Raw genomic sequence first — 233,094 nt, 5'->3', positions numbered from 1 at the left:
CGGCCGGCAAGTCACTCTTCCCATACTTGTTTTTTGAGTGAAGGAGAACGTTAAAGTGGCGTTGAGAACGTTCCATCATGTTCCTAAGAACAATTTTTGGCAAAGTGATTTGACATTAATTATTTTTAGCTGACTATATTCAAAAATTTTAAAAAAAACAAGGACAAATTTTTCAACTTCATTCAACATAGATTTATTATAAAATTTAGGTTGATTAATTTTATTAAAAATTAAAATAAAAATCATTCAAATTGATAAATCAAAAGTCAAAAATGATAGTTCGTCTCCTCATGTAAAATACCAATATATTTTCGAGTGAAAATAAGCTACCGTATATGAGGACTTAAATGAATGTACCGCTTAAAAACATGTTGAGATTCACAAATACAAAGTAAAAGTTGATCGACAAATATATGTAAGGCTAAGGATGAAAAAGGAAACGCAGTTCAAAGTTCAGTGTAAAAGGAAGCTAATGAAATTTGCTTTCACGGAGGGCTGGTTTTAGATTATTTTGAAGTATTTGGCAATCGTGTAATCTTTCATCATCCCCAAAATATGTAAAATATTACAAATGAAACAGCATTAACTTCAATAACATTAATAAAATCTGTTGTGCCGTGAAAAATGTAGTCCCTACTGGCTCTATTTTACATCTGAGCACATAAAAATTCACGGTGAAGGAATAACGAGGGAGAAGATAATCACCCAGATGAACTACTTTTGACGTAATTAAATGCTGAGTTTATTGCAATTTAGGTGACAGTAAGTTCAAAAAATGTGAATCAGCTCGGGCACATAATTTAGCTCTTGAAAAGTAGGCGAAGATAAAAACAACGAGTATGCTCTTAGGACAAAGGATAAATCCAAGCATTGTTGTGATAAAAATTTAAACACTTTAGTTTATAAAAAAATTATAAAATATCTTACTACATAAGAAATGCGTTTCAAATAATGCGATTACTCTATATTCTTATTGTCTTCTTTGTCTATCGCTTTGCCCACCAATTTCAATGATCATCCCGCAGACTCGCATAAAACTCGTCTACCAGCAAAGAATGATACATCTTCTTCGTGACTTAAACCCTGTCGAGACCCGACCGCTCAAAGTCAAGCAGCAAATGAAGCCCTGCGAGGAGAAACAACTAACCTCCCATTCAAAGGAACGGTGCGTTACGTTCTTTTAACCCCAAGAGCTTAGAGTGCCGACGTAAAAAGTCACGTATGCTCCTCGCCCGTTACCCCACGCCGTCGTTTCATCTCGCGGATGCATCGTTGACAGATCGTGCTGAATTCCTCATTTAGCCCCACGTAAATATCAAAATCTTATCCCTCATCTGGCAAAGTCCTTCGGAGGAGACACGGCTTTCAACTCAGAAGACACTGGGACGTGGTCACGAACCGGAAATACCTTCCATCTTTCTGTCCGTTTCCGGCGTCATAACTCGGCGCTGGCCACCGGAAATGACGTCACGATCGCACGAGTGTCATGGTCACGGATGACCCTTCCTTCCCCCTTCCTCAACTGTGTACGACTCTCAAGGGCATGATGGAGGGGGGTCGCTGTGAAAGGTATTCGAGATTCAGCTTTATTACCTCCTCTACTGTCTGATGCAGGGCCGGATTAAGGGGGTGGCCACATGGGCCGCGGCCCATGGCGGCAAATCTATTGGGGGCGGCAAATTTTGAATTTTTTTTAAATGTAGGTATAGAAAATTCGAATTTAGAAAAAACAAAATTACAAACGAGAAAAGGCGACAAAATCTCTAATTTTCTGAGAGTATAGTAATTTCTACTTTTGTCGTCTTTCAGTGATACAAGAGACAGCGCCTTTAATTAGTCGAGTTAAGAGAGAAACCAAACACGCAATTTGGTCTGGAACGGCGCGACTTAGAGAGAAACGATGACGAGGACTTGAGATGAAAAGGAGAAGCCCTCGGCGCGGCGATCGGCATGTAACACATATTAGGCCCTACATGACTGCACAAATACTTCACGCATTGCGATCAGCGTGAAACGCATAGCGCCTACAAGACTTAGTGAATACTTCACGCATTGCGTCAAACACAGTACGTTCAGCAGCGGTCGGCGCGTGAAACTCATAGCGCCTACAAGACTGTCGGAATACTTCACGCATTGCGCCAAACATGGTGCGGTCTGCGCGGCGCGGCGGCGGAAGTTAAAATCATTAATCCACAATTATGTTTGTTATTTCATAATTTTTTCGTTCATTTCTTATGAATGGAAGGCCTTGTCCACACAGAGATAGGTTTGCAGAACCTAACTTTTGCGCAAAGTTTCTTGAACTTTTGCTAGAGGTGTTAACAGGGCTTTCGCAAAAAATGTGTTCAACACGAGTAAACGCGTCTTATGCACCCCTCCTCTTCCGGGACGTTCAATTGATGTTTCAAAACGAGTGAGAAAGGGCGGCAAAATACAGGCGGCCCACGCTCGGCAAGTAGGTAAATCCGGCCCTGGTCTGATGTAAAGTAAAGGTCTCATGTTTTACGCTTTATGGTAAAAATATGAGGAGGAGAGGTGTGTTTTTACGAGTTTTCCACTTAAATTGGATGCTATCATAGTTTATGATAAAAAATGTGAAAGTAGAGATGGACTGCATATTCTGCAATTAGAAACCACAATTGAATCGGTCAGTTACGAAAGGGCTTAATCGCCAAAAATGAGAATTCGAGAAAAATGGTAATAACCGTTTTAGGTTGGTTCATACAGTTTCTATTATTTTTTTTCGTATTTTTATATCTGGCACTTGAGCCCTTTTGTAACTGACCGATTCAATTTCTGGCTGATTCGTAAAAACACCCATGTGCAATGTGCATAGAGAAAAAGCTGTTTCTAAACTGAGCCGGGAATTGTAGTTCCTAAATGCAGAATGTAGTTCAAATGACCAGTGATCGTGATCGGTAAACGGACTACATATTGCAATTAGGAACTACAATTTTGGTTCAGTTTAGTGACAACTTATAACCGTTAGTTTCCTTATGCACATGAATTTCTCAACGGATGATCGGCCAGAAATTGTAGCTCGGTATTGCAAAATGTAGTTCATTTGAAAGAGGGTCGAAAATGAACAGGATCGGAGGAATTGGGCGAGAAATTAAGTTTTTTAAAATTGTAGTGGATACGCCCCTCTTCCCCAAAACCGCTCCTCACGGCCATTTTTGACAGTCTTATAGCATGCGTGTTTGATGAGAATATTAAAGCTCATAGTTTGCGTCCTTATTCAAGATTTTTACACTGGGAAAAAAAACACATTGGATCTAGAGTCCAGACTCTTGAAAACATTGACAAGAAAAAGGACTCTTGATTGAATCAGATTTAAGCTTAAATCGAAAGGAAATCCGCTCAAATTAAGAGGTCTAGTTCTTGATTTAAGCTTAAATCTGATTGAATCAAGAGTATTTTTTATTGCCGATGTTTTTGAGAGTCTGGAATCTAGATCCAATATGTTTTTTTTCAGTGTATCATTAAGAAGCATTATTTACTTAATATTGATAATCGATCGTTTACGCCACGCCACTGGAGAGAATCAACTCACATCAATCAAACCATCACCAAATTTTTGCGCATCAACAATGGTTTCCCTGCACGCGTCAGGACAAAATAAAGCTAATGCGATCAGAGCCATAACTAGACAGCGAGGTGAACGATCTCGGAATCATATTTTTAATCCATCATAGTCTCCAGTGGCGTGGCGTGCTTCGTGGTGTATCGATTCGTCTACCATTTAAACCTATGGAAAAGGATCGATAAACAGGGTGTTTGCTACGAACACCTTAATAATCGATTCTTTACCGTAGCTTCAAATGAGGAAGTATCGATAGTGGATCGTTCACGTTTCCCCTTTGATCGTATCACCCTCACCGAACCTCGCAAGTGACAACTAACGTGCCACTTTCATGGAACTCATTCGATTTTTTTCAATGGTTGCCTTACGGTATGAAAGGTGGCGAGTATCGAAATTCGATAGCATTGCACTCCTTCGTGATAATATCTCGAATCACCTTGAATCGAATCGAAAACAATGGGGGTTGGCATCGGTCAGAGTTTTGAACTCGGTCGACCAGGGGAAGCCGTTCAAAGGATTGCAGCTTCGCACATGTTGAGCCAGGTTGCCACAGCGTTAGAGCAATGTAATTAACTTTCGATTGAAGATCTTCCCCTTCTTTTCCAAGCACTTCTGTAAAATATTTTACCTGTCGGAATGTTAGTATTGTTTTCAGCTTATGAGCCAAAAGTCGTGTCACCACTTTTTATATTTTATCAATTGTATTTGTTTTTTTTCTTCTTCTTCTTCCGGGAGTCTACAAACAAATTTGACCCGAACAGCCCTATTAAGTTTGAATATAGAAAAAGAGTATTAAAATTGCATTCCCTTGTGAGCATCCTTCAAAATACTCTAAACGCCAAAGTTTATTGGCTATTTTCACGTTGAATATGAACATAATTTTCCTTGGCTCTCAAGCTTTGACACGCAAAATTGCACGACTAGTTGACAGTTCAAAACTACTCCTGATAACTCATTTTCCCCCCTAAGATGGGGATTGGTGCGTTCTGTTGAGCGGTTTATTTTTATCAGCGTATTAACATAAAATGGACTGCATTTTGCTATTAGGAAGTAAAATTTTTGGCTCATTTCAGGAACAATAGATGTGCCATTCCTTTCCTTATATAGACAGGTGCCTTTACGGATTAACTAAATTTTAGTTCCGTGTTTCTATATGCAGTCCAAATGAGTGTAAATGAGGGGCTTGGAAGGCACGGTGTATAATTGCAGTTTTTGCTATTTCGAAAAATGCGTGTTTGAAGTTTCGAAATTACATGGACACTTATGGCAGAGGATGTGTACTTATGGTTTAGTTCAAACTGACTTTTTGATGCTTGAGAATTGGAATTTGGAAGCGAATTTTTCACAGAATACGCATTAAGACTAGTTTCACTTGAAATTAATCACATCTCAATTTTTTCGACAACTACACTTATGCGACTTGTCCTCTGAGCCCCTCAAATAGAGCTCACGTTAAATTTGGCAACACGGTACGACTCGAGGGAGATCACGTGAAAGTGAAGTTATGCGCCTTCATTCCAGCGATAGGCAACCGTGTGACACTCGGGCGACCCACGACGGGCCATCAGTCGCGCTTCTAGGTTGCGGTCAGAACGCGCCGCGTCGCGTGGAACTAGAACTACGGCGAGGAATTGGAACTGCCGCGGGGTGCTGTGAGTGCATGTGGTTGTGGTCACGATTTTTTACGATCGCGCGAATTCGAGCGACCCGGTGCTCGACCGGGAATTAGCGATGCTGTGTCCAGCTGCTGGGGAAATCGTGAACGTTTGAGCTCTGTTTTGGTGTCGATTCCCTCCAGGATCATGTGTTTTTTCTGATGACGTCATTTCGATCGTGAAATTGTGGAGCTTCGTATCTCGGTCCGCGACGTTCCTGATTTTTTGTTCCGTTTGACGAAAAAGAACCAGAGGGGCTTATTTGGATTGCGGCGTTTCAAAGTTTCGTCAATGATGTATTTTTTCACCCAAGAATTTGGGAAAATTCACTTCTGAATTTTTTTTTGTGAATTTTCTTGAAGGTAGAAACCCATAAATCAACCAAGAAATAAATGATCAAGTGGAATTTTCCAAAATTGCTATTGAATCAAGCCCCTCAGGATCTTTCCTCGTGGTCTTCAATTTTCTTCACGGCTGAAAAATCATTCTCACGATCATTCACAATTCCTCTTGGCGGTTTTTCTTTATAAAAAAGGGCACACGCGTTGCTTCTGAAAGGAGCCAGAAATGGACTTTATTTCGCAATTAGGAACTACGATTTCTGGCTCATCCATAAAAACAGGTATGCGCATGGGGAAACAAATGGTCCATACGTTGTTTTTAAACTGAGCCGAGGTCGTAGTTCCTTATTGCAAAATGGAGTTCAATAAGAACTGCAACATTTGAAACTCACTTTGTGGTGTTTTAAGCTTTAAACTTCCTATATGTACAATACATATTCAGTAAAAACTGCTCGTTTTTCCTGAAGTATTTAAATTTTCAAAGGTCTCGTAAGAAAGTCTCGCGAGCCCCAAATCTCAGGACTAGGAAAGGTACCCTCAAAATATGAGTATGTCATCACCTTCCGGCCAAAGTATCACAAGCGTCATGCGACGGTTCAAAATTTCCGCCGCTATTTTATTTTTTTACTCAGGAATTGTTCAACGAAGCTGTCCGAGAATTTCACTGAATGTGCTTTGCGCTGTCGATAAAATTCAGTGAAATTTTCGAACATATTTCACCAACTATTGGACCGCGTTGAGCAGAAAGGAACCAAGCCACATTGGTTATTGCCAAATTTAATTGGGCACTTTAATTTTTTACATGCAAACGGATGTGCGAATTTTTGTGCCAATTTTAGTGAATTTTCTGCACAGAAAGATGCAAATTCTGTAAAATTTTTAAATGACTCCGCACTTACGTTCTCTTGTGAAAAATGAGATTACCCAGTTAGATTTGGCAATAGCTGATGTTGCTTGGTTCTTTTCTGCTAAACATGGTTCAATTTCTCCGCGAAAGAATAAAATGGCGGTTCTGTCCACGGATCTGTCGATCAATTCACGGTTGTCCATTTAATCGGTGTCGATCGATTCATGCACAATTAAATTTTTCAATCCATTCATGTCGATCAAATCCATATTTTTCTGCGGGCTGATTGTTGAAATTGATAGACAGAGCGTTGGACAAAGAAAATATATGGAGTATGGAGCGATCCTAATGGTTGAAATTTTCGGCTCCTTTAGACTAAGTGAGATAATGATAAAATGGCGGAGGAAATTTTGAAATATCACACGGCGGTTGCAATACTTGGGCTGGCAGGGGATGATCTGTCATTTTTGTCTTATTTGACGAAGTTTGTCTGTGAAGTCTTCGAAAGTGGGCGACCGAGGGGAATTAACGGGACAAACACCTCGATAAATGAACTTACATGCCCTCAGGAATCAATGCGCTACTTTCTTTCCATTCGCGAGAAAGCTCGGAAGAGGGGAGCTTGGAAGCACAGCCGGGGTGGTGTTCGGTGTGGTAAGAGAGCAATCCTAAGGTTTCCCGATCCCAAGAATCACGAACACGCGTTTTCTCGCTCTCTTCCGTCTTTGCTGCTCGTAATTAAAGAAAGAACTCAGGCTCGAATCCCTCGTTGACTCCCGTGTAACCTGTTTCTCTTCCTTGACGACTCATTATATTTTCCAATCGAGGCTGAATTAAAAATCTAAAGGAGAGGCTCCCCATTGCTGTCTAATTTCACGGAATAGTGTAGCGATTTCATAGGTCTGCCACGAAAAAATCGTTAAATGTTAAAATTTTATGACACTCTGAAAATCTTAAGATAAATTTTCATTGAGGAGCTAAAAATTGTTTAAAACACCAGTGTGTGTAGTAAATTTATACAGAGAATTCATTCGCACAGGAGCCATGAGTTGTTTTGGCTAAAGTTAGAAAAATAATCAGAATTTCAATCTAAGTAAGAATACTCGACAATTTGCCAAGGCATTGACAAAATGGCCAATTTTACCATTCCGGCCAAAGTATCACAAGCTCGATGCGACGTCTCAAAACTCCCGCCGCCATTTTATTTTTTTACACAGAAATTGTTGGTTGAACCTGCTTGAAAATTTCTCTAAATTTTATCGGCAGCACAAAGAAAATTCAGTGAAATTTTTGGACAGCTTTGTTGAGCAATTTCTCTGTAAATAAATAAAATGACGGCAGAAATTTTTCAACGTCGCATGACGCTTTGTGGTAGTTTGGCCGGAAGGTGACGGGATAGTAAAATTAGCCATTTTGTCAATGCCGTGGCAAATTGTCAAGTATTCTTACTTAAATTGAAATTCTGATTTTTTTTCTAACTTTAGACAAAAACCTTATTTGCACAAATTAGTGTTTGATCTTTAAAGCCTCTAAAATTAAAAAAAATATTGAAGAATAAATTTTCCTGATTTTTCTAAGCTCCGCTGGACTCAAATAACAAAAATTAACGATCTCGATCTTCAATTTCTCAAAATGTATGAAACTAGAGGGCAATTTCTATCGTTAGTCTAAGAATTGACCTTCAAGTTCTCCACTTTTAAATAGCTGTATGGTCTTCCAAATTTTTCATTTTTACGCCATTTAGAACCCGTGATTAATTATGATCTGTTTTAACCATCGCCTGACAAATCCCCCAACATTTTTTGAAAAAAAAAAAAAAAAAAAAAAAAAAAAAAATCCTTGCTACTTATCCAGGTTTTTGAAGCCCACAATACAATCAAAACCGTAACAAATTATAAATGAAGCCAAACAAAGATCTAGAAGTGTACATTTTGTAAATAATCTGAATAAAGCGTATTAGAAGTTTAAACAAGAAGAAACATCCAACATGAATATGTTGGAAAAGCGTGCCGAAGAACTGAAATCTAGTGTGTGCACTATTTCCATTTCAACGAGATGTGTATAAATTAGTACTCTCTGCAAATTGGGGAGGAATTATTGATTTGATACCGTTGAATGTAAATACATTTTATTGAAAATACATTTTATTGAATAAAGAAAGTAACATAATTATATTGGATGAACAAAGAAAATAACATCATAAATTATTTAACTGAATTGGTTCATTCAGAATTTCAAATTAAAGTTTGGAAATTGTTCAGTTTGTTGCGTCATGTTGGAGATTGCTCAGTTTGCAGCAGCAGAGTATGGAGTTTACTCTGTTTAATGAGTCAAACTTTGTCTTTTCTCTTTTCTTCGATTGATTTGTATTAAAACTAGCAGGAAACCCGTGCTACGCACAGGAAAACCCCACCATCAGCAATCACTGTGATTAGTGATCAGTTACTAATTGTGTTTCTGAATTATCATCTACTATTTCAAAATTGGCGAGACACACTGGTTTGATAAAAAAGTAGAAATTAGTAGTATGCTGCTATTTTGGTCTGTTCTTCAGTAAGCTCATATGATAATTGTAATAATCAAAAATACCCAATCAAAAGTTGGTTATTTTCATAAAGATTTGATACTTTTGTCAGTTCAATGTTTAATTGAAGTTAGCTGGTGAGTTTCAGCCGCGAAAATTACGGGATTTAACCAGCGGTTTCGTTTAATTCTCAGCAATGGCGGGTTTGTCATCTACATCGCGGAGAAAACTTGATTTTTCCAGGGATTTTGTAAAACAAATTAGAAATTACACGATATCACGGCAAATACGTCGTGTTCCTAGCGAATTTCTAAGATCATTATAATTAATTGCGAGTTATTCACATCAATATCGTGGCATACACGCGAATTTCTGACTCAATTAAGACTACGTAAATGTGCGCATAAAATTCATAAACATCTGTTGCTTGGGATGGGCGAAAACGTATGATTTTCCTTCAATTTTGTATGATACCACATACCCACTCCGGAGTTCAAATAGTTTCTCGCTTCATTTCAAGCAGGTGAAGAATGTCGGAGCGATGTTCTGTTTGCTCCGCTGTCGCTGTCAGCCAGGGGCGGACTGGCCCTAAATTAAGTATGGGGCGGGCCCCCCAGTAGAAGGGGGGTCCGGGGGCCCTCCCCCGGAAAATTTTGAAAATTAGGCCCTTTTAGAATGAATTTTACGCTATTTCAGACCCTATTCTTTAATATTATTTTTGAAACATTATCCAAAAAGAGACCAGAAATGCAAAACTTAGTATATTTTCTTAAACTGGATGAAAAAATGAGAATCCGTTGTATACTTGGAATTCAACTTTTATTTTCCTCTTCCAACGAAAAATTGTGCCAAAGCTAAATTAGTATACAGAAGATACATAGAATCAAGTAGAATAGTAATAGTGACAGTCTAAAAAGAACACATTCTGAAAAACACAGTTCGGATTTTTTTGTTCGTTTGTTTTTTTGGGGCTGCCCATACAATACGTAACGTATTAAGGGGGAAGGAGGGGGGGGGTCAAGCCCAACGTTACGTAACTCTTTTTTGCCGTAAGATCTTTTTTTCCTTGTTAATTTAAAAAACTGCCCAAAATAGGGGGAGGGGCGAGGCTTGTGTTACGTATTTATTTATTTTTTTTGAGGGGGGGGGATGGTTCGAGCTTGCGTTACGATGCGTTACGGAGGGGAGATGGGGGTAAAAAAATCGGAAAAACTGCGTTACGTATTATATGGACAGCCCCCATTATGGATTTCGCTAAAGGGAGGAAAAATCGCCGAAGGCCCCTACGAAATCCCTTGAGGAAGGTAGGAAAGGTTCCCTACTAGGGGCCTCCAAAGTTCAAAATTGCATAGAAATGCGCCCTCGAGGCCTCTCTGAATCAGTACCAAAGGGCCCCCGGCAAAAAGGACCCTTTTGTCGAATCGGCGATAAAGAGCCCGGTGCCTTGAAGGTCCTTAGAGGCGGTATAAAACCGCATCAAGGCCTCTTCAAATCGGCAATAAATGGTCCCTTGGAAACGGCAAAAAAGGACTCCTTCGAATCAGATAAAGGGGCTCTTTTAAGGTCCTTAGAAGCGGCAAAAAAAGGCTCCATCGAGTCTTCTTCGAATCGGCAATAAATGAGTCCTTCAGGGCTCTTCCGAAATGACAAAAAAGGACCCCTTTGGACTTATTCGAATCAGAAAAAAGGGCTCTCAAAATGCAACGCCCTCAGATACGGTATAAAAAAGCTCCTTCAGGGCGCTCTCCGAATCGGCAATAAAGTGTCCTGTCCTCTCAGGAGTCTCGGGGCCCTTTCTCGAGGACGAACCGAAAAAGCCCTCGGGCGCTTCTTCGAAACGGCAAAATACGGCCCTTCAAATCGGGGGCGATCCCCGATGAAAGTGGGGCGATCGCCCCATCGCCACCCCGGCCAGTCCGTCCCTGCTGTCAGCACCGCGACTACAGGCGCAGTGTGACCGAGCCGTCAGCACAGTATAGAACGCCTTCAATCTAGCAAGCGGCAATGTGCGCAGAGGAGACCAATGCCATAGAATAAAAAGACTACGTCAGTCTCTTTATTCTATGCCAATGAATAGACAGATTTTCCAGATTTTCACATCTCTGAGAGGGTAGCCCGGCAACGGAGGCACGAGTCGGAGCTCGCAAAAATCATGGCGCGGCGTTTCCAACAGCGCGACGCAGAACTCGTTCCATCTTCCTCGCACTCGTTGGACGCCGAACTCCTTCCATCTTCCTCGCACCCGTTGCGCGCACCAGAAGAAGACACGTAAAATTTATCAGCTGTCTTCCAGCGCGGGACGCGGAAATCGCTCCATCTCGCTCGCACTCTCTCTCGCACCCGTTGTCCTTACGGGAAAATCGACCCGCGCGGACCGCGATATCCCGCGAACCGGCGGGCGGATCGCGAAATCCTCCCTTATCCGGCGCCTCGGGGTAGAGAGGGATCCCAGTGCGGAATCTCAGGGTCACACGGCCTCCCGTTCACGAGATCCGCTGATACGTGAGTCAGTGAGTGAGTCAATCAACGTGAAGTCTGCTTTATTAGTATAGAAAATAAAAAAAAAAAAAAAAAAAAAAAAAAAAAAAAAAAAAAAAAATGCAACTTACACTCAGAGAATCAACAAGGGAACCTAACCTCCAAAACTCTGCCTTCCAATTGATCGAATTGGAGATTGCTCACTTCGCTGCAGTTGTAACTATGGAGATGCAGCCAACTTGGGTTTAACCGCTTTTGAAAAGACGCTGATTCGCTAAATAGTTATGGCGGCATTTAAACTTCTAATTTAAATCCTCCGAGCGTAGAAAAGCTTATTTGACGTACCTATGAAAGAAAATAATACGGTTTCCACGGGAAAATGTTCTCAAGGGTTTCCAGTAACAGGATAATTCGGTTTCTCGATGAATGACCTTCAGGGCTTGACACTATAACGGTTCAAAAACGGAAGAACGGATCCGACGGAAAAAAAATTCGGACCGCCCCTTGAAAAGCATTGGTCGATCGGTGTGCTGTACTACAGTACATCCGAGTGATTTCAAAAAGCGAGCCCTATAGGCACGCTTAAAATTATTTACAAAAGGTGAAGACCAACAAAATCTAAAAAGTCTGTAGATCTCTCAGCAAAACCCCAAAATTAAGCACAACAAATGTCAACATATAATTTGAGGAAATCTGAATGAAGCTGATAAAAGTCATACATACATGTATAAACTAAAGAGCCAATCAGGAAAGAATTCAAAGCATCTCAGCTCTCAGTAGCAAGAGCTACTCCTCTTAATTTCGGAACAATTTTTTGCCAAACTTGGCAACGCTCGTTAGAAAAAAACCAAGACCACAAGAGGAAGGAGTGGCAAGAGCAGTAAATCTGGCAATAAGGCAAAAGGCCGAGACAGAAATCTTGCGACAGGGTTGCAAGATTTACGGCTGAAAATCCGCCGTAGCACAAAAACTCCATACGAAAACCCCGCTTGCAATCATCAAAAGGCAACTGTATTTCGGGAGAGCTCGATCTTGAAGAGGACTTTATTTTCTTCCTGTGATCCGCGCTGACTGATTGTGCGAGTTCAGCGTCGAGAGGGCGAGTGGTGTCGAGGGGCGTCCCTGGGGTGGAGGCGCCCCCCCCCCCCTCGTGGGAAAGGGGCGAAAATACGGGGCTCATTAGCGGGAATATTGAGGGGCTCACGCTAGGCTGGCTCCTTAATAGCGACACGGATCCCAAGCGTTGATTGGAGCTTGTTGATTGTCTCCGTCGAGATATCGATGGAAAAAGCTCGGCAATTGCAGTAAAAATATCGAACGATGTATCGAAGGGTCGTCGGGTTTCAGGTGTAAGCACTGCCTGATTGTGCAATGGAGCTTGTTGATTCCGTCTGCTGAGATATCGATGTAAAAGGCTCGGGAAAGGTAGTGAAAGTATCGAACTATACATCGATGTATCAAAAGTCGTCTGAAACTTTAAAGCACTGCCGGATTGTGCAATGGGGCTTTTTGATTCTGATTGGCGAGTTATCGACTTCAACGATATTTTAAGCGTTGATTGGAGCTTGTTGATTGTCTCTGTCGAGATATTGATGGAAAAAGCTCGGCAATTGCGGTAAAAATATCGAACGATGTATCGAAGGGTCGTCGGGTTTCAGGTGTAAGCACTGCCTGATTGTGCAATGGAGCTTGTTGATTCCGTCTGCTGAGATATCGATGTAAAAGGCTCGGGAAAGGTAGTGAAAGTATCGAACTATACATCGATGTATCAAAAGTCGTCTGAAACTTTAAAGCACTGCCGGATTGTGCAATGGGGCTTTTTGATTCTGATTGGCGAGTTATCGACTTCAACGATATTTTAAGCGTTGATTGGAGCTTGTTGATTGTCTCTGTCGAGATATTGATGGAAAAAGCTCGGCAATTGCGGTAAAAAAAATCGAACGATATATCGAAGGGTCGTCGGGTTTCAGGTGTAAGCACTGCCTGATTGTGCAATGGAGCTTGTTGATTCCGTCTGCTGAGATATCGATGAAAAAGGCTCGGGGAAGGTAGTGAAAGTATCGAACTATACATCGATGTATCCAAAGTTCGTCTGAAACTTTAAAGCACTGCCGAATTGTGCAATGGGGCTTTTTGATCCTGATTGGCGAGTTATCGACTTCAACGATATTTTAACGTCGGATGCGGCCCTCAGCAATCGAGAAGTAGATATGGATGGGACAAAACTGTGAGATATCGATCATTTGAACGATACTGCAGCTAGTATTCCGCCGTCCCAAGGAAGAACGCCGTATGAACCTTCAGGAGTTGCCAGATTTCCTTTGACAAATCGTATATTTCTGGGTAAATCTGTGTAATCTGGTGTTTTCTGTGGTTTTTCTTCTAATTTTTTTAGGTGATATTATTCGCAATTTCACCTTGAGTTCTTGAAAATTTCAAGGGAAAATAATCATAACTTTCCTCAAAAATAAATATTTTATCGAAGGAAATTCGGAAACTCTCGAATGTTCATACGGCGTTCTTCCTTAGCACGGCAGTATTTTGAAGCGTTTTCAAATGTCACAGAGACAGTAGCGGGAAAAACAGGTGTATACATTTTTAGATCGATTCGACGCCTTTCATGAGTTTTTTAGCATATCTCACGGTATTTAAATTTTGTTGGTGTATTTCATAAAATTCATGAGTTTCTTGTATTTTAACAACGACTAACATATATTGTAATGACGATAATTTCCTCCATTACAAAAGAATTTTTCACTTTTAAATGAAGGCAGTAAAATGCATCGGCTCAGAAAGTATTAAATTATTTAATGTACATGTTTGGAGAAATATTTATTAAGTGATGGGAATAAACCCTTTTAGTTATATGAATCACATTTCATCAGAGCAGTTTTACAAAATTTGAAAACAGTCACATATGAAGTAACGTATTTGCCGTTACTTCATTTTTTTGCTACGATAGGGAACCTAGAATCAATTTTACCATCATTTGGAGAATAGTGATGGAAAGAACAGAAACATCTTGAAATCTGCGCTCGTATAAACTTGAATATCATTAATCAAAAGTCAAACCTTTTGTTCAAGAATACATACGTCCCAACTAATATCACTAAGAAACCGCAAAACTCCTTCATCTCATGCAAATATCGCTTAGTCGAGGGCGAATGGAAGATTTGTTTTCAAAAGGTTGTTAAATGTTGCGAAATCGGAAGGGTGCTTGCTGAATTGGAGCGGTTATCGTGAGAAGTAGAACGAGGAGATTAGGGTCAGTAGTGGAACTCAGTCAAATGCTCGCTGTTCGACAAATGGTGCGAATTCACTTTCCAATAAAGTGGCTTTCCTTATGGTCAATGATAATGCCCTCAGGTTTGCAAGTTCTAGTGCAAACTTTTCGAAGTCTGAATAGATTGCTTGCGTTAATCTTAGGTCCTTGTCATAGAGATTGAATACATAGACGGGACTGATGAGAACTGCCCCCCTTCCCCCATTAGATATTTACTCGGCACCCTCCATAAAATGAGCGAAATTTAAGCTGAATAAGCGCGTGATATATCTTTTATGTTGGAAAGTTAATTTCCATTTTTTTATTTTTCGATACATTTTTATATAGACAAAGATAACGAAAGAACTGTACAGGGATCTTATTGGTAGAAACGCGTGGTTGGAATGGACAAAGAGAGGGGATGGATTCGATCGAACAGTGAAAACGTGCATCGTTCGACGTGAATTGATCGACACAGATTCGATCGACGAATTATTAAAAAACTAGTGTCCATTCGACCGAAATGAATCGATCGAGAATGAAAATGTGAACCAATCGACGCGATTCCATCGATACCGATTCGATCGACTTACGGGTTGCCGATCGTTTCACAAGTTTGTCGATCGTTTCACGGGTTTCTCGATCGATTCATGGCTTTTGTCGATCGACTCAAGGCCTTTTTCGATCGATTCGTGGGTTTGTCGATCGACTCAAGGATCTGTCGATCGATTCACGGTTGTCGATTGAATTGGTGTCGAGCGAATCACGTCGATCAGTTTACGTTTTGGGTTTTCGATCGATTCATATTGATCAAATCGATGCCGGTTTCTTTATTTCTTTAAATTAACTGTCCATCGAATCGGTGTCGATTGATTCATGCACAATTACATTTTTCAATCCGTTCATGTCGATCGAATCCGTATTTTCCTGCGGGCTGATTGTTGAAATTGATAGACAGAGCGTTGGACAAGGAAAATATATGGAGTATGGAGCGATCCTATTGGTTGAAATATTCGGTTCCTTTAGACCAAGGGAGAAGATGATGGACTAATTATATGGTCTCTCGTGGGTTGCCGTTAGTTAGTCTATTATTTACCCTCTGTGTCCATTGCAACCAGCCACTTTCTCCAACAGGATCCCTCCACATCCTTTCTGCCTTCTTTGTCTATATAGCTTTGCCTATCAATTTCAACAATCAGTCCTCAGGACATAGAAGGTAGGTAATAGACTGACTAACGGCAACCCACCAGAGACCCTCCTTAGTAGCAGTGGCTGTTGAAAAAAGTTGTAAAAAACTCGTAAATTCTAAGAGATCTTTCAAAATTTACTGTAAAACCACTTGAAAATTACGGAAAAACTCTTGAAATATTCGTATAAGGAAACCCTTTTTGGGGGGTTTTTACATAAAGAAGAAAAATTGTAAGTAAAATTTACGTATTTTTTTTTAGCTTCTTGCGGGCAAAAACGAGGAAAAAAGTGGTGAACAGAAAAGTATAAAAGGAACAGTTGCAGCCCATAAAAATTGAGGATATAGTTTTTTTGATTTTTACGTACATTTTACGTTTTCTTTTGATTAAAATAACACTATTTTTTTACTTAAAAGAATTCCCCAAAAGGGTTTCCCAGAACGAATATTTTTAAAGTTTTTTTACTTAAAAATTTACGAACTCTTAAAATTTACAAGTTTTTTACTTTTTTTGCACAACTTTTTGTAGAACTTTTTTTAAGAGCCATTGCTACTAGGGCTATAGTTAGTCCATCATTTTCTCGCTTAGTCTATAGAAACCACACATTTCAACCGATAGAATCGCTCCATACCCCCATGTTTTTTTTGTCGATAGCTTTGTCTATGACTTTCAATAATCAGCCCTCAGGATATAGAAGGTATGTAATAGACTGACTAACGGCAACCCACCAGAGACCCTATAGTTAGTCCATCATTTTCTCGCTTAGTCTATAGAAACCACAGATTTCAACCGATAGAATCGCTCCATACCCCCATGTTTTTTTGTCGATAGCTTTGTCTACAAATTTCAAAAATCAGCCCGGAGCCTCTCATTATGCAAGGGACGATGGTGGAAACGGCGGTTAACAGGCACTTCCGGCGTGAAAACACGCGTTTCCGGTTCCGGCCGCGACGGCTTCATTAAAACGGGAGCGGGGTATTAAAGTGTCGCCTGCGATCTTTATTGCGTGATTTATGGCCGCTAAATAATTAGAGAGATTAGTTGTGCCCGGGAAGTTGCGTCGAGACTCAGGCCGCCGAGCGAAACTTCGAGTTGACTCCGATCAACATGTCTGGCACAGTTTTTAAATTGCGTCTCTTCGAGGCCCAGTTCCGTCCAACTTCTGAAAATCCCTCGGGAAAAGTGATAGGTCTACACTGCCTTGCAACGTAAAAACGCCGTAAACGCCATTTTATATTTGTTGGAAACAATGTATCATAGCAGAAAAACTTATCTACCTTGGGACAATGTTTTTTACGGAATTCTTTCAAAAATACTATCAAGAACTTATAACCTGAAAATTTGAGGTTCAAGGGCAAAACAGTTTTCATTTTATTCAGGGGTAAGTTACAAAAAACGCGGAAAAATCTTGATGGATTTACGGCGTTCTTGCTTAGTACGGCAGTACACCGAAAAGAATAACGGCGATATTCGATCGACGTTCACTGAGAAACAAAAGTTCGGTTGTACGAACAAAAGTTCGATGTTCTATATCATCCCGACAAATTCGGTTTGTCAAACCTAATTTTTAGTTCGTTAAACCAAAATTATGGTTCTTGTAACTGAGCTTCGTCGGTAAAGTGAACGGTTATAGGACATTTCGTCAACGATTTTTTGTCCAAGCACTTGTTTTTTCCAGTAGTTTAAGTCCGCTTGCCGCGGCGCTTCAAACTCCTAATTCGACATGAAGGTGTTGCACAGTATCATACGAGATTGAAAGCACCCCAACGTATCATGATTGATGGCATCTTTCAAAAGCACGAAGTTCCCTCGCAAATTAAATCGAGTGACGACGAAAAAAGAGAGCTGTAGTCGAAAAACTTGCCAAGTCCTAGAATCTGGACCCAGCAACGTTTAGCATGATTTTTTAACGTAATTAGAGGGAAAAGTGGCTTGATGCAAGCAGAAATATGCTCAAATTTACCGCCGAGAAGATTTCCTTATAAATCATTAAAGAAAATAGTGCCTGTTTAGAGAAAAAAGGATGCTTAAATAAGAAAAAAGTTACTTAGATCAAGCAGAAACCCGCTTTCATTCAGCTATTTTATTCTTGGTCCAAAATAAAATCTTCTTGACGGCATACTCAAGAATGCTTCTGCCTAAATTGAGTCAAATTTTTCTGTAATGAAATTCAAAAATTATGCTAGCTAAACGTTATTAAAAACGGATGCTAGGACTAAGTGAGTTTTTGAGATTACCGCTCTCTTTTTGAGCCGTAGTATCTTGATTAATTTTGCAAGGAAAGCTCTGTACCCTTAAAGAAAGCTTGTCATTCTTGATACATTGGAGCGCCTTCAATCTCGTATGACACTGTGCCACACCTATGTCGCGAAACAGTTGCTTGAAACGCCATAGAACTCTGCGGCGCGGCGGGGGACCAGCGTGACCCGCCGGCCGCCGCACGCGCATAGGCGCCTACAAACCTAACAGGGATACTTCACGCATTGCGCAACGCGTGAAGTATCCTGTTGGGTTTGCAGGCGCCAGTGCACATTTTGCTCTAAGTTAGGCTCTAATATTTAAACTCGCAGAATCAGCGTTTTTCAACTCATGATTTTGAAATGTTTGCATGTTGAAGTGCACGGATTATTCTCATTTAAATTGACGAAGAAAAAAAAATATTTATTAAAGGAAAATATAACGTGTGTTTTGAAAATATCAACGTGGTTCCGTGTCTAATTTAATGATTTCCAAAGCTTTTTAATATTTCTTTTATATTTTGTGCTTTTACTGTGCTGCAGCGTGGTGTATTCGCAATCAAACGCTCAAAATTGGACGTGTTTGACTGTGCAAGATCGATGTAAAAGTGGGTTAAAACCAAAGATTGCGTTCTCCTTGGTTTTTTCTCTCTTCTTCATTTTTGTATAAGTCCTTTCAACATAAGTACAACATGAGTAGTTTTCTATTTAGAACATAAAAGTATAACAAAAAATCTGGAACGTCGCTGACCGAGATAAGCGTTTCTTCGGTTCAAGCTCATTTTTCGGAAATAATCAGATCACATTTTCATGCTTTAAGAGATTATTTTCAGTGCGACGACGGAAATTTCTATACGGATCCCTCATGTAAATCATTCAAATTATTACTCCGTAGTGGACTTTTCATTCAAGGCATCTTACTTTGAAAGTTCAGTTGTTATCGATCCAAACATTTGTTTCTGAAGTAAAAACAGTATTCGCTCAATTTGGACTGCAGTGAAAAATGAGCAAAATGAAAACTTCAGATCTTCAGAATTTCATTTTTGTAGTAAAATTTGCCACTATTTAAGAAGGTAAGAAGCGAGAGGCACACCAAAGCAAACTAGACGAACAGCATCTATACGGTCAATTTGTCGCTTTTCATTTCGCTTTCGCTTTACACACCTAAAAAAATGGGATCAAAACGTTCATAAATTAAATTTTCAACCATCGGATCAAAATCAATGCTCAGTTTTTTTTACCGAAATACCCACCAAGTGGAACCAAATCGTTCTCTAATGTGCATCCAAATTTGACCATCGAGTTTTCCTCGTGACCGCGCAACGTTGATTCACAGGTAAAACTTTTACCTCCGGAAGATATCCAAAATATTACATTGAGTTTCCCACACTGAATTTGGCGATAAAAAGGGCAAATAAACCTCATCTAAACGTAAATAGAGTAGGTAACATTCTTTTTAATTTTCCTCCGTAAGCCTTTTTGAACCATGGCGTCGACGCAGAGGTCAATTTACGCTCTTGCTCTTCTGAGTTTCATCGTCACGTCGCAGTGTGATTTGAAGACCGACCACGAGAACATGGGAAACAACTCAGGGAATGCCGTGAAATATTCTCGTCGCGTCACTGTAGTACCGGATGTGACCTCAACCGGAAATCGAGATGTTTACAATGTTTCCGGTGAGCCGGCAGCATCCATTACGGGAGATTATTCTCTTCCATGGGATACAAAAGTTACCACAAGTCCAAATTCACAAAAAAGTGAGACTGGAATACCAGTGTCAACTCACCGCGGTGAGGATAATTACAGTCAAAGCGTAGCAACGACATCTAGCGAGCAATTTCCGAACGGAGAAAAATCTAATCTGGATGTTTCTGTGATTAAGAAAGCAAACCGTGAAGGAATAACCAGTGAGGAATACCAAGAAGCAAAAGTTACTTCGGGATATAGTTCACAAGACTCAGAGTTTGTGGCTCAGCTATTCACCACGGCAAAAAATAATTTTGAGGATCGGTCAAGCCAGATAGTGAAAAGCACTTCAAATATTACTCCAGAATCAAATACTTACTCAACGTCAAGCTCTGTGACTGAGAAACTGATAACAAACGACAATTTTATCGGCTCGAAAGACGGCACTGAAAATATTACAGACAATCGAGCTTCATTCAAGGCAGGATTGCAGAATAAATCGATGCACGGTGGCAAAAACCGTGGATTGGACCAAGTTGAGTTGAATAAAACACGCTCAACTGTCAAAATTTCAGTGACGGGTGAATCTATAACCCCGGATCGGCGAGAGTATTGTAAAGGGTCTCCGAATCCGGAACAAGATATCACGAAAAAATGCCCTCAACCGATACCCGAGGATATTCAGTCCACGAAAATCGTCGAGAAAAATGACGACAATCTAGAAGAGAAGAGACCTACGACCGATGTTAATTCGGTCCTAGTTTCCGGCCCGATGACAACTTCCGGCGGAAACGACCCTGAGACAATATCCGGTCGGACAGATGGTCCCTCGGGAGCGCAGAAAACGGGCTCCGGGAATGGAGTCCCGGCCGAAAACCCCACGACGGAAAATGATTTCGAGAGGAAATTCGAACCCGAGTACATAGATGACCAAATCCCGTCTGATGCGGCTCTGAATTACTCCCAGAGCGTGGAGCTGGATTTCTTCCTGCGGGACGAGGAGGTCCTGGCCGAGAATTATCAGAACGATGAGGTTCCCTCGCCAGCGCTGAGCGTGTTCCTGAAGCGGGAAAACGTCACCGGGATCGACCGGAAAACCGGAAGCGCGCTGGGCGCGGCCCTCTCGCAGAAAGACCGGTTGGTGAAAAAGTCGGCCAAAGCCCCCGAACCGGTTTCCATGAGACAACAAGCTAAGCTCGAGGGGCGGAGCTTTCTGGACTACCTGAAGAGCAAAGCCTTCCAGATTTACGACCACTTCGCGGAGGAAGAGAAGAACGAACCGGTTCCGGCGACGACACACCGACCGGAAATGACACGACCGGAAATGACGCGACCGGAAATGACGCGACCGGAAATGACGCGACCGGAAATTGAGACGACTTCCGGTGATGCTGTGTACCTGCTGAGCATCAGCAACGAGACGCACCACGATTCTATGTACATCGGTAACGAGTTTCTGCAGTCTTTGATCAGCCTGAAAAACGTCGATACAGAGGTGACTTCCGGTTTGGACCTGAAACCGGATGCGGAAAACTCCGTTTCCGGTTCGGAGGACGAGAAACTGTGGTTTAGATTTGACGATGTGTATCGGAGGCAGGATGGGGACCTTGACGAGACGGTGTCCGCTAAACAAGTGACGAGGCCACCTATGAGTTCGGAAAAGCTGCCGGAAATAGATGGAAAAGCTTCGGGAACAAGTTTGGGAACCCCCGTTTTTGAGGAGAGGGCTATTCAGATAAAAGCTGACGATAGGTTTAAAGTAAAATCAGGCCTAGATGCGAGCTTCATCAAATTGGATTTGACAAATGGGAGGGATTATCCAGGGTTGAGTAAAGCAAAATATGAGGATATCTACGATCTAGATTTGGACCTCGCGCCGAGTTTCGAAAAACAATCGGACTTCGAAAGTGCAAGAGGGAGTGGGTCAAACTTTGAGTCATTGAAACAATCCTTTGATACCTATTTTAATCGAAATGCCAACGATGATGATTTTGATAGCTCTGGCGATGGAGTACACAAATCTGAGTTTTCAAAGCACGGAATGGATGGCATTGATGAGCATGACAGATTTTTAAAATTTTCAGAGAAAGCCGGTGATTTTCTCCCTGATTTTGACGGTGCACCGAAATTCTCGAATTTTAAGGAACCGGTTTATCCGTTGGATTTGGAGGAGAGAGATAGCATTGCGTCGAAATCTGCTAAAATGAATTATTTTTCTGATTATCATAACAGACCTCTGCCTCCTAGCGCCGAGCCGGCAAAAATGCCTCTCCTCACTTTAAAAACAACGTCAGATATTGTTGAGCACCTAAAACACGATAGCGACCAAGATGGAAGGAACAACCGACATCGTAACGACTTTCGAGACGATCATGCCACTTTCGATTTTGAAAGAAAAATAAACAAAAATTCTGATTTAAAACCGTCACCATTCGAAGTATTGAACAGTTTAAAATTAGAAAAACCCGAGAGTCTGCCTGATGCTCATCAAGTGCCAGAGAATACACTGCATAGCTCATCACACCTATCCAATGACCGAGGTCAGTTAACTTCCGGTCTCTCTGAACCATCATCCATCCACCACAAGCTCAATACCGGCAACCGGAAACACCCATCACCACACAGCGATACGATTTCTGGTCTCCAAATCTCTACTTCCGGTCCTCCAGATTTCCCCTATCGTGAACATTCAAATTTTGACAGATCTACTCACCGGAAATACCTTTCACGGCACAGCGATACGATTTCCGGTCTCCAAATCTCAACCACCGGTTCACCTGTTTTCCTCTATCGGGAGGATTCAAACATCAACACCTCAGATCGCCGGAAACTCTTCTCCAGGCTCCGCGAGCCAACTTCCGGTGATAGAATGCCTACTTCCGGTCCGCCTCTCGACTTCCGGTTGGACCGGAAACCAAGTCTGATCGACCCGGATGTTTCACCTCTGCGTCTCCGCGACCCGGAGTCCTTCCTTGGGGAGGCCGCCAACTTCGCGGACCCGCGCAACGAGAGGGAAGTGGTCGGCGTGACGTCTTCCGGTCGCTTGATGACGTCATCCGGTCGTTCGATGACGTCGATCGGTCGTTCGACCGTCAAGTCGCGTTTCCACGACGAGCTTTTGGAGATCAAGCGTCGCGTCATCAAGTTCCCCGATGCACCGGAAATGGAGCCTGTTGAGAACAGCACCCGTGTCCCTGAGGACTTCCTGCCGTACGACTACTTTGGTTTCCTGTTCCGGGTCATTCAGCCAAACGACTTTCCTGTCGGTGAGTTAAAAATATTAAATTATCCTTAGTCGTAAATCGTGGAAACAGTAACAGTATCAATATCACGGGAAAAAATTGGAAATTTTTTTTTTGTCAATATCTCAAGTTCATACAGATGACATAGATCGGAAATGACGGCTCTTATGTCCATTTTCATCAATATTTAGCGGGCCGCTAAGAGACTTTCAATATATCATTTTTGGTTTACACTGAACACATGATCTCAGGATATCGACGAAAATCACCGAAAAAAAATGAAATCGCTGATTTAACAATTGAATTTTTAAAAAATATGTCCGACATGTTTCGAATGTACATTTTACAATAGTTGAAAACTAATTTAACCACGAGGGTGATTAAATTCGCATTTTGTATTATGAAATTGGCAGGGAAACATGTCGAACATATTTTTTAACAATTAAATTGTTAAATCAGCAATCCATTGTTTAAATATATATTGAAATACAAAAAACCGAAATATATGTTATTAATTTCAATAATCAGCCTGCTGAGGTAATAAGTTTCTCAAATTACAACTCTTTATAAGTCGATCATTAAACCAATCAAAAAGAAAGAAAAAAAATTGCAAATCCCGAGTGTATGGATCATATCCATTGTAGTTCCATTTTTTAGGTCCACCGAAAAATATTGAGGTCGATTTAACATTTTTGAAGTAAAAAAAGAGTTCGAGAACTTATAAAATGTGAATCACCCGCCACAGCAGTTAGTTTTATTTTTATGCTGTAGCAGGTAGTTCAGCATTTTATAAGTTCTCGCACACTTTTTTTACATCCAGAATGTTAAATTAACTTCACTTTTTCTTCAATGTCTCCTTAATATGTAAGAATTAAATAAATCGCAGTTAAAGAGGCCTCAACGTTCAAGAAATGACTTATGAATACGACCACCAGTTCCAGTTCCAGACAGCGCGAATCGAGGAGTCGCCTTCAGTTTACTGGCTATGCAAAATGACTGCTTTGACGCGCGAATAGTGGTATTCAAATTTCCAATTGATTTAGCCTTGCGCATTGAAGGCGCGGGTGATTATTCTGTTTTCAGCTTCAAATACAATGTTTGATTCATTACTTTTTGTTTTCTGAGTCTAAGAAAGATGAGCTTCTAACCAGTGCTTAGTTGGCGATGAATGAGGAGCATAAAAATAGTTCCGTAAGTTATAGATTCGTGTTACGGCGTCATTTGACGATAACAGGAGTATATTGCCCGTTTAGTTTTTCAAGTTTTCAAAGATCTAAACAAACATTTGGAAAATAATACAACTAGAATTCGGGAAATCTGTTAAATTTGTGATGTTGCATAGGAAACATGAGCAAAAAAAATTTCAGCTTTGTGGATGGAAACAATTTTTAGCGCATAAATTACGGAAACTGTTGATCACGTCACCGAACATTTTTTGCTATGTTGTTGCATATTGCACATTTTTTTAAAATTTTATCGGCACTACACAAATTATTTGATTAACTTAAAACTTTTTTGAAAACCGATTATATATACATTTGTCCTACATTTTTTGTCCTAAAAATGTCATTAATGAGTATTTCCCCTTTTTTGTGAGAATATATAGAGGGTCACAAATACGACAAATGTCCAATGATGATATTTCTCCTATCTTGAATTACTGTGTCCCTCAGTTTTAAAAATTCTAAAAATTATATTAGGAGCAGTGCCATTCCTTTTCTATAATATTCTGCATGAACCTTAGAGACAAAACATAAGACGTTCTGGCCTTCCTTTGATAAATTTCCTTCGATCCTTTGAAGAGGAATCTCTTTGATCTTAGTAAAACAACTTAACTGCAAGGTCAGAAAGGATGGAGGATTTACAATGCAAAATAAAACGTAAAACAGACCAATCGAGTTATGAAAAGACAAAACGTTGAAGTTATTCCAACTACCTACAACAAAGTAACGTTAGTGACTCAATTACATGCGGGGTAACTCGGAGATAATAGGAATTCACTTTGTCAACATATTGTTCGTTTGAGTTCTGAAGAGCTTACTGAGAGATCGCAAAGTCAATGGCATAAGGATAATACATTCCAGGCTACGTGAACTCACCTATGGTCAAACTGGTAATCCAATAACGAAGCAAATTTTCTATGAAAAAGAGGACTCTCTCGGAATTGAACGTATTTCTATCAAACGGAACTGTGCGCATTATGACATGAGCCCCGTTATGCGTGTATTCTTATGAGTTTCAGGGCTCACGACTTAATGCCTATGGTTCCGTTTTATAGGTTTACCTCCAATTGGACGTATTTCTGTGAAACGGAACTATGTGCACTAAGACATGAGCCCCGTTATGCGTGTATTCTTATGAGTCTCAGGGCTCACGACTTAATGCCTATGGTTCCGTTTTATAGGATTACCTCCAATTGGACGTATTTCTGTGAAACGGAACTATGCGCATTATGGCATGAGCCCCGTTATGCGTGTATTCTTATGAGTCTCAGGGCTCATGACTTAATGCGCCTACTTCCGTTTTATAGGATTACCTCCAATTGGACGTATTTCTGTGAAACGGAACTAAGCGCCATTGGAGGAGGAAGGTAGCGGGGGGGGGGGGGGGGGGGGGGGGGGGCTTGGATTGGCGGCGGAACCGGGCGTCGGGCTCATTCCGTCCTATACTCGCAATGCTTTTCCATGGCGCTTCGTTCCGTTTGACAGAACGCGCTATCCGGGATTCTAAATTCCTCAAAAGGAACTCAGATTGGCGCTCAGTTCCGTTTGACAGAATTACGTCCAATTGTCTCTTGTTGCACTACCATAGCCTCCACTTTCATAGCTCTTTGAGAACTTAATTTTTAATTTTAGAAGAAACAACGGCATTATCGTATTTCAAGCTCAGTTTCACAAAAATAATATTAAACAGACATTTTTTGCATTTTTGAGCATGGTTTTTATCTAGATTTATCCTTCCAAATCGCTAATTTTCAGGAAAATTTTCGAATGTTTGTCTACCATTTCCTCAGATAATTTTGTTTGTAATTTGATCTAAAACTTCTGAAAATTTCAAGAGAACATATTCACAATTTTCCTCAAAAATTAACATTTTATCGGAGAAAATTTGGCAACTTCGGAATGCTTATACAGCGTTTTTTCATAGCACAGCAGTATGGACCTGCGACTATGAAAACTGATTGTTTCACAGGGTCATAAGGTCGTGTCCTCACACGAAACCGAAGAGCCCATCGTCAGGGTGGCATCGAGGTGGTCAAGCAGAGGAGAGGGGTTAACGAGGGTTGCAGGGATGCAGGGCGAGGGACGGGGTGAAACGGCGCACAGTGATATCGGGTCAATTAGAGAGGTCAAACATGAACTTTTTTATAAGAACTTCAAATCTTGATGATTATTTCGTCATGTTTCAAGAGGATGTGTCCGTAAGGAAGGTATCTTGGCTCTAACTTTGGTCGAAAATTGAAACAGCTTAGAGTAATATCATGTATGGTCAAATCGACTCCTAATCATCTACCCTGAGAGAATTTGTCCTTATTTGAGGTGTTTTTGAAAGGTTTTTGCCTGATTTACCAGCGCAAAGTAGTGAAGTTTTGCAGTTTTCTCGAATAATTGCTCATTTTCGGTCCTAAATTGTATATGTATGAGCACAAGTGACTAACACTTTCTCCTTTACATATACTGTAATGGGTTGTACTAAAGATTAGCATATTCGAATATGAAACTGGTAGTCGCTTGTGCTCATACATATACAATTTAGGACCGAAAATGAGCAATTATTCGAGAAAACTGCAAAACTTCACTACTTTGCGCTGGTAAATCAGGCAAAAACCTTTCAAAAACACCTCAAATAAGGACAAATTCTCTCAGGGTAGATGATTAGGAGTCGATTTGACCATACATGATATTACTCTAAGCTGTTTCAATTTTCGACCAAAGTTAGGACCAAAATACCTCCTTAATGGAACACACTGAAAAAAAAACACATTGGATCCACGGTTCAGACTCTTGAAAACATTGACAAGAAAAAATACTCTTGATTCAATCGGATTTTTGCTTGAATCAAAACGAAGTCTGCATAAATTAAGAGGCTCGGTTCTTGATTTAAGCAAGATTCTGATTGACTCAAGAGTATTTTTTCTTGTCGATGTTTTTAAGAGTCTGGATTCTAGATCAAATGTGTTTTTTTCCAGTGCACATCCTTTCACGAGGAATCCAAAGGAACCACTTCTAGAACCTCGAAGTTGTGTATAAACGGAGTTATAAGCGTTTAAAGTTTCCAAATTTTGTCCGACCTCATCCGTTGACTCGATCCACTGTGCGGGGGTGGAAAGGATGTCAGGAACCGAGCAAATGAGATTAACACGATACATCATCCCCTCAACCGCGACCGGCACCACCCCCGAGCTCGCGGTTTCGCGGCCGGCTAGCGCTCACGTGTCGCACCTCGTCATTGCACCGATGAAACGACGTAAGTGCCTATTGAAATGAACTCTGTTGTGCGTGGAATGGAGTGCCCGGGAGGGCGGGGGTATGCGATTAACGAACTATTAGTGGCAGTTGTGCCTCGCGAGGAATAATTAGATAAGGAAAAAGATGTATCCAAAGGTGGGAAGAGGGAGAATTAGACTTGACAACATCGCCGCGTCTAGGAAGAAAGGCGTAAAAACACTCTAGAGATGCCAAATTGCCCCGCATAAAACATGTATTTTGCTAATAAATTATTCATTTATTTATCCTTAAAATTTTTAGATATTTTAGATTAAATTAGATGCTAAGAAGTACGCCGTATGAACATTCGGGAGTTGCCAAATTTCTTTTAGTAAATGGTTTATTTTTGAGGAAAATTATGAATATTTTGCCTTGAAATTTTCAGGAACTTTAGGCGAAATTGCGAACAATATTATCTGATAAATCGGGAGAAAGATATTCATTAGCTTACAAGAAAATTCGTGTTTTATCGAAGGAAATTTGGCAACGCCTGAAAGTTCATACGGCGTTTTTCCTTACACTAGAAAAAAAAACACATTGGATCTAGAGTCCAGACTCTTAAAAACATCGACAAGAAAAAATACTCTTGATTCAATCGTATTTTTGGTTAAATCAAGAACCAAAGCCTCTCAATTTGAGCGGATTTCCTTTTGATTAGGGCTTAAATCCGATTGAATCAAGATTATTTTTTTCTTGTCAATGTTTTCAAGAGTCTGGACTCCAGATCTAATGTGTTTCTTTTTTTCAGTGTAGCACGGCTGTTTAGGTGTTGGACTGCGAAGCGTCCAGGAGGCGGACCTCCAACGGGCAATAAAATAAGACGATCGTAAATAACCACTCCGGGAGAGTGATTTTGATTTCCAAGGAGAATAATTACAGCGGATGAATGATAGCGCCCTCTAGCTTAAATTATTGGCACCGCATCCGCACAGGAACGGGGAAGATCTCCGCCCAATTCCAACGGTTTTCTGAGATGACCCCTGCGGTCTGTATCACGTGATGATTCTCATGGCTCACGTGAAAGTGGATTTTTGTCCTTACGTCAGTGGAGCGATGGACGAAGGAGGCAGCGTTAATTTTGGAGGGGATCGAAACTGGCGAGAGCGCGGCCAAAAAATGAACAGTGCGCTTTGTTATTGAATTGAGGTGGGTTTTGTTCGGGATTTCTGGGGCCGCAAACACCTCAATAGATGCCAAGTAACGTCATACGACACTTGATGAGTCCATCTCGCCTCGATTAGGGGGGGTTATTCTATATTTTTGTGCCATTGGATTTTAGCGTATATGGTTTAGCATTAAATTTCATCTTTTATTTTGTTTTAAAAAATAACGTAAATTTTTTATATCCTCATTACACATAGCAACCCCTACACGGAGAAAAAAAACTTCGTGCGTGGGACCCGAAGTTTAGGTCATATGGATCCTGAAGTTTTCAGATTGAGCATCTGAACACTTACGGTCCAGCTGCTGAGGTTTGGATCACACATCTGAAATTTTCTAACCTGTTGATTGAGTTCATTTTATTTAGTTATATTTCTTCCTGCGCTTGTTTACTTCCAATTCCTCTAAAATGTTATCTTTTCACTAAAAACTAGCCTAACTTGATCACTTTTAAACTTTGCAGTCAAAACTACAACAGTGGTAAAGGGAAACTGACCAGGCCGCAGCGTGGAGGCTGATTTAATATCAATCTTCCTTCGCATTGCTAAGGCGCAATGATACAACTATTCGTACTCTCCGGAACGCGGGAGGTATCACGCCACACTTGAAGGCATTTTCGAAACTCCATAACCTAACCTGTTTTTTCCAGTAATTTACGTCCACGCGTTTTTTCGGCACGGGAGTTTTGGTCCACGTGCCAGTTGAGACCCAAAGTTAATTGGCCCACATGTAAATACCAACAACAATTGCTCGCGACGTTTTTAGATGAAAATGTATAATGTCTTGGAAGAATGAGGGTTTGCTTGTCTTTTTGTTTTGTCTGTTTGGTCCAACGGAGAATATTATACAATAGTTGAGAGTTTTGGTAAAAATGGGGGAGCGTCAATTCCATGAGACAAAATTCACTAAAACTCTCTACACCTCTTTAGTGTAACAGGACTTAATTATCTTTCAAGCAATGCCCACCTTGTTATACCTGAACCGGATAAACCTCTATATTTGCCTCAGCTAAAGGCTCTTGGATTTTTCCTGTGTACGATAAGTATCTTGATTTATTTTGCGAGGAAAGATCTGTACTTTTAAAGGATGCCTGTCATTCTTAATACGTTCAATTTCGTATAATTCTGTGCAACACCTCTGTTGTGAAATAGGTGCTTCAGGCGCCGTGGCACGTTGCGGTGCGGTGAGCAGCCGGCCAGCGCCTACAAACCTAAGGGGATACTTCAAACATTGCGCAATGCGTGGAGTATCCACTTAGGTTTGTAGGCGCCAGTGAGCCTCTCGCGCTGGCAGCACGCCGCTCCGCTCTGTTGGGTTTTAATATTTATACTCCCATAGTCAGCGTTTTTTAACTCATGATTTTGAAATGGTTGCACACGATGCATTGATTATTCTCATTTAAATTGATGGCAAAAAAATATGTATCAATTCATCAAAGGAGAATAATAATATAATGTGTGTTTTTTAAATATTGGTGGTCTCGTGTCAAATTTCATGATTTCCAAAGCTTTTTAATTTTTTCTTTTACTTTGTGTCCTTTTATTGTGCTGCAGCGAGGTGTACGCGCAACCAAAAGCTCAAAATTTGACGTATTTGACTCTAAAAGATCGATGTACAAATGGGTTAAAACTAAAGATTGCGTGCTTCTTGGTTTTTTTCCCCTATTTTATTTATTTTTGCAGTTTCTGTCGGCACAACTGCGGCTCATTGAGATTAATGCCGCTTGGAAAAGGTTTTAAAATATTTGCAACGTTTTAAAAATATAAATGTTTTCAAAATGAAGTAATAATTTCGTAAAGAAATAATCAAAAAAATAAAAGAAGAGTACCTATACATATATAAGGTATATTGTACATCGAATATTTTAAGGATAGAAATAAAACCAAATATTCACCAATGACATTCTAAAAGATGATTCAAAAGGAGAAAGTAATAATATTTCATTTAGAAAATGAGCAACCATGACAAGTCCTCTTTCTCTCTCAATTTCTCATTTCCATATTGTCAGTATAATTTTACAACCGACTAAAATATAACGCTTGGACTAAGTTACTGTTGCTTATTTTACGTGTGGGCGTAAACTACTGGGCAAAAAAGGTGCGCGGACAAAAAATCGTTGACAAAATGTCCTGAAACGGACTTACACCGTCGATATTCCTTACCCAGATTGTGAAGTTAAGAGTGTATTTCAGACTTTTCTCATGCGTTAATCGTCAATTTTGAACCAAATTCAATAAAAACGACTCTTTTTTTGCTTTAGCCGAAGTTTGCGACCGGCGCATTAAGGAACTTTGAAAAATCCGAATTTATCTTTGAAAATATTTATTGGGTTACATGCTCACAAAATATTTAGATTTTTTGAAGCGTCGCGTTGAGCGCCAAAGAATCGTGATTAATTCCAGCTCTGCAATTTTAAGCGGCGGCAGGCATAGAAGCCGAAGAGGGGGAAAGGGGTAAAATATGTATTTATTTCGCTTCAACATGACGCTTATCATCTGCTTTGAGGAAGACAAATGAGTGAAATTGAGTTAGCTTTGAGCGTCCCTCCGTCCGCATTGATCCCTATGTTGCTCCGGTCCCTAACCGAACAAAACGGCCCATCATTTATTGCGTAAATTAAAACCAACAATTTAAGAAAACCCTTAAAACCGCAACAGGGCCGAGTGTCATCGAGGCAATTTCTACGGTGTTGCCGCACTGATCGAGATTATATATTATTCCGAACGGAGCTCTCGGCAATTGTGAATGTTTCCTTTCAGTTCTGAGATCTAATCATCACGCTTTACTTTTACCAATAGGGAATTTGCAAGTGTCTTCAATTTTGTTAATTTCATCTTCAAAATGATAATACTAGAGGAACTGAGTACGAGGATATCCTTGGTTTCTAAATTGGACGATGGAGAATTTGTAAGGGTCTGAAATTTGATGAATTTCGTGTTTAAGTGGAATCTACTGAGTGAACTGAACAAAGATACCCTTGATTCATAACTGAGCAATTATTAGAGAAGAAACGAAAAAATAACCAATTCTGCTAAAATACATGTCTTTGAAATGCCGCCAGATGACGTCCTAAAGCGACACATTTCCTAATTTTAAATCAATTTTTCTCCAATTTCTCATGTCAGAGAAAAAATTATGAAAAATACTGCCCACTCAGCTCATTAGGCACTTCCAGATGAAGCAATAAAATTTGTATGTGAAAATTCTCCCCTATAGGAGAAAATATGACAAAATAACCTAATCTGCTAAAATATATGTCTTTAAATGGAAAATGCCGCCAGATGGCGTCACAAGGCTGCAAATTTTCTCACTTTTGAATCAAATTTTCTCACTTTGAATCAAATTTCTCCAATTTCTGATGTCAGAAAAAAATTATGAAAAATACTGCGAACTCAGCCCATTAGGCAGTCTAAAATGAGGCAATAAAATTTTTGTGTGCAAATCGTCCATTGGGAATGTTTCCTTTCAGTTCTAAGATCTAACCATCTCGTTTTTCTTTTACCAAGTACTCAAAGCTTTTATAATAGACACGCTCAGATGACTTCAAACATTGGCACTTATTTAGACCGACCGCCTTTACGAGAGTGAAGTGAGAGAGATATCATGTGCCACGTGAGGAACCATAAATGGATCGCATTGAGCAGAAAAGAAACAAGCCACATCATTTATCACCGAATGTAACTGGGTAATTTAATTTTTGTATGAAAACGATTGTGCGGATATTTGTGCGAATTTAAGTGAATTTTTTGCCTAAAAGGAAGCCATTTCCTAAAATTTTCAAAGAAATCCGCACAAAGTTCTTTTTTGAAAAATTTAATTGCCCTATTAAATCGGGCAATAGCTAATGTCGCTTGGTTCCTTTCTGTTGAACGCGGTTCAAATATTACCTCGGATATAGCTATAAATATATAGATAGTCAAAAAAGAGTCACGGATATACGTTTGTAGTCATTGCTTTTACCATGCTTATTTGAGAATTTTGTTAAAGTGATTCTTCAAACTCTAGTCACGTGGTCGAACTAGCATGCGATAAGTCGCATCGATTGGGTAAAAACTCTCGGAAGATTTTGAATTTTTAGCTAAAAAAAGGACAACCACTGCGCATGGGCCTAGAAAATCATTCTAAACCCAAAAATCGGCAAAATGCAGAGAAATGAAAGCAGAATAGGGTTTGGGAAAAAACCTCGCATTTACTACAGAAATCGATAGCTGAATCAAATGTGAGGTTTTTTTCCAAACCCTATTGTGCTTTCATTTCTCTGAATTTTGCCGATTTTTGGGTTTAGAATGATTAGGGTAATAGTAGGGGCTATCGTCCTTTTTTGCTGAAAATTAAAAATCTGCCAAGATTTTGTACCTAACCGATGCAATATATCGCATGCCAGTTCGACCACGTCACTTGAGCTTCAAGAATCACCTTAAAGTCATAATTATACTTATGTCCGTGATCAAAACATTAAACATATTTAGGACCGGAGAACTGGACAATTTCATAGGCGTGTCCTGGCCGAACTTTGTACAAAAGACAATCGGCATAAAAAACTGGCAACCATGCACGCTTGCTGAAATGCACGCTGTTCCCATTTCCCTTTCCTCCGATGATTAATCTGAAAAATAAACTGTTGACACCGCGTTGAGTCTGCGGTTAAAAAAAAAGAGTTCGGTCGCTGAGACTAATCGTCTCGTTACTCTACTCGGCGACAAAATTGAGTGAAATTAATGCTCCAAAACGAGCCGCAATTTACTGTCATCTCGTTTCCCGGTTTCAGCCAAGTTTTTCGAAGGATTGGGAATAATTGCTCATGGAACAACTTGTTTTGATTCCACACAAGGTTATCTAAAGAGTCACTGGTCGTATCAGTAGCTTTTCCCTTTGCGGACTGATTGTTGAAGTTGATAGACAAAGCTATAGACAACGAAGACGAGAAGGATATGGAGGGATCCTATTGGAGGGATCCCCTTGGAGGTAGTTAGAGTTTCTCCCAAAAATTAGTTTCATCGACCAAAGGACACATTCAAAGTTTCTATTTCCTATATTTCCTGCGGGTTGATTGTTGCAATTGATAGACAAAGCTATAGACAAAGAAGACAAAAATTATATGGAGGGATCCTATTGGTGGAAGCGGGTGGTCGCGATGGACAAAGGAGGTAGGTAATAGACTAACTAACCGCAACTCACGAGAGACCCGTTAGTTCCCTAGCCCGTCATTTACTCCCTTAGTCTATGAGAACCACCCAAATCAACCAATAGAATCGCCCCGCCCCATACTTATAATGTCCTCTTTGGACATTGAAAATTGATAGACAAATCTTCGAATCTGATTCCTTTTTGAAATTTATAGACAAAGCTATGTCCAAAGAGGACATTATGAGTATGGGGCGATTCTATTGGTTGATTTGGGTGGTTTTCATAGACTCAGGCCGGCAGAGTGACTGGCGATCTCGCGCTAAGAGCTGAGCAAAACTAAAAATCTTCTTTTAGGCGTAAGACCCATAACAAACACCCCCCCCCCCCCTTTGAACCCTGTAAGGGTTCGAAAGGGAACCTCGAGGGAGACGGTGTAGAAAGTTTGCCGAAATGAATTGTATTATTAATACTAGTCGATAGATACCTGTAGATTGTATAAGGTAGTGGCGACAATGTAATTTATCAATAAATTCTTCAAAAAAAAAAAAAAAAAAAAAAAAAAAAAAAAAAAAATGAATTGAACGGAAAAATGCAGTAAACCGGAAATAAAGGTTATCTGTGAATTTTATTTACACGTATACGAAATCATTGTCAGGCTAACAAAACAAAATCTATATGTTAGGACAATTTTACAATCATTAACATCATTATTTCAAAATTATCAGCTCATTATTAGCTCATGCTCCGATCGGGAGTGGATAGAGCTTGCTGGCCGGGCGCGTGCATTCACCGCGACAAGGCAACCCTCGCCTCGCCGTCTTTTATTGCCTTGCTCGAAACCGGACACCCAAAGCTGTATCGGGAGATAACTGCAGTGGTTTAAGTGGATTTCTACAGGGGCCACAGTTAGCACATGGTATAATGAGTCACGAGGCTCATCACAGATTGCACTTACAGCGCAAGACGCTCATTGGCTAAAAAAGTTTTGGCGGGAAAGAAGCCTCTAGAGGTGAGTCCTCCGAGCGTACGAAAGCTTCTATGAGCTCTCTGTCAAATGAAATAAAACGGTTTTGACATGAAAATGTTCTCAGGGGTTTCCAATTAGCAGTTCCCTCGGTATCTTGGTAAAAGACCCTTAGGTCTTGACAGTATAACGGTTCAAACACAAAAAACGGTTCCGGGGAAAAAATATTTGGACCAGAAGCGTGGCGTGAATTGCGATAAAGCGATTGTTATGCCATTTGAACCTATGGAAAAGGATCGATAAACAGGGTGTTCGCAGCGAACGCCTTAATAATCGATTCTTTACCGTAGGTTTAAATGGCTCAACAATCGATACATCGCAATTCACGCCACGCCACTGATTTGGACGGCCCGTTGAAAAGCGTTGGTTGATCGGTGTGTTGTACTATATGGTACATGGATTTCAAAAAGTGAGCCCTACTGGCACGCTTAAGATACATGAAAATAAATACAAAAAATTAAAAGAGATTTACTTCAAAATTTATTTTTAAATTCCCGAAAAACAGAGTATCAAACTCACAAATGAATAAAATATCTGGAAAATAATTGTTTTCCGCTAGGTTTTCCAAGTCATGCGCTGTTCTTTTTATCCATTTGCACAGTAATCCCAACACTTATCGTTTCTCTGAAAAAATGAAGAAGAAAGAAGAAACTTTATACGTTATACATGGACATGGAAATTCTAAACTGTTGTCAAGTGCTTGAATTGCATTATATTGTAGAATATGATCGTCCGCGGGATAATAAGGCTTATTCCACGGTTGCGAAATGTACCTTTAAGTGGTTTTTGTCGAATTGGTTCGAATAATCGGATCTGAGATTTTGTTGGAGCGAGGTCTGTAGGGTCCTATGGGGCCGTTCAAGTATGCGTAACGCATTTATGGGAGGGGAGTTGACTCAGCATTACGGTGCGTTAAAAATAGGGGACAGGATGGGGGGGGGTCAAGCCCAGCGTTATATGACAAATCCGAGCCGGGGGAGGGGGGAGGGGACTTTGAAAAAAATAAGCAAAAAATTTATGATCCCGGGCTTCCAGAATGAATCATTTCAGCGACGCAGCCGATGCATTTTATATTCATTTGAATTCCGTTGGATTATTTTGTCTATGAACTTGATAAAATTGTTAGAATAAAGAGGAGATTTAATTCATTTAATTGTGCTTTGTTATTAAAATTGTTAGCAAATTAAAATTTTGTCCTCTCGGAAATTCCTCTCCTTTTCTTATTTTAATGTTATTTTTGTAATGGTTAACTTATTCAAAATTTATTGTCAAAGTGGACTTTTACGGTACAATTATGAATAAAAGAAATCTAATCATGAATTTTCACAACTTTGTTGATATCTTCCTGTCGTATTTCAGCAAAAAAATCCGAATACTTTTCAAGCTGTTTTCTTGGCGATTTCTTGATTTTATGAACATTTGGGGGGCAGGCAACCGTTAAGTAATTCAAAGAGAGGGATGTAGGACTGCGTCACGGATGCGTTATAAGGGGGAGGACGGGGGGGGTATAAAATCGGAAAAAGTGCGTTACGCAATACTTGAGCGGCCCCAATGAATAAGTTGCGAGCAGCGCAGTTCATTTGTGCACCAATAGGCAAAGGGTGGAGATTTAATTAAATCTGAATTATCTGAAAGTTTTAAGAGAAAGGATGTTTAATCCTCCTCAAAAATAAACATTTCATTGGAGGACATTTGGCAATTCTAGAGTGTTCATACGGTGTTTTTCCTTAATGCGGCAGAATGACTTTCAGGTTTTTTATTTTTGGGGGGGAGGGGGGGCGTATCTCGGATCTCTGATTCCTCTCCCTCTTCTTATGGCGTTTCTATGCTTCATAACTTGATCCACCTTCATATTCTGGGTTAACTGCGAACCAAAGCACTCATACCCAGTGGGTCCTTTGGTCTGTTTCCCATCTTCCAATCCAGTACGTTTTTGTTTGCGTCTTTAGGCCATTTTTCATTTTTTTAGGCGCGTATACTCAGTGTTCGCAGAAGACAAAGAGGCGTATAAGAAAGCTGAGACGCCAATCCGAAGGCTCATCATCAAGAAAAAGAACGAATCTTGGAAAAAGAGCTGTAAAAAAATAGACACGTACAAAGGAGGAAGGAAAAGCACATAGAGCTGGAAGCAGTTGCTGAAAGTCCTGCAAAGGGGCATGAAACGGGACTTAATATCTCCGATATCCATTGATGAACTGGAGGGCTATTTTAAAAATTTGTTGGCAGAAAGGCGACCTGAATTTCAAGATGAGCTAGGTGTAAGCTTGGTGTATACTAATGATAATAATAACTTGGAGATTCAGATGGCTATGGATGGCTTGCATGATGGCTTTTGCGTGGATTTTCTATGCTGCCGTGCTAAGGAAAAACGCCGTATGAACCTTCAGGCGTTGCCAAATTTCTTTCGATAAAACGCGAATTTCCTGGTAAACTTATGAATATGTTCCTCCCAATTTTTCAGATAATTTCGTTCGCAATCTCACCTGAAGATTCTGAAAATTTAAAGGAATAATATTCATAACTTTCCTAAAAATTAAACATTCTATCGAAGGAAATTTGGCAACTCTCGAAGGTTTATACGGCGTTCTTCCATAGCACGGCAGTATGTGTCCCCGCGGTCTTCGACCTCGTCCGACCTAAAATAATCAGGAGCAAAGCATTGTGTTGGTGGTATAGGAAACCCTATTTGCTTACCAGATTGCGTCCCATAATCGTAGGGCAAGCAGGGTCACAAGAAGGGTTTCCTCGAGCCTGAGGGTATAAAAACAAGGTTGGTTCAGTTATTACCAAAATGGTGCAAAATTGCATACGGGCCGCCTTGGATCTTATGTGCAAGAGTTCAAACTGATTTTTCCAGTTGAAATGATAGTTCCTCTAACTGACATCGTCAGGGATGGATTCACAAGTATCTCTCGACAAATTACATCAAAATATTTATTGGGCGGAACACCTTGGTTAGTTATTGGGGCAACAGAAGCGGTACCTTCATAGGTGGACATGGATTCACCAACTTCTCCTCAGTCAAGTTTCTAAAAGAGAGTCCAGAATCATGTAAACCATTGTCCCCTTAGTACAATATGCAGTGTTACTCAAAAGTCCGATAACATTTTCTCGAATGGACCACTAGACAAGGTACGAATTTAAGCAATCTGATCCATGATTCTTAACCAAAATTTCACGGAAAACATGATTTACACAACGAAAATTACTGAAACCAACTCCTAACGTAGATATTAACGTTTTTATTTCACATCGGTTACGAGGAATTTGAACTGCCCGCTCACAAGAAACTCAAAGCTCTAGGTGAGTCAAATCGCGCACTACAACGGTTTCAGCAAGCTTCTAAATCGAGCAATGTTCATTTCCCACCATGTGTTGTTCAAACTATTAGCAATTTGCTATAGCTGAGCCGAAGCGTCAAGATTGAGGTTGCCAGATTTTTATGTCGCAAAGACTGTCGTGATAACGTTTAGCGCGCGATGTGAATCACGTAGAGCATTGAGTTTTCATGAGCTGGTGGTTTGAATTCGCGCATCAGGAATCATTAAATATCTTTGTAAGGAGTTAATTGCGGTACTTTTTGTTGTGCGCATCGTGTTCTACGTGAAATTTTAGTCACGAAACATGTATCAGAATGCTGAAATTCGTACCTTGTCTAGTGGTCCATTGAAATATCAAGTTGCAATTTGAGGGAGTGCCTTGGTGAAAGGATAATATTTCTTGGCCCCCTACAGTTTTAAAGAGACTCTTCTGGTGTGCCATTTTTTTTCTAAGACAACCCTTGCCTTGATATTCAGTGTTGAAAAATAGGAAAATCAGATAATTTTCGGAGATAAACTTTTAGGCTTCGTAAAATATGTTTGTTGGTTGCTGAGATACTGTTTTTGGCCATTTTGAATTTCCGGCTAAATCATGGGTTTACCCAGGACGGCAGCCTCTCGTCCCTCCCAGACTCTACGGTTGGCAGATAAGTTGCTTTTTCAGCACTTTTCACAGTTCAAACCTATGTAAAATATTCACATTTATCGCACAATCTGGCAACCTCTCGAGTAAAATAGAAAACAGTGGAATTGACTAAAAGGTGGAATCCTTCCACTCTTATATTAATGATGATGATGATGATTATTATTATTATGTTCTCGTATCTCAATTCACAGCTCGAGGCCGGCAGATATTTAGTCCTCCCCCGGCAATTCAATGCAAAGGAGAGTCCTTGAATTTAAAATTGAAGTAAACATTTAAAATTTGGATTAAAACTTTAAAATTGGGATTAAATCTTTAAAATTGGAGTGCAAAATTTAAAATTGGGACTAAAACTTTAAAATTGGAGTAAAAAAACGTAAAATTAGGGGTTAAAACTTTAAAATTGGAGTTAAAACTTTAAAATTGGGGTAGAAATTGGGGTAGAATTGGGGTTATTATTATTATTATTATTAAAGGAAATGTGGACGCAACGTCAAAAGGCTCATAAGGCAGTCTTCCTTAGCATGACAGAATATCTTTTTGGTAACGTCGCTAGTTTTACTGGCAGTAGCCCTACAGACTTCATGGTAAAATTTACCTGTCTGTGAGTTTCCCCGAAAATAGATTTTCTGACCAGTCTAGGTGCATGTTGGGCATCCGCTGAGCGTAAAGCAGTAGTCAAAACGAGTAGCTGCAATAGTGAAGACAAAACAAAGCTTCACCATAAATTCACCAACAAAGTAAAGTTTGGCAACTAAAATCACTTTGGATATTGTAGTAAACACGGAAGATATTATATTACGATAGTGAAACTACCAGATCAAGTATCTTGTTTGCAGTGTAGACAAATATTCGCTTCCATCTTCTTTTTCTGAAGGAGAACAAATCAATGTCGTTTCTTGATATTTCCACGGAGTTCTTTTCGCATAAAGAGGGAAAAACACGGAAGCTTCCAAAAATCGATATTGATTAGTTATATCTATTTAAAAAATAAAGTATGACAGGAAGCCTGCAACGGCGCAAACCGAGCTACTTAGCAGTGGCGTGGCGTGCGCGTGCTTTGCGATATATCAATTGATCGGCCATTTAAAACTATGGTGAAGTATCGATAAACAGGATGTTTGCAGCGAACACATTAATAATCGATTATTTACCGCAGCTTCGAATGGGGAAATATCGATAGATCGCAAAGCACACCACGCCAATGATACATAGTCTCTGGGCGTTTCACCGTCGATTAACGATCAGAGTGTTACAAATCAACTCAGCAACTCTGCAATGCTACTTTCACGCTCCGGCTTTTGATTTAACATCCACGTAACGTGAATTTCGTGTTCATATCAACGTTCAATCTTCTTGCGGATTCCGAAGACTCAAGATGCTGATCCAATGCATAATTTTCTTCTGACTACATCATGCAAAAATTAGTCGCATGTTGGAAAAAATCGCAGTTTCATATTCTGGTTGAAAACTGAGTACCCTCAGTCGTTTCTGCAAAGTTGAAATGCATTTCAATCTGATACGGACGTATTTACGCAAAAAGGAACTATTTGGAACTGGAAAAATGGGGTGTGCTTGCGGAAGCTGCATGAGAAACAATGTAAAATTGGATATAGTACCTTTTGAGGAAATGGAAAAAACGGGATTTGACATTAAATCAAAAGGCACTGAGCGCCAACTCGTGAGCCGCGGGCATGTGACAAGAGCGTCGTGGACAGGGCTCATGAGTTGAAGAGTCCCACCACTGATCTGATCGTCGTGCCTCCTGTTACGTTGTCGCTGACGTCACTGGCGCTTTTAACTTCCCATTCATTCTTATGGCCCTCAACTAATAAGCACACCTTATCTCTCCACTTGCATATAGTTCCATTTAGCATAAATACGTCCAATTTTCTTCTGATTTCATGCAAAAATTAGTTGCATGTTGGAAAAAATCGCAGTTTCATATTCTGGTTGAAAACTGAGTACCCTCAGTCGTTTCTTGCAAAGTTGAAATGCATTTCAATCTGATACGGACGTATTTACGCAAAAAGGAACTATTTGGAACTGGAAAAATGGGGTGTGCTTGCGGAAGCTGCATGAGAAACAATGTAAAATTGGATATAGTACCTTTTGAGGAAATGGAAAAACGGGATTTGACATTAAATCAAAAGGCACTGAGCGCCAACTCGTGAGCCGCGGGCATGTGACAAGAGCGTCGTGGACAGGGCTCATGAGTTGAAGAGTCCCACCACTGATCTGATCGTCGTGCCTCCTGTTACGTTGTCGCTGACGTCACTGGCGCTTTTAACTTCCCATTCATTCTTATGGCTCTCAACTAATAAGCACACCTTATCTTTCCACTTGCATATAGTTCCATTTAGCATAAATACGTCCAATTTTCTTCTGATTACATGCAAAAATTAGTCGCATGTTGGAAAAAATCGCAGTCTCATATTCTGGTTAAAAAATGAGTGCCTGCAGTCGTTTCTGCAACCTTGAAATGAATTTCAATCTGAAATGAAGCAGTAGCGTGGCGTGCTTTGCGATATATTGATTGTTATGCTATTTAAACCTATGGAAAAGGATCGATAAACAGGGTGTTCGCAGCGAACACCTTAATAATCGATTCTTTAACATAGGTTTAAATGACGGAACAATCGATACATCGCAATTCACGCCACGCCACTGAAATGAAGGAGACTCCGAGTGAAATTGTGGCGACGAGGGGGTTTTACGTGAAATGAGGGAGTGAAAATCCCTGAGGGTCTTTTGGAGGATAGAGCACTCTGGCGATGAGGCGTTTCAGAGTTCCAGAGAGAGCGCAATGTGAAAGCGGTCTTCGTATAAATTCGTTTGGCGCTTGACTTTATTCGACATCGCATTGTTTATCGCATTATATTTATAGGACATCGGCTCTTGCTGACAAGACGTGGAAATACTTGATTCGAAAATACTTGTAATACTTAATTCGATACTACTTGTAATACTTAATTAATACTTAATTCGATACTACTTGTAATACTTAATTAATACTTAATTAATGCCTAATACTTAATACACAACTGCAAAAAACGCGGCAAATAACTTTTGAATTGAATTTGGAGGGTTTCAACGCTTCCATTCTATTTTAAATGAAAATTCGATGAAGAAACATGTCGACGGTGAAACTACCAAACCACGTATCTCGTTTGCGGTGTTTAAAAATCTATGCTCGCATTTTATTTTTTTGAAGTAGACCAAATCAATATCATTCCTTGAAATTTTCACAGAATTTTCTCAGAAATTTTCAAGACTGGACGTTCAGTAGTTTTTCATTTAAAAAATCAAGTATGACAGGAAGTCTGCGACGTCGCAAACCGAGATACGTGGTTTGGTAGTTTCACCGTCGATGTGCAATATTCTGAATCTTAATTTTAAAGCGTGTGCGGTGGTGCGCGAACTGTTTGCCTGCGTTTTTGACGGAGCGCCAAAAAAAAAGTGAAGTTGATTTAACATTCTGGATGTAAAAAAAGTTTGTGAGAACTTACAAAATGCTGAAATATCCACTACAGTAGTTACTTTAACAATGCAAATATGTATATTTAACTGCTGTGGCGGGTAATTTAGCATTTTATAAGTTCTCGTACTCTTTTCTAACATCCGGAATGATAAATGGACGTATTTCTACCAAAGAGACCTATGTGCAGGTGAGAAATATGGGGTGTGCTCATTAGTTCTCTGGCCGTAAGAATGAATGAAAATAATAAAGCGCCAGTGACGTCAGCGGCAATGAAGAAGCCGAAGCGCGACGGGGAGATCGTCGTCGGGGCGCTGTAACTCATGAGCCCTGTCCACAACGCTCTCTTGCCGTGCCCGCGGCTCATGAATACCGCATTCAGTTGGCGCTTAGTTCCGTTTGACAGAATGTAAAATCCCGCTTTTCCAATTCTTCAAAAGGAATCACGCCCACTTTTAAATTGCTTCTTATGCAGCTTCGACGAGCACACCCCATATTTCTCACCTGCACACAGTTCTGTTTGATAGAAATACGTCCAAATCAACTTCACTTTTTTCTCAGTGAATGTTCGAGTTGATTATAACTGCCAGAGTTTGATCAATGGTCGTAGAGTTGGACAAAGGATAGCTAGAAACAATTTCCCAACAACTAAAAGGAAGTACAGACACTAGACTGAAGGGAGGAACTTACCATCACAAGACTGAGTTTAAGCATGATGAGATTCTGGTGCGGTATAGTTGACATCAAACACTAATGATGAAAGCTGTACGAGAAAATTTGAATTTGTACCTTTAACCGCCTGTACTTAGGTGAATTCCTCTGCTCTTGACTCAGCTGCTGCGTTTAGAAATGTGATATTTTGATCCATCTGTGTAAAAACGTCACGTATCATTTTTCAAAAGTTGAAGATTAATAGATTCAGAGACAGCTGAAATCTGTCAATCGGTGAATGATTTCCGGCTTTTGTTTGTTTGCTCACACTCACAGTTGGAAGACTCGCAAAGTTCTCGTTGATCTCTCATCAAATGCACGAGGAGGTTGGCACATGAATCACTTCAACTAAATTTTTTGATAAGGGTTGACTGCACTGAAAAAAAACACACAGCGTGAAGGAATGGTCAATTCTACCAATCTTCTAGTCCATTCTGGCAGAGGATTGATTACCTGTTCCAGTATATAGTAACGTTTACCTTTCTTCTGGCAGAATGACTCTAAATTGACGCTGTGTGAAATACAGCGCGAAGGAATGGTAAATTCTACCAATCTTTTTTTTTTTTTTTCAGTGTACTTCTGACGCCTCTATTTTATGTGTGATATATATATCTGTAATGTAAACTTAATTAACACTTAGACTCTTTTTTATACATCTCTAACCTGGGCGATGGATATATCCTTGATATTTGCCGTCCTTTTATCGTATATCAAGTAATTAAGTTGTTATTTATATGCCTAAATATCTTTAACAATACTTATATTATGGTATATACCTATCTTATGTAATATATGTAATATTTAAATACGATAATAAAGATAGAAGGGGAGTGTCCCTGATATAAAAAAAAAAAAAAAAAAAAAAAAAAAAAAAGTGTACTTCTGGCTCAATAATTTATCTGCTCAGGAAAAATCAAAGGAACTGAAGTGAGGGAAGAACAGAAAGATAGGAAAGAGAAGAGGGAATAAAACATAAAGAGGAAGAAGAAGTAGGGACTGATGAAGAGAATATAAGAAAAATAAGCATGAGGAGGGAAAGAAGAGGAGAGAGAAACGGAGAATAAAAATGGAGGAAGAGAGAAGAATAAACTCCTTCGTTTGCCTCTTCTTTCTCCTATCTTTTTTTTTCTTCATCGTTAATTTCCATTCACCAATGTATGCTTCTCCTCTTTGTTCGTTTCATTTTTTCCCTTCTTTTCGTTTACTAATGGAGCAATTCTTCTTGTCCCATAAATTCCCCTATCCTTCAAATCCTACGACTTCTTCTCATACAAAAAATATTTTACGCATTTTAACCGATCAAAAAGGCCTTTATACTCGCGTCATAACCACGTTCAATAACGCTAGCTCATATATTTGAGGGGGAGGGGGGGACTTTTATCGCATCATTCGTGCGATAGAATTTACTAATAGATCAAGGTCTGCAAACGGAATACTAACCGACAAGAAACCCCTGTCATTTTTTCCGTGAAAGATTCAATTCACAATTGAAAACGACGTTTAATTGTTGTCAACATCCCTCTTTACAACGCCAGAGCGATGGAGAGCGCTTTTTTAACACTGCAAGGGACGTTTTCATACACCTTTATACTTCTCTGTTCACAGATATTGTTGAGGAATTACTTTGGAATCAGGTTTCCTTGATCGGCCTTTTCTTCAAGGTAAGCATCCTAGTTTAGGAAAAATGGACGTATTCAAACCAAAAGGAGCTAAATCAATTATGACATGAGCCCTGTCATTAATGTATTCATATGGACCTCAGGGCTCATGTCAGAATGAATGTAGTCCCTTTTGATTTAAAGACATCCAAATATTTTTTATTGAAATCCTTACATCACTTAGTATGTAATTTTGCAATTATTGCAAAAGTTACCGTCATAAATCGAAGGAAAACTGCTCTGTATACTCTGCTGCTGTGCCTCGTAGCAACTGAGCGGAAAGTTTGACCAAAAGCAGCGTCCGTTCTTTGTCAAATTGCTACCAGTATTCAATAAGACTCTCGGAAATCGTTTTAATGATCCGAAATCGACAAATTTTATATTCAGCCTTGCAACAAAGGCTCCATTTATTTTCATTTCAGGCAAGACAGCCGCACGTTGAATCATAATATAGAAAAATGCAGTCGCTTTTGGCGAAAACCCACTCGAAGTCTTCCTCTTTTAATATACAACTCCCGGATGCAACTATTCGTGTTTCTCCGGATGCTCGTGTTGCATACCAAATAATTGAAGGCGTTTTGGGTTCCGTCACGCTCATTGCGATGATGACATAATGGAGATGTTGCTTGTGTGAGGAATTTGCGATTTGATAACTGATTCTAATGTAAAAGTTCGCGAGAAACACGATGTTGCCACTGGTTTTCTCTGAAATTAACTCTCAAGCTCAAAAAAAGCTCTCAAGTTGAGGCCAAAATGGCCGGGGATATCTCACGCTGTTTGTGCCGCTATAGAATCGAAAGGTAAAATCGATCTTTGGGGGGCCTGAATTCCGATAAATTTAGTGGACTGTATCTTTAGGACCTAAGAGATTGAACTTAGAGAAATCTGAAATGGGGCGGGGGTGTGGGAACACATAATACATAAATCATCATACGTCATAAAGGGGTATGTCTGAGTGAAACATGAGGCTTACCATGGAGTGTTAGTATGCAGAGACCATCGAACCATTATTCCTGGGTGACAAGACTTGCTCATGAAGTCATAATTGAAACTTTAGCCTTCCATGGTCATGAGGGATCTAGGCATGACCTTGAACTTGGAGCTTCCAGAGGATAAGGGAACTTGAGGGAAGGTTTCAAGGGAACAAAAGGGAAGATCTGTTCACTTTGAGCTCTAATGAAGGGTATTCAGGGCAAATAGGGAACAAAGGGTGAAAATTACATTGATATTCGTCAGGGTTGAAATTAGCAACCACGAGGTAAAGCCTAAGGGGGCTGAGGTCCTAGATGCTAGATTCCTAAAGAGGTATAATTCATGAATTCTACCTGAATACAACCAATGCGACGATTAGGAAGAACTACCAGGTTAATCCAAGGATGGAGAACCGAAGAAAGATAGATAAATCGAGAACTTTACACAAAAGATACGATTTTCACCAGAGAAAACTGAGAGGGCAAACCAACGGGGACGCAGGTCGAAGCAGAATTCAACAGGTCCTCTTGAGGGGAGGAACCATCACGAAGAGAGCGCTGGCAACGCGGTATCGTAGCATGCAAAAAATGGAAGAGTCCATTATCGAGAAAGGGAAGGGGTGACAGATGAGTGAGTGCTAATTGACAAGCATGCGCGATCTATAGGGGAAATCGATAACCAAAATCGCTAATTAGCAAAAAGGGCGATAGGTGGCGGAGCGATATCGATGTTCGATATTTTCAGGGCGCATGGGCGCCAACATACTCCCCCCCTTGGAATCACGGAGGGATTACAAAACGAACCTGATGGTACAAGGGCGACAAAGGTTAAAAACTAGAGACACGAACTGAAAGTACAGGGCGACATAAAAGGAACGCTAGGACGAGGTACACGAAGGGCGAAGCGCGAGAATAGGGGCGCTAACTTTGGAAGGGCGAGAAACACAAGAAATAACGGGTACAAGAGGCGCGAAACACGTAGGGAAGGGGTGTGCATTACAAGGGCGACGATGGGTGATGGGCAAACCACGAAGGCGAAGAAGGCGAGATGCGGCTGCCGTTCTGAGTCTTGGGGTTGGAGCGCGAGAGGCGCTGGCTGCTCCAGAGTGGAAGAACGGGCGGCACCACTTTCTGCCGGAGGTCGTGCACCAGCGGGTGAGGTGGGGTGCTTTGGGGGTCAGTCTTGCTGAGGCAAGGGATAGAGCTTTAGGACCGGGCGCTCATACGTTCCGGAAATGGTTTTCACCGAAGCTACTCGAACGCGCTTGTCCTTACCAGGGTAAACATCTAACACGCGGCCAAGCTTCCATTCTAGAGGAGGTAAATTGTCATCTTTAATGAGGACCAAAGTTCCTACTTCTAAGTTCGGGGCCTCTTTGACCCATTTGCCGCGAGGCTGGAGAGTGTGCATGTATTCAACGCTCCATCGCCGCCAGATTGCTTGAAACATTCCATTTACAAGTTCCCAACGGCGGAGGCGAGACATGTCTTGATCAAAATAAATCGGTTCCGGAGGGCAGCACAACGGGCGGCCAATGAGAAAATGACCGGGCGTCAGAGGGCGAAAGTCATTAGGGTCTGATGACATAGGGGTGAGAGGGCGCGAATTCATCATCGCCTCGATGCGACATATCAATGTTAAGAATTCCGCGGCATAAAGTCTCTCATTTCCGATGGTTCGTTTCAAATGCGATTTCATACTCTTAACGGCGGCTTCCCACAGGCCTCCACTGGTAGGGTTGGAGGGCGGGATATTCTCAAATCGAATATTGTTTTTCAAAAAAAATTCCTGTAAGGCAGGATCAGCTGATTTCATAATCCGAGCGAATACGTTGGCCGCGCCGACGAAATTCGTTCCATTATCGGACATGATCAAACAAGGATTTCCGCGCCTAGCGATAAAACGTTGAAGGGCGGCGATAAATTCAGGGGTGGAAAGGCCGTCTACAACTTCGAGATGTACCGCCTTAGTGACTAAACAGACAAAAACGCTGACGTAGGCCGGGACAGTGCGTGCGGTGCGATTGGAGTGAAGTTTCACAGAGAAAGGGCCAGCGTAATCAACGCCTGTGCGCTCGAAGGGCGCGCTAGGCTGCACTCGGGGGGCAGGAAGAGAACCCATTAAGGGAACTGCATTGGATGGGCGAGCTCTGAAACAGTGCACGCATTTGTGAACAACGCTGCGAAATAAGGAACGGCCAGCTAGAACCCAGTATTTTTGAGAAATAAGGGCTTGTAATAATTGAGGGCCGGGATGAAGGTTCACTGCGTGATATTTTTCTACGAGCAAACGCACTAACTTGTCCTTGCATGGGAGGAGGAGGGGGTGACGGGCGTTAAGCGTGATATCTGCGTTGTGCAGTCTTCCGCCCACTCTCAGAAGCCCATCTTTGTCAAGGAAAGGCGTTAGCTTTTGTGTTCTCAATGAGCAGAGTGCTTTAGGCTCACGCTGTAACAATTTAACATCATCAGAAAAATGCTCGGCCTGAATAAACTTCACAATCCAAATTTCCGCGGTGCGCACTTCTGTCAAGTCCAACGGGCCTTTACAGCAAGGTATTTTTCGCGAGCGGTGAATGAAGCGAAAAATGTAACAGATCACGCGAACAATTTTATCCCATGAGGAAAGATCTGGAATAATTGTAGGGCGCGGAAGGGCGACAAGGGCATCAAGGGCGGGAGGGGGCGCCATTTCCTTCTTAAATTCCATGGCGTCTAAATCTGGGGCGCCGAGGGGCTCCTCGGGCCATTCGGAGTGGGGCAATGAGAGCCAGGGGGGCCCGTGCCACCACAATTCATTCGAGGGCAATTCTGAGGGCACCATGGGCCGTGTTGCCACATCCGCGGGATTATCGGCCGAACGCACGTGACGCCACGTGACATTTTCAAGCTCCTGAATGCGGGCAACTCGGTTAGCAATGAAAGTTTTCAAAGTGTGGGATTCTGTATTTATCCAATGCAAAACCGTTGTATTGTCTGACCACGCATAAAAATTCTCAGCGCCGAATTTTTCTTGGAGTTTTGGCAACGTCGCGTGAAAAAGTTGAACGAGCAAATCGGCGGCGCAAAGTTCTAAACGCGGTAAGGTGACCTGACGCAGGGGCGCGACTTTCGTTTTAGCAGTGACGAGATTTACAAGGGCTTCAGAATCCGGGGAGGGCGAAGACCTAAGATACAAAAGGGCACTATATCCTAATTGACTGGCGTCACAAAATCCATGGACTTCAAAATATTCCGCGCTCACATACAAGCAGCGAGGAATCAAAACCTTGCGCAGCGCTGGCAATTCTCTACAGAAATTGGACCACAGTTGCCAGATTTCATCGGGAACTCGCTCATCCCATGACAGTTTCAATTTCCATATTTCCTGCATTAAGGATTTAGCAGTGAAGGTCACGGGTGCAATCCATCCGCAGACGTCATAGATTGAAGCAAGCATGGAGAGAATGCCGCGCTTGGTGGCTGCGTGAGGCTTTAAATTAATTACATAAGTGAAACAGTCCAATTTTGGCGCCCATTGTACGCCCAAAATCGAAAACCGCGGGCTTTCATCATTTTCGTCAATGATTGGGCATTCTAGGTGGTCCGCGGGCAAATTTTCTAAAATTTCGGGGTGGGAGGCCGACCATTTTCGTAAGAAGAATCCTCCCAGGGCGAGAAGAGCGATCAACTCCTCGAGGTGCTCCTTAGCGACACGAATGGTAGGTCCGCCCCCGTTGACGTCATCGACGTAAACAGACTCTAAAAGGATTCTTGGCTGCGTTAGGATACTTATGTCCGTGATCCCTGGCCAGTTGATGCAGGGTTCGAATTGCTAAAAAGGGCGAGCAATTAATTCCGAAAGTGACAGTATTCAAATAATACGCTTTCAGCGGCTCTGACGGGTGAGCACGCCATAAAATACACTGATAAGGGCGATGAGTTTCTGTGACGCTAATGCGCAAGTACATTTGCTTAATGTCACAGGCAAAAACCACAGGGTGGGCGCGAAAGTTCAGTAAGACGTCACGGACGTCATTCTGGAGGGCAGGGCCAGCCAACAAAGTGTCATTTAATGAAACGCCCGTGGAGCTAGGGGCGCTGCCATCGAAAACGCATCGCAATTTTGTCACTCCATTGGTAGTTTTGGTGACACCGTGATGAGCCAAAAAATACTTTGGCGCCTCCTCGGGGGAGGGGTTCGGGGGGACTGGCGACATGAAACCATCCTTTTCAAAATCGACCATGTATTTCCGGTATTTTTCCGCCAATTTCGGATTTGACTCGAAACGCCTTTCTAAGGCGAGCATACGTTTGCGAGCTAAATCGAGAGAGGAACCGAGGGCAGGGGGATCAGGGCGAAAGGGCAAATTGACTTCATAGCGACCATCGGGAAGCTGAACAGTGGTTTCAGAATAAATTTTCTCGGCCAGCCTTTCTTCTGGCGTAGACTTAACGGGAGGGGGAACTTCCTCTAAACGCCAGAATTTCTCAATGACGTCAGGCTGAGGAGTGTGCGCGTGTACAGGGAGCGCGGTCAACAACGTAACAGGGGTTGTCGGAGGGAGTTGAGTCACCAGGCATGAGGTGGAACCAACTAAAACGAGTCCAAAAACGGTCCCTAGGCCCATGAGGCCATCACGAGCAGGGACATTATCACCAGTGAGAATTTTTGCGAGCAAATCTACACCGCATAAAATATCTATCTCTGAAGGGCGATCTAATTCTGGGTCAGCTAAAGTATAATCGCGGAAAATTTTCTGAAAATCAGGTGAGAGGGGGACGGCGGGAACCGAACCGGTAAGTCTATCCATGACAGTTACAGGGTGATTATAAACTACCATGCGACCATTGGGAATGCCAACGTCAACTTTCGCCGTGCCTGCTACAGGAATGGGCGTGTTCGCTATACCGTTGATAGCATTTAAGCAGGGCTTCGGGGTGATTTTCAGGGTACGTGCAAGGCGAGACGTAATTAGGGTACCTGAAGATCCCGAATCTAAAAGCATTTTGGCATACACTTTCTGTCCGCTTAAACTAGTAAGAAAAACCTTAGCGGTTGGCATTACTGCGGCCAAAGGGCGATACTTGGCAACAAGGGCGGTATGAAGAGAAGTGTTGGGCTCAGGGTTTTTCAAAGTAGGACAAAGCATACTATGATGACGTCCCTTAGCGCCATTGCACTCTTTACATTCACGTTTAGAAGTACATTTATCAGACCAATGATTTCTACCCAGGCAGTTTCTACAGAGTTGCCTGCTTTGCACAGCTTCCCAGCGCTCGGGCTGAGTCAGGGCCTTAAAAGTAGGACAGTTAAATGTATTGTGAGATGGCTCATCTTCACAATAACGACATTCGCGAGAAGTTTTCGGTTTTTCAGATGAAGAACTACTATCGGAAGCTTGGCTGTTCGAAGGGTTCTTTTTAGGGGAATTTTGTGCTGCTAGTACCTTGGTATTGCGGCCGGCATTAGAATTTGAGGAGGACGACGAGTTGGAACTGCCTGTGAAAGGGTTATCAACGATTCTGGCACACTCTGACTTAATAAATGATAACAATTCATTGAGCGTTGGATACTCAGACGCATCTTCTCTAAAATCATCAAATCTGCCGCGCAGGTTATCAGAAAATTTCCTCCAAATTACCGTAACAAGCATCGCTGAATAAGTCTCTGAGGGATGATTGAGGGAGGAGAGAGCATTCATATGCTCTTGAATCTTAGCGTAGAAATTAGACAAACTATTCTTGTGCTTAATTTCAGGGAGTTCCAACAAGCCGTTAAAATGTGAAAACAAATGACGACGTTTACTCTGATACCTGGTACAAATCATGTCCCATGCACCCTCATAGTTCTCTGCAGTTAGCTCCAATGTCTTAATTAAATCTAAGGGCTCTTTAGACAGGGCGTTTAACAAATATTGAAATTTCTCAACGTCACTCAACTTTGACTCATGAATAGCAACTTTGAACCGACTATGGAACGTGGTCCATTGAGAAAGGGTTCCATCAAATGTAGGCAGAGATAAGCGAGGCAGGGTGACATGAGCTTTAACATAAGGGCTTTGCACGGTAGAGGGCGAAGGCGAATTAACACAGGGAGACGAGGGCGGTGTAACGTTCACAATCTGGGACGCATTTTTCAAACCGAAATATTTGACTGAAATGGTATCTAACATGTCCTCAAACTGCGCTTGAGTGATATCTACCTCTAACTGTTTCTCAGGGGGAAGAGTGGCGTTCAGCTCAATAATCTCTGTTTGGGTTGCATTGAAATTACTCTCAATCTGCAGTACTCTATTCCAAGTTCCTTCAAAGGAGAACCAATTTCTAGAATTAAGGGCTTGTGCGCCCAGAAGGGAACGTTGCAACATATCATAGTACCTATTGCGTTTGGCGTATAGGGCTGTGAATTCTACAGGGACTTGAACAGCTCTGGAAGCAGTTTGGCGCATGGAGCGCTTGGTGGGCTGCTTGCCAGGGTTCTCTCCATTCACCTGATCATCAAATTCATTATCTGAACCCTTTTGTGAGTCACTACCCTCGTTGTGTAGACTCATAATGGTGAGGTGATAAGAATAATATGCACAGGGAGAAAAACACTGGTGTATATAACCTCACTTTTGACTGAAATAGCAGCTCTTATCTGTCTCACTAAGGAGTAGCCAGAAAGAGAAAACAGGTTGCTTGAGGTACAAATTGGGCTCAAATCAGTGAGCAATAACTTGAAAATGTATTTAAATCAATTCATGAAAGAAAATGACTTCATAAGCAGCAAGGCACCCAGGAAGGGAGCCCGACGGACACTGGCACACAATGGCTGGAGTTCAAAATGGCCTAAATCATGTGTTTCTTCACTCAGACAAATAATGAAAAAACTAAGAATAAAGGGAGGGTAACAGTACTATTGAATTGAAGGCAGGAGGGTAGGATACAAGAGGCGGAGCCTATGAACCAGGTGTAATCAATTATAGGGCCTGACTGGGAACCTGTTCATTCAACTCGCTCCAGCACTCCAGAGATGCCAAGCATAACTTTAAATTTTGTAAATATAACCATGCCTGCACTCACATGTTATGAAGCTTAAGAACTTTAAAGTGACAGCTTAGAAAAAGGGTTTCTGAGGGTGGCTGACACATAAAGCTTCATTCATTTACTTTAAAGAGTGGTCCAAAATTCATTATATTACAAATGCGGCTCGGCTAGGACCATGTTTGTGCCGCTATAAAATCGAAAGGTAAAATCGATCTTTGGGGGGCCTGAATTCCGATAAATTTAGTGGACTGTATCTTTAGGACCTAAGAGATTGAACTTAGAGAAATCTGAAATGGGGCGGGGGTGTGGGAACACATAATACATAAATCATCATACGTCATAAAGGGGTATGTCTGAGTGAAACATGAGGCTTACCATGGAGTGTTAGTATGCAGAGACCATCGAACCATTATTCCTGGGTGACAAGACTTGCTCATGAAGTCATAATTGAAACTTTAGCCTTCCATGGTCATGAGGGATCTAGGCATGACCTTGAACTTGGAGCTTCCAGAGGATAAGGGAACTTGAGGGAAGGTTTCAAGGGAACAAAAGGGAAGATCTGTTCACTTTGAGCTCTAATGAAGGGTATTCAGGGCAAATAGGGAACAAAGGGTGAAAATTACATTGGTATTCGTCAGGGTTGAAATTAGCAACCACGAGGTAAAGCCTAAGGGGGGCTGAGGTCCTAGATGCTAGATTCCTAAAGAGGTGTAATTCATGAATTCTACCTGAATACAACCAATGCGACGATTAGGAAGAACTACCAGGTTAATCCAAGGATGGAGAACCGAAGAAAGATAGATAAATCGAGAACTTTACACAAAAGATACGATTTTCACCAGAGAAAACTGAGAGGGCAAACCAACGGGGACGCAGGTCGAAGCAGAATTCAACAGGTCCTCTTGAGGGGAGGAACCATCACGAAGAGAGCGCTGGCAACGCGGTATCGTAGCATGCAAAAAATGGAAGAGTCCATTATCGAGAAAGGGAGGGGTGACAGATGAGTGAGTGCTAATTGACAAGCATGCGCGATCTATAGGGGAAATCGATAACCAAAATCGCTAATTAGCAAAAAGGGCGATAGGTGGCGGAGCGATATCGATGTTCGATATTTTCAGGGCGCATGGGCGCCAACACACGCTATCCTGAGAGTCCACCTCTACATCAAGACAAACTCTCCATGGAAAGATAGGGGGCAAATACATTGACAAGGGCTGACACTTTATTTGAGAACTCTAAAACTGAAAACACGGCAACCCTGATAATGTATTTGCTTCCTATCTTTGCATGCAGAATTTGTCTTGATGTAGACGTGGACTCACAGGATAGCGTGGGATATCCCCTCCATTACAGCCTCGTTTTCGTTGACGTTTCGCGCCAATCACACGCTCGTTCTCAACTCGGAATATAGATGCAAACAAAAATTTAAAACAAATAGATGTGCGCAAAACTGTTGCATTAACTCGTAACATCAGTCATTCCATTGATCTTGTGCTCCGATCTTAATGCGACAAGACAATCCCGATATCGAAACCTAGCAGTTTTTACAACGCCTTCAAATTCGGCGTGATACCTCACGCGTTTCAGAGAGTACGAATAGTTGTATCATTGCGCCTTACCAACGTGACAGATGATTAATCTTGATGTTGCTAGTGGCTTCCACGCTGTCCTTGTCGGTTTTCCTTTGACACTTTTGCAGTTGTGACCGTATAGTAAGGAATATATTTAGCGTAAGGAATTTGGGATTTGACTGTTGATTCTTATGTAAAAATTTGCGAGAAACACGATGGTGCCACTGGTTTTTCGGACACTGTTTTTCCACTGGAGAGTTCGTCTTGATGTAGAGATGGACTCTCAGGATATCGTGGGATATCCCCTCCATTACAGCCTCGAATTTGAGAGCGTTTTTTGAGCTTAGGAGTTGATTTCAGAAAAAACCAGTGGCATTTTCGTGTTTCTCGCGAACTTTAACATAAGAATCAAGAGTCAAATCGCAAATTCCTCACACATGCAACATCTCCATTGCGCGCCTCCGCCACCATCTCTAAGCATTGCCTTGTAAAGGAAAAGAGCATTAGGTGCAATAATAAAGAAACTACTTGAAAAAAACTATATTTAAAAACTACTCACTGGGAAAAAAAAACACATTGGATCTAGAGTTCAGACTCTCGAAAACATTGACAAGAAAAAATACTCTTGATTCAATCGGATTTTTGCTTGAATCAAAACGAAATCCGCTCAAATAAGAGACTTGGTTCTTGATTTAAGCTAGATTCTGATTGAATCAAGATTACTTTTTCTTGTCGATGTTTTTAAGAGTCTGGATTTTAGATCCAATGTGTTTTTTTTTCAGTGTATATTTAAAAACTACTAATAAAACAACTATGAATAACTATACTACTATAAAAAAACTATTTTTGAGTCTTACAATAACAAAGGTGAGGCTCATAGTGTCCTTTCTTTTAATTTTTCTTGTTTTGCCGGTTGAAACTGCGGGTGTGATCCCTGCGAAACGTCCCGGGTTCCTTATTTTATTTCATGTGTTTCTTTTCATTATTTGCGGCCTTAGCCCCGTTTTAAGTTGTTTCTCTTTTAAAAACTAATTGGATTGCATTTTGCAAAAAGGAACCACTAGCATTGCAATGATGCTAAGACTGTGCAACTTCATCCTTTGCAATAAAATAGCGGAAATTGTGAAAAACTATGAAATTCAGATGGTAATTTTTGTCTTAAATTTACAGTTTTTAGCGAGTAAAATAGAAACTATAACTAAGGGTTGGCGGCAGGGCGTTGACGAAGAGATGTTGCGGTGTCAGTTGCCCGAGAACCTCTGGGAAGATAGGCATATGTGGCGTTTGGGTGTCGTAGAACGCCAGAGTGCGTTATAAAGCGACTTTATATATATATAAATAGAAACTATTAAGAGATAACCGGGTTTTTCCTCCAAGACAAAAAAGTTGCACAATCTTAGCAACATTGCAATGCTAGTGGTTCCTTTTTGCAAAATGCAATCCACTTAATCGTCTGGAGCTCATTTTCCCCGTGGCTTTTTGTTGCAGTCGCTATGGTACGAGTTCGGCTTCATCTACTGCTCGGCGCTGGCGGGGATGCTGGCGCTGGCCGTGCCGTGCGTCGTCTTCGTGCACCTCTGCTACCGGATGTCCGACGAGAAGCCGCCGTCCTCCCAGCATCCGCCCCCGCCCCCGGATATGCTCCCCACCCGCGCCCACCGCTGCCAGCGGGCCACCCTCGCCCTCACTCTCCAGATCCTCCTCGCCGTCTTCCTGTAAGTCTACAAGTCTACCTATTCGCCTCCACTCCTTTGCACGCTGCATTTCCTGTCACGAACGCCGAGATGACTCTCGAGTTATGCGTTTCGGGGTTGCCAAATGCGCCAATGCTCCACAAGGGGATCTAGATGGTCCACAGGGGGGTCTGAAGGGTCCACAGGGGGGTCTGAAGGGTCCACAGGGGGGTCTGAAGGGCCCACAGAGGGATCTGAATGGTCCACAGGGGAGGCCTTAGGAGCCACAGGGGGGTCTGAAGGGTCCACAGAGGTGTCTGAAGGGTCCACAGGGGGGTCCGAAGGGTCCACAGGGGAGGCCTTGGGGGCCACAGGGAGGAATCGAGAAGTCTAAGGGGAAGAGGCTTGTAAAAAGGAACCAAGTGGTGGTAGTAAGATAAAATTATTTTAAAGCGGGTGCTTTAGCATCTAAGGCCATTTACACCTGAGCATTGAAATGATGCTAAGAATGTGCAAGTTCTTTTATCTTGGAAGGAAAACCTGATCATCTGTAAACGGTTTCTATTTTACAGTCCAGAAACTGTAAATGTAAGACTACAATCCTGCCATCCTATAAGGAAAAACGCCGTATGAACGTGCGAGACTTGCCAAATTTCCTCCGATAAAACGTTCATTTTTGAAGAACGCTGTGGATATTTTCCCTTGAAATTTTCAGGAAATTTAGATGAAATTGCTAACAAAAGTATCTGAAAAAATGGCGTCAAAACGTTTGTTTTTCCATACGGCGTTTTTCCTTAGCACGACAGAATTACCGTGTGAATTTCATATTTTTGCATGATCTCAGTTCTTTTCGCATAGGATGAAATTGCGCAATCATATCAACATTGTGCTCTTTATTCCTTTTTGCAAAATTTAATCCAAGAATAGCCCGTTCCAGAAGCTCAAACTGGAGGTTCAGTCTGGGGGCATCGCTGCGGGTGTTGACTGTCAAACTTCAAAGGTCAGCGGGCTGATGACCTTAGAACCAAAACTCCGAAAACAACAATCACCAAAATATACGGTTTTCCCTCATTTTTTCTTGATAAATGTGACAATTGTGCTGCTTTTAAAGCTCTCGATACACGGTCAAATTCCGAACCAATTCCGATCAAAATAGACCAGTTAATGACTGATGTTCACCATTCAACAGTTCTCTTTGATTAAAATTAAACGGACCGTCAAATTTTGATCGGAATGGAGTGCCACCATTCATCATTTCTTGCCACATGTAAAATTTCTGCCAGGTTTTCATTTGAAAATTAAGCCGATTTTAGTAACGATTTTGAAACTAATGACACCCGACACTTTGATGTAATTGATTCGGGAATTTGATCGTGTATCGAGGCTTTTACTGTTTTTGTAAATGTTCAACAGTCAACACCCACATCGATGCCCCCAGACTGAACCTCCAGTTTGAGCGTCTGGAACTGGCTAATGGACCTCTTGCATGCGTCGGGGATTTGCGATTTGGGTACTTTTTTTATGAGTAAAATTTTGCGTTACCGCTCATTTTAAGGAATTATCCTGGCGGGAATGTAAGATAATGGGTAATGATGGGCGGATTTATTTAAAGAGAAAACTTCTCTGCGATATATTTCAAACAATCTCGCAGAGTCTCAATAAGTAAGGGAAAGAATAGTTAACAGTGGGCTCGTCTAGACCGAGTCTAAGAGAGAGCTCAAATTGAAACAATTCGGTGGCGAATGAGAAAACTTTCAAATGTTCACCACTCTCTCGCTTGAGTTATCATAAAAAAACTTTGCTATTCATCAATTGCCTCTTTGGCTCGGCGAAAACTTCAGATTCCGGAGATCCTAGGTAGTAACCACTTGTTACTTCAAACTGCGGAGTCCGAACTTTTAATTGAGACTGTTTATCTCGGATCTTGCATGCTAGCTTCCACCAGCGAGTCTTGCCAATTCGGAAATGAGTTGAGGAATAAACAAAATAAGGGAGCTTATTTTCAATTACTTCAACAGTTCAAATAATGAGAATGCTACTGGAAGTACTGAGCGGGATTATCGTTGAAATTTTAAATCAAGATTGAGAAAATTACAGTAAAGTGGAATGAATTCAATGAAAATCAGCTTAACTATATTTCATGTTGCCTAATTTTCTCTCATATTTTATTTTTTAACAGAAAAGTAAACGGCATAGCTCCTTAAAATTTCCCGTGAATTCTCTCTAAATTATGAAAAATATTCTCCCAAAATTTTAAGTCTGAATGTTCCTCGATTGTCTGTTATAATACAAGGAAATTTGAGAGAAATTGGACAACGTCTGATATAGTTAGGCTTATTTTGGTTCAATCTGTCCAATGTAAAAAAAAATGTTGGTTAATGAATCGAAAGACTGGTCTCCTGGCGAGACTGACAATCGAATTTATCTACTATCTTGATAAGCAATGAGAGGCAGAATAATCGCCTTCAATCTCGAGCGATACCAAATCACGACATTGATGGTCAAATAGTTGTATCACAAAATACGGGTCGAACTTGAAGGGGCAAGGCTTCCTTGATTCTCGTATCAATTCTTCGTATTTCTGTTTGCGACGTTGTAGACTTCTCGTCGTACTTTATTTTTTCTTCGGAAAACTAATCACCATTTTTTGAAAATTTCCTTCATTTTTTCTCTCTACCAGCAGAATATTCTGTATAAATTTCAGTTCATAGAATTGGGTTTGCTTCTCTTCGCAAAATGAAGTAGGATCGGAAATTTTGAGCGATAAAGGTATGTGGTTTCGCACTTTAACCATCAATTTACGAACTATGGTTTTACCGATCAAGGTCATTCAATAAGGGAGCAACAAAGTTTCAATGCTGAATTAGCTGTTCGTTGACCGAACGAATTTCACTGCCAAGGAAACGTATTGCTTGAAGCTATTGGAAGCGTATTGTTGAAAACTTCTCTAAGCACCTCGTCATCCGAACACGTGGATAAATTGCCGAGATGAACTTACGACTTGCACAAGAAAGCGTGTAGGACTGAGTTGCAGTTTCGTTAAAATACTAAATCAATCTTATTTGACAGATATTCTATGCGAGATACACGACTGGTTTCCTTAGTCATGGCTGAATCCCAAAAACCTTGAAACTCTCTCCATCACTGGCACTTCATGTTTCGGGCGCACGATAAATTCACAATGTTGATCAGTCGTGAATAAGCGAGAGAAGAGAAAATTCCAGGATCCAGCATGGAGCGTATCAATACAAGAAAGAATTATTCACAAAACTCCGTGACAGAGAGCCAGATACATTGGAAAAAAACACATTAGATCTCGAGTCCAGACTCTTGAAAACATTGACAAGAAAAAGGACTTTTGTTTCGTCAATCAGATTTAAGCTTTAATCAAAAGGAAATCCGCTCAAATGAAGAGGCTTGGTCCTTGATTTAAGTTTAAATCTGATTGAACCAAGAGTATTTTTCTTGTCGATGTTTTTAAGAGTCTGGACTCGAGATCCAATGTGTTGGGCGCTTCTGGGTACCAGATGCGCCCTTTCCAACCGTTCGACTCCCCCGATGTAACATGTACTATACTACATGCCCTTTTGCCTTATGGGTAATGACGCCATTCTGGTACACCCGGGAAAAATTGGATTTTTTTCTGCATCTGGTATTCGTAAAAGTTTTCGTGAAATGTTTTGCTTTTAAGCATAACAATCTCGCACGGACGTTTTACCTGGTTAAAGTATTTTAGGGCCTCCTTATGCTTTAAATACTTATATCCGAGGCAGTACTTTCAGATCGATTTGAAAATATTACGAACAGTCACGTGATCTCTTCATTTTAGTGACGTATTACTGTGCTACTTTGTGATTGGTTCATTTTCTTGGCGCAGCATCGACACGTCAGCTGTTTGCGGCATTGAGCGGAAGGTTTAAGGTTATGTCATGGACCAAGAGAATGAATAAGGACCCCCAACTCCAGTTAGCGGAGACATTAGCGCTGCCTGCGTTCACGCCGTGAATATGGGTCCAGCCAGCGCCGATGTCACCGCCGGCCGGCCGGTCCCTCTCTTCCCCGCGACCCGCGCTTCCCCTCCCCATTGCTGAACTCCTCTTCACGCGGCCCCGCGACCTGCGCGCCCTACCTCGCAGCGTCGCGACGCCGCTGTCCGCTAGATCGCGTTGACGCACCAGCTTTAGAGGTTCCGCCGCTCTTTCCCGTCGTCTGATTTACAGTGAATCCTTTATGTTTCCATTCACCACTGACTCAAATTCATCACAAAATGCTTGTGGAAAGTTTCAGGACTTCGCGGTCGATCAGAAGTTTTGAAGGGTTTTGCGGTAAAAGAATCCCACTTTAAATTCCAGCTTCGTCAGTCTTCGGGTACATAAGTTGGTAGTAATATGCTTTGACAAAGAAGCGCCCTTCAACGCTTGGGCGTTGGAACTGCTTGTTTTTCTTTTCAGTGTATTTATTGCAGCTCATTTGATTAACCTTATTTTCTCTTTTGCTCATACATTATCACAACTTAATTTCATGGCAAGGGCTTGAATCTGACCATTGCTGCTGGGAATGTTTGAAATTTCCTCATCCAGATTTTAATTTATTTTAATCAATAATCCGAATGAAAAACTCCCAGTTTCCTTTCTCACTAAATTCAATGATGTTTTTCCGCTCTCCCAACATTCTTAGGAAAATAGTGTAAATATGCTCCTCAAATTCCCCGCCAATTCATTTTTTTTCAGTGAAATTTCGAAAGGAGGGAGGGATTCTAGTTTTTTCGTGCACTTACAATTATTTCACAGTTCTCCCTAATTATTTCTTGAGAAAATTGTTTCCCATAATTCCCTTAGATCATCTCACCTTTTGATACAGTGATACCGTTAGATGAGGACATTCAGACTCATGGTACTATTTCTCTAAAGTATGGTAAATACTAGTAGAAGTATGACGAATTCTCCAATACGTATAATAATTGCCACCATAACTGGACGTATTTCTGTCAAACGGAACTATGTGCATTATGACGTGAGCCCTGTAATGCATGTATTCTTATGGGTCTCAGGGATCATGTCTTAATGCACATAGTTCCGTTTGACAGAAATACGTCCAGCTAAAGAGCCAGCCGGGAAAAGAGAACATGCCCATCTTGTGTTGCTAAGCTCTAGTGCCCTTTGACCGTTCTGCTACTCAAATAAAAACCTACTTAATTTCGGGAAAATTACTCCATAAAATTAGAATATTTCAGAAGGCAAACATTTACAAATTTTAAGTTTTTTATTGACGATGGAACGCATTGCAAAGCTTACGTTCTTATCAGCGTCAAATGCATGTGTGCAATTTTTGATACTTCAAGTATGATCTACCATATAATATGTTTTTCATTGCCAAACTTGTATTACCAAGTCATTTTTCTCTCTCTTTTTTCAACACATTATTTATTAAAATTTGCCACCACTACCCTAATTCAATGGGTATCTATTCGCGCGACACTAAACAATTTACAATAATGTGAATATTGAGGAGCGTATGATTGGCTCCCTAAACTGAAAGCCATCGTGTTATCGCCCCCTGTCATAGGGTGGTAACATTTGTTTAAATGATAAATAAATATTATATACTACATTTCATTTGAAATAAGCATGGAGTTTTAAACAGGAAATAAGGTGTATGTAGACAGATTGACCGCATTTAGCAAAAAAGAACCAGCGAAATTGAACTGTTTTCAAAATCGTACAACTTCTTCATTTCTTTTAAAAAATACTTAGTACCTGCACGGTATGAAAATTTACAAAGTTATTTCCCTTTGAAATTAAACATTTTTTGATGGAAAGTCAAAGCTTTTTGCTATTCTAGGAGACTTTTTAGATAACTATGAAGGAGCAACATTTTTACAACACTGTAATGGCGCAGGATCCTTTTTGATAAATGCAGTCCATACTCCATATGGTAATTGGGGGTATAAATTGACTTTAATATGCGAGAGTTGTTAGATTCGTTTTACACTAAAGTACCACAGTCATTTCAGATCGACCATACTTTTTTCCTATGCAAAAACTGCTGCAATCCCTGGCATTTCGGTGATTGGTCAATACGTCCAAAGAAAAATGTCCAAAAGTTAAAATGTCCAAACCCTGAATGCCCGAAAATCTAAAAAGGCCAAATATCAGTAATGTCCAGTAGACAAGTAAGTCCAAAAGTAGGCAAATGTCCAAATGTGAGATTAGGCATTGGTTGAGTTGTCAATGGATTTTTGGGTGCAGGTTTGCAAGCTGTTTGTGAATGCAGCCGTAGAAACAGATGCGTTGGACAATGGAGAGATGCAGGTTAAGAAAAAATGGTGATAAATTTTTTCATGAGAGCAGGATAATCCTTACTTTTAAAAATGCATTACTGATTTATTTTCCAAATTTTAAGTGATATTGACAAATATAACAAACATGGCTAATATTACCCCGTTTGTCATGAAAAGCCCCCCCCCCCCAAAAAAAAAAAAAAAAATGATTCTTGTCCATAACAACAAACAGTTAGTATATAATTACTCTTTCCATATTTGGACATTCGGCTACTTTTGGACTTATTTGTCTGCTGGACGTTACTGATATTTGGCCTTTTTAAATTTTTGGGCATTCAGGATTTGGACATTTTTTTTGGACATTTTGACCTATTACCGGAATTTCCACGCTTGTTTCAAAATTGACAGGAAATTTCCAATTTCCTTTTACAAAAATCTCCATTTTTTCTGACCCTCGGAGGAAGACGCCGGTCTATTCCATGAAACTTCCTCATCATCCTTGCAGACATCCTGCTGACCTCCATATAGTCAACAGCGAACCCGTCAGCTATGCAAACCACCGAAACAGGGCGCAAACAACCGCCCTGCCCGACAGACGTGGAGAAACGATTCGCCAGAGCCTTGACAAATATATTCAACGGCTCCGCGCACCTGACTTTGATAAATAGTATCATCAAAAGCGTGTAATTTTTACGCTTCGATGACTCCACCCCCTCCCTCTCCAACCCCTCCCTCTCCAACCCCTCCCTCTCCAACCCCCCCCCCCCTCGTCCCCCGAGACCCGACTTGGGAACCCTCCTCGCGAAGTCTACCCGTTCGTACCGGTCGAGGCGTCCGTACCATGTTTACGGGTTAACAAGCACTCCCTGGCGAACTTGGCGCGGTTATGCGTAAACTTTCGCGGTATGAATGAGTTTGGGAAGATATATCCGTCGTCGCTTGGTCTTGGTGCGGAACATCGGTCAATTCTACCGCGCTAAGGAAATGCGCCTTATGAACCTTCAGGCATTGCCAAATCTCCTTTAATAATATGGGAATTTACTCGAAAAGCTGTTAATGTTTTTCTTCAAATTTTATCTGATTGAATCTAAAATATCTGAAAATTTTGAGGAGAAGTTGCATACTCTCAAGCATGATTCACCGCAAAAATAATTATTTTATGCGAATAAATTTGGCATCTCTCGAATATTCATACGTTCATATGGAAAAACGCCGTATGAAGCTTCAAGCGTTGCTAAATTTCCTTTAATAAAATGCAAATTTATTGGGGAAGGTGTGGATATTTTTCTCCCAATTTTCCAGACAATGGGCAGTATTCCCGTAGCAAACTTCAGTTGGATCAAAAATAAGCGTTGCTCTTTGTATAAATGACTTAAAAATCACAATGAGAACTTCAAAAAATTCTTAAATAGCCCGCGTTAAACAGATTGGAACCAAGCCACATCGGCTATTGCCAAATTTAATTGAGCAATTTAATTTTTTACATGGAGACGGTTATGCGGATTTTCGTGCAAATTTCAGTGAATCTTCTGCATAGTACAAAGCTAATTCCTTAAAGTTTTCAAAAGAATCCACACAAACGTTCTCTCGTAAAAAATAAAATTACCCAGTTAAATTTGGCAATTGCTGATGTGGCTTGGTTCTTTTCTGTTAAACTCGGTCCGGAAAAACTCCGAACTTCACAAGCTGCGTGAGAAGTATGCGTTGTTTTCAGCTCCCCGCTTGAAAAATAATACTACAACACACGTAAACACTTCGTGAGAGGAGTCGCTCTATGCAATCCATGCGTACTAGGATGCTACAAAATTTTCAAAATGGCCAACTGCAACCCGCCAAAACACACGTGACCAGGCGGAATTTTATCAATCGGCTTGTTCAGATTTACATATCGACGGTGAAACTACCAAACCACGTATCTCGGTTTGCGACGTCGCAGACTTCCTGTCATACTTTATTTTTTAAATGAAAAACTACTTAATGTCCAGTCTTGAAAATTTCTGTGATTTTTCCTCTTTGTGCGGAGAAAATTCCGTGAAAATTTCAAGGAATGATATTGATTTGGTCTACTTCAAAAAAATAAAATGTGAGCGTAGATTTTTAAACACCGCAAACGAGATACGTGGTTTGGTAGTTTCACCGTCGATATGATATAGCGTTGATATGGACCTCAGCTACAGTGCTTTCTCACGATTCGCACATGGAAGCGTCAGCCATGTTGAATATTGTGTAGCACCCTTGTTTGCGAGGGTTGGACGGAACGACTCCTCCTACGAAAGGTTCACCTGTGCCGTAATATTGTCTCTGAAGCAGGAAGGTAGAAAACCGTATATTTCTTACGAAAATTGTGGAGTTAGGAGTGTATTTTAGACGTGCTCGATTCGGACACCGTGATTTTCTAGAAAATGAGAATCAACTCCTCTTTTTGATCTTTATGAAGTAATATTCAATAGGCCCGCCATTGCTCGAAAGTTTTCAATTCGCCTTCAGCTGCGTCTGCTGCAATTGTTGTTACAAATATGTTGTGCGTGCTGATTTCAGCTTAGTACATACTTGACTCTTTGAAGGCGTTTTATGTGCGCTGATTCGTTCGTTCTCCAGCAGAGTGCGCTTCTCGCGCATATAATTCGCCTTCAGAGAGTCAAGTATGTAATCAGCAGAAATAAGTGCGCACAACATATTCGTAACAACAATTGCTGCAGATGCAATTGAAGGCAAATTGAAAACAACTGAATAATTCATAGCTTTGGTTTTTAATCACTTTGTCGAGTGACTGGATTATACTAACTGCAACTTACCTTATAGTCCTGAACTACGAGTTCATACTATGTATTTCATAGTTCAGTACCATAAAGTGAGTTGCAGATACTGAGTAGAGAAGAACGTTGAGAAACATTTTAGCGCTGCTGTTGAAAATTGTGTAGCATCCTGGTGTGCAAGGGTTGGGTGGATCAACGCCTCTTGCGGAGTGTGCACCTGTGCTGTGCCGTAGTTTTTGAAGCGGGGCGCTTAAAAAAAACGCAAACCTCTTACGCAACTTGTGAAGCTAAGAGTATAATCCAGATTTTTTGATGCGCTCATCCTGATTTTTGAGCCATATTCTTTAAAAAGTAACTCTTCTTTTTGCTCTGGCTGAAATTTCAGATCGATTTTGTTTTAAATCGAATCGAAAAAAGCTGAAAATTTCATGAAACTATATACATCACTTTCATTTTTTCATTTTTACGAGGGGAAAAATATGAAAATTTGGCAACATTCAAATTTTTAAACGGCGTTTTCCCTTGACACGGCAGAATTGGATTTCATACTCAGTTGTTTGGTGGGAGTTCATGCTTCCGTTGTCGAGTTTTTCCGCTGGTGTCGCTTAAGCGCGCAACGCAAGGTCTTGCTTCAGCTGGATGGAATGTCACACAGGGATCGAAGCATTCGAAACATCATAAGACGTGTTCCCTCGCATAAAGATCATGTACCTAGAGTTCAGTTGCATGAACTGCGAATACTGTAACTAGAACCCAAACTCCAGATACGTGAACCGAATAGAGAAGCCGATATAGAACATCGCACTGCGGTTCATGGTAGCGAACTTAGCGACTTTTTCCCTTGTAAGAAATTAAAAAACCCCATCTCATAGCTCTGAAGAGAAATACATCCTTCCTCCATAATACGTTCTTATATGCGTTTTATTGATATTTCAAAATTGAAATTAGATAGCTTAGTATATCACAGAAGCTGTCTTTGAAAAATAAGCCGTTACAAAACAACCTGGAAGGTTGGGGTTTGATTGTGGACATTAGCGGTTTCGTGTCATAGAGTACTTTAAAGCGACATGTCGTCATGTTCCGGCTAAAGTATTACAAGCGTCATGCGACGTTTCAAAATTAACGCCGCCAATTTATTTTTTTTTACAGAGAAATTGTGCGACGATGCTGACCGAAAATTTCACTGAATTTTAGCGGCAGCACAACGAAAATTCAGTGACATTGTTGGACAGCTTCGTCGAAAAATTATTTCTCTGTAGAAAACTAAATTTGCGGCGAAAATTTTGAAACGTCGCACTGCGATTGTGATACTTTGGCCGGAAGGTGACGATGTTTGTATGTACAAGACAAAAGTGACAATATGAGTAAGAATTCGAGGAAATATATTGAAGCAATTTAATACAGAATGAGAAAATAGTTGGACGTACACGCGAAATAGAACTATGTGCAAGTGGAAAAATGAGGTGTGCTCGTTGGTGCTCGGGCCATAAGAATGAATGGGACTTTAAAAGCGCCAGTGACGTCAGTGGTGAGGACCGGGCGCGACGAGCCGCGACAAGAATGACGTCATCAGTTTTTAACTTATGATCCCTGTCCACAACGCTCTTGTCACATGCCCTCGGCTCACGAGTTAGCGCTCAGTTCCTTTTGATTTAATAGAAAATCCCGCTTTTCCATTTTCTCAAAAGGAGCTTTATCCACTTTTACATTGTTTCTTACGCAGCTTCCGCGAGCACACCCCATCTTTTCACTCCCACATAGTTCCTTTTAGCATAAATACGTCCAGTTTTAGGTTCATAGTTTGTTCGAAGGTAGCGGAATCGTTCCATGATTATAACATGATGACCCAAGGTGAAGCCCTTTACAAGTCTGTAAGGACTCTTACAGTTTTTACTCCTCCTTGTCACAAAAGCTGTCTGATGTAGTCATCGAGTCTTCCTGTGGTATCATTGCTATTTTTGGATGAGAAGACTCTAAAATGGCTTCCGCTGTTGCTTTGATAAGTTCGAAGCCTTCTTTCCCGATCGGAATGATTTTCGATGGTGGAAGAATGAAGCACGAACCATCTAGTATATTATCACAGTCGCTCAATTCCATGGTGAAAACATAAGGAATCCCTCTCGAGGCAGCCCAATCGGCGGAATCACCTGAAATCGCAAACAGAAAATTTTAAATTAATTTAAATTTAATTATTAAATTACATTAAATTTAATTATTAAAATCAATTCAATTCAATTATTAAATTCAATTCAATTCAATTCAATTATTAAATTGAATTAAATGTAATGAATAAATTTCATGAATTTAATTTTTAAATCCAATTAAATTAAATTTGTAAAATAAATTAAATTTAATTTTTAATTAAATTAAATTTTCAGTGTTGAGCCGCGGCAGGATCTGAGGGTTTAAAAGTTTTTCAAGGACGATAAGTGGAAAACTTACGGTCAAATTAACCTAATTTGAAGATAATAATTTTCCTTTTTTCCAGTTGTGGTACAGCTGGATACTCGCCAAAGATAGTTCGGCAGTTTAAGGCAGCTAGCTTGACAAACATTGCAATTCTTGTACTGAGTTTTGTATCATTGCAAAATTTCGACTACGTTTCATTTTCTAACAATATTATTTCTCTGGAATTTGTTTTGGTCTCTAAGTAGTCTCGGGAGTGCCATTTCCTCACGGAAAATATTAAGTTGCTGGTTTAACAATTCAGTTGCTAAAAAAAAGTGACTACAACGTTTCAACGTAGATTTTGCAACAAAAAAATGCTACTTTACCCCATATTGTAAGCTAATTTAACCGCGGGGAAAGTTAAAGTAGCATTTTTGTGTTGTAAAATCTACATTGAAACTTTGCAGTCACTTTTTTTAGCTATCGCATTGTTAAATCAGCAAGATGATTTTTTCTGTGATTCACAAAACAATAAACAGAAAAAATACCTACCGGATGCGACATACCAGTCTCCAGAGGACTGTACGCCGTAGTTATTGCCTGACAGAGCCTTTATTCTTTGGGCTACCACCACCCCAACCCTATGAAGTTCTTCATGATTCGGATGATACTGTCCTCCAGCGTACCCGAACGGGTACAGGATCAGATTACTGTAGGAGTGAAGTGATACGGAAGCCTGAAATATGCAAGCATACACATTTTCAGTTTTATAAAATTCGACTGACGGAGAGAGACTAGATAAAAAGCTTCGAAAGAGAGTTTAGGGAGTGAAGACAGGGTTGCAATTTTTCGTGAAAAATAAAATCTTGAAATTTCACGTGAAACATTCCATGAGATTTCAGAAATTTATGAAAGATATTGAAAGATACCGGTTCTTTTTCATGTTGCGCAAAATTTAAAAATTGTGACATTCTTCTATTTGTGTGTGCTTTGGTGCGGGTTGTATACTCTAGCCCCTGAACAATATAAAATATTTCAGTTTCATGAAATTTCATGGAATATTTTACGGAAATGTTCAATCTTTTATATGCTTCATTTTACGCGTGCAACTCTGAGTGTGGAGATAAGAACGGACTTGTAGGTAATTTTGAAGGTTCGGTCATGGAGCTTTTAGGGTCTAAAAAGGCAGGCAGCCAACCTGTGAGCTCAAATAATCCATAATGATTTATCATTACGATTGTTGCAACCCGTCTTTTTTTTTTCAGAGAAATTGTTTAACGAAGCTGTCTAAAAATTGTCTTTGTGCTGCCGGTAAAATTCCGTAAACATTTTGAACAGATTCAACCTAGTATTTTTCTGAAGGAAATGAAATGGCGGCGGAAATGTGAAACGTCGCATGGCACTTGCACTAAAAATAAATATAGTAGATTTTACCATACTTAGACACAGTGATCCAAGTGTGGTAATCTACTCTCAGATTGTATGGTAGCATTTACCATATTGTGGTAAAAATCATCTGAATTTTGGTGAATACTACCATAATAAAGATGTTGCATGTGTGAGGAATTTGCGATTTGACTATTGATTCCTATGTAAAAGTTCACAAGAAACACGATTGTGCCACTGGTTTTCTCTGAATTCAACTCTCAAGCTCAAAAAAGCTCTCAAGTTGAGGCCGAAATGGCCGGGGATATCCCACGTTATCCTGGGAGTCCACCTCTACATCAAGACAAACTCTTCATGCAAAGATAGGGAGCAAATACGTTGACAGGGCTGCCACTTTATTTGGAGACTCCAAAACTGAAAACACGGCATCACTGCTAATGTATTTGTTCCCTATCTTTGCATGGAGAGTTTGTGTTGATGTAGAGGTGGACTCTCAGGATAGCGTGGGATATCCCCTCCATTTTGGCCTTCACTTGAGAGCTTTTTTTGAGCTTGGGAGTTGATTTCAGAGAAAACCAGTGGAACCATTGTGTTTCTCGCGAACTTTTACAAAAGAATCAACAGTCAAATTTCAAATTCCTCACACATGCAACATCTCCATTCTGGTAATTTTCACTAAATAGTATCATACTGTGTAAAAAATCAAGTAGGCTTACTGTAGCCGTTACCATACTTTATTTTCGGCCATACTCGGTCTACATTTTCGGTGATACTTCGGCCAGAAGGTGACGAAGTCAAGAAAGACTTACCTTAATCCGTGGAATCCTCGAAACAAAATTAGTAACAGCCTGCGTTTCGAGTTCAGAGTTGGGGGTGGGGCCTTTGTACACGTCAGCGCAGGGGTCGTCACTCGAGCCCGAGACGCCCCATTCCATATCGAAGTTTCGATTAAGATCCACCCCATAGCAAGGGATGTCCTCGCGATTGTTGTTCGGGTTCCGATTCTTACGCCACAATCTGTGTGAATCCTTCGAGCGAGAGAACTCGTATCCATCAGGGTTGACGACCGGCAAGATGAAGAAGTTGATTTTTTTCAGCGCTGACGGCAGGGTCTCCCTGCGCTCCACCAATTCCCTGGCGATGTATATCGCCGTCGTGGGGGCGATCCACTCCCTGGCGTGAATTCCTGTGAAAAAGTTAGCAGAGGCGGATCCGGCAATGGAGAATTTGCACACAAAAAGATGTTCTTTGTCCTCTCCAAAAATGCAACACTGGAAAAAAAACTCATTGAATCTAGAGTCCAGACTCTTGAAAACATTGACAAGAAAAAATACTCTTGATTCAATCGGATTTTTGCTTGAATCAAAACGAAATCCGCTTAAATTAAGAGGCTTGGCTCTTGATTTAAGCTAGATTCTCATTGAATCAAGAGTACTTTTTCTTGTCGATGTTTTTAAGAGTCTGGACTCTAGATACAATGTGTTTTTTTCCAGTGAAGAGGTACAAATCACCGAATAGACTAATCGGATTGCATTTTGCAAAAAAGAACCAAAAACTTTCCGATGTCACTAATATTTTTCGAAAAATTTGGCATCAAGAGCCGAGATTTCCGAACGCGGCTGCCTCGATCAAGCCGCAATTCTCTAAAATTGCCGCAAATTTGGTAATGTGTTTCGTAGTGTTTGTTTTTGAAAGGTAGTACTTTTATTGCGAAGAATGTAAGTCGCATAATCCAAACAAAATTGGAATGCTCTTGGTTCCTCTTTGCAAAACGCAATCGAATTATAGACAATAGAGAATTTGCATGAAAATTTTTTAATACTTTATCCGAAAGTGTTTAAAGAGGTGAGTTCGCGGTATTTTTCATAATTTTTTCTGGCATGGGAAATTGGGGAAAAATTAATTTAAAAGTGAGAAAATTTGCCGCCTTAAGACGTCATATGGCGGCATTTTTCATTTAAACACATGTATTTTAGCAAATTAGGTTATTCTGAAATATCTTCTCCAATAATTGCTCAATTTTGAAACCAAGGATATCCTCGTAATTAGTTTTCCTAGAAGTCCCATTTTGAAGATGAAACTTACACATAATTTCAGACACCTGCAAATTCTCAATTAACAACACCGGATTCCCTCCGTTTAAACCTATGTTAAATAATCGATTCTTTTCGGAGCACCTGGCCTCTTCAATAATCGATATATTTCCATAGGTTTAAACGGAGAAAAGAAATGTTGCCAATTCGCTGGATCCGCCGATGTACGTGAGAAGTTTTATCTAATTCAAATCGACAAACTAGCGCTGCCATTATAATTTACATAAAATTCCGAGGTTGTCGGAATTAATACCGATTTCCCGAAGTTCCGGGAAAAATTCTGATTTTTTCAAAAGTTCTGGGAAAAATTTCCGATGTACGCCCGCGATGTATTTGTAGATCCAAAGATCGTCAAATTTGAGCAAGTAGCTGGTCAAACTAACAAAACACCTCATACTTCTGGAAAAATTCTGAAAATAGCTGAAAATTCCGGGAAAAGTTCTGAGTATTAGAAATGTTCGGAAATTCAAAATTAATGTCGGGAAATGGCAGCACTGCAATGCACGTAGAAAAAAACTTCGTATATGGGACCCGAAGTTCAGCTCGTATGGATCTCTGAAGTTTTCAGATCGTACATCCAAGAACCTGAGGTCCAGCTGCCGAAGTTTAGGTCACACATCGAAAGGGCTTTGATACTTCGGTTGCCTTCACGAGGTCCACAATTTTCAACCGAAGCACCTTCAGGAGAAGAGAACTTCAGAAATCTACATGGATTGAGCTGGACTACATTTTGCCATGAGGAACTACAATTTTTGGGTCACCTTAGAAATAACGTACTTGCCAATAGTTTCTCTTTGCAGATTGGTGCTTTTACATATGAGTCAGAAATTTTAGTTCCAAAATGCAAAATGACGTCCAACGTTGGGTCAAAAGCACAAAATTTATTTTCAGTGCATACACGGGATGTATAAAGGATGTAGTGTATGTACTGTATATGTTGTGTATGTATGTTTTAATCCATCACACCTTGTCTAGAATCTAACGACTCATTTTGCTACAAATATGACGGTGACATCATAGTTTGCCACAATTTATTCACATCAGAGCACATGAAAGCTCTTTAAGAGTTTCCCGCCTCTGTCTTGCAAACTATTCCTCCACTACGTTTTCTTAACTTCTCACGATAAGTTTTCCGGAGCTAAACCGCCTAGAAAGACTTCATCTCAGATAAGTTTAGACTTTTCATCTGCTTACTAGTGGCGTGGCGTGTTTTGCGATATATCGATTGATGGGCCATTTAAACCTATGGGAAAGGATCGATAAACAGGGTGTCTGCAACGAACACCTTAATAATCGATTCTTTAATTTGAGTTCTAATGGTATAACAATCGATATATCGCAATTCACGCCACGTCATCGCTGCTTGCGTAGATGCCCAATCAGCTTTTTCTGCAAAAAACGGCAAACTTGTCTGGGAAAGAGTTTACTTTGAAAATACAATTAAACTGATGCCTCTGCTTAGATAAGCCGCTCACTTCCAAACTAATCACGCAATTATTACTCGCAAAGGGTTAAAATTGACCCTGCATTTGTGAGCAAAGTTTGGAGACAAAAATCGGAAAATTCGAGAAAAACGCAGATCGGTTCATAACGATTTAAACCAAACGCTAAATACCACTTACTATCAATCGAATAATGAATTGAAATTGAGGGGCTCAGAGTACAAGGCGCATAAGTGCAGCAACTACAAAAAGGAAGGATGACGATAATTGGTAATTATTCATGACAAAATTGACTCGCAAATTGCATGTTAGCTGCTTTAAAATTTCCAAAACTTGGATGAAACTCCCCAAACCCTCCTTTGACCCCCCCCCCCCTTTCAAAGTGTCTAGATCCGCCTGTAGTGCTGAGTTCATTATGATAATTTTGATTTGAGTAATGATCATACTGAGCAAACTTGCAGTATTACCTGCATCGATCCAAAAGCCTGGTGCTGTTGGATCTCCACTTGAAATTGTCAATACTTTCAGATCTCTTCCCTCTATAGATTTTCCTATCACTTGAGTTGAAACGAAGTCCTTATAGGTCGTGCTGAGGTGATCGAGGTATTCGTGCATGTCCTCTAGCGAGTGATAGTACTTAAACGTGAAGTTGTATCCTAAAAAATTAAACAATAAAGAAGGAAGCTTAAGGTTTTAACTAATTTCTTAATTTTAGGATTAATAGCGAATAATTAGAGGCTGTCTAGGTTGCGATAATCACGAAGAATCGTCGTGAGAATATAGTCTATACCTATCTTGCGTAAAAAATCATGAAAATTGGAAAATGAAAACAATAACTGGAATTTTACTCATTCTACGAAGGATTTCCACGACCTTAATTGCAGACATCTGCGATTGTTCCGTTTCAAATTCGAGCCGAGGGAAATTTTCAAAGCAAATGACCACCGATTTTTCAATGCGGAGAAAGAAAATTTTGTATTTTCCTTTTGAGAATCAAGGGTTCAATGACATTTCAACACCGATTTTTTGTCCGCACACCTGGTTCTTCTAGTAGTTTATGTCCACGTGTTTTTTTCGGCAGGGGAATTCGTGCTGTAGTACCTTTATTTATTTTGCGAGGAAAGCTCCGTGCTCTTGAAGGATGCCTATCATTCTTAAAATGTTAAAGCGCCTTCAATTTCGTTTGATATTGTGCAACACCTCTGTTGTGAAATAGTTATTTGAAGCGCCGTGGCACGCTGCGGCGCGGCGTGGCGTGAGACTGGCCATCTCCCAACGCGCATTGACGCCTACAAACCTAAGGGAATACTTCAAGCATTGCGCAATGCGTGAAGTGTTCCCTTAGGTTTGAAGGCGTTAGTGCGTGTTTCGTGCCGGTAGCACGCCGCTCCGCTCTGTGTTCGGCTCTAATATTTAAAATCGCGGAGTCGGCGTTTTTCAGCTCATGATTTTGAAATTTTTGCACATTCTGCATGAATTTTTCTCATTAAAATTGATGGAAAAAAATTTGTGAAAGGAAAATATAAAATGTGTTTTGTAAATATTGAGGTGGTTCCGTGTCAAATGTAATGATCCTCAAAGCACTTTAATTATGTCTTTTATCTTTTGGTTTTTCCCCCTTTTAGATTCATTGTTGTATAGTTTCTTTCAACACAACTCTTATTTAACGCGTGGACGTAAACTACTGGACAAAACAGGCACGCGGACAAAAAATCGTTGACGGATTGTCCTGAAACCGAATCATGAGTCATTTTTCCAGAGGAGTTGCAACTTATTACATCTACACGAAGAAAGAGAAAGTCTAACTTTTACAATAATTATGTCTCTTGCTTTGATGTCAAGCTCGACTTTTTCCAGTCAGGGTAAAAATGTTGATTTTGAGGTGACAGTCTAGTCGCTTTGGTTTAATTAAAATGCGGCGTCGTTACCTTGACCAAAATAATTGTACAGTAAAATTAGCATTGTTACTGAGACTACAAATTGAGGTAAGCCCTAAAATAGACATGAGTATTGTGAAAACTAGGTATTATTTATTTTTTCCACGTTGCTTGAGAGCTGCTTAACTTTCAGTTTCAATCAACCACAATGTTTTGTGCTTTAAACGGTATATTTTCAAAAAGTTGAATTGTCTTCCGTACATTTATCCTAAAGATTTTTATGAAACGTGAACATTTTGCAAAGCTGTTTTTACTTTCAACAATCTTTGAACTTACCCTGTTCTTCCTGTAGTTTCATATCCTCCGGAGTAATTTTGGGGTTGTAAGTTTTAATCTTTTGAGCCAAGTCATCGATGAGCACTTTATAATCCAATTTCAAATATGCGAGAAGTTTTTTTGCGTGTTCCAACATTTCCGAGCCAACGAGCAAGTCATAGCCCGCTTTTGTATGGTGCACTACCTTAGCAGCTTGCAGAAATTTAAATTTAAAAAAATTGAATGAGCAAGCAATGATAATTTTTTTTTAATGTTTAAAATGATTAATTTTAAATTAACAATGCGAACAAAATATGTTCCTAATTTTTGTTCGTATACCAGTGACCCTATGATGCACTTATGTAATTCAAAAAGTAACTTTGAAGAGTTTCCTTTCAGAAGTATTACGAATAGAGAAAATTGGTAAACCAATTCTTAAGGCCACTTCTTGCAGTTTTCTAAAGAGAAAAGAAAAATCAAATTTGGTTCGCTCGAGTCCTAGAAAAGTGAATTTTCAAAGTCTACCTCTCTTTTGTGCGTGTCCAAATCTCTCTACCCCCCCCTCCCCCCTCTTCCACACCAAGACAGCATGGTTCAGTTTTTGAAGCCGGATACTGTACAGTCTATTTAGGCGATAAAAAATTGTTCAACAAATCAATTCTAAAAGGTGACCACTGAACCCTGGATTTCAGAATTATGAATTATACTCTGAACTGACATCTTACAGCAGCCTCCCCCCCCCTTCCCAAGAGAAAACTTCGAAATAGGGGAAAAAAGTGAAACATTTGATCAATGCCATCAGTAAATTCACCGGATCAGAATGCGACTTTACCCTCTCTTTTGGCGCAAAAACGTATTAAACAACTCGCCGACTTACCTACTCTAAAGGACACCAAAGAAAGTTCTCTATCAAAATGTCCAGATTTTCTGATCCATCTCGACGACATCGTTCTGTTGAAAACTTTGCCACCGTGAACTAAAATACCTTTTCCTGTGGATAGTCATAAAAATTTCGACGGTATAAGTCTGAGACCACGTATCTCAGTTTGCGACGTCGAAGACTTACTTTCATGCTTTGAAACAGAGGGTCCCCCTTCTTCAGCGTCGCTAGAGAAACGGCAAGATTTGGATACTTCACGATTTCTTCATTCTTACCTTCACCATCTTGTCTCGATTTTCATAATACTTTTTCTCTCTAAATTTTTCCTCTCGTTTATTCATGACTTCAAAAATTAAAAGGTAAAAATTAACAAATTTATTACGTCTTTCGTTCGAATAATCAAAATTCTCAGAAAATTTCGTGCTTGATTTTTTAAACGGAAAACCTCTCAACGGCAATTCTCAAAATCTGCTGTGATATTTCATCTCTGTGCGAAGAAAAATTCAGTAAAAATTTCAAGGAATGATGTCGATTTGTTCTCCTTGGAAAAAATCATACACTGGAAAAAAACACCTTGGATCTAGAGTTCAGACTCTTAAAAACATCGACAAGAAAAAGTACTCTTAATTCAATCAGATTAAAGCTTAAATCAAGAACTAAGCCTCTTAATTTGAGCGGATTTCCTTTTGATTTATGCTTAAATCTGCTTGAATCAAGAGTCTTTTTTCTTGCCAATGTTTTCAAGAGTCTGGACTCTAGATACAATGTGTTTTTTCTCCAGTGTATAAGAGCCGGGATTTTCAAACACCGCAAACTTGATGCGTGGTTGGGGACCCACACCATCGATTTGCATCTTTTCAATTACTTACAGAGTTCCTTCCGCAAATTTTCGAATTTTGTCATGTTGAAAGCATCTTTCGCGATGACCCTCCACACCTGAGCGCCAGAATAAATTGCAGGACTCCTAGCGCACCCTCCGTCTGTCGCATGGATAATCACACACATAACACCGAAAAACAGAATACTAGCTCTGGACTTAGGTGACATTCCGGAAATTTCACACACGCTCAAAACCGCAGGAGGAACAGTCTCATCCGTATGTGAATTCACCCGGTAAAATCGCGGTTTGAATTTTTCTACAACGAGTTCGGCCGCAGAAAGATATCTGAACGATCATCGACCTGCGTGAAAGATACTCGAGGAATCGGGAAATATATCCTGTCCGGCTATGCGGGCATGCTTGCATCCATCTGCAGCTCGATTTTTGAATCGATATCGAATGACCTGGATCGATTTATTGCATTTTTAAGGTAGGAAGTTATCGATCAAGCAAATTCGATATCCGTTTAACAATTGATTCGCTGGGATCATCAACCCCGAGATTTGCATTAGGTCGATCGTAAATTTATGGCGAATCATTTTTCAAAGGACTTGGAATCGACAAACGATCGATTACTTTTATGAGTGATGCATGTTTATTGAAATAAACGACTGCTATGACCGTCTATCCGCGATGAAATTGAGGCCAAGCTCCTTGGATATCGAACAAGCGTCAAGTTAACCCCTAATTAAAGTTCTCGCTACATTGACAATCGGACTCGAGACACTTGGTAACTTGCTGGTGTATCTTGGCCTTCATTGCCTGCCGAAATGACAGCCAATCGGAAACCCTGTTACCCCCATTTCATGGCCGGCAAAATTTCCGAGATTCTCTTCAGATTTTTTCTAAAGTTCCGGAAAATGCAAAAGATCCGAGGACCTTTCGGTAATTTCAAAAGTTCCGGGGAAAATCTAGGAAAATCTCAAAAGTTCCAAAATTCGTAACTACACTGAAAAAAAATTATCGGCGTTTTTACCAAGGTCTGTTGGTACCTTTACCACCTCACTTTTTTTTACCAATTATTGGTAATTTTACCGAGACAGACTGGTACGCTTACCTAAAAACTGGTATTTTTATTGTTTTTTTTTCAGGTAAGAATACCACTTTCATTGGTAATCAATTCCCGATAACTTTGCCATTTTTTCTCGGTAATTCTACCACAGTCGATAAAAAATATTGGCGTTTTTACCAAGGTTCAGTAAAGTTACCGAGAAAGTTCAAAAATTTTACCGAGATTTCTCGGTAAAATTACCAATTCCATAAATGGTAATCTTACCAAGAAAAAACTGGGATCAAATAGAACCCTGAATTCTTGGTAATTTCACCCTTTTCTTAGTAAATACACCGAGATTTTTTTTTTCAGTGCGGTGTCTCAGAATCTCCGTTAGCGTTCCATCCAATGTAATTAGAGGAATTTGTGTGGAATTCGTCGAAACTTTTACCGAATTTTCCTCATGATTTTACAATGCTGAAAAGGACAAATTTCAGACAATTCACTGAATAGTCTCTTCTCTAAAATATAAATTAGCAGAGAAGATTTTGAGACACCGCAACCAAGAAATACCTTTCTGTGCCCAACGCCTCAATTGAATCAGTGAGAACGAAAACACACCAACACGGTAACCTGAAAATTTTCAATTTTCATAAAAGACAGTCAATTTTCATAAAGATCATTGAAGTTAGGGCATCTTTTCCAACTTGCATCTGTAAAGTATCCTTAGGTACTTGTCTTTCGGCACTAAAAATATTTTTCTTAGACTAACATCTTCACCTTCTGTGCAGTTTTGCGCCTGTCTTGATTATTTTCATTTTTTCGAGTTGGTGTGTTTTCGTTCTCACTGATTCAATTATTCCTATGTTATTCATACTGAAATTTGTTTTTGAGTTTTGTGTTATCATTACAAAATTTCATTTAAACCTCGATTCAATGGCCGAATCGACCGCTCAAAAGGGAAAAGGGCCCCTTTTTTCAGAGGCTCCTCGTGACGACGGAAATCATGATACTTTATCTCGTTGTTCTTATCAAAATCCATCGTCACTCATTCGGTAATGGGGCTTATACGCCACCAGGGCTCGTTATGTAACCGCAAGCAGCGAGGCGTGAACGTTCGACTATCGACATTTTCCCATTAGAAGCTATGGTAAAGAATCGATTAGTAAGGGGTTCACTGCGAACACCCTGATAATCGATCTTTTTCCATAGGTTTAAATGACATATCAATCGATATATCGCAGACCACGCCACTGATAACCGCAGCGTAACGTTCTTTATCGTTAGCATGGATCTGGTTATCAGGTCCGACATCGAAACCTGATCGGCCGGCGTTGCTCACCACCAAAGTTGCCATATTTTTCGACATTCCGACCAATCACAGAGCACCGCATTTTTATCAACGATGTACACGTGTCAGATGCGTGGCGTGCATTGCGATATATCGATTAATCTACCATTTAAACCTATGAGAACGATCGACAAACAGGGTAACACCTGATTAATCGATTCGTGACCATACCTTCAAATAGATAAAATTCTTCTTAATATTTTTCGACATTTCGACCAATCACAGAGCACCACATTTTTATCAACGATGTACACGTGTCAGTGGCGTGGCGTGCATTGCGATATATCGATTAATCCACCATTTAAACCTATGAGAACGATCGACAAACAGGGTAACACCTTATTAATCGATTCGTAACCATACGTTCAAATAGGTAAAATTCGATAATCGATCATTCACGCCTCACCACTGCCACGCGTGGATTACCTATAAAAATGACTGACAGCTGACGCTTAAGGTTCGTATGAAACGCGTGGGCGTAAGACGCTACACCCCATTACTCTCCCACGGAGGCCCAGGAGTCCCACTCAGTTTTCCTCCGATTTAAAAACTTTGTAAATCGAGTGTGATCTTATGTGATCGCGGTATAGGAAATAACAGTTATTCGCGTCTACTTTTGAAAGTGTCGTCGGAAACATTTTACTCCTCCACGACTAGTGCATTTATCGGTGTTGAACATGGTGATCTTTGTTCAAGCGTGTTTTTTTTTTTTTTTTTATTAGAAAAAAAATCTGCATATTAAATGAGTGAGTGCACTACGGAATGTCCTCGTCCCTCTGTACGTGCGCAACGTAAACTCGTTTCGTCAGTGCCTCCCCCCTCCCCTCAAAGAAAAATTGGACCCTTAACGACGGGACAAAAATATCATCCTCGGCAAGTTTTTGTAACGCTGAGGAAAATGAATGTTGTGTCAAGGAGTCGACCTGCTACCAAAACATATTTTATAGCTATATGGTTACGGATTATGGTTTAAAGGTCCGATTCCTTTGATCTCATTTGGCAGGCTGTGAATGCTGTGATGAAATCTTTTGGCGTCAGTTTGAAGTTTTCTTCACGGAGATGTCAACTTTCCTTCATGTTTTCTTTTTTTTTTTTTTTTTTTTGGGGGGGGGGTCAAAACTAGGCAATGTATCGATAAAAAGCAAGTTTAAAACTGGGAAGACAGGACCTAGTCCTGAAGGCTGAATATGATTATAAAGGGGAGTGTTAACAAAAATCATGGTAAAAGAAATAACAAAGGTTAAGAGTGCATACCCTTTATGCCAGGGCATAAAGGGTAATTAGGTAGAGATAAAACTTGATAACAAATTAAGAGGTGCGATTCCACCCATGTAGTTGCTAACTTTCCTTTGTATATAACAATTCATTTTTCAGAAAATGTGATGTATTTGAACGTCCTTTTTCTTCCCGTAACGGCAGCAGATTCGACGTAAATTTTGGTTTTAATTATCGATATGAAAATAATACAATTTCTGGTTCAATACTCTGCTAAAGTCAATGATAACATAGAATGGTGACTGGAGAAAAATGACAATAATTATTACATGGGTAGACGTTAAAGAAGAGAATAATAAGATATTCTTTTTGGATGCAAAAAAGTCAAACTGAAGATTTTTCAGATTCAGAAGATAATAGGAGTAAAAAATTTCATTATTAGTAGGGCAAAAGTCATTAGTGGTTATCTCGAATTATTTTCTTCGTTAATAGTTGGGTCTTAGGTGTTTTACTCACAGGTCACAGAAAAATAATGTAGCGAAATAATAATATGACAATAATGTGGGTGGTCAAGTGCTCTGTCCATAAGTAAACATAGAAGTTTAAAACTGCTATTGTTATCAATTAGTTTGTGTGGATGCAGCCGAAATCAGTAACAGGAAAGAAGATATATGATGTACCCTTGAGTTTGGGCAGCATGTATTTCGTTGATGAAGCAATGTTGATCCGTATTGTAGAGTCTTAAATGTCTTAAAAAGAGTGGGAAAAAAGTATTGGGAAAACCTGACGTAAGAAAAAAAATTAGGAAAAACGACCTCCCACCTCAGCAAGAGCTTTTTTGGAAGTTTTTATTGTGCATATTGTTGAGTGTTTTATTATTGTGTTTACTTATTGAGTTGTTAACTGCATACAAGTATTGAGAAATGTTGAGTTAGTGAGACCTTACAAGATGTATTAGTGTCCAGTGCGGTTCCTTGCCTACAGAAGATTGTTAAACATAATACTCGTATAAACAAAAATAGTTGAAGGGTTCCATTTATGAATATTTTTGTAACTTTCAGGATTACGATCCGAATCTGGTAGGCTTCCTGATTTCGGGATTAACTTCATTACGGAAGTTGATAAAAAATCAGGTAAAAAATTAGGGGTCTTTAGCGAGGGTGGCGCGAGTAGGTTAGGCCAGATATGGGGTAGCTTTTGCGCGAGTCGAACTCCTGCGTTGTTTTGCTCTGGCTAGAATGCACAATGCACAACGTGACAACGGTGCGTGCTAATCATCGATGACTTTTTTTTTTTTTTTTTTTTTAATATCCAGGGGGATATCCCTTTCTATATCTTTATTAAACAGATTAAAGTATAAAGATTACATATAAGTTGATAATTGACAAATTAAAGTTTGTTACAAGTTGATAAATTACAGAGTGCATGTTGAAATGGGCGGAAAAACATCTGAAGATATAGCCATCGCCCAAGTTAGATTTATATTTCAGGTAGAAAAGCCTTTGAGCCATAGATAATTGAGTACATTATTGACAATATTTGCCAAAGATTAAAGTAATCGATGACTTGATTGAAGATCCTCTCGACTTTTGCCTGCTTCTACCCCAAAAAATTACCAAGAAGCAGTAGGTCAACTACATACATATCAGGAACATTATAACAGTTCGAGTTAAAAATGATGAGTTAGTGCGGAGGGCGCTTCGCGCTCGTTTAGGTCCACTTCGTCAAAAGAACGACTAGAAAAAAAATGGAAAGATTTTCATACCCGACTTTCATTTGTCGCATCTCCCTCTGGCTGAGAGCGGTTGTACCAATGAGAATCGTATGAAAAATTGTCATTTATTTCAAACTTTAGGCCGAGACTGAAACGAAACGGAACGAACGAAACGGAGCGTTCCGCACACTGAAAAAAATGAGTTAGCGTCAGATGACTAAAAATGGTTTCTATGCACTAACTCAAATTGTGTGATTTGACACACATGATTTTTGGTTTCTGTACACTAACCACTATTAGTGCTGGAAACTAATTCCGCTACTCTAATTCGCATTCGGTAGGGTTGGGTCAACCTAACCTCAAAACTGAGAGAGGAGAAAACGGCTTAGCGAATGATAACTGGACAATACTTTCAGGAAAAGAAGATTTTTTTTTTTTTCTTTTTTTTTTTTTTTTTTTTTGAGAGCTTGCGCACTCTAGGTATAGTTCATTGGCCTTAGTCGTGTAGACAAACAGCCACCGCTAAATGATGGAAGATTACAACAACAGTAGAAACAGAAGTACAAAGAAGAAACGAAGGAAGAAACGAAGAGAAACATCCATGCCACTCCACGGTGACAAGATCTGAGACCATCAAATCTTGCCACCGAGGCCGGGATTCGAACCCGGGACATCTAGGTCTGTGATCAGTTGCGCTAACCACTGGACCAACCGATGTCGGCGTCCGAACACTTGAGATATTCTTTTGAAATTACGGAGAACACGAACTATAGAAGTAAGCAGTAAGTTCACAGATTTTCGTAAAAATATAAACTGAACGCGGAACGCTTTAATCGCAATTTAATATAGAAGATTGACGACTCCAACGAATATCATGCTTGTTTACGTTTTGAATTGAACAGACGATTTCTAACCTTAACAGGTTTATTTATGTTGCTTTCGAACGTTTTCAAGAAAGAGAGGACACTATAAATCATACCGGGAGTATTTACATTGTCAAACGAGCCCGAAATTTCACATTTTAATTGATTTTCACGAGCTGACGCGATTGAGGCTGTTGTACCGACGCCACTTTTTCGAAACTAAATAAATGTAACGGACAATGTGGCAGTTAGTGTTGAGGGCGAATTAGTTTGACCCGAAGGTGAATTTGTCTTACCACAGCGCTAATTTTACAGCTAGTGCTGTTTTCCAATTCTGGTTCGCGCTCTAGTAAAGTCAAGTCAGCGTATGAAGCGAATTGATTGGTGCTTCAGTACAATAAATTAGTTCTGAAGCCTAATTTTGATTCTACTTGGCGAGAACCAACCAAATTAGTTCTCAACGCTAACTACTTTTTTTTCAGTGCACTGAAAAAAAATCCTCGGCGTTTTTACCAAGGTCCGTTGGTACCTTTACCATCTCACTTATCTAAAGACAATTGTCTGTTGATAGCCGCAAAAATCATCAAAATCGGCCAAGTAGAACGCCAGAACTAAGCGTTACCAGAAATGAAAATTTAGGAGGCTCGAGAACTTATAGTATTGATGGAGATCCTTTGATCCTAAAGGACTCCATTTCACATGGCGATTGCTCTCCTACCCTAAAACTGTTCATACACATCATTTTTAACTCGAAATCGTCACTTTCCAGCCAAAGTATCACAAGCTCCATGCGACGTTTAAAAATTTCCGCCGCCATTTTATTTTTTTACAGAAAAGTTGTTCAACGAAGCTGTCCGAGAATTCCACTGAATTTTCTTTGTGCTGCCGATCAAATTCGGTGAAATTTTCGAACAGGTTCAACAAACTATTTCTCTGTAAAAAAAATAAAATGGCGGCGGTAATTTTCAAACATCGCATGGCGCTTGTGATACTTTGGCCGAAAGGTGACGAAATGTTATATCGACGGTGAAACTACCAGACCACGTATCTAGGTTAGCATTGTTGCAGACTTCCTGTCGTATTTTTTTTTTTTAAAAAAATGGAAAGCTTCTCAACGTCAATTCTTGAAAACTTTCGCGATTTTGCTTCTCTGTGCGATAAAGATGCTGTGAAAATTCCAAGAGATGATATTGATTTGTTCAAGAAGAATAAAATGGGAAATTTTATAGACATTTTAGAAACACCACAAACGAGATACGTGGCCTGGTAATTTCATCGGCGATATGTTCTCGATGAGTGTGCACTGACGTGCTAAGGAAAAACGCCGTATGAACATTCGAGAGTTTCCAAATTTTTTTCGGTAAAATTTTTATTTTTAAGGATAGTTATGAATATTTTTCCTTGCAATTTTCAGACACTTCAGATCAAATTACGAGCAAAATTATCTGAGAAATCGGCAGGAAAATATTAAAAAAACTTCCTGAAAATTAGTGATTTGCCGAAGGAAATTTGGCAACTCCTAAAGGCTTATACGGCGTTTTTCCTTAGCACAGCATCGTAGTTGACCCACTACTTCCTCGTAACTTTTTGGGATGGAAGCAGGCAAAAGTCATATTTTAGGGTGTTCTATTAAAAACCTCATTGGAGCTTTGAGATTGAGAAACATAAAATCGGAAAGGAACATCGGAAAGAAACATAAATTATGAAACATAAAGGTACGTTTGCACCGATGCTTATGAGTTCCGAAATATGTACATTCAAATTAGGATAAGCTGAACGAAAAAAAGTGACACAACGTACGTAGAGCCTGCTTTCAAATACCTTGAATAACTTCTAAGGGGCTAAAAGTACCGCGGAAATTTATAAAAAAATCCTGCGGAATCTGTAATTTAACTTAATTGTTGTGGAATAATACCTTGCATGGAAGAAACCGGGAAAATGGTTCGTCCAAAATCTACTCCTGAACTAATCATTCAAAGCTCTATAAACTGAAGCAGTAAAATGAGACTTGAGAAGCACCATTGATTAAATGATCATTTGATTTTCATATTGTTATTTTCAAGCCTACTTTTAGAATAATAAAAGGTTTTTGTTAGTAAATTAATGGTGGGCAAATGACGTGACATGTGCTGTAGACAGTTTCAAGATTACGGATATCGTTCGATAGATTCAAATCAGAACAATAAAACTGTTGGATCTCTCTTTCGAAACAGCCATAGCCTAGATGCTGATCGTCGTTAACTAAAACTAACTAACTAACTAACTTGAGTTTGAAAAAACTGTATGTGGAGCCAAGTTAACTATTATAATGGTTGTAGTTCGAGTGAATACCTTTAAAAGAGTTGTTTTCTTCAACTAGGTAAGATTGATAATTTAGAATGATTAGGTTCATAATCTAACTTGAAATCTAATCTCATCTGAACATATGAAATATTTGGAGTGGTTTAGGATTGTTGCTATTTTCCAAAATTGTCAATCGCGAATATTGTTGAATCTGATTGGACGTGAGGGCGAAAAGTCCCCGAAACAGTCGCGTCCGGTTAAGAATATTGTTTAGAAGAAATCCGTTCATGTTATTAAATTAGTCTGTGGAATTCTCTCCTGTCAGTTTTTTTGTTTTGTCTCCTCTTTTTTTTAATTTTAAATCTGTGGTCGAAGGCGAAATTCCGCAAAGAAGGGATAAACGCACATTCCTTTGGTTACATCGAAAACAAGTTCAAGTGAAAACATTTTTACTGTATGGCAATACGTTGATTTTTTCTTTCCATTGAGTCTATCGAATCTTTCCAGCTGATGCTATTAAATGCATTTTTGATGTCGCTTTATATTTTATACCCGTTTCAAAAATATATTTGAAAAGTTTTATGATAAAATTTTCGAACTGTACGTAAATAATCTGTGATGTGGATGAAATATGTAATAAAATGATTATCATCTGAGATATGTTTTTCAACTGACTTAATAACTTTGTTTTTGAAAAACATGTTAAAATTTCTTGACTTCGTGTTTCCCTTCTCCTCATTCGGACGCATTTCTGCCAAATAGAACTAGGTGCATTAAGATATGAGCCTGAAGACCCATAAGAATATGTGCATAACAGGGCTCACGTCATAATGCACATAGTTCCGTATGACAGAAATACGTCCATTTGTCAAAAGTTTTATTGATAAAACTTATTCCTTGGTGCCTTATAGTTGCTTTAGAACCATCAAATTTTACTCGCTCCTGTTAAAACCAAACGTAACAGAACATTTTTTTAACATTTAAACAAGGTTTCCGAGAACTATGAATCCCCGAGTTTTTTTTTCTAAAATAGCTTCAAAAATGTTTTTAAACAATTTTTTTAAAAGTGTGTTTCTTAAAATCTGAATGTGAAAATTGTAAAACAAATTTGATTTTTGGGTGTGCAACTATAATCCAAACAGCACAAAAAGTAGCGGTAAACACTGGCGGCATATCAGTTTGCATTTTGCAAAAATTCCGGGCCTCAGATGTCGGATTGAATATTTTCCGAGTTATTCAAATTTTTTTGATGTATTGGCTTGAATTTTGTTTTAAAGAACGAAAGAAATACAACGTAACGGTCATTAATTTGTGGTGAGATGTGTGAGGAATCAAATAGTGTGACCAATATTAGTAGTAGTATCAGTAGAGTTATTTATGGCAAAAGGAACTATGCGGCCGCTCGCAAATTCTATGCGCATAGTTTATCCGAATCAATGTTTTTGCACTCGTAAAAATAGGTGCAGGCCGACGCTCGGTGGAGAGAATCAGAGGCAGTGGCGATATTTGATAGTTGGTAACACTGTTTATCCCCCATTTAAACCCTTTTAAAAAATCGATTTTAGGTAAGGCAAGCTACCTCACCGAGAATCGATTGTTTTACATACATTTAAATGGAGGAAAAACAGTGTTGCCAACTTTCAAAAGTCGCCACTGATCAGAGGAAGAGATCGGACATGATGCGTAAATTTTCATTGATACAAAACATAAACATTACAAAATGATTTCATCGGTTTTCTCGAACAATTTTTTTGAGATCAACCCTTTAAAATTTTTTATGCGACGAAGTAAACACCAAAATCTGTAGTTATTATACAAAATTTCTTGTCACACCTCTCACAAATAGGTCGTGTCATTGTGCGAGGGACGATTGTGTTCCATCTGGAATGTTCGGCTTTAGAACAAATCTTCGTTTCCTAGACGAAAAACTTAACTCCAACTCAGGAATGCAAAATTGGTCCAAAAGATTCAATTTTCTTTTTTACAAAAATATGACCGCGCAGTTTCGGTCCAAAAGTTTGCAAATATTTGTTTGTAGTCAGAAAACAAGCAGTGAACTCCAACACAATGTGTTGATAAGGCGCGTCATTAACTCGCACATATCAACCCCTTTAGTTTTCATTTACAGAGATTTCAAAACAGGCAAACAGCACAACAAGAGAATTCACGATCCAACACTGCGAGGTCAAAGACGCACCTTGACGAGACCGTGTATTGTGAATGTAGAAAGCTATTCGATCGAATTTAAGTTTTTTGATCTGCCTCAAGCAAAATCTTATCAGATTCTTGAAGAAAAGTGCTACGGAATAATTTAAGCGAAGAAAGGAAAAATTCTGTCGAACTCCTAGAAGATAAAGTCGATTTAAAGGTATTCTGGGGCTAAAATACCCAAATCACCGTAGTAAAAATCCCGTTATATATTATTGAAAAGAAATTGACTCGATATAAATGCAATTGCATTAAAGACGTCTTGATTTTGTTATTTTAAACGTCTTTCCATGCAAAGAAGTTCAACCATGTCGTTGCTTTATTCATTCATGAATTGAAAGTAAGCAATCTACATCCCGAAAATCTACTGATTTGCCGTAAAAAATTGCAGAAACTTGATATACCAGGTCGATGCACCCACTCGTTGAATTTACCAACCAATTTCGTGAGTGCAAATGTGTAAAAATCAATATGCTATAGTCATTTTGGGTGCATTTATTTTTCATGAAACAATAATAATTTCAATCCCGAAAAACCATCAATTTTCCGTATAAAATCGAAAAAATCAAAATATGTCGACTCCCCGACGTGAAAATTAGATTCTACGTGTGTAAATACTTATGTATCGATATGCTGAACAGAAACTATGTGTGGACACAGTCAGAAGCCCGCGGCAACATTAATTCAACAGAAAAACTGTAAAAATTAGATCGGATTTTAGCCGCTTTGCCCGCCTCTCCTCGTTACTTACAACAAACCGTTCTTATACTCATCTCAAAATTTTTCTCAGAGCTTTGGGTTATTATCAGCTTCCATTTAAACTCCGGTTCGATGGCCGAATCGGCTGCCAAAAAAGCAAGCCACTGTTGAAGGGTTCTATGAGAAATTCGTGATATTATCGGCTCTCAGGAAATCACCCCATGTCTAAAATTGGTGGTATAAATGTTTAAGTTCTTAAAATAATCGTATTCAAGAAACTAAGGAATTAAACTATGGAGTCAATTTCTTTTTAATAATATAACGGGATTTACTACCGGTGATTTAGCTATTATAGCCCCAGAATACTTTTAAAGCGGCTTTGCGTTCCAGAATCTCGACGGAATTTTTTTTTTTTTTTGGCTTAAACGATTCAAGAGACATTGTACTTAAAAATATAACGATTTTTCGATTTGGACGTATAAAAAATGTTTGACTCGTTCAGGCACACCGTGTATTGTATGGAGTACTGCTGTTATTCGACCGTTGTCTTCAGGTCAAAATTCTTACAAAGAAGCTCCTTGCAAGAGGCGAATTTTTTGTAATTTCTCCCAGTTTTTTCAGCGTTAGGTATATAAATGAATTGCTTGTCAAATTCTGAGGTCAATTATATTTAATTGTAATTTATACTTTCTTTTTTTCCCCTTCATTTTATTTTTCGTATCGAGAAGTCGAGGTTTTGTTGATTTCTTCGGATTTCGATTACTGTAACTTCTCTTCTATTCGGCCGATTTTTATGAATGAGGTCTCTTTTTATTTGTGTTTTAACGGAGAGTAAGGAAAAAATTGCTAAATACACGCGAAACAATTTTTTTTGAAAATTGGACAAATCCTAGCGTGACGGTGAAATGGTTAATGAAGCGTGAGTAATTGGGGTACGGGTATCGGCCGCGTTGGGACCCAAGGCGGCCCAAGGCCCATTGTTCTTCGTGACGCCGACGCAGTGATCAGGAGCGTGGGGACGAGAGGGCTGAGTGGACTCCTGTATGAGCCAGGTTTAGCAAATGGTCTAATGAGTCTCGAGGCTCATCACAGATTGCACTTACCACTATCCTGCTGGCCCCGGCTATCAGAGCAAGGAGTACCAACTTTTGAAAAGGATAACAGTGGTGTGGAGATATGTCAAAGCAACGTTTTGAACAAAACGGAGTGAGTGAAATTCTCATTCAAGGAGTGCCGAACTGGTCAGCCATCCTCGAATCAGTTCGCTTGCTTCCGCTTATATATGCATATTTTAAATCAGCGCGTCGTACTCTTAGGCTTTTTTTAAAAAAACCAAGTAACGTAGACTCTTGGTATTCACTGCACATAAACTAGCGAGCCCCAGAATGAGAAACAACTTTAAATCATAATTATTGACGGATAAATAAACTTTTTACACGCTTTGGAAAATCTCAGAAGTTCGCGGTAGTCACTTTTCGGTAAGGAACTAAGGGACTCGGTTATTGTATCGAGCAGGGTTCGAAACGATCGCAAAGGCGGTATACTACGTATACGCGCTAAAAAATCGGCAAAATTTTCAACGAAAAAAGCTCTGCAATAGTTCCCTCGGAAAAGAAATATTTTACCGGAGGGAATTTTGCAACGTTGCTCATTCTTCTGGGAAATGGCCGACTGAATGAGTATCCGGAACTATAGCTAGTCATTTTAATGGAAATTCTCCCTGAGATTTTTTTCTCGTCCAAAAGTATTCGCAGAAAATGACATTTTGCGTAGTATTTTTTATCAGAAAATCAAAAAAGATCGGCGATTTTGCGGCGCGGCGAGCGACCGGCCAGCGTATTGACGCCTACAAACCTTAGTGGATACTTCAAGCATTGCGCAATGCGTGAAGTATCCCCTTGGGTTTGTAGGCGCCAGTGCGTTTCGTGCTGGCAGCACGCTGCTTCATGGATTGACTTCATTGGCGCTCCCAATACATTGCGGCTTTATTCTGCCGTGCTAAGGGAAAACGCTGTATGAGCATTCAAATGTTGCCACATTAGCTTTAAGAAAATATTAATTTCTGAAGACACCCATGTATATTTTTCCTTGAAACTTCCGGACACTTTACATGAAATTACGAAGAAATTCTTTTAAAAAATTGGCAGAAAATTTTTACAAATATTTCCGAAAATTCGAGATTTCTCGAAAGAGATTTGGCAACGCATGAAGGCTCATACGGCGTCCTTCCTTAGCACGGCAGTGTTTTACTCTTCTCTAGAGTCTCTTTATAGAGAAAGTTGAGACAACTCGGCTTATGGATGTCATAAACGGGAATAAAGATCACACAAATCGGACTTTTTTTCTAATTTCCGATCAACAAAATCTTGAATTCCTGTCTCTATCCCCTCTCTTATTCCATTCGTTCCTTGCCGCACCCCATATTCCCCGGTTCATTACTGTTTATAATCTTTGCAATTGGTGGAAATGTAATCTTCAATCCCGTTTGTGACACTGTGAAGGCCTGAAATACGGGAACCAATCAGAGATGGATTCGCATCGTCTTTACTCCTAAGGCCTGGACACACGCTTAAATTTCTATCAATCTCCGATTAAATGGTGACTGGTGCGCACCATCAACCATCAAATTTTTGCGGCCTGCAAAAATTTGGCCGCCATTTTTGTCATCATTTTGATCGGAAATGGAAATTGAAAAATCTGGAAATCGGTATCCAGGCGTTAAGTCTAAAGGAACTCTAGTTTATATAACAGCTTTTTTCGCTTGGACCGATGCCTTTTGCTCGACGATGTCAAATTTTCTTACGATTTCCATACATTAAAACGTGCATGGGTATTTCAAGAGAACGAATAATGTGGCTGCCGTTCCGCCTCGCTATCTTCGGAATGACAAATAATCACCTCGGATAGACCCTCAAAACACTGTTGTTACTTGATTTCGATCAACCCTCCCCCTCCCCACGCTTTTCTTACTCCTCCATCTCCTCATCATCCTCGCCGGAAATCAACTCTCGCCTAATGACGGGAAGCTTTCGCCTTATTCGAGAGACACTTAAGAATCCAGTTGTCAAATTTACGATGAAAAGCTATCATTTTCAAACTGGCCGAGTCCTGCTCAATTTGAAAAATCTTTAAATGGAGAGTATTAACGTTGAGTATCATGGAGACCCTACACTGAAAACAAATTCTCGACGTTTTTACCAAGGTCCGTTGGTACCTTTACCATCTCACTTTTTTTACCAATTATTGGTAATTTTACCAAGACAGACTGGCAAGCTTACCTAAAAACCGGTATTTTTACTGTTTTTCTCAGGTAAAAATACCACTTTTATTGGTAATCAATTCCCGGTAACTTTGCCATTTTATCTCGGTAATTCTACCATAGTCGATAAAAAATATTGGCGTTTTTACCGGGGTCCAGTAAAATTACCGAGAAAATCAATAATTTTACCGAGATTTCTCGGTAAAATTACCAATTCCATGAATGGTAATTTTACCAAGAAAAAACTGGGATCAAATAGAACCCTGAATTCTTGGTAATTTTACCCTTTTAGTAAATACACAGAGATTTTTTTTTCAGTGTGATTCGGCAACGCAGCGACCAAGACTCCCGGAAAGTTAGCAACTTAGCAGCTCATTCCGTCTCAGGATCTATTCCTCCCCCTCTCCCCCGTCACCAACACCCCCTCCCCCCCACTTTGGAGTGCCTTAGCCTCCCGCATCGAAGCCCACGATAATATTTGCGATGCCCCCCCCCCCCCCACCTCCGCGTCCCTACAATTGCGGTGACACCCCCTCCCCCCGCCCCCTCCCTCAATTTCGCAGCTGCTGACGAGGGGGAGTAATTTGTTCCTCGTCATTATCTGCGGGATACTCGAAGGGCTGCACATGCACCCCGGCTTCGTAGTACTGGGTCACCAGACCTTTTTTGAGCGTTCACCACGTTAGTGGTGTACGCTCTTCCCCGTCGTTTTGCAGCGAGTATGTTACTAATGGATCCATAGATCATATTCGATACATCAAACGAGTGAGATTGTATCGATATCGATTGGTTCAAAACATAAACATATCCTCAAAAGTAAATTCAGAAATCTGAGAGAACGGGTCTTTTTTAACAGATTTTTTATTCTTTTGAGTACCAAATGCCAATGCATAGTGAAATTGTCAGGAAATTTCTCATTTCCAGCTTTTCCAACTTAAATCCTTACAGTTCGGTTCGAGGTTATGTTCTATTGTTTTGAACCAAACGATACATCGAACCGTTATCGAATACGGTCTATTGGTAAAGGCCTGCACTGCTTCATGGGAATCGGCGCCATTTTTCGTGGCCGGAAGCAATACCTAGTTTCTTAATTTTCTTTATGTATCATTTCTGAATTTTTTCTCCTATTTTGTCCACTTTATGGAATGCCTGTAGGCTTGTCTTTGAAAGATTAATATCTTTACGTTTTGAAACTCTGCAACGTGCTTTTATTTAATGACTCTTTCAAGGATCGTTCAAATTTTTTGTCGTCGTAGTTCTAGAAAAATCTTTGGGTACAAAGTACCCCTTCACTAGTTACCCCTATATTTTTCTCTATGATGACAAGACATTTCTTGTATATGTATTTATACTATATTACTCGTATTGTGAGCTCATTTACCTGCTCTTCGTAACAATTAATATTATTTGTTAAATCAGGGTCGGTTTAGTCGGTCAGTTCGCAGCGACGGAGCACATGACGTCCACTTTTCAACGAACACCGCAAACGATTGAATCTGCTGCCAGGGACTTAACTGCGTTCATCCAATCAGCCAAAAACCAGCTGCAATTTTTGGTGCTGGGATCTCTCGACAAAGCTCTGGATGCGATATCTACCGATTTCGAAAGTGAGTATCAAAAGCAGATTTTTTATTCTTCTACTTATTTACCTCCTCCTCCTCTTCCTCCTCCTCCTCCTCCTCCTCCTCATCCTTATCCTTATCCTTATCCTCCAAATGAGGGGCTTGGAGGATAAGGCACTTAAGTGCAGTTTCTGCTATATCGAGAAATACGTGTTGGTAATTTCGAAATGACATAGGTCTATATGGCAGAACTTAAGTTCATACTGACTTTCGATGCTTAAAAATTGGAATCGTGGAGTGAATTATTTCACAGAATAAGTATTTAGACTATAGTTTTACTTGATATCATTAATATCTCAATTTTTTCAAAAACTACAATTATGCGCCCTGTCCTCTAAGTCCCTTATTCGCACTTCATTTTGCAATTAGGGGCTGCAATTTCTTGCTCATCCGTAAAAACACTATCACAATGACTAGGTATTACTAGGACGTCAGTACGTCAGTCCTAATTACAAAATGCAGTCCAAATCAAGCTTATTTTGAGGGACTTGAAAATTCGAAAAAAATACAAGTATAATCAAGGCTCTGCAAAACCTATATCGTCACCTTCCAGCCAAAGTATCACAAGCGCCATGCGACATTTCAAAATTCCCGCCGTCATTTGACTTTTTTACAGAGAAATGTTTGGTTGAATCCGTTCGAAAATTTCACTGAATTTCATCGGCAGCACGAAGAAAATTCAGTTAAATTTTCGGACGGCCTCGTTGAGCAATTTCTCTGTAAAAAAATAAAATGGCGGCGAAAATTTTTCATCATCATATCGCGCTTGAGATACTTTTTCCGGAAGGTGACGATTTATAGGTGCTCTGAGAATCACAACGCAAGATCTCAATATGACTCGACTGCGGTTACGTCGCACGGTGGATCGAGTAAATTAGAGAGGTCGGACATGAAAGTTTTCACTAAAACTGCAAATTTTGATGTTTATTTTGTCAAAATTTAAACTGTAAGGGGTGGTTTTGGAAGAGAACTTTATGAGGAAACCAATAGAGCCACTTATAGAACCTCAAAGTTTTGTATAAACGGAGTTATATAAGCGTTTAAAGTTTCCAAATTTTGTCCGACCTCTCCTATTGACTCGATCCATTGTGCGTTGTTGCAATGGAGATATTGCATGTGTGAGGACTGTTGATTCTTATGTAAAAGTTCGCGAGAAAGACGATGGTGCCACTGGTTTTCTCTGAAATCAACTCCCAAGCTCAAGAAAAGCTCTCAAGTTGAGGCCAAAATGGAGGGGACATCCCACGCTATCCTGAGAGTCCACCTCTACATCAAGACGAACTCTCCATGCAAAGATAGGGAGCAAATACACTAGCAGGGTTGCCGTGTTTTCAGTTTTGGAGTCCCCAAATAAAGTGGCAGCCCTGTAAATGTATTTGCTCCCTATCTTTGCATGGAGAGTTTGTCTTGATGTAGAGGTGGACTCTCAGGGTAGGGTGGGATACCCCCTCCGTTTTGGCCTCAACTTGAGAGCTTCTTTCGAGCTTGGGAGTTGATTTCAGAGAAAACCAGTGGCACCATCGTGTTTCTCACGAACTTTTACATAAGAATCAACAGTCAAATCGCAAATCCCTCACACATGCAACATCTCCATTTTTGAGGCTCGCGAATAACACTCGCGTCCGTAGCCGTGCTCAGTCCGGGTGGTCTAGTGCAGTGGCGTGGCGTGAATTGCGATATATCGATTGTTATGCCATTTAAACCTATGGAAAAGGATCGATAAATAGGGTGTTCGCAGCGAACATCTAAATAATCGATTCTTTGACATAGATTTAAATGGCATAACGATCGATACATCGCAATTCACGCCGCGCCTGTGGCCTAGTTTATTGGTCACTTAGCAGTTGAGCGGGGGTGAATAAGTTTCGGCGGCGGTGGATGGAAGATAGAAAACGCTGCCCCAGTTTTGAGTCGCCCCGGTCCAAACGACACCATTTATTTCGCAAAACGCGGTCGCTTTCGAGTTCCGCAAGAACGACGTATGAACACTCGAGAGTTGCCGGATTTCCGCGTATAAAAATGCATTTTCGAGGAGAGTTATGAAAATTCCCTCCTGCAGACTGATTATTGAAATTGATGGACAAAGCTATAGACAAAGAAGACATAGGGAGTATGAAGCGATCCTATTGGTTGAAATGGGTGGTTCCTATCGCCAAAGGGAGAAAATGATAGACTAACTGTCGGGTTTCTCGTGAGTTGCCGTTAGTTAGTCTATTACCTACCTCCTTTGTCCATTGCAACCACCTGCTCTCACCTATAAGATCTCTCCATATCTCTTTTGTCTCCTTTGTCTATAACTTTGTCGATCAATTTCAATAATCGGTCCGCTGGAATTTTCGGATAGTTTAGATCTGTTTACAAAGAAAATTCTCAAAAAAATTCAATGGAAAATGTTCACAAGTTTTTCTGAAAATTCGTATTTGATCAAAGTGATAATTTGGCAACTGACGAAGGTTTATACGGCGTTTTTCCTTAGGGCGATCGTATAGTTAACTATCCGCCTCTCGATAACTCAAAGGAACAACGGCGAAAAAACTCATCGGAATCCTAGCCTTCAGTGGCGTGGCGTGAATGATCGATGATCGATATCTTGCCATTTGTAGCTATGGTAAAGAATCGATTACTAAGGTGTTCGCTGCGAACACCCTGATAATCGATCTTTTTTCATAGGTTTGAGTGGCGTATCAATCAATATATCGCAAAACACGCCATGCCACTGGTAGCCTTGAATTCGGTGAGGCGCCGCTTAGCGCTGGTGCCGTCAGGATATTGAAAATAATGGACCACTAGACAAGGTACGAATTTAAGCAATATGATACATGTATCTTTCCCAGAATTTTGCGTAGAACACGATTCATACAACGAAAATTACTGAAGCCAATTCCTAACGAAGGTATTAACGCTTTTATTTCACATTGATTACGAGGAATTTGAACTGCCCGCTCACAAGAAACTCAAAGCTTTACGTGGGTCAAATCGCCCACTACAACGGTTTCAGCAAGCTTTTCAATCGAGCAATGTTCATTTCCCACCATGTGTTGTTCAAACGATAAGTAATTTGCTATAACTGAGCCAAAGCGTCAAGATTGAGGTTGCCAGATTTTTATATCGCAGAGACTGTCATGATAACATTTAGCGCGCGATGTGAATCACGTAGAGCATTGAGTTTTAATGAGCGGGTGGTTTGAATTCACGCATCAAGAATCATTAAATATCTTCGTAAGGAGTTGATTTCGGTAATTTTTGTTGTGCGCATCGTGTTTTACTTGAAATTTTGATTAAGGAACATGTATCAGAATGCTGAAATTCGTACCTTGTCTAGTGGTCCATTGAATGTTGAACTAGCATTTATACTGTTAAAAAAAATTTGCGACAAGTATCAAATGTTGATTTTACATTTCACAAAATAATGCTAACTCATCATTGAATTTGTTCACTTGAGCGTGGACGTAGTTATCCTAGCATTTTATGATAGTAAAATCAGCATTTATACTTGTCGCAAATGTTTTCAGCATTATAAGTGCTAAAGCAACATTCAACTTTTTCCCGTGTAGCTGATTTTGTGTGTTAAGTAAAGATTCTATCGGTGGAAGCGGGTGGTTGTAATAATGGCAGTGGCGGGCGTGGCGTGAATTGCGATGTATCGATTGTTATGCCATTTAAACCTATAGTAAAGAATCGATTATTAAGATACTCGCTGCGAACACTCTGTTTATCAATCCTTTTTCATAGGTTTAAATGGCATAACAATCGATATATCGCAATTCACGCCACGCCACTGAATAATGGACAAATGAGGTAGATAATAAAATAACTAACGACAATACCTATACTAGAGATCCCTCATCAGATTCTCCCTTGGTCAATAAGAACCACCCAGTTAAACCAATAGGATCACTCTATACTCCTCATGTCTTATTTGTCAATCGTTTTATTTAAGTCTCATTTTGAAAAATCAGCCTGTAGATGGAGTTCGTTTCACGTGAATCTATTTTCAGCGGAGAAACTAATGAGAGTTTTGAAAATGTACATTAGTATTACAATCTGCAGCAGTGGCGAGTTGCGATTTACAATGAATCGATCGATCTCCCATTTAAACCTATGAAATAGGATCGATTATCAGGGCGTTTGCATCGAGCACCCTAATAATCGATTCATCACTAAAGCTGCAAATGGGGAAATATCGATCGGCGATGTTTCAGTCCAGCCACTGACCTGCAGAAAATCCGATTTTCCGTCAAAATTTTAGGAACGTAATTTCTGACATAATCGTACCGAGAAAATTGTTGGTCTTAATGTTAGTGAAGAAAATTCTGCCCAGTAGCCAATTTTTATTCCAAAATTTAGCGATGACACCAAGGATTCTGGTATAGAGATGTGGGAAAAATGTTAAATACATACCATTAAGAATAGTCTTTGGAAAAGTCAGGAATGTTTAAAATGAGCGTGTACGGAAAATTTTGACGGCTAATATCGTCGCCCCTCTGACGAAATGGCGTGTCTTGATTTCCGCAAGGACCCCAGAAAGCAAGGCGTCATATGTAAAATAAGAAAGTATCATTTCATTTAAAAAATTAGTCGCCATAACAACACCTACTTCTCTCTTAATTTATTCATTTTGGTATTGTCAATGTAATGTCACATACGGACTAAAATATAAAGCTTGTATCAAGTCACTTCTACTTATTTCACACGTGAACGTAAACTACTGGACAAAACATGTGCGCGGACAAAAAATCGTTGACAGAATGTCCTGAAACCCTTATCAAAGGAAATTTTATTGAGTTGCGGAAGCCAGAATCAAATACCGCGGCTACAAGTGCTGAATTTTTCGAGGTGTACTTGGCGAGGGGTCGTAATTGAGATAAGTCAGAGAATCGAGTAGCTTGAAAGCTTTGATGGAGATAAAAAAAAAATGTCCATAATTGCTTGCTACAGAGCTCTCAAAAATTGGAATGTCGAGAATCCTAAGTTTGGATCCGAAAGAGACAGAACAGGATCCAAGGTCCCTTTACCGGACATTCGTGAGATTCATACATCTATAATACTGCTGTACTAAGAAATAACGCCGTATGAGCATTCAAATAATGCCAAATTTCCTCTTGGAAAATACTTATTTTTAAAGAAAGTTGATACAATTTTTCCTTGACATTTTCTAACACTTCAGATCAAATTACGAACAAAATTCGCTGGAAAATCGAAAAAAAAATCATCACAAATTTCCTTGAAAATCCGAGATTTTTTTAAAGAAATTTGGCAACATCTAAGGGCTCACATGACGTTCTTCATTAGCACGACAGAATATAGGCTCAATTTCAGCTTATTATTCAAATATTTGCAAGGGAAAAATTTGAAGAATTTGAACTCTTATATACCCTCATAATAGTACTGATTCAAATAATTCTAAATATGAAACTAATTTGGCAACGGCCAGCAATGTGCATTGGGGACTCGACTTCGCCAAAAGACGGGTCATCGATCAGGTGTCGAAAAGAAGGGGCGAATTTTTGGCTCGGAACACAACGCGCCCCGTTGTCAAACGGCGGAAAAAAGAACTCGCCTACCGTCGACTCGAAGCTCCCTCCTACCGGAAAAACCACGTATATCCAGTTGGAAACCGATGGAATTACGCGGTTGTCGCTCACTAGGGCAGTATGTCCTAGGGAAATGATCATTTAGAGCTGCGATCTGGCAACCCATGACGAGGATTCGGTTAAAATTGCTCTTCGGGAGCAATAATCATTTCCTGGATGAGCTCGGAGGCAAGGTGAGACGTCGACTCGGCCGTAAATAAAAGGCTCGCGACACTCGCGCACATTTCCGGTTTCCGGTTCGGCACTTCCGGTCGCCTCAAAATGTCGTGGCTGGGTCTCCTTGAGATCTGATCGGACAATCTAGAGTACCTTTATTCCAAAAAGCCCCAGCCACTTAATAAATATTTTCGTCAATCTCAAGGTCACCCAAGCTTGCGACACTCGCGCACGTTTCCGGTTTGGCGTTTCCGGTCGACATGAAAAAATATCAAAGCCGTTTCTCGAAAATAACTTCCGTCCATAAGCAGACAGTTTCTACCCATAGGTAGAAAGTTTCCCACTTGATCCACTTGATTGACTTGATCCACTGTGTGACGGGTAGGCAGTTCCAAACGAAATCTGCTCGCGGCAAACAAATTTAATAACCCCTAATGGCTCTTTTGCCGGATGCAAGGCACCCATATGTTCCGATGTCCTGTATTAGCGATGGAACACGTCCAACTTCTTGCCAGAATCCATCAGGCGCCATGACAAAAGATCAAAACCGTTTCTCGAAAATAATGTCTGACCAGTGGTAGAAAGTTTCTACTCATGAGTAGAGATTTCCTCCCGATAGGTAGAAAGCTTCTACCCATAGGTAGAAAATGATTACCGATGGGTAGATATTACGTTTCACGATCAAAATTTCTTGATAATGGAGGGATAAGTTACGCCAAGTAGATGCATAAATCACTGTTTTATTTACCCAGATGCATGAAAATGGCCTTATGGGCCGAAATGCATCTGGGTAAATAAAACTGTAATTTATGCATCTACTTGGCGTAACTTAATCTCTCCCTTATCAAGTTTAATAGATGCAATATGCGCTCGTTCAAAACTTAACAAAATCTCTGGTTCATCTTTAGAAACACCTATGTGCAAAGATCAAATGATGCTAAATAGTTTGTTCCTAAACTGTGTCAGAAACTGTTCTTAAGAGCTGGTCTTCATATTTTTGTTCGCAGACATTGAGCCACTACTCGGAAAACCGGTTCAAATGGAGCTTGCTCAAGAGACTGGCGTGGATGTGGCTCTGATCACACTAATTGACGCTGCCAAAGGTAGGAGAACTTCGAACTTTTTTTTTGTGGGTTAATACAGTTCAAAAAAACCCGGAAAAACCCCTGTGAACTATATCGATGGCCGCAGTGCGAAACCCTGTATATCCGTCAGAGACATCGCACACTTCCTGTCATACTTTAATTTTTCTTTATATTAGTCAACGAAATTTCTTGATAATTTACTTCATTTTCTTCCTCATTAGCAGAATAATGTTTGTTAATATCAAGCAATAATACACTGGAAAAAAAACATTGGATCTAGAGTCCAGACTCTTGAAAACATTGACAAGAAAAAGGACTCTTGATTCAATCAGATTTAAGCTTAAATCAAAAGGAAATCCGCTCAAATTAAGAGGCTTGATTTTTTATTTAAGCTTAAATCTGATTGAATCAAGAGTATTTTTTCTTGTCGATGTTTTTAAGAGTCTGGACTCTAGATCCAATGTGTTTTTTTTCCAGTGTAAGTGCAAATCTCAGAACAAAAAGCAGAGCCATTTCAGTGCAGCGATTGAACTTAAAGATAAAATTTAAAGGTAATTTCATTGAATTCCTCGGGTACTTTTTCATGAGGAGTATCCCTAAAAATTAATATTGTGACGAGTGACAAATTTTACAATTTTGGTCAAAATTTTCATGTCCGATTTCTTCGAAAGACTCGTTCCACTGAGCGCCAGGAACCCGTCCGACCTCGGGATATTATCCAGGGTAGAAAGTTAGAATTTCACTTTTAAATGGGCTGCGATAATTGCGGGAAGGAGCCATCCGGTCTTCCAACCCTTGCGCCGCACAGTGGATTGAGTCCATTACTAAGGTCGGTGATGAAATGTTTGACTAAAACTGCAAATTTTCATGTTTGTTTCGTCACATTTTAAGTTTCAAGCGGTGCTCATGAAAAAAAAAATTTACGAGGAAACCAATGGAACCATGTTTAGACCCCCAAAAATGTGTAAAAACGGAGTTATAAGCGTTTGAAGTTTCCAAATTTTGTTCAACCTCTCCTACGGGCTTGATCCACTGTGCGTCGTTAAAAATATACATTTTGAAAGATCCGCTCAGCGCTGCAAGCGTGTGTTGTGGCGAGTCCATTTGGCTGCAGTCTGCACTTTCAATGAGGAGTCATCTTCCGTGAGGTTGCCGACGCAAGGGGAATTTTGCGAATTTTCTAGAAGCAAAATAGCAGAAGTATTCGCCCTCCAGCTAGAGCCCCTTTATACTGAGAGGTAAGACAACCCCCCCCCCCCCTCCCTTCATGGAGTCACAAACGGGAATAAAGATTACACAAATTTTAAGTTTTTCGTAATCTTTGATCGGCCCATTCTCAAATTCCTTCCTCCGTTCCTTCTCTCATTTCGTTTGTTCCTTGCCGAACCCGTAATTCTCTGGTCCATTCCAGTTTATGATCTTTGTAATTGGTGAACATGTAATCTTTATTCCCGTTTGTGACACCGTGGAGACCTAAAATACGGTAACCAATCAGAAATGGATTCACATTGTCTCAACTCTCAGTATAAAGGGACTCTACCTCCAGCAAGCTGATTTTCGACATTATGTTTTGGTGTACTGTGCGAGATATGACTGAGATTAAATTGAGCTGTCACTGAAAAAATTGTGAAAAAAATATTTTCAAAGATTAAAACGAAATTCTCTTTGATGTAAAGTAGCTTTTGTAGGTAAAGACATATTTTTATTCATACATTTATTTGTATTAAAAGAAAAATTATTTATAGTCCCTCTCATAATCCTTAAACCAGAAATCATATAATTTAAAAATCATTTCAAATAATCAATTAAATAAAAAACTAAACAATTTGTTATTGAAATGGACCGCATTACGTAAAAAGGAACCAAGCCACATCAGCACATATTCAACTGGGCAATTTAAGTTTTTACATGATAATGGTTGTGCGGGTTTTGGGGAAAATTTCGGTGAATTTTCTGCGTAGTACGAAGCAAATTCCTCAACGTTTTCAAAGGCATCCGCTCAAACGCTCTCCTATTAAAAATTAAATAGCTCTTTTTGTGCCGTAGGACCTCGATTTACTTTGCGAGGAAAGATCCGTACCTTTAAAGGATGCCTGTCACACTTAATATGTTGGAGCGCCTTCAATTTCGTATGATACTGTGCAACACCTCTGTGGTGAATTAGTTGCTTGAGGCGCCGCTGCACGTGGCGGCGGCACGGCGCCTACAAACATAAGGCGATACTTCAAGCACTGCGTGATGCGTGAAGTATCCCCTTAGGTTTGTAGGCGCCACTGCGCGTTCCGCGCTGTCAGCAAGCTGCGTTACGCAAAAAGGAACCAAGGCACATCAGCACATATTCAACTGGGTATTTAAGCTTTTACATGATAATGGTTGTGCGGGTTTTTGGGAACATTTCAGTGAATTTTCTGCATAGTGCGAAGCAAATTCCTCAACGTTTTCAAAGGCATCCGCTCAAAAGCTCTCCTATTAAAAATTAAATAGCCAAGTTAAATTTTCCAGTAGCTGATGTGGCTTAGTTCCTTTCCGTTAAACGCGGTCCAAATATGAGTATAATAGCTTAAACTTAGCTTATGTATTCCAGGAATAACACCAATATATCACTAATTGCTCCATCACAGTAACCCGTGTATCGGGCATCCTCTAACTATGTAATATCATCTTTATCATACAATTAATCATCAATCATACATTAATCATCGTGCTAAGGAAGAACGCCGTATTAACATTCGAGAGTTGCCAAATCTCCCCGAATTTAACGTGTATTTTTGAAGGAAGTTGTTCGTATTTTTCCTTGAAATTTTCAGATATCGTAGATAGATTAAATTGCGAACGAAATTGTCTGAAAAATTGGAAGGAAAATATTCATAAGTTTACCAGGAAATTCGTGTTTTATACATGGAACTTTGGCAACGCCTGAAGGTTCATACGGCGTTTTTCCTTAGCACGGCAGTATTACTGCATATATTTTTGAGTTAATGCTTCTTATCCCTCTACTTTAATTTGAATGAGTTATTTCTATTCAAAATATTGTAACTTCGACAAATTTAAATTTGTTGGTCTCAGAAACCAGGAATGTAGCCCGGAAAGTGGACGTACTGCTGTCTAACTGCAAAACGACCAAGTCGCTGATAACGACGACCCAGGAAAAGCTAGAGGAGCTCCAGCGGCAGATTGAGAGGTTTCGACAGCAGTGCTCTTCGGCCGAGAAACCCCTCTGCGATACCATCGAAACTTTCGACCTTGAAGTTGTCCTTCGTGTTGACAAGGTACAATATTCGCAAAATGGGTCAATTGAGCTACCCAAGTTGCATAAGGACCTATTTTCTGTCTAGCACTAATTTAAAAATTGTCTATTTTCTAGACAGAAAAAATAAAGTAGAGAGAAAATGGAAAGAAAATAGATGTATCAAATAGAAGTAAGAAAATTATTAAAAAAACTTATATTTTCTGTCTATATTCCGGACGCTAAATACAAGAGAAACAGATTTTTGCTGTCTACACTCTGTGTTTTTTCTATCTGTTTTCGGAACTTTAAATTTCTAAGAAATAGATAAAGAAAATATCCAATTTTTCTCTATTTTCCATCAGGTTTTTGAATACTCTATCTTAAGGAAATAGCCCTATCAATTTTCTAGACGGAAAGTAGACCCATTTTGTAGACAGGAAATAGACCTATTTTCTTTGGTAAATAGTGACACTCACTTTAAATTATCTGTCTACTTTCCATAATGCTAGCTACTTTTTCTTTATTTTCTAAATTTTTTTCATTATTTTTTTTCATAAAATATCTTCATTTTGCTACTTGGGTGGTCACAGAATCGTGTTGCAAAGCTTTATTCGTGTAGATTAGCTTAAAATAATAACATCTGTCCAAAAAGCAACTTTCTACGTTCAAAATGAACAGAGATATTGCGCTTTGAGAAATTCGTTATGACGTCATCCACCGCGGTAATGAAACCCTTGGTTTCTTCCACCTTGCTTTCATCAATCGGTGGGACTAACATTTGCAGTAGTAGTTCAACTTGGAACTCGGATAAAAGCAAGGCGGTAGAAACCAAGGGTGTCACTACCGCGGTGGATGACGTTATGGGACGAATTTTTCAAAGCGCGATAAGAATGGGGAAGCGTCAATTATGAATAAAAATACACTAAAACACTCTACACCTCTTTGGTGCAACAGAACTTAATTATCTTTCAAGAAAATCCCATCATGTCATACCTGATCCGGATAAACCTTTTGATTTGTATCAGCTAAAGGCTCTTATATTTTTCTCGTGTACAATAACTTCGCGACGGCGCCGGCGCACAGTGCGGCATGCTTATGGACGATGTGGACAAAAATCGTTACAACGATGAAAAAAGGATTATTGGCCCAAGAAGATGTTGATTCAGAAGTAATTTTTGCCGTAGAATCCGATTCTGAAGCCAAAAATTCTCTATGATTGGAATTTTGGCCTCAAAAACAAGATGGCTGCCGAAAAAAAAACCTCAAAATGATCCTCTCAATAATGCAACATTTGAATTGTACGGATGCAGGTCTTTGAGGTGTCAATCCATATGTAATTTTTCCCGTAGAATCCAATTCTACAACCTAAAATTCCCTAGAACTGAAATTTTGGCTTCAAAAACAAGATGGCTGCCAAAAAACCTCAAAATAATCCTCTCAATAATACAAAATTTGAATTGCTCGGATGTAGGTCTTTTAGGTATTAATTCTTATGTAAATTCTCCCGTAAAATCCGATTCTGAAGCCAAAAATTCTCTAAGACTGAAATTTTGGCTCCAAAGCAAGATGGCTGCCAAATAAGCTAAAAGTGATCCTCTTAATAATGCAAAATTTGATTTGTATGGATGCAGGTCTTTGAGGTATCAATTCTTATGTAATTTCTCACATAGAATCCAATTTTGCAACTTAAAATTCTCTAGGACTGAAATTTTGGCTTCAAATACAAGATGGATGCCAAAAAACCTCAAAATGATCCTCTCAAAAATACAAAATTTGATTTGTATGGATGCAGGTCCTTGAAGTATCCATTCTTATGTAATTTCTTCCGTAGAATCCAATTCTAGGTAGAACCTAAAATTCTCTAGGAATTAAGTTATGGCTTTAAAAGCAGTATGAAAAAAAAAAATGAAAAAAAAAAAAAAAAAAAACTCCTCATTAACGGAAAATTTGAATAATACGGATGAGGTAAGTATTATGAGCCACAAGATTTCAGTTTGTCCATTCTTCATGAAGAAACCTGAAGTTGGGTGAGAAATAACTAAATATTTCTTTTTTATTTTTGTAGGGATGATAATTCCATGCACCAAAGATACCTTCTTGATCTTTACAATAGAATGAGCAAATGCACAGTTGGTTCCTCTACAGATTTCTAAATACACATATCTGCATGATTCATTAAAATGAATCAAAAGCACACTAATTATCACTGACTTGTATGAAGAACACTACAAACCAAGTGACGAGCACACATGCCGTCTCCCAAAACAGTTGTTTTTGGCCAAATGAATGCAGCCTATAATAACAGCCTGAAATATATTTCCCTTAATTTGACGCCAAAGTATAGTCAGTGGCAGGAGTAGGTAATTAAATCCATTAATTAGTGATGTAGCATCAGGGAGGCACTTTCTGAACCTCTGCGCATGCGCTTAAGCATTCTGCGCTTTGGGCAATGCTGATTCTACATGAGAAATTATGACATCATAGGATTTGTGCTGCAGCGCAAATGACTTTTAACATGATACAGGTCAAATCTTGGCATGACATATTAAAACAGAATCCTTCTCAAATCATCAAGGAGAATATATCCATGACTAGACTGATAATGGTTGGCATCATGTTATGAAAATGCAGGAAATAATGGTAATTTTAAGAATGCAGAAATTGGGAGCTAAGCATTTTAACACCTAACTTCCTAATTAAGGGTCCTGAATGAAACGAAATGCAGGCCCTGATTTGCTCAAATATAAAGGAGGAAATAAATTTTCTATTGAGTAGAAAGAAAATGAAACTCACCACGCAAGTGTCCTAAGGACAAACCAGAAGGAAAAATACTCAAGAGTAAGTATTTAGTCACACACCACATTCAGGAGTATTTCACTCATTCTCATAATGATTGAAAACACCACTGATTCTCCCATTCAAAGAGCACAGCCTTTTATGAGCTTCAAAAACTAAGGAACGATTAAGAACTGTATAGGATGGTAAGCACCGAACATGACTTGATTAACGCGCACAGTATTCAATGTGACGATAAGTAGGTATAGATGAATTATCACTGCTAAATTTTTAAACAAAGCTGAAGCACAATATGTGATCATGCCATTTGTTTAAATAATTATACAGCTACTATTGAATTGAGCAATGGATCTTGCTTTCATGAGAATTAGAGGTTATGCTGTTGACGTACCGCACTATCTGAACTCAGCGTAACAGTCAATACTCACTAATCAAGAAATTTCACTTGCTGAAGGGAGGTAAATTGTAAAGGCAGACTTTACCTGAACAATAGAGAAACCTTACTTCATTCAATTATGGGAAGAAAACGTTTGGGGCCTGAGATATCAGGTCATTCAATTCACTGAGAGTGAGAACATTGAAAATCATACATTCTGCCGGGTAAAGGTAGAAATCCGCACTTCGGCTGAAAGCTTAATACATTTGAAATAAGAAGGTGTAAATATTTGTTACCATGGTTAAGAATGGACAACGAAATCCACAAATCTCCAAGTACTTATTAGCACCGAAGACTCACATTTCTAGTGATAGCTATTCTATGTTTCACCTCCGGTTAACTGAACGAAATAGATCACAATTTTCTCGCTAAATCTGAGAGAATTTACTTCGGCACATGCACATGATTTGAGCTAAATACGATTGTATCTAGTGATAAGCGAGACACAAGACACAAGATTTGTTTTGTTTTGTTTACCATGAACGCTGTTCAGCGGGATTTGGGAATTCCCGCATGGGAAAACCCATACTATGTTGCCGCCTTCAAAAATTGATGCATTTTAGGTTGAAAACATAACACTTAACTTCAAATAACAAAGAAAGTAGCAGCAACATAGGAAAATCCTTTGGCACAGTCATTCTAGGACATATAAGGAATAAGAAAATGCTAATATCTCAGGATATTTTGCGTATTTCTCGAGAAAAGTCCATTTGAAGTTGGCAACCTCGAATAAGCCCTATGCTACCCATGTAAAATCCACGTATGCACTTATTACTCAAATTTAAAGTTCTTATAAAAAAATTATTAGCAGCAACATAGGAAAATCCTTTGGCACGATCAAAGTATGATACCTAAGGAATAAGAAAATGTTAACGTCCAGGAGTATTTTGAGTATTTCTCGAGAAAAGTCCATTTGAAGTTGGCAACCTCGAACAAGCCCTATGCTACCCATGTAAAATCCCCGTATGCACTAATTACTCAAATTTAAAGTTCTTATAAAAAAATTATAAGCAGCAACATAGGAAAATCCTTCGGCACAATCAAAGTATGATACCTAAGGAATAAGAAAATGTTAACGTCCAGGAGTATTTTGAGTATTTCTCGAGAAAAGTCCATCTAAAGTTGGCAACCTCGAATCAGCCCTATATGTTAGCAATGTAAAAACACCGTCAAATACCCAAACTTTAACTTCTTATAAAAAAATTATAAGCAGCAACATAGGAAAACCCTTTGGCACGATCAAAGTAGGATACATAAGGAATAAGAAAATGTTAACGTCCAGGAGTATTTTGAGTATTTCTCGAGAAAAGTCTTTTTAAGTTTTTAGTCTTTTCCCATATGTTTTCAATGGGGAAATTCATTCCCGAGATTTTTCCTTCAACTTTACCGGCTTATCCATGGTGATCTACGAATGAAAATCGCAAATAAACTATCATTCCTTGTCAGAAAAACGTTCCTCACCATGAATATCAAGAAAAATTGTGCATTTTCAAAAAAAAAATTTTGACGACTTTTTCGATTTTTGTCCACGGAGTGCCGCACTGTGCGGCGTGACGCGGCGTTTCAAGCTACTATCTCGTGACAGTGATGTTGCACGTTATTATCTTTCTGCCTAAATCGAGTCACTTTTTTCACCAATAAAATTCAAAAATCGAGATAAACATTATTAAATACGGATGCTAGAACTCAGTGACTTTTTGGACTACCGCTCTCTTTTCGTGCCGTAGTACCTTGATTTACTTTGCGAGGAAAGATCCATGCCCTTAAAGGATGCCTGTCACACTTAATATGTTGGAGTGCCTTCAATTTCGTATGATACTGTGCAACACCTCTGTGCTGAAATAGTTGCTTGAGGTGCCGTGGCACGCTGCGGCGCAGCGAGCGACCGGCCAGCGCATTGACGCCTACAAACCTAAGTGGATACTTCAAGCGTTACGCAATGCGTGAGGTATCCCCTTAGGTTTGTAAGTGTCATTGCGCGTTCTGCGCTGTCAGCACGCTGCTCTGCTTTGTTAGGCTCTAATATTGAAACTCGCGAAGTCAGCGTTTTCCAACTCATGATTTTGAAATGTTTGCACACTGTGAATGAACTATTCTCAATTAAATTGATGGAAAAATATGTATTGAAGATAAATATAATGTTTGTTTTGTATATATTAAGGTGGTTATAGGTCAAATTTAATGATTCCCAAAGCACTCTAATTTTCTCTCTGATACTTTGTACTTTTACTGTGCTGCAGCGTGATATACGCTCAACCGAGCGCTTAAAATTTGACGTATTTGACTCCTAAAGATCAATGTACAAATAGGTTAAAACTAAAACATTTCGTGTTTCGAGGTTTTTCTCCTTCTTCTATTCATTTTTCAATAGTTCTTTTCAACAAAACTACGGCACATTGGGATTAATATCGATGCCATCGCTTAAAAAGTGTTTTACAATTAATTGCCAAGTTTTAAATAAGTAAATCTTTTTAAAGTAAAGGAATATTTTCATGTTTTTATAGATACGTATAAAAAGTATCTTAATATTTAATTTGAAAAATAGAATGAAATTGTGAATCAATTACTGTACTAATTGCGAGGGGCGTTGGTTCATTTGAAAGGTGTTGTTCTCAATGCTTCGGGAAAACTATAAATTATTTTCTGGGGTTCGTCCCCGATTTTTAAATCCCTAAAAACTCATAAATTGGATGAGGGGAAGTGGGGTTTTTTGTTTTTCGGAAAAGTTTTGTTGCTACGCATCTTACTTTACTGTTTGCTGTCTTTTTATCAGCTGTTTTCATTCAACAATCATCATTAAGTGAGGTTACTTCCAACACTCAACTGCCATCAACTTACATTTTTCTTTTCCCGCGTTTTTTTTTTTTTTTTTTTTTTTTTTTTTTTTTTTTTTTACGGTTTTTCATGATTGGTTCCATATTTTTCCTATTGCCAATTTTTCCTCATTAAGGCAATAACCTCCAAGTTTTTTTTCTCATTTCCGATCAGAACTTTTCACGCTGTTTCTTTTCAATGTGTATAAATATGTTTATTATTAATTTCCATTTTCATTTCATCCTTTTTCTTCTGATTTATTTTTTTTAATTTAAAAATTGAACTTTTCAGTTATGATTTTGTTAAAATAATAATAATTTTTACTAATTTTAATTTTAAATTTAACAGTTGTTATGAGTGAAATTTTCAATGACCGAGGCGGTCGTCCTCCAAAACGTGGTCGCGTTTTCCAGAATTCTTCGCATGTTCGTTTAGTGAAGCAAGAACTTAACTCTGTTATTAGTATAGAAAATCAAAGTTTCATTTCTTCATTTCGGAAGTATAAAATTGATGATCAGAACTTTGATGAAAATTTTGTTACCAAATTTTCAGTCGGTTCAATGAATATAATTTGTCATCATTGTGATGCTCGCCATTTTCAGGGTGACATGTCCAATGGTCATTTTAATAACTGCTGCCAAAATGGCTTAATTTCTTTAACGAGTATTCGGACAAATACCGATTTGAAATCATTATTTTTATATTCTCCAAATTTCATAAAGCATATCAGAAATTATAATAGTGCTGTTGCTTTTGCCTCTTTCTCTGTAAATCGAATTGATATTCCGGGTGATGGACCTTATTGCTTTAAATTTCAAGGATCCATATATATGTAAGTTTATTTAATATTTACCGTTACGTAACGTACTTTTTTCAGTTTCTCAGTCCGTCCCTCCCTCCTTCCCACCCCTTAACGCATCCGGAATGCAGCTGCATTCCGGATGCATTTAAAAAATAAAAAAAGATCTTCTTTAAAATTAGTTTGAAAACAAATGTAAAACCTAAAAAATAATTTTGTATGAAGATTAAAACAAAATTTTAGTTTAAAGTTTACTAAATAAAATTACAATTTTTGAAAACATTTGTTATATTTATTCTCTCAAAGAAATAATTAGACCCGATTCAAAGACAAAACAGAAAATTAAATGAAAATAAATAAAAAAAAAAAAAAAAATGTGAAAGTGAAAAGTGTACAGGAAAAATAAGGGGCTGCGAAGCAGCCCCATAAGCCCCTAGTTTATTTTATATCGAAAATTTTAGGGATTGAAATAAAACCAAATTTTCAGCAATTATAATTTGAAAAGGTGAGACAAAATAAAAAAAGGCGGTATACTACGTATACGCGCCAAAAGTGGGCCTAATCGAAACAGAATCGTCTGATCACCCTCAAAAATCTGAAAGATACAAAGTTACGTCAAAATCTGTAAATGTCCTCACTTCAGTGCCTGATGTGAAAGTGAGACGGAAAAAGTTTTTTTCAAAGATTATGTCCAGAGCTGAATTTTAAAATTTCTTTAGCATACATTTTAAATGAGGATTGACTAAAATGTTCTGGTTATCTTTCCAGACTCTCGGTGATAGCAAACTACAGTACATAAGACGCTTGGAAGATGAGACGCTTAACTCTCTGGTCAAGAACTTGAGTGATCTATTTCATGACATACCTAAAAAAGTTGGCCAAGACACCAAGGACTTGCGCACAGGTAAGTGTTCTGATATTTGCGAGACTCAAAACAACAGATTTTCGAAATTCCACAGTTTGCGATGAAACAATGCTGCCATGTTAAGGAAACATGCCGTATGAACCTTCATGCGTTGCCAAAATGCCTTGGATAAAACACGAATTTTCTGGTAGGCTTATGAATATTTTTCTTCAGATTTTTCAGATAATTTTGCTTGCAATACCGTCGAAAATTTCTGAAAATTTCAAGAGAAAATATTAATATGTTTTCTAAAAAATGAACACTTTATTAAAGGAACTTTGGCAACTCTCGAAGGTTCATACGACGTTCTTCCTTAGCACGGCACATGACGCCACATCTCGATATAGTTTTAATACCTCGATAGCAGAAACGTGCCGTAACAAACGAACATAAACTCTGAAGTGAACTCTTCATTTAAATCTATGTTCATGTTCAATAATCGATTCTGAGTGAGACAGCCTATCTCACCTAGAATCGATGTGTTTAATGGATTTAAATGTGGAGTATCAACAGTTTTGTCACTCTGCTATGATCAGCTCTGAGGCCAGGCCGAGATGGTAATAATATATTGTACATCGTCAACGGTGGGGGGTAAAGGTGTTCCACAGTTCATGCAACTCAGCAAGTATTTTTTCTATCTTGAGGAAATATTTTTCCATTTTGATCACAAGAATTTGGTCCCATAATTTGAATTTTCGTGATCATAAAGTGGGGGAAACGAAGTCAAAACTTGACCAGTTATAATTTTTGGTCATGTTTGAAATCCACGAAGTTCCTTAGAAAATGATTGCAAATGATGCGATGACTATCTTTTTTTCTATGTCTTTCGTGATAGAAATCTGGACCAAGTTGATCCGACGTCAAAAAAGGATAGAGAACTCGTTAAAAAGTTTTGATACTTTTTCGGAGGACCTTTCGTCAAAAATCGACCAACTATCAGTCACTTCGGTGGAATTCGTACGCGAAGCAAACGATTATGAGTTGCTTTGGTACATTATTGCGTCAGGTAAGGAACGTTTGTTTTTGTCCTTCTCAGGTTACTAACGACATCGTCCGAGGAGTAAAAATTCAAAACATTTCAAGCGCAACCTGGTGCTGCTAGGATTGTGTAACTGTTTCCTTCATTTAATTTAAATCTAATGGAATAAGAATAATTATTATTAGATATTGAAAATAAGGCTAAATTTTAGACGAAAATTCCCAATAAAAAGTCCACAGAGCGAAAATTTTTAGGTTCCTTCATGAGAAAAAACATGCACAATCTCAGCAACATCTCCTGGTGTTTTTCAGGTTTTGAATACACACTGTTCATGGATCCCAATCGGTAAAGTGGAGCAAAACTTAACGCATTGACTAAATGGAGAATTTGCATGCAAATTTTTTATTGCTTCATCTGAAAGTGCTTGAAGAGCTGATTTCACAGTATTTTTTATAATTTTTTCTGATATGGGAAATGGTATAGAATTATAGAAATAGATTTAAAAGTAAGAAAATGCACCGCCTAGTGACGTAATCGAGCGGCATTTCCCATTTAAAGACACGTATTTTTGCTAATTAGATCATTCTTTCATATCTTCTCCATTAATTGCTCAATTCATGAACCAAGGGTATCCACGTGTTCGGTTACTCAGTAGTTTCGACTTAAACACGAAATTCGTCAAATTTCAGACACCTGCAAATTCTCTATTGGTGGGGCTATCCCGCTATCTTGAAACTTTCCTCATGACGGAATGGATTTAAAGATCAACTAGTGAAAATTTAAAAATACCCTGCCACAAGTTGTATACGTTTAATATTATTAATTTTTAAAAGTTAGTCGCTAAAAGATTTTAAAGATTGAAATTATTTTGTTTTAACAACATACGCTTAAAAAGTAGGCGTTGGGTATAATTCTTTCCATTTCGTTAAAAGTTTTTCTTGAGTTGGAGGATACATTATGAGGAGGTCATAGAATAATAAAGATTGTTGGAATAATCAGAAAAGCTAGAGTAATAAGTGTGTGTAATAAGAGTTTTGTCGTTGTAAAATTTGCAACAAAGCTCTAGCAATATTTTTTTTAAAATTCCACACCACCAGACTAATTGCGCTCAAAATGACTAGTGCACCGAAGAAAATGTGTACAAAATTTGAATATACGTAAATTTGTCCAAACCGTTGGAAGCCATCTTCAGCACCACAGATAGCTTCATTCACTTGAATAATGAAGTGAAAGGATGCATCCCATTAAGGAGGGTAGTTTGGCCCTAACTTTGGTCGAAAATTGAAACAGCTTAGAATAATGCCATGTATGGTCAAATCGACTCTTAACCACCTACGCTGTGTGAATTTGTCCTTATTTGAGGTGTTTTTGAGAGGTTTTTGCCTGATTTATCAGCGCAAAGTAGTGAAGTTTTGCAGTTTTCTCGAATAATTACTCATTTTCGGTCCTAAATTAGATTTGTTTATGTATGAGCGCAAACGACTACCACTTTCATATTCGAATATGCTAATCTTTAGTACACCCATTACAAAGTATTTAAAGGAGAACGTGTTTGTCGCTTGTGCTCATACATAATCAATCTAATTTAGGACCGAAAATGAGCAATTACCGAAAATTACCAAATTACCAATTTACCAATTACCAAAATTAAATGAGGCAATTCCATTTTTAGGAAAGAATTTTTGCGCGGACTCCTTTAAAAATTTTAAGGAATTTGCCTTGTACCAAATGTATATGCAGGAATTTAATGAAATCCGCAAAAATCCGCACAACCGTTTTTATGAAAAAATTAGCCCAATTAAATTTGGCAATAGCTGATGTGGCTTAGTTCCTCTCTGCTTAACGAGGTCCATTTCGTGCACGATTGAATCAATTGGACTGCCTATTATCAAAATTCAGCCATTCCCATAAGGTTCATAATTAACGATTTGATCTGACTTTACACTTATCTCCACTTAAATCGAGCGAAAGAACTATCTGCTTTTAAACGGTTTGGTTTTTTTAGGGGCGTTCCTGTTGATGAGCATGGTATGGTTCCTTCTACTTTTCGGTCTCATTTGTGGATGCTGCGGAGCTGATCAAAAGGCTCGAGCTATTTTCCTCTTGTAAGTATTGAGAGAAGTCTTAAGTCCAAGCCTTAGGTCTTAGTCTTAAGTCTTAAGTCTTAAGTCTTGTAAGTGTTGAAAGTGTTCTACTGGTAACAATATTAATTAAAGAGCTAAAATATTTTTCAACGTGTATTATACGGTTGTTTTCAATCCGCCTTCAGCTGCGTCCGCGGCAATTGTTGTTACGAATATGTTGTGCGTGCTGATTTCAGCTCAGTACATACTTGACTCTTTGAAGGCGTTTTATGTGCGCTGATTCGTTCGTTCTCCGACAGACTGCGCTACTTGCGCACATAATCCGCCTTCAAAGAGTTGAGTATGTAATGAACTGAAATCAGCACGCACGACATATCCGTAACAACAATTGCTGCAGACGCAGTAGAAGGCGAATTGCTCAGTTAAAGAAAAGACTATGATTGGAAGTCTGCATATAACGAAAGAGTATGCGTTCTATCGACATGAATCGAACGAAAAATAAAGACATGAACCGATCAACACCAATTCAATGGACACATAAATAAAAAAGCGGATCAAAATCAGTAAAAAACTTTTATTTACTATGAAAATTTCAAATTGCGGAATTTTGAGTCCTGACACTTGCGAGAGCTCAATTGTCTATCTGAATCAAATCGCGTACTACAACACTTTTGGTAGGCTTCTTAAATGACCAATGTACCTCCCCACCTTGTATTGTTCATAGTGAGAACAACACTCAACAGCTAAGCCGAAGCACCATAATCGAAGTTACCATCTTTTCATACCGCAGAGACTGTCACGGTGAATAATCCATTTTCTACCCCTATATCCATTGCAACCACCCGCCTCTCCCGATAGGACCCCCCTACATCCATTTTGTCCTCTTTATCTATAGCTTTGCCTATCAATTCAACAATCAACCCACTGTTCCATTTGTTTCTTTTCTGACCAGCGGACCGAAAATTGAAAATAACAGACAAAGCTATAGACAAAGAAGACAAAAGAGATATGGAGGGATCCTATTGGTGGAAGCGAGTGGTTGCAATGGACAAATGAGGTAGGTAATAGACTAACTAAGGACGAAACCCACGAGGGACCCGATAGTTAGTCCATCATTTTCTCCCTTAGTCTATAGGAACCACCCATTTCAACCAACAGGATAACTCCATGCTCCCTATGTCTTCTTTGTCTATTGCCATGTCTATCAATTTCAATAATCGGCTCGCAGGACGGTGTTCATAATGACGTGCCTCTTGATCTCGTTGTGGTTGTTGGCGCTGGTAAGCTTGGTAGTGAAATTGATAGACAAAGCTATCGACAAAGAGGGCATGGGGGTATGGAGCGATCCAACCAATAGGTTTGAAATGAATAGTAGGTAAATGGACTGCATTTTGCAATTTGCAACTATAAGCTCTGACTCTTCTCAGGAAACACGTATGTGCACAGGGAACCTAATGGCACATACGTTGTTTTTAAACCGGGCTAGAATTTATAGTTCCAAATTGCAAAATGTAGTCCAAATGATGGACTAACTATAGGGCCTCTCATGGGTTGCAGTTCGTTACTCTATTGCCTACCTCCAATGTTCATTGCAACCACCCGCTTCTACCAATAGGATTCCTCCACATCCCTTTTGTCTCCTTTGTCTATAGCGTTGTCTATCAATCTCAACAATCAGCCCGCAGTTGTGAAATGAGTTTTCTTCGTACAAATTTGAAGATAAAATAAAAAAAAAAATCAAATTTGGTTCGCTTCAGTCCTAGAAAAGTGAATTTTTAAAGCCTATCTCTATTTTGTGCGTGTCCAATGTCTCCTCCCCCTCCCGCCCACACCAAAACAGCATGGTTCAGTTTTTGAAGCCGTATACTCTGCGGGCCGATTATTGAAATTGATAGACATTGATTAGACAAAGAAGACATAAGGAGTATGGAGCTAACCTGTTGGTTGAAATGGGTGGTTCCTATGGACTATAGGGAAGAAAATGATGGACTAACTATCGGGCCCCTCTTGGGTTGCCGTTACTTAGTCTATCACCTACCTCCTTTGTCCACTGCAACCACCCGCTTCCACCAATAGGATCCCTCCACATCCCTTTTGTCTCCTTTGTCTATAGCTTTGTCTATCGATTTCAACAATGAGCCGGCTGTTCTATTTGTTTCTTCTCCGACCAGGACGGTGTTCATAATGACGTTCCTCTCGATCTCGCTGTGGTTGCTGGTGTTGGTGAGTTTGGTGGTGGGCGGCCACGGGGAGGCGCTGGTGTGCCGCCCTCTCTACGAGGAGCCCACGTTCTCGGCCCTGAGTCAGGTCATCGACGACCCCGGTATCATCTTCCAACCCCCCGAGGAAACAACCCCTATGAAGCGCGGCTTCTTCTCCAACCTCCTCCGTGAGAAGAACCGCATCGACATTCCCATCAAGGATATGCTCAGGTGAGCGTGCGTATTCATAGTCGTTTTTTAAACACACTGGGAAAAAAAACACATTGGATCTAGATCTAGAGTCCAGACTCTTGAAAACATTGACAAGAAAAAATATTCTTAATGGACCACTAGACAAGGTACGAATTTCAGCATTCTGATACAGGTTTCTTAACCGAAATTTCACGTAGAACACGATGCGTACAGCAAAAATTATCGCAATTAACTCCTTACGAAGATATTTAATGATTCTTGATGCGTGAATTCAAACCCCCCGCTCATGAAAACTCAATGCTATACGTGATTCACATCGCGCGCTAAACGTCATCATGACAGTCTCTGCGATATAAAAATCTGACAACCTCAATCTTGACGCTTTGGCTCAGTTAAAGCAAATTGCATATGAACAACACATGGTAGGAAATGAACGTTTGCTCGATTGAGATGCTCGCTGAAACCGTTGTGGTGCGCGATTTGACTTACGTTGAGCTTTGAGTTTCTTGTGAGCGGGCCTTTCAAATTCCTCATAACCAATGTGAAATAAAAACGTTAATATCTTCCTTAGGAGTTGATTTCAGTAATTTTCGTTGCGCAAATCGTGTTCCGCGTGAAATTCTGTTTCGAAAACATGTTTTAGAATGCTTAAATTCGTACCTTGTCCAGTGGTCCATTCAATCGGAGTTTTGCTTGAATCAAAACAAAATCCGCTTAAATTAAGAGGCTGGGTTCTTGATTTGAGCTTAAATCTGATTGAATCAAGGGTATTTTTTCTTGTCGATGTCTTTAAGTGTCTGGACTCTAGATCCAATGTGTTTTTTTCCAGTGCAGTATCTTTCTTTAGGCGGCCTCATATACTGCCGTGATAGCGAAGAGAGCAGTAAGAGCAAAAATAAAGGAGCTTGGAGGACAAGGTGCATAAGTGCAGCTTTTATACAAATTGAGATAATAATGGTTTCAACAGTCTTAACGCATATTCTGTGAAAAATTAGCTTTCAAATTTCAATTTTCAAGCATCAAAAAGTCACTTTGAACTTTCTTGCTCTCCTACGCATCAATGTAATTTTGAAACTACAAACACTTATTTCTCGAAATAGGAAAAACTGATCTTGTGCGCCTTGTCCTCCGAGCCCTTCAAATGAAGTCTTGAGAAAACGGGCTCAGAAGCTTCCGACCGAAAAATTGTATTGAAAGAAGCCTCCGTTCCTTGTCAAATTGCTACATTCGAAAGACTCTTATGAATCGGTTGGATGATTAAAAATCGACCGATTTCAATGCTGGGTCATTGTTAGACAAGACAGCCGTAAGTGCTATTCTCTGCATGCTTTCGTGGTTGCATTTGGGACGCAGAACCAACACATTTTTAGGTTAGAAATTGGCAGAAGAAGGCGGCACTTTACTTGAAGGCACTATTTTCATTGCTCTCTGGAGGAATAATGTCACTTACTGCTGTTTTGCCTGGGACTACGTCATTTTACGGCTTTCTCATGTGTCTCTTTTTATACAATTAATATGAATTTTGCTGTTTTTGCTATTTCAGTGCACTGAAAAAACACTCCGGTCGTGGAAGCCGTACTTACGGGCTATATAGAGATACCGTCCGTGTTCCGGGCTCAGAGGCCGAAAGTCCCGAGCGTAGCACCCGGAGCAGTCGAGGTGCTCCGGGTGTTACGCCCGGAACTTTCGGCCTCTGAGCCCGGAACACGGATAGTATCTCTATATAGCCCGTAAGTACGGCTTCCACGGCCGGAGTGTTTTTTTCAGTGTGATCTTATCTAAAAGAGATTAGACGAATTTTGAAGGAAACTCGATTTTGGAAATTTTAAACTTACTGCTCTCTGCGCTATTAAGGGTTCCGCAGCTTTGGTTACGTAAAATAAGTCTAAAAATGGGAGAAGTCACGTATTTTAATATGTGCAGATGTGTGCGCTCAGAGAATTTTTTTCTCTCCATCTCTCTCCTCTTTTTGTACATGCCTGATGGTTCCTCGGTCTTCCATACTTTCGCACTGTGATGTTTTACATCTCGAAGCTGCGTAGAGCTACGAACCATCTATCTGTCGCAGGCAAATAGTAAAATCAGGCATTTTGTCAAATGCCTAGGCAAATAGTCAAATATTCTAACTTAGAGCGAAATTCTAATTCTTTTCCTAATTTCAGACAAAATAATTCATTGCTCCTGCAAGAAAAAATTTTCAATAAAAATTTGCACACACACACTAGTATTTTAAACAATTTTTAGCTCCTGAAGAGTCACTGATCTTGAAATTTTCAGCATGTCGTAAAATACAGAATTTTCGGAATTTCAACATTTAAAAATAAGAGAGGCAATTGAAGAGGAAAAGACAATAAGAGTTCGTAGGTTTGATGAGTTATTTTTCCAAAAATAGTGAAAAATCGTGAGCTCTTCGCCATAAATACACAAAATTTTGTAGACCGTCAAAATTTGACTATCTGCCTAGGCATTTGACAAAATGCCTGATTTCACTATTTGCCTGCGACATATCGAAAGATTCCCGAGAAGAATCTTTCCTGGCTCGGCCATCCGCGAGCGCATATTTCACTCGGCTCAAATGAGCTGGGTGGTGAGGACGGAGGAAAGTGCAGAAATATGAAGTCACTTTTATTTATCTCCTTGCACCTCCCCCCAACTTTATCTCGTTGTCCCCCGCCGACGCCGGGGGGAGGGGCGGCGGCGGAGAGCACTGCAGTCTTTTAGCGCGGGTTTAAAAAAGCGGAATAATCTTATCGGAAAGAAAGAAGGTTGGCGAATGGTGAGAATGGGAGGGGCCGTGGAATGAGATGCCCGGATGCCAAATTTTTCCCTTTTACACTTCTCTATCAAAAATTCTCACATTAATGAGTTAATCGTGGCAGAAACGACGTATAAACTTGTTATTGTTGGTCACATTGTGGATAATAAGACAAAAAAACTAAAACGAGAGGATTGCATCTCGGAAAAAGGAACCAGAAGCATTGCAATGATGCTAAGATTGTGCAACTTCATCATTTGCAATAAAATTACTGAAACCATAAAAAAATACGAAACATAGTAATTTTTGTCAGAAATTTATAGTTTTTAGCGAGTAAAATAGGAACTGTTAATGCATAATCAGGTTTTCTTCCAAGACAAAAGAAGATGCACAATTTTAGCAACATTGCAATGCTCCTGGTTTCTTTTTGCAAACTGCGATCCAAGTGGCCCGATTTATATGTGGATCCCATTTATCAAAGAGGAACCAGCGTGATTACAGTGCTGTAAAAATGTTGCTTCTTCATAATCATCTAAAAAATCTTCCCACCAAAAACTTGTTAATTTTAAAGAGAATAATTGCGTAAATTTGAATTTTGTACATATATCAAGTGTTTTTGAAAAAAAGAGAAGAAGTTGCACGATTTTGAAAACACTATAATCGAGCTGGCTCCAGTGGCGTGGCGTGAATTGCGATATATCAATTGATCGGCTATTGAACCCTGTGGAAAATTATCGATAAACAGGGTGTTCGCAGCGAAAACCTTAGTAATCGATTATTTACAACTGCTTCAAATGGGGAAATATTGATAGATTGCACAGCACGCCACGCTGGTTCCTTTTTGCTAAATCCGATCCAATTGCAATAGGGTTATAAAATATTGCTGGGTCCGTACTATTTGGCGGGAAAACAAGACCAAAAAACTAAAAAATTTCAATCGGAATAGAAAAACGTTTAGCTCTAAAAATGAGTATTAGTAAAACACGTGGTTACAAATCTTAATGTCACTTAAGTGGTTGCCTAGCTTAACTATTGTGCATAACTTAATACTGAATGAGCTAAAACCACTGATCATTTTTACGGATTTTTTTTTTTTTAAAGGAAAGGAGAAGGGCAGGGTAGTAATTGTGCTTCTTCTTTAACTCTTGTGTGCAATAGACCCATTCAAGCATATTTTACTTAAAACTGAGAGAGAATGAGATGAAGGAAAAACTGTCAAAGTTTAAAAGCCTGAATGAACATTAACATCTTTACTAAGCGCACACTGTCGTGCTGAGGAAAAGCTCCGTATGAAAATTCGAGAGTTGCCAAGTTTCCTTTGATAAAAATTTATTTTTGAGGAAAATTAATAATATTTTTCCTTGAAATTTGCAGGAACCTTAGATCACAATACGAACAAAATTCTCTGAAAAATTGGAAGAAAAATATTTGTTAGTTTACCAGGGAATTTGTGTTTTATCAAAGACAATTTGGCAAAGCCTGAAGGTTCATACGGCGTTTTTCCTTAGCACGGGAGAGTGCTTCTCATAACATTTACAAGAGGATAAAAAAAGGGATAGGAAGCCGGCATGTTTTGGCAACCGGTGGAAGTAAACAGAGGAAGCATCCAAAGAAGGAAGCATCAGCGATAAGATCCGGCTAGGGGGGGGGGGGGGTGTCCGGGATGGGAAAAATTAACTGGAGTAGAAGGGGGGTGCGGGTGACTAGGAGAAAGACACAGCAATAGTGGTTCGGATTCGGTGTACAAAAGAGACATTATAACTCTTATTTGTTGATATATTTCCGCCTTTGCCACATTTTATCAAGCAGATACTGTAGATCGAGGTGAATCTAGGTGTTTTCTCAGTAATAAAATTAAGGATAAAACGAACCGAAACACGCATTTTTTTAACTTTTCAAAGCAACATGCTATTGTAATTGATAATTTATCGTATGCAGTTCAGGTTTAAACCCATCTTCAGCAATATAATACAATAAATCAAAACATAAAACAACGAGATTATTTTCTAAGTGTTTTAATCTTGATTCAACACGAAAGAAAATTTTCTCAAGCATCCACCTGCAAGAGCGTCATTTTAATATCGATGGTTAAAGTACGAGACCGCATATCTCCATCGCCGTGTTTCAAAATGTCCGCTCCTATTTTATTTTTTCGAAGAGGAACAAGTCAACTTCGTAGCTTGGAATTTGAATATTCTACCAACAGATAAGAAAAATCGAGGAAGTTTTCAAGAAGTTACGCTTACTAGTTTTTCCATGTAAAAATAAGGATGACTGGACTGCCGTGCTAAGGAAAAACGCCGTAAGAACCTTCAGGCGTTGTCAAGTTTCCTTCGATAAAAACTTATGTTACTGGGAAAATTGTAAATATTGTTTTCAAAAATTTCAAACAATTTTGTACGCCATTAAATCTAAGATTCAAAAATTTCAAAAAAATGTGCATGAATGTAGTCAATAATGCATGTTTTATCTAGGAAAATTTGGCAACTTTCAAATTTTCATACGGCGTTTTCCTTAACACGGCAGTAGAAGTCTACAACGTCGCAAACAGAGATACGTGGTTTTGCACTTTAGCCATCAATATGTTCCGAATGAAATTAGTTTTTGAATTAACAAAATCTCTCAAAGTCGAGGTCGTAGTGTTTAGGATTCAGGGTCAGATTTAGGGGATGGACCATGGCGGCAAATTTTGCGATTTTTTTAATGTAGGTATCAAAAAAAATCGGATTCTGAAAAAAAAAAAAAATTACAAACGAGAAAAAACGACAAAATCTCTCATTTCCTGAGAGTGTAGATATAGTAATTTCTAATTTTGTCGTCTTTTGGTAACACAAGAGACAACACCGTAAATTGTTCGAGTTAAGAGAGAAACCAAAACGGAATTTGGCCTAAAGCGGCGAGGCTCGGCGCAGAGAGCAATGATGACGGGGATTTGATGAGATGAAAAAGAGAAGCCCTTGGCGCGGTGGTCGGCACGAAACGCATAGCGCCTACAAGACTGCATGAATACTTCACGCATTGCGCCAAACAGTGCGATCGGCGAAACGCACAGCGCCTACAAGACTACGTGAATACTTCACGCATTACGTCAAACACAGTGCCGTCGACGATCGGTGTGAAACGCATATTGGCGCCCACAAGACTGTAGGAATACTTCATATACTTGCGCCATAAACAGGGCGGTGGAAGCAAAAAATATTAAACCACATTTATGGGTCGAAACCACGAAAACCATAAGTTTTCGTGAATTGATTTGGAGTAGTTTTTCATATAAAAAATAATGTATGACAAGAAGTCTGCGAAGTCTCAAACTGAGATACGTGGTTTGATAGTTTCACCGCCGAGTTACGGGTGTCTTACATATCGCTATAGCCTAACAAAACAAAAAATATCCTATTTATAAAATTGAAAATAAAATATGTAGATTAGTAATCATCTATACTATTTCTAAGAGGTTTTTTAATGATTGATAGCAATTTAAAAAAGAATTAGGGCTTCTTTCAATAAAATTTTTCGGTCAGACGCTTCTGAGCCCTTTTTCTCAAAGGTTTTAGCACTTACGGCTCAATTTCGCTATCACAGTGAATATCGTCACCTTCCGGCCAAAGAATCACAAGCGTCATGCGAAGTTTCAAAATTTCCGCCACCATTTTATTTTTTTTTTTACAGAGAAATTGTTCAACGAAGCTGTCCGAATATGTCACTGAATCTTCTTTGTGCTGCCGATGAAATTCAGTGAAATTTTCAAGCAGAGTCAACTAACAATTTCTCTGTAAAAGAATAAAATGGCGGCGGAAATTTTGAAACGTCGCATGGCACTTCTGATACTTTGGCCGGAAGGTGACGATGTGCTCCAACCTAAAAACCTTGGGTCTCCAATGCTAGAATATTCCTTACACATTCACACTTTGCTCTAAGCTAACAATTAGACACAGCCTTTGAGCAGTGGCGTGGCGTGCTTTGCAATGTACCGATTGTTATGCCATTTAAATCTATGGAAAAGGATCGATAAACAGGGTGTTCGCAGCGAACACCTTAATAATCGATTCTTTACCATATGTTTAAATCGCATAACTATCGATCCATCGTAATTCACGCCACGCCGCTGCCTTCGAAGTATTTAATCCCTGTTTGCAGGGCTGCCACAGTCAGGGAATGCCAGGGAAACTGGGAAAAGTCAAGGAATTTTATAATATCAGGGAAAATGACCAAAATGTTAGGAAAAAATTATCAGCTCACCTTTATTTTGCGTTTTAGAATGGGTTTGACATTTCGAACGACAAATTTTGCCTGGAAACTATTTCTAATTATGTCTTTTTACCATCTGGCATATCTTCAATTGTCAGGGAATTTCATTAATATGTGTCAGAAAAATCAAGGGAATCAGTGGCGTGACGAAATTTGCGATATATCAATTGATCCGATTTAACCTATGAATAAGGATCAATGAACAGGGTGTTTGCAGCGAGCACCTTAATAATCGATTCCTTACCATATGTTCAAATGGCATAACACGGAATAGGCAATTATTTTTTTTAAATCAGTTTGAATAAAACGAATTATTGATAAACAGGGTGTTCGCAGCGAACACCCTAATAATCGATTCTTTACCGTATGTTTAATGAGATAACAATCGATACGTCGCAATCCACGCCACGCTGCTGCCTAGCCTTTGAAGTATTTAATCCCTGCAAGTGCCACCTTTGCATTGGTTCGGTTTCCCCGCAGAGATTGCAGCGTGAACCGCGCATCGTACCCTACGTTCAAGCTGGAGAGTCTGTTCGACATCAAAGAGGAAACAGATGTGGCCAAGTGGGACTCCCTGGAAACGGAACTTAGCAACCTGCGTTTGAACCTGTCACACTTGCACCTCTTCACGCCTACCTCGCACTCGCAGCTGAGCGACCTCCTTCTAGGTCTCTCCATCAACCTCACCGATCATCGACACCAGGTTCGCTCCGTCACGATGGTTATATCCGTGGTTAAAGTCCCAAACCACGTATCTCCATTCTTTTGTGCTGAGGGTAAAACGCCGTATGAGCCTCCAGACGTTGCGGAGTTTAATTTGATAAACTACTGATTTTCTGAAGAACTGCAGAATATTTTCCTTCCAATTTTTCTGATATTAATACAAGCAATTTTATCTAAAATATCTGAGAATTTAATCCAAAAAAAATTCTTGACTACACTGGAAAAAAACCACATTGGATCTAGGGTCCAGACTCTTGAAAACATCGACAAGAAAAAGTACTCTTGATTCAATCAGATTCTAGCTTAAATCAAGAACAAAGCCTCATGATTTAAGCGGATTTTGTTCTGATTCAAGCAAAAATCCGATTAAATTAAGAGTCAGTTTTTCTTGTCAATGTTTTCAAGAGTCTGGACCCTAGATCCAATGTGTTTTTTTTCCAGTGTAACCTAAAAAATGAACAACAAATCGTGAGAGACTTGGCAGCATTCGAATGTTCATACAGCGTTTTTCCTTAGCACGGCAACATTGCAGTGTTTCAAAATTTCCGCTTTATTTGATTTTTTCAAGGAGGAACAACCCAACTTTATACGCTGACATTTTCACGGAATATTCTGCGAACTGAGTGGAAAAATCATTGAAGTTTTCGAGGAATTACGTTTGGGGCATTACCGATCATATTTCAAATGCCGCGGTGCTAAGCCGTAAATACCAGCGTGGCTTCTCCCAAGCAACCATTTAAACTCTCAAGGCAATGAAAGATGAATCAAAACAATGAGAAATTCAGTCAGACTGATTTCGGTTTCATCTGTCAAGTTGCCAACACTGTTTCCTTCCTTTAAATCCATTGAAAATATCGAGTTTAAGTATGTCATGCTGCCCTACCAAGAATCGATTGTCTTACATACATTTAAATGGAGGGCAAACAGCGTTACGAACTTTCATAAATCGCCATTGCATGTATCAAAGTTGATTTATCGTGATCATAAGCGCAAAAACGGGGTTTTCGTGTTATCTGAACACTATGAACATGAGTAAATTGTACAAAAAAGTGTCACTTGCAGACGGGACGAAAGACAGTAATAAACAGGGAAGCGTTAAAAGAGTTGGAGCGCGTTATCGACGTAACGCGGGACTAAGTGGCCACTAAACGAGGTGATGAGGAGTCAACAGGTCCCCAGGCGGTAGTTTGGATCTCGAATGAGTCCCAACAAGGCGATTCAGCCTTAAAGGAACGATCTCGTAACCTGACGGGATCAAATGCTGCCGATTTTACGGTAAATTTCAGGGGTCTTTTCAAATTTTTTTGACTTCCTGCATTATTGCATCTAGATACTTAACATAAAATGTATAGTGATAAGAAAGAGATAAGACACAATAGTTTGAATGCACACAACAATAAAAATACATTAAAATACAAAAACAAATGAGTTTACAAGGCTAAGGAGCAATAAAACAAAGCAGGACGTTTCGGGCCAATTACATGCCCATTCTCAACTGGAACAAAAGCTAAAAAATGTAAAAATTAAAACAAGAAAATGAGCATGCAACTGACCGAGGTAGAAATCAGTGCAAACTGAAAAACAGAGCAAAGATGGACAGAGGGGCACTATCACCTCCTTGATAATAGGCCAACCTCTACACCCACAATGGAGTATTTATAGAGGCTCCTCTCCACCACAGAGAATCTGGTGATAGGATGCGCTCAATCGATCTATGTCAGCCCTAAAGTTGCATAGTTCACCTCTATTCTTTACAGTTTTTATAATCTCCAACACACTAAAATTTAGCCTAGATACATTAAATTACAAAGTTGATTAAATTAATCTGACATACCGCTGCATTTCGGCATTTGCATGGGTATTGTTCATTTTATGTGTATCATATTGTTGTATACCCTGATGAGGGTGTTTGCCGGAATGCATCGGTATGTTAGATTCATAAAATAGATTTCGTAATTTCATGCATCTGGGCTAAATTTTTTGAATGAGTGACTTAAATTTTATCAGTATTCAAAATTGCAAAGTTCAGCGAGCATTAAATTATCGTTAGATACATAAAATTACAAAATTTATTAAATTAATCTGACCTATCACTGCGTTTCGGCATTAGCATATGGGTATTGTTAATTGTACCCACGGGTTTCGTATGTTGTACCCAGATGAAGGCGTTTGCCAAAAAGCATCGGTACGTTAGATTCATTTGATACATTTTGTAATTTCATACATCGATCCTGAATATTTTGAATAGGTGACTTAAATTTTATCAGTTATTCGAAATTGGAAAGTTCAGCGAGCAAATTGAGGTAGGAAGCTTTGATATTTTTAAATTTTTGAGCTTTTGAATTGAACTTAAAAATGCGTTTCGTTATTATTGCCGAGTGGTGCACCAATAAAATTAAATTTACGTGATACCCAATTTTCTTCTTCTCTTTCAGCTGAAAGGGCCGGTGACTGGGCGTGACATGAGTTCGTTCGTGAGTCAAATGGAAAGCGTGGCGAACCAGATCCGAAACCTGGAGACGGCAACTCACCTGGAGACCCTCGCCGCGAGAACTAAACGCCTCATCGGCAGTCATATCAAGCCTCTAGAGGAACAGAAGGTGGGTCTTCTGATAGGACGTTGGAAGCGTACAGCAAGGAATTCTGTGCTGCGTAAACGCACAGTAAAATATTCCGTGCGCTAGCCCTAGCATACAAAGGCTATTCAAAAAGTACGTAGACTGAAGCTGTAACTTAAAAACCAATGTATGTAGATAGCTGTTCTTGGTTTCATTTTAAAGATCAACTCATTATCCGTCGATTAAGGTCAAGATCATCTCATTTGGTCAAAAATTGAGAAAGTCATGCAAGTTTAAACTTTGAAAGTAGGTTTTACCCCTACGGTTTTTATTGAAAATTTTCGCTTGCCAAAAGTTGTCACTTGAAATACGTTTTGATAAGTACATCATTTTACCAGAAACACTTGGCCGTAGGGGTAAAACCTACTTTCAAAGTTTAAGCTTGTGTAACTTTCTCAATTTTTGACCAAATGAGTTGATCTTGGTCTCAATCGGTAGATAATGAGTTGATCTTTAAGATGAAACCAAGAACAGCTATCTACATACATTGGTTTTTAAGTTACAGCTTCAGTCTACGTACTTTTTGAACAGCCTTTGTATTTAGATTGCGTTTTGCAGTTAGGAGGTATACTATTTCTGGCTCATCCATATAAGCACTTAACTGCAAGCTGAAACTAATGGCAAATACGTTGTATTTATACGTCCATTTTGTAAAATCCAGCGATTCCACCAGGGGTGCTCTTGGGGTGGAGGATGTAGCCAATTGGACCAGTGCACAGTGCGGCACTCCGTGGACAAAAATCGAAAAAGTCGTCAAAATTTTTTTTTGAAAATGCACAATTTTTCTTGATATTCATGGTGAGGAACGTTTTTCTGACAAGGAATGATAGTTTATTTGCGATTTTCATTCGTAGATCACCATGGATAAGCCGGTAAAGTTGAAGGAAAAATCTCGGGAATGAATTTCCCCATTGAAAACATATGGGGAAAATACTAAAAACTTAAAAAGACTTTTCTCGAGAAATACTCAAAATACTCCTGGACGTTAACATTTTCTTATTCCTTATGTATCCTACTTTGATCGTGCCAAAGGGTTTTCCTATGTTGCTGCTTATAATTTTTTTATAAGAAGTTAAAGTTTGGGTATTTGACGGTGTTTTTACATTGCTAACATATAGGGCTGATTCGAGGTTGCCAACTTTAGATGGACTTTTCTCGAGAAATACTCAAAATACTCCTGGACGTTAACATTTTCTTATTCCTTAGGTATCATACTTTGATTGTGCCGAAGGATTTTCCTATGTTGCTGCTTATAATTTTTTTATAAGAACTTTAAATTTGAGTAATTAGTGCATACGGGGATTTTACATGGGTAGCATAGGGCTTGTTCGAGGTTGCCAACTTCAAATGGACTTTTCTCGAGAAATACTCAAAATACTCCTGGACGTTAACATTTTCTTATTCCTTAGGTATCATACTTTGATCGTGCCAAAGGATTTTCCTATGTTGCTGCTAATAATTTTTTTATAAGAACTTTAAATTTGAGTAATAAGTGCATACGTGGATTTTACATGGGTAGCATAGGGCTTATTCGAGGTTGCCAACTTCAAATGGACTTTTCTCGAGAAATACGCAAAATATCCTGAGATATTAGCATTTTCTTATTCCTTATATGTCCTAGAATGACTGTGCCAAAGGATTTTCCTATGTTGCTGCTACTTTCTTTGTTATTTGAAGTTAAGTGTTATGTTTTCAACCTAAAATGCATCAATTTTTGAAGGCGGCAACATAGTATGGGTTTTCCCATGCGGGAATTCCCAAATCCCGCTGAACAGCGTTCATGGTAAACAAAACAAAACAAATCTTGTGTCTTGTGTCTCGCTTATCACTAGATACAATCGTATTTAGCTCAAATCATGTGCATGTGCCGAAGTAAATTCTCTCAGATTTAGCGAGAAAATTGTGATCTATTTCGTTCAGTTAACCGGAGGTGAAACATAGAATAGCTATCACTAGAAATGTGAGTCTTCGGTGCTAATAAGTACTTGGAGATTTGTGGATTTCGTTGTCCATTCTTAACCATGGTAACAAATATTTACACCTTCTTATTTCAAATGTATTAAGCTTTCAGCCGAAGTGCGGATTTCTACCTTTACCCGGCAGAATGTATGATTTTCAATGTTCTCACTCTCAGTGAATTGAATGACCTGATATCTCAGGCCCCAAACGTTTTCTTCCCATAATTGAATGAAGTAAGGTTTCTCTATTGTTCAGGTAAAGTCTGCCTTTACAATTTACCTCCCTTCAGCAAGTGAAATTTCTTGATTAGTGAGTATTGACTGTTACGCTGAGTTCAGATAGTGCGGTACGTCAACAGCATAACCTCTAATTCTCATGAAAGCAAGATCCATTGCTCAATTCAATAGTAGCTGTATAATTATTTAAACAAATGGCATGATCACATATTGTGCTTCAGCTTTGTTTAAAAATTTAGCAGTGATAATTCATCTATACCTACTTATCGTCACATTGAATACTGTGCGCGTTAATCAAGTCATGTTCGGTGCTTACCATCCTATACAGTTCTTAATCGTTCCTTAGTTTTTGAAGCTCATAAAAGGCTGTGCTCTTTGAATGGGAGAATCAGTGGTGTTTTCAATCATTATGAGAATGAGTGAAATACTCCTGAATGTGGTGTGTGACTAAATACTTACTCTTGAGTATTTTTCCTTCTGGTTTGTCCTTAGGACACTTGCGTGGTGAGTTTCATTTTCTTTCTACTCAATAGAAAATTTATTTCCTCCTTTATATTTGAGCAAATCAGGGCCTGCATTTCGTTTCATTCAGGACCCTTAATTAGGAAGTTAGGTGTTAAAATGCTTAGCTCCCAATTTCTGCATTCTTAAAATTACCATTATTTCCTGCATTTTCATAACATGATGCCAACCATTATCAGTCTAGTCATGGATATATTCTCCTTGATGATTTGAGAAGGATTCTGTTTTAATATGTCATGCCAAGATTTGACCTGTATCATGTTAAAAGTCATTTGCGCTGCAGCACAAATCCTATGATGTCATAATTTCTCATGTAGAATCAGCATTGCCCAAAGCGCAGAATGCTTAAGCGCATGCGCAGAGGTTCAGAAAGTGCCTCCCTGATGCTACATCACTAATTAATGGATTTAATTACCTACTCCTGCCACTGACTATACTTTGGCGTCAAATTAAGGGAAATATATTTCAGGCTGTTATTATAGGCTGCATTCATTTGGCCAAAAACAACTGTTTTGGGAGACGGCATGTGTGCTCGTCACTTGGTTTGTAGTGTTCTTCATACAAGTCAGTGATAATTAGTGTGCTTTTGATTCATTTTAATGAATCATGCAGATATGTGTATTTAGAAATCTGTAGAGGAACCAACTGTGCATTTGCTCATTCTATTGTAAAGATCAAGAAGGTATCTTTGGTGCATGGAATTATCATCCCTACAAAAATAAAAAAGAAATATTTAGTTATTTCTCACCCAACTTCAGGTTTCTTCATGAAGAATGGACAAACTGAAATCTTGTGGCTCATAATACTTACCTCATCCGTATTATTCAAATTTTCCGTTAATGAGGAGGTTTTTTTTTTTTTTTTTTTCATTTTTTTTTTCATACTGCTTTTAAAGCCATAACTTAATTCCTAGAGAATTTTAGGTTCTACCTAGAATTGGATTCTACGGAAGAAATTACATAAGAATGGATACTTCAAGGACCTGCATCCATACAAATCAAATTTTGTATTTTTGAGAGGATCATTTTGAGGTTTTTTGGCATCCATCTTGTATTTGAAGCCAAAATTTCAGTCCTAGAGAATTTTAAGTTGCAAAATTGGATTCTATGTGAGAAATTACATAAGAATTGATACCTCAAAGACCTGCATCCATACAAATCAAATTTTGCATTATTAAGAGGATCACTTTTAGCTTATTTGGCAGCCATCTTGCTTTGGAGCCAAAATTTCAGTCTTAGAGAATTTTTGGCTTCAGAATCGGATTTTACGGGAGAATTTACATAAGAATTAATACCTAAAAGACCTACATCCGAGCAATTCAAATTTTGTATTATTGAGAGGATTATTTTGAGGTTTTTTGGCAGCCATCTTGTTTTTGAAGCCAAAATTTCAGTTCTAGGGAATTTTAGGTTGTAGAATTGGATTCTACGGGAAAAATTACATATGGATTGACACCTCAAAGACCTGCATCCGTACAATTCAAATGTTGCATTATTGAGAGGATCATTTTGAGGTTTTTTCGGCAGCCATCTTGTTTTTGAGGCCAAAATTCCAATCATAGAGAATTTTTGGCTTCAGAATCGGATTCTACGGCAAAAATTACTTCTGAATCAACATCTTCTTGGGCCAATAATCCTTTTTTCATCGTTGTAACGATTTTTGTCCACATCGTCCATAAGCATGCCGCACTGTGCAGTGTGAGGATAGGATGTGGTCGGAGCACGTTGACTGAATGGATGAAGAGAGGCTAGCGAAAAATTTGTATGACCGGACAACCCTCTGGGAAATAATTACCTGGACGACCGCCTAAGAGGTGGGCACATGTGCTGGCTCTCTCCTCCAGAGGATGATTGAAGATTTTATTGCTGTTTTTATTGCTTTGACGAGTCTTTTATTTTTAGCGATTTTTGAATGTTTAATATATATGTAATTTATTATGCTCGATACTGGATCATCTGAAAAACAAGGCCATGCCCTAGTCGTTTGTAGAGGAAGAAGATAACAGCACTTAAAAATTACTAACTATATTATTTTATGTATATATTATTCTACCTCTCCTTCTCAATTGCTAATGATTAATATATTATTCTACCTATCCTTCTCTATTGCTAATAACTGTTAAATATCTTCTTTGCATCTATTAATTTAATATATTTAAGTGCTGTACACTGTAAAATGCAGTCCATATGTACTTGGGCGCTTCTTTGACGTACAGGTAGCAAAAATAATCCAGCCGGCTGTATTGGAAACCTGCCCTCTTTGCCCCGTGTACATTTGCACTGCATGCAATACTGATTAAACGAGATTGAGGAGACTATGGTGCGCACTTATGCTGTGCATGAAGTTATCCATGCTCCTCCTGTGCTGCATGCTGAGGAAAAACATCGTATGAACATCCGATTGTTGCCTGTCCCTCAATGAAACATTCATTTTTGAGAAAATTTACGAGTACTTTTCTTTGAAATTTTCAGATCCTATAGTTTAAATTGCGAATGACATTCTTTGAAAAATTTGAAAAAAAACAATCACAAATTGCCCTGTACATTTGTAATTTTTCAACGGATACTTGGAAACGCCTGAAGGCTTGTTCAGCGTTTTTCCTCGGGACGGCAGTATGATGATGAATCTGTTAATGTTGGAAGAAGAGACCAGATGCGCAGCACGAAGAGGAGGGTTTTGGGGGGGGGGGGGGGTCTAAAGTTTGGACTCCCCTCAGAGAAGAAAAATCCCCCTCGGTAGAGGTTTCAACGATTTTTGGAAGAACTTCATCATTGAAAGAGTTTACATTAGCAATTTATCGTCTCGAGCCCTTCCTTCCTCTGTCGCCGTGAAAAAGTTCAAGCTACACCACTAGGATCAACTTGACTTTTATCCATTTATTTATTTAAGTTTACAGTAACGCAAAGATATGCAGGGTCACTTCGAACAATAACTCATTGACACTAGTCCTGCCGTGCTGAGGAAAACCTAGATAAGACAGAAATATTTAGCCAATATTTAAACAATATTGTTTGGATATTTATGCAAACATGGGGCCAATATTGGTTAAATATTGAGCCAATGTTAAAAGTGTACACCATATTTTCTTTCGGCATAAATACCATGCCAATACTTTAAAATATTTTTATAATATTTTGGGTCTACATATTATTTTTGAAAATACTAAATAAAGATTCTTTAAATATTTTTAAAAAAATAATTTTGATTAAAATATTGTCAGTATTGTGTAAATATTGCGACAATTCTGACAATATTTGCCCAATATTGTAAAAATATTATGTCTTATCTGGGAAACGCCGGTTGAACATTCAGGTGTTGCAAAATTCCCTTTGATAAAATACGGATTTATTGAGAGAGTTGTGAATATTTTTATAAAAATATTTTAAATAATTTTGTTTGAAATTAATTCTAAATTGTCTGAAAAATTCAAGGAAATATTTGATAGAATGATAGATTCTAAAATAAATGTTTTTTCAGGGTAAAGTGCAACATTCGAATATTCATACGGCGTTTTTCCTTTGCACAGCAGAATAATACAGCAACAATAACCAACCAAAAGATGACTAAATATAAATTCTGAAACCAAGCCGTTCGTTCAAATTTTAATATATACCTACCTTAATTAGAACGTCATTATATTATAAAAGGATATACATGAAATACGGTTGTCTAATTATAATGTTAATCTAAAAATTACCTAGGAGGCCCTGATTTATCAGATAACTGCCCTTGAGCTCCAATTGACACCACTTCACAGACAAGTAAATCAGTCACTCTCGCACCTGAAGACGATACAATTCTTCATCAACAGCCAAGCTTCTTCAATCGCACAAAAGGTAAGCCACACAACGAAAAGTCTCACTCCACCAAGTGCAAACTTCCGAAGAAATAATCCAATTTGTAAAAGCGAGAGGATCCCGACTTAAAATTTTAAGTATTTGACTTCAGTACGGTGGCTGTAACTAGGCTTTTGCCTGTACTTTGAATGGTATTCTAGAATCCACGCACTGCTTGGTTAAAAATGAAAAAAGTTAACTTGAGTGTTTGAATCCAAATGTTCCATCCAGAGAGCTATCCTGCCGTGCTAATGAAGAACGCCGTATGAACATTCGAGAGTTGCCAAATTTTCTCCGATAAAGTTTTTCTTTCAGAAGAAAGTTACGAATATTTTTACTCGAAAATTTCACCTACTTTAGGCGAAATTGCGAACAAAATTACCTGAAAAATTGCATGAAAAAGATTCATAAGTTTACCGAGGAATTGCGGTTTTATCAAAGGAAATTTGACAACGCCTAAAGGTTCATACGGCGTTTCTATTTGGTGCCATATTGCCTCCAACCCTCCATCAGGTGAGGTTATACTAGACACTTGATAATTATTTCGAAGTAATGGCCATTTAATCAAAAACTACCCTGCTGCGGCCCCATCATTGAAACTACGTCAGCCCGACACGACAAGACAGAACCCTATCTTAACCATGCAATACATCGCAATTCGATGTCTTATCGGGCTGCTTTAAACTTTCAATAATCGTCCCGCTGAGCTGAAAAGGTTAAGCAAAAGGTGGCGAAGAACAGCGCCCAAAAATTTCGTGTACTCGCCAACTTCGTCGTAGGCCGTACGAGAAATTGGATTGTTGCAAACTTCAGCTGGGTAAATAATTATAAAAAAAAAAAAAAAAAAAAAAAAAAAAAAAAAAAAAAACACGAGGGAGAAACAATTTGAAAGGGGTTGAAAATAATTAAAGTCGTGCAATGGTTTGTTTTAATCTAATTACTTGACTCATCTTTTGCAGAAAAGCGCCAACTACGTCGACAGGATAAAATTCTATCTTTTACAATATCGCGAAAATGTCATGGAAAAAGCCTTCAACTCGGCAGCGGGGTGCTATCCAGTGTGGTATATTTTCAAGGCCATGCGCTCCCTGTTTTGTCAACACATGGTCGACACAGTGGTATGTTTTAGAGTTTATTCCATTCAACAGCATAGTTAGGATAACTTGTAGAGACAACTACAGGTGTACTGCTCTTCTGTTCTCGTGATCAAATGAATCGTTTGGCTCAAAAACGACTACAAAAATTTCAAAAATTCATTTTAACACAGAAAACTTTTTTTTTGAAGGGTGGCGCGGGATGAGGGCTAGACGCAATATCAGCCAGTGGGGGTCTACTCGTATGAGCAGAAATTCTACTCACATCACTAGAATATTCTACTCATAAGAGTAGAAAAGTTCAACTTATACGAGTTCAATTATTTCATTTTTTCAGAAATGCTGCTTCTGACCAGTAGACACTGACGTAATATGTAAAGAGCCTCCCAAAATTTCGCCCCTTTTTCGGTATTCGATTCGACCATCGAACCAAGGTTTAAGTGGAAGCTTATAATAACAGAAAACTCAAGAAAAAATTCGAAGATGAGTATAGGAACCGTTTTCAAGTTATGGGGGGCCCTCCGAACCGGTTCCTACGTATTTTTACACTCAAAATCAAGTTTTAATGTTGACGAGTCGATTTATCGACGATTGAAGTCTGCGACGTTGCGAATGTTTATGTGATTGCCGATTTACACCGTCGAAGTACATTTTGTTCTTAAGATTTTTTTGATGCGGTGACTAGTTCTTGAGATATCGGACACCGTAGATTCAACGCTGAACTCATGTGCGAGTTGCATTCTCCAGTCATATGAGTTGGAATCTCTAGTCATAGAAGTTGGCGAAAACTGGATACAGAAATTCTGCTCATATGAGTTAAATTCTATTCATATGAATTGAAATTCTATTCATAAGACTTTGATTTTCTACTCATTTGTTCTCACTATTTTCAGCGGGGTATTTTCAGCGGCTCTCTGACCTGTTGCCACATATAAAGGCGAGGCAAAAAATACTTGTTTTACGCCCGTTTAAGTTTCGGACATTTTAGGTTTTGCACATTTTGGGTTTTGGACGTTTTAAATTTTGGCCATTCCTGCTTCTGGACATTTTGTCGTGGACATTATGACAATTGGACATTTTAACCAGGACATTTTGTCTCTTGGACATTTTCCGTTGGACATTTCCACTGAGCACCATTTTTGAGCGCAAAGTATGATGAGATTTTTTCATTTATTAATTTTTTACAGAATCTGTTTTGGATATCGCTAGCGTGGTGTCTAGGGATCATTCTAGTCGCCACGCCAATTTGCCTGAAGCTGGCCGAGAGCTACGCTCAGAACGAAGAGGATATCATTCGACCGATTCAGCCTCCACCGTACTGCTCTAATCATGGGTAACACCTTGTCTCGCCTTGCCTGACGCTCGTTCCATTATTTTTTTCAACATGCATATTGACCAGAGACAAGAGACCCTCCACTAGTATCTTGGCCATGGTGGAAGCTTTTACTTTCGGGACTTCAGCATTCTACTGTTGACTTACCTACATGGTTGATGTTTAACAACGTGTTGGCAGTTTCGTTTCGCAAACAAGCCGAAATTGGCCGAAGTTTAGGAAACTTGTTTGGGTCATGACGTCACCCGAAGCTCATCATCGACCATGTAGGTAAGTCAACAGCCGTAACTAGGGTGATGACTGTTGCTCCCTAATAATTGCCCATAAGGAATTGTTGAAACCCCGAAAGTAAAAGCTTCCACCTGTCGCTAGGAGGCCAGTGGAGGGTCTCTTGTCTCTGATATTGACTGCCAAAGTGGAAAACCATGTATCTCCGCTGCGGTGTTTCAAAATTTACCCTCCTATTTTTTTCAAAAGAAACAAACCAGCTTTAAAGCCTAAAATTTATACAAAATATTCGGTTAGCAGAGTAGAAAAATCAAGGAAATTTCCTTGATTAGGTTTCCAAAGAAAAATAAAGTATGACAGGAAGTCTACATCGCAAACGGAGATATGTGGCGTTGCTCTTCAGCCATTCGTATTCTGCTGTGTTAAGGAAAAATACCGTATACTAGGGGGCTACGCCCCCTGGCCGCTACGCGGCCCAACCCCCTGAAGGCGCTCCGCGCCATCAATGGGCCGCTTCGCGGCCCTATTTTTACCCTCCTATCAGTGATCTTTTTATTTTTCCCCTAAAAAAATACGATATGAGGTATACTTTAATTTTAAACTTTACTTAAAATTACTTTAAAATTAAAAGGACGCGTTTTGGAATGACTGCTTGATGAAATATTGCAGTAAAACAATGAACAATGATAATCGGGTAGTAATCAAGATCTCATGAGTCGGGAATCGAACCCACACTGTACGTGATCAATGCGGCCGCGTTTATCGTCTTAGACGATTCGGCCACCGCTCAAAGTGAGGTTCCGGGTGCGAATCTTGTGTAGATAAGTGTGGAGCTGATGCGCAGGCTACACAGCTACTGCGCAACCTCCTCGACCATTGCGCATCCTCCCGCGCATAGCGGTAGCAGTACCGGAGCATTCTGTAAACTCACTCACTTTTATAACGTGATTTTAAAAAAAACCTGGGTCCTTTTTCCAAAATCTGATTGCAGCGGGCTCATCTAAGGCCCATTACCTGTCGATTTACGCAAAAATCATGGAAATCGGCCCGGTAGAACGCTCAAACGAACTATGACAAAAAGTATAAATTTACATTGTTTAAATGGGAGAATTCACAACTTTACCACGTAATATAAAAAAACCTGGGCCATATTTTGAAAATCTGAAAAGAGTTGGCTAATCTAGAGACAATTGCCCGTCGATAGCCGCAAAAATCATGAAAATCGGCCCTGTAGAACGCTGGAACTAAGCGTTACCAGTTTCGCAAAATTAGGAGGTCTTGGAGCTTATAGTATAGATGATTATTCGGACGTCCGAATATAGATACCGTACAATACAGTGTCTCATATTTGAACGCATTTAAGCCAAAAGGAACTATTTTACACGCAAACCCTGTGCACATAATTCCTTTTATCATAAGTGCGTCCATTTCTGATAAAACTTAGATCGGCGATAATTGAAAAAAGGAAGGGGGGGGGGGGTAGTCGAGCCTTACGTAATTTTTAGAGGGGGGCAGAGAGTAAGGAATGCCTTACGGTGCCTTACGAAAAGAGGAGAGAGGTTTATTAATGGGAAAAAGTGCTTTACGTAATTTATGGATGGTCCCTGGTAGAATATTCATAGTTTTTCTTAAAATTAAATATCTTGCCGAGAAAAATTCTGCAATTCTAGAATCCTCACATGGTTCGTTTATATTTTCCAACATGCATATCGATGGCAGAAGCGAGAAACCGCGTATCTCCTCTGCAGTGTTTCAAAATTTCCGCTCCAAATGTTTTATTTTTCCAAAGAGAGACAATCCGTCACCTATCTGATATAAGGGTGTAACTACACTCTGCAATGAACCCTGTCTTCCATACAATTCAATGCTTAACAATTACTTGAACAGCAGTGGCGTGGCAAGCTTTGCGATCTATCGATATGTCTCCATTTGAAGCTGTGGTAAATAATCGATTATTAATGTGTTCGCTGCGAACACCCTGTTTATCGATACTTTTACATAGGTTTAAATGGCCGATCAATCGATACATCGCAAAGCACGCCGCGCCACCGTTAAACAATTCAGTCATCGCACAACACGACTTCTATTTAGGAGCCAAATATTTTTGTACGTTTGATTTTGTTTTCGATTTTCTGTTTAAGGAGCCCGACTGGAACAATACGAATTTCAGACCGCGATGGACAGTGGGCAAGCATAGAAGAGTAAGTCAAATGGATCAAATGACTGAGAGTTTAAGGCAGAATATTCCGATTTAATTTCTCATAATAACTTTGAAAATTATTCGATAGAAATGACGAGATGAAACAATTACGATGGCCTTTTTATCTTATCAGGAGAGGGAATGAGAGGAAATAATTTACAAATTTGGTGAATGATTGGCAACAGCTAGAGATAAAAAGAGAGGCAATGGATCTATCGTCTCTGAAATTTTCATGGCAGAATGTTGCTAATTTTTTTTTTAGATTCAATATTTTAGTGAGACAAATTGGACGTATTTCTGTCAAACGCAACTATGTGCCTTAAGACATGATCCCTGAGACCCATAAGAATATATGCATAACAGGGCTCAAGTCATAATGCACATAGTTCCGTTTGACAGAAATACGTCAAATTATGAAACACCACAATCGAGTGACGACGACAAAAAGAGAGCGGTAGTCGAAAAACTTACCAAGTCCTAGCATCCTTATTCAATTACGTTTAGCATGATTTTTGACTTCACTAGAGGAAAAAGTGACTTGATTTAAACTGAAATATGCTCAAATTTACCGCCGAGAAGATTTCTTTTTGGGTCAAGAAGGAAAATAATCCTTGTGTAAAGAAGGACAGATGCTTATATCAAAAGAAAAGTCACTTACATCAAGCAGAACCCCGCATTCATTCAGCGATTTGATTCTTGATTAAAAAAAAAAAAAATATTCTTGGCAGCATACTGAATAATGTTTCTGCCTAAATCGAGTCAGTTTTTTCTCCAATGAAATTAAAAAAATGTAGCTAAACGTCATTAAATACGGATGCTAGTACTTAGTGAGTTTTTGCACTATTGCTCTTTTTTTGTGCTTTAGTATCTTAATTTATTTTGCCAGGAAAGCTCCGTATTCTTAAAAATGCCTGTCATTTACAGTATGTTGAAGCGCCTTCAATTTCGGAAGATACTGCGCAACACCTCTGTTGTGAAATAGTTGCTTGAAGCACCGTGACACGCTGCGCACATGACGAGGCGGGCGGCCGATCTGTGCGGAACGCGCATTGGCGCCTACACACCTAAGGGGATACTTCAAGCATTGCGCAATGCTTGAAGTATCCCCTTAGGTTTGTAGGCGCTGGCCGGCTGCTCACCGCCCCGCAACGTGCCACGGCGCCTCAAGCAACTATTTCGCAACAGAGGTGTTGCACAGTATCATACGAAATTGAAGGCGCTCCAGCATATTAAGAATGACAATCATCCTCTAAGAGTACGGAGCTTCCCCCGCAAAATAAATCAAGGTACTGCGGCACAAAAAGAGAGCGGTAGTCCAAAAAGTCACTGAGTACTAGTATCCGTACTTAATAATGTTAAGTATCCCTGTGGGTTTGTAGGCGCCAGTGCGCGTTTCGCGCCGGCAGCACGCCGCTCCGCTCTGTGTTGAGTTCTAACATTTAAACTCGTGGAGTCAGCGTTTTTCAACTCACGATTTTGACATGTTTGCACACTCTGCGTGGGTTATTCTCAATTAAATTGATGGGGAAAAAATATATATCAAAGGAAAATATAACGTGTGTTCTGTAAATATTAAGGTGGCTTCGGGTCAAATTTAATGATTCCCACGGCACTTTAATTTTTTCTTTGATATTTTGTACTTTTAATGTTCTGATGCGTCGTGTTCACGCAACCAAACCTTCAAAATTGGACGTATTTGACTCTGAAAGATAGATGAATAAATTGGTTAAGCCCAAAGATTGCGTGGTTCTTGAGTTTTTTACTTAATTTATTCATTTTTGAATAGTTTATTTCAACAAAACTATGGCTCATTGAGATTAATATTGATGCTATCTCTTGGGAAAGGTCTTACAAATATTTGCGACGTTTAAAAATGTAAATATCTTTAAAATGAAACAATATTTTCATTTCTTATTTTTAAAAAAAGCATATGTAAAATAAATTGTACATCGAAAATTTTGAGGATGGAAATAAAACGAAATACAGTGGATATCGGATATAACGACCTTGAAGGGACCAGCCATATTCGGTCGTTATAGCCGATAGTCGTTATAACCGATAGTGGAATTTTTACGCACGTACCCTATGTTAAAGAGCTGAAACAAGGCTGTGCTGTAGGTGGGATTCCAGGGCCCGGTGAATTTTGCTGCTGATTCATTATCTCTTCAGTAACACCTTTGTTTATTAGCTTTATCTAATTTTATTTGAATTGAGTATTTATTTAATTCATTTATTTTTTTATTTTTTTATTCCAGGACTAATTTTAATTAAAACACTTTGTTTGAATTTGTAAAAACAAGGTATTTTATAATATTGAGATTACATGCACTACATACTACATTATGTTTGCACTACATATGCGCAATACCGAAGAAGTATAAAACTTCTAATTTGAATAATAGTCCGTGATTTTTTTTTGCTTCACAATTGTGTTCGCGTACCCTTTTTGTAACGCTCTATGGGCCGAGCGTAAAGTGTGATAAAGTGGAATCGTTCCATTCTGGATTCAAAATTAGGAATTTTTGAACAGTTGTGATGGCTTCTAGGGCGTCTGGAAACGAGATCCTCTCCTCTTCGGCTTCTGTTGCTGTCGCTCAGGTCGTTATAACCGATGATCACATCTGTTGGGACGCGGAAACTTCGTCGCTATGACCGATATGTCGTTATATGCGATGTCGTTATAACCGATACATAAACACATTGAATGAATGGGATTTCAGCCGGGACCGACCAATTTACGTCGTTATGCCCGATATGTCGTTATAACCGAAGTCGTTATATCCGATATCCACTGTATTCAACAATTGTTGTTGTTGTGTTTAGGTTGATTGGCCTAATTCCGCCAATTTTACTTACTGACTTAGATATAACGCTGGGACCAAGTCACTGTTGCCCATTTTACGCGTGGACATAAACTACTGATCAAAGCAGGTGCTCGGACAAAAAATCGTTGAAAAATGTCCTGAAACCGTTTTCCTTTGCCTTGGGCAGACCTTCTTTGACGGTCAGTTCTAATCTCAAACTTTCTCATTAAAAAATGATCGTGCCCATTTACAGTGATGACCGTACCGGTGGGTGGTTTATAAAATATGAAAATATTTAATACATATAATAGTTCAATTTATTATTGAAAACGGTAAACCTGACAACCTTTAGATTGCTATGTTTGTCCACAAAATTCAAAATAATACATGTTTATTCTTTCATATGGACGTATTTCTATCAAATAGATTTGTGTGGAGGTGAGAAATATGGGGTGTGCCCGTCAGTTCTCTGGCCGTAAGGGTGAGTGAAAATAATAAAGCGCCAGTGACGTCAACGGAGATGGATGCCGTCGTCGCGGTGGTAGTGACCATTTACTCATGAGCCCTGTCCACAACGCTCTCGTGCCATGCCCGCGGCTCATATATTAGTCCAGGCGCCTGGTAAGTCTACCTGGAATTTTGGGTACACAGCGATTTTTTTGGCCTGCTTTATGTTTTTTGGGTCGCTGAATCCGAATCTGAAGTTTCCGCACGCGTATCTGGTGAGCATTTTTCGCTATTTTGAAAAAATGGCCTAAAAAGGCCTTTTTTTGCGGTTTTTTTGATATAGCGGCTACGGATGAGGAAAAGTCCCGGATTTGGCTAATGTTTTGAATAGCTGACATAATTTGGAAGAAAATGGTGTATACATATGTTAGGTTTGCTTAAAAATTGAGGAAGATACGGCATCGTGAACATCGCGCCTATTCACGTTTTCGCGGCGCACCCGTCAACGCGCGATCCGGCTCGCCGCGGTCAGCCAAGTTCCGAAGCGTTCTAAAGTTCCGAAATCCGAGGTTCCTCAATTTTTGAGCAAACCTAGCATATTCATATACCATTTTCTTCCAAATTTTGTCAGCTATTCAAAACATTAGCTAAATCCGGGACTTTTCCTCATCCGTAGCCGCTATATCAAAAAAACCGCAAAAAAAGGCCTTTTTAGGCCATTTTTTCAAAATAGCGGAAAATGCTCACCAGATACGCGTGCGGAAACTTCAGATTCGGATTCAGCGACCCAAAAAACAAAAAGTAAGCCAAAAAAATCGCTGTGTACCCAAAATTCCAGGTAGCCTCATTTTTAGCTACCAGGCGCCTGGACTATATCCCGCATACAGTTGGCGCATAGTTCTGTTTGCTTAATTTAAAATCCCGCTTTTCCAATTCTTCAAAAGGAATCACACCCAACGTTTACATTGTTTCCTATGCAGCTTTCTGGAGCACACCCCATATTTCTCACCTGCACATAATTCTGCACTGGAAAAAAAAACACATTGGATCTAGAGTCCAGACTCTTAAAAATATCGACAAGAAAAAATACTCTTGATTCAATCGGATTTTTGCGTAATTCAAGAGCCAAGCCTCTTAATTTGAGCGGATTTCCTTTTGATTTAAGCTTAAATCTGATTGAATCAAGAGTATTTTTTCTTTTTAATATTTTCAAGAGTCTGGACTCTTGATCCAATGTGTTTTTTTCCAGTGTGTTTGATAGAAATACGTCCAAATTACACCTCTAAGTTTTTCTAAAGATTATGCGTAAATTTTTGTGGCATTTCCGAATCAATTTTCGATTTTTTTCCTCAGGAGTGGTGGAAATTGGTGACCCAAATGTGACAACCATCAACAGAGGAGTAAATTGAAAAAACAAGAGGAGAGTGAGCGACAATTGCCCGCGCCGAGACCTCAGAACCAGTAACGAGACGTGAATGATCGATTATATTATCGATATTTCTCCATTTGAAGCTATAGTAAAGAATCGATTATTAAGGTGTGCGTTGCGAACATTCTGGTAATCGATCCTTTTTCATGGTTTTAAGTGGCAGATCAATCGATATATCGTAAAGACAGCAACGCCACTGCTCAGAACCCAAAAGTGGCGCCACGACTGGTTTATTTCGATCCATCGATAGTTGAACCGTAAGAATGCTCCTTCGACAGGGGCTGAACAAAATTGGTGTTGACGGACGTTGCAAAGATTAGCTCTTGGCGCTACATTTAAAAAGCGATCAAAAACCATCGCTGGCTGGAGGAAACCAACATGGCGAACTTGAACTCAACAATTATTAGAGCGGATGCTTTCGGTGTTTGGTCGAGGCACTGCCTCATCTTTATAGAAAAAGCTCCTAAAAGCAGGATGTTTTATCGATTTACACATATTTGAACTTTTTTGGAGCTGTCAAAATTTTGCTACTAATACTAAAATAATGGGATAAATACAACAGAGCTGCATGTATTTTTTAAAAACTGAAATAACGATCATTACAGTGTTGCTATTACTAAGCAGTTTTTTGGTTCACAAGAAGTTGATAGAAAGCAGGCGAACGATTGATATTATACAAGATAAGTAGCTCCTTCGACTTTCATTTTTTGTGTACGAACAAATACTGTTCTTGTTTGTTATCTCAGATGAAAGAAGTTTCACAAGCTAAGTAGCATTGCAATTCTACCCCCCCCCCCCCCCCCAAGAATAGCAGTCCAATTGAAAGCAATATTTAGTGTAAAGACATGTGTTAAATGACTGTTAAGTGATTCTAGAACAAACAGGTTTTAAGTTGAAAAATTAAGGGGTGCCCCTGGACTTCAAAATTGTTAAACTGGGTTTATAAATTAAGTTAAAATCTACATTAATTTTCAAATGTAATACTTTACGACGGTCTCTATTCAATATGATGTACAAAGTTTAAAAAAAAAATCATATGTCAATGATTTGGACGCTTAAATTATGTCCAACGATTTCCTACTCAAAATCGGAAGATTGGCTTAGTTTTAAGTTTACATGTATATAGTTTGTACATAACTTCCGTTAAAAAAATAAATCAGTTGTATTGCTCAGAAAAGGGTGTTTTACCTTTATATCGAGAAAATGAAATAATTAGGTACAACAGAAATAGTATTTCCATACTAGGCTACATAATTCACATTATGCATGTATCAATTCGATCAAATACATACAAATACCCGCCGAATTCACTTACTTATTTCAATGGTTTGAGATGAAGAATGTATTTCAAAGCATTTTACTTAACATCCACCGCACACAGATACCCATTAACATATATCACCGTTTCAAACTCAAACCATGACCGTAAAATGCAATGCACCCAACGCCTCTATTACGTTTGCGTGCGCGTGCAAGTTATCAGGCTCTTGCGGCTGGTGTGGTATCATAAGAATTTGAAGGCGTTTTTAACTGCGTTCAAATCAAAGGGAAAACAAGGGCCGTAACACGGGCCAAGTGGCACCCCTTACTTTTACGAGTCGTCTCTGATTGGCTGATTTTTCCCGCCAATTTTGCAATCGTCTGCAGGAACCAACTTTCTGGGACCCTGATGGAAAAAACACAGGGTTTACTTTTCATCAAAAATATCTCGAAAACAAGGAAAAGTTTACGCGTAGAAGATTTCAGAAATCAATTCTTCAAATTTTTCTGAAGAGACTGGTGGGAAATGCATGACACTCTTTTCACACTGAACAGCCTGGAATTTGTTTTCTTCAACTTGAAATATGACACCTAGTGTCATGAAGAAAAAATTCCAGGTCAAGCAGTTCGGTGCTTTGAGAAATGATTGTCATGTATTATACCGCGTGCTAAGGAAAAACGCCGATTAAGACCTCAGACATTGGCAAGTTTTCTTTGATAATATACGAATTGATTGGAACAGTTTTGAATATTTCTCCTCCGATTATCCAGACAATTTTGTTCCCACTTAGATCGAAAATATCTGAAAATATTACAGGAAAAATATGCATAACTATTCTCAAAGATAGTTTTTTTCCGAGGAAATTTAGCAACTCTAGAGTGTTCATACGGCATACACTAGCACGGCAGTATTACCCATCAATCTCTTCTAGAAAAATCTAGAGAATTGATTTCTGAAATCTCCGACGCTTGAATTGTTTCGTGTTTTCGTTTAATATGAAAAATGAACCCCATGTTTTTTTTCCATAAAGGTCCTAGCAAGTGGGCATGTGGATTGCAAAATTGGCAGGGAAATCAGCCAATCGGAGACAACCTGTAAAAGTACGGGTCCTACTCAGCCCACAATCCGTATTACAGCTACAGCCTCTGTTCACTCTTTGATTTTAACGCGATAAAAAACGCCTTCAATTTGGCATGATACCGCACCAGATGCAAGAACTTGAAGAGTTGTGGTGTATTAGATTTCAGTCCTGGACTGAAACCGTCTTGGTCTGAAACCTACTGCAACCGCGCTGATACATCTTCGAGAAAATGAATTTGATGAGGGGAGAGGACAAGTGTGTCGAAAAACATTCCTGATTAAACAGATTGAAAACTGCACACGGAAAAAATTAAATTGCTGATTAAACAATTCAATTGCTGAAAAAAAGTGACTGCAATATTTCAATGTAGATTTTACGACAAGAAAATGCTAATTTAACCACCCTCGTGGTTAAATTGGCTTACAATAGTGGTTAAAGTACAATTCAATCCAATTGCTAAAAAAAGTGACGTTTCAATGTAGATTTTACGACAAGAGAATGCTACTTTAACGACTTCCGTGGTTAAATTAGCTTACAACAGTGGTTAAAGTAGCATTTTTTTGTTGTGAAATCTATAGGTTGAAATATTGCAGTCACTTTTTTCAGCGAGTGAATTGTTAAAGCAGCAATTTAATTTTTTCCGGGTAATTCTATCATGTTGCGAAACATCGAACGTGCAATGCGAAGCGCTAGACAATGTGAGATTATTAATTTTTGATCTTTTTGAGATCCTAAAATTGTCCCACGAATGATTCAAAAGGATGACCTCAAAAATATGTATCATCGTATCCTCATCGATAGTACGGATTGTGAGTAATAAAACGCTAGATTGGTCGTATTGTAATATGATGCGGGATAAGAAACAGGCACAATGTGAATACATGAAATCTTACAAATGTTCAGCTGATTAAAGAACATGGATTACTTAAGCCGTATAATTTTTCCGCGCGCCACTGAGCTGCAGTCCACAAGTAAAATTTTAACATGATTCGCACCCAATCTCTTTGTTCTTTTTTAATTCACGTATCGCAGCCCGTATAAAAGATGAGATTTATGAGAGAGTCATTCATAGTATGTTGAAGCGCCTTCAATTTCGGAAGATACTGTGCAACACCTCTGTTGTGAAATAGTTGCTTGAAGCGCCGTGACACGCTGCGCACATGACGAGGTGGGCGGCCGATCTGTGCGGAACGCGCATTGGCGCCTACAAACCTAAGGGGATACTTCAAGCATTGCGCAATGCTTGAAGTATCCCCTTAGGTTTGTAGGCGCTGGCCGGCTGCTCACCGCGCCGCAATGTGCCACAGCGCCTCAAGCAACTATTTCACAACAGAGGTGTTGCACAGAATCATACGAAATTGAAGGCGAAAATTGACCAACGAATGATTCAAAAAGATAACCTCTAAAATATGCATTATCGTATCCCCATCGATAGTACGGATTGTGAGTAATAAAACGCGAGATTGGTCGTATTGCAATATGATGGGGGATAAGAAACAGGCACAATGTGAATACATGAAATTTAACTAATGTTCAGCTGATTAAAGAGCGCGGATTACTTAAGCCGCATAATTTTTCAAAATCTTTGTAAGAAGTAAGAAAAGTAAGAGAAGGAGTAAGAAAAGTAGTCAAAATCTTGATACGCCTTTTCGTCGTGAAGGCGAAGATTTGTTCATTGAAAATGTTTGGAATGGTGGATCTCATTCAGCATTCAAATTAATATTACCATACTTGTATACAAAATATATTCAAATTCTTTGTCAAAATTATTGTGTGGAGAAGCTTTCGTGGATCATGCATTTCAGGATTTGATAATGTCCTTAGACTTCATCGCATGCGTTCATTTATCATCTCTTGGTATAGATCATTTTCATGATTGATTTTAATAAATGAATGTAATATAATCATTGGCAGCAAGAAAGAGGGGGGGGGTCGAGTATTTTAAATCCTTCCGTAGCCCCTTCTTTTTGCTAATTAACATACGTTACAGCTCTTAAACAGACTTTAAATGATTTAATATTCTTCATCCTTGAACAGATACACTTTTTTTGGAAATAACACATTAAGATATGTACCGTTTTATCATCGTCTACTTCGACAGGAAAACCGAAAAACCAAGCGGGGACGCTACTTCAATACTAAACATCCAACGCCTTGCTAAGGCGCAGGGACACAACTATTTGAACTCTCCGGAACGCGTGAGGTATGACGCCTTATTTGAAGGCGTTTTCGAATCTTCTGTATTTACATGTTGAGACTTTCTAAATTGTTTTGCTTTATATTGTAGATTTGAGTTCCTTTTATTATTTAGTAATATTATTCCTGCTTCTGAATTTTTAATTATTCCGGTAAAATTTTCTTTTTGCGAAATACAATCCTGGCTTTAGCGCCCTTAAACTACGGCCTGAACGGTCGAAATACTGCAATAGCGGCACAGGAAAGCCAAAAAACCAAGGGGGGACGCTCCTTCAATATTAAACTTCAATCGCCCCGCTAAGGCGCAGGGATACAACTATTTGAACTCTCCGGAACGCGTGAGGCATAACGCTTCAATTGAAGGCGTTTCCGCATCTACTGTATTTACATGACGAAACTTTCTAAATTTGTTTGCATTATATTGTCGATTTGAAATCCTTTTATTATTTAGATAAATTATTCCTGCTTTTTAATTTTTATTTATTCTGCAAAAACTATCCATTTCCAAAATACAACCCTGGCTTTAGCGCCCTTACACTACGTTAACCTTTTGCATTTTATTGTAGATTCGAGTTCCTTTTGTTATCTAATTAAATTATTCCTGCTTCTGAATTTTTAATTATTCTGGTAAAATTTTCTTTTTGCGAAATACAATCCTGGGTTTCGCGCCCTTACACTACGGCGTGAACGGTCGAAACTGTAGTAGTGGCACAGGAAAACCGAAAAACAACGCGGAGACGCTACTTTAATATTAAACTTCAATCGCCTTGCTAAGGCGCGGGGATACAACTTATTAAACTCTCCGGAACGCGTGAGGCTTCACGCTTCAATTGAAGGCGTTTTCGAATCTTCTGTATTTACATGACGAGACTTTCTAAATTTGTTTGTATTTAATTATCGATTTGAGATCCTTTTATTATTTAGTTAAATTATTCCTGCTTTTTAATTTTTAATTATTCTGCAGAAATTAATAAAAAAATTCGAAGTAGCAGGAATATTTCTACGGGTGAAAAATAATTTCTACATATATTTTTTTTTCTTGAGAAATATTTTTTTTTCTTTCGATAAATATATTTTTATTTCTCAGGGTTACGGAAATGACGCCATAGAAATGACGCCATAGAAATTATCTTTTTGCGAAATACAACCCTGGCTTGCGACGTCGCAGACTTCCTGTCATACTTTATTTTTTAAATACGGAAAACTATTCAACGACAATTTGTTAAAACTGCCGTGATTATCCTCTCCGTGCGATTAAAATTCTGTAAAGACTTCAAGGAATGATGTCAATTTGTTCTCCTCTAAAAGAATAACATACAGACGGAGATTTTCAGACACCGCAAACGAGTTATGTGATTGCCGACTTACACCGTCGATATTTTAGAGTAAATTGAAAACATAATTGTCTGACAAAATTGAGGAAAAATATCCCCGATTTTCCCACCGAATTTGCTTTTAATCTAAGGAAATTTGGCAACGTGCGCCTGAAGGCTTGTGAGACGTTCTTCCTTAGTACGGCAGTATGCAAGACATAATGATTTTGGATTTTGGCGCGTATACGTAGTATACCGCCTTTGCGATCGTTTCGAACCCTGCTCGATACAATAACCGAGTCCCTTAGTTCCTTACCGAAAAGTGACTACCGCGAACTTCTGAGATTTTCCAAAGCGTGTAAAAAGTTTATTTATCCGTCAATAATTATGATTTAAAGTTGATTCTCATTCTGGGGCTCTCTAGTTTATGTGCAGTGAATAACAAGAGTCTACGTTACTTGGTTTTTTTAAAAAAAGCCTAAGAGTACGACGCGCTGATTTAAAATATGCATATATAAGCAGAAGCAAGCGAACTGATTCGAGGATGACTGACCAGTTCGGCACTTTAAGAATGAGAATTTCACTCACTCCATTTTGTTCAAAACGTTACTTTGACAGATCTCCAAACCTCTGTTATACTTTTCAAAATTTGGTACCCTTGCTCTGATAACCAGACAAAAGTAAGTATCATGTAAGTGCAATCTGTGATGAGCCTCGAGACTCATTAGACCATTTGCTAAACGTGGCTCATACAGGAATCCACTTAGCCCTCTCTTCCCCACGCTCCTGATCACTGCGTCGGCGTCTCGACGAACAATAGCTATAATGACGGTCGCCAAGCGAGGCCGGATCCTCAGCCCCTCGCCCAATTACTTATGCTTCATTAACCATTTCGCCGTCACGCTAGGATTCGTCCAATTTTCAAAAAAAATTGTTTCGCGTGTATTTAGCAATTTTTTCCTTACTCTCCGTTAAAACACAAATAAAAAGAGACCTCATTCATAAAAATCGGCCGAATAGAAGAGAAGTTACAGTATTCGAAATCTGAAGAAATCAACAAAACCTCGAATTCTCCAAACAAAAAATAAAATGAAGGGGAAAAAAAGAAATGTATGAATTACAATTAGATAAAATTGACCTCAGAATTTGACAAGTAATTCCATTATATAACGGAAAAAAAATTGGGATTAATTACAAAAAATTCGCCTCTTGCAAGGAGCTTCCTTGTAAGAATTTTGACCTGAAGACAAAGGTCGAATAGCAACAGTACTCCACACAATACACAGTGTGCCTCAACGAGTTAAACAGGTTTTATATATCCAAATCGAAATTTTTTTATATTTTTAACTACAGTGTCTCTTGAGTCGTTTAAGCCAATAAAAAAAATCCGTCGAGATTCGGGAACGTGAAGGCGCTTTAAAAGTATTCTGGGGCTATAATAGCTTAATCACCGGTAGTAAATCCCGTTATATTATTAAAAAGAAATTGACTCCATAGTTTAATGCCTTAGTTTCTTAAATACGATTATTTTAAGCACTCAAACATTTATACCACCAGTTTTAGTCATAAGGTGATTTCCTGAGAGCCGATAATATCACGAATTTCTCATAGAACCCTTCAAAAATGGCTTGCTTTTTGGGCAGCCGATTCGGCCATCGAACCGGGGTTTAAAGGGAAGCTGATAATAACACAAACCTCTCAGAAAAATTTTGAGATAGACATGGATTCTGTTCAGCATATCGATGCATAAGCATTTTCACATGTAGAATCTAATTTTCACGTCAGGGAGTGGACATATTTTGATTTTTTCGATTTTGTACGGAAAATTAATGGTTCTTCGGGATTGAAATTACTTGTAATTGTTTCTTGAAAAATAAAGGCACCCAAAATGACTATAGCATATTGACTTTTATAAATGTGAGCTCACGAAATTGATTCGTAAATTCAACGAGTGGGTACATCGACCTGGTATATCAAGTTTCTGCGATATTTTACGGCAAATCGGTAGATTTTCGGGATGTAGATTTCTTACTTTCAATTCATGAATGAATAAGGCATAGACATGGTTGAACTTCTTTCCATGGAAAGACGTTTAAAGTAACAAAATTAAGACATATTTAAAGCAATTGCATTTATATCGAGTCAATTTCTTTTCAATAATATAACGGGATTTATACTACCGGTGATTTGGGTATTTTAGCCCCAAAATACCTTTAAATCGACTTTATCTTCAAGGAGTTCGACAGAATTTGTCCTTTCTTCGCTTAAATTATTCCGCAGCACTTTTCTTCAAGAATCTGATAAGATTTTGTTGGGGACAGATCAAAAAACTTAAATTCGTTCGAATAGCTCTCTACATTCACAATACACGGTTTCGTCAAAGTGCGTCGTTGAAGTGTTGGATCGTATGAATTCTCTTGTTGTGCTACTTGCCTATTTTGAAATCTCTGTAAATTAAAACTAAAGGGGTTGATATGTGCGAGTTAATGACGCGCCTTATCAACACATTGTGTTGGAGTTCACCGCTTGTTTTTTCTTTCTTACTATTATCCTTACTCATTCTTTCGCTTTTGGTTTATGAGGCAAATTGACTTTTTCTCGATTTCTGGAGAAAAAATTGAGCTTTGGCATTGGATTGTTTCTTACTCTGAAATATATTTTACTCGAAAATTTAACTATCTGAGTCTTTTTAGGAAACCATTTGAGTGACTCTGTCATATCTAAGATGCTCCTCTCGTGCAGTCGTCGGCAACTTCCTCTTCCGTAAATTTAGTATTTAGAAAATAATTTCAGAGAAACAAAGAAAGAAGTATATACAATAACAAATGTTTGCGTATTAAAGATGTTTGCCGTCGATATGTGAAATTCATTGTCATTGTTTTGCACTTTGAATCAAAATATCATCTTTTTTACACTCATCATAGATAATAAAATATAGAACCTCTTAACTGGGAACTAAATTGTCTCAGCTTTTAAATTCTCCTTCATTTTCCTTCATCAAAATCCAATCTGCGAGAGGATACAACTTATCGGGCTCATGCGTCTGGTGCGGTATCATACGAAATTGAAGGCGTTTTATACCACTTTAAAATATCATCATGCGGCACGACACATTAGGTTGCTCCGCCATTGTATGCGTATGAAACGATGATAGGTCAATAATGGTGCTTTTAAATGCATTCACTGAAGAAAAAATCTAGGTGTATTTACTAAGAAAAGGGTAAAATTACCAAGAATTCAGGGTTCCATTTGATCCCAGTTTTTTCTTGGTAAAATTACTATTTATGGAATTGGTAATTTTACCGAGAAATCTCGGTAAAATTATTTTACTTTCTTGGTAATTTTACTGGACCTTGGTAAAAACGCCAATATTTTTTATCGACTGTGGTAGTATTACCGAGATAAAATGGCAAAGTTACCGGGAATTGATTACCAATAAACGTGGTATTCTTACCTGAAGAAAACAGTAAAATACCGGTTTTTAGGTAAGCTTACCAGTCTGTCTTGGTAAAATTACTAATAATTGGTAAAAAAATGTGAGATGGTAAAGGTACCAACGGACCTTGGTAAAAACGCCGAGAATTTTCGTCAGTGCATTCAAATGTGTGAATTAAGAAATGGGGTATGGAAAACGCCCAAGGCGCCTTGCGGTGCCTTGCGGAGGTGCTCATGCCGAAAAAATTTAATATATTTCCGGTTTAATAGAATTTGTATGGCATGTAACTCTGCTTACTGGAAACACACGCAGTGATAACAGGATATCCGTAATTTTTTGAAATCCCCGCCATATTTCGTTAAATTCGTCTGGCCCAATCATAATGTCTGGTTCAGAATTTGCCATGAAAATTCCTTTTATTTGATAGAGGGAATAATTGGAACACGGACAATTCTGCTTTTGAGGTTACGCCATTGTTTGTATTCTGCGCTGTTATCAGTTATTCAGTTATTCATGTGTTGGAGAAAATTTCACGGCTTAGCGCGAATCTATTTTTAATTGCACCTTTCAAGCTAATCCATAGCTGTCAGAAGTGACTGTTCCTACCGATTAAAGTGCTCCTCGAATTATACAGATTCCAACTCTCATTCACCCACGCTCATCCCCAATATGTCAAACGACTCTAACATAAGCCCAGAACAACTAGAATGGATTCAGCTTCGTGAGCATCTAGATAAAAAGCGAGCCGAAACTGAGCAACTCCCTGGAGAAGGATGGAGAAAGATTGTGACCAAATGCAAAGAAAATCCCTTTGTACCCATAGGTATGTCCTTTTTCTCTCTATTGCATCACTTCAAGACCAGAGAGCTTGAAACTGTTGTGCCGCAGAATCATAATCAACCCCTTCTTTGGATTTAGAGTCCACGCCAAATAAGTTTACTCTTTTCCAGATTGAGACAGAAAATGTCCTATCTATCAGTCTTGTATTGATACTATTACTATTGATACTACTATGCTAAATTGAAAATAGCTGATCTTCTATCACAATCAGGAAGTCGACGGTATAAGTCGGCAATCACATAACTCGGTTTGCGATGTCGCAGACTACCTGTCATACTTTATTTTTCTAAACGGAAAACTACAATATGGCCATTCTTTGAAACTGCTGTGATTTTTCTACTCTGTGTGAAGAAAATACTGCAAAAACCTCAAGGTGATGTCAATTTGTTCTCCGTAAAAAATATAACTTAGAGGCGGAGATTTTTAGACACCGCAAAGGAGATATGTGATTGCGGACTTACGCCGTTGAAGTGTGAAAACTTATTCGGAGTCAACGCTGAAAGAAGAGGATCACTGGTCTGTGAGCGAGGGATATGAAAATTTCAATGTTTAGCCTCAGTATTGCTGGTTTGATATTGTCTTGTAGTCTTGCAATTTAAATTTGTGTCAGTTTAGAGAAAGCGGAATAGAAATGCACCAAGTCATGTCATGTTTGAACCAAGAAACAGAGGTCTGAAGTTCAATGCATCTGTAATACTCAATGTTATGGACAAAGTTTACCAATTCTTTAGGTATATTTATTTGATATTTTCAAATTCAAGAAATGTTCTCTTAACTTTTAACATATGTCTGTGATTATAGTTACGTTGTTTTGGTTGTGTTGTTTTTCCTTGGTTGCACCACCCACGACAAGTTCTTACTGAAAGGGTGGTGGGATGATTTTTTATTTTTTATGAAATTTTTATAAAACTGGCTGTGCTATTCATGTAAACTGAAGTGAAATAAACATATTTATTATTATTACTAATATTATATGACATTGGAGAATTGGCGACTAGGTAATTGAATGTATGTCTGCTCCCAATTTAGCCCTCATTTATGAAATTTTTTCAAAGTAAGTGCAGAAAATGTATTTTTACTGTTAGAGACTACATGACCCATTTTACAAACTATAGCTAATTAGTTCCTAACATTACCTAATCTAAGTAACTGGAGGGAACGGTCCATAGACTGAACTATAGCCGAAAAGTTACATGAAGTGTATGTAAAAACTGTAATCGTCGTCTCTCTTTTAAGAAATAAAATATGAATGAAGACTTCTAACATTGGAATCCACTTTTAATACGCATCTTCCAACCTCAGCCACTGATTTTGTGTCCTTGAGGGAGGCAGGGGATTGGAACTGACTGGTGCATTCAAAGGGATCCAAACCTGCGTCAAAGAGAGATTCACCTTTCAAAACATAATTCTGTGACAGGCTTAATTCAACGTATTTATGCTAAAAGGAACCAGAGATGGGTGGGAAAAGTGATATGTGCTCGTTAAAGCATGCATAAGAAACAATATGGAAAAGTGGGCGTGATTCTTTTAGGCAAAATAGACAAGTGGGAAATTACATTAAATCAAAAGGAACTGAACGCCGAAATATGCTAACTCATGAGCCGTAGACATGTGACAACATCGTTTTGGACAGGGCTCATGAGTTGAAGACTCCCGTCGTTGATTCCGATCCCGAATTTGTCACTGCTGACATCACTGGCGCTTCATGATTCCCATTCATTCTTCTGGCCCTTAAATAATGAGCACACTCTTTCTTCCCTATCTATCTCTGGTTCCCTTTAGCATACATACGTCCAACTGACCCATTCCTTTGTTTAGATAAGTTCTTATTTAATCTCATATTGATTTTTTCATTTCTTTCAGGAACTCTTGCCACAGTGGCAGCCATCTCCGTTGGGTTATATGCCATGGTCACCGGACAGAAGCGATTGTCTCAGCTCATGATGCGTTGCCGTGTCGGAGCTCAAGCTTTTGCCATTACAGCCATTTTAGTTGGATTTGAGGTAAAGAGAAGATCATTGCTTGCGGAGAAGGCTGAAAAAGAAAATCAGCAATCGTCAGAGCAAGAAAGGAGTTGAAGCAAAATCGGCATCTCAATCGCCTGTTTGTATATGTCTTTGTAGATAGAATTTTTAATTCTCTGTTACCTATTTTTGTAATTGTGCAACTCTTTCGCTCCCCTAAATTGTCTTCAACTTAAGACCTAATATAAAAGGAAAAGAGATATTGTGATTGAATTGTCTCTCAGTACGAAAACGATCTCTTTTAGAACCTCACATATGCAGCCACCAATAGGAGTTGTTGTGTAAAACTTTGCGGCGTAAATCACTTGAATGCTGAACCTCATCCTCAATTGTTTCTTGTTCATAATCATCTCTGCATGAGGAGACTGGCATTAACCATCCCAAAACTTGACCATAGCATGGTATTGATGCCTAAAGTGCAAAACTGCATATCTCCATCTGGATGTTCCAAAATCTCTGCTTCTATGTTATTTTTTTGAAAAAAGAACAAGTTAAGTATATAGGTATCTTGAAATTTCCATAGAATATCCAGCTAATAGGAAAGGAAAGTCATGGAAGTTTTCAAGAAATTAAGTTGTGACTAGCTTTCCTAATAAAAGTCTACAACATCACAAATGAAGATACTTGGTCCTGCACTTTAGCAATCAATATGTTGCTTCCTGAAGTTCAAGTTTGCTTCTTGCTTTAAAGAGGCAAATAATATAAATGAAAAATGAGAGGTATAGTTTCTTAAGGGAAATTTAAAGGAAATTATTGGAATTCTTGTAAATACAACTCAAAATGGTATGGCCTTTAAGTCGAGCAAGTCGGTCACTGAAGGTGAAGGTGGCATAACAATCTGTCCAAGGAAATAGGATCATGGTCCTCTGTTGGCGCCAATGTTGGTCATGGACTTGCACACTTTAAGTCCCATATGTTGAGCAAAGAAAAGGTGTTTTGCAATGTTAGACTCCCAAAAAATGGAATTGGTAGAGGCATGAAAAATTATTAGAGAAGTTACACTGTTTCTTTTTCTTTTTTTTCTGTTGGAAAATAAAATAGAAAATTTTTACTCAGTGAGTTGATGCTTTAATTAATGAGATTTAATGTGTCAAATCTATTATCAATAGAGCCAGTTCACAATTTACTAATAATATGTAATTTTTAGTCATCTCATTGAAACTGTAAAATGGGACACCTAATCATTGTTTATTTGGTTGAATCAGAAATTCTGAACTATTGATCACAGTTTCTGCTATGTACCAACCATTTTGACTTATTCAACAAAAGAGAAAGATTTAAAGAAGAGAATCAGTCAAATTAGATTCATAAGTGGACATAGTTTATCAGCGATGCACCAAGTCTAATCTTAGAAACAAAATGATCTGAGAAGTTTTGAATTCAACTAGTTACAAAGTTTCTCCTGTTAACAATCCAAAGTCAAGAAAAGAGATCTTGAACGTGGAAATTGCTGTTAAAATTTGCCCTTAAGTTTGAGTTTATAATATGTAAATAAGTTACAAACTGCTCTGTTCTTTGTATTTTCTCTTTATTTAAGTGAGAAACAAAGTGTATATTTTCATTATGAAAGCTCACTTGTAACTAATAAGAAAAAAAAAGAAAGAAAAAAAGTTTGAGTTTTATTTCAAACTTGATTTGACATGATGCATCTCTGTTAAGCTTGGCCCGCTTCTTTTGTTTTTAATGATGAATACAATTCAGGGAAGTTCTACAAGCTTAATTGTCCCTCCTCTAAATTTTTAAAATTTATCCTTTCCATAGACATTTTGAGTGAATTGTATTGGATTCCTTAAAATTTTGCCCCGTTCAAAGTAAATTTCACCCCCTCAAAATTAATTTTATCCTCATCCAGATTCAGTGAAAATTTGTATGCCCTTACATAAAAGTTGCTCCAACAACATTCTCTGGCGTTCTGCGACACCCGAACGTCACATGTGCCTATCCTCCCAGAAGTTATCGGGCAACTGATAATGCTACATCTCTTAGTTAATGCCCTATAGTCATCCTTTCATGGGGCGTCGCTAAATGACGTGAAATTTATTCAATGTTTATTTTCAAAAAGGCCAGGGTCCATGAGTGAAAACACATGTGATTACATTTTCAAATTTTATTCAACAAAACCGTTTCTAAATGCAAACGTTTTTGTTTTTGTTTCGATTGAACATTCATATTTGTTTACAGTTGAGCACAAATAATTTAAACTCGTTACAAAGTCTAACGATAAGATAAAAACTCTAGTTGTACATAATGTAATGACTATTTATAAAATGCAAAAATACATCTCATACATGCATAAATAATCTCCCTAATTTTACACGTACTTTTTTATCAGAATACCACTTACGCTCAGGACGTAAAACTAGTATGTACAATTAAAATTATATCACAGAAATCGGAGAATAAGATCAAACCACCGAGTCGTAAAAGTTTTACCTATCCGACCAGTTTGATTTTATTTAAAACTAAAAACAAAAAAATTAAAATTTAGGAATGCTACAGTTCACCCAAACTCCCGCCCGCACAAGCGGGCCAGTATATTAATCAGATCATTGCGAAGCAGTCTAGATTGTTTTTTTTTTCAATCTTCAATTAATTTGTCAAATATTCGTTTATTGCTACAGGCCGTGATTCCACAGCAAAATCTAACTTAACAGTCGATGTGGTTCACTTCTGTGAACACCTACACTTACTGAGTATCACTTAACATGATAGAAAGTCAGCCAAGACTTTGAATCTAAAAAATAAATCAAAGAAGCTGCGGGGTGAATGTTTGGACTGGTTACTCTGAGCTCTTTGGGTAAGATAGAATGAGAATTGCCAATCTTTGGCGAAACTGTCAAATTTCTTTTTGCAAATTGGAACATACCTCATTGAGTGGTTTCTCTTTATACTGTCAGATTGGAAGATAAGTACGTAACTAAAGATGGTAGTCTTGACTTAAATCATTAATATCAACGAAGCTAGATTCAACAAGTTGAAAAAAAGCCATTTGCTACTATACCTACTCCGATAATGTGTGCGTAGGCTGACTCAGTACTTCAATGGTTAAATATATTCTTATTCTTTATTTTGAAGCATTAAAATCGGACAGATTTCTTGACAAATCAGTCAGCTAACTTGTAAAGAGCAACAGAAGATGAGTAGTCATTAATCTCCTGAAATTAAGTGCGAGAATCACGACAACAAATCTTCCACCTCAGCTTAAAAGTCAAGCATGTAATTTTAAGTGTCTTTACTTCCAATTTGACAATATAACTTGAGATGAAAAAAGACAGAATTTTCAAAACTGATAATTTAGACTTGTCAAACAAGGGAAGGGTACAAAGGCAGAAAATTAATGCCAAATTATGAACGTGGGAGGAAAAAAATAACATAATTGTAAAATGAGAATAAAATTCAACGATAGAAATTAATGTAAGTAGTCTGTTTGAAACTTTCTTAGAGAAAAGGATGAAGAAGTCTGATTTACATATTTACAAGGTATGCTACATAATTACAAGCTGAAAGTAGCGCATCGAACTTCAGACACTTTAAAATATTTTTAAAAATTCGTAACTGATATTATAGATTATTTGGGAAACAGAACATTTAAGGGGAAGAACAGACAGGATAAAATCGGGCAAATAGATTAATTTATCTGATATACATAGAGTACCTAGAGACATGATGCCCTGAGATAAAGTTGGTATCTTTGAATCACTCAAAATAAAAAATCTGCATTGCATTTCAGGCCTGAACAACAGTGGACTCAAATGAAATGCAGACCAAATATTTTCAAAGTAAAATATCCAAATTTTTCCTTAAAATAGTGGATTGTGCTTTTAAAAATTGAATGATCACATTTTATGCTGACTTGAACACAAAAAGTTAATTTTTACTTGGCCTTAATTAAAAGAATGGGTAAGTAGAACCCTAGAAAAATGGCTACCGGCACAAGAATAGGAGAGGAAATAGGTGTGAAATTCTTAACGAAAATAAATTAATCAACTTTCTAAAGTCACGTCCTTAAGTGGAAATAACCACTCCAAACTTGCGCAAAAAAATAAACACATCGCATAAATGCAAAGAAAATAAAATAAATGCAAATTTTCAACGAAATAAAACTACAAACTTGAGTGCATGAAAAGTTGTAGTGAATTATTTGGCTGATCAGGAAAGTCCACCTTGTGGAGATTTTAGCAAAAATCACAATGCTCAGTGTATAATTAGCTTTTACAGCTTGTAGCAGTTAAAACATTTCATACCACGTGAGGTCATATAAAACATTTTTGGGAGATGAAATTTGATAGGCTCAAAAAGTGCCAGAAGAGCATGAAATACATAAAAAATTAATTAAATTAATTTATCCTCCAGATTACCTACTTTGGCGCCATAATCGTTTTTCAAGAATCATAGAGTTGATCATTATAGCAATCAGTCTTAAAGTGATAAATAGTTTCTATTCATTTTTTATTCGTTGCTCTAAAAATATTTGTCTATATTTATAAAATTTGTCTATAAAAGCATGAATCCTTTTCCAAGGATCGAATTCCTGGATCGATCAGAAATTATTTTGATCCATCCTTGAGATCTACGAGGACAAGCCTGCTTCCATACAATGTTAAATAAGCACAAAATCAACCAAAGGTCACCAATTCACCGAAGAAATACAGGTGCTGATTTAATCATTTTAACTTAAAAGTCTTACAAAAAATGGTCACTTAACTTTAACAGTCAAAACTTCACTAACTTAAATATTTTCAAGGAAACTGGATGAACTATACACAGCAACTGCTGGCTTTCCCTGCAATTTGAATTAAAACTGTGCTTTTAGTCCATATAGAGAAAAGGCTCACTGAGTTTTCAACATTTCTGCCAGTCCTTTAACGGTGGATAGATTACTTAGCGTAATGTCAGGTACTTTTGGTGAGAGTGTGAAACGTCTACCACTAGACAATAACCCGCCAATCCAAAAAAGCGTGTACTTTAAGCTGTTCAGGTACACTCTATGATGTGCAGTTGTGAGCTTTCTATAACTGAGGGTCGCTGCGGCTCCCCGTTGCTATTGAGGCACAGTTGAGATTGCGGCTGGGGTTGCGGCGTGGGCTGAGGGGAGAGATGATGTGGGGTTGGTTGTGACGATAGGTGATGGGATGAGTGGTGGAGCATTGATTGCTGTGGAATGTGGTTCATCTCGTAACCATCCAAGGAGTCCAGGTCATGACTGTCTTTTTCAAGGCTGCCAGCTGTGACATTAAAAAAAAAAAAAAAATTAGCTAAAATTTCCTCAGCAGTCAAAATTAATTAAAATTAAAATTTATTAGCTCAGCATTTCAGATGGCACCCAATTTAGAGTATGAAAGAGAAAATAACACGAAGGATTTTTCTTTTTTTTCCTCAAGGATTGAACTGTCAACTTCAAAATTATCATCAAATTTAGTTTTGTAAACTCATCGAGTGCAAAAAGAATTTTAATTCCGAAGTAATTTTTTTCTCCTTTTTTTCTTTAATGAAGCAAAAATTAAAATGCTTTTTTTTATCCTGTAAATTTACGCACTGGATGCAAATAGGGCACTTCTCGATTGCAGTGTTTCAGAATCTCTGTTGCTAATTAATCCCTTGGAGAAGACTTTAATGGGTGATTTTTCCAGAATTCTTTCCGTAGAAAATTGTAGAATCATTGGAATATTCAGTAAAATTTTTAGTGAAATGGACGCATTCACTCTCCTTACAATGAATGAAATATTAGAGGAGACTCTAAAACACTGCAACTGAGAAGTGCCCTTTTTGCATCCAATGCCTCAATTGTGTAAATAATAATAATATATTCCTAAAAATTGATAGTCAAAAAATATTCAAATTGAAACTCAAATTCAGGCTCAAAAATCAAAGGCTTCCAACAGCCAAGTAAAAAAAGTAGACCAAATCAGTCAGTAGACTAGTCTTACGGTCTGTGTAAACTTAGAATGAGGGGAGAAGACAAATGCTTACCCAAACTTCCGTCTGATGAGACATAATCACAGTAACTAGCAAATGCCAACTCTTCGTCTAAGTTATGTGGCTTGCAGGATGTTGTTTTCCAGTGAGTCCTGAAAATTAGAGGGCAAGACGAAAAAGTTAGTCACAGATTTCAGGAAGTAAATAGTATTGTTACATATTTGAATATTAGTGTGATGAAGTTCATAAATTATGATACAAAATTTTTCTTAATCATTCTCGCTTTGTTTCGAGACATAATATGAGTATAAGAGCAAGTTAAGTACTCATGAATGGATAGGAAAAAAATTCAAGAGGATTTTTTTAAAAAGACTTGAAAAAAGCATGACATAAGTAGCCATGCTAAAAAAGAAGAGCTCTTTCAAGTAAATTGACTTTAAAAACTCATTACCAACTTCGTTGTGAATAGTAATTGAATTCTATGCAGGTGCTTAATTTTTATTTATAAATTATACGAAGGGGTTTCCAATTACAGATTTTTTAAATACTAGTTTTTCATCATGATCAAGTGCACCACGTTAACATTTTCTTACCTTAAGCCACTAGCGCTGATGTACTTCTTGTTGCATCCCTGACATGTGTAGGGGCGCTCGTTTGTGTGGAGCCTTTTGTGGAGCTTTAAGTGAACGAACTGAGTAAATTTGGCAGGACACTGATCACAGGCATAAGGTTTCTGGCCTGAATGTAGCCTTAGATGAGTTTTCAAGTTAGAAGTCGAGCTGAACCTTTTCTTACAGATATCACATTGATGTGGTTTCTCGCCTGGAAAAACAAAAACGATAAGCAATTTTAGTTCTCGAAAACTTAGCAAACCTATCAAGAGAGGAATTTATTGGATAGTGTGTAACTTGCTATCCATCTCATATTGAAATATTATCTCGCTTCCTTTGAGAATACAATCAGTGCTGATGCTAAAGACTAAATCACTGATCAGTCAGTTCCAAGAAGGAAAAGAAGAAAAGGAAAAAAACTTGACTCGTAAATAAGAAACTGATCCTTTTCTCAAGAAAATATTGTCAACTTTTGAAGCTTGCAAGTGTTCAAAAACTCTAACAATGAGCACGTGCATGGTAAAATACTTGTTACCGCATCGGAGTGTTGCGTTTGTTGCCTATTCACTAATTGAAGGAAAACTTTTCGTTGAAATTTATCGCAATAAAACTGAAGCTCCACTTTTTCATTACATCGGAAACTGCTCATGTAACTCATTTTAATGATCGTTTGAGATCTGCATTTAGCGACATAACAATGTAAAAATATCGCAATTTCATGGTGAAAAAATCACAATTTTATTGCAATAGATCTCAATTCCACTACAATAATTTCATTGCAGTGCTCTACTCGGGTATCATACCTTCAGAAATACATCAGAGAAAAAGTAGAGAGTGGGTGAACAAGGCTAAAAACATCATAACTTTGAAAAGGCGGAACGTCTCGAGCCGATACAGGCTCGTTTTCAGTCGCAGTTTTATTAGTTTATACAGCTGAAAATGAGCCTGTAACATCTCGAAGTGCTCTGTTTTTTTTTTTGGTGTTCTAACTATCCTTGTTTGTCCATCTTTTACTAAAACTTTGAAAAGGCAGAACGTCTCGAGCCGATGCAGGCTCGTTTTCAGTCGCAGTTTTATTAGTTTATACAGCTGAAAATGAGCCTGTAACACCTCGAAGTGTTCTGTTTTTTTAGTGTTCTGACTATCCTTGTTTGTCAATTTTCTACTCTTCTCTGTTGCATTTGTATTGTCAAGCTATATTTTCGTGGTTTTTATTTTATGTCTTGACGAATACTATCAAAATCACAACGAGATAAAATAACGCACCTGTGTGAACTAAATGATGCTTCTGAAGATGCGCCAATTGCGTGAAGCTCTTGGTGCAAACGGAGCACTTGAAGGGGCGTTCACCAGAGTGCGTGCGGAGATGGACCTTAAGGTTGGAAAGCTGCCCGAACGTCTTGTAACAAACGTTGCACTCATAGTGCATCTTCCCATCCTTCTTCTTGAGCGGGTACGGAAGCGACCTGTACCCCCTCCCTTGGCTGTTGGGGCTCATGGGGCTCCCACAAGAACCCTCGTCGGGCGACAAGGAATCCGGAGGTGAGAGTGGCTGGCGGGGTATCATCCCGTGCTGGAGGGGCGGCAGCGGCGTCAGGAGGTTATGCATCGTGGAGCTGGGGTAGTGCATCCCGGAGGAGGTGGGCGGGGAGTAGGAGGGCTGCGGTGAGATCGGTTGCGTGTTGGAGCTGATGACTGTCGTGTATGGCTGATAGTAGTTGGGCGTCGAGTAGGGGAGATCATACGCCGGGGAGGGCGATGCCGGTTTCAGGGAGTGGGCAGTCGAGTCCGGGGAGACGGGGAGGTTCCCGTATCGCTGGGACTTCTTGTAGGAGTAAGCCATCTCCGTGGGGGATGACGGGGGTGGCGTCGCTGAGTTGCGCCTGGCGATAATGCCCGAGTCCCTCTTGATCCTTTCGTTCTTGCTGCGCATGAGGATGTTTTCCAGGATGGAGGTCGGCTGGTGGGGGACTTGGTGGGGTTGCTCGTAGGGTGGTTCGTAGTGTTTCTTCTCGGGGGATGGGGGCGAGGAGGAGGGGGTGGGGGACTCGACGATCATGAGCGTGTCCGAGTGGGGTGAGTGAGAAGGGGGTGGTGAGGGTGGGACGGGGGTTTCTGCGGGCAGGTCGTCCTTGGTGTAGTGCGAGTACATCATCCGGGGCATCTTGATCTTGACGTTGCGGAACTCATTGCGGTCCTGGATCTGGTCGTTGATGATCGTCTGGACGACGGTCTCCTGTTTGTCCGCCTTGGGCTCTTCGAGGATCGTCTTCAGGGCCTGCTTCTCTTTTGGTTTTTTACTGGAACAGAAAAGAGCCGAATTTAATGTCCTGTTCTCTGGTTAAGCGCTGGGAAAGAAAAACTTATTGATCTTATTATTGCCGGTGTTTTTACTACCCTGCGTTTAAGTCACCGGCACATGCACCTATTGTGGAAGCTTTTTGACTTCTCTTTATTTCATTTTTCCATCGATTGTCAATATTTACCCATTTGAGGCAGTGCTTTGGAAATAATACATTGGATCTAGAGTCCAGACTCTTGAAAACATTGACAAGAAAAAATACTTTCGATTCAATCGGATTTTTGCTCGAATCAAAACGAAATCCGCTTGAATTAAGAGGCTTGGTTCTTGATTTAAGCTAGATTCTGATTGAACCAAGAGTACTTTTTCTTGTCGATGTGTTTAAGAGTCTGGACTCTTGATCAGATGTGTTTTTTTTTCCAGTGAATGAGGGGTTTGTGTGGAAATGAGATATGCATCGGTTAAGAATAGAATATGTTTAAATCAGCTTCGAAATAATTATCTTTTTAAATCAAATTTAGGATCCAAATTCTTTCGAGTTGTTAACTGCTGTTAGTGCAGCAAAACAAAGTTTCATTATAAGAATCAGAACGATTTTGTGTTTTTGTATGATTTTGATTTGACTCAATACCTATGAAAATAGCGTCCGTGAGTATTTATGGGAAAGGTATTCGGTCATGGATGTGTTCGGCTCTTTGACGGCGAGCAACTATTTTAACTCTCCGGAGATCAAATTGCATATCCAACGAAATTGAAGGAGCTTTGGGTGAATGCGACGAATGTGCACCAGCGGACTGTGGTGCGGTCACTAATCTAAGGGAGGAATTTTTATTCAAGAAATGTGAAGCAACTTACCTAAAATCTAACACATAATTATTATCGCTATCATCGGAGTCACTCGAGTCTTCTGGTGGGGTGAAAGCTTCATCTGTACAACCGTTGCTGTGATAGCCCTCATCGGATTTCACTGAAATCAAAAAACATAAAATTGTAGAGAGGAGTGTTGATTGCTGGCCATAAAATTAAAAGCCTCCATTTCTCGGAAGAGGTAAGAAGTTACGACACTTGGATAACATTTCATGCTGCCGACCAAACTTCATCCTGGTAGCCTGAGTTAATAATGTTCAATTTTTTGGAAAATTTTCGAAATTTTCTCTCGTAAATTTATTAGTTAATTACCGAGTTACTATTCAATGTAGACTCTAGTTTCCTGGTTTCAACCTTTCTAAGTGTTGTCACTTTCTTGCGGAAATTTGTTATCAGAGAACTTCAAATTTTGTAGATTGCATTAAAAGGCAAATTATGTAGAGGGTTGTTTGGTTAGAAGTTAATTATTTAGTTAGTAAGTAGGAAAGTTACCTAATCATGTATACTTACATATTTTTTGCATCATCAGTTCACCAGTGAGTGGGTAGTTAAGCCTCTCCGCAAACTCACGACAATACCAGACTAAGAGCTCTTGATTAGGTAAAATAGGCCGAATAGTGTAAAAATAAATATTCATCTGGAAAAAACAAAAACAGAATCCTTAGAAAATAAAGCAGAGCAATTAATATAATTAAAGACGAACAATACCTGTGGAAAGACTTGAAATTTAAAGAAAAAGTCTTCTGTCAGAAGATCATGGTCAAATTGATAGTTAAGAAAATTATGAATTTGCTACTTAGCTCAGGTACAAAATTTTAGTAAGAGTATACATAAGCATTCGAATTTTATCGAAGGGAATTTAGCAACGCCTTAGGGCTCATACTGCGTTCTTCCTTAGTAAAGTAATTATATAATAAAATTGAATGCTTACCTTATACTGGCAGGCAATTAAATTTTGAGAATCAGAGGAATAAGCTGGGTTCACGTATCGCATCCAGTTTGATTTGCTTACATCGTATCCATCTATGTAATAAAATAATTGATTTTCTTCGTAAATCTGTAAGCAAAAACAAAACAAAGCCATGAGACTTAGATCCAATAACTGAACACCATTTAATACATTAATTGCGAGTGGAGAGCGACGAATGTGACGGCTGACATAGTGGGCCGTATAAAACGCCTTCAATTCTTCTCCATGCAAACAGCACTACACATTCGCTACAGTAGATGCGAGTTGACAACTATTTCAGTGTCAACCGCTCACCACGATTTCTACGAGGACTTTTCCGCATCCCTCGTTCTTTTTCCAGTTTAGAGATACCCTCTTATATATTTTATATGTAAACGCTTATTTTCAAATGATAGACTTTAGTAATTTATGCCTATGTACAATTTCTTAGATGGTTTTAAATAATTATGACCTAGCAATGACGTCATTTATATTACGACGAGAGCAGTCGACAAATATGTATCATTAATGTAAATTAGCAGAGAATCAACATCTCATCGTTAAAATATGTTCGTCAACATGACTTCTTATCAAATTTTATTAATTTCTCATGAATAAATCAATGGATTCCCTGATACTTAATCAACTCCATTGATAAACTTACAACCATTTTATAATTACTAACATGCAATGCGCTTGAAATTTCCAACTATTAAAATAATAACGTCAAGCGAGTTGTTACATTTGATATCCAGTAAAAAAAAAGGAAAATAGAGGGGATTAAATAACAGCTTTTGATCGCCCGGTTTCCAAATTAGCTGGGGAATAGATGGTGTGCAACTGGCTGCATATCGTGAAAATTGAAGGCGATTCTAAAAGGCATGTCTTGTCCTTGTCCCTGGATTAGCCATTGACGAGTTCAATCCTATCAATCATTTATTCATACTTTCGGTAAATATTTGTGTGTTTTTTTTTTTTAATTTTGAGAGGTCTAACACGGGCGGATAAACTACGGATGCAGTTTATAGGTACCAAGAAATCGTAAAAAAATATATTAATATTCCTCCCAGGGTGACTTTTGCTAAATATGCCCGCTTTCCACACCCGATGCGTGCCATTTAAAAAAACACAAACAAGCAACAAGCAGAGAATTCATAATTAAAACAATTGAATGTAAAAAAGCATACCTCATATGGCCACATTTCAGGGTCGTCTCGAATTTGGACCTGAATTTGACCAGCAACATCGCAATCGCACACGGAAGGAAAGACAGAGAAGAGAAGAGAACAAAACAAAAAACAAAATGAATAAGTTTCGGGACAGTCCAGAAGGAAACATCAACAACACCAGAGTTATTAGAAAACAATTCAACGCTCAAAGCTGCCGACTTCGATTCATAAAACATATATAAAAAAAATTCACTCTCTTGTTTGACTCTTCACCATTTTTAGATGAATTAAAGTCCCTCTAAAATTTCATTTGTTCTAAGACTTAAACAATTAGTTGAAGTTGTATAAATCTTTAAAAAAAGCCGCATATATTTTTTCTCCCTGATCGACGAAGTAGGCAGCTTTGCAATTAAGTGCCCCTTACACGGGACAGTTAAAATAATTAATTGCATTACTGCAAAATTGTAAATTTTCCGGGTTTAAGCATTGACTTCATCACCGTGAATTATCTTGACTGTGTAAGGAATACCCTTTACTCTATACTTAAACACGAGAAAACATATTTTTACTTATGGCCCATTCATACATAAGTCCCAGAAAATGTGGCTCAAATCAAATTTTTAGAGGCTATGTATCAGTAGCCGCACGTGATTTAAACTAAGGAGTCGGTTTTCTCATCTATCAATTCATGGTCTCATGAACAATTTTAGCATTTCTTCGTCCTTTCTAAATCAGAAGGTTTTTGGGGCTTGGTTAGTTTTGACTACGAAAGAAAAAAGCCTTTCGAGAGGCAATGTGAAGCCTTTCTCTGCTTAAATTTTAAACTTCTGATGTGAGAATAATAACACTTAACTTATTTAATAAACTAGAAATCCAACAATGAGTGGTTTAGTGGCAAGCGTTTGACGGTGGGAAAATTATTCCAGTGATTTAAAATTTGACTGAAATTTGCGAAGCCCAAAAATCACGCTCAAACGCACGTATTAGATACTTAGAACTAAACGTGAATGCTAAAGACTAAATAGTAAACTACCGTCTAAAGGTGGTGTTAGAGTAATGTAAACCGTGCGCCTGCAAAACAGACGTAAACAACCCGCAAAACAAACTTTAAAAATGGATCATAGAGTGCACTCAGACGGTCGACGCGCCTTCCGTTTTTCGGTTATGCAACAAAGACCACCGGAGAGTAGTTTTAGTTGCATCTAGGCGCTGTCGTAGATTGTAAGTCATTGTTAATTCAGATCTTGATAAAAATAAACTTGAATGAGAGTAGCCCAAGAAAATGACAGTTGATGGAAGAGGCATACTTTCTGCGGACAGATATCGAAGAATCGAGACGGTAAAATGGAAGGAGAGATTCGAAACTTACCCTCCAAAAATATTTTCTGATTGCTGACTTAGGAACTGCGTCTTTGGCGTAGACGTCGCCAACGAAGGGACCGAAGCGGGTTCCCCTAGGAATGTAACTCGTGCTCCAGACGCCCAGCACCTGTTGTAAAAGAAACATCGAATTTAGAATTTCTCGTCGTACAAGGTTTTTGGATCCTCGCTCAATTAAATGAAAAAATTTAGTGGGTCGGTAAAATTTTAAAAACCCCAAAAAATCCTGACAAGATCAGGTTTATTCTGCAAACTACTTCATTTAAAATTCCCAGACATTTTTCTGACACATCTGAGTGAAATCGCCTGACAATTGAAGATATGCCATATGGCCAAGAAAACATGCTTTGAAATAGTTTCCAGGCAAAATTTGTTGTTCTCAACGTCAAATCCTCCATTCTAGAAAGCTAATAGATTTGAATTAATAATTTTTCCCTGACACTTTCGTCATTTTCCCTGATATTTCCAGGTTTTCTCTGACTTATTAAAATTCCCGAACAGTTCCCAGTATTCCCTGACTGTGGCAACCTTGCATACTATAGTCGTGCTGGCCTACTGTTTTTTCTTTGGTAATTTCTGAACTAAAATCCTAGGCTTAAATGGACTGCATTTTGCAATTTGGAACTATAAATTCTGGATCTTCTGGAAAAACACCTATGTGCATTGGGAAACTAATGGCACATACGTTGTTTTTAAACCGGGCTAGAATTTATAGTTCAAAATTGCAAAATGTAGTCCAAATGGCATTAATGGTTGTTGAACTTACATCATTGAGGGACTGGGACTGTTTGAGGACCAAGTTTCTGGGGAGTGAGGCTTCTGCCCTGTTGGGACATTCTGGTTCGACCGGCTTGTCAGGGACGATGTAGACGACATGCTTCTCAAACTCCTCCTCCTTGATCGTGTTCAGGTCCCAGGCAGGCCCCCCGTCTCCCCCCTCATCCATGCCCAACGTGTCCTGAAATCAGAAAGACAAAACGCTCAGTTAAACATTTGATATATAAACCCATTTGCTGTTTATGCACACCGAAAGAAAGATGAGGACAGAAAAAAAAAAAAAAAAAAAAAAAAAAAAAAAAAAAAAAAAAACGGAGATCACGAAACATCAGGTAAAACAAATGGTTTAAAAATCTGTCGATAAATTTTCATGGAAAAAAATAAAATGTTGCTTCAGCATTTATAATTTTTTAAAAAAAATGTGCGATAAATGTAAATGCTGATTTTAAAAAAAAAAAAAAAAATGCTGGGATAACTACTTCTACGGTTAAATGAACACATTTAGTGTTAAGTTAGCATTTTTTTAAATGTAAAATTCGCACGATTTTTCAACGGTACGAATGCTAAATCAACATCCGATTTTTCCTCGTGTGACAAGTTAAATCGCCTTCCTTTTCGAGTGATTCCAAATCGCAGTTTTCATCTGTTTCATTTTAAACTACCGTAAAAAAATTTTCAGGAATTTTGAAAAATAAATCAACGAATAACAATACATAATTTGAACATTTAAAAAGGCGGATTCATCCATAAATATAACATTTGACGGGAAAATCGCAACGTTGCTACTTTTAGGATACATTTTTCTCAGTTCACAATCGGCGCACTGTTTTACGCTCTTCAGTATCACTGATCAGTCGCTGATTCCGTAAATAATTTCTTAGATCGACCGATTAATGTTCTGAGGTAAAAATCGCCTTCATTTATGAATGATACCAGACCGCGACCGTCGTGCTGGTATAGTTGCGCTATATGAACTTAAAGGAGCGATCCCTTACTTTTGGGCGAGCTAAATCGAAGAACGTTGAAGCAAGATTGCTTTCTGTTCCTGTTGACGACTCGCAACAGTTCAGAATCATAATATGTAATCATAATTGTAACAAAAGGAAGGAAAATCCAAATTTTGCATCGTACCCTTTTTTATCAAAATTAATCAAGAAATGTGTATGTTCTGCAGTGAAAATAGGCTGATCAGTTTTTCACAGTTGACAATCACCCAAAATAAAAAAAAGGAAAAAATAATAATTTTAAAAAATGGGAGTTTTTGTAATGGAAAAACTGGAAAAAGAAGGAAATATACGCGCTAATCATACCACACAACTACTCGCTCACGAGCCTACCGACTTGGCTTTTTTCGACTGACGGATTTTTTCCAAGCGAGTTGCTCCTCCTACCGAAATTTAAACAAACAAAAAAAAAAAAAAAATTGAATTCTAATATCCGAATAATGGAGAATTTGCAAGGGTCTGAAATTTGATGAATTTCCTGTTTAAGTGGAATCCTCTGAGTGAACTGAACACGAAGATACCCTTGATTCATAAATTGAGCGATTATTAGAGGAGATATGACAAAATAACCGATTCTGCTAAAATACATGTGTTTAAATGGGAAATGCCGCCAGATGACGTCACAAGGCGGCGCATTTTCTCACTTTTAAATCAATTTTTCTCCAATTTCCCATGTCAGAAAAAAATTATGAAAAATATTGCGAACTCAGCTCATTAGGCACTTTCAGATGAAGCAATAAAAAAATTGCGTGCAAATTCTCCATTGACCCGAAACGTCCCAACCGACTTGAAAATCGTGTCATAACACCACTGAAATCAAAAATCGAGTCCAACATCCTCACCTTGACCATGGTTGATGCGCAGATTGCACCATTTGGTAACGAAGTGTAGGGTGAAATTTTGAGGTAACTAAAAATTCGTTAGGCTAAAAGTTCCGAGCTGTCGGACACTCATCTTCACTTTGAGCGCTTCACCCGGGAGAAGAAAAAACCAACACAAAATTTTCGACTCCGACCTTTCGACTAAAACTGCGATTACTCTAAAAAATTCCGAACAGTCGCACAAACTTTCAAGACGAACCAAAAAAACTGGTGAGCGAATCTCACAGGAGACGATCCAAAAAAGGCGACGTCAACCCATTTTCCAGAGGCTGAAAAACTCCGACAGAACCGCGCTCAACTTTTCCCAGACTCGAAAGAGACATTCATCCCGCACACCAAAGTCCAAAATTTCACAGGAAACCGAACGACCTCCAGGAGATGCGACACGAACCACTTGAATGTTGACCGAGGTCAACCCATATCACTTCGACCTCCGATAGCTCACCGCGGGTCCTTCCGCGAGCTGAGGTAGCCAGTTTAAACCACTGTCACAACACCAGGATTTCAAAATCGAGTGGCAAAGATCACTTCCCGAACACGGTTTTCGAATCGCGAACCACCAGGTCCAAACAACGAATCGCTAGGTTGATGCGGATTTTCGAGGTTTGGACGGACCAACTGTTGCGAACCAACTGCGGACCAACTCGGAGTATCGCGGAGCGTAGAGTACGAACGTGTTGACTAGCCAGGTGCTCTGGGAGCAATGCACTGCCGCGGCCCCACGAGAAGAGTTCACTCTCTCAAGTTCAAAGAGTGACCTAGATCTTCTTCCTCCTTCCCTGCTGCCGCGTCGTCTCGAAAAAATCCTGATTTGACTCGGGAGTTCTGGCGTGGAAAGATGATGTTGGGCAATGGTGTTTTCTTCTACTGTCCTCACTGTTGCCTGACTGATTAGTATTCTCAGTTAGCAAGTTTTATTTTTGTTCGATTCAATCAGACAGGGACGTCTCTTTCTACACAAGGGAACAAATTAATCAGTTCTTTTCAAAAGGAGACAGGTCCGTTCCTCACTGAAAAAAAAATCTCAGCGTTTTTACCAAGGTCTGCTGGCACTTCTACCATCTCACTTTTTTACCAATTATTGGTAATTTTAACAAGACAGACTGGTAAGCTTACCTAAAAACCGGTATTTTTACTGTTTTTTACAGGTAAGAATACCACTCTTATTGGTAATCGATTCCCGGTAACTTTGCCATTCTATCTCGGTAATTCTACCACAGTCGATAAAAAATATTGGCGTTTTTAACCCAAGTTCCTGTAAAATTACCGAGAAAATTCAATAATTTTACAGAGATATCTCGGTAAAATAACCAATTCCATAAATGGTAATTTTACCGAGAAAAAACTGGGATCAAATAGAATCCTGAATTCTTGGTAATTTTACTCTTTTCCTAGTGAATACACCGAGATTTTTTTTCAGTGCAGTTAGCAAGTTTTATTTTTGTTTGATTCAATCAGACAGAAACGTCTCTTTCTACACGAGGGAACGAATGAATCAGTTCTTTTCAAAAGGGGACAGGTCCATTCCTTGATGAGTCTTAGGTAGCTAGTCCTTTTATGCAACTCGAGGCTCATGCAAAAATGGACTTGTTTTGAAGATATCTTCGAAAACTTTTATCGTGATTAGGTTTGAAATCTGATTATTTTTCCGTGATCAACTCGGACTGGCGGTTAATCAGCACAGGGGCTCTAATCAGAACCGAAACCTGTCGTTATCTATTGGGGAAAACAGAGAAAATCTCCGAGCGTGATTTGCAGCAGGACGTATCATCTCGTCAGATACGTTCCACCAACGACCAATCTATTCCTTCGATGAATTCGATTGCATGACATTAATTCAGATCGTTCGTCAAGGCCCACATTCATTCAAATTTCAAATTTTTCTAACCTATCCTTGCTTAGTCGACAGAACTTCCGAAACTCCCGGAATTTCTGAAATCTTCCACAAAACCACAAGGTCCAAATCTGACTGAAACACTCTAAAATTAAACGGCTCTTGACCCACAAGAAAAATTCCCCGACTTTTCCAGCCTTTTTAATGAATTTTCGGCATTTTTCAGTCAAGGTAGCCGATTGGACTCAAATATTTATATTGTCTATTTTGCGACTTAACAAAAAAAAAAGAAGAAGTTGAATTTTTGTATCATTTCTATGCGTTTGAAAATTTCAGGAGAAAAAAAAACCATTATTGAAAAAATATGTCTGTCCGTACCTTATTTCTGTGTGAAGCCGTATCTCAAAATCTACTTGTTCAATTTCACTCAAACTTTGGAGGACCATATCATGGCCCCCTCATGCACATTAAGTGAATTTAAAGTGCTCATTTTTTTATTTTATTTTTATTTTTATGTTGTTTTTTTTTTTTTTTTTGGGGGGGGGGGGGGTTTATTTTACGATGGGAAATTCGCACGGAACAACGAGCTGACAATTGCGCTCCGATGGTGCGCCGATTCTCTCCTCGCTTCGATGAAGCTTCTGGAAGCCGGGGCAATGCTGCGCAGACTCCGGCTCCAGGCCCAGCCAGCGCACAGTGGATCGAGTCAATCAGCGAGGTCGCACGTAAAATTTTTGACTGAAACTGCAAATCTTGATGTTAAATTCGTCAAATTTTAAAATTTAAGGGGTGCATCCGGAAGAAAATTTCACGAGAAAACCAACGGAACCACTTTTAGAACCTCCAAAGTCTCGTATGAGCGGAGTTCTAAGCTTTTAAAGTTTCCAAATTTCGTCCGACCTCTCTTATCGACTCGATCCACTGTGCGCCGTTCGCGGTTCGCGAGCGAGCACTCTCCGTTTCACCGGTTGTTGCCCTCGCTGCTGCTCCGCCGCGCTGAGGAAGAACGCCATATGAACATTCGAGAGTTGCCAAATTTCCCCGGATAAAACATGTATTTTTGACGAAATTTATGAACATTTTTCCTTGAAATTTTCAGATATTTTAAATTAGATTAGTAACAAAATTATCTGAGAAATCGGCAGACAAATATTCATAAAATTTCCTGAAAATTAGTGATTTACCCAAGGAAATTTGGCAACGCCTGAAGGCTCATATGGCGTTTTTCCTTCGTTGCTGTTGGAGTGACGGCCGCGCGGGTTCGCGGGCACCGTCCGAGAATTATTTCAGGAGCGAGGGCGGGCGGGCGGGCGGGGACGAGGGGGGGGGGGGGGGGGTCCGCCGAAGGAGGTGCTAGGAGGAAGCCGAGAATTAGGTGTTGTACGCGGTGCGCTCGGTCATTGTCATTGTCATTGGCGTCTCGGCTTGGACTCATTCGGGCGACGTCACCTGGTCTCATTTCCGAGCGGGTGGACTCGGAAGTCCGCGCTCAGGAAATCTTGGACGGTCAAAATATTGACGGCTTTGTAGCGACGTCGTGATTCTTTCATCGGCGGATCCAGCAAATCGGCAATATTGTTTTTCTCCATTTAAACCCGTGGAAATGTATCGATTCTTGGAGGGGCCAGGTGCTCGCAGAATCGATTGTTTAATATAGATTTAAATGGAGGAAACCCGATGTTGCCAAATTACTGGATCCGCCTCTGGATTGTTTAGAGCGAATATCGACGGCTAAAATGCAAAACCACGTATCTCCGCTCGGACGGTCAAAATATATTCACTGCAAAAAATTTAATTTTATCGAAAAATTTTATTAGTTTTATTATTTTCGTTCCAAATTGGTTTTATCACCAGACAAAGCTCGTTGTGGTAAAAACTAGAGATGGAACTGAAAAGCACAGCATAGAAAGTAAGAAACCTAGTAAAGGAGTGGTCAAGAAGAACCCGGCGATGGGTCAACGTTTTAAAGGAAAATAGAAAAACTAAGAGATCAGGAGAAAAGGTAACCTTTTCAAAAAAATTATTGAATATGAATCCTAATGAAAATGAAAACACTAACAAAATAAAACATGTGAATCTATTGGTAAATAATTTACCGATCATTCGACAAGCAGGGGCATATGGGGCCCTGTAAAAGGGCCCATTGCTTCCGTCAGGCTCTTTTCTTAGCTTTTCAATCCCTTACTCCATTTTTTCCCTTTTTAATCTCTTTTTCCCCTCTCCCTCTTTTTTAATCTCTTTCTCCCCCTTTCACCCTTCGTCAGGGAGATTCGTCAGGTTCTTAAGAATTCGTCAGGTAACGCTGGACCCACAGCACAATCATCTCCATCAGGCACCAAACGCCTGATTTGACCACCGACAAACGGACGGGGACTGAAAGCGACCGGAGAGGAATCAGCGAGATAGAAAGAGACTAACTCTACAGGTCGCCTCTTGAGTGAGAGAGACACGAAGAGATCGGAGCGTGCGAAGCGACAACGCGGTGGACGCTGGGGTCTTTGTCCTGAGCTGTGCCGGTAACCGAGGTCTTTGACCGGAGCTTTGACTCCTCGCTCACGCTTCGCGAAGAAAGTTCACTCTCATTTTTCTACTCGCCGCACTCCGCGCTGCCCCGCCGCCCCGGCACTAGCCGCGCTTCCCTAGTTCGCGCTTGCTCTTTCACTATCACTCGCGCGTTGCCAAACTTGGCCAAAGCTCGCCACGCACGCCCAAGGAAAATCGGAACGATGCTCCCGAAAATGGTGAGAGACATCGGTGGATCCAGCAAATTGGCAACGTTGTACTCCGCCATTTGAACCAATGGAAATATATCGATTCTTGAAGGGACCACGTACTCCTACATAAATCGATTTATTAACATGGTTTGAAATGGAGGGACTCCGGTGTTGCCAAATAGCTGGACCGATTCTGGTGAAAAAACGAGATGAAGAGGTTAGGATGAAAATTGTCATTCAAGCCATAAAAATTACTGCACGCTAAAAGAAATGGGAATGAAGACTCACCTGTCTCATTGCAAGCTGTTTGTTTACATTTCTGTTGGAGCCGACTAACGTCTTGCACGCTGTCCTCACGCTGGTAGGAATTTTGGCGGCTTTTTTTAGACGGGCTCAAGAATCTGAAACACAAAAATAACCAAACATGAGAAAATGAAAAGAATCCACGCATGTTTCAATACATAATGCATAACAAAACGAGGCAACTCGAAATGCAATTATACTTACAAAATCCACCCAATTAAACTCAACGGTAATTACTCCAATTTAAACCTATGTTGAATAATCGATTCTTGTCGGAGCACCTAGTTCCTCCAAGAATCGATATAATTCCTCAGGTTTAAATGGGATAAAAACAATGTTGCCAATTTGCTCGATTCGCCAATGAATTAATTTCATTTTTTTTTTCAGTTTCGGTTCCTTCCCAACGGATAGAACCAACTAAGGGGACACCCCACGACCCAACCCATTCTAATTTGAATGCAGCTCGGCGTCGAAATCCCCCCAAAACAGACACACACGTGAGGAGGGTGCCCCCCTCCCCCCTCGTTCCCGTACCCCGGGGTATTTGCGTAGAGGCGCAACTGTGTCGACAGCAGGGGGCGTGCATGGAGGCCGCCCCGGGCGGGCGGGTGGGGGGAGCACGTATGAAGTATGGCAATCTAACCTACATTTTCACTGCTCCGTCGTCGGACCCCCCCTCCCCCCCTCTCGCCGGGCCGCCCGCCCATCGCAATTTCACTGCCAAGTGCAACGACCTCGCGCTCGACGGAGACGCGCTGGGCATTCGACGCCCCGCGACGGGTAGGCAAACCGCACGTCGGGCGGTTGCAAAATCGTGCTCGGTTCGTACTTGCGACGGTGTTTCTTTATTTTTCCGAATCCGTGAAAGGGCGCATTTTATGAAACCCACGAGGAAAAGCGTCATTCTTCTTTTGTTTACGCGTACAGGGTTCCGCGACTCCTTCTTATCCGTGCGTTCGAGTCTCTGAAGCTGTGGCTGAGAGGGTGGAAGAGAGTAAAAGCATCATTCTTCTTATGTTTACACATACAGGGTTCCGCGACTCATTTCTTACCCGTGCGTTCAAGTCTCCGAAGCTGAGGCTGAGAGGGTGGGAGAGAGTAACCTCGAATTTCTCGGAGGAGTTGTTTTTTAGGGTTTTTCACCCTTGTTGCAGCCTTATACTTAACCTCGCATGGCGCTAGTAGCCGGGAAGGAACTAGATTATAACCTGGGGGAGGGGGGTTAAAAGGTGTTCTGGGAAGGATAAAGGCTCGAAGCGCTTGTTCCTATCGATTTTACAGTCCAGAGGCACTTCAAGAATGGATATTCCTGGTTTTGATCATCCATTACCTCGCACGAGTTCAATAAGTTTACACGAGAAAAAATGATATTGCTGATTTAACCATTTTTTAGGTAAAAAATGGTCCAAAATGTTTCAATTTAGAATTTACAAAAAAATGCCTTTTAACCCCCTCGATTTAATTAGCTTTCCACTATAGTCTAATGTACGTTTGAAACATGTCAGACATTTTTTTAACAATTTAATTTTTAAACTAGCAATCCATTTTTTTCCCGTATACGAAAGATTTTCAATTCCCCGATGAACCGTCCGATTGTCCCATAGATTTTCAGCCCTTTGACTCCCCCAAAAATTTTCAATCCTCCGATGCATTCCGGTACATGCCGGTTCGTCCCGGTACCAACCGCCGCAATTTGACCTCCTATCGATGGCAATATGTTATCAACCGCTGCACCAGCTCAATCACCACGTTCCGAGGACACCGATGTCGGAGTTTCCCGATCGGAAAAACCTGGCGAATGAAGCCCACAAGTTCATTGGGTCACCCGCCTATCTCCTCACCTCACCTCACCTCACCCCCCCCCCACTCCGCGGGCGCCCGCAGTGCTAGAGCCACGGCCACGGTCGCGAATCGAGGGCGATCGGCCAAGGAGGCGGAGCCACCGCACACTGGATCGAGTCAATAGGATAGCTCGGACAAAATTCGGAAACTTTAAGCGCTTATAACTCCGCTAATACAAAACTTTGAGGTTCTGAAAGTGGTTCCATTGGTTCCCTCGTGAGATTTTCCTCAAGAAGCACCCCTTACAATTTAAAATGTGACGAAAAGAACATCGAAATTTGCAGTTTAAGTCAAGCGACCTCTCTGGTCCACTGTGCGCCGCTGCCGCGACGCGAGCGAAATAATAAACATCGGACCAATGACGCGCGGCGCCGATGCCGCGCGGCGGGAAATTTGAAATTTCCCTTCCGAATTTCCCCCTGGATTTTGAACGCGAGGAGAAGAAATTGAATATTTTCTTTGGATTAAGGTATTGGGTGGAGTTGGCATCGATCCTAGGGGAGGGTTTTAATGTGGGGTAAATTGTGTTTTTTCTGGTGCGATTTGGCAACCTCTGGAGGCATTGATCAGCCGTAGATGACGCTGAAAGGCAGCGAAAAAAGCGAGAGGAGGAAGGGACGCGACGCAGGGAAATAGAGAGTGTTACATGGAGGGAATGATCGGGTCCTGACGATGATGCCAAGTTGGGATGAATATATCATTATTATATGAATATAGATTTTTTTTTTTTTTTTCAAAAAAGATGTATAGTTGAGGAACACATGATCTGCATTCTACGATGAAGAACTACAATTTCTGTCTAGTGCATAAAAATACCTTGCTAAATGAGGAAACTGATGGCACGTACGTTGTTTCTAAAATGAGCCAGAGATTATGATTCCTAATTTCAAAAATAGGCCCTATTAGTCCAGGCGCCTGGTAAGTCTACCTGGAATTTTGGGTACACAGCGATTTTTTTGGCCTACTTTATGTTTTTTGGGTCGCTGAATCCGAATCTGAAGTTTCCGCACGCGTATCTGGTGAGCATTTTCCGCTATTTTGAAAAAAATGGCCCAAAAAGGCCTTTTTTTTGCGGTTTTTTTTTGATATAGCGGCTACGGATGAGGAAAAGTCCCGGATTTAGCTAATGTTTTGAATAGCTGACATAATTTGGAAGAAAATGGTGTATACATATGTTAGGTTTGCTTAAAAATTGAGGAAGATACAGCATCGTGAACATCGCGCCTATTCACGTTTTCGCGGCGCACCCGTCAACGCGCGATCCGGCTCGCCGCGGTCAGCCAAGTTCCGAAGCGTTCTAAAGTTCCGAAATCCGAGGTTCCTCAATTTTTGAGCAAACCTAGCATATTTATATACCATTTTCTTCCAAATTTTGTCAGCTATTCAAAACATTAGCTAAATCCGGGACTTTTCCTCATCCGTAGCCGCTATATCAAAAAAACCGCAAAAAAAGGCCTTTTTAGGCCATTTTTTCAAACATAGCGGAAATGATCGGGTCCTGACGATGATGCCAAGTTGGGATGAATATATCATTATTATATGAATATAGATGGTTTTTTTTTTTTTTTTCAAAAAAGATGTATTGTTGAGGAGCACATGATCTGCATTTTACGATGAAGAACTACAATTTCTGACTAGTACATAAAAACACCTATCTGCATAGGGAAACTGATGGCACGTACGTTGTTTCTAAAATGAGCCATTAGCCAAACTCTTCGGAGGCATGAGAGTGCAGGAGATATGTTGTGGGATTTCTCACGTTAAATTTTGAAAAAATTACTGAAAATTTGGATGAGGGCTCTTTTTTAGACTTCTTAAGGTTGCCCTGAATTTTGCTTCAAATCGCTCGGAATTCAGTACCGAACTAGTTGATCTTTCATTTGGTGGATGTTTCCCAATAAAATTCGAAGTCAATCTAGCATTTTTGAGACAGAGAGTCCTGAAAGTCCTTCAATTCGATGAATTTCTAAAAAATCTTCCAAAAATGGCTCGCAACTGAAGTCTGCTAAAGGATATTTACTTTGATCCATCAAAGTGTGCAGATCAGAAACGCAAGGAGCGCGCCCTTTTTTTTTTTCAAAAAAAACCTACGGATCCCAAAAGCTGAAACCACCAGAAACCAACCAAATTGGAGTCTTTACATCCCTTTTCGCACAATTCATCGTAGCTACCGAAAATCATCGGATTGAAAATTCTAATTTTTCACCGCCAGATCCGTCAACAGATCATCAGCGCCCGCGTCTTCGATTTTCTCCCCGTCCCTCCGGCAACGGACCAGGCGCGGGGGGAGGGGGGCTGATTCTATTTCGGTGACCGACCTAACCTAATTCGTTCGCCTAATCATTCTACTTACCGCCCGCTCAGCACGACGGTCGCCCCCTCCGCTCCCGCTGCAGCACCCGAAGACAGGAAGGAGGCGAGGGGCGGTGGTAAACAAACTACGGAGAAAAAGTAAAATACGCAATTGACTCGTGAATCAAACGCGCAATGAACTCAAATAGATAAAGTGCGCAATAGACTCGTTCAGTTGCTGCGCCATTCATTTCGCGGTATTGGATTTGCTGATGTTCGGCGACTCTAATTGGAGACCAAAAAAGTAACCCCAAGTCCAAATTCATACCTGCGGACCAACTATTTTAGTCCACCACTGAATGGTTACTAAAAATCATAGTTAATTTATAACTCATCGAAAGAGAAATTCTAATAGTGAAGACCAACCCAGCGTTAAAGTCTCTGTTTATATAATTGGAATCTCTCAAACAATGATATATTGAACAGCTTCGCGGTGTTGGATTTGCTAATGTTTGGCGACTCTAATTGGAGACAAAAAAACCAACCTCAAGTCCAAATTCATACCTGCGAACTAACTATTTTTAGTTCACCACGGAATGGTTACTAAAAATCATAGTTGATTTATAACTCATCTAATGATAAATTCTGATAGTGAAGACCAACTCAGCGTTGAAGTCTCTGTTCATAATTGGAACCTTCAACCAACGATATATCGAACAGCACAACTGAATGCTCCAAACCCAAGTCGAGGGCACACTTTACGGGCTTCATCAGGACTTTAAGAGGTTCGCAAATCGACCAATTCATACATCATAACCATGATTACACCCTAAGGTTGATTTCGCAAACCGTTAACCCAATCGAAACGTCCGAAATTCAATTTTCTCCGCGCCGGTTCGAAAACCTTTTTCAATTTGGAGCTCACGCCTTGACCCCAGCAACGCAAAAACTTGGGGGAGGGGGGAGTAGAAAATGCGAAAAGGGCCAAAACACCTTTCCCCCGATAACATCCTGTCTTTGTCGGTTCGTAACAATAGCGATCGATCATCGCACATCTGATAACCTGCCCCAGCCTCCCTCGGATCCGCAAAATTCCGACGATGCCGGGATCATAAATCCAAGATTTTGAGATCATTAATTCGAACCGAGCCCCCCCCCCCCCTTCCGGAGTCGGGCTGGAAGCCAGGGTTAGCGGTCCGGCCCCCTCCCCCCTTCGTCGTCTAGAAGGAGCAAGGTCGGCGGGTAAGAAGAAAATGGCAAGTTCATTGCCCGCGCTATCTCGCTAACGGGATTGTCAGCGAGCAGCTTTACCGGCTTGCGGTGTTGCCAGGTCGCACGAAAAATGTTGGATTCAATATATGGATATTCTTCGAAGAAATGATATTTTGGCAACGCTGTAGAGCCCGCATCTGGGAGCTATCTCTGTCTCCCGCATGGAGAGGAGTGTCGCCTTCTCTTTCTAGAGCCGCAACCTTTCTCTCTTCCTCGCGACGCTGCTGCGGCTTTTGTCTTCTTCCGTCGCTTGTTTTGGAAGCATTGTGCTTTCCTCTTCCTTTCGCTGCCGGTGACTTGCTCGGTTTTTGGGGCAAAAAAGCTATCGCACAGTTTACGGAAATCGAATTCTGATGAGTCGATGCGGTCATATGAAATGGAACTTAAAGTTAGGAGGGTGATATTTTGGAACGGAATGGAGACTTCGTGGCTCCAAACCTTCTAGATTCATTTTCAACGATATAGTATTTCAGCACTGTCCAGCTTTTTTGCCTCAAAAATCATGCAAGTCACAAGTTGTGAAAGAGGAAGAAGAAGTGCTGTATCTCCAAATCAACTCAACTGGAAGACAACTTTCTTTATCTCTCCGATATTCTTAAAAAATCCATCTTTTTTCACGTGACTACGAAGAGATCATTTCAAAAGACAAGAAGTTATTCTGTCTCAGTTTGCTATTTTCTTCATCTTTTCAGCACCCTCTTCCCTCCGTCCAAGTATGCTCGAGCCACGCCTGATCGAGCGTAGGAGATAATTTAAATGTCCACTTCCATTAACATATATTGTACAGGCACTTACGTCTCTTTTTCAAAAATTAGACACTTACGACTCAATGTCAAAAATTAGACATTCACGACTCAATGTTAAAAATTAGACATTTACGACTCAATTTCAAAAATTAGACATTTACGACTCAATTTAAAAAATTAGACATTTACGACTCAATTTCAAAAATTAGACATTTACAACTCAATGTCAAAAATTAGACATATACGACTCAATGTCAAAAATTACACATTTACGACTCAACCACGTCCAAGTCACGGTCCACCACCCGGATACACCGACTTTTCCTTGCCGATGCGCTAATAACGGACCCGGCGAAACGGCAACGGAACCGCTCCTCCAGGAGAGGACAACGACCCCCAGGAGCAAGAACAACGCATCTGCACCGGGTTCGCCGTTGACGATACGCGGTTTCGGTCGGGCGGGCAGCGCCTTGTTGACAGGGAATTATCACTCTGCGAGTGATAACGAGCCCAAAAATTCGCCCGGGCAGTCAGTCGAGCCGAACCGCGTACGGTACCGTGCCCTTACGGTACCGAGCTGCACCGCGCGCTAACGGGTCGGCGTCCGCTGGGGAGGACTCTCTCTGTCTTCTCGGACGTGAGGTAATAGGTGAGGGCAAGACTCACGATTTTTATGTCTATAGAGATGGAGGGGGGTCAGGATTTGGCTATCGGGTTCCCGGTAAATTTTGTAGAGACTCAATGGTTCCATAAATTGGTATACATTTTGCCATTCGAAATTACGATTCCTGGCTCACTTTAGAAACACCGTATGTACCATTAGTTTCTTGATGTACGATAGTTTTTTGAGCCAGAAATTGTAGTTCCTATTATTAAAATGAAGTCCAAGCGTCTCTACATTCTATTCCCCGCAAGATCCGCTGGAGGTAGTGAAAAGGAAGTCTTGGTGGGCACAAGAAGATAAAAAATTACTTGATTTAAACAAAAATATTCTAGAATCTGCCACTAAGATCTCTCTTGAATCAAGTAGAAAGGATGTTCATATGTGACCGGATCTATGAAAAGGGACCTTGACCATTGAGAGAAAATTTTCACTAACTTTTCTCAAATGCATGGATGAGGATAGTTGGGAATTCTGGCGCAGTTTGAGCCTAAAACCTCACAAATTGAAGTGAATATCTATCAAAAAAATTTTCGACCAAAATTTTTAGATTGCAGAGAAACATCTTATAAGTGTCTCCAAAACTTCAAAAAACATTATCTTCTGGAGATTAAGGTCTTTAAACAGATTAATGCTACACCCCCACCTTCGCGCCGACTATTAGCGAATAGTGCGCGACTGGAAGTTGCGGCGGTCACCGGGAGATGGCGTCGGCGGCCAAGACCGTTACTCGAACTCGGGAGTCGCGAGGTGAGTGAACTCGCGGTGCCCTCGGCCCACGGAGGGGGGGGGGGGGGGGGGCTGGGGCCCCGGCGCGAGTCATTTCGTTTTCTGTGAAATTCGTGGATTCTGACTCTTCCTCGGTGAATCTCCTCCGTCGGGAGGTCGTTCACCCGCGACCGCGACTCTTCCGTAACATTCGGGAGCGGTCTCGCCCCGCCGCACCTCGGTGAAGAAACGACTGAAAAAGGACTGAAGGAATTGAAACGAAAAAGTGAAAAAATATTGTTCTTGCTTGAATATGATATTCTCGCTGTGGGTGTTATCGGCACCTGAAATCTGCGTTGGAGGCTAAAAGAAGGGTAATTTATGGAAAATCTAGCTTCCTTTCCCCCTTCCGCAACCCCAGAAAAAAGAACACTGGAAAAAAAACACATTGGATCTGGAGTCCAGACTCTTAAAAACATCGACAAGTAAAAATACTATTGATTCAATCAAATTTAAGCTTAAATCAAGAACCGAGCCTCTTGATTTGAGCGGATTTCCTTTTGATTTAATCTTAAAGCTGATTGAATCAAGAGTCCTTTTTCTTGTCAATGTTTTCAAGAGTCTGGACTCTAGATCCAATGTGTTTTTTTTTTTCCACTGAAGATAAGGTGTCTCTGCTAGGCGCTATCCACCCCAGATAGGAAATAACTGAAAGAATACCCCGAAAAGCCGGAAGGAACGACTGCGAGAGGATGATTTTCCCACGATGCTATACGAAAGAAAAAGAGAAAACTACTTAAGGAGACAGAAACAAAGACAGGATGTATTGAAAGACAGAATTCTTGTTCCTGAAGGCGACCCCCGCCCCCATCCTCAACCGCGGAATTTGCCAAATCTACTGGAAAAAAACACATTGGATCTATCACATTGGATTGGATCTCTCATTGGATCACATTGGATCACAATGACATCTAGTCCAGACTCTTAAAAACATCGACAAGAAAAAATACTCTTGATCCAATCGGATTTTTGCTTAAATCAAGAACCAAGCTTCTTAATTTGAGCGGATTTCCTTTTGATATAAGCAAAAATCTGATTGAATCAAGAGTATTTATCCTTGTGTTTTCAAGAGTCTGGACTCTAAATCTAATGTGTTTTTTCCAGTGTTGCAGTCACTTTTTAAAACAATTTAATTATTAAATCAGCGACCCATTTTTTTTTCTGCGTAGGCAACAGCGGCAGGAAAAAACTCAGGTTGGAGTGGCGACAGATCGGGGCACTTTCAGGAACTCGCCAAAGAGCGACGTCTCGGAAAAGAGTGAATAACCTTCGCGAAACCCACTTGTGGAGCGTGCCTTCGCGGGGCTACCGTTGAAGAACACAATGCGCGGGTGCAAGAACACAATGCAGGGTGCAAAAACACAATAGCGCAAAAAAGTGTCACCAGGGGCAGGTTCCGTGAACTCCGAGGGCTGAACGCTGACCTCGGGTCTTCCGAAGATCGAGGGAAAAAAAGAGAGCCAATTTCGGCCGATCGATTCGCGATTGTGTCCGGGCTTGATTGGGCTTTGTCGATGGGCGCGTGTGACGGATCAGCTTCCTGAAACAAAGGCGCGAGGTGTCGACAACCTTTTCGAAAAAAGGCGCAAATCCGCGATGGAATGGGTAAAAAAAGGATTCTTCGGGCTGTGGCTTCCTGGAACATCAGCACCCGAACGCATTCTAGTCACCCAGGTTCGCGAGAGCATAGTCAGTTCAAGGAAAGCTTCGCCAAAAATGCTGTGCAAAAATGTACGTCTGTATAGTATAGTTCCTTAAAATCAGGTCGTGAAAATTTCATACGAACGAGTGAACACTGGAAAAAAAAACACATTTGATCTAGAGTCCAGACTTGAAAACATTGACAAGAAAAAGTACTCCTGATTCAATCAGATTTTAGCTGATTTAATAATTCAATTGTTTTGAAAAGTGACTGCAACACTGGAAAAAGAAAACACATTGAATCTAGAGTCCAGACTCTTGAAAACATCGACAAGAAAAAATACTCTTGATTCAATCGGATTTTTGCTTAAATCAAAAGGAATCCGCTCAAATTAAGAGGCTTGGTTCTTGATTTAAGCTAAAATCTTATTGAATCAAGAGTATTTTTTCTTTTCGATGTTTCCAAGAGTCTGGACTCTAGATCCAATGTGTTTTTTTTTTTTTTCCAGTGTCTTTTTTGGTTTTAGTTCAGCCATACTTCGAAGCTATACCGACATAACGTGGGCGTTCCGGGCTTAGAGACCGAAAGTTCCGGGCCCAGGACCCGGAGTGATCGAAGCTACATCTCAAGCACCCGGAACTTTCGGCCTCAGAGTCCGGAACGGACGGTATATCTATATAGCCCGTAGTTTTGTTTCAATGTAACCACTACGACTTGCACAAATGACCCGTGGATGTTGTGAAAGTTCATCCACCTTGGACGACGACTTCGTTCCTCTATGACCCACTGATCGAGAGAAGTAAAAGGAGACCACGTCGGAACCGTTGACTCCTGCGTTTTCCATATTCGCGTATGGAAATCCCGAGCTGTTACGGGGACAATTTTCCTCGCGCGTTAGCTAACGCGGATGCAAGCGGTGAAAGTAATAAATTCAAAAATCGGACGCCCGATTCGATTCGTTTCCCGGCCGAAATTTATACCATCTCGTATTCAACCTCTCGCGGTCCTTTGTTTACCGCGCCTGGAAATTTGTTTTCGAGGTTACGTATCCACTTTCATCCCGCGCAGGGCTGCCGACCCCGGGTCACGTAAGAGGCGTTTGTTGCCCTCCCGACCGCGGGCGGTGCCCTCGTCCGTTTTATGACCTCTGCGCGATTCGGCGGAGTCAACAGCTTTGTGGAAATTTTACGTTTGAGGATTGCTTAATCTGTACTAAGCTACCTGCTATGGATCCGTCTTATGATGTCGTTCTGGAGCTCGATGAAAGGACTTCATATGGATGTATTACGCAATTTGGAAGTAATTGGACGTATTTATGCTGAAAAGAACTATTTTGCGCACAATATTTCTTTTTAGCATAAATACGTTCAGTCACACAGAAAAGAAAACTCCAGCCTTGGAAGCCGCACCTACGGGCTACGCTACATAGACATACCGTCCGTGTTCCGGGCTCCGAGGCCGAAAGTTCCAAACATTGCACCCGCAGCTGTCAAAACTACAGCTCCAGAACCCAGATCTTTCGGCCTCTGAACCCGGAACGGACGGTATGTCTACGTAGCCCGTAATTCGTTTTCAAAGTACTCAACTCTGAAAAATCCCTCCAAAGGTAGTGGCTTTTCGTTTGGCTCTATCATTTTTTTTTGGTAGAGATAACCAGCTTTCGCAAAACGCGACTTTTTCGTTTGAAAAACCCAGCTTTTGCAAAATGCGACTATGTCGAACCCCTCTAAATTTTATTGTGTTGAAACACCCTTTCCCCCATTCCATGTCATCTCCGGGTTTGTAAATTGAACAAAATTTTGTAAAAATTAAAATTATCAGATTTTAATCGCTATGTGTGCTCACCTAGACTTTAACCATGAAATATCTGCATGCGAAGGACACGAGCGATAATAAAAAGAGCTTCTTTGATATTTCTATTGCTCCGCCCTTAATTTAAGAAAAAACCGTCCTCAACCTTAAAAAACTTGTGTTATCATAGCCATTTAATTCGAACAATATTAAAACCCACCTAATCTACATCAATTCCACATTTCTCATACCGAGAAAGGTGCAACACGCTCTACACCTCGATGCACCTGCCATCAACACTTAAGAATTCGTGTTATCCCTTTACATCATCCGACTTCGACGATTGGTTAAGCAGGATGGATGCTGCGCTATCCTACCAAAAACAACGAAAGAAAAACCATACATAAAACATTGAAGTCACAAACTTGTAGTATTTACGCTGTTCTTCCCTTAAACGAGCAATTTACCTCGGACAAAGCTGCGGCGCTCGGGTCGAGGAGTCAGCGGCGCGCCGACCACAAAAAAAGGGGTGAAGAAAGGCGGAAAAGGGTTGAGAGGCTCCAAGACCCCCGTTGAGACTTGGGCGGAGAGTGGGTCACGACGACTATCGAACTCGATCGTGTGCTCTATATTTCAAGGAAAAAAGTCGAAATTCGATGAATCGGGGGAGTTTTTTCGGGGGTCTCGAGTGGGTTCGTCCGCCCCTCGGTCGAGTAAATACGGCGGCGTATGCACGGAAGATGTTTATCCGAGACAATCAGATTAACGGGACAAGAGCACCTCGTCATCCCCCGTCTCGAATCGACGGCGCGGCGCGCGGTGCGCATACGCTATCTGCCGGCGCCGCCGCCAAACTTCCAGCATCCTTCTTCAGATTGTTTTCTCGTATGTTGAACGATCAACTCCTCATAACGATAATCGTTTGTACCACTTTCAGCTCTTTCTTATAATGACCGTCAAAAGCTCAGCGGGCTGATTGTTAAAATTGATCGACAAAGCTATAGACAGAGGAGACAAAAGGGATATGGAAGGGTCCTATTGAAGGAAGTGGGTGGTTGTAATGGACATAGGAGGTAGGCACTAAAATAACTAACGCAACCCAACGCACCGAGAAACCCTACAGTTAGTCCATAATTAATTAACTCTCTTAGTCTAAAAGAGCCACCCATGCCAACCAAAAGGATCGCTCCATACTCCCTATGTCTTCTTTATCTATAGCTTAAAAATCAGCCCGCATGGTGGTATAATGGCGCTGGATCCCCGCTATCTTGCGTGTAAAAGAAGAATTTTTTATTTGATACACTGGAAAAAAACACATTGGATCTAGAATCCAGACTCTTGAAAACATTGACAAGAAAAAATACTCTTGATTCAATCGGATTTTTGCTTGAATCAAAACGAAATCCGCTTAAATTAAGAGGCTTGGTTCTTGATTTAAGCTAAATTCTGATTGAATCAAGAGTATTTTTTCTTTTCGATGTTTTTAAGAGTCTGGACTCTAGATCCAATGTGTTTTTTTTTCCAGTGTATAGCGAAAACTGAACTTTTAAGGCCTTTTCTTCAAGCTCTTCAATTAGCACATGCTACAACTTATTCCGCCAAAGTTCCGGGAGTTCAACTTGTGTGGACATGGCCTTGAACTGAATCCATATCAACTCCGGAGCAAAATAACAAAATTTGTGATTTTAGTCAAAAATTGTATGTCCGACCTCTCTGATTGACTTGATCCATTGTGCGTCGCCGGGCTTTGCGAAAAAATTATTTCGACGATACTTCTGTTGAAGTTATGAGGGTAGAATTTGTCCTCAAGAAGCTCCAGAAAGAGGTCTTAACGACGAAACGGTGTAAATTAATAAAGAAAAACAAAGCACAGTGCGGCAACGGGGCCCTCATAAGCGGGTCAACAAGGAGGAAGCCGGCGGAGCCGGAAGAAAACATTGCGCTAGGCCCGCCAAGGTTGAAAGGGTGAAGATAACAGGACCGCGTCTCAAAAAACACGTGTTGCCGACAAAAAAAGGCACAAAAGGAATGGAAATATAGGTAAATCAGAGCCGGAGACGGCAGCTGGCCTCCGCACCGACAGATGGGAAGCTAGGCCGACCGATATTGGGTTACTGGGCCCGCCGCCACCGCGGGACTTTGGCAGATGCGTCGCGCCGGGGGCCCACGGGCCCACCCCCTCCTGGGGCCCGTGCACTTGTTACCTGCCCCGTTATGGTCGGTCGGGGGTGCCCGGGGTGGCACCGGATTGATTGGATTTCCCCCCGGTATGAAACCGTTGCTGGATGTCTGGACCTGTGCGGCGATCATGCGAATCTTAGATGGGTGGAATTCCTGACTTTTGGGGTATTTTGCAGGACCTTGACCAATTGAATCAGTGAGAACTTTGATCAACTTTTTGAACAATTGAATCAGTGAGAATCAACTCGAAAAAATAAAAATAATCAAGACACACACAAAACCGCACAGTAAATGAAGGAGTTAGTCAAATGACAAAAAGTTTTGGTGCCGAAACACAAGTAGTCAAGGACACTTCAAAGGTCCAAGTTGGAACTGATGCGCTACCATCAATGACCTTCATGAACACTGACTTTCTTTAATGAAACTTCAGCATTTTCGAGATACCGAGTTGGTGTGTTTTCGTTCTCACTGATTCAATTTGAACGGCATTTTGAATTTAGGCGGAATTTTTGAAAACAAATCCTGAGAAACTTCTCTGTCAAAAAAAAAAAAAAAAATATTTGCTTGATCCTCAGGCAAAATGAAATACTTGCGCCCATGACACTTTCAAAGAGGCTGCAAGAGGCGTCGTGGTTCGTTCTAAGTCTTTATAAAGACTTGTCCGAGTCTTTATAAAGACGGCGACGCTATTTTAAAGTAGCGTCGCCGTTGGAACCTTAATCCTATCCATACAGAAACATTCTAGGAGACTTTAACGCAAGGGTAGGAAAAACAACGAGCTTCACTACATTTCCAGTAGCATCATTACATTTCCAAAACATTTCATGGGAGTTTCTTTATTAGATACTTCTTTAAGGGGAATCTCGTGAATGGGAACACTTGGATAGAGACATTTTAGGAGAGTTAAACGCAAGGTTAGAAAAAACAACGGGCTTATTCGCAGTAACATCACACTGCCTTTACCAAATTTTACACGAAAAGCAAACATCTAAATATTCATCAGAGCTTTTTTTAAGGGACCTCTGCTGAATGAGTATGTCTGGTAAGAGATATTTAAATATTATATGTATTTTAATTGATTTATAAAATCAATATTATTTCATCCTTCAGACGTTCTTCCCGCTAAACCCCGCGGATCAATTCAACTAGTTTCGCAAGAAATGTTCATCCTGACGGATCTGTTTTCTTGCGATTTAAATCCCATCGGATACCGACTCTAAATTCTCTATTTTCAAGAAAAGTAAGTTCAAAAAGACGAGTTTCCAGACCGATCATCTCGTAGACACACAATCCCGCGACCCTGGAGGGCGTCCACTTACCATCGCCGGGTTGCCTGGGATTGATCCAGGCTCTTCTCTTCCTGCTTCGATCGATCCCTTTGTCAAAATGATATATCGACACCCCACCCCCTCCCAAATTACGTAACCTCAACCCCCCCCCCCCCGATAGATGGTCCCGTTACCCCGACAGGTATAGACTCGGTAAGGAACAAAGGATCAAGAACTCAAGGGTGCCAAATTGTGACTCGATGGCAGCACAATTTTGCCCCTGCGATTCCGATTTTGGTGCATTCTGCTAAGAGGAACTATGGAACACTCGTTCTTTGTGTAAATGGTTCTCTTTTTATTTACTTTAATGATAGGAAAAGTTCTTTGTAGCATTACATGTCCAACTCGACCACATTTTGCAATTAGAAACTACAATTTCTGGCTCGGTTTAAGTACAAAAAATGTAAGTACCATAAGTTTCTCCATGCTTATAAGTGGTTTTTTTCGGATTGAGTGATGAATGTTCGGCTGAATTTCTGGCTCAGTCTAAGTACAAAAAGTGTATGTACCATCACTTTTTCCGTGCACACAGGTGATTTTTCCGACGAGCCAGAAATTTTTGTTCCCGCAATATAAAACTAAATCCTTGTAAGAAAGCGCTATCTGGATGTTGTGTAGTTCCTGGACCTTCTGGTTTACGAAACGCAAGTCGGAAAACTACGAAAAAAGTAGAATTATTGCTTTAAATCTACAGAGTTAAAAGGAAATGATTAAATATTATATTTTTGATTATTGAAATGAAAAATTATGGTAACACTGGTAAAAAAAACCTCTTGGTTCAAGAGTGCAGTTTCTTGTCGCCGGATTTAAGAGTCTGGACTCTTGTTTCAATGCAAAATCCGCTTGGATCAATACAAAATCCGCTTGAATCAATGCAAAATCCGCTTGAATCAATGCAAAATCCGCTTGAAACAAGAGTTCAAGACTCTTAAATCCGGTGACAAGAAACTGCACTCTTAAGTCAATGCAAAGCGGCATTGGTCCAAGAGGGTTTTTTCACCAGTGAATTTCAGTTGCGGTTGGGCTTTTAGCGTACCGGTAAGACAAGAGTTTCGTGGAAGACGATTTAAAAAAAAATTAAATGAAAATGTGACAACCCTGTATCTACATTCCCGTTACCATGCATTTTTTGTGGCGCAACCCTCGACGTCTTCCTGGTGAGGGTGTTTTGACTATCAAAATTACTCGGTATCGGGAAAGGTCCCACCCCCGTCTCGACGGCAGGTTCCCGAAAGGGACCGAGGGCCCTGAAATAAAGGCCCGGCAATAAACTAGCATAAAAGTGAATAATTAAATTCGATGCGACGTAACTTCAAACCTTAAACCTCGATCTAAACCTTAAACGTAACAGCCTGCTGACGGGGAATTCAAGAAATCGGCGCCCACCCCTATTTCTTGTCATTGTTTCGCTTGTCATGATTTCATCGAGAAACGGGCCCGATTCTACGCCTGTTTAATTCGGGGAAAATTAGAAATGCTAATATACCCATTGGGCTGCATGCATTTGTTTTCGATCAATTTTTCCGATTTTCTTCCCTCTTGTAATAATGAGAATCGGCACGTAACTTTAAAAGAATCGACAAAAGGACTTTACAGATATTTCGGCGTAGTTTTTAGTATGAAAAAAATATCTGATAGAATTATACAGTGTTTTGAAAGGGAGAGGGACCGAACATTTACAGCTCTTATGTTGTTCCTGAAATGAGCCCGAAATCGTAGTCTCTGAGTGCAAAATGTAGTCAATATATTGAGACCGTTCTTGAAGCTGCAGCGAATCATGTAAATTGAGAATTTCTTGGAACGTACAGGGTGATTTCATAAGAGAGAGATCGGAGGGCCCAACAACCTCAGTCAATCACTAGAAAAAAAAAACATATTGAATCTAGAGTACAGGCTCTTGAAAACATTGACAAGAAAAAATACTCTTGATTCAATCAGATTTTTGATTAAATCAAGAGGAAATCCGCTCAAATTAAGAAGCTTGGTTCTTGATTTAAGCAAAAATCTGATTGAATCAAGAGTATTTTTTCTTGTCGATGTTTTTAAGAGTCTGGACTCTAGATCCAATGTGTTCTTTTTTTTCCAGTGATAAGTAAATAAACACATAAGCAGGCCTCTATTCCTTGACGAAGTTTGTAAGAATCTCATTCAGCGATGAGGAACAGTTTATTCCTGGCTCATTTTAGAAACATCGTAAGGGCAATAAATTGTATACACTGGGAAAAAATACATTGGATCTAGAGTCCAGACTCTTAAAAACATTGACAAGAAGAAATACTCTTGATTCAATCAGATTTAAGCTTAAATCAAGAACCAAGCCTCTTAATTTGAGCGGATTTCCTTTTGATTTAAGCTTAAATCTGATTGAATCAAGAGTTTTTTTTCTTGTCAAATTTTTTATAAGTCTGGACTCTAGATCTAATGTGTTTTTTTCCAGTGTACGGATTGAACGGATGAAGTAGACATAGTGGTTCCTCATTGCAGAATCAAGTCCGATTGTCCTTCGGTTCCGAATCGGACGTATTTCCCCCAGAACGGCGACCCAAAACGAGCAGAACCAACGCTCGCCGATTTCAATGACAACCGCTCAACTCCAAGCAAAAGCTCCCGTGTATACGCGGTTCTCGTCGAGCGAGCCAGCGCGGAGGGAACGAACCGTCGCAAAGTTCAACGACACGGCGACACGAGAAGGCGAGGAAAACAAACGGCCCTCTCGCTTCCTCGTGTGGACTCCGCGCGGGAAAGAGAGAGAAGGAGAGAGAAAGGCCCCATCCGAAACCAAAAGTATGTCTCGGTCGGGCGACGGCGGTCGTTGCCCCCGCGGTTCGACGGAGGAACGAGACGCGGACCGCGGGAGGAAGGAAGGAAGGAACGCTGGTCCGGTCCGTTCCCCGTCCGAGCCCAAGTGAAAGGAAAAGGAGGAGGTGCGCGCTCCGAGTTCAAAGCTCCCGTCGCCATGGCGACCGCAGACCGCGAGCTGATTTCGCTGTGGTTCGATTTGTTCCAGGCGGGGGTTTATCAATTTTATAAGATTTTGTCGCTGGAAATACTGTTCGGATGCCCGGAAAAAATCGATTGCTGATTTGAAAATTAAATTGTTAAAAAAATACACTGGAAAAAAAAAAAAAAAAAAAAAAAAAAAAAACCACACACACACTGGATCTAGAGTCCAGACACTTGAAAACATTGACAAGGAAAAGGACTCTTGATTCAATCAGATTTAAACTTAAATCAAAAGGAAATCCGCTCAAATTAAGAGGCTTGGTTCTTGATTTAAGCTTAAATCTGATTGAATCAAGAGTATTTTTTACTGTCGATGTTTTTAAGAGTCTGGACTCTAGATCTAATGTGTTTTTTTTTTTTTTTTTTTTTTTTTTTTTTTTTTTTTTTTTTTTTTTTTTTTCAGTGTACATTTTAAAAAAAATGGAAAGATAATTTTACCACGGGGGTGGATGAATTAGCATTTTTTCATCGTAAAATCCAGAATGAAACATGTTGGTCACTTTTTTGTGACTTCAAAATTGCAGAAGCAGAAATTTTTTTTTTTTTTTTTTTTTTTTTCGGTGCGTGGGATTGACAAATTTTATAAGATTTGGTCTCTTGAAATGCTGTTGGGGTGAATCGAGAGCAGGGTGGCTTGTGTCAGCTGCATCAGCTATAATCAAGGATTATTGATTAGCAGGACCAATTACTTTTATTTACACACAAAAAAGAGAGAAAAAAAGGAATATAGCAATATTTGCAAAACCGCAACTTCTGACCTGGACGAATTGATGATTCGACCAGGTGAAAGCACCTTTTCGCCTATGTTTACCCACCGGTTGGGTCTAAGGTTGAAGGTTCAACACTAATCCATGATCGATCATTAAAGGCAGGTGTTGACGTAAGGAAATACACGGAAAGTGAAGTTCATACAGTGGACGTAAAGTATACCCACGTAAAGAATCCCCCGTTCAAATTCAGCCGCTGTTTTTTCTACCCGGTCGTTTGAGTCTCTCGAAATATTAACGATACACGTATGCTGAGACCACCAGCTGCAAAAACCTACGATTTCCCGATGATTGTTAGAATAGCGAGGTACAGCAGGCATACAAAAGCACAAAATTTACTTTAGAACATATCGAAAACATATATGAAAAAATATACATAGAGTCTCACATGAAAAATGTAAAACGATGATTCTACACAGACCCCCACGATCGGTAAAAAAAGCCTATCTGATTATTGACCAGTTCAAATCTCTCTCGAGAAAATGAAGAAATAAAAGAATGAAGAAAAGATCAACTCATACCTCGGGGTGTGAGAGGGGATTGAAATATTGCAGACTGGTCTAAGGGCGAATGGAATGGTTACGAAACATCATTTTGAAGAAAACAACTCGTAAAGTGTGAGGCTATAAAAATTTTCATTTCAACTGGGGACTGGAACTGAAGGTCTACAAATACTGAACTGCAGTGGTGAGGTCAATACTCTACTCAAACACCAAAAAAGGCTTGGGAGCAAGGAATTCGTAATGAGCTCAGCCAGTTGCGACAACTTTCGGGGCGAGGGATCCGTACCCAAATCCAAGAAATCAATTAGACTGGTTGCGCACTGTGGTCAAGTCGCAGTTGAAAATATATCATTGCCGAGCCATTCGTGAATCATCGACACGGTATGGCTACTTTGGATCGAGAAATCCATGTCCAGTGAGTTTGTGACTTCGAACAAAGTAATTATTTTAACTTCAAAAAGAACATAAAAAGTGCCAGTGTTGTCACGCTAATGAAAATATCTTACGGTCGAAAGGAAACGAGACTGTATCCTCTGAATTTAAAACACAAAAAGTTTACGTCGAAAAGAGGTAGAACATCAATTTTAGTACAATTTTAAAATTCTACTCAATATATTATTTTAGCGAATTTTTTTTTTTTTTTTTTTTTTTTTTTTTTTTTTTTTTGGATTGTCATCAAGAAAAGACGTTTGATACAACGACAACTTCCCTCGGATAATCTGCACTGGTAAAAAAACCTCTTGGTTCAAGAGTGCAGTTTCTTGTCGCCGGATTGTGGCTTGAAACAGGAGTCTGGACTCTTGTTTCAAGCGGATTTTGAATTGAATCAATGCAAAATCCGCTTGAAACAAGAGTTCAAGACTCTCAAATCTGGCGACAAGAAACTGCATTTTAAGTCATTTCACCGCGGCATTGGTCCAAGAGGTTTTTTTTTTACCAGTGACGTACCTGCCACGAACTTTTCAAACCCCGTATTTTTGTACTCTTTTTTACTTTTCCCAGGCGGCAAGCACCCTTTACACCATTCCAAAACTCCAAACTCCAGAATCATCGATTCCGCGCCGGTCTCCGATTTTAATGAACCCCGTAGCATTGACCGACGTTGATCTTGACCGATTCGTTCCGAAACACGCGGAGGGGGGATGGAGGGGGGGGGGGGCGACGGAAGGAAGACGATCCAGCATTCGTCCGAGTGTAAAATCAGTGAGAGTACAGACTTCAACCACAGCCCGCGGTTCAACGCCCGAGAGTCGCCGAAGGCAATGACTGCCCCCGCCCCCCCTCTCCGATCCGTGGGGCTGCGGCCTCTGTACATTCCTTTACACCTGTCTCCTCGAGATTTGGAGACCGGCAGCGGTCAACGGACTTGACCGTTGATGATACGTATATTTGGGAGGAAATTGAGGAAAAACGTGAGGGCTATTTACTTGTTTAGTTTTGCTTATGATTCTCGCTGGGACTGCCTGTTGAATCTGTCTTGAGGACTTTTCCTACTGACGGGCGTAGTAGGCTCGCAGAGGCTAAGATTGCGTAATCTTGCAACAGACTGATTAATGGCAGGAAATTGAGGAAAAATTTAGTGTGTTTTTAGGAGCAATCTTGTCACAATTTTTGGAGCGGTTAGGCGAGCTTTGTGCACCATTTTGCCGAAGAAGACCAAAAGTCTCCATTTTGAATGTTACTAAAAGTGCAGGGGATTATACAAGGGTTACAAGAGATTTACAGATACTTCTTTCAGGATTAAGACACTATAATCTTGGAAAGAGAGGAAATTTAACAAATGTTGATAAACTATGGCTCTCTCTCCTTGAATTCACGTGCCAAATTTTAAATTTTAAGAAGACAGTATACAAAAATGAGATACAAGAGTTGAAGCTTTCAAAACTGAGAAAGAAGATAAAGCAGAATATATACGCCACGCATTGTTTGTGTTCAAGAGGACGCTTCTAAATATGATCCTGATTGAAATCTCTTGAACTGACAGATATTTCCTGCCGAAAGAAAAAAAAATCCATTTAAAATTGGAAAAACTTACCTTCACTTAATTATTGAGAAGTGCACATGCCGGGAAAAACCCCATCAAGTCCTCTACAATTCTTTCGATGTGTATTTTGCCCTCCAAACGAATCTCATGGTTTCACGACTGACCACGGACTTTGACCTCAGGACAGACCAAAGATCACAAGTCTTCTCGCTGCAAACTGAACTGACAGAAATCTTACACCCACCATCGCAACCTCAACAAATCAACTCTACCCACCAGATGATAAGAGGGCTAATTTTTGAACCGCCCACCGCTACACTCCAACATCTTCAACTGTCACCCGTGGAACAACGAAAAAAAAAAAACGACACGAGTCGAAAAAGACGACACCAGAAAATCCACCCACGCTCCCACGGAAAAACACGGACAGAGTTGCCAAATTCGGGAGAAAAATATATTTTTTCTCGCATGATAATACATTGAGTCGATGAGTTGGGGGTCATCGCTCCCCTCTAAAGCCCCCTCGAAGAAGGCGCAAATCCACGGACGCAATTTGCATAACAACAATTAGGCGGGTCTAGGTTGTGTCTGCACGCCGCGGTGTATTCAAATCGCGAATTACTTCACAATGCCTCTGAAGATGCCCCCCGTCCCCCTTTCAGTGCCCCCCGTGCCTCCCCTTCCGAGTGAGGGCGGACTCTGTGACAGTGAAAGAAGCCGCCCCAACAAGGTCGTGGTCGCAGGTTGCCGGAGCAATGGCATTATGCGATGTTTACACGATAAATTTGAGACTTAGACAGGTTGAGGGTCCTCAATTGCGCAATATTTTGAAGTCCCATGCGGGCTGCCTAGAGCACAGAGGAAAATAAAATTTTGGAGAAATGAAAGAGTCCTCTCAAACAATCATTCGGATCGCGTGCCTACGAGAAAATAAACTTCTCATGATCAATGACACTGTACTTTGGTCCTTCGGTGCATGATACAGTACGGTTAGTTTGGTAAAGAATTTTCAAAATCTCTCCGGGAAAATCGTAAGTTTTTCCCTGTTTGTTTATTTTGTTTTTTAGTTTAAATTTAAAGATGAATTTACGGCCACATTGATTGTTTTCAGAGTTCTACTTTCATGCGAATCCACGCACCAGAGAGAAGCTGTTTGATGGAGACAGAATTACTCTTGAATTTGTCATCAAGGAATTTTTTTCTGGATTCAAGGAAAAACCTGTTGGCAGCTAATTCAGGGAATTTTCTTTTCAGACCCTGTCATCTTTTTCCTCCAATCGACCCCTTCTTCAATAGGTAAACCTCACCTCTTTCATTAAATGCTGGCATAAATGCTTAAATGTAAATAATTAAGCATAAATGCTTTCATTATCTCTCACTGGGAAATGCTTACTGGTAAAAAACCACATTGAATCTAGAGTCCAGACCTTAAAAACATCGACAAGAAAAAGTACTCTTGGTTCAATCAGAATCTAGCTTAAATCAAGAACCAAGCCTCTTAATTTAAGCGGATTTCGTTTTGATTCAAGCAAAAATCCGATTGAATCAAGAGTATTTTCTCTTGCAAATGTTTTCAAGAGTCTGGACTCTAGATCCAATGTGTTTTTTTCCAGTGCTGCTAGTAAAATTCTAGTTAATGTGGTTTCCGCCAGGAACCCATAGCCTCACATTGACGCTCTTTCGTCATACATTTGTCTACAAGAAAACCCGCCATTTCATGCTTCAACCTGCATTTACTTGTCGTGCGTTCACTTTCTTTCTCTTTCGGTGCAACCTTCGCGAGGATCAAGTAATGAGCCTTGAGGTTGCGTTTGCCCACCCGGAGGCCGGACCAGTTTTCCCGGTGATCAGTTGGGATTGGTTTGATCCGAGGTCCAGGGTATTCCGACACGGGGAACATTCCTCTGATTTTTCTGCCAGGCCATCGCATCGGCATCGGGATCGGGCGCACCGAGGTACCGAGTGTGGGGCAGGTTTCTTTCTACCCACTCTTGCCAGATTCCCTGGAGGAACGCGCCGACTGCATGTTGCATCTTATTGAGAAATTGCATTTATTTATTTTTTATTTTTTTTCATTTTCTTATTTTTTTCAATACCAATTTCACCATGTAACGCCGTTTGCTGGTTTTTATTTTAATTTCTTTTTTATTTTTAATTCTACACCGAAAAAAAAGTTATGTTGATTTAACATCCTGGAAGTGAAAAAAGTGTGCAAGAACTATGAAAACGCTGAATTAACCGCTACAGCAATTACTTTAGCAATGTCAAGACGTAAAGGTAACTGCTGTTGCGGGAAGTTCAACATTTTGTAAGTTCTCGCACAAATCTTTTACATCCAGAATGTTAAATCAACATAACTTTTTTTTCGGTGTATTTTAGCAGTTGATAATGGTATCGTAAGATACCGAAACGTCCTGCCTTTGTATTTTTTATTTTAGCCTTGTTTCCGTATTTTCCTGTGTTTTCGATTGTCTTATTGAGAAATTAAACTTGCAGTTCTGATCACTTTGATTTGAGTGCGATTTACTACTTATACTGAAAAAAGGATTTCAGATCCAGAATCCAGACCTAAAAAAATTTGACAAGAAAACAGAATTTTGATTCGATCGAATCTTTGCTTGAATCGAAAGGAAATCCGCTTAAGTTAAGAGACTTGGCTCTTACCCAGCTCTCTGATTGAATCAAGAGTATTTTTTCCTGTCAAAGTCTTTAAGAGTTTGGACTCTGGATCCAAGGGGCGTTTCTTTTCAGTGCCTGGGATTTGAAAGAAGTACATTTTTGTAAGAAAACTGTCAACGATACACTAGATTTTCACCTCTACAGGTTATGTAACTCTTACGTAAGCCAGGAATTACATCGCGATATCCGAAAACGGCTTTTTCGCACAAAAGCATGAAAATTCTACTTCCAAACCGAGTCACTAAATTATAACAAGGTGGTTACAGATTAGAATTCTTTATACGCATTTCTGAAAACATATCGGAACTTTTAAGATGAGAGATGAGTAAGTAATCAAGAGGAGATAAGTGATCCAGGTTGCTTCAACGGTGAAGCAGGGGAAAACATTAATGATAACAAATCAGTAGTAGAGAAAAATAGAAATAGAATATCATGGGGGCTGCTCAACATTCCAGTTTAAATTTTCTCATGTTTTCACTGACACATCGACCCACGAGCTCAGCAAGGAAAGTTTTTTCAAACCATATCAAATTTCTACCATCTACGGCAAAAACGCCGTAAACGTCATTTTACATTTTTTGGAAACAATGTTTCATAGCAGAAAAACTTGCGTACCTTGGAACACTGTTTTTACAGAATTCTTTCGCAAATACGATCAAAAACCTAGCCTGCAAATTTGAAGTGCACGGTTGAAACAATTTTTATTTTATCAAGTGGTAAGTTCCAAAAAACGAGGGAAAATCTTGATGGATTTACGGCAAGGTGTCTAGTTTTCTTGGCAAAGCTCATTCCCTGCATTTTCCCTGATTTTCAGGAGCTCATTCCCTGATGAGAAACCGAAGTTTTTTCCTACTTTCCCGGGAAGTTCTTGGGGGAAAAGAATATAATTTTCCAGAGTTTCAGATATGAATATCGATTTTAATTAATCTTACGGTCATTTCTTTGGCGCACACTCAGAATTTTAATGAAAAAAATGTTCCTGATGTTGATATTATCTGGTCAAAGAAAGAGATTCCCTGATTTTTCCCTGATTTTCCCGGTAAATTTTCATTCCCTGATAAATCCCGGTTTTTAAAAACTAGACACCATGATTTACGGCATTCTTGCTTCGCAAGGTAAATTTGAATTAAAAATTTTCTAATGTCTGGAAAAATTCGCCTGTCGAAATTTTACCAAAAATCCATTTTGTCGGCCTCTAAAAACGCGCCTTCCGATTGGGCACTGCGTGCGGGGGACGGTTTTCAACATGGGATTTGGCGCCAGCGATGAAGTGTGGGGCAGGTTGAAGCGCGCTCTCGGCGGAGGGCAGCGACTGACCAAGGTTACCCGTAACCTCGCCGGTGCCCGATCGTTGACCCCCCATGCCCGATGGTTCCTCGTCGACTCATCTCTCCTCGTGCTCACTGCGTAGATCCTCAGAAAAATTTACACGGCCGGTCTGGATTCGAGCTCCCATCGACATTTGTTGTATGATCTGCTCAAATGGACCACGTTTTGCAAAAAGGAACCACTATTTCTCGCTCATTTTAGACTGGAAAAAAACCACATTGGATCTAGAGTCCAGACTCTTGAAAACATTGATAAGAAAAAGGACTCTTTGATTCAATCAGATTTAAGCTTAAATCAAAACGAAATCCGCTCAAATTAAGAGGCTTGGTTCTTGATTTAAGCTTAAATCTGATTGAATCAAGAGTATTTTTTCTTGTCATGTTTTTAAGAGTCTGGACTGTATTTCCAATGTGTTTTTTTCCAGTGTAGAAACAGTAGATGTATATGCCATTGGTTTCTCTATGCAGGAAGCTGCTTTATCAAAGAGCCAGAGATAGTGGTTCTATACTGCAAAATGCAATTCTTGAACTTCAGGTACTTTGCTGCACATTTCAACGTGAAGTACACCAGTCATATGAAAAGGAGAGGAAGGAATGCATTTTTTAACGATAGCAAAACTGGAGTGTATTTGACAAAGGGGGGCAACTTGACGACAGTGATGCAAAAATCATGTGAATTTTTTCTCAACGTTAGAGAATTCTCAATTTAAAGTAGTTAAACGGTAAAGAATTGCCAACCACGTACGAGAACTGAAGTTTTGTTCATGCGTAATCTTAAGTTTTCAATCGCGTAACTAAAGTTACCAGTAGTGGAAAGTGGGGACAGAACTACATTTTCAGCAGCCGAAGTCACCGTGAGGATGAATAAGTCTTAGAAAACTGAGAAACGGCAATTGGACAACTGCTTGGTTCCCTTGAGGAGTAACTTTGTACTGGGACTGAAAACTGTGGTGTTTCATGCGCTGAAACTGGAGTTTTCCTCTCCATGTGAGTTTAAGATCTGCGATTTGTAGTACTCACATCAGTTTAAAAAAGTTGTTCCTTAAACGAAATTGTTTTCAATTTTCAGCCATTCACTTTCTAATTTGATCAACATTCGACAACGAAACCACCAGCGCTATGAGTGGGAAAGCGACCTCACACCGAGGGGCGTGTGCATGGGTGATAGAAGCAATTGAAAAATTCCAAGCGAAAACCACTTCCGATGCAAAGGCCACGCCGTGTTTTAAGTTCCAAATTTCTTCCCGCGTAAAAGAGAAAAAAATAAGGCAGATAAAGGCACAAAAATCGTTATTCTGATTTACAACCTGTGGCTAACACTTTGATCCACCCGGAGCAAATTTCCTAAAAAAGGTAGTAGAGTCACTGAAATGTCAGTTAAAGGTACGTTAACTTAGACGAGTGAATTAAACTACTATACTAATTTGAAACCTGTCCCAAAAAAAAAAAGAAGACATATTATTTTGAAAAAGGCATGCTTTGAGCCTGATCCTCAAGATCAAACAATTTTTGCAAGCGGTTAACCATACCGTTTGCAAAAAGGAAGTCGAACTCAAGAGAATGTACAACTTTTTCGACTCGAAAAAAGCGGTCAGACAATTGCGTAAGATGAAGGTTTGATCTTGCGAATTGGGCTGTAGGAAATTCGAAATAAAATTCATCACTTACAAAAAGTGACAGCCGTGTTATCCACGGCAAGTCCAAAGGCTAGTCCAAAACGTCAGGAGCGGGTAAATCCAAAACTTCACAACACTTCAATCCGAAAAAGCACTATAATCCAAACGCATCACTCGACGCACGTTCACTGTAAATCCAAGATTCGTCAAAGTTTCACGAAAGCACAAGGAACACACGTCGAAGAAACACAGGAAACACCACTGACCAACGAGCAATTGCGAAAAAAGAGCGGGTGTTTGGGAAACATAAACAGAAACGGAGGAGCGATCGACACAGGTGCTACTATCGGCGGGTTCGGGCGAAGACTAGCGAGCCATGTGAGAAAACTCCAGCCCCCAGGAAAATACGCGGCAGGTACTTCCTTCAACTTAACCTTGGAGACGCTGCGCAGCGCGCTCTGGCGGCGAAGAGAGGCACCGCGCCCAACGGTACCGGAGGTGAATGAACCGAGGTTCGTAGGTGCACTCTGGTTCGAAAACCGACCCGGTAGAAAGAGACGGTCTTCTCGACACCCCCCCCCCCCCCCCCCAACGGTAGGATCAGGAAAGAAAAGACGCAGGCTCTAAAATTCGTGACTTCGTCATTCTTTAGAACGTCCATTCGAGTCTCTAATTGCTGCGAATGTTTTGTAGGGGGAGCTAAAGGTCAAAAATTAACAGGGTTGCTTGCTGTAAAAAAAATTTGAGAGAAAAAAAGAGATAAATGTAACTAGGTCTGTGAAAAGGTACCTTTTTTTCGGGAAAAAATTCTCCTTTTTTTCAAAATTTTAAACTACGTTATTCTACAACTTAAGAATTTTTGTCTTGGAACTTTAGGTTAGGAACTATTTCAGTTTCTAGCTTTCAGCGGCAAATTTGCGCATGGATTTCCAAATTTTCCTCCTCCATGTATCCGCGAAAAGTTAAAATTTTCTCCTGAAAGATAAGGTCCTTCCTCACGGATCTAATCACAAAGAGAAATCCAATTTTCCACCCGAACTTCAAAATACAGAATGGGACTAAATTTTGTGAGCAGCAGATTTCAATAATCTCGGAATGACAGAATATTGCTTCCTCTCTGAAAAATAAAGTGTCAATCATCACAAAGCTTTAGACTATGGTTTTAGAACTCCAGAGAGACAACCAACGTTTTAGTTGTTTTTTCTATCTCTGCGTTGAAGTCTTCAAAAAAATGCATCCCGCATGACTCGAAACGCTTGTCAGCTTCGACTCACAAAAATGGTATCAATGTAACTTTAACTTATGTGAAATTCTCGCTAACAGGCTCCTGTCTGTGTTGTTTCTGGGTAATTTTAAATATAGTCGAGGAGTAAGGAGAAACTGAAGTACCTCGGTAAAACTTCCTAGATAACATCAATTTATTTACGGTACCTTCGTAATGTTTCAAAAATGAGTTGAAGTTTAGAGTCTCAAAATATTGGTTACTTTTTTAGCAGCGGGCTGATCATTGAAATTTATGGACAACGTGATAGACAAAGGGAAAACGGATCGATCCCATTGATTGAAATGGGTAAGGGTGTTATAAACTAAGGGAGAAAAGTCTATTACTTACCTCCTTTGTCCATTGCAACTTCTCCACCAGTAGGATCGCTCAGTATTTCCTTTGTCTACCGCTTTGTCTATCAATTTCAATAATCAACCCGCTATAAGTAGCAGCTTCCACCCGACGGTAAGCGGCTATTGGAGAAATGGAGGGTCCCTGCTTATCAGTCATGATCCATATAGAGCAAAAATAATTTGTTCAATGAAAGCATAGGTTTTAAGATGGGATAATAAGATTTTTTTCTGCTGTGAGCAGGGTCGGACTGGCTCGCATCTGAGGGCGTAGAACCTTGGCTGGTTAAAGGGGCGTAATGTGATATTTCCTGATGGGGCATCTCCTTCGTGGAGAGGGGTTCAGAAAATTTTGGCAAAGCAGCACAAGTTTACGCTATTTTCAGGTTCAAAGTTTATTAATCGTACAGAGTAAAAATTGTAAAATTGAACGTATTGAAGTGACCGACAGACTTCTGAAATTAAAGAAAACAAAAAAAATTAAAGCCACTAGACGCATCCAAGCACCATTATTTCCATAAGAACCGTGTCAGTGCTGCGGTTTACACGAGCTTAAGACGTGGGTCTAATAATCCATCCTAAAAAAGAATCAGGCAAGAACCTGAAAAAAGAAGAAAGAACGAGTATCAACACAGCCGCCGACAAGAAAGACGTATTCGGACCTCTTTTTTAACTTTTCTCCCGAATCTGAGCGACACTTCATTGGCAGCATATTGCAGGGCATTGAGAACTCACGCTTCGCGTCATCGCGCCTTCAATTTTTCAGACGCAGCACGGACGTCCATCAAGTACGAATAGTTGTATCTCTGCGCCGTCGTTAACGCGCATCCTTTCCCTCGCTTTATTTCCATATTGTGTTTGTTTGCGTTTGTCTTATTCGTGATGGTGCTTCAAGCACTACGTGAATAACACAGCCGAGGTAGGAGAGATGTGTTCGGGTCTCTTTTTTAACTTTTCTCCCGAATCTGAGCGACACCTCATTGGCAGCATATTGAAGGCATTGAGAACTCACGCTTCGCGTCATCGCGCCTTCAATTTTTCAGACGCAGCACGGACGTCCATCAAGTACGAATAGTTGTATCTCTGCGCCGTCGTTAACGCGCATCCTTTCCCTCGCTTTATTTCCATATTGTGTTTGTTTGCGTTTGTCTTATTCGTGATGGTGCTTCAAGCACTACGTGAATAACACAGCCGAAGGTAGGAGAGATGTGTTCGGGCCTCTTTTTTAACTTTTCTCCCGAATCTGAGCGACACCTCATTGGCAGCATATTGTAGAGCATTGAGAACTCACGCTTCGCGTCATCGCGCCTTCAATTTTTCAGACGCAGCACGGACGTCCATCAAGTACGAATAGTTGTATCTCTGCGCCGTCGTTAGTGTTCATCCTTTCCCTCGCTTTATTTCCATGTTGTGTTTGTTTCCGTTTGTCTTATCTGTAATGTTGCTTTAAACTAGAGCAGAGCATTGCGAGTTCACGACTCACGCCATCGCGTCTTACATTTTTCATATGTAATGTGGACATCCATCTTGCGAGAATAGTTGTATCGCGTTTACACTTTAGATGTCTCTTACTTTTGAATTTCGAAATAAATTAAGGTTAAGTTTGCCCGAGATATGCTATGATATGTCCAAATCAATAGTCATTTTGAAAAGGAAGAAATATGTTTAAAGGTCTCTCAAGAGGTGTTTAAAGTGCGCGTATGCCTAAAAATCGAACCGGCTATCGCTTCTACGGGAGTTACACATAGAGAATGAAGGAGGGGGATGATAAAGCGCCTGTATGTCAACAAAAAGGTGACAATTTCACAGAAAAGTGTTTACGCTTCAGAAAGTAGTTCTTGGACCTCTGTTCACCACTATGCGTAAAAGCACCTCCCTTCACTCCTAACTCTCTCTTCTTCCGTTCATTCAAGAAATTTTCCGCATATATTCTCGGTCGTAATTTTTTTTCTCTTCTTTTTTTGCCATCTGTCAGAGGGGCGCGTTTTTGGCGCGCCAAGGGGGTGTATCTGCCAATGGCAGATTGGCCTTATGGCCAGTCCGAGCCTGGCTGTGAGAAAAATGAATTCAACAGCTCGTAGTACACAGAGACTATTCCTGGTGTCATAAGAGGCTCGTAAGTTGAGGCAGTCCAATTCTTTGCTCGATTTAAAACTGGTTTATTCTTTTTTGCGCATAAGTAACTGCACGATCCTGTCTAGCTTGACCGGATTTTCAAAATTACATTCCTTCCAAAAAAAGAAAATAACGCTTGAGAGGTAATTTTGTTAAAGTCGGGCGGAAACAGGCTGTTGCTGTCAACCACTTGAATATGTATCTCAAGGTCGGTTGCCCTGATCGCCATCACACAGTCAGCTTTAACTGACCTCGGGCAAGGCTAATCTCAACAAGAGCTTAGTATGGAAAATGGAATTGATATGGATTACTTCAACTGTCTCTATCAATATAGAATATCTATACTGCCGTGCTGAGGAAGAGCGCCGAATGAGCTTTCAGACGTTGCCAAATTGCCTTTGCTAAAACTCAAATTTTCAGGGAAATCCGTGAACATTTTTTCTCAAATTTTTCCGAGAATTTCATTTGCTATTAGATCTAAATAATCTTCGATAATTTCAATTCCAGGAGAAAATATTCATAACCTTCTCGAAAATGTACATCAGAAAATTTGACAGCTCTATAATGTACACACGGTGTTCTTCCTTAGTACAGCGGTATAAATGGACCACATTTTGCAATTAGGAACGAAAATATCTTGCTCATTTTAGAAAGAACAAATGTGCCATTAGTTTCCACATGAAAATATGTGTTTTTACCTATAGGCCAGAAATTTTAGTTCCCTGTTGCAAAATACAGTCTACGTAAATGATCTTGAAGTTTCACGAATCATTTTTACAGCTGAAAGAGACCCAATGATTATAGCCTTGGTCACTGTACTGTTCGTTCATATTTCAACGCCTCGCCGTCAGTATGAACCGGAAATGAAGTTATAATACCACACTATGCAGTCCATTTTCATCAATATTTAGCGGGCCACCTAATATTCATGGACTAGTTGTTACGTCATTTCCGCTTTTTTTGACTGCCCACCAAGGCCATGTTTCACTTCACCGATCGACTATGATAATGAGTATCATAGTTCCTCTCACTTTCCGTCAGAAATGTCCTTCAAGCGACATGCATGATCCATTCTTTATAGAAACGACGTATGAGCTATACAAAGCTCAGACTGCATGGCTTTAAGCTTAATTGGACCATCTTTTGCCATTTTAATACGGAACCACTATCCCTGGCTCTCCCATAAAAACACAAAGCTGCATAAGAAACTAATGGCATGTATGTTGTTTCTAAAATTGACCCGAAATAGTGGTTCCTCATTGCAAAATGTAATCCCATTGCATTATTGGATCCCTATTTCAAGGATTCGTAACAAGTTCGTAGCACCCGGAGGAGTTGGATCACGGCCTGCCGCACTGAAAAAAAATTCTCGGCGTTTTTACCACAGTCCGTTGGTACCTTTACCATCTCACTATGTTTACCAATTATTGGTAATTTTACAGAGACAGACTGGTAAGCTTATTACCTAAAAACCGGAATTTTTAGTGTTTTTTCCAGGTAAGAGTGCCACTTTTATTGGTAATCAATTCCCGGTAACTTTGCCATTTTATTTCGGTAATTCTGCCACAGTCGATAAAAAATATTGGCGTTTTTACGAAGGTCCAGTAAAATTACCGAGAAAGTTCAATAATGTTACCAAGATTTCTCGGTAAAATTACCAATTCCATAAATGGTAATTTTACCAAGAAAAAACTGGGATCATAAAGAGCCCTGAATTCTTGGTAATTTTACCCTTTTCTTAGTAAGTACACCGAGATTTGTTTTTTCAGTGCACGGCCTGCCGACACTATTGGTCCGACGAAGGAATGAATTTGACGATAATTTCAAGGTGAGTCTGGATAAATAAGAAATAAAGTTAATCTGGCGACTAAAACACGAAAAAAAAGTAAAATGAGTCGTTGGTCGATTAAATATAAATAGGTAAACATAGGAGTCGCGACAAGTCGTAATGGGAGAATTTGATCACGAGCGTGGAAAGTGATAGATTTGTCTGAGAACGATAAAGAATTTTGAGACGACGGATCAATCATTTACAACAGTCTTCTGCGTCTTTAAAAAAACTGGCCTAATGATATCTGAATTGACTCCTCTATTGCGTCTTGGCCTCTGAGTAGGAGAGAAATATGTTCCAAGGTGAATAGTGAATTTGAAACAATTTATTCAATCCCTACTTATTTTTCCTTTCTCCCGAGACAGAGGACTTCTGACGGAAACTTTGCGTTCTATTGAAAGTAAATAATCTTATCACACGATGCTCCAAAACACCAAAGAGGGACATTTGGACTACATTTTGCAATTTGGAACTATAAATTCTAGCCCGGTTCAAAAACAACGTATGTGCAATTAGTTTCCCCATGCACACAAGTGTTTTTCCAGGAGAGCCAGAATTTATAGTTCCAAATTGCAAAACGCAGTCCACTTCTATCCAAGTGTAGGTCAAGGTGAAGAAACTTCCTCTCAGAGTCAAAAGCTATTCTTTCTTCTTTTTACATAGAGCCTAATAAAATTTAGGGATAAATTGATAGTATTTCAGAAAAATCAACTATAAATTCGAAAAAATCTTTAAACGCCTCTATCTGATGCGAAGAAGTTCCCTCTCCTGCCAATTTCCAATTGTAATATCCAACCCTTTTGCCCTAGGATGCTACACAATATTCAACATGACCGGCGCCAACCCGTCAAAACACACATGACGCGACGGGATTTTACTAACCACCGTGTTTATACATATTTACATTTCTTTGCGTTGATAAAAACCATAGTGCTTCCTCAAGATTTGCGCGCAGAAGCTTCAGCCATGATGGATATAGTGTAGCATCTTGGTACGCAAGGGTTGGATGGAACGACTCCTCTTGCGAAATTCTCTCCTGTGCCGTAGTACCGTTTTTGAAGCGAGAAGCTCAGAAACACGCACATTTCTCACGCAGATTGTGAAGTGAATCAGTGAGTTCGAAAACACACCAACTCGGTTTTTTTTTTATTTTCACTTTTTTACGGTTTAGTAACACTTATGGATAGAAGCATCTGCACGCAAAAGGGAATTTCGAAATTGCAATTGGAAGTATGTACTCGAAACAGCGACGGAAAAGGGAGTGAATCGAAGTATTTCATTGAAAATACCAATTTTTGGCCATTTCAAGGGAAACGGGTGACCATCCGAATCTGCGGTTTTCTTTTTTCGGTTCAGTATACCCTGTACCAACAAGTTATATAAATATTCAAGCGTTATTCAGGTCGAAAAATATAAAATTTTCAGGGCGGACTATGAAGAATCAGTATCTGAAAGTCGGTGAGAACGAAAACACACCTACTCGGAAATGTTTAAACGCTTAATTCTCTGTCATCAAACATGGTTTACCCATTTCAACTTGGTGCTTTACAAAGTCTCTAAGTACTTGTCCTTTGGCACCAAAAAGGTTTTTCTTAAACTAATTTCTTCGCCCGCTGCGCAGTTTTAGGTGTTTCCTGAACATTTTTTTTTCCGAGTTGGTGTGCTTTCGAACTCACTGATTCAAGTTAGGAGTGTGTTTCAGACTCATCAACTCATCTCTTTGCTCTAGATGCACTGCTTTGCTGTACAGGCCCAGTAGCACCAAGGTAGATTAACACAGGTATGGACAAGTTGAAAATCCGGCCTGTGATTGGCTCTGTAGTGGCCCCTTAACGACCGCCATTTTTATGCTTTCATTATTTTGATTGGTTGGTGATTTATTGGTTATGTTTCTCCAATTTGATAATAATTCGTTACTTAAGTTTTGGAGTTAATTTAATTGTTCCCGAGGATCTTATTACCTACCATTGTTTATGCGTGATAGTGTTTTGATGTGTAAATGGAGCAATTATTCAATAAAGTTGAGAATAGCGCGGTCAAACTGGCCCCTTAACCTACGTCACGAAGACATGTGACACGTACTGAGGCTCATGGGAAATTTCCAACTTGTCCATACCTGTGTAAATCTACCTTGTAGTAGCACCATAGATCTGATGATATAACATTGGCGGGCCAACAACAACGATTTCAGCTTAACCGGAGGGAGGAGACAAAATTCCCGAAGAGAGAGTATTTCCAGCGAGGGCTAACTTCAGAACGGCGCCGTCGCTCCTCCGCGTTCGCAGATTCCGGTGTCCGGTGTCGCGAGTACCAAAATTTCCCTCTCAGTAGCATCTTTTCTCCCCCGCTCGGGGTTTCCCGGTGCCGCGAGCGCGACCCGGCTACAAAGGTCCGCCACTTTCTCCGGGAATATCAACCCTTCGCGATGGAACTTCTCCAAACAGTGCGCGTCGTCTGGCCTCTGACTCCCGAAAATATTGACCGGTGGACCTTGGTCCTTGGGTCGCCAGGTATTGGACGAAGGGAAAATAACCTGGACAAACCGTGCTACGTTGCCCATTTTCTACTTTTTTCGTGCTTTATTTGACATTTTGACGGTGCAACCATGAAACCACGCACTGGAAAAAAAAAACACATTGGATCTAGAGTCCAGACTCTTAAAAACATCGACAAGAAAAAATACTCTTGATTCAATCAGATTTAAGCTTAAATCAAGAACCAAGCCTCTTAATTTGAGCGGATTTCCTTTTGATTTACGCTTAAATCTGATTGAATCAAGAGTCCGTTTTCTTGTCGATGTTTTCAAGAGTCTGAACTCTAGATACAATGTGTTTTTTTTCCCAGTGCGTATCTAGTTTTTCGGTATTTAAAAGTCCCTACTCCTATTCTTGTTTTTTTAAAGGAGAACAAATCATTATCATTTCTCGAATTGTCAGAAAGTTTTCGAGGATTGAAGTGAACTAATTCATCGTTTTAAAATAAAGTATGACAAGAAGTCTGAAACGTCAAAACCGCGATGCGTGGTCTGGCGGTTTCACCGTAATGACAGGGGCTGTTAAAATGTCAAGCTGCATGAAATATCAAGAAATATTTCTGTCTTTCTATCTGATATGTTGTCCTCACTTACACGATCCAATTAGTAGCGCACAATTCTATTTTAATGGATGCTGATTTATGGGGTTGATGTAAATTGTGCGCAACAAGGCAACAGCGTTTGTGAATTTTGAGAGATGGTCTGCAATATTAAGTCGATGTCTCGGATTTAGACAAGGTCGAAAATCGAAACGAGGTGCCAAAAGGTAGGACTAAGAGGGAGGAGGACAAACAATAAAAGGAATGTAGGGGTGTTTGAGACCTTTGGATCTAACAGGGTGAAATAACAATACCAAGAGCCGCAGCAGGTATGATATTTTGCTTGATGCACGTTGATCCCTCGACTTAATGGTGTATCTCTATTTCACGTGAGCCCTAAAAAACACAGAGTTATATGGACAATACGACTCATCCCAGGATGGGGGTGCGTCTTTACGGCGAAGGAGCGACGATATGTACACGAGTCCTTTTATTTGCGAGGTGTATCTAGAATTTGTTACTTTATTTATAACTAAGAATGTGGTTTTGAAGTAAGATAAAACGTTAATATCATTGTGAGAAGTTGATTTCAGTAATTTTCGTCGAGCATATCGTGTTCTACGTGACATTTTGGTGAAGAAATATGTCACAGAGTTCTTAAATTCGTACCTTGTCTCCTGGTCAATTTAATGCAATTTACTTTCAGTTAGGTCCATCATAACATGCATTGAGGGGCTTGGAGGAGAAGGTATGCACAAGTGCAGTTTTTTTCTATTTCGAGAAATATATTTTGAAGTTCCGAAATTAAATGGATCCTTCTGGCAGAAAGAATGTTCAAACTGACTTTTCGATGCTCAAAAATTGGAATTTGAATTAATTGCATTCCCTCTCCTCCTCTGATTAGATTTGCGCAGCTTGTGGGATAAGGCGCGTAAGTGCAGTTTTTGCTATTTCGAGAATTAATACGTGTTCGAAGTTACAAAATTACATGGAGCCTTACGTCAGAAAGAATGTCCAAACTGACTTTTTGATGCTCAAAAATTGGAATTTGGCAGTGATTTTTCACTGAATATGCATTAAGACTAGTTTCACTTGAGATCGTTTACATCTCATTTTCTTCAAAAACTGCACGTACACTGGAAAAAAAAACACATTGGATCTAGAGTCCAGACTCTTAAAAACATCGACAAGAAAAAATACTCCTGTTTCAATCAGAATCTAGTTTAAATCAAGAGCCAAGCCTCTTAATTTAAGCGGATTTCGTTTGGATTCAAGCAAAAATCCGATTGAATCAGGATTATTTTTTCTTGTCAATGTTTTCAAGAGTCTGGACTCTAGATCCAATGTGTTTTTTTTCCAGTGCAGAAAGAATGTACAAACTGACTTTTTGATACTCAAAAATTGGTATTTGGCAATGATTTTTCACAAATCACGCATTAAGACTATAGTTTCACTTGAGATCGTTCACTGGAAAAAAAAAACACATTGGATCTAGAGTCCTAACTCTTGAAAACATTCGAGAACCGTTGTACATTCTTCAACCGAACATTCTGAGTACTTCGGCTGTGTTGATACTCGTTTTTTCTTCTTTTTTCAGGTTCTTGTCTGATTCTTTTTAGGATAAATTTGCAGACCCACGTCTTAAGCCCGAGTAAACTGCAGTACTGGCTCGGTTCTTTCGGAAAGAATGGTGCTTGGATGCGTCTACTGGCTGTTTACTTCTAGTGGGTACTTCATTACGTTCAGTTTTGCAATTTTTACTCTGTACGAGTAAGAAACTTTAAATCTGAAAATAGCGTAAACTTATGCTGCTATGCCAAAATTTTCTGAATCCCTCTCCACCTAAGAGATGCCCTACCAGGAATTATCGCATTACGCCCCTTGAACCAGCCAAGGGTCGACGTCTTTAGGTGCAAGCAGGCCAACCCTGACCGATAAGTGCTTCAAATATGTGATTTAAACTTAGCAGTGGCGTGACGTGCTTTGCGATACATCAATTGAGCTGCTGTGTTAACTTATGGAAAAGGATCGATAAACATGGTGTTAACCTAAGAACTAATTCTTTACCACTGCTTCCATATAATATATCAGTAAACGATCATTCACGCCTCGCTTTTGAGGCTGAACCGTAAGCTTTTGGATGCATGATCTGAAAACTTCAGAGATCCATACTGCCGTGCTAGGGAAGAACGCCGTATGAACCTTCAGGCGTTGCCAAATTTCTTTCGGTAATTCACGAATTTTCGGGGAAATTTGTCAATATTTTTCTTCCAATCATTCAGAGCATTTTGTTCTAAATTTGATCTAAATACGATGAAATTTTCAAGGCTAAATATTCATAACTTTCTTCAAAAATAAAGATTGTCTGAGAGAACATTTGGCACCTCTCGAATGTTCATGCGGCGTTCTTCCTTAGCACGGCAGCATACGACCTGAGCTTCGGCTTCGGGTCCCACTCACGAATTTTTTCCCCCGCGTTTTTTGGAGGTTCAAAAATCTTGAAACGTCAGGAGTATCGCAGGGAATTTGAAAGCCCCAAGAAAATTAATCCCTTAAATCGATTCTTCTCATCGCATGAGACCATTTCAATCGAGTGAAAACAAGTAAGAGTGTGGCCAGTGTTCGCCTCGGGCCGCGGCCGCAACGATCCTCGGTCTAGAGTCCAGACGAATCCGATCGTCGACGGACCCCGGTCACTATCCCCGCATGCCCTCTCGGATGGGGGGGGGGGGGGGGGGCTCGAAAAACATTCCTCGTTGACTGGGGCCATGTAAGTCTTCCGGTCCGGGTTTTTGAACTCTCGGGTCCACTAAACTCCGTCGACGGGGCCCAAAACAAACTTGTTTCCGAGAAATGTTTAGTTTCCCATCCGATCCGTCGGGAAGCCCCCGCTCAACCCCTCCCCCCGAACGGATCTCCATGGACGCTCAGCTTCCCCCGTCCACGTATCGCACTTCGATGGAACTGCTTTGGATCATTGCCCTTCGTTGACAGAAGTGATGGTGGAGGAGTTTTGAAATTAAATCTGAATTTTATGAGCGTTGCTCTCGAATCTTCAACATGTTGGATGTTGCCTCTCGACCACTTTGCTGTTACATTGGTGGTATGACTGAGCAGACCAGCGGGCTGATTGTTGAAATTGATAGACAAAGTTATAGACAAAAAAGACAAAAGAAATATGGAGGGATTCATGGAACACTGAAAAAAATGGTCTAGTAATGGTAACAAGAGAGCCCTTGTTAAGCCATTCCGGTAATGGAAACAAGGATCCTAGTCTGCATAACAGTTCTGTTTGTAACCCTTTCAAATCCACATTATTACCACAACAAGGTCTGCCTTGTTACAGTTACTAGAATAATTTCACTGGGAAAAAAATGAAATCTTAAAATAAAATTTTGTGCACTCTTGGAAATTATTCTTTTGATCCAAGCGGATTTGGCATTGAACCAAGAGACTTGACAATTGAGTTAAGAAAACGGACTCTTGGATTAAGATGCCAGCACCCGGGCTCTAAATGCAAAAAATTTTGAGGGCACGATAAGTAACTGATTCCGCACAAAACTTTGTTGGAGAAAAAGTAATTCTGTATTCACACATCATTCATTATTTAGTGGTTTATTCTGTACATACAAGTATTACACAGGTTAATTAAAGACAAGAGACTTATAAATTCATACCAAATTAATCATTTTTAAATTTTACACATTATTATTTATAAATTAATTATACATTATTATTAAATTAATTATTATTTAATTATTATTATCATTATTCATAAATTATTATACAGCAAAGAGGATGACACTGCAAAAGAAGTGGCCACCACAGCATAATTCTTATTTGAACGCACTCATTTATTCGAAATACTTTCTAGATATTTAAAAGGACAAAATACGTGGGCTGAAAAATAACTTTAAGGATGAAACTTAGAAAGTTCTAGTTTCGAAAAGGTTTAAGTGCTCTGAATGAAATAGTAAGGACGAAGAACGAGCTGCATAACTACTAGTCGCTCCCAGAAGCCTTTGTAGGGATATTTCGACCTCACCGTCTATCAGCCGCGATAGCTCAGTCGGTAGAGCGCTCGGCTGGAAATCCAGGCGCCGCCGCGCGCTGTGGGTTCGAATCTCCACTGGATCGTTGGATATTTTACGCTGCAACATCTCTCAATTGGTAAGTCAAATTGTCTAATAATTAATATGGTATGAAAGTATTGTCTCTAATGAACCTGTGTAATACTTGTATGTACTGAATAAATCAATAAATAGTTAATGATGTGTGAATACAGAAAACTTGTACACTTCACAAGTAGAGTGCGCCACTGACCAATTTTTAAGTAATTTTCAAGTAACAAGGCAGTCTAGTAATGGTAACAAGGTAATCTGGTAACGGTAACAAGGATTCTAGTAACGGTAATGAGGGTTTTGGTAATGGTAATTAGGGACTCTTGTTTCGATAGCAAGGATCTCTTGTTAGGATAACAACCAACTCTTGTAACAGTTACTAGGTACTCTGGTGGATCAAATAGGACAAGGTAGTCTTGTTAGGGGTACTAGATTCCTTGTTCCCATCCCCAAACATTTTTTTCAGTGAAGCGGGTGGTTGCAATGGACAAAGAAGATACCTAATATAACGAAAATTTACAAAAAGCCCATTGGTTTTCTTGTGAAATTTTCTTCTATAAGCACCACTTGAAATTTAAAATGTGACGAAATAAACATAAAAAGTTGCAGATTTAGTCAAGAATCTCATGTCCAACCTGGAGATGTTGCGTGTGTGAGGAATTTGCAATTTGACTGTTGATTCTAATGTAAAAGTTCGCGAGAAACACGATGTGGCCACTGGTTTTCTCTGAAATTAACTCCCAAGCTCAAAAAAAGTTCTCAAGTAGAAACCCAAATGGAGGGGATATCCCGCGCAATCCTGAGAGTCCACCTCTGCATCAAGACAAACTCTGCATGCAAAGATATGGAGCAAATACATTAGCAGGGTTGCCCTGTTTTCAGTTTTGGAGTCCCCAAATAAAGTGGCAGCCCTGTCAATGTATTTTCTCCCTATCTTTGCATGGAGAGTTTGTCTTGATGTAGAGGTAGACTCTCAGAATAGTGTGGAATATCCCCTCCATTTTGGCCTCAACTTGAGAGCTTTTTTTGAGCTTGGGAGTTGATTTCAGAGAAAACCAGTGGCACCATCGTGTTTCTCGCGAACTTTTACGTGAGAATCAACGGTCAAATCGCAAATTTCTCACATCTCCATTTGCTGGATCAGGATCCGTCACTGAGAAGCGCGGAACGGCGTGCCGAAATCCGAAATCCGAAATCCGAAATCCATGAAGAAAACCGAAAGTCTTCGGGTCGGAGGAATCCGATTCATGCGAGCTCGGCGCGGTGCGGCGGTGTGCGTGGTGATCGGGAAGGGCGTTCGTTGACGCTCGACCCAGCGGACGTTGCCCCGTGGCTCCCCCCTCGCCGCCCGCCCCTCGGGGCCACCGCCGTCATAGCCACCCGTGAACTCCGCGCCGGAGACTTGAACGCCCGGTTACAAAAGAGGAAGCGCCGCGCTCCGAGGTGTTACCGCGCCTCCAGAGGTGCGCTATGGCCCCCGATGATGCTCCAGGAGAGAGGAGATGTACTGGATGGGATGATCAAGTCCCCACTGTCGGGAAAAATGAATTGAGGGGCTTGCAGGACAAGCAGCATACGTGCAGTTTTTGAAGAAAATGAGATGAACACTAGAAAAAAAAAATCAATTGGATCTAGAGTCCAGACTCTTGAAAACATTGTCAAGTGAAAGGACTCTTGATTCAATCAGATTCAAGCTTAAATCAAGAAACAAGCCTCTTAATTTGAGCGGATTTCCTTTTGATTTAAGCTTAAATCTGCTTGAATCAAGAGTCATTTTTCTTGTCAATGTCATGAAGTTGAACCGAATCGAAGTACTTTAGATACGCGACTTCGGCTGCTGGACCCTAAGTTTTCGAATGCACGATCCGTAAACTTCAGAGATTCATGGGATCTGAACTTCGGATACCATGCACGAAGTCGCTCCCCAAGAAGGTTGACAACTTTAAAATAAAATTTGCTTTTAAGTTTCACTAAATGCTGCAAAGAACACCTCGATTTCAAATTTAAGGTAAAAACAAACGGCAATAAACAAGTCAAAACCAAGTTGCACTGAAAAAAACATCTCGGCGTTTTTACCAATGTCCGTTGGTACCTTTACCATCTCACTTTTTCTTACTAATTATTGGTAATTTTACCAAGACAGACTGGTAAGCTTACCTAAAAACCGGTATTTTTATTGTTTTTTCAGGTAAGAATACCACTTTTATTGATAATCAATTCCTGGTAACTTTGCCATTTTATCTCGGTAATTCTGCCACAGTCGATCAAAAATATTGGCGATTTAACCAAGGTTCGGTAAAATTACCGAGAAAGTTCAATAATTCTACCGAGATTTCTCGGTAAAATTACCAATTCCATAAATGGTAATTTTACCAAGAAAAAACTGGGATCAAATAGAACCCTGAATTCTCAGTAATTTTACCCTTCTCTTAGTAAATACACCGATATTTTTTTTTCAGTGTGGGTTCTCGGGTAGTTCTGGTCGGTTCGCCACGCATGCGCACGAGAGCGCGAACCACCCGCTCGGGTCGATGTCCGGTGATTCCGATGTTTGATGGGAGTCGTTGCTCGTTGCCCGTTGACGCTGCATGCATCAAACATCGACCGCGGATTCCTCCAAGATTCCGCCACCATCCGCCGAGATGAAGAAGAAGAAAAAACACTGTTTTAATTGATTCCGCCCCCCCTCCCGCCCACTATAACTTCCACTGTTGGTAAATGCAATCAGGTCCAGATCGATCTCCTCGAGCCCGGGAGAGGATCAAGCCTCGTGTTGCCTTCAAACGGCCTTGAAAATACTCGTTACTGTATTTTCCGAAGAAATTGCATCACTGAAAAAAAAAAATCTCGGTGTATTTACTAAAAAAAGGGTAAAATTACCAAGAATTCAGGGTTCTATTTGATCCCAGTTTTTTCTTGGTAAAATTACCATTTATGAAATTGGTAATTTTACTGAGAAATCTCGGTAAAATTATTGAACTTTCTCGGTGATTTAACTGGACCTTGGTAAAAACGCCAATATTTTTTATCGACTGTGGTAGAATTACCGAGATAAAGTGGCAAAGTTACCGGGAATTGATTACCAATAAAAGTGATATTCTTACCTGAAAAAAAAACAGAAAAAATACCGGTTTTTAGGTAAGCTTGCCAGACTGTCTTGGTAAAATTACCAATTATTGGTAAAAAAAGTGAGATGGTAAAGGTACCAACGGACCTTGGTAAGAACGCCGAGAATTTTTTTTCAGTGATTCTCCCATTTTTTTTTAAAATTTTAAGTCATTTAATTTTGAAAAATTACCTAAAAGCCATTGTAGCCTCTCTGTGTAAAAGACGGAAGAAAAAACCTATACAGAGTTGTGTAAAATTTGAAGTAGATTTGCAGGTCGAAGTCATATTATTTTTTTCCATATTTCGCATTTTTTGGAGTGGCTGATCGTTTTGATGAACCAATTTCGATCAAAGTAGACCAGTTGATGGCTGATGGTCACCATGCAATAATCCTCTTTGATCCAAATTGGACGGGCCTTCAAATTTCGATCAGAATGGACAGCCGCCATTCATCATTTCTTGCCACATGAAACATTTCTGCAAAGTTTTCATTTGAAAAAATTAGGCAAAGTACCTAACGATTTTCAGACTGTTGACTCCCGACACTTTAATGGTAATGGAGATGTTGCCTGTGTGAGGAATTTGCGATTTAACAATTGATTCTAATGTAAAAGCTCGCGAAAAACACGATGGTGTCGCTGGTTTTCTCTGAAATCAACTCCAAAGCTCAAAAAATGCTCTCAAGTTGAGGCCAAAATGGAGGGGACATCCCACGCTATCCTGAGAGTTCACCTCTACATCAAGACAAACTCTCACTGAAAGGATAGGGAGCAAATACATTGACAGGGCTGCCACTTTATTTGGGAACTCTAAAACTGAAAACACGGCATCACAGCTAATGTATTTGCTCCCTATCTTTGCATTGAGAGTTTGTCTTGATGTAGAGGTGGACTGTCAGGATAGCGTGGGATATCCCCTCCATTTTGGCCTCAACTTGAGAACTTTTTTAGAGCTTAGGAGTTGACTTCAGAGAAAACCAGCGACACCATCGTGTTTCTTACGAACTTTTACATCGGAATCAACAGTCAAATCGCAAATTCCTCACACATGCAACATCTCCATTATTTCGGGAATTTGATCGTGTATCGAGGCCTTTAAGTCGAGAGCGAGACGCCACTCTGAGTGTGAAGCGAGGACATTTTTCCGTGTGGCGCTATCCTGAGCCGCGGTGGCCGTGGGCTCGCCGCGGCCTCCGGAATGCGATCGCGATCGTTCGTTGGCCCCGCGCTGGCTGCACCACTCAACGACGACACCAGTCACCAGTCATCGCCCCCGACCCCGCCGAGGAGGAAAATGCGCGGGAAACGCCTCCCAGTCGTAATCCTCAACGTGAGGCTCGCGCTACGTGTGGGAATCGCAGTTTCCCGGAAAAGCCGGGCGGCCGGCACGTAGAAGAGGAGTAGAATGTCTACATGCCTCTTCATCTGAAATGATCGCGTTTTTATTGCATTTTTCTCGCTGTCAGGAAAATGTATCTTTGCAGCAGTTTAGGAGTCTCTTAAAATTCTTGATCTTTATCATTCTTCCCTTACGATGCATTTCCATTTACTTTTTTATTTTATTTTATCGACCAATTTTCAAGTAGCCCTTAGGGCTAAACCCATGCTTAATACCCCACCCCAGCAGCCTGATTGTTGAAACTTTAAATAGTGCAGTCAACGTGAGCGCATATTAGCGCCTACAAGACTGAAGGAATACTTCACGCATTCCGTCAAACGGTGCTGTCAACGTGAGCTCATATCAGCGCCTACAAGGCTGAAGGAATACTTCACGCATTCCGCCAAACAGTGCAGACTGGCTTTGTTGGCAAGGTAATACGTGACATAACCTTATCCGCGCCGTGCAATTTATCGACTTCTGATTCTTGTCGTGCCGAAATAAAATTTCAGCAGTCACGCTGTAAGTGACCGTTGCCTGAAACCCTACAAGTCAGGTCACCTGCAGGCTGATTGTTGAAATTGATAGACAAAGCGATAAACAAAAAAAACCGGTCAAATAGTCAAATAGACACAAATTGAATCGTTCAAGTAAATTTTGCCGCCCTGGAGTAGAGTTACGTTTTTTTTTTTTTTTTTTGGTCTGGGAAACGGTTAATTTTCCCGGTTTTTTACCTATTTGTCTTTAGATTTCCTTTAATACGGCCAATGGTCAGTCAGCAAATTGACTTTAAAAAAAGGCCGAACGAGCGTTCAGACTTTGTCATATTTCCTCCAATAAAAAAGGACCCCACAGGAAGAATATTGTATGTTTTTCCTCTAACTTTGAGACAATTTTGCTCGTATTTCGGTTTGAAATTCAGAAAACCTCAAGGGAAACTAAGCATAATTTTCTCAAGAATGAACATTACATCGGTAGAGTTTTGGCAAAGTCTGATGGCTGCACTGGAAAAAAAAACACATTGGATCTAGAGTCCAAACTCTTAAAAACAGCGACAAGAAAAAATACTTCTGAGTCAATCGGATTTTTGCTTTAATCAAGAACCAAGCCTCTTAATTTGAGCGGATTTGCTTTTGATTCAAGCAAAATTCTTATTGAATCAAGATTATTTTCTCTTGTCAATGTTTTCAAGAGTCTAGACTATAGATCCAATGTGTTTTTTCCCCAGTGAACGATCTCAAGTGAAACTAGTCTTAATGCATATTCTGTGAAAAATCACTGCCAAATTCCAATTTTTCAGCATCAAAAAGTCAGTTTGGACATTCTGCACTGGAAAAAAAAAAAAACACATTGGATCTAGAGTCCAGACTCTTGAAAACATTGACAAGAAAAAATACTGGACTCTAGATCCAATGCGTTTTTTTTTCCAGTGCGATACGGCGTTTTTCCTCAGCACGGCCGGAAACTGTTGCGTATATCATTAGTTAACCGTGTGAGCACCTTAAAAAAGAAAAAAAGAAAAAAAAAAGATCCACCATTGGCGAACCTCGACGCGTCACGGCCTCACCCGAGCTTTAAAAAGAGCTTTGAACTTGGGCCCGAGTCGCGAAGAAGGGGGGGGGGGGTTACGGCCATACGGCCACGGCCCCGCGTCGCGCGGTCGTTGAACCGGGTGCGGATCCAGCGACCCCGACGACGCTGCCAAACTTCACCCGAAAACTCCTGCCTCCTGTAGTAATAACCGATGTATTTCAGCACGATATAGCAACGCTGGGAGCCGCGTAACACTTCGACGCACGGCAGCGCGGCGTCATCGCACTCGGATAGAAGAAAGTGCTCGCCGAAAGAGAAAGAGACCCCCCTTCCCGTCCCCCACGCATGGGACTAGGGGGCCGGGGGGGGGGGCAGGGGGGCGGGGGGCATGGGAGGGGGGACAAAAAGCTCTTCTCGCGGGACTCGCGAAAGTCGGACCCGGCGGCTACTGTGCCCGTTTATCGCCTGCATTTCCTGTGTCTAGCGCCGCGTTGGAATTTTCGATGACCGAAATCCGAGCCCCCGGAGAGAGCTCTCTGCCATGCTCAAGAAGAACGCCGTATGAACGCTCGACGTTGCCTAATTTCCTCTCGGAAAATATTCGTTTTGGAGGAAAGGTATGAGTATTTTCCCTCAAAATTTTCAGAAACTTTAGACAAGATTACGGACAAAATTCTATGAAAATCGAAAGAAGCATATTCACGGATATTCCTGGAAAATTGTGATTCATCAAAAGAAATTTGGCAACGTCTGAAGGTTTATACGAGGTTTTTTCTCGACCCGGCAGAGCTGGCGCCGGGCCGTTTGATTTTAGGCCGAATCCGCGGCCGTCGTATACTGCCGTGCTACGGAAAATCGCCGTATGAGCCTTCAGGCGTTGACAAATCTCCTTTGAAGAATCACTAATTTTCTAGAAAAATTGTGAATAATTTTCTGCCGATTTTTCAGGTAATTTTGTTCGCAATTTGATTTAAAAAGGCTGCTAATTTCAAGGAAAAATATTGATGATTTTCTTCAAAAATAAATATTTTATCAAAGGAAATTTGGCCATCCTCGAATCCTTATACGGCATTCTTCCTTAGCACGGCAGTATTGTCACTTGTCAGGGCCGTTCTTTAGCGGATCCAGCAAATTGGCAAAATTGTTTTTCCAACATTTTTTGTTCATTGTTTTTGTTGGAAATGTATCGATTCTTGCAGGAGCCAGATGCTCCGTGAAGAGTCGATAATTTAACACAGGTTTAAATTGAGGAAATCCGATGTTTCCAAATTGCTGGGGTCGTTTCCTTGATGAGCTCGGCTTTCTTGCATGAGATTTTCACGCGAAAAAGCGAATTTTATTCAAAGTTCCGAGCCTCTTTGAGAAGTTCTGCCCGGTTTTGCCTCAACCACCAACACTAATAGCTACCGTTGCCAAGAGGTTTGACCAATCAGACGCGTCGCTTCTTGATAGATCAAACCTTTTTAAGGATCACCTCACGGGCGTAGAGTTTCTGCAAACTCGGAAAACGGAAAATTCTACGCATGTTCAAATTTTGGGTGAAAATTCTCTGAACGGACCCAAAAGAAATATTCAGTTCCTCTGAAAGCTCACGAATGGTTAAACAGCCGTCGGTTTGCACTTTTTCGCGAACTTGATTCACGTGAATCTCGTCAGTTGACGTCCTGGGCTTGACTCCATGAACTTCATCTTCCACCGATTCCTGACCGTTTTTAAATCTCTTAAACCATTCGTAACACTGAGTCCGACTTAAACACTTATCACCATAAATTCTCGTTAACAGTGCAAAAGTTTCGAAAAACATTTTACCCAACTTGGAACAAAATTTAATGTTACACCGGTGTCCTTAAAGCTCACGCATTTCTCAAAATCGCAACACTCACTTGAACACACCTGAATCAAACGGCTGTAAAATTCGAACTAGTTAAGATAATTGAAATCCGTAAAAACCAACGTGTTTGTCACTTTATCAGCAATCAGATAAACCTAAGAAATCGTCGATCCGATCATCCGTTGGCCCACAATGGCTAAAGTTCGGTTTCTCATGGATCATACCTCGTATGTGCATTAAGACATGGGCCTGAGACCCATAAGAATATGTGTGTAATAGAGCTCACGTCATAATGCACCTAGTTCCATTGACAGAAAGGCGTCCAAATATTCATTAGCTTAACAAGAAGTTCGTACTTCATCCAAGGAAATTTGGCAACGCCTGAAGGTTCATGCGGCGTTTTTCCTCAGCGCGGTAGAAAAGGTTTCCAGTCATACCTATAAACGGCAGGTTGGGTGGGGGGTGGGGGGCAGAAAGTTGCGGCGGGTAACGGCAACGGCGGGCACTTTCTCGCGGGCAAAGCCCTCGGAGTCGGCGGCGGGTTCGTCGACCCGGGCGCGCGGCGACGTCCACGGTCGACGCTCCGCGGTGACATCATAGACGCAGAAGTAGGCCAATGACGTCAGCCGACCCCGACCGCCTGCCCCTGCCCCTGCCCCCATCGCGCCGCGCGGTTGCCGCCGCCACGACGCCGGCGCTGACCTAGGCCAACACCGATACAGGAGTCGAGGAGGTTGGGGGTTCCATCAGATGTGTCTCCCCCCGGTGGCGTTATTTGGTGGGGGCGATTTCTCCTCCCCCTGCGTTTCAAAAGTCCTAGGTAAACGAGAAAAATTGATCGATCGGAGAATTTTTACAAAAAAGTTGTATTAATTCATCTGAAAGTGCCTAATGAGCTGAGTTTGCAGCATTTTTCGTAATATTTTTCTGACATGAGAAGAGAGTCCATCAGATATGTCTCTTCCCGGTGGCAATACTTGGTGGAGGCGATTTCTCCTCCCCCTGCGTTTCAAAAGTCCTAGTGAAGGAGAAAAATTGATCGAATGGAGAATTTGACGGCGACGCTGACCTAGGCCAACACCGATACAGGAGTCGAGGAGGTTGGGGGTCCACAGATGTGTCTCCCCCCGGTGGCGTTATTCGGTGGGGGCGATTTCTCCTCCCCCTGCGTTTCAAAAGTCCTAGGTAAAGGAGAAAAATTGATCGAATGGAGAATTTGCATGCATATTTTTTATTGCTTTATCTGAAAGTGCTTAAAGAGCTGTTTTCACAGTAATTTTCATAATTTTTTTTCAAATATGGGAAAAATTGAATAAAAATTATTTTTAATAAAAAAGAATTTTTTAATAAAAATAAAAAATCCTTCTACTATTTTTAGCGAGATAAACCTCACGCTTGGTGCACTCTTTTTTCTAAGTGAATGAATCTCCTGACCTCCGGAAAAACTCCTGTGCCCTCTGGGCTCCTTTTAGAAACCTTAGGACAGACTATGAGACATCCATAATTTATAATGAGGCCGGCTAGCGGACTAATTATTGAAATTGATGGACAAAGAAATAGACAAAGAAGAAAAAATGATATGGAGGGCCTATTAGTGGAATCGGGTGGTTACAATGGACGGAGGACGTAGGTAACAACTAACTAACGGCAACCCACGAGAGACCCGATAGTTAGTCCATCATTTACCCTCATAGTCCATCAGAACCACCCATGTCAACCAATAGGATCGTTCTATACTCCTCATGTCTTCTTTGTCTATAGCTTTGTCTATAAATTTCAATAATCGGCCCACAGGTTGATCTAGCGGTCAACCCGTCTAACTCTAGACCAATAGGCCTCGGGTGCCATTCTCGGTGGTGGCCACAAATTTTCAAGGAACCAACAAGTGAATCTGCAGAAACAGACCCCCTGATTTTTACAATGTTAATTTTTTCGCGAAGAAACACTTCTTTCTGGCTCTAATGCAGTTTTTATCTTCTCCTGCAAAATTTCATTTTTCCGAGATGGGTCGTTTTTGAACTGAGAGACACATTTTAGAATCCTCCACACGGAGAAAAAAACTTCGTGCATGGGACTCGAAGTTGAAGTCATAAATATCTTTGAAGTTTTCGGATCACGCATCCGAAAACTTGAGATCCAACTGCCGAAGTTCGGGTCAGACACCTGAAGCACTTCGGTATGTACCAGAATACTTCATATGTGTGACCCGAACTCTTCGGTTTGTACCTAAGTACTTCAAATGTCTGATCCGAACTTCGGCAGCTGGACCTCAATTTTCAGATGCGTGGTCCGAAAACTTTAGAGATCCATATGACCTCAACTTGAGCGCATCCTATCATCAGTTTTTATGTGGTGGAGAAGAGCCTCTATAAATACTCCTTGGTGGGTGTAGAGGTTGGCCTATTATCAAGGAGGTGATAGTGCCCCCTTGTCCATCTATGCTCTGTTTTTCAGTTTGCACTGAGTCCTACCTCGGTCAGTTGCATGCTCATTTTCTTGTTTTAATTTTTACATTTTTTAGCTTCTGTTCCAGTTGAGAATGGGCATGTAATTGGCCCGAAACATCCTGGTTGTTTCATGTCGCCTCTAGCCTTGTAAACCCATTTGTTTTTTTGTATTTTAGTGTGTTTTTATTGTTGTCTGCATTCGAGCTATTGTGTCTCTCGCTCTCTTATGACCTCAACTTTGGGTCCCATGCACGAAGTTTTTTTCTCCGTGACCAAAAAAAATTGCTTAGAATTCAACGAACTGCAATCCCTAGCGACGAAAGCTCGATATTTCCACCAAGAGAGGATCCGAGAGTGCAGCGGAGGAGCTGGATGCTCCATCGGGGGATAATGGGTGAGTTGGCGGAGCGAGGAATGCAACGGAATTTACCGTAAGCTGCACTCTTCGGGTCTCCGGCCCGGCCCCGGTCAACGGTGAATGGTGAGCTCACGGATGAGCAGCATCCAACGGAATCAGCACCGGAATCGGCGGATCCTCAATTCAAGTACCAACTCCAGTTAACTCGCCCTACTCCCGCGGTCCCGCCGAGCTCCGCCGTGTAGCTGCAGTTTCCTGGAAAATGCAACCGACGTCTGCATAGCTCATTGGGCGCTCCGACCAGAGGTGAACTCGCATCTGCCGTCCTAAGAAAAAACGTTGTATCAGCCGCCAGACGTTGACGAATCTACAACGATATAACATTTTTTTCTCTAAAGAAAGCCATGCAAATGACCAAAGCTTAAAACCACGTATCTCCACTGCGATTTTTCAAAATTTCCGTTCTTATTCAATTTATTCGAGGCAAACTCGCATCTGCCGTCCTAAGGAAAAACGTTGTATCAGCCGTCAGACGTTGCCAAATTCACACGGATTTAATATTTTTTTTCTTTCAAGAAAGCCACACAACAGATGACCGAAGTGCAATACCACGTGCCTCCACTGCGAATTTCAAAATTTCCGTTCCTACTTAATTTATTTGAAAAGAAACAAGCTAACCCTACGACTTGGAATGTTTATTTCTGAAGGTATTAGAACAATCAGGTTAATATTTCGAGAAATTAAGGCTATTTTCAAGAAAGATCCTTTTCCATTGGTTTAAACGGCAGATCAATCGATTTATCGCAAAGTACGCCACACCACGCCACTGGCTGGCGATGCGGTTCTGGATCACCCTGTATATCTACCACATATTTTCTCAAGGAGACAGCCTCAAGAGTTACACAGACAAGGAGGATCTACAACAGGGTTGAATAGTGATTTACCCTCTGTATAATTTCTATAAATGGAAAGCACAAACTATCCTCAAATTATTATTAGATTGCTAATAGGCTCGGAGACTTTAACGCCGATTTAGAAAAGTGGAGAGCCGTGTTGCAAGTTACATGGTGAGTTACGATGAGCTGTTGGATACGAGTCACTGTAACAGCATTATCATTTGTCCTGTTTCTATTGACTGCAGGCTGACTAGTGATTATAAACTTGATAGACAAAGCTATAGACGAAGAAGACTAAGAGAAAATGGAGCAATCTAATTTGTGGAGGTGGGGGCAATGAGCAAAGGAGAGGCTGACTGCGATGTCAACTCACAAAAGACGAAGAGATTTAATAGTTAGTCCATCATTTACCCTCAGTATGTAACAACCACCGAACCAATAGGATCGCTCCATTTTCGCTGTTTTTTCCATGTCTATCTCTTTGTCTATCAATTCCAACAATCGGCACGCCGAGAGGGCTTAAATCCCACTCTTCACTCTATGGCGAGGCAAGATTAAGTTGCATGACTGTCATTGAGTCTCAATGATCATTGAGCCTGATTATTGAAATTGATAGACAAAGAAGATAAAAAGAAAATGGAGTGATCTTATTGTTGGTGGGTGCAATAGGGAAGGGATACGTAAGTAATAGACTAAAACGGTGACCCTCTGGTAACCCCTACAGTTGGTTGACCATTTTCCTCTCATACCAACCACTGGTTTCAATCAAGAGGGTCGCACTTTATTCCCTGTATCTTCTCTGTCTATCGCTTTGTTTATAAATTTTAATAATTAAGCTGCTGAACTAGATACCATCCAGAATTTTTCCATTCAGAAACGAAATTCTAGAAAGAAAAAATTCATTCAGAATTTTTCAGAAATTTTCATTCGTCGCACATCGAATAGAAATTTATTATTCAAAAGACGTCGTGTGCATTTTCGCCATGTAACCAATCCTGATTGTATCGTATCCTCAGATTGTGTTTGGGGTTGATTAGTCCATCATTAACTCCTGATAACAACCACCCGTTTCAGTTGATAGAATCGCTCCATTTGTCCCTTTGACTTCTTTGTCTATAGATCGCTGTGCCTTAGTCAAATGCAGCCGAATGCATCTCTCAATAAAAGGCGCGCGGGAAAATTCGCCAGACCTGGCGTCGGAGCCGCCGCTCATGCGTTGACCCATAACGTTTCGGAGTCGGGAATACAGTTAATTCCAACAACTCTAGGCCTCGTGACCTGAGCCCCCCCCCGGGGGGGGGGGGGGCGATCGGCGCGGCGGCGGGGTAAAATGGAACAGGTCGACTGCGCTTGCACCGCTGAAAACCCGGTGCAATTGTGCATGAATGGACGCGCGATATACCGCTGTGTGCGATGGATCGATCGACCTGCAAGTGAAACCCATTGAAAAAGATCGATAGTCGAACGGACCTTAAAAATCGATTGTTTGTCATGACTTCAAATGGGAAAATCTCGATTGCCGATTATTCTGCCGCCGTTGGGAGACGCCACCGCACAGTGGAACGAGTCAATCAGAGAGGTCGGACATGAAATTTTTGACTAAAATTATGAATTTTGATGTTTCTCTCGTCACATTTTAGATTTCAAGGGGTGGTTCTGGAGGACAATTTCACGAGGAAACCAATGGAACCACTTCGAGAACCTCAAAGTTTCGTATAAACGGAGTTATAAGCGTTTAAAGTTTCCAAATTGTGTCCGACCTCTCCTACACTGGAAAACAAAACACATTGGATCTAGAGTTCAGACACTTAAAAACATCGACAAGAAAAAGTACTCTTGATTCAATCAGAATCTAGCTTAAATCAAGAACCAAGCCTCTTAATTTAAGCGAATTTCGTTTTGATTCAATCAAAAATCCGATTGAATCAAGAGTATTTTTTCTTGTCAATGTTTTCAAGAGTCTGGACTCTAGATCCAATGTGTTTTTTTTTTTTTTCCAATGTATGGACTCGATCCTCTGTGCGGCGTACACGTCTATCGCCGTTGGGAGACGCCGCCGGTTTATGGGCACCATCAACCATCCTGCCGAAGACAAAACCGCGTATCCTTACCTGCTATCCGCAGAGCTTGCGCGGTTCTTCCAGGACTCACCTCGATAGGTCCAGTTTATGGAGATCCCGCCAGGGTTAACGGCTGTCGTTGGGAACGCGAACGCCTCGCTTTCAGAACAATTGGAAGCTGAAGAGAAAATGGAACCTATCTACATTCGCACAAAAGCCTCTTTTACATACATTTCTAAACGATGAAGACCTCGGAAGAGGATGCAGATAGGTTGTTGTGGCATGACAGCATCCACTTGGATAGCTTCAAGCGAATGGTATTTCTACCCTATTGACCGACCGTATTCTGTGACAAGTGAGGTGTTTGTTTGTTAACTAACGAGTGCACATTTTCTTTTATTCTTATGTAGAATTCCATCGATCACTAACTAAGTTGAGAGAGCCTTGTTTCTGGGCGTAGTCTATGGCTGAGTTTCTGAGGGAAAGAGGCCAGTGGGTTGCTTGCGTGTGGTGTTTTGACAGCTGAATCTTCTAAAGAACCAGATAATATGGACTATATTTTGCAATAGGGAACTGATTTTTCTGGATCATTTGAACCGCGTTTAGCAGAAAGGAACCAAGCCACATCAGCTATTGCCAAATTTAACCGAGCAACTGATTTTTTTACGAGAGACCATTTAAGCAGATATCTTTGAAAATTTTAAGGGATTTCCTTCGTACTTTGCAGAAAATTCATTGAAATTTGCATATAAATCCGAATAATCGTTTTCATGTAAAAAATCTAATTGCCCAATTAAATTTGGCAATAGCTGATGTGGCTTGGTTCCTTTCTGCTTAACGCGGTCCATTTGAGGAACAACTCAAGTGTCATTCGCTTCCTTATTCAGATGTATATTTTTAGGGTGATTCAGAAATAGTAGTCCCTAATTGACGAATGTAGTCCATATTTGCATCGGCCCGTTATTAAGGAGGAACAACTGAATAAGACAGTTCCAGGCTAAGTTGGAGAAAATACTCATGCTTCGAAAAGTTTTGCTACAAGGAAACTTTTACTGCCCCAGTTAAAATTTCTCTTGGCCTTTTAATCGCTTTCTCGGCACAAACAATAATTTTTTAAGAGAGCTATTTTCCTTTGAAGATTAATCATAGTTTTCTTTGCGTATATTCAATCCAAACAACATTCAACATCACTCATGGAAACACGTGATGGATGACGTCACTAACCGCGTTCGTACACATCGTGGCTCTTTCTACCGTAGGATTTATCGACAAAATATGTGGAGCAATCAGTGAAAATGCATGCATTACTGATTAATAGAAAGGTGAATTGAAACATGAGGGACCGAAGAAAATAACCACTATCACTGAGGACTAAGATGGATCACATAAATTGCCAGTTTCTTCGTTGGGAACACCTCGATGAGAACACCTCAATGTGGAAACATCAAGGCTTATTTGGATTACATCCTGCAATGAGGAGCCCCTATTTCTTGCCCATTTTAGAAACAACATACATGTCATTAGTTTCTCTATGCAGATATGTGTTTTCATGGGAAAGCCGGATATAGTGATTCCTCATTGCAAAATGTAATAAATTTGTAAAAGTTATCGATGGAAAGACATTTCCAAAACACACCCTATGAAGTGACCCTATAAATGGCTCTCTAAAACTCTACACAGTAGGTTTTCTAAACAGAGAGATACAAGTCCATTTCGTAAAATCCAAATCCTGCAAGACAAAAATACTCCAATTTTGCACGGTGACCAAGACGCCTGCTGGTCAAATTTCAAGAAAAGCAAGACAAAGGGTGACGTAAAAACACGCACGTCACGCGGAAAAAAAGAGTTCAAATCAGCAGGATAAAGCTATAAGGCTCCTGATTTTACAAGGTGCGTTTCCGTTGTCACCCGTGCCGGGAAACAAAGGCACTGACCTTCGAATTTCCCGAAATCTCCGGTAGGGGTGACGCAAAAACATCGGATTTACATAACCAGAGCCAAAAAGAGTTCGCAATGCTCCTGAATTCTGCAATTTTGACAAGAACCGCGTATATGCATGGGTATATCCCCGGTAGGGATGTGGTTTTAGCTCAGCATGGTAGTATTATCAACACAACAAAACGCTACTCTGGGTTTTCGGAAAAGCGAGACAAAAGCCGTCGCGAAAACACTTTAATTTACATACAACAAAAAAAAAGGGTCAAAGGGTGCGCAAATCGGGGGATGACAGGCGTTTGGCGTCTTGCGCAAACCCTTGCGCAAAAACCGTGTTTTTTCGGCACAAAAGAGTTGCGAGTCGGGCCAAGGAAGGCTCAAGGTCGCGTCCGTTTTGGCAAATCAGGCGTGGAAACCTTGGCCTTTGATTTATCGGGCTGCCAGGTTTGCGAATACGCAATCGGGGTGGAGGACCCCGCGACAATGCGGGGACAAAAGGGATCCTAAAAGGGCCGCCGCGCCGCTCGGCCTTTGGCCTTCGGGGTTGACGCGGTCTGTTGTTGCCGAAGCAGGTTTATTGCCTGAATTATTGCCGGGATCACTTTTCCTTTCGCGTCACTTTCTCCGCCGATAATTCGGTCGTAAATTATTATGAAAGGTTGAAAAGGTTCAAAGGCCGCCGACGAGAAACCGAGAGTGATCTTCGGGCAAGCCTTTCGCGGCCCTAACGGTTCGCGAGAGGGTTGAAAGAGAGCCCGAGAATCGATTTACCTAGGATTTTGGTTGCGGCCACAAAAAATTGTTTATTCAGACTCCTTGATATAGCTTGATTTTCGATTGTCCGTTCTTGTGTCTTGATACAACTGCCTAATTTGGAGGGTTTATTGAGGGGGGATCGTGATTCAAAACAGCCGACTTTTAGGCTCCAGGTTTTGGGCCCGGCAGTTTTACATTTCGGTACCTTCCGGGTTCTTTGAAGACGGAGGGTTCGGCCGGTAACATGGGCTTTGAGAAAAAATTTGGGGATGTAAAAGGGATACGCTGGAAGGCCAGGGTTAACTTAGAAATAGAACCCAAACGGAAAAAAAAATATTCACAATGGTATCTTAATTCAACAAAATTTGAATCCTAGGACATCGTCGAAGAAATTACAAGAGATGCGTGTATGGGTAATATAGTCTGAATACATTTAATAATGTTTGAGGATAGACAACAAGTCGGCCGATCTTTATGGCTTTCCCTTACTCTGTTGATTTGTTGATATTTTTTTTTCATTAAAATCACGTAAACTTCTCAAAATTGGGATATTTTAGTGCGGAATAACTGAAGAAGTCAGAAAATCTTCACCATTTCCATCCAAAAAATTTAACCAGAAATCCTTGGAAATATTAATATCACAACTTGCTACCCACGATCCAGTGATGGTCATTCCACATTTGTAAGGTCACTCGCGCATACAATAACTCCAGGTCAATTTTGATTCAGAAAACAGAAGTTTCCAATCACAGGAACCCAACTTCGGTTACGAACATATACATATTTTTTTTTTTTTTTTTTTTTTTTTTTTTTAATTTTTTTACGTACAAGGACTTATTTTCTTTACCGTAGGAGACGATTTGGTTTCAGAGTAGCCACAGTTTAGAATTAGAATTTCCTGACTGTTCCAGGTTTTTTCTGGACAATTTGGAGGAAATTTCTTTACTTTTTAACAGAGAAAGCATATAGTTTTAACGTTTTCTGATCCGCCTAAAAGACAAGCTGAAACTATGTAACGCGACCCGTGAAAATTCGCAACTTTTCAAATGCATTTTCCCACCGAGTTTTGGGTCATTTGGCACTATGCTCCTGACTTCCCAGTCAATTCGTTCTTTCTCACAAACTTTTCTTGGAAAATTTTAGCCCAAGCCGTGTCGACACATGAGTGGTGACTGCGCTATAGAGAACAAAAGTTCAGTCAATTTATGTCAGTTCAAATAGTTTTGCTTAAAAAAACTGATATCTTAATGATAGAAGGGTAAATTTCATTCTTAAAAAATTGTCAAAATTATGTCGGACCAGTGCAGTGGCGCGGCGTGGATGATCTTTCATCGATATCTTCCCATTTGAAGTTGTGGTAAGGAATCGATTATTAAAGTGTTCGTTGCGAACACCCTGTTTATCGATCCTTCTCCATAGGTTTAAACGGCAGATCAATCGATATATCGCAGTGCGGTTCTTTTGGATCACCCTGTTCATACACCACATATTTCCTCGAGTAGACAACCCCAAGAATTACATAGACAAGAAGGATCTACAACAGGGATGAATAGTAATTTACCCTCTGTACAACTCCTATATACGGGAAGCGCAAACTATCCTCAAATTATCATTGGATTGCTAATAGGTTTGGAGACTTTAACGCCGATTCAGAAAAGTGGAGAGTCGAGTTACAAGTTACACGGTGAGTTACGATGAGCTGTTGGATGCGAGTCACTGTAACAGCATATTCATTTGAATGGCAGATCAATCGATGTATCGCAAAGCACGCCGAAAGTTTTAAGGATTTTCCCTCGTACTATGAGGATAATCCCTGAAATTTGCACTAAATCTACACAGCCGTTATCATGTACACTGGAAAAAAACACATTGGATCTAGAGTCCAGACTCTTAAAGAAAAAGTACTCTTGATTCAATCAGAATCTAGCTTAAATCAAGAACCAAGTCTCTTAATTCAAGCGGATTTCGTTTTGATTCAAGCAAAAATCCAATATAATCAAGAGTATTTTTTTTGTCAATGTTTTCAGGAGTCTGGACTCTATATCCAATGTGTTTTTTTTCCAGTGTAAAACATTAAATTGCCCAATTAATGACAGTAGCTTGATTCCTTTCTGCTTAACACTGCACGATTGTAGTTCCCACCTCCAAATCGCAGTCCAATTCTAGGTTCTCGTCATCGAAGTTTCTCCCTGCGCGCGATCTGCACTGCACCCACACCGACCAATCATCGCGCGGCTCGGACAGCGCGCGTTGTGGGTGGACCCCCCTCCCCTCCCTTCCCAGGAGTGCAAGAAGAGTGCAGCTGAGTTTATTGAACTGCAGCGCGGCGTGACGTCACGTCAACCGCGTTACCTCGCTGGCCCACTGCTCCATATCCGCGACTTCGTCCGCGGGCCGCTGAGCACGCCGGTCAAAGGGTTATACAACGCCCCGCGCCACCGCTCGCCGAGGCGGGGGGGGGGGGGTTTGGCGAGAGTGCAGCTAGCGGGATGCGAATCGGACCGAAGGCGGAGGGGGGGAGGGGGGTGGCTTGTATGGTGAACTTGTCCGAAACGGGACCTTGCTCTACGTACGGATGGCCGGTCCCGGTTGAAAATTTCAGCTGCGACGTGAGACGTTGCTGCCTTCGAGGTGCGGCCGGGAAATGGACCTTTACGAATGGAGGACCAACAAAATGG

General features: G+C 39.9%; 5 protein-coding genes across 7 annotated transcripts; 2 read left to right on the top strand and 3 right to left on the bottom strand.

The window, feature by feature from the left end:
- Positions 1–18,942: 18,942 nt before the first annotated feature.
- Positions 18,943–142,676, top strand: prom (prominin). Its single transcript, XM_019050037.2, has 17 exons — positions 18,943–23,066; positions 44,599–44,654; positions 55,693–55,919; positions 92,177–92,364; positions 99,137–99,232; positions 102,281–102,483; positions 110,057–110,192; positions 111,028–111,198; positions 113,177–113,276; positions 115,427–115,687; positions 123,153–123,375; positions 125,831–125,995; positions 132,432–132,566; positions 133,526–133,684; positions 134,848–134,993; positions 137,363–137,422; positions 142,026–142,676. The coding sequence occupies exons 1-17, from the start codon at positions 19,601–19,603 to the stop codon at positions 142,042–142,044; spliced, it is 5,811 nt and encodes a 1,936-aa protein (XP_018905582.2). The 5' UTR covers positions 18,943–19,600; the 3' UTR covers positions 142,045–142,676.
- On the bottom strand, positions 35,299–43,127 carry LOC140225421 (uncharacterized). The gene is made up of 4 exons (XM_072304319.1): positions 42,973–43,127; positions 39,403–39,495; positions 37,536–37,592; positions 35,299–35,465 (listed from the first exon to the last, which is right to left on the bottom strand). Exons 1-4 carry the CDS (start codon positions 43,024–43,026, stop codon positions 35,427–35,429), a joined length of 243 nt encoding a protein of 80 aa, XP_072160420.1. The 5' UTR covers positions 43,027–43,127; the 3' UTR covers positions 35,299–35,426.
- LOC140225439 (carboxypeptidase B-like) lies at positions 66,765–74,571 on the bottom strand. Its single transcript, XM_072304369.1, has 5 exons — positions 74,436–74,571; positions 72,690–72,878; positions 69,497–69,873; positions 67,854–68,037; positions 66,765–67,060 (listed from the first exon to the last, which is right to left on the bottom strand). The coding sequence occupies exons 1-5, from the start codon at positions 74,569–74,571 to the stop codon at positions 66,804–66,806; spliced, it is 1,143 nt and encodes a 380-aa protein (XP_072160470.1). The 3' UTR covers positions 66,765–66,803.
- Positions 142,677–151,838: 9,162 nt separating the features above from the next.
- LOC109036091 (HIG1 domain family member 2A, mitochondrial) lies at positions 151,839–155,303 on the top strand. The gene is made up of 2 exons (XM_019050035.2): positions 151,839–152,211; positions 154,092–155,303. Exons 1-2 carry the CDS (start codon positions 152,058–152,060, stop codon positions 154,304–154,306), a joined length of 369 nt encoding a protein of 122 aa, XP_018905580.2. The 5' UTR covers positions 151,839–152,057; the 3' UTR covers positions 154,307–155,303.
- A 1,041-nt stretch (positions 155,304–156,344) lies between these two features.
- Positions 156,345–201,747, bottom strand: LOC109036092 (PR domain zinc finger protein 1-like). Of its 3 annotated transcripts, XM_072304618.1 has the most exons (12): positions 201,415–201,747; positions 174,945–175,057; positions 168,213–168,404; positions 167,436–167,555; positions 166,085–166,123; positions 164,880–165,005; positions 164,459–164,585; positions 163,937–164,048; positions 162,046–163,079; positions 160,762–160,990; positions 160,223–160,320; positions 156,345–159,477 (listed from the first exon to the last, which is right to left on the bottom strand). In XM_072304618.1, exons 2-12 carry the CDS (start codon positions 174,951–174,953, stop codon positions 159,227–159,229), a joined length of 2,337 nt encoding a protein of 778 aa, XP_072160719.1. In that variant the 5' UTR covers positions 174,954–175,057; positions 201,415–201,747; the 3' UTR covers positions 156,345–159,226. The 3 variants fall into 3 exon arrangements, with proteins under 3 accessions (XP_072160719.1, XP_072160721.1, XP_072160720.1); XM_072304620.1 differs by lacking the exon at positions 166,085–166,123 and having other exon boundaries at positions 201,415–201,746; XM_072304619.1 differs by lacking the exons at positions 174,945–175,057; positions 201,415–201,747 and adding an exon at positions 170,070–170,813.
- Between the last annotated feature and the right edge of the window lie 31,347 nt (positions 201,748–233,094).

The sequence above is a fragment of the Bemisia tabaci genome, chromosome 9 (genome assembly GCF_918797505.1).
Source record: "Bemisia tabaci chromosome 9, PGI_BMITA_v3".
Taxonomy (NCBI): domain Eukaryota; kingdom Metazoa; phylum Arthropoda; class Insecta; order Hemiptera; family Aleyrodidae; genus Bemisia; species Bemisia tabaci.
This window is presented reverse-complemented; position numbering and strand designations above follow the sequence as displayed.

Coding starts and splice junctions, on each gene's coding strand:
- prom (XM_019050037.2), top strand. CDS start 19,601: ATGGCGTCGACGCAGAGGTCAATTTACGCTCTTGCTCTTCTGAGTTTC. Junction 44,655..55,692: donor TGATCGGCCTTTTCTTCAAG/GTAAGCATCCTA, acceptor TTTTTGTTGCAG/TCGCTATGGTACGAGTTCGG. Junction 134,994..137,362: donor CCGTACTGCTCTAATCATGG/GTAACACCTTGT, acceptor TTTCTGTTTAAG/GAGCCCGACTGGAACAATAC.
- LOC140225421 (XM_072304319.1), bottom strand. CDS start 43,026: ATGTCAACTATACCGCACCAGAATCTCATCATGCTTAAACTCAGTCTT. Junction 39,496..42,972: donor TTAAACTCAGTCTTGTGATG/GTAAGTTCCTCC, acceptor TCACTATTGCAG/CTACTCGTTTTGACTACTGC. Junction 37,593..39,402: donor TCGGGGAAACTCACAGACAG/GTAAATTTTACC, acceptor TTATACCCTCAG/GCTCGAGGAAACCCTTCTTG.
- LOC140225439 (XM_072304369.1), bottom strand. CDS start 74,571: ATGTTGGAACACGCAAAAAAACTTCTCGCATATTTGAAATTGGATTAT. Junction 68,038..69,496: donor CGAGGATTCCACGGATTAAG/GTAAGTCTTTCT, acceptor TGCATATTTCAG/GCTTCCGTATCACTTCACTC. Junction 67,061..67,853: donor AGACTGGTATGTCGCATCCG/GTAGGTATTTTT, acceptor TTGCGATTTCAG/GTGATTCCGCCGATTGGGCT.
- LOC109036091 (XM_019050035.2), top strand. CDS start 152,058: ATGTCAAACGACTCTAACATAAGCCCAGAACAACTAGAATGGATTCAG. Junction 152,212..154,091: donor AAATCCCTTTGTACCCATAG/GTATGTCCTTTT, acceptor CATTTCTTTCAG/GAACTCTTGCCACAGTGGCA.
- LOC109036092 (XM_072304618.1), bottom strand. Junction 164,049..164,458: donor ACTGATGATGCAAAAAATAT/GTAAGTATACAT, acceptor TTTTGATTTCAG/TGAAATCCGATGAGGGCTAT. Junction 159,478..160,222: donor CTCATCAGACGGAAGTTTGG/GTAAGCATTTGT, acceptor TTAATGTCACAG/CTGGCAGCCTTGAAAAAGAC.